Source organism: Neolamprologus multifasciatus, chromosome 4 (assembly GCF_963576455.1).
Source record: "Neolamprologus multifasciatus chromosome 4, fNeoMul1.2, whole genome shotgun sequence".
Lineage (NCBI taxonomy): Eukaryota > Metazoa > Chordata > Actinopteri > Cichliformes > Cichlidae > Neolamprologus > Neolamprologus multifasciatus.
The window spans coordinates 24,518,863-24,775,668 of NC_140442.1; the positions used below are offsets into that span (position 1 = coordinate 24,518,863).

Below are 256,806 nucleotides of genomic sequence, written 5' to 3' on the forward strand. Positions count from 1 at the left end.
TAGAGTATCCTACATCTCAAATTAACTCAAGTGCATAATGATCACCAGGCCCGTTTCTAGCTTTTTGGGGGGTGTGGGGGTGGGCTGTGCATGTTCCTGATTGGGGGCCTTTATTTTGTATTTAAAACTAAAATCGGGGAATAAAAACAGTAAACACTGAGACTTTATTCACTGTAGAAAAGCTAATCCCCAAAATGTTTATTTACAAATTTGCAAGCAATGTTCTGCAGCATCATCTGAATTCTCAAATGTATACACACTCTCACATGTTTACAGGAGCCACATGTAACTGTGATCATCTTTAAAATACTCAAAGCTTCTGCTTTTGGGCTTTTTTAACTAAAGTTTTAATCTCCTTCTTCATTGTGGCTTATGCTACAATTATTCACCTGACAAGACAGTCACCTCTGGGTAGAGGTCCCTCATTACACCACAGCCTAATGATGATCTTGAACTCATTACCCCCCACACACAAGGCAGGGCTCTCCTATTATTGCAGCTTGCTTTTCTTTATATCCTACATGTCATTTTAAACCATATAAGTGCCACACGTGACCAAGCTTAGCCAGTTACAAAGGTATTTTGTGCATTTGCATTGTTCAAAAATGGCAATAAGTAGCAATGATTATAACAGAAATTAGAGTTTAATACAACATGGACTTTGGTGTTTGTTTAGCTTATGCAAATTATTATTTGACATGTCATTTGGGGGTATGCAGCAGTGAAGCTCTAACACCACAAGCCCATAAGTTGACACGTCTTTTATTACACTGACCTTGATGCATTGTCCTGGTTTTAGTTCTCATGATTTTATGTGAACATGTTGGATATTTTTTGTCGTTACAATCACTGTGGACAAGTTATTCAACCATGCAAGTGGTTTAAGTAGTTTATGGACATATGAAAGGGTTTGTTATTTTTTAAATGTTTCATGAACTACTAACTGATGTCTGCATTACTGTCATTTTTGTGTATACCTGCAGCTTACTGTGCCCGATCACCTCAAAGACCATAATTCTTGTAAGAGAAACACTGCATGCCAGGCCCGTGATGCAAAGAAACCCAGAGCCTGCAGGAAACAACCGTGCTGCAGCAAGGACCAGGTTGGATGTGTAAAATTTCAGGAACAGAATCATTTGAGGGTTTTGGAGTTTGGACTTCATTGTGGTTCATCAAATTTAGATTTTTGTCTGGTTTGAAAAAATGAGATCGCTATTAACTACTGACATTCCCTTGTGTGCTTCTGACCTTTCCCCAGGTTATTAATTCAACCCAGAGACCCCGGCGCCGTGACAGAACAGTCAGTCAGCCCCGGAAAAGGAAGCGAAGCCCAGCATCCAGTTCTTCCCGACCTCCAAGGACCTCAGTGCCTCCCTCTGCAATCTCACATGATGACCTGCCAGTGGCAAAAAAATTCAACCATGCAAGTGGTTTAAGTCGTTTATGGACATATGAAAGGGTTTGTTATTTTTTAAATGTTTCATGAACTACTAACTGATGTCTGCATTACTGTCATTTTTGTGTATACCTGCAGCTTACTGTGCCCAATCACCTCAAAGACCATAATTATTGTAAGAGAAACACTGCATGCCAGGCCCGTGATGCGAAGAAACCCAGAGCCTGCAGGAAACAACCGTGCTGCAGCAAGGACCAGGTTGGATGTGTAAAATTTCAGAAACAGAATCATTTGAGGGTTTTGGAGTTTGGACTTCATTGTGGTTCATCAAATTTAGATTTTTGTCTTGTTTGAAAAAAATGAGATCGCTATTAACTACTGACATTCCCTTGTGTGCTTCTGACCTTTCCCCAGGTTATTAATTCAACCCAGAGACCCCGGCGCCGTGACAGAACAGTCAGTCAGCCCCGGAAAAGGAAGCGAAGCCCAGCATCCAGTTCTTCCCGACCTCCAAGGACCTCAGTGCCTCCCTCTGCAATCTCACATGAGGACCTGCCAGTGGCAAAAAAATTGACCCCCAGACCCGAGCCATGCAGTACCGACCACCAGCCAACCACCTCCGCTGACAGCCCTTTAAAAATCCACAACCTCTCAGTGGAAGATTATCAGCGAGTCTACCATGAGGTGGTAGATAGCATGCTGATGTACGTTTGTCTCCAAATGTCCTGTCACTTTTTAAAATCGCCAGCTCTAAAATGGTTACAGTATGGTTTTTGACCACATGCATCATTTTGATTAAATTTCTTCTTGCAGGTCCAAGAATGGCCGCAAACGTCCCTACAGTCTAGAGCTGGGGAGAAGCATTAAGAAAAAGCTGTGGGAGAGACTGAATCGTCCTATGGTGGAGACATCAACTAACGAGGACGGACTTGAAGAAATTGACATGGTGTATGGGCAAAAAGTCAAAATCCCACAATATGATTTTGACATTTCGAGTTAGCCAAATCCTCAACATCCACCGAGCAAAAGAGCAAAGGAGAAGTGAATGTAGAGCAGCAGGACTGCTACAAAACTGTGAAACACACAAATCAACTGTAGATAAAAGCACTGTAAATATATGACAAATGTTTCTGTAAATAGTTCACATGTGACTTTGATGATTAAAATGTAATTTCTGCACAAGTTTGTGTTTCTGTGTATTATAGATATATTCCACTGTGTGTTTGGACAACTGTTTAAGGTCACTGCTGAGAAAATGCACTGCACAGTACTACAAAAATATGATGCAGGATGACATCTGCATTTCCATTCATGAATTGTCTCTTCAAACTATTTTATGACTGCCTGACTGATTTTAAAAATGCATCAACCATAATCAGAACACAAATTTTTGGATCACATGATGAAAACTGTAAACCTTCATAGGACTTTTATTTTGAAAAATCACTACTTATATTATTATTTATCTGACTCAAAGTGGCTTATTTGAAGTCCTTCTTGACCATGATATATATTCAGGCACTGTGAACAAAACATAACATCCAACTTTAATTCACTCACACCTTTGTCTTTTAAAGACAACACATTACTTAACTTCGTTGAATAAAATGCAGAATGCTAGAGATTTATGTCATTCTGTTTGCATACTAAATATTCAATAATCATTCATGTTCTCTAATGACCGGTGCCCAGTGTTGTGCCAAAAAGTGATCGTTTGCCAAAGTGATTTCTGGTATTTGCCAAAAAATAATTGATGGTAACAGATGTAAATGACTTGCTGTCATATAATCTGTCAAACGTTTCTCTCATGAATGAGATCAATTCATTTTGATCCAAAAAGAAACTTCCTTTCATCAGATGTGACTTTTATTCAGCTTTCATTTATTCAGGTAAAAAGTATCACTGACATTAAAAATGTCGTTTTCAAACGAGGTCTGGCCTGGAGGACTGCAGAAGTTACAAAAAAATCACAGTCCTTTAAAAAACTGTGATGTTTTTCAAGTGGCCGAAAAGGACTGGATGGATCTATATAATGTAGGTACAATAAAGTAGATTCATAGAGCTGCTTTAAAATTTGATATAACATATAACCCATTTTTAAACTCTGTTTACTGCAACCTATTTAACAATATAAGCAACTATATAAAAACATAAAAAGAGATCTAGACATAAAAAACACGCAAACAGTGATTGGCATACGATCACTTTTTGGCACATCAGTGCAGTGAGGTTGTAATTGCTGCTTGTAACCATCAGGGGGCAGTATCGCTAGAGTGCAGTCTTGGAACCTGTAACGAGAATCACCCTTCATTATCATTAGAGTTACATTGCGCCACACAATATGAATATAATAAAGTCCTAGTATATGTGCAAATGCTATGAAGTGTTTTAAATAATACGTTTTAAATAATACCGTTCGTCCAGTTAGTTTTATTTTTCTTTAACTGCTCGCTTGTTTTGATGACGTCAAAATCGCCTTTCCGCTTTCATTCGCGGCAGTAAACATGGCGGACAGTTAGCGAAGCCACGGTGTGATATTCAATCCTGGGGGGTTTGGATTTCTCTTTCAGGACGTACGCAAAACGTGTTGCATTGCTTTTTGCACACGGAGGTGTGCGTGTGTGTAGGGCGTTGTGCCCTGTGAGTTTTTACTGAACAAAAGGTACAGTGAATTTTTCCCTCCTGTGTCGCTTTCGTTGCTAACGCGGGCCTAGCTATAAGTGCAAGCTAACGTTAGCCGCTAACCTGCCAGGCAAATGCTTTTGACCGGCATGATTTAACATATATGTATGTATGTGTTACAAAAGTTTGATTGGCTCTGTGGTGTTTATCAGCTCATTCAATAGTTTAATTGTGCAAAAGCGTAACACATAGATGTTGGGGGAGCTTAGATAGTTTGACTCGTGCGTTGATTGTCAACTTTCTTATCTTCTTTGCTAATAATAGCTAACAGTAAAATTCTTTAAGGCGTGTTTTGCAGATAGTTTGGTTAAATTGCCTTGATATCGAAATTAGAATTAACAAAAAGGAGGCTGCAATTTGTCAAAAATGAATTCAAACATTGTTTAAAGTCTCAGTGATTCATAAATATGAGCTAAAAGTGTTGTTTTAGGTTGTGACAAAATCCGACTTATTCTTGAACGTACCACAAAATAACAACGTAAGATTTGCTTTACAATTTACTTCTCTTCTGTTTTGCTGTATTACATGGCAGCGTGAAGGAGACCCACCGTCACAATGGGGCGACGTTCAACCTCCTCCACCAAGAGTGGGAAGTTTATGAATCCCACCGACCAGGCCAGTAAGTGCTGATAACAAACTGGCGCTAATTCAATCATGAATTGATCTGCTGGATATTGCTCAGTTGCTGATTAGATATAAAAATGATCATTTCTTTCTCTCTCTCTCTCTCTCCCCCCCCCCCCCCCCCCCCCCCCCTTCTACAGGAAAGGAGGCCAGAAAAAGGGAGTTAAAAAAGGTTAGAACCATTCACTTCAAAAAAAGATAATTCTAAATATGCAATACAGGATAATAATACTGTGATAATATGTCGGTAACATCGTTTTCATTTGGAAATATTAGAACAAGAAGCAGAGGATGATGGTGAGAGCAGCAGTCCTGAAGATGAAGGATCCCAGACAGATCATCAGAGACATGGAGAAGCTGGATGAGATGGGTGAGATGACAGGGCAGAGTTTATGCAATTTAGATGTTAGAGATATATTTAGTTGTAACTATTTAGTTGTATGTTTGCCACATGTAGAGGACCTGAGCTTGTGGAACACATGTATCAGTAGATTTGTGCTATATATAATTAGTGTGTCTATTTAAGTATTTCAGGCCTTTAGGTAACAGCAGAAAATCACAGTCAAAATCTGAATTCTACAATTAATTTGCTGCTTTTCTAATGAAAATAATTACTTTGTTTCTGAATAGAGTTCAACCCAGTTCAGCAGCCATTGCTGAATGAGAAGGTGTTGCGGGACAAGAGGAAGAAGTTGCGTGAGACATTTGAGCGCATTGTTCGTCTGTACGAAAGAGAGAATCCTGAAACCTACAAAGAGCTACGCAAACTTGAACTGGACTATGAGACTAAAAGAGGGCAGCTGTCTCTTTATTTTGACTCAGTCAAGGTGTGTTGGAAACTACATGACAGTTTTGGGGGGCGGGGTTCCTCAGTTTATAATAATTCTTGCATGAATTGATGCAGGAATGAGAGGTATATTGTATGCACATTTTCCTACAGGCTTGTGTGCGCCTTGTTGGGCTGCAAAAAAATCTTAAAAGTCAGGATTATGAATATTTTGGGGGAGACACCAAAACCCATTACTAGTCTTTTATTTGTCTTGAGCTTGATTGATTCAGATGTGTGCTCCATTACCTTATTTATCCTTTGTTGTGTGACGTTTCCTCTTTTTCAGAATGCAGAGTTGGTGGAGGTTGACAGTATCCCTCTACCAGACATGCCTCATGCCCCATCCAGTATCCACATCCAGGACATCCCACTACCAGGGGCTCAGCCTCCCTCCATATTGAAGAAGAGCTCCACTTTTGGGTAAGACTCATTCTATGAGTAGTAAAAGTTTCAGCAGTTAAACTCCGTATGGGACATTTTAGAATTTTAATGGGCAGTTGAGTTAATTCTGTTTTTATGCATGTCTTAGTAAAGGACCATTGTCCTCCGGACCAGCATTGGCAACAGTGCCAGGTGTCCCACGCTTACCTCCAGGGAAGAAGCCCCCTGGGCCTCCACCTGGCCCCCCACCTCCTCAGGTCCTGGCACTGTATGGACCTGCTCGACGCGGTTACGGCACAGATGCAGGGTGAGATACAGCCAGTTTCCCTCTGATAATCAAATGATTTTTTTCCACCTATAATTTAACATTTCTTCTTGTTACACTATTTCTGCTTTGAACAGAGCCTTCCATTCCTGGATTTGAAAAGGACTCTGCAATGGATTTGGGGAGAGATCGGGACAGCGGGAGTGAGAGCGACAGAGATCAGGACGATATTGATGATGACAGCGACTCTGAAGACATCAGTGAAGAAGAGAGAGATGAAGGGGGAGATGGCGAACAGAGAATGCGCTTGGACAGGCAGGACGATGAGAGAGAACGAGAAGAAGATAGAGACAGAAGTGAAAGACATGGTGGTGAGTGTTTCTGACTAGGGGTGGGTTTTTATAATCGATTTATCGATTAAAATCGATTCTGGCTTGGATAATGTAAAATCGATTCATTAAAATCCTGAATCGATTTTTTAATATAAATTTATTTTGCCCGAAATGCCAGAATCTCTGGTGAAATCTCACAAAATTTCAACAATCACTAAACAGCTAAAACAGTAAATGAGAGCAGGTACACGGATTCTGCACAAAGACTTAAACACACAGCGCGACCCGCGGATCAGAATCAGTTAGATGTCGCCTTTCTCACAGTCGGGGCTGAAAGCCGACAGCTCGCTGATTCTGATCTATCGGCGGGTCCACGCTTTGTGTTCACGCCCTTTATGCGCTGATTCTAAAGCTGTTAGTTTGATGTCTCTCCAAACAATATTGACCGAACCAGCAGCAAAAGAAGATCCAAACTACACTTCACATAAACATTGTCATGTATTCACTCTTACTTTTACTGTTTTGCTTTGACCACGATGCACAGCTCTCTCTCTCTGCCTCTCTCTCTCTGTACTTCAACAACAGTTTCCCGTCTAAAAATCTGTTTTCTTCATTATTCGCTTGCTTGTTACGCACAAGTTTACCGTTGTTTACAGCGCTGTCGCCGACGTTTTTTTCTCTTCTTCGTTTTATATACTTCCGAAAAGAAAACCTAATTTCTGCCGTTCAATACTGAACAAATGTAAACTTTTTAAAATTATGCAAAATGCAAAACGCTTAGCCGTGTCTCTAATAAAACCGCTGTAACTTCAGAGGTAATGTTCATGTGTTGATTAATGGTTTTCTTTCGTTTTTGATGTACTGCAGAATATTTTTATAAAATCCCAGGCCAGGAAAATCACCTTCATGTTTTTCTGTGTTTTATCTTCAGCTACTTTGACACAAAGGCATCTGCTGTGACGCTCACACCTTTGATAAAGTCTTGCGTGTGTCAGCTTCCTTTTTATAGATACAAAAATATGTAAATGCACTGATCTGAATTATAATATTTCTGACTGTCAAAATTTCCCAGATTCAAATCGAATTGAATCAAATTAAATCGAATCGTGGATCGAATCGATTCGGGACCTTGTGAATCGGAATTGAATCGATTCTAGAAATCAGTGACGATACCCAGCCCTATTTCTGACTGCTTCAACACATTTAAGCCTCAACTCACGTCTTTGTTGCCTTTATTTATCTCTTGATCTTATAACTGTTTGTATTCTGTTGTATTCCTGAATTTGTTATTATTTGACTACTGTAGGTCGTAGCGTACGTTTTGCAGATATGCCTGCAGAGGCACCCCGTGAAGGAAAAAGGAAGAAGAAGAGGGTTGTGAAGAAGACCAAGGCCATTACACCTCTGCAAGCCATGATGTTAAGGATGGCAGGTACTGTCAATGCTAAGCACTTACTAAGCTAGTGCTCCTCACAGTTTCTTTTCTTTGTATGATGATAGGCTATGCCATTTTTATTTGTTCATTTTTTGTCTTCAGGTCAGTCAGTTCCTGAAGAGGAGGAAGAAGAAGAGGTGGAGGAAGAATACACAGATGAATCAGACAGCTCTGACATCGAGGACAGAGGCCCTCCAGGGGACAACCAGTCTCATCTCATGGCCAATCAGCGACTGCCCCCTCCAGCTGGGACCACGGGACAGCAAGGGCCTCCACACATGCAAGGGCCACCGATGACAGGACCTCCACCACTTGGTCCACCTCCGGCACCACCAATGAGGCCTCCTGGTCCACCATCTGGCCCACCTCCTGGCCCCCCACCAGGTTCGCATTCTGATTAGCTAAGAGATTGATTGCTTCAATTCTGAAGTGATACTAGAATAATTTCCCGTGCCTGTTCTGTGGGGGTCTTCTACTTCTCTAAGTGTGAATGCTCTGCATCGTTTTTTCAAAGAGATCTTCTGTTATCTTCAGGTGCTCCTCCATTCTTGAGGCCTCCTGGCATGCCTGCAGGAATGAGGGCTCCAATGCCTCGGCTTCTGCCTCCTGGGCCTCCACCAGGTCGACCACCTGGTCCTCCACCAGGCCCCCCTCCTGGCCTTCCACCAGGCCCTCCACCACGTGGTCCACCTCCCAGATTACCACCCCCAGCACCACCAGGTAGGCACATGTGTGTGGAGGCAATCTAAAGATATAAAATAGTGAGAACTTCTGTTGAATGCATTTCTCATTTATGTTTTTTTCTCCTTGTAGGTATCCCCCCTCCTCCCCCAAGAGCTGGGGGGCCTCCGCGTCCTCTTGCACCACCTCTGTCTCTCTTCCCTCCACCTCTCAATTCCAATGTGCTGAGTGCTCCTCCAAACATTGTTCAGCGGCAAAAAGGCTCGGGATCCAGCCAGGACGGTTTACAGACCAACCTACAACCCCCTGCCATGCCCATGCGACCTGGTGTCATGCAGATGCCCCCTCCGCCTGGGACAGCTGCTGCCTCCACAGGCAGCAATCCGGGCAGCAATCCCCCCAGCCATCACCACCCTCCCACCATCGAAAAACGCGCAAACATCACCTCTGTTGCAGCTGCAGGAGGCAACCTGGCAGCAGGTGCCGGTGCAGGCGGGGCTACCATCTCTGCCAAACCTCAAATTATCAATCCCAAGGCAGAGGTGACCCGCTTTGTGCCCACAGCGCTGAGGGTGCGTAGGGACAAGGTTGGAACAATGCCAGGAGCAGCACCTGGGCCCATGGAGAAAGCAGGGGGTTCTGTTGGAGGAAGGAGGGGAGATGATGGTGTGGGAGGAGGCCAGTGGCAGAAACAGCACACCACAACAGCTCCTATGGCCAATCCATCACAGATGGGTGCTGTGTCTCAGCCCAACATGAAGACTAAAGACCAGGTGTATGAAGCCTTTATGAGGGAGATGGAGGGACTCCTCTAAGACTCAGGAGCGTACTGCCGATAATGATGATCAGTGTGGCAAGCTGAACAACAGCAGTGTGTTTGTTTTGTGTTTTCTGTGCAGAGTTATAGAGGTAGCCGTCTTCAAGCTTTCAGCTAGAATCAGTTTGTCTGTCACCTACCAGCGAAGGGCCACTACACCCTCAGCTTTGTTCTCTACAGGCTCATATTCATTTGATCTGGGTTAGATTTTTGTTGCATCAACAAGAATGTGCATTTCAAAAAGAATAAGAAATCTGTTTATTTTACTGGGTAACTTGCATAGTCAATTCAAGAGAAGAACACTATGCTCTGCACAGAAGTGCTTTTTCACATCCAGCATATTGTTTTGTTTTTTTGTTTTGTTTTTTTAACTCTGAAATTGTGTTTTTCCTCCAACCACCTGTTTGCAACTTGACCTTAGAAGCAATCTTGTGTTACTTTTTTCTGTTTTTTTTTTTATTGCAGATCTCCTAACATCAAAATAAAGTTATAGAATGTTTTCCAACCACTGACAACAGTAAAAGTGTAAAACTGTTTGATCTTCAGCCAAATAAAAACTCAAAAAACTGGTTTAATCTTGTTTCAGTGTGAATCAATCCGCGACAGAAATTCCCATGTCGTATTTTTAGCCAATCACTGGCGTTTTTGGTCGTAAACACAAACTTCCATCATCCACTGCGGCTTAAACTCGAACTCGTTTCCGCATCTGCGCAGTGCGGAACTGACGACACGTTGGGGCGAAAAGCATGGCGGACGAGGAGAGCGTGAAGCCAAACACAAACGAAACACTCGAAGGTTCGAGCAGCGATGAAGGAAGCGATCACGGTGATGGCGGAGAAAACGACGAGACGGTGAAGAGCTTCAAGGATCTGGTAGGTTTGCTTCAGCGAGCGAAGGAAAAGAAACATTTCAGGCACATTAACACGGAGAGACCACTGCTGTTCGAGTTAGCTACAACTCCGCTGTGTTACGTAAACCTCATTTTATCCTTTTAAATATGTATGGGTTATGTCTGTGAGACATATACGGCGCTAGTACACAATTACGATCGTATTACAAAGATTTCTACCTGTTGTCTGCTTCCGACAGGGTGTTACTGAGGTTCTCTGCGAGGCTTGTGATCAGCTGGGATGGAAGAGCCCCACGAAGATCCAGATAGAAGCTATACCGGTAGCTCTGCAAGGTGAGAAATCACGCTTACCTCTTTCTGTCAGTTTTACTCAAGTAACAGTACATGATCACACGGAACAGAACCATACGCACATTTTTGGACATCGGGAAAAATAAAACCCTTCTGGAATAAAATTATTTTTTAATGTAATTCCAACGATTGTTTCAGATCCTCTACTTGGATCATCTTAGAGGGCATTTGCGTCCATGCTGTTTAAGTCCCCTAAGGTTTTAAACAATGAGCTGTAGACAATGGGTGGTTGTTGTTGAGGAGATCCTTGTGATGGAAAAACTCACATACAGACAGAAAAAGAAAGAAGAAAACTTTCTACAAGACTGGGACCAATGTTTATTTTACAAAGTGAAGAAAGGACATGAGTAAATTGAATTATTAAAAGAGGCAGTTTTACTCCGACACTACCAGCTCGGGAATGTTCAAATATTCATGAACTTGTTTTTGTGTATGTTTGTGTGGTGGCTATGCCATTGTACTAGACCATCAAAAAAACAAGTTGAAGTAACAATGACACCTGTTAATCAGAGATGATGGGCTAAATGGATGGACCAGGGATTTGGAATCTGAAATCTCAGCGAAGGATTGGAAATCAGTTTGTGCTCAAATTCATATCGTGATTACACACCTCATACCTGTACGTGTAACATGTGAAACTTCTCCATATTTCTCTGTGAATCATTATGATTAAACATAGACTGAAGCTAAAGGAGCAGCGCTTCAGTCTGAATCTCAGGACTTGTTTAAATCTCTAAAGGTTAAAGTGCGTAACATTTCTTGTCTCCTCGTGACCTGCAGGGAAGGATGTTATTGGCCTGGCGGAGACTGGTTCAGGAAAGACCGGTGCCTTCGCTCTGCCTATCCTCCAGTCGCTGCTGGCCTCCCCCCAGAGGCTTCACACACTTGTTCTCACCCCCACCAGAGAGTTGGCATTTCAGATCTCTGAGCAGTTTGAGGCCCTGGGCTCCAGTATCGGCGTTAAGTGCGGTACGTGTCCTTGAAAGGTGAGGCAGCTTGCAGTGGTGCGAGAGGCTCTGTGCTCTAAATCCGTCTCTCTTCCGTTGCAGCCGTGATAGTCGGTGGAATCGACATGATGTCCCAGTCCCTGGTGTTAGCGAAAAAGCCACACATCGTTATTGGTAAGACTTTACCTTTAAGAACGTTGCATATTTTTCACACTTCACACGTCTGCTTATGTTCACCCACTGTTGTAATGTTTGTATCCTTTATAAACTGATTTTGATGATCCACTTTTAAGTAAAAAAATCGTTTTGTTTTTTTCCAGCCACGCCCGGTCGTTTGATCGATCACCTTGAGAACACAAAGGGCTTCTCTCTACGAGCGCTGAAGTTCCTGGTCATGGATGAAGCAGACAGAATCCTCAACATGGACTTCGAAACTGAGGTCAGTAGCTTCCTATTGCTAGACGACTCACTGTAGCACCTCAGCCACATCCTCCTCAGTATGCTGTTAAATGGCAGGCTCAAAGGTTATTGATGAAAGCATTTTAAAGTGAATGTGACAACCTTTGTGGCAGTTTAAATCCAAAAAGTGAAATTTACCTAAACTTCGCATTACTAGCTGTAAGCTGGTAAAATTACAAAAGATTACAAATAGCCGATAGGCTGAGCTTTATATTAAAAACCTGCTGGCTACGGGCTCCACACCTCCAACACGTCAGGCTAGATTTGCGCTTGTGACAAGAAGGTTTTCGAGAATTTAACTTGTACAAATTTCAAGAAGCATGTAGCCTATGTAGACTGTCACTTTTCTAACTATTATTATTTTTATTTTTTTTACCAGGTGGATAAAATCTTGAAGGTGATCCCAAGAGAAAGACGCACTTTCTTGTTCTCGGCTACCATGACCAAAAAGGTATCTTTGTGTTCTTCTCTCTTTGTCGACTCTAGATGACGGAGAATGTTAGTCGCGTTTCTTTTAGCCGTCCTTGTCCTGCACATTATGGGGGACAGTAATAAGCACCTGCCAGAGTAGCCTTTGCCTGACCTTCTGTCATATGTTTACAGGTCCAGAAACTAGAGAGAGCAGCTTTGAAAGATCCTGTGAAGTGCGCGGTGTCTACGAAATACTCCACAGTAGACAAACTGCAGCAGTACTACATCTTTATACCATCTAAGTACAAGGTAGGGTGCACACGTGTACATGTGTTGACCATGTGCTGACAGTTGTGTTTGTGACCTGCTGAAGCTGTTTTATATTCAGTAAGTGTAGCTCTTGGTTTTGCCAACAGGACTGCTACCTGGTTTCCATCCTGAACGAGCTGGCCGGGAACTCCTTTATTATTTTCTGCAGCACGTGTAACACAGCCCAGCGGGTGGCGCTGTTGTTAAGGAACCTCGGCATCACTGCTATCCCTCTACATGGGCAGATGAGTCAGGTAAAGCTTCAGAGACTCGGTTGAGTATAAGGATTTAACCTGAGATGTTAGCATTCATTGTAGTGTCTGCTGCTCTGTCCTATGCATGCTATAAAACCCTGTAAACAGTTTGGTTTATGATCACACTTTCAACGCATGCTAAGGTCATGCTTAATTAACTTTACGTGCAAGTTAGTGTACTTTTTGTACCATTTGGAAACATCTGGAAGTCATTGTCATGGTCTGCAGTTTACCATAAACAGTCTACAATCAAATCTACATTCAAATCAGGCTGCAGTTCACTTAAACGTTTGAGTAGAGCTCTTTGCACCATCTAAGATGCTGTTTTTGTAGACCAAGAAAACATTCTTTCACTCATGAATGAAAGTGAATGTTGACCAGCTTTGGTCCCGTTTGGCTGGATGTCAGCCCTCTTTTGGGTTTTGTGGCATTACAGCAAATGTGACCTAATGTATGATATGAGTTGTGTGTAAATATTCACACAGACCTTTATCAAATGGAGCTTTTAAGGAAGTGAAAGTTTTCCCTTTTTCTTTCTGGTGGATATTGTGACGTGATCTGGATCTTCCTTCCTTCGCCGTGCAGAATAAACGACTTGGAGCTCTGAACAAGTTCAAGTCCAAGTCTCGGTCGGTGCTGCTGGCGACTGACGTGGCATCCAGAGGACTGGATATTCCTCATGTCGACTGCGTCATCAACTATGACATTCCCACTCACTCTAAGGTACCGAGGCGCTGATAATCATGTTGCTGGTGCGTTTGATGATTTATTTCACTTCACCGATGAACTGATCTGTGGATGTGTTTGATCCCACAGGACTATATTCACAGGGTTGGCCGAACAGCCAGAGCAGGACGATCTGGAAAATCTATCACTTTCGTCACTCAGTAAGAAGGGCCTTTTTATTGTCACCAGTCATTCCATATAGAATAACATCTCTGCTTTGTTTCCACATATTGCCATTTTTATACCATTTTGACATCATTTTCTGAATGGTTGAGTAAGTTGTGCAATACTGTGGTTTGGAGAGGAAGGTCACTGCGGCAAGTAAATGTGTCTGGTGTCCATATAACCATAGGTATGATGTGGAGCTTTTCCAGCGAATTGAAAGCTTGATTGGGAAGAAACTTCCAGCCTTTCCAACCCAAGAGGAGGAAGTGATGATGCTGGTGGAGAGGGTGAGCGAGGCCCAGAGATTTGCCAAAATAGTAAGTCATCCTGTCTTTATTGTGTCTTTTCTCTGTATTTGCAAGATATAGCCTAAAATTTGAAGAAGAAAAAAACATGCTGTGTGCAGAAATGATTGGGGAAAACAATGGTGCATAAACCCGTCTGAGCCTGCCTGGCCAACGCATAAGTATTTAGTAGTATGTTTCTACATGAGGTGATTTGAGCTTTGTGACACAGTGTGTTATCCTCCTGAAATCAGCCATCAGAAGATGGATACAGCGTGGTCATAAACAGATGGACATGGTCAGACAGGCTGTGGTGTATGAACAGTAAACAGTTGGTGCTAAGGATCCCAAAGTGTGCTGGAAAAATATCCCCAAAACCATTACTGACTGGTACCAGGAAATTTTGCCATATTACTCATGTTCTAGCTAGCTTGCATTGGCTGCCCATAAAGTACCGTATTCAATTTAAAATATTACTCCTTACATTCAAAACTATAAATAAATTAGCGCCAAGTTATCTTAGTGAACTTCTCAAATCACATACTCCTGCTAGAACACTCAGATCTGCCACTCAACTACTTCTGACCCAACCCAGATCTCGGCTGAAGTCCCGGGGTGACCGTGTGTTTGCTCCGGCTGCCCCGGTACTGTGGAATACCCTTCCTCTCGACCTCCGCACATCTGATTCCATTGCACTGTTCAAATCACGACTAAAAACCCACTTATTCAATCTTGCCTTTCCCTCTAGTTAATATTTCTTTTATGATTTTATATCGTGCACTTTTATGCTCATTTAAATTCTTGTTTGCTCTGTACCTGTTGCTTTCCTATGTATCAGTGACAGCTACCTGCTTGCATACTTAGTACTTGCTTTGGTCCTATTTCTACTATCCTCCTCCTATTCTCTATCTTACTTGTTAAGCACCTTGGCATACCCTTGGTTTTTAAGTGTGCTTTATAAATAAAGTTTTTTATTATTATTATTATTATTATTACACCACCAGCAACCTGAGCTGTTGATAAAAGGCAGGATGGATCCATGCTTTGATGTCGTTTATGCCAACTGTTACCCTCCTATCCAATTGTGGCAGCAGAAATCAACACTCATCACACAAGGCAACATTTTTCCAATCTTCTGTTGTCCTTCTGTTTTCATCTGCTTTGAAATTTGAAGCAGATGACCAGAGAACTGACCTCACTGGATATTTGCATTAACGGGCAGGTGTAGGTGGTAAAGTTGTTGGGGAGTGTAATGATTTAAATGTAACCATATATTTAAAAGAGCAATGACTGCAAGCATAAACTAAAAGTTACAAACAAATGTTTGAAACTTTAAACCAACTCAGTCTCTCTCCAGCCAATGATTGATGGAACTCCTGAAATCATTTAATTTCTTCAAAAATACATATTTAGAAATGTTAGATTTTTTTTGGGGATTTTTTTTTAAAATTAAACTTCTTCTCTCTTGACCTAAAATGCCTGTATATAGAATATAGTCAGCTATTAGTGTACATGAACATTAAGAAAACGTTTGTGTTCCCCAGGAAATGAAGGAGCAAGGCGACAAAAGGAAAAGGCCAAAAAGAGGGGACGGAGACGATGATGACACGGAACAGGCGACCGGCGTGAGGAAGAAGGTTAAAGGAGGAGGAGGAGGAGGAGGAGGAGGAGGGAAGAAGCGTGGCGGAGGAGCCTGGAGGGGCGGACGCTGAAGAGCCCCAACATTAACAGACTGTACAGAACTATGACATACAACGCCTTTACCGTCTTTTGAAACCTCCATTGTTATGACACCATGTTTTCCACTGCTTCGTTAGTAAAGTGACTATTTAATTACAGAAAACACATGTTTTTCTCGCCCCTGGTGACATGTTTCCATTTGTAATAAAACTCATGAAGTCGCACGATTGTGTGAGCTGGTGTTGCTGCTGATGTTGCTTTCAGACACAAGAGGGAGCTGTTTCAGTCAAAAGCCACATTATGTTTTATTAAGAAGTACTTAACCCTTCTTGTTTTCTAGCTTTTTTTGTTTAGAAAACGTGAGGTATTGGACAACAATAACAATGCGTGGCAAATTGAGGAGTTTTTATAATGCATGCAAGCAGCAGTTGCAATAGTTATTATGTTTTGGTTTTTTTATGCTTGTCAGTGGTTTGCAGCAAATTGGGGGTTGGTTTGTTCCAGCCAATAGTGGAGAAGGGCAGAGAAAGACCGCAAAGTGAGAGCCCAATCGCTTCTAGGCTGCATGTAGTGGGTGTGCAGTGCCTAGATATTTGTGGGATAGAGCTTAAGAGGTATCCACCGCAGCATAATGCCCGACAGTGTATTCATTATTGCTGCCTTCATTAATGCCATTGAGGGGATTCTGACAGGCGTGAAGGCACGCACATAAAAATTTATTAGCGGCTGAATCCTGACCAGAGTGCGACAGTGTGGCGTATTGATCTGCTCGATCACTTTCTAGTGCGCACAGTCCACCGTAGGCGGGAGCAGCGGTGGTCAAGCCTGCTCTCTTTAGGAGGGGCCCCAGTGTGGAGGCAGCACTGTGCACTGTGGTGCATACCGAAGCCCAGATACATGCCTGCATTTCACTTGTGGCTTGCAGCTGTATAGTTGCGTTCAGGGTCGAATCAGGGGGAGCTTTGTGAACAGGTTCTGACTGCTGCAGGTAAGTTTGCTCGCGCCAGCCGCGAGGGCGAAGAACGATGGAGCGCGTGGTGATTATTACGGCGGCAGTGAGTGAGCAGCCTCCGGGATAGGGGATGGAGGTCGCTCTGGAAACTTACTTTGGCTGTAGTCTTTATTTGAGTAGCGGGGTTCAAAATCCACCGCTCGGCGTCATAAGCGCTCTGGTTGACCTCGAGGACTCTTTCTCTCTCTTTTTCTCTCACCATAGAAACGTGTTAATTGGTAACACCTAAACTCTTAATACGTAACAGAAAAAGTGCAGACTGACTGTGGTTAGCTAGCTTTATGACTCTACTTTCCTTTGGCTCATGACAATAATTTCCTCCGACAGTAACCTTATTTTTGTTTATCCTAATGGTTGTTCTCCAGACAATAACTTTTAGCTGCTGTTACTCGTTCTTTTAAATTAACCGTGTCGTGACTTATTCCCGTTACCCACTTATGTAGCTAGCTCCGTCAGTTGCGCAGGTTTATTACGCAGTTATTATCCTAATATTTGGAAGGGCGACTTCAGCTGCATGTTTCAGGCGTTTATAGTGTCCAGAGCTACTTGGATAGGTTTTAAAATTCGGGTTATTTTGTATACAGCGAGCTCCCTGGAGAACGAGAGCGACTTATTGTATGTGCCACTCACAGTACGTCGTCCATCTGTCCCGTTTGGTTTTCTGGCAGAGCGGTGTAGTCTGCGCAGTACGCGCATTATTGTTGTGCAGTGCCAGGCTGCCAAACCTACACTGAAGTGTGACTCGCAACTTTTATTTGATTGTCTGACATATGAGTTCCCTTCTTCACTGTATTACTTTGTTATACCAGCTATGAATCAAGAGACATACTTACATTCATGCATATCTATGTGATGTATAATGATCAGTGAATTATACTAAATTCATAAGTATTAGTGTCACTGGACGTTTCTGCCATTATTGGATCTATAGTGATGACTACAAGTGGGAATCACCAGACACTAAGTTCATAATGCGATGTTATTTCAACAGAACTAGTTTGCCATCTGCTGAGAATTGCAGTAGTATATATCACATTATTTCAACTGCAAATCATGCCCTCAAAGTTGAACTTGTTATCTCACTTCAGTTATTTATTTATTTATCCACTAAAACCTACCATATGACAGATTCAGTCTGCAATCAGTCTGCTATTGAATGGGGTGAAGTTGGCATCTACATGCAGTCCTTTTCTGATAATACACCAGTTAATTGTAATATATCTTCAAAAATCACTGTTGCTGTCTACATAGACAGAAATTCAAATTTAACAGAAATGTATATTTAACTGTTGCACTAAGCAGTGTTCCTGTTTTATAGGAATATAACTAGAATAGAACCAGCTGGCAGCCAGTTGTGTGGAGTACCTTTGAGTTGTGCTCGCTGACAATGACTCATTCAGACTGATGGCAGCATGTTGGCAGTCCGTCTGTATTTATAAATTAGCTAGTTATCTGCAAGCCTCCATCACTCACTCTGAGAGTGACTACAGTCAGTGCAGCTGTTTGCAGAAAGGTTACTTCCTATGAAGTGACCAGTGCAATCCCATTGTGATCAAAGTGGTGGTCAGCATGCAACTGTCTCAAGCTCTGGGTAACCATTTAGTCACCACAAGTTGCACAATGTGAAAAAAATCAATACAGTCACCAGGCAGCCACTACTGTAGATGTAAGGAGGTTGCTGTTCTACTTTTAATTGTGTGACTGAGCCATTAGCTTGCTCTGAATTAGGGTGTAGCTTTGTCAAGCTAAGTGTCGGATGTTTGTTTTGATTTGTTATGTTTTTTTTGGTAGAGTTGAGTATTTTAATGTATTTAATAAAATATATTTGGTGTCACTATATTGATATGATATTGCCACACAAAATATTGTGATAATTGTTATATCAGCCCGCCCCCACCCCCCCCCCCACCCCCCCACACACACACACTCATGTTGATCACATAGGGTGAGATGTAGAATTTGACTAAATTTCACGTTTTGCTACTTATCGCTGCACCCCCTTTTCTTCCAGGTGGCCATATTGTGGTGATCATTCCCAGTTAAAATGTCTCATCGGAGTGGGCAAGAGGACCCAGAGCGCTACCTGTTTGTGGACCGGGCTGTGGTTTACAACCCAGCCACACAGGCTGACTGGACGGCCAAGAAGCTAGTGTGGGTCCCCTCCGAGCGCCATGGCTTTGAGGCGGCGGGTATCCGAGAAGAGCGTGGCGAGGAAGTGCTAGTGGAGTTGGCAGAGAATGGTAAAAAGGTGGTGATCAACAAGGATGACATCCAGAAGATGAACCCACCCAAGTTTAGCAAGGTGGAAGACATGGCTGAACTCACCTGCCTGAATGAGGCGTCTGTGCTACACAACCTGAAGGACCGCTACTACTCTGGACTCATATATGTGAGTGACTTAGACCTGGAGCTTTCAAAAGGTTCTTGTTTTTTCTAACAGTTTACTGTAAACTCAACACACTGGTGGATGGTTGACCTCAAAATTATTTCTCTGGCTGTTCTGCTCGTTGCAGGCAGTTGTTTCGTTTTTAGTCACCTATCCTACAGTCTTGGTTAAAAGTGAGATCTGATATTTATCCATCTTTGTTTAGGGAAAAAAGCAGCTCATCTGAGTGACTCATGACCACACAAACACACTCACATATTTGCACACAGAATGACTGACAGAGCTCTGTGGTCTTAAATACCACAACTTCCCTCTCACCTTGGCTAAAGACAGACCTTTGCCATAAACCTTGCTGGTGTCACCCTAACCCCCACATTCCTTTATTTTAGCTGTTTCTCAGATCACAAAACAACCCTATCAGTTCAGTTTTTCTCATCCACATGGCCATTTTTTAAATATATTACACATATATTACACCAGTCAGGAAAATCTCTGGTGTCTGTATATCTAAATGTTTTGTAGTAGTGAATTTTTACACAGAGTCTGGAGTGGTCTCTATCACTGCATCGCTTCTGTCCCCATAATCCAGTTTCACCACAGATGAAGCAGCTCTGTGATGCGATCTTGACCCATTTAGTGACATGTTTGCCAGGAATAGAATGTGGGTTAGTTTTTACCTGAGAGACTGTGGTTCGGGCGCTGCTGGGTGACTCGTTGCACTTATAAATGAGCCTTTCATCCAACAAGACGTGATAAAGTGAATGCAGCAACGCATTGCAATCGTCAAATGCTTAAAAGTATTATTATAATTTGCCGCTACCAAAATGGAAGAAAGCATTTCAGCAATTTCCCATATGGCTTGAATTTCCATGTCATTCCACCAGCTCCCTCTTCAGTTTCTTCCTAATACCATGGTGTCATGGTTTCTGTTTTTTTCTGGGTTCAGAATTGGCTTTGGTGCTTGTTAATTGTCCCCTTGCCTAAGAGAAATTGAAAACATATGTCTGACTGTGTTGGTTTTCTAAAAGGAAGAGAATTTTCTCCTGTTTAGCTCACTGTTAGAAAAAGAAGCCCCCTGTGCTTGAAACTTCTTTCCAGTGTGTTTGACTTACCCCCCAGAGCTCTGATATATCTACTGCAGACATAATATAATGCCTACCCCAAGGCTGTGCTTTGAATTGAGATAATTGGAAAGACCTCTGTATCTGAGTCATAATATGATTCTGCAAGTCTTTTACAAGTTGAGGTCTGTACTAACTGTTTTTCTAAACCTGTGAAATATTTTCATAGGTTTGCCTTTAGGACACAATTACTGTTTTCAGTAACCTAATATTAAAGGGACTCTGTAGTTTGGTCTACCTGTACTTAGAAGACCTATGTTGATAATCCCCAATATCACAATCCACATTCTAGCAGACAATGCAGGTTGTTGTGTATGTTTATACAGTACATGACTTACTGTACCATGTCTTTATGTATCAGGTACTTAACTAGGGGTGCAACGATACACAAAATTCATGGTTCGGTTCGGTTCAATACTTTGGTGTCACGGTTCGATATTTTTTTCGATACAAAAAAAATGTTCATGCCTTTTTAATTTGTCATTTATTAAAATGATAAATATATATTTTAGCTCAAAAGTACAGTTTTGAAATCACTCATCTTTGGAAAAGAGAGTTCATACAGAGAAATGGCTCTTTCCAAAATAAAAGCTATACTATACGCTTCTTCTGGGCTATATTCTCAGCAGCATATTAAACATGTCAGGTCCCCATAAGGAGAATCATGTGCTGTCTAAATGACTTGGGTGAAGTTTGTAGCATGCGTGCTTGTTGTTTTTGTCTGCTTCCACTTGTCTTTGCACTAGGATGATGTCGGAGTAAATGTGCAGTCATATTCGTTGTGTTCCCACTAGTGCTGTCAGCGTTAATCCCGTTGAAATGACGTTAACGCCACAACACGGCAAATCTCCGTTAACGAGCTACCGCGGATTGCCCTGTGCTTGGGGCTGTACGGCCAACACGTTAACGAGCAAACTGCGCTAACACACTAGTTCCCACCAATGTAATTGAGCATTGCGTGGCACATCCAACATACTGTTTTACTTTTGTCCATGACGCGCTTACCTTCAGGGTCATACTTCACATGAAAACCAAAATAGTTCCAAACGCCAGATCTGAATGAGGGTGGGGGAGGTTCAATTTGCCATGTTGCAACGAGAGCTTAACTTCTGTCTTGCTAGCTTGCCCTGCGCTCAGTGAATCTGCGTTCGACTACTCCGCCTAGCCTGCACTGTCGAGCGCAGATCCACTGAGCGCTCAACACAGACAGCATCGTCCGAAGAAAAGTTGCTAAAATAAATTAAAAATTTTGTATTATTCGATACATATGCGTACCGAACCGAAAGCACTGTATCGAACAGTTCAATATCGATACGAGTATCGTTGCACCCCTATTAGAAACTGTATTGCTTTGAGAGAATGTCTCAAACTGGTGTCCCTTGTGATGTTATATTATTTCATTTTCCATTGTGTAAGCTTTGAAAATTCAAGTTAAGTGGAGTAGACTGAGCTCCTGCTGAGCTAGATGAGTCAGTAGGTCAGTAATGCACATTCTGTATGTTAAGGTTACTGTGAAGAAAACAAATCTTATATATTGTTGCCGAAACATGCAGAAAAGTCAACTGTGGGCGTCCAGTAATTTTCCAGTGTGTATCTTTACTGTTAATTACAATCACACATCTGTTACTGGTCAGTAAAACCCTGGTTTCTGTGTGATTTTTCTATCCTTTACAGCCTCTTTTGTATGGCCCTTTGTAGAGCTGACGGCTTGTTTCGTGTAAAGTCAGGCCGCCTGTCAAGCTGGCTCACTAAATTTGGCACCTTTCTATCTGTACGGTGGTGAGTCACAGGCTAGCCACCATGCTACTCACTAGCTGGGCTACAAGCAAGCCTTTGTGTTGTTAGATAAGCCTCAGCTGTCAGAAAGCCTCAGCATTCTTCCACGGCAAAAAGACCATCCGTCTGTCTGTCCCCTGCCGCCTACTTCAGCTCTTCTGCTGCTCACTGTCTGTCCTATCTTCATCAACTCAGTTCCTTTTCCCACACTCACTCTGCCTCTCCGCTCTGATGTACTTGTCCTGGAGAATAATGACATAGATTTTCTTTCTTTGTTTTATGGCATGCATTGGTTTTCTATAAGTATCAGCTGATATTCACTCTGTTGACCGATCTTGGGTTAAAAGGCTTATCTTCATGTATCGCAGTTTTGCACTAAAAATGTGTATGAAAACTCTTACTTTAAACATCAGTATTGGCCCACAATCCTTTTCTTTCTTATTGATTTCAAATATTTGCATAGTTCCTACACTATGGCCCTGCTCAGAATGATTGTAATGCTGGATCTGCCTGCAGGTCTAGAGCAGGCGCAACCTAGGAAAGAGAAGAAAACCTGCATGGCCAGGCTCATCATTATAACTTTGTAGAGAAAATGTTTTAATATGATTAGATTAAAGTCATCGGTTGACTTCTATTTCTGGAGGAACTTAGGTTGTTTATCATGTAACCTGTTGCTGTGCTATGATTGTTCTTTATTTTGCCTCTTAGATTTCTACAGAAATAAAATGTGTGGTGGATGTAATGCCATAGATTCAGCTTTTTTGATAGCATATAGTACGTTTTATATAATGGGCTCCACTGCCTTAAAGTTTATACATTTGATTGTTCAGGTGCTGCTGTTAAATTGATTGGATACCACACATACCAGTGTTTTACTTCAAAAGCCAAGTCTGAAGTATTTATTAGCTTTGTTATGAAATCAGTGAAGCAGAGCCCCCGTTGGGGAACTGGTCAAAGTCTACTGTAGTCAGATTCAGATTAGTGGCGCCGAGCAAGCCTCTGCACTCAGAGTTCCCTTAAAGGCTTTTGGAGTGGTGAAAGTCCCGTCAACGTAGGCCTGCTGTCTGACTGATCAGAGATGGCAGATGGGGTCGGCTGTTGTGTCTGCTGTTGGCTATGTGTTGCTCAGCTGTTACTAGGCCACGGCATCCCCTCCCCTGGATCTGATTTCACAGTGGAAATATCACCTTCTCTTTCCTGGACTGGGCCAGGCATGGCTTCTTGGCAGGCGGTGTTAAGTTAGCTGTGTCCTCTGCTAGTTGGCAATAGCAGTTGTTAATGGTCTTCGTATTGGATTTATCCTGCAGGATATTTCACAATAAGAATATCCTTATTTTATTTTTCTCATATTTGCATATGTTTGAGGAATTTTAACCACTTAATATTCTGCCATCATATTTTTTTTCACTGTGACAAACCATTATGAATAAGAGAGGAGCTGAAAATAGTGTTTTATGACAAAAGACATTTTACTTGACCCTCCAAATGGACAAGAAATCTATAGATAAGGGCGGGTCTCTAATGACCTTGTTGATGTTACCAGGTTAAAGAAGTTATATATATATATAGTGATACTTTTAGAGATACATGTTTTAAACCTTCTCAAGGGATTGCTGACTCAACATTGAGTGCCCTGTGCAGTTTTAACCAAATAAAACATGAACATAGAATGTGATACAGCAAACTTCAAGTCCAGGTATCTCTCTGCAGCCACACCAGCTGCTTTAGCACTAAATGCTGCAGAACTAAACCATGGAAACAGAACAGACTCTCCATTTATAGCGGCTCCAGTTTTCAGATACGGGGGAATTAAATTTTCATTAGTCCTCGAAAAGGAGAGTGGAGAGTTAGAGTTTCAGCAGCTCTCTCCCCCTCATGTAGGGAGCAATTTACAGAAAGGATGAGAGCATGGTTAGGTGCTTTTTTACGCCTCTGCTTCTCCATTGGATTGGACCACAGGGAGCTCTGTCAGCTGGATCATTGCTCTGCTCTTCATCCTCGTCTGCCTCTCTCTACTTCATCGCCTTCTTTCTTCTGTATCAGCAGCACAGCATCAGTTGCTCAGTGCTGACTTAGGCCCCTGACTGAGCTGTTACGTAACAGCTACAGTACGCTGTGTGCTCTCCGGGTCCTTTGTGATCGTCTGCTGAGTCACTCAGGTAGAAGTCCCAGTGCTGTACTCAGCCTTAGGTGCAGCGTTAATAATGAAGCAGGTGTCATGATGTGTGATGCTTTGATACAAAAAGATCCCAGAAGGAGATTGCTTTTCCAAATATTGTAGCTTTGTTTACTAGTTGTACTATATTAATGGCTGAGGAAGCGATAGAATAAATAGCTTTTTAAATATTTACGGCTCTTCAAAACAAAGGCTCTTATTATGGACAACAGTTCATGGAGCATTTGCCTTTTAAATTTATTTATTTCTGAACTGCATTTGTCATGTTGACAGTCAAAAGAGGAACCTGATCGTCAAAATTATTAAAGTTTCATAGATCAGATTTCTATTTCCGGGCTTTTGTTTTTCTCCTCTGCTCGAGAGGTTTTAGTGATTGGTTTGTTGCCTTTTTTTTTTTTTGCAGGATTACTCAAAAGGCAACTGCTTGAAAATTAACCAGAAGTGAAGTTGGGCCCAAAATAGAAGTTATTAACTTTTGGAATTGATCCAGATTGAATCTGGATCGTCAACACTTAAGAGAGGGCACAATTGGGCATTTTGTGTAATATGTTTCACAAAACCACATCAAGTTGAAATAAAAATAAAATGAGGATTGTTCTGATGTTCTCAAGAAAATAGAGCTGACTCATCCAGACCCTGATATCCTTCTGGAACCCATGAGCTTAGTTCAGGCATGGTCTCAAGTGAATTTTTATCATTGGTGGAGATATGCACCTCTGGAAATATGTTCATGTTTTTGTAAGTAGTGTTAAGTAACACTGCACAAACATATCTGTAACTCAAAGTAGCTAGCAGAGAGGTGCCTGACTCTGGTGCCCAGGGTGTTTAGCCATCTCGGCCTCACAGATTTATAATATCCATCTATCTTTTGTTCAACATCTGGCTCTAATTTTTTTAGTTATATATGAGGTATTAACTCACTGAAAGAGGCATAACTCAATGTATGCGTTATTATTACTTTCTTAAGGTTCAGTCACTATAGCTGTACTTTATATTCTGTAAATACAATGGAGATTTGTGTGGGCTCCTGGAATAAGCCTAGCATGTCATTGTGAAGGTCATACTACCGTGAAGCAGCCTTTTCTCTGTGTCATCCATAGGGGATATGTGAAGCCCCTATAGCATCTGCAGAATGAGTGAGAGCCACTGCCCCACCAGGGCCCTTCACGCCGTCTGCCTTGCTCTCTGGTTGAGTCAGATTCAGCCTACAGCATAGCTCAGAAGCCTTCATACCGCACACACTCTCTAGGGAGAGATTGTCAAGCTAATGGCATAGCCAAATGCAACACCGCAAGTCAGAAAGTAGGCTAAACATTTGCAGTGCACACTGTTTGCTCTAACACGAGTCTTTATAATATTCCATAAACTCATTATTCATATTAATGCGGTGCTGTTTTGGATCAAAAAGGCTCTCTGGGTATGGCACACAGACAAGTGTCTGCTCAGTGTTTCATTTATCAGCATTCCCTCAGATCTGCTCTGCTCTGCGTCTATCACTGTCTTGCATGCCAGCTATGATGATGTAAGCTACCAAAAAGTGGGTAATGACAAGTCTTCCTGCACTGATAAAATGCAGGCTAGATGATTTATAAAACCAGAAATGTACATGCTCCTTTCAATCTAAAAGACCTTAATGTTTTACACATCCTGTTTGTATCCACGTATGGTTCCATTGAGGCTTTATGTGATCATTGTGAGCAAACTTGAGAAACATTCACAACAGTCCTAATCATATGTTCTTTTAGTTCTTAGAGAACTCTTTGATATTAACCTCCATGTTTCATATCTTTAAATACAGACATACTCTGGGCTTTTCTGCGTGGTCATCAACCCCTACAAGAACCTGCCCATCTATTCAGAGAACATCATTGAGATGTACAGAGGGAAGAAGAGGCATGAGATGCCTCCGCACATTTATGCCATCTCTGAATCAGCATACCGCTGCATGCTTCAAGGTATGTTACACATCTGCTCTTTGGAAATGGACCTCTACCTCATATCTATAAAGTACTTTGCTATGATTACTTGACAACTACAGTATGTAAAATAAGTGATAAACACATTTAAAGGTAACTTAACTTATTAGCAAACAGGTATAATGGAAGCTGAAGAATTTTGGTGTTTATCTCACTTGCGGGCAGGATTGGGTTTGTCTGCATAGTGTTGGAGATTAGTGTGTGAATATAGTTGTGTAATGTATGTGGAAGGTCACAAGGTCAGAGAGGTGTCTGTTATCACTGAAGGGGTCAAGTAGCAGATTAACTATGTGGCAGGTTTTCCAGGTGTACGGCTGGGGTCACTCAGTTAATTGGTAATTGTAGGGTAATGCAAGGCTGTTCAACACCATCTTTATCCTTTAAACACCAGGCAAAGAGTTTTACATCAAAGCTTTAAGTTGCATCGTTTATTCTTAGCTTGTTCTCACAAATACTGGCCTGAGGTCTGCTAATGTAATGTTTTTGGATCTCTACATAATTATTTCTCCAAACCATGAACTGATTTGCCTTTTAAATCACTGCAGTATTTTTTCCAAGCTGAAATGAAGACAGTTTACAGAAGTTTACTTTATAATGGTGGCATTTTTAGGAGAGCCTTAGACTGGATGTCTCAGATTAGGAGGGGGACATAAAATGGCATTTTCAGCCCCATGGTAACTGAGAGCCATAGCATTTCAACTTTCTAACTCAAGGCTTGGTAGTGCCAAAAGCCAAGGCTTGTTCCTCTGTCTCACTCTTATGGTGAACCATCGTACCATCTGCAATACCGCAGAACCACATGCAGGTTTGAAAGGAAACAATGTGGTGCTTCAGCTTCCTCTGAAATCACAGAACCACTGAGCCATAATCAAACACAGGGCACCAAGCAAAAATAGCACAAGCTCCTGTATATGTTTGATATATGATGTAATGTAGTCCCAAAGAGTTGAGCTAAAAATCTCATCACTGGGGATGTTTTATAATTTAGGTAGAAATTTCAGTATTGACATCATAGTACAGTGGTATCTTTTAGTATACAGCCCATAAGCACATTCAAGTCTGCACTATGTCTTTAAAAGTTAGATTTGTGCAGCCAAAATGTCTTACTTTGGATTTTCAGATACTACTGATTTAGTTTTTTATAGAGATCTGAGATCCTTTCCTTTTTGTTCAGTTTGAAAAACACGATTGTTTTGGAAATTTAAGCCAGGTCAGCTAAAAGGTTTAGTATATCATTGCTTTGTTTCAACAGAAAGAGACAGTAGTCTCTTTCTGTAGTCAGTAGTCTCTTTCTGTGTTTCAGATGAGCGTAATGTGCTGTGAGTTGCGAGAGTGAAGCCTCTAAGCTCCTAATAATGTGTGTGGCGAGAGGCTCGCCTAGTAGACCTGATGCCCTGTAACAAAGGAATTTATAGCAAAAGTAAAGGAGATACAGAAAGGCAGGGCAGACACCGAAGGAGGCAAAGTGAGAAAGCAGGTTTTAAAAACATCAGTCTTCAGGTTGTCATTAACTTGACCTGCAGCACAGATTGGTTTTCATCTTGCAAATACACTGCATAGTTGGTTCATGTCTTGAGCTACAGCTGTTGCATACTTGAACTTACGGTGTAGCTGGAGCTCATCAAAATCCACCCGGCCTGCTAAAGGATAGACAGCAGGAAAAGGTTAATAGAGCATGCATTATTGGAAAAGAGTTGCACAACTTGTTTTGATGGTCTTTTATTGAAGCCCACACTAGTCTCCTTTTTGTAATTCTAAAAATGTCATCATGTGAGCATGATTACAATATAAAGACCCACAAGACACAAGGCCATGACCCAGTTTGAATACCAACTAATTGTTTTTGAATTTCTGATGTAGAAGGACTGTTGTGATAAGCAGAACCTTTATTAGAGTTTATCAGTGTTTAGACAGCTTTAGCCTGTCTGCTCTGAGCCATCGCGGTCACTGGAACAACAGTGTTCATGTCTCCCTGTTGTTTCTCTTGAGTCTTCTTTCACATCTGAGGGTTTTGATTCTTTAAATAGCGTGTTTATTTGTACCTGTTTCATCTTTATGCGACAGTAAGAGGCCTTTCCCACTAGTACCTGCTCATGTTAACTTGGCAAGGCTCGACTCAGTTTTTAGGGTTTTTCATTAGGTGGTAATACCTAGTAGCTGGTACTTTTTTGGAGTACCTATTCGGCCAGGGCTCCAAGTGATCTGAGCTGATGTGGCTTCACTCAATGAGTCATGAGAGCGTCACCTCCACAAAATCAAATTAAAATTCAAAACCTGGCAACGAGGGAAATGGCTACACAAAAAACAACGCTGTGGTCCCTGAGTTTGACCTATATCCATAGACAAAGCAGAAGGCATACCATCACCATACTATGGCATTCGTGTCACATGCAAATGACATCACGGGACTTTCGGCAGCATTGCTATAAAAACACCACACGTGTTAGGTGGTGCTGGATTGTAATGGAAAACGTCCGAAGTCAAGTAGGTATGAGTGAAAAAGGGCTATAACTGTCTGGTGGACCTGCTGCAGCTGTAAAGCTTCAGGGTTTGTCTGTCTGACTGATGTGCTGAAGGCTTCCTGTCATGACCTTAGGCTGTTCTCTGGTCTCTGGTCTCTGCTTTCAGCGACTCTCGCCACTCCAGGGAAGTCATAACTGGCCAAAAGTCACATTCAGGTATTTAAAAAATAAGAAAATCACCCAAGTTTAGACCATGTGAAGAGGCCCAGCCAGTATATTGAGATATATATCTGCTTGTAGAGGTACATTTGTTTCAACAGAAACAGTACTAACACATACTAAATAAATCAAATCAAATCAGAAGTACTTCCAAATGGGACTTTAACTAACTTCCTCTGAATCAAGTTGTGAACTCTCTGCCAGCTTTACCACATGGTTGTTGCTGAAACATTTCAGGCCTAAATTGACCTTGGATCTGATTTTTAAAGTTTGGTTTTGGAACTTTTAAGGTGGCTCGTGTAGAGTTAGATTGCAAAGTTCTGGGAAAACAAATTTATACATGAGGTTAATGTTGCACCTTAATTATATAGCTCCTGTCTTTGTATATTTTCTTCAATGTGGTTTTCAAAACTTTAAATACACACACACACACACACACACACACACTCTTACCGGCCTATTGTGCCTTCAGAATGTGTTTGTCTCGATATAGGACACCTCTCTGGTGCCATCATTCTTCTCTCTAACCCCCTTTCTCTCTGTTCATTCTTTCGGACCCCTCACAACAGGCAGGGCAAACCAGGCAGTGGAATGAGGTCATCGCTGCTCCAGCTCTCCATACTTCACTGTGTTAAATTATACGAGCTGAGTCATTATCAAGTTCTCATAGTTGTCCAAGCAGCCTGTTGCCCACTGCTGGGCTGCTGTGAGCAGAGGTGGATCACCGTGGATACCGATGTGTGTATCTGTATATGCAACTAAAATAACCTACCCCTGGGATCTTGAATAGAGGTGTCACTCTGAGTGGCACTATTTAGCTGGCTGCTCCTGTATGAATCTACTTCAGCCTTTTTAATATTTCTGCAGTCTTGTTCAGGATGTCTTTTGTAGCTCCATCTCAAACTATTTGGGATCTCCTACTGATTTCTTTCTCCTCTCAGCAAGTAGAGCAGCTGGCCTCTCTTATTTCTACCCCTTTACTGTTTCACTTACTAGTTTGTTCAGTCCCTTTCTTCCTTTCAACCAGAATGTTTTGGCTCTGAAGACACTGAAGAGGAAAAATTCCCCAAGTCCTTGAAAGCATTTTGGTCGCCTTTCACTTAACATGAAAAATACAAACCGCAGCTCTGCTGGAAACTCTGTGGCAGCGCAGTTTTCTTTGTTCCTTCTGTCTCAGGCTTTGATTAGGAAACACAGGAGAACAAGTGTGGGGAATGTCCACATTCTCATCCCTTCTCCGTGTCAGGATGAAGCCAGGGTTACCATGGTTAGACCTCTGTTTAATTGACAACACCGTGTCTCAGTTTTCTCTTATTTCACCTCTCAACTGCTCAGGCCACAAGGCTCAGTTCATGACAGATTTGTCCATAAGTATTGTAAGTATGTATTTTTGTTTTGTGTTCAGCAGTTTTCATCCATATTTTTTATCCTTTTATGAGTTAGTTGTCTGTTTCTTACTGCTGCTTGACTCTATGAGAAGAGTGCGCCTCACACTCAGGTTGGAACTGTATAATACAGTCATGTTACTGCCACTCGACTCACTTACAGGAGTGGTAAGTGAATGCCACAGATAGAGTCACATATACTGACTGCACTCCATAGGAGTAGTTTGCTTGTCAAAAAAATTTCTGTATGCAACACAGCCTGGTTTGCAGCCTCACATCAACAAATTTGAAAAGCAGATTTTACAGTGAGATTTCTTTTACAGTGCGATTATTTTTATGCTGATCTCCATCACATGGTAGAGATCCAGCACATCTGAGAACACAGATGGTACTGTAGACACAACCTGTTTAGAAATAACTTAAAAAAAAGAAAAGCAAACCTACTGCCTCCTTCTACTGTAAAGAAATTTTCTTTGCTTAGGTATTGTAGAGCTCATTCCATATTTATTCTGTATACTCATCCTGACGCCAGTGTGATGAGCATCTGTCAGTATAAGGAAAATCTACTGTTAATGTCAGGTGTAAATTCACGCACAACCCATTGTGATTTGAATGGGAGGTGAGCCTTTATAGAGTGAATGCAACTTCAGAAATTAAAGTAATGCAATCACAAAACCTTTTCTTAAACATGAGAACTACAAGTCCCTCGCTAAAGAATGCAGTGCATTTCCCTTAGTATAGGTCAGGGGTCGGCAACCCTGGGCACACGTGCCAGGGTTAACTGATGGCACGACCATAGCTGGACTGGCCATCAGGTATACCGGGCATTTGCCCGGTGGGTCGATGGTGATTTTTAGTTTTTATGGGCCGATGATTTTTTTTTTCTTGTAACATGAACAATGAAAGGTGGTGGATTGGCCAGATGCTGGCAGATGTGTAAAAATAACTCAGTTGTTTGCTGGTGGCTATGGCGGGAAGGGCAGGGAGGAGGAGAGACGCTTAAACAGCAGCATGTTTAAGCTTGATCAGCTGTTGTTAGTTAATTAATTTCTAGTATCAGCTGATGTTTGCTGGAGCCACAGCTGTAAAAGCTGCTGGTCCTGATATCGGTTTGGATATCTGGTGAGAGGGAAACATGAAACCAGGAGATGTCCTTACTGAATCATCAGAGCTGAACAGGTGATGGAGAAACAGGTTTACCTTTTTGGTCACATGAATGAGTTGAAGGGAAGTTATGAACTGTTTCTGAGAGACAAATAACACCAGGATCTTTTTCTATGTAGCTGACAGCTGGTAACTGTGCAGGGGCGGGTCTAGGAAAGTTTTGCCAGGGGGCCAGGTAGGGCATCAACAGGGAGGGGGAGGGGGGGCACAAAGAAATACTTTTCTTTCTTATTCTCATTTAAAATGTCTAGCTTTTAATAAATAATTATCTGAATCTTACAACCAAAGTTTTTATCTGATGTAAAATGTATAGAAATCATATATATACCAACAAGTGTACATCACTGTCACAACGACGTTTGTTTTCATTCAAAAGCTTTATGGTTTTTCCTATAATACCTGGTGGGCCGGTCTCTAGTCAAAATGCCCGGGCAGATTTTTTTTGTCCCAGTCCAGCCGTTGGCATGACACGCAGTGAGTTAATCTGAAAATGTGGATTAAAAAATAAATGGCCGGGCCAGCGATGCACATCACAAATTAGCTCGCATAGACAGACTAGTTCTGCCACTTCTTAATGATGGTATCTTAGCTAACAACCCCAACTACCAGATTCAACTTGTAATTGGCTAAAAATAACTTAGCCTACCAGTGAGAGGGACGTTGCTAGCTGGCAGTTTTTTCAAGCGATGTTGAAATTTCCACATTCCGACACTTCAAATGCTTCAGGAGCACCGCGGAAATACACGTATACATCCGTAGACTCGAGACAGAATTCACAATGAGTTTTCGGGACTTTCAGGCGTATGGACCAGTTTTTTCTTTTCTGACCAAACCAGAAAGCTTTAATGAGCAGCTGGATTTGTTTCGCATTAATTGGCATTAACTGGCTAAGTTAATGCCAATTAATGTGACATCGAAATGCAGCTGATTAAAATGAAAAGCTCGACTCTGTGGGGGTCAAAGTTTGCAGAACTACGAACGCAGCTGGGATCCATAGCTGTGTGTGTTCATGGAGTTTGCATTTTCACCTGCTGGACATCACTACCTGACTAGTTTAACTGTCTTCAAAACATTGCAGTGGCCTTATTGACAGTATTTGGCTCTACATATCTGTGTGAGCAGATTTTCTCTCACATGAGTGTCCTCAGGTAGCCGTCTGAATGCTGGACACTCAGAGACCTGTGTCTCTGAGTGGGAGACCAGAGATCACATTAACATGTGTATCTCTGTATTAACAAACATGTCATATTGGCCCAGTTCATTTTTCTTATCATTGTTGTGAGATCTCTTGTATAGTTCATTTGCTGTTACGGAGTTCTTGTTATGGATAAAAAGTGTCTTTTTTTCTTTCAAAATAGCTGATAACTATTCGCTGATAGCTGAAAACATCTGCAAACATCTGCAAACAAATGTAATTCTATAAAGTTGTTCTATATAGTGTGTAACTGTTAATATAGAGCATTATTAAATTTATTGCTAATGCAGTTTTATGGCACATTGACTTCTGAGGACATTTTAGATGGCACTTATCATCAGAAAGGTTGCCACCCCTGGTGTAGGTTATTTTTATCCAAATACAAATCACATATTAAAACCAGGCGACACTGAGTCAGATAGACTGGAATGTCTCCATCACAATGTCATGTAGATAACTGAGGGAGGAAGAGGAGACATATTTAGCTTTTTTCACTATTGGTTGGTGACGTCCTCCTATTTTTAGTTCATAGCTATTATACTTATACTTTACGTATATCAAATCTGTCAATTAAAACTGCACATAAATTTAGGTGCATTACCCTTTATTAAACCTTTTTAGGAGGAATTTTCCCTTTACTTGATGAGGCACAGCTGCAGCTGTATTGGTTTTAAGCTCTGTAAGACAAACTGTGGGACATCTAAATATAGCTGCACTGCGATGTATACACATGCACTGCAGCCCTGAACTTGCCTAGTCATTTCCCAGCAGAGGTGCAAGTGAGAACACAAATGTCTGAAGTCATAGTAGACATTAATTAGGTTTTTAATCTGCCATCTTCCCAGTACAATACATCTGTGTGATGCTATATTGCACTTTTCCAGCAACGCTGGAAAAAGTCTAATCAGTTTGTCCAATTAATGAGAACACAGAGGATGAGAACCATCTCCTGCTGTGTGAGGAGATTTGATAATGTCTTAACCTTATCGCCCCAGTGTGTTTTACTTTTTGTTTTGAAATGTGTATCCAAAGCACATGTAGTGTTGTTAAAAACAGGTCTGCAGATACTGGAAAAAGTGCTGTCGTGGTATATGTTTAGTTTCTCTTCCTCCCCAGAGTTGCAGATACACCTATATATGAAATATCTCCCTAGCAAAGCAGAGAAGGAAGATTCAGAGGTAACAAAACAGTCACAGAAGTGGAAAAGGTCTTGGAACACAGAGATGTGAAGGAGGTGGGCTGTGCTGAAAGAGTTTGGGGGGGGGGGGGGGGGGGGGGGGAATAGAGGCTTTAATTTTGAAGGGGATCCTTGGAAAGGGTTGCACAAGAATAAAAGATGGCAGAGCCCAACAGACAGGATCAAAGTTTAAGGAGGAATAACTACCAGGGAAGAGGAAAGACGGCAAAGACTGAAAAGGAGTCAGTGATGGAGATGGGTAAAAAGGAAGAAGGGGCAGAAGCGACACAGATTATGGGGGAAAACGGAGTAGAGGGTACAGGGGAAAGGCAGAGGGGGTGGTTAGCATTGTGCCTCACAATGGGGGCTTTGTGCAGTCTGGAGGGGGCTGGGACCAAGGCCCTGTGAGTGTGGGTGCAGGCAGGGAAGCCTGGAGTACAGAGTTCTTCCCTGGGAAATGGGGCCACTTGTTGGGGCAGTGAGGGTTTGAGTGGCAGGCTGGTGAGGGGCACACCCAAGATCTGACTGAGAAGACAGGTGTGTGTGTGTGTGTGTGCGTGTGTGCGTGTGTGTGTGTGTGTGTGTGTGTGTGTGTGTGTGTGTGTGTGTGTGTGTGTGTGTGTGTGTGTGTGTGTGTGTGCGTGTGTGTGTATTGAGGAGGGGGGGCAGTCAAAATGACTGTCTATACTCCGAACATACTGAAGCTATAACTTCCAGGGAAAGGGTGAAGCTTGTTCAAACAGCATACTTGGATGAGTGTACTGCAAATATACTCCGACTCATACATGCACACACACAAATATATGTGAGGGGATGAGTCTTTAATGACAGGCAGCTGCGGAGTTCGTGGATGATAAAATCATTTTTCTGTTTGGGGGTCATACATCATATCTGATTTATGGTTGCAGTCCTCTCCATGTGTAAACACTTAGAGTTTTCTCCTACCTAACCTGGACAGGGACAAGGTCCGGAGAGCTGTTCTCTGTCAGTCATCTTGGTATCCTTGGTGTCTGACACAGCTTCTTTTTTATAACTACAAGTTGATGGACTTCAGAGTCTTGGTAGAAATGTAAAAATTCCTTAACTGTGTATGTTAAGAAGAATAAATGTATTATTTCTGCTTAGTTCACTGATTTGACTTTATCGCACTGATTTAGAATAGATTAGCCCTTTATTGTCATTGTACATGTACAACGAAATTGTGGATTGTGTTTTATTGCCCAGTGCCATAGTGTCACTTTTCTAAAAGGATATTTTTTGAGCTTTTTAGCCTTTATTTGGCAGGAATGTAGATGCATCATATGCCTGAGTAAATGGATCCCTACTTAAAATTGTTCAAATATTTTTTATTACAGTTTTGTGGATTTCCTTTTAGGGATACCAAAACCTCTTGGGTTTGATAATCTTTTCCTAAACCTAACCAAATAGATTTGCTGACTAAACATAACCAAAGAGCATCTGGAAAACATTGACACAATTACTACCTCGGTCTGGGTGAAAGTCCTGTTTTTGGCCTACCTATGCATCTCTAGTTTTTATAGCTCTGTATTTATTTCCCCAAATGTATTTGGGGAATACATTTTTATTTATTATTTTAAGCCCCAAATGTATAACTATCTATGTGAGATAGGCATTAGTCTACTATGTGTAGCTGACACTCTCAGCCCGAACACGGTGCCAATGTTTGAAAAGAGTGGTGAGGAGATGATTTAAGGTGGAGTCACTGTCATATATTCCCCTCGTTCTTCGATAGTGTTGTCATCAGAGAAGCATAGCACTGATGCCAGAAGCCTCAGCAGTACAGATACGATTACCTGCCGTCACTGCTCTCTCTCTCTGACAAACTCATAACCCTCTGAAGGCAAGAGAGAAAAGCAGCTGACTGCTCCATCCGCTCCATCACTGGGTTTAATGAGCAACTGATTACATGTGCATATTGACTGATCTGTAAGATAAATATATGCACAGCAGTGTAGCTACAGTACAAGGCTGCAAATCACTTTTTCCATTTTTGAGTTAACATTTACTCTCATAATTTCTCTTTTGAGAATTTACTCCACTTCTACTTGTTGCTGTTGCACAACATTAAGTTTGACTTATATTAGTTACACCCACTAGATTTTTGCTTAACCTTGTTACATTTTCAGATTTATTGTATTTTTTTAAACATGTTCTTTCACTCGTTTTATCAGAGTCAGTCATCATCACACTGATACATTTTCCTCCCTATGATTGAATCCCTGCTCCCCTCTGTGTGTCTGGAATTCCTGTGGGGCTGCAGAGCTTAGCGCTATGATATCAGAGGTACCAGCATAAACACACACACAAACACGTGAAAACCGCCTTGTCCTGTTGGATTATGGCAGGCCTAGCCATCACAAAGAACCACTGTGGACCACACAAGCCCCCCCGACGGCTGCCATCTGCAATCGATTACATTGCCAAATACTTGCTGCCATATCTTCCGCAACTGCATTCTCTCCCCTTTCATTTGGTGTAAAGGCAACACCCAACAGGACAAGGCTAATTTTATGCTCACTGTAGGCAAACTGTTATGCAGCACTTAAGCTCTGTTGGGAAAAACTAACCTGTTCGTATGTCACATCTATAGTTATGCAGCTCAGTGCGTCCACTGTCTTGCAAATTTGTCTTAGGGATAATGTGGATAGTATTTTGAGGGATTTTTGACAGTGGGTAGCCATGATGATCATGAGGGAGTTGTCCCTGATGTTCCACAGAAGAAGAAGTAGAAAGGTTTAAAACGTCTTAGTTATTTTATATTATGTTCCCTACTATGCAATAGAGGTTTTAATAGTAAACAGGCAAGTTGGTCCACTAAAAACATTACCTTTGGACTTCAGAGAAATCGCAGGTTTCTCATTTGTACTCTGCACTAGAACAGCGATAATCTTGTTTCAGTCAATGTATGATGATCTAAATAGTGACTGAGCATATCGGAAGAGGAGACTGAACCCCACCCTCATTTGCTATTGTTGGAAATGGGAACATGACTGTGTGTTTCTGCTATTTGACAGCGCTAGTACTTTGTCTAGTATGGCCACTGTGTTCACTGAACCAAAAAAGTAGATTAAGTCTCAGCGTTGCTATGTCTCTCTACTCCATGTAGTATCCCATGTGTATGGATGTAGTGTTAATGTGTTGTGTTTCTTTTGTCAACCCGCTTGTACCATTTTTGTCCAAAATGGAATTTTCAGGCAGTGTTTGAATATGAATATCTCCAAAAGCATGAAATTTTCACTGGCCTTTCTTACCATCAAAATGAGTCAGGATATATATCTCAAGTACTGGCTACTTAAAATATGAAATACAAATTTAAGCAGTTCTACAAAGTATCATATTTGCCCCCACTTTCATTAAAAATGTATTTAAGTATAAATAAATTTAAAATATAAATAAAATAAAAATGATATGAATGACAAAACAAACTGATTTTCTCAGTTATAGTTAAAGATCTTTTAAACTTTTATGCCAATTAAGCTATTTACTGTTGTTTTAGCTTTTAGTTTAGCCAGTACTGAAACATTTTTTGATGTATTTGTACTAAATTACAGATTCTGATTCATTTTGATAGCAATAAAGGCCAATGAAAATTTCAGGCTTTTATCTTTAATAGTTTTCAAGATATTCATGCCTCAGATTTCAGTGTACAAAAAAGGCCTGAAAGTGGGTCAACAGACCATTTTTCAAAAAATATCTTTTTAATAGTAGTGATCTAAATTTATACCAATAATTGTAAATGTTCAAACTTTGTAACCAAAAATTTTTTATGCAAATTGGAGATGGTCGAGCAGAAGGCCCGTGGAACGGCTCATATGTTAAACTGACCAGACTCGTGAAAATAGCATGTTTACTCATTTCTCTTGTCATAGTAACTGAACAAGGGATCATTTTTAAAATAATTTACCCTTTTCAAATATGTTAAAGCCTAATGTTTGACATATTATTATGGGCCTACAACTTTAAGCCTGGTTGACAGGTGACTAGTTTTGGTTAAGTGAAACTTTACTATCCTAACAGGTTGTTACTTAGCACTCCACCCACTAAACTTAACATGGCCACTCCTGTTTCCAAAACCAACATGGCAGCAGCCAAAATACCAAAGCAGAGGCTTCAGGATGCAGACTCCATTCACCAATAGGCAGGTAGTTCATGTTTCATAGACATACTGTGCCCCACAAAGTTGATTCTGTTCATGTGGACGTAACGTTTTCAGTCTAAGACTGAGGAAGAAACTTGGATGAGTTTCCCCCACTGAAAAGTCTACATCCAGATGAACAGGATCAACTTTTTGAGATTTACCCACCTGAATGATTGAGCATGCATCAACACATACTATGGTTGCAATCATTCTTCAAAACATATTTAGGTGAATTCATGTAAGCACAGGATTAGCTGTGTCCATGGATGCTGAGATGCAGTGCTTCTCATTTCAACTCAATTTGGTTAAAGGTTCAATTTACAGATGCCTTCATCCTGTTTATGTTCTGATACCATTACAAAAGGATGTTGATCTGTAAACTGCTGTTTCTCGTTCGTCATGGTCTGTTTGGACAGCGCTGTTCTTTATTTAATAATCTGAATGGTTACTCTTCAAAGCTGATGCCAAATTTAGATCATACACAATAGAAGATCATCAGATCGCCCACAGATGTGCTCCACACCACTCCAGCACCTCTTCATGAGAAACATGTGGGAACTGGGTGTAAACTCCTTTCTCTCTCACATTGCCTCTATCTCTCTGTCTATCTCGATACCCCTCATTTTCTCTTCTTTGAAAAATGTGCTTTGTGGGACTCAACATAGGAAAGACTCCAGAAGCCTACTCCCTGTGGAGTCCAGCTCAGACAGAATAACACAGGCTCTACATGTCGAACCCAAGCCGACAGGACGTGGGGCCGTGAATATTAATTTGACATGCAGAAGTCTCTACATTCCAATCATATGCAACACTTTCTCAGACTTCCTCTGACCATTTTTTCACAGACAGCCATGCAGTGTTACAAATGTTTTTGGGGTTAAGGTTTTCTTGGCTCTTAGTATGAGCGCGCACTGATACTGCCTGTCGATACAGTCTAAAATGCTTTAGATATATCAGTCTTAATATGCCTGCTAGGTAATCTAATAAATAATAATAGTGTATATTTTATAGGTTGATATATTGGTGCAGTGGTTAGCCTTACAGCAAGAAGATCCTCGGTTTGAATCTGCTGGCTGGAACCTTTCGTTGCGGAGTTCTCCGACTTCCTCCCACAGTCAAAAGGCATGGATGTTAGGTGAACTGGCAGTTCTAAATTGGCAGCACGTGCGAATGTGAGTGTGTCTCTGTTAGATAGACTGGTGAATAATACAAGGTGTACCCTGCCTCCTGCCACATGACAGCTGGGATAGGCTCCAGTAACCTGGAACTGGATAAACTGAGGTGGATGGATAGATTTTATATTGCCATGAAAAAGGCTTTCTATGAGATTAGCTTAAGTGGGTATTATTCCCAAGAATCTTGTTTACAAATGGTTGTAGATTTTCTGTCCTTCCGTTTCCAGTAGTGGGTTTGAAAAACGGTATAAATGTTAGTTGCAGCTCTGTCTCATCTTAAACCTGTGGCTGTTGTGAAAATCCAAATTCCTCCTTTCATGCCAAAGACAGTTGAACACACTTCTTATCAGCCGGTATCCCAAATGTAGTTACATACTCCACTCTTTCCCATTGTGTCCTCACACTCCTAACTATATGTATGTCTAACATGCCTAACATGCTCCAGAAAGGGAAGCTGAAGGTGTAAATGATGATAAAACCACCTCCTCTGCTACTCCCAGGTGGTCCCTCACACACTAGTGTTATTTCCAAGAGGGTGGAGACAATCTATTTCTGTCTGTGATCTCAGCTGCCAACTGTCATCACCATCCCACGAGTGACACAGAAACATCCTTAGGATTTCGTTTGCAAGCGAGTCAGTATTTAAAGCTGGAAAGCTCCCGTTTCAGTACTGTTTTCTTTCTGTCTGCCTCCTATCTCAGTTTCCTCCTCTTCATTCTGCTATCTGGTCGCGTCGCACCACACCCTCCTCTTTCCCTCTCATGGGAAGTATTCGCCTATGCCAGATGCACAGGGGAATGTCCTGTGACTGTCAATGGGATCTAGTATAGTCTCCACCCTTTTGTTCATTTGTTGATGGTGTGAAAATGATGCGTCTCACTGGCACATTTTAAATAGTTTTTTCCTGGCATGGAGAAGGGTTTGATTATCGTGTTTAGTTGATGATGGAGCACATCAGTTTCTGAGTAGGAAAGCAGGCCTCATTTCCCTTTAATGCCACCTCTTTTGCACCACCAGCCTGCTAAAAACAACGCCTGTTCCACACCCAAGAGGCCCCAGTGCTGGAATCAAGGGAAACCAGGAGCAATCAAATTCCAGGACACACACACACACACACACACTCACACTGACGGGTACTTGCAAAGGGCCTGGCATCTCGATGGGGCTTTCTGCCCTTCTGTTCTTGTGAATGCCTAACTGGCAGCTGGTTCAACAGCATTACATTGAGAAATGCACTTGAGCTGTTTAGTCACTCAGCAGTTACAAATGGCCATATGTAAACGAATGAACGTCCTACGAACGTCAGTAGCTCAAATATAAGCTGGAATGTCTTTAAATGTTGCATTTTTTGTCCTTAGCTGAGAGTCATAAAGCTTTTCATGCCTGTTAACAATTTGGTTTTATGCCAAATAGTAGCAGAGCTCACAATTTTACTACATCAATGTCTTAACAACGTTAGTGGGATGTTGTTAAACCATCATCCATTAACTGCAGCTTATTCTGCTCTATACCCATCCAGGGAAACAATACTGTCAATAAACACTCAACGGACACTTTGTTAGTTATGTCTTGATTGTACTGTGTACTAGTACTACTTATTGCACTTATTGTACTGGGTACTAGTACTGCCTTATTTGCTTGTGAAATAGGAATATGCCAGAATTCAGAGGAATCATTCCTCTGAAATTTTGGTCCATGACATGGTAGCATCACAGTTGCTGCAGTTTTGTCAGCCATTTGTGTGCAGTGAACTCAGTCTCGTGTTTAACAAACCAGTTTGTTGTGCTTTGAGCTTGGTGACATGATGTGTTGTGTTTGAAGCAGCTGTCAGACGGATACACTGCATCAATCATCCCTTTATGACAATGTAGTCATAAAGGGAGGAACACAGTAAGCAGCAATACTCGGATAGATTTGTGAGTCTAAACAATGCTCAGTTGATACTAAGGGGTTGAAAGTGTACCAGGAAAATATCCCCAACACCATTATAGCTACCACCAGCCTAAACAGTTGATACCGCATTTGGCAACAACATGCTTTTCATTTACCATCTGAATGTTGCATCATACCAGGGAATGTTTTTCCAACCTTCTGTTGTCCACTTTTGGTGAGCCTCTTGAATTATAGCCTCAGTTTCTTGTTATTAGCTGACAGGAGCAGCACCTAGTGTGTTCTTCTGCTGCTGTGGTCCATCTGCTCCAAAGCTCAAGGTGTATTCAGAGATGCTCTTCTGTTACCTTGGTTGTAACCAGTAAATGTTTGAGTTACTGTTGCCTTCTTATCAATTCAAAGCGGTCTGTACATTCTCTTTTGACTTCTGGCAAAAACAAGGTGTTTTCTCTAGAAACCCTAGAAATGGTTAAGAGGAAAAATCTCAGTAGGTCAGCAGTTTCTCGAGTACTCAGGCCAGGCCATCCAGATCCAACAACCACGCCACATTCAAAGTCCCTTCACCATGCTGGATTTGAACTTTAACTAGATATGTTGACCATTTCTTCATGCCTAAATACATTGAGTTGTTTGGTTGATTACATATTTATATTAACGAGCAGTTGAACAGTTGTAACAGTAAAGTGAGCATTTGGTGAAGAAATTCTTATAATTCCTTTAAATCTTGAGAAAGTCGGGATTAAATCTTCTGTTTATTTCCTCACTTATTGTTCTGTACTCTTAAGTTTTGTCATTATGTTAAAAAAGAGTAGGTGGACATTTGCACAAAGTTGAGGTGAAAACTGCTACGCTAAACATTCAAATTAAACCATTAAACATAAAAATATAACATTAAATGCCTGACATGTATACAGAAATAAAAGGAATTAAGATGGAAATAACCTTATAATTTGATATAAGCCAGAGTCTAAAGTGCCCTGAAAACAGTCCAGTTCTCCCTCACACACAAACACACACTGTTGGTGCGTCTGTCTCTAGCTACTTTACAGCTAACATTTGTACATTTGGTTTATTGGTTGTCTTGGATCAATCCACACAGACTTCAAAAAGGTTCAGTGCTCTTTTTGGCTCAAAACGAACATTCACTTTGCTTTCTGTCCGAACACACGTTTAGGAATGGAATTGGGAATATGTGATAACGTAACCCTGATGATTTCATGTATTATCTTGGCTTGACTTTGTGGCCTAGTGTGTTTTTCTTTCTTTCTTTTTTCTTCTTTACTCCATTCCACACCAGAGATTGTGTTAAGTGAGTGTTTTTACTACCTTAACTGCCTTTTAGATAATATATAATGTCTAAATGTGTCTGTTTTATCGAAGTTGCTGTTTGAGGATGTGGCACATTACATATTACTCTTCCTTAATCATCTACTTAACTGTGTTAAGTGTGCTTCTCATAATCGTTAGGAAGCTTCCAAGTGACAGTTACACACTGCAGGTACCCACAGACACTCCCCAGATCACACTGACTGTTTGCTACTTCCACTGTCTGGGAATGTGAATGAGCGCTCACTCTCTCTCTCACACTCACACACACAGCCAGAGCCTTTCTTTTGTTTCAAGTAGCTCTGGATTCTCTCTCTGCTCCTTTATGAGTAATCAGAGCTCCATTTTTATATTACCTTCATATCTGTTGTGAGCAGGGAGTTGAGTGTGCATGAGCATGTGCAAGTGTGCATAAGTAATCCCCACAACATATAACAGTTTATGAGAGAGCAGCTCACTGGCCGTCACTCAGGATTTCTAATGTGTGTGAAGTGGTTGCCATGGTGCTATGATTTTCACTGTGTGCAGTTGCGTTTTACGACTTCTTTTATGAAGCAAATTGTGGGAGCTTGTGCTTCAGGGTGGAAAAAATGTGTTACATCCAGTTGCAAAGACCCCCTGTTTTAATACTCTTTTCGTTGCTTTTTATTCATAATCAGAAAGTTGTGATTTGTGTCAAAATGCGTGTGAAAGCATTGAGTGCAAAGAGGTGTCAACTTTTCCTGTTTTGTCAACGTGATGACCGCAAGTATTGGATTATTGAAAATGAACACAAGTGTGCAGTGTTTGATAGCTGTCTGATTCATGTGCATAAACTTAAAACATCAGCTTGCAGCAGTTGTAAGCACATTATGTTGATTTAGACTTGAGTTGCATTGGACTGAAGCCACAATGCTGAGGACCATTGACAATAAATGGGCACAATTATGATTCTTGCACTAAGAATGTTTTTGTACACTAAGGTCTGGTTTCAGCTTGGGATGTGGAGTGTTTTTGGTGGCTGTGGTGAAAAGATTGGAGTTTAAATGAGAAATTTTCTTCTGCCCTCGGAGTAATGCTCGTGGCTGCCCAGTATTTTAAGAAAACCCATTTCACTCACAGCTTTAAACGAAAGTCTCAGTGTTTATCTTTTCACTCGAACTACAAGTCATCATTTTAGGTGATGACTGCAAGGGTTTTTTTTAAGGTTATATAATGTTTTATGTGTTCCAAGCAGTGCTGTTATGAAGCTTTGAGAACAAAAGATGGACCATATTTGACTCTTTTAATATTTGGGTCTCCTTTTAACTAAAGTAACGTGGGGTCAAAAAAAATATTTCACAGTTTGAAAACTGAACTGAAAACTTGACCCAGTAGAGGAGCGCTAAGGCTGCATAAGGTTAAATAAGGTTGATAATAGGGGGGTTATGATAATGACTGAGGCTTTTGTGGAGACGGGGGGAAAGGGGGGCTATGCTCTGGAATGTGTGGAATGAGGGTTTGTTTAATCCTCATGGGGGATAAATTATTAGCAGCAAAGGGAAACCCTGCTGTGCAAGACAGGAACGTTAAGCGACATTCATGCATACAAGTGCCAGCATTATATGTCCTCAGTTTGCACTGTGGACATATTTAAATTAACTGGAGTGCAAAATAGTCTTAAGAAATGTTTCATTGTGTGCGTGAAAACAACAATAAATTTTTTATAGTGCGGTCAAGCATTTGTTTTTCTAGCTTTCTTCTTTCTACTTTGGTATTGAAGCATTCCACCTCTCAGTAAACTACCATATGTCATTGTAGTAATACTGATAAAAATCTGCTTTTTTTGACTCGTTATTCACCTTAGCTGAGCTGAATGAACAGCCTATTTTATTTCCGACTCACATTAACATCAACTAATGACCTTTGAGTTGTGGTGGAGGAAATAACTAAAGCAACTAAAAGCTAAGTTGATGAGGTGTTTAAATGAAAAACATCTGTTACTGTGAAAAAGTGATTTTTTTCTCCAGCAAGTTCCCCCCTCTTTTGTGGTGTGAGTGATCTGGCTTTGCCGCATTCGTGGGGGGTAAAAGGGGAAATGAGAGCAACTGAGAGAAAATGAAGCACAAAGGGGGTGAAGATTTAGTGAGACAGTAATGAGCTACTGGAAAGGAAGCGCATGTTCAGTTTGACTGGTCCACCTACGCCTAGCCAGCATGGCATCCTGGGTAAATATGACCCTGCCGTTGGTTGCTGTGGTGATTTAGGAAACAGGAGCTGCCAAGAAGGCCAAGGTGGCAGCAGAGGCAGGGTGAATGCACCCACTAATTCATTCAGATAGTACAGGTCACAGTAAACTGTTTCAGGTGATTTTTATAGAAGACCACAACTAAAATGTAACAAAAGCGCAAACATTTCATTTACAGTGAAACAATGAACATACGTTATAACAAATAGACTACTAAATAGTATGCACATAATGTCAGGGCTCTGTGTGCGGGCAGACAGAGATGAGGATCCAAATGCAGGACTCGAAGACAAAATGCAATTCAAAACCACAGCTTTATTGCTGGCATGAAAACAAAACATGAAGAAACACACAGGCATAATCTGATGGTACGACACGACACCGAGCACGGGAAAACACAGGGCTTATATACACAGGTTGGTAATCAGGGAATGGGCAACAGGAGGGAGACACAGCTGGGAGGGATTGGACTAACGAGACAGGGGGAGCAAAGCTGCACACACTGACATAAGACATAGACTTTCACAATAAAACAGGAAACAAGAAACCACTAAACAAAGACGCAGACACGACACTGAGAGACAGACTAGACACTGAACTAAACCTGCAATAAACATGGGAACACAAAACCTAAGAACTAATCCCGAAACAAGAATAACTGAAACATAGATTCATAATAATAATCATCATCATCACCAACAAGAGCACCACAAGAGAATAAGAAAACAATCCATAATGCAAAAAACACACCAAAACATAACTCAAAATACTGGGTCAAACTGACCCAGAACTGTGACACATAATCTTTCTAACAGTTTATTACGTGCAGTCTTAACACTCAGTGCAGCCCAAACTCACACAGGCCTAGAGAGCAGTCAGCGAATATCTGGCAACTACCAGTTGCTAGGTTACAAGGCATACTTTCTCACCTGGTTGGAGAATGGTTGCTGGCAGTCAGAAGGTGAAAATTGGTTGCAAAGAGGTATACAGTGGTTCAGTGGAAACCTCCTTGTGATTGCTTTGGTCGTTGACACATTGTATCCTGTAGTTTGCATGGAAAACACCAACTTGACTGCAGACTACATTATGAGCAGTAGTGAAACTGTGAAAACAGAATGTTCAACTTCAAAGTAAAAGTTTCACCTTTTGAAATGTGCTGGTTACAGCATTGAGGCACACGTTTTAGAGGGACATTCTCCATTTGTAGTTTGATTCTGTACTAGAGGTGGATACACAATGGAAATATAGATAAAATTATCAACACACCAGCGCTACATGCATAGCTTTATCACTCATTAGACTTCCAGGAGTCTAGGCATAATAATGGTGATACACACAAAATGTATCTAGTGTCACTGAGTAGCCGTATTGTTATACCATCATTAATGCAGCAGATATATTGTTGCATACTCTCTACTTGATGGATCACTGTATGCTTGAACATGAGGCTTTGTGCAAAGCTCCCCTCTGGCAGGTGAAGTCAGTGTTACCTTTATTTTGTGTGGCCTCACAGAGAAAAGAAATCAGAAAGAGGACACTGGATTAAAGGAATGATTGTCAATCAGTGGAAAAGCTGAAAGGTGTAGGATGTCGACTGAAAAATACATGGCTGGATAAAAATCACAGGAGAGCATCAAAGGTGTGATGGGTAAATAGATGTCTGATAAGCAGAGAATGAAGTGACTGCGACTCTAGTGGAAGTCCAAGGTTGTGTGTGTTTGTGTGTCTGCCAATCCCTTTTTTTTCCTGTACAAACAAGATTCGTTATTTTTATCCCCTTTCCATCTGACAGAACTGATAGCTTGTGTATATGTTGCTTGTCCACAAACACACTCACACATCTAAACACCACTTCCATCAGTCCCATCTGTTACCTTATAAAGACACAGTGCAGAAAAAAAGCCTGTCTGCCTTTTTGTGTTGGATCACATCAGTTGACAGGTGCAGAGTTTGCTTTATTCGTTTTCTTTTTTTAACATTAGCAGACACATACAGCAATATCTTAAAATATCTGGGTCTGATTGTATTACTACTGACTACTGACAAGCTGCTGCCAGAAGAACAAAACTTAATTTCTGTGTATCAGAACTTATATTTCTGGGAACTAACCCAGCACATGGTGTTTAGGTCATAAACTGCCATTTGGTCTTGTCACAGTTGTACTGTATGCATCATTTAAACACAAAAATCCAACCTCATGCTGAATTTTTTGGCATTGTTCTGTTCAAATTGCCATCAGGTGTTAATTTCAGAAACATGAGGTCATGTGCCTCCCCTGTTTAAACCTGTAAACACCTGATGTTGCTCAGAAGCTGTGTAGTTAGTATGTGTTTGGTTTTAATTTTCATGAGGGGTTATGTGCTGTTGCGTGAGTGTCCGATGGGACTTTTGGGCTTGTTTAAACCAATATTGGGTAAATCTGATGAGCATCAGGTCTCAGACTATAAAACACAGGCAGGATGAGTTATCAAACTTTGACCCGAGTTTAAAGGCAGCCTGACTGTCAGGGGAGATGATGCCAGTTATATCTGCATACATTAGGCTTGAATGTTTGTGTTGCATCTTATCTGCCCTACATTTACATCCGTAATTCTTTTTTATAATCAAACAAAGCTGATTTTCCGTGGAGAGAAAAGAGAATCCCCTTTTAATGTTTTCACATGAACACATAAACTCATTTGCCACCTGCTTTTTGTCACTTAAAGGAAGTTTCCGCTTTAGTACACAACAAAAGGACATTTCTCTAGGGAAATATAACACCTTAAAGACTGTTTGAGCCACCTGTGAAAACTGAGTCATGTCAACAAGGTGTGAGTAAATTTCTGTGCCAAGTCCTTTAAGCTGAACTATCATCTCTGCGGAGCGAATGGCTTTTAGAGAGACCACTGTAATTATCCATTAGAGCTTTTAGTTAATCGCCATGTTTTTGTGAACCAGCTTTATTCACACATAAAAAAGAACCACTCAACAAGAGTACTTTAAACATGTGAGAAAAACAGGACTTTACCTGCAAGCATCTAATGTAGCCACAGCAAAACAGACCCTCTGTGATGTCTAACAGTAAACCTGCTGCTGTTTCCCCAGCACAACTACACAGCATTTGTAGTTGTGATACGTTCCTTTCAGTTTCACTTTTAAAAACATAATTTATTCAGATGCTTCCTTGATCAAGTCATATGTCAAAAGAATAAATAAGAATAAAATAACATGTTTTGTCCCCGTGTCATCATTAAATGTGTGTTATAGATATTTTGTTAGCAGTAAGGCATCCACCCTTATGCTGCAGCTGCTCCTCGGCTCAGTGCACGTTTTTACCCCCTGGCCTTTGTCATAGGCACAGGTGATGAGGTAATTTCTTCTGTGTTTTCTGTCTCCTAAAGGGCAAAGCGATGATGTCAGGCTTCATTCTTCACATGGTGCACAAGCAGATGGTTTTAGGTTTAGTTTTAGGTTACTGCAGGTATTAGTCACAGTAAACAGCTACTCAGAGAGCATGGTTTTTATTAAGTGGCTGCTCTCGTATGAACTAGTAAATGGAATGGTTGAGTGATCTTTGTATATTTGAAGTTGTACTTGAGGCTCTAAATAGGTGTCAGGAAAAATTATGGTTTGCTATCATTTTAAAACAACAAGAAAAATATTTTTTAACTGCAAATCGTTTGTTTCTTCAGAGATGACTGCAGTTTTTTTCTCATCATTTCTTGTTCTCAGTCTCTTGAGATGAAGTATGCTTCTTGGCCTGTAGTCACGAAGGCCTCAGTTTCACCAAACCAGGTGTCTGTAGCTTAGAAAACCTCAGGGAAGATTCCTAGAAAGTGTAGTATGCTATGAAACTGATAAATGTTTGAAGTAGATACATTACATACATTAGATACCTAAAGTAATTATTTAAACTAGGTGAAATGGCTAAAAATAATACACCGTACATCAGTTTTGACTTTAAATAGATTCAGCTTCTGTACTTCATTTTAGTTTTTGACACTATGAAAGGTTCACAATAAATTCTTCTTTTTTTTTTATTGTATTTTGGAAAAAGGCAAAAAGTCATTCTTTTTCTTCTAAATTTGTCAAGACTTGGGAGAACAATTTAATGAATATAAAAATAACATATACTCATTGCTTAGGTTTAGGGTTAGATTATGACTTAAATGTCAGAAAATTGAAAAAATATCTGAAAAAACATGAGTAACCCTGTAAGACCCAACCCATCAAATGAGATTTTTATTAACCCTTATAACAAAATCCGCTTTTTTTTTTTTTTTTTGCTGTATCATGTTGTATATGATATATTTTAATTATATATTTATTATATATTTTTTCTATCACATTTGATACATTGGGCATTTTTGGCAACTTTCTTTTAACAACAATGTTAATTTTAGGCAGAGTTTTGTCCATAACATTTTGAAATTATGGCAAATATTGATCATGTTGATGAGATAGAGGTCTCAAAAACTCATGTATCATATATGATACAAACGGTATTGTAGAGTTAATTGTTAGTGTTAGTTAACATCTCTTAAAAATTTTAAATCTCTTCACAAGATCATATTAAAAAAGTCTGGATTTGCTGCCTGGTCATCTGGAAGATTAAACCTGCCATATTACCAAACATGTCGTGTCTTCAAGTCTTTAAATTAGCCCAGAGTTTCTGTTTGATGATAAGCATGTCAGTTCCCTGCTGGCTGTGGTGAAAAATGCATTCCTAACACACCTCCTTTATAAACCTCAGTGTTCACGGAGCAGTATGTTTGTCCTGTTATTCTCAGGAAATTCTCAGGAAAATGCAAGCTGTGTTTATGTACGTGTATGTACTCGCAGTCAGGATAGCTCCAGTATTAGCCTGGTGAAAACTATTAAACTGTTATGTTCCATTGTATGTGACAGCTTAGCCATTGAATGCTATCTCTGTAAGTCAAAATGAATGACTAAACAAGAGATGCTTTCTTTCTTTTTCTGTTTTCTCTGAACAGACCGTGAGGACCAATCAATTCTTTGCACGTGAGTACTGCAACTCTTAACTTCTCTTTTCTACTTTTGTCTTAATTTCTTTCTTAGGGCAGATGGTTGAACTGGTCTTTAAGGTGGTTCTAGAGATCAACCAGCTTGATGGACTGGAAAATGAAACTGTCTCAAGACAAGGATTATATCGCTTCACCTTAATAGAGTTACATTATATAAAGACCGCTTGTCCTTGAAATGCCTTTAAATATAAGTATCTTTTACAGCTATGAGTACTTTACGAGGATTATTTATAGTATTTTTTTCCTGTGTCTTTTTATCTTCCTCTCGTCCTGAGTCATTTGGCCAGCTCCCTTTATTCTGCCATGTTCTATTTAAAAGTTGGTTTCAAATAGCTTTTTGCGGATGCTGGGCTTTTACAGCGGCTCTACCCAATACCGAGGGAGTTATGAGTGTGGTTTGGTGGCCGGCCTTCATCTTCTTTGGCAGAGGGTAATTAAGTGCCACTGTCTTTCTTGGGGTTTGATGCTGCCAATGAACAAATGAGAAGCAGTTGCAAAGTATGCCCTAAATTCAGAAAACTGCACCCCCTGTTGGTGAAAAGGCGCCCTTTTAAGAGTTTAGCCCCACAGTTTAGATCAGGTGTCGAACTCCAGGCCTCGAGGGCCGGTGTCCTGGAGGTTTTAGATCTCACCCTGGGTCAACACACCTGAATCAAATGATTAGTTCATTACCAGGCTTCTGGAGAACTTCAAAACATGTTGAGGAGGTATTTTAGCCATTTAAATCAGCTGTGTTGGATCAAGGACACATCCAAAACCTGCAGGACACTCAAGGCCTGGAGTTCAACACCTGCGGTTTAGATTGTCAGCCAGTTTAGAGAAACATCTCCTCCCCATCCTGCTCTAAGGAAAATTACTCCTGAAGAAACACAGATGAAAAAGGTTGCTTATGACCTACATTTATGCAGCTCTGTTGTAATATAGATCACTTTGATCCAGTTGAAAGGCCACCATGCCATTAAGCATAACAGTGCACAGCACAGAATTATATAGTGCATAGTTTAGAATAACATTTGGAGATCCAGGCCTTGTGTGAGCAGTCAGCGTCTGGTATGTAATGATGCATAGTGTTGTATAAATGGTCAAATGTGGCAAGAAACCATGCATTAACTACGTATGATGTTTTCCAGTCACTGGAGTTGACTGTAAAAGTAGGGTCTAACTGCATGAAAACAAGCCACAGAAATGTTCTTTTAATTGGATTCATCTTTAGGTAGCGCCAATTCAAAAGCCACTGTGTTACAAAATGTCCATATGGTACATATCATAGGACAGGAGAGGGAATATCCAGGAAGACTGAGACCTTGAAGAATCTCTCATTTAAGTTTTCAGAATCTAGTTCGACTCTCTAGCACTGAGATCTGTGAGAAAATGAGAGGCTAGACATAAAAATAGTTTCCAAAGTCAAAGGTCTTTTAAACCACATGCTTGGCGAAAGAGAGAATATACGAGAATACCAATGAATGATTTCTGGGAGACTTATTCAAAGAGGATTCATGTCTTCATAGTAAAACAATGAAGACATCAAACCACACTTGGATGAGTACCTGTTTGACCTATATTCCTATGTTCGTACACTGCACTCGAGGACTCGCCCGTGCAGTTCTAGTGTTGCAGCTAAAACTGCAGTGCGCAGCTAATAGTGAGTTAGACTAAAGCCACTGGTATGTAGATGGATGTAGTGTCACTGGCTTCTTTTCACTGCTGGCCCTGGTTTTCTGAGCTCCAGGACCCGACTGTGGGAGTTGCGGATGGCCGTGCCTGAACACAGCTATCATTAAGGACAGCCCAAAAGTGGGGTCTGGAAACTTTGGAGCCTGGCTCTCCAAACCACAGGGTTCTCTAGCAAAACAGACTGACAAACAAATGGATTGATTTTTACAAAAACAACAAGATAGCCTGATGTTTAGTCACTCTCTCTGTTTTCTTTTTTGTTTCTATTAATTGTGTCCTTGGAGTTCATCAAATCACTCTTAACCACAATAACAATGAGTGAAAGTTATCTTGGTTAAGGTTTTAGGGTTGTTTTTTCTGTACCTTGGTAAACTGTGGACAACTCATACATAATATTTCCTGTTATGTGGCTGTGCTTCACAAGGGAAACCTTGTAATTCAGGTCAGAAACAAAACCTGTTTGTTTCTCCCTTGTCATGTATTGGCTCATATTTTCTCACTCTATTCATGTGTATTTGTCTTTACTCTTTCATTTCAGAGGTGAATCAGGCGCTGGCAAGACAGAGAACACGAAGAAGGTCATCCAGTACCTGGCCCACGTTGCCTCCTCACACAAAGGACGCAAAGATCACAACATTCCTGTGAGAGCCGTACTGCCTACGTTTCTCCTACACTAAACATGGCCCCCTCTCCTCTAAAATTCAAATTTCATTGAAAAACTGGCTGGCTTTATCACTGTGTGAATTATCTCTCAAATTATTGCTGTGTTTTAAAAAATGTCAGAAAGCTTGAGAAGGTTGATTTCTGTCATACAGTGATTTTATCTTACAACCCATTAGTTTAGCTTGGCACAAATCAGGAAACAGCAACAGCCCGACTCTCATTTATTTAATCCATGCAAAAACTAAAGTGTAATTGAGTTATTTATGTGTAACACTTTTCTTGGCTGTTACCACCAACCTGCATGAACCTCTGCTGGTTTCTACTCAGAGGCAAATGGTAGTCTAGCATGTAATGCTCCATTAAAAGGTGAAAAGTCATTATATTGTGGTTTCTGCGTGGATTAACACACAGAGTAGTTCATTTGTGAGGTACAGTCACACTAGAGAAAACAGTGGAGACCGCGGCACCAAAGTAATTGTGTCTGGGTGCAATGAAATTTGTGATCTCACTGCCTTTGAAATGGTTGCTTCAATGTAGGGCACTGGGGGGTGAACATATACAGTCAGTTGCTGTAGAAAAAGTTACTTTGGTGGATCAAGACAGCAATAAAGCAGCAATAAGATGGCAATAAAGCACCCTGCCATCAATTTATGTTAACTGGGTATATTTAGCAATTACAGGAAATCTGTTTGTGATAATACACAGTAATTAATAGTCAGTGGTAAATTGGCAAAAAATTAAGCGGTAGTGTACATACACAGAAATTCATGCTATTTGCATTCAGAATCTGGGCACAACGTCATAGATGTGAATCTCAGAAATTCCTCCACAAAATAGTGACATGGTTGCTGCAGGATGGTGCTTGAATTGCAAAATGACAAACATACTCAACAACCTTTCTTTTCTGTTGGAGTACAACCAGTTAGCAACCAGCTGAGTCTAGGCCTCTAAAGCAAAGAAGCAAGTTGCAGTTTCTGCAACCGACTGACTCAGATTGATTGTAATGTCCCACTAGACGACAAATGCAGTCACCTAGCAGTCAACTTTGGTTGCCATATCTTCTTGCATTTAGTTATCGAACTTGAAAAAAATTTAATGCAGTTGTCAACACAGATTGCTATCCTGTTTTTACTCTAGTGTGACTAGCCATTTATTTTAGCTTTAGCCAATGCTAAGCTAACTGTTTTCTTGTTCAAGAAGCTAAGCTAGCTTCAGGAGACATGAAACTAGCTTAGCGCTCAGCTGTAAAGTAAACTTTTTTAATGCTGTTGTGTTCTACTTAATCCTAAAGTGCCTACCTCAGTAAAAGTTAAGCTAAAATGTTGGCTCTTGCTCGAGCGTTGGGCTAAGTTTGCACTGGTGTTCTCTTTCTCATGGCTTTTGTCTGACATAAGAGCTTCAGGTTTTAACACTTGTATTTGTTTATCCATAACAAACAGCCCGATTCTCCCAAAGCATTCAAACTACAGGCAAGTGTATCTCCAGCTTTTTCCAAAAACAGTGTGCCGTCCGTTTTGTCTATGTTTGTGTGTATTTGCATGCCCTTCTCTCTAAATCTCTGCTACTTCTGTAATGATGATGACGGACTAATCTAAGCTTCTTTCTTTATGAGGTATTTGTTTGTCTGGCTCGTGTTTTCACATGATTATTTGAAACCAAGTGAATCTGTCCGTCAGCGTGCAGGCTCACGATATTAAACACTTTGTTTTATCAGTTGGTTTGGGTTTATTAGAACTGAGGAAAACTGAGAGGTCTTATTAGAAACATCTGTCAGTCAAATACCTGTTGTTAAAGCTGTTCATTGAGCGCTACGGGAGCTTAAATGAACCCTTTCTGGCACAGTTTTGTGTTCTTATTCACAAAGAGCGTTGTGAAAATCAGATGACGGCCACACTAAACATCTCTCCTCAAACTTCGTGTTTCATATTTTGTCAGAGCAAATGTTTTTATTTCAAATATCAATGTGTAAATGTTGCATATATATTTCTGCATGTTTTCCTTTCGTTCGTTCCTTGATGCATGTTTGTAGTTTAAAGAGCATGATCACTGTTGTGATTGAATGTTACAGCCTCACATGGATTTTCAAATATTAAGCCACAGATACTTAGTACAAAAAAAACTCCCAAATTCCATCTTCTGTTTGTTGTGGTTTCTCCAAAACTATTTTCTGGCTCTCCTTGGCTCTGCTTGATTTATTTGGTAGCTATTTATCTTTCCCCCTAAACCAATATCTGATGTTTCTTTGTCTTCAGAAAATCTAATAACTGTAGAAAAAGAGGCCCTCGTAGAAGTCCAATAACCCGCTTGTGCAAACGCAATCTGAGTAAATGCCTGTTTAATATACTTTCAGTCGCTGAGAGTGAGTAGCTGTAACTAAGTGCCTCAGCGCTCCCTTGCCAGTGTACACCATCCACGCTTACATCCTTAATGCCGCTTTACCGCTGCGTTGCATTAGACTGGCCTCTGAGCGCAGGAATGTAGAGCCAGGGATTGAGGGGGAGCAAAGATATGAAGCAGGAGAGGAGACTGTAAGAGGAGTGAAGATGGAGGTGGTGAAGAGGTAAAGCAGACCTGAAGGGAGGAGACTATATGAATTCTCTCTGTAAGAAATATGAATGGAAATGCCATTTGTAAACGGATGTATGTACTGGTTGGAATCAGTTACTCACACTTTTTCTCAGTGAACCTCATGCCTGTCAGGATACGTGAATGGAGAACAGTTCCAGACAGCTCATTAGGCAGACATATGTAGCAGACTGCACACGCATACTGAAGCGACATATGAAGAGTCAAGCAGTTCATGATATTTGTATATTTTTGCACATATTATATTTCCATGTGTCGCCCATATGTCTGCTCAGATTGTTTAAACTTTAGTATTAACTCTACTCGAGCTCAGTATTTTTGTTCAGAAACCCTTTTTCTCCCTTTTGGTATCATATGGAGCGACAAGCTTAAAAGATGGTCTGCTAGAAATGCTTTTTTTTTCCACATTTTGACTTATTTGTCTCATTCTGCTCATAATTTTTGCAACACTGAGACTGCTTTTTGTGGAATATAGGATAGAGGATCAGGTTGCTCTTGTTCAGTCACCCAGCTCAGATCTTTTTTGATTTACCTTATTTGTTCTGTTTTACTCTTTCCTTCCTCCATCCGTGCTATAAGATAAAGTACTATTACCTCTTTGTCTTTGAAATATATTTGTGGGGCATTTTGTTTTGTTGCGGCAAGTGGACATGGGTCATGAGTCAAGCCGTGCCTGTTAAAGTTATGTGGTATCCGCCTTTAAACAGTAAGCTGCTGGCTCCCTGTTGTCTCTCTTTGCGTCGGTTTCATTTTTCTATTTAAAGTAGACCTATTGTGCTTGTCCTTGTTTTCAGTAGATTGCTCGAGTGGTGAATGGTCATAGTTTCTAATGAGGTCAGCAATTTCATAAGTAATGGCTTTGAGCCAAAGGCTCAGGCGTCTGACTGCTCTTGGTTTTATTCACTTTTTTCAAACACCGGGCTCTGTATGATGTCACGGAGCTGGGATGTCCCTAATTTGGTCATCTCAGACACGGCTCTAGCTGTGAGCGCAGAAGCCCCACCCAGTTGGCTTCATTAAAAATTCAATTGAATTATTTGAAATAATTGGTCAAAAATTAATTTAATTATAAATTCATTCATTCATTCAATTTGTTGAAAATTCAAAATATAATTAATTAATTGTAAGATGAGTTTGAGGTTCTTTTTTCCTTCTTTTTTGTGATTTTTTTTTTTCAAAACCTTTCATTTTTATGTCAAAAATCAACTTCAGTGCACTTACCATGAGGTTATGGTTTAGGCTGGGCTCTTAGATGCCTTAAAGTCAAGATCTGTAACATAGCCTGATTGCTGATTGGCTGGGAAAAATCCATGTCGTTCCAAGACCTCATGGAAAGGGGAGGGAGGCCAGGTTGGATGTCTGCTGAATTTAGCGAATGTGGTTTGCTAGAAATCATGTTTGGTAGACAAAGTAAAACAGAAAAGCTACTCTAGTAGAGTCCAAGAATGAAATTATGGCTCTTGAAATAAGCATAATAACTTCAGTTTAAGAACAAAGATGGCTACAGGTGGACCCATATTTTCTTTAATGGCCATTACTGACCAGCTTACAACAAGAGCCAGCTTGGCAGCAAGTTAGAGTTAAGGAATAACTTAATCTGTTCCCCATGAGTTATCAAAGTCCAGAGGAATATCGTCAGTAGATTTTAACCACTCTCTGATTTGCAGTAGAGGCTATTTTTGGGCTGTCATGCCCTGGATATAGGAGGTTATCTCATTTCTCCGGGAGTAAAAGGTTTCATAGGAATGTCTTTTTCCAAAACTGAGAGGAAGCCATCATTATCACAGTGTTGGCAGACTTTTCAGACATACGTTACAGGGTATATTATAACAACGAGAGGAATGCGAAGGCCGGAGGAAGCATCTCATTCATCAACCCAAGCTAATCACTCACTTTGGGATATGTGGCGAAACACCGTCTCTGTAGTGCCTTTGTGGTTTCACAAGTTCTCTAAAACCATTTGGTTGTCTTGGCCCCCTAAAATCCTTTCGAGTTCCCCAGAGAAAATTCACATTGTACTGCAATTGACTAAAGTAAAGCCAGCAGGGTCATGGTAAAGAGCTGGTTGTCTAAAGACTGGTTTAGCATATTGACTTTGCTACATTTCCTCTCTCTGCTTTTCGAGAAGATTTGATTTTGCCTTGCCAATTTGTGGATATTTTGGAAGACACAAAAAATAGCGATAACAAGAAAATATTCAGTTGCATAATGCACACGTTTGACAGCTAGTTGGCTTACCTCCCTTTCTTTCTCCACAGGGTGAGTTGGAACGCCAGCTCCTGCAAGCCAACCCCATCCTTGAATCTTTTGGCAATGCCAAGACAGTGAAAAATGACAACTCATCTCGCTTTGTGAGTTCACATTTCTTGTTTAAATGATCATTTTCCAGATTTAAACACATGTGCATGAACAGATATCCAGAAGGGAAAAACATCGAGTCTGTTATGAGGTTATAAAAACATTGTGTCTTCGTGTTAAACAGCTTTAGCATGCAATGTTAGATCCCACTCTAGGTTTGACATATGTTTAGTTACAGAATGTATTCAAAATGTTTCATGCAAAAACATCAAACATTTGAATCTTTATTTATTATTTTTATTTTGCTTCAACTAAGCATTTTTAAAGTGGTCTCAAGCAATAGTTCTCCAGGCTTTCTAACTCTTTTAGAGTTTTTCTTTTGACATTGGCTTCAGTCCAGTCCTTGTACCTGACCATTTCAGAAGAATGTTTTTGTTTGCTGAGCTACTTAACACTCACCTGTAAATCATTCAAGCATAAAAGAGTCACCTAACTCCACATGGGATGAGCCAATGTTGAGTCTGCACAATTTCAAATTATATCTTTAGGCACTTTGATACTAACAGCAGCTTTTGGTTAAAAATGCCATCAGCATGTACAGAGGAGGTGAAGGGAGAAGTACATCAGTGAGTGTGTGTAGCCATCTGTAAAGCACAGTGGAGGCTCTGTTGTGGTTTGGGGATTTTGTTTCACCATGCAGTACCGTCTGGAAGGTGGCACTGGCTTTATTTTTCAGCATGACAATAATCCCAAACACAGTGCCAATGCAGTAAAAGCATACTTGGATAGAAAAAGACAAAATGTAACTGTATTAGTCAACAAGAGCTTTAAATGTCAGTCAAGAAGCCTGCAGAACTGTTCCAGAAACTTCAGGAGTAAATTACGGCAATAGAAATTACAAAGAAGCTGCCTAAGAGAGTTGAGGTTGTGTTGAAGAATAAATGTAGTCATGCCAAAACTGACTCTCCATATTGCTAGAATTTTACACATTCTGGCTTAAGACTTTTGCACAATACTGTACTGCTTATACAGTATATAAAGGTCCAGTGACTTTACAGACTTGTACTGTGTTGAAAGCAATATGTAAACATTACTAGATCCAGATTGTTCAGAAAAATTACTAAAGAGCACATTCACACATGTTCAGGCTCTGTCAGGTTAAATGGGAGGGGTGCATTTCTGAATGAGGTTTTTGTGAGATTTTGATGGGCATGGTGGGTGGAATATTGTTACCTTTGCAGAGTACTGCAAAGTTTTCTTCATATTCCTCCATCTAGATGAGAGCAGTCTCGGTCTTCTAATCCAACTCACAAAGCTGTTTAATACATTTTTGGGGCTTTTCAGTTTGACTAATGCAACTTTGGAAGATTTTATAAAAATAAAAATGTTGTTTCGTAAGTGGACTGATGTCATGCTTCTAATATTCGCTTATTTCAGATCATGTTGAGATGAGTTACAGTGATCGCAACAATTTTCACTCTAAACATTTAACATTTTTTTGTGACTAAGTAAACAATGTGGTCAAGATTAACCACTATGGAGCCTGGGTCCTTGTGAATCACCCTCTGTCTGGGATGCAGAGCAGTGAATACCAGGAGACAGATGGGCACAAATATTCATGCACGCTTGCTCACAATCACTGTCAGGAAACCGCACACATGCCTGAGATTCTTTCTGACCTGTCAACCTGGTATTTCCTAATATAGACATTTTGTTCTTCACCACATTTCTGTCATCTGCAAGGACCTACAAGGTGGTACTTAAAACGCAGCTGTGCCCAGAGAGAGAAAAAATAAAGAGAGGACAGCTGCAAATACACATATACATAATAACGTATAAACACTCATGCATCACAGGCTTCGTGATTATCTGCGAAGTTCAACAAATGTCTTAATTTCTCTTAACAGTGTTTTGTTTCTTGCAGGGAAAGTTCATCAGAATCAACTTTGACGTCACAGGCTACATTGTTGGGGCCAATATTGAAACCTGTATCCTTATTATTTGCAAGGACTAAAGAAGCAAAGGCATAAATCAATGTTTAAAAATAAAACAACGCAGAGCAGGCCTAAAACAGAGGATGCTCACTGAGATAAGAGAGCAGTGAAGGTTGTATGTATCACCAGAGCTTGGGCTTAGCCACAAGAATGTAATTTCCCAGAATAAACACGATGACACTGAGCTATAGAGAAGCAACACTGTTATTGTTACTCCTCATTTTTATGTGTTGTTATTCATGGGGAGAAATCAAATACACAAGTCTAATTTTTTAGGTGAAATTTCTGTGTTCTAACACAAAAAAAAGTTAAAGATAGTTTCCCAACTTATTCATAGGCCTCCGCTGGAAACAGAGGATTACCAAAAATTGCAAGAGGTAAACCTTTCGGGTCAAACTGCATGTGGCAAAACAGGAGCTTCCTCATTAGTAGGACCACAGAGTCATGTTTTAGTTTTGTGATTTCCTTGTCAGGACTTAACTTTTGTTCTCAGATCTTCTGGAGAAGTCAAGAGCCATTAGACAGGCCAAAGATGAGAGGACCTTTCACATTTTCTATCGCCTGCTGGCAGGGGCTGGAGAGCATCTTCGAAGTGAGTGTCTGTGCACTGCTTTCAAAGCACGGGCAGTGAGAGTGAACTGATTTAATTGGCGTGCTGTTAAAATTGTAGACAAACAAGGAGTTGGTCAGAGTTTCATTCTAAGTCTGACTTCATTTAATATATGTATACAAATGAACTTGCTATTCAGCTGGATCATTGTGCTGTTCCTGGCTTTTCCCCCTTAGATTAAGAGATGAAATCTTTGTTTTATTCTGATCGCCTTGTTCTTCTGTCTCCTACTGAACAAAGATTACAGCCACAGTCGGACACATAAATTGTGTCAGAACTGGGACCTCGCAGTAAATATTTTAAAAAACTAATATAAACAGATTCACCATAAATAATCAAATCACTTAACACAGGATTAGCTGTACTTGCCTTGATACTGCAATAAGAGCATTAGGAAGCTCAAGATATTAGTGAATGTCATAAAACTAAAACATCTGAGACAAATGTTAGAACTTTCAAATTCCAAGTAAAATCTTGTTTACCGCTTTTTTCCCCTTGAAAGCCAACTATGAGTAACCCTTGAAGCTCTTTCCTGAACTGAGAGCTTCTGTCATATTTTACGCCTGCTTATATAACAGAATGACTGGCAATCAGAAGTTAACAAAGATGCCCATGCAGCTACTCTTGGAAAAACACGGAAACTATTCTAATACCAAAGCTTCAAAACTTGCCATTAAATGTAGAGTGGAGGTCATCAAATGTTGTGTTTATGGGGGAAAGAGATGAAATGTATATATAGTATCATCCTGCCCTGGATCACCATCCAATAGAATTTCCATGCAGAGTTCTGCAGATGCATTTTAGATGTACACAGTAAAACACCAACAAATGCCTATTGTGCAAAATTAAGCAGATACCCACTGATCATTAATATTCAGAAAGGAGCACTTAGATGTTTTTAATCACCTTAAGTCCAGCCCCAACACGCTCACTGCTCCAGAGCCCTCCAAACTCCAGAAAAAACAATTAAAGTTGCTTTTACCATCATCCTTAATTTAACCTCCTAAGACCCGAACTATTCCAGAGCATGCATTTTTGATTTCTCTTTGATATTTGGGCATATTGGGGCCCAATTATTGTAAAAACAAAGAATTACCAGATTTTGTTTTTACCTTCTTTTTGTTTTTAAGAAAAATGAGAGCCACGTATGAGGATATTCGTTTAAATGTTTGATAGAACAGTGGCAGTATAATGAAAATATGTTCTACGGTATAAAGAACATCTCTTTTTTCCTTTCCTTCTTTAGCGGATCTGCTCCTCGAAGGCTTTAACAACTACCGTTTCCTGTCAAATGGTAACATTCCCATTCCGGGCCAGCAGGACAAGGAGAATTTCCAGGAAACGATGGAGGCCATGCACATCATGAGTTTCTCCCATGACGAGATTGTCTGTGAGTGATAGTTCCATCTGTGCTCCATTCCTTTGGAAATTCAGGTTCCTCAGACACTGCTTTTCCTCAGGCGTTGTCTGGCACTCAGTAAGGTTTTTATCTCCTCCTGTTTTTGTCAGGCATGTTGAAGGTGGTCTCTGCAGTGCTGCAGTTTGGAAACATTGTTTTTAAAAAGGAGAGAAACACAGATCAAGCTTCAATGCCTGAGAATACAGGTAAACGACATCCAGTCGAAATAAACAAACATAACTCTTCTCACAGTTTCTGATTTTAAAAAGCTGTTAAATACAGCAGGTTTATGTAAAAAAAAACTTTCACTGTATTCTTTATGATTTGATTTCTGTTGTATATAAATTAGTGGCATGGTTTGTTTTCCCTACTTCTCCCAGCGGCACAGAAGCTCTGCCACCTGCTTGGAATGAATGTTATGGAGTTTACCAGAGCTATCCTCACCCCGAGGATCAAAGTGGGGCGAGACTATGTGCAGAAGGCACAGACCAAAGAACAGGTAAGGTGCCATCTATGGCCAGGTTGTACTAGCTTACCAGGAAGTCCACCTGGAGGATATATTTGTAGTTCTAGCCTTGTAGTGTATGGGCCAGATCACCAGACCAAAGCAAAATGGAGAAGATGCAGACATCCACACAGAGCGTCACGTTTAACCTCTGATGACGTTTTTGTCACTTTGTCCCAAGCGGACCGTTGCACCTTCCCAGAAGATTAGTGTAAAACTGTGAGAATAATTAAGCAAATCTTCTCATTATTTAATTGAATGTCAGGAAATCATGACAGATTTTCTTAAAAATGTTTTAAATCTCAAACTTTTCAAGTAGTTTTTATTGCATGAGCAGCATTAAAATCCTCAGAGCTGGAAACCAAAGTCTGGAAACGTTTTAGATTCCCGATTATAAAACATCCAAATCAGTAATCAGTTTAGTTGAATTTTAAGTTGTTTTTATAAGAACTTAATAAACTAAATGTTTTATAATAGCTATGTTTGTATTCCGTTTTTGTCTTTTTGTTTGCAGCTGAAAAGGTTAATTTCCAGAGTGCTTAAGGGTACACTTCGTTTTTGCGAACTCAAACCATATGTTTGAACTGGTCCACCAGCTGGCTAATGGATTGTCCTAATTGTGGCCCACTGTTTGACGTCATGCTCCAACACTCCAGACTAAAACAACAACACGAGTCTGTGTGTGTCTCGTGTATAATTCATGTTGCTCTCCGCACTTTTCTGCTCTCTTTGTTTTACCTCAGGCTGACTTTGCTGTTGAAGCCTTGGCTAAGGCGACGTATGAGCGGCTGTTCCGCTGGCTGGTCCATCGCATCAACAAGGCGCTGGATAGGACCAAACGGCAGGGGGCGTCCTTCATTGGCATCCTGGACATTGCTGGCTTTGAGATCTTTGAGGTGCTCGTGGTGCTTTTAATAGTGACAGATGCTTTTCTACAACATACAAAGTGACGTCTGGCAGATGTAGTTTTGTTCCCTCGTAAGAGTATAAAAACAGACAGGACAGATGATCCAGCGAAAGGATAAATCACATGTAAAAAGATTTCCTTCTGCTATTCACTTTCCTACCAGCTGAACTCATTTGAGCAGCTGTGCATCAACTACACCAACGAGAAGCTGCAGCAGCTCTTCAACCACACCATGTTCATCCTGGAGCAAGAGGAGTACCAGAGGGAGGGCATTGAGTGGAGCTTCATCGACTTCGGCCTCGACCTGCAACCCTGCATCGACCTCATCGAGAGACCGGTCAGTGTGCTTGTGTGCATGTACGACAGTGTGTATACGTGTCTGCTTTTAAATACACGGTTATTCCCTAAATATATCTCCTCAGAATAACCCCCCTGGCATTCTCGCCCTGCTGGATGAGGAGTGCTGGTTTCCCAAGGCCACTGACAAGACGTTTGTAGACAAAGTGCTGCAGGAGCTGGGCACACATAGCAAGTTTCAGAAGCCACGTCAACTCAAAGACAAAGCTGACTTCTGCATCATCCACTATGCAGGAAGGGTACGTATATCAGGCTTGGAAGACAAAAACCAAAACGAAAGCAATTATCTTTGTTTCCTTTATAGCTTTAAATCCTTCTGGGAGCTCTGTGCATTCCTCGTTCAACGACTTTGCTGCTCTTCTCTGTGGCACAGACTTGTGGTTGCGTAGTTTAACCAGGTCACTGCGTTAAAACAATAGCGCTGTTGTTGTGCTGCTGCCGCTGCTGTTGGAACCCCACATCTGGTTCACATTGGTGTGAGATTGAGTGCCTGATGCCTTGCGGTTGCATAACTGAGATGTGAACTTTCACCTTTGTGTGGTATTCTGCCATCTGTACGGAAAAAATGATCCTCCGCGGCATTCCAAAGGGGGCGCTTGACATCTGATATCACAGCTACCCTGATTTGTTGAATACTATTTACCTGCTTCTTTTCTGGATTGCACATATTTTTACAAGCTCATCGAAGACCACCAGTCAGTTTAACATTAGTCCTTATGAGAAACGGGTGATTCAGATAAATATTTCACATCCAGCTCACAAAACTGGATCCAACATTAAATCTGAACTTAGGCAAACAAATCCTCTGTGACAGAGTGATACCGAAGAGGAAAATAAGTACAAACATAGCAAGTTTGCTTTTCCTGGACTTTGATTAAACCCATATGCGGCTCTTACATTCTTCATGTTAGGTTGCCGGGCGTGTAATTTGCTTGTTATGTTCCACTCTCGTCCAGCACTGTTCGTAGTATGTCACATTTCTGAAAAACACATACAGGTCATTATCCTGTTTCAGACACTTAATCCAACCCAACTGTGCCGCCGCAATTCTTCACTGTGCTGCCAGTCAAATATAATATCCAACTGTGAATCTCATCATATACAGTATTATATCAGTTTGTGGTTTGAAATAGACTCACGCAGCACATCTGGTGCTGCCTGTAAGTTAAAACAACTGCTGCGTGGTATCTGGAAACAGCGCCAGACCTAGCTGTCACTTAAGACAGGTGAAGCAACAGAGCAGAGGCAGTTAATCAGAGCCTGAAAACCATTCCTCTGAGAGTGGATTTTGAAAGCCTTTTTATTATTTATACAGTTACACTGGGATATAAGATAAAAGACAGGAAAGAGAATGAATGGCCTAGAGCCAAATTTGCAAAAATAAAGCTTGATTTGATGCTGTTTTTCCTGTGTGGGTTTTAGGTGGAGGTCACAGCCCTCATAGTGTTCTCATCTTTGATTTTTGTTTTTTGCACATATAAAAACACATGATAGCATTTTTTGTGCTCAAACAATGCCTATCACTGTTTTTGCTTAGGTGGACTATAAAGCTGATGAATGGCTTATGAAGAACATGGATCCTCTGAATGACAATGTAGCCACGCTGTTGCACCAGTCAACTGACAAGTTTGTGGCCGAGCTCTGGAAAGATGGTAAGTCATTTAGAAGTTTGTAGTGGCCTGAAAAAGCCCATTGGGTTTTCACCTGTGTGTATTTATATGTATTTTCCAGCTCTCGGCACCATTTCAGACTGACATTACACACCACAAGTTCCAATGTGACATGCTATAACTGAGTAAATGTCATATTTCATGGAGGGAAGTATACTTCCTCTCTTCTCACACTTTCTCTCAGAGCTAGAGGTGTGTTTTATGGTTTTACTAATGAGGGGAAAGACTTTGCCAGCAGAAACATTAAGGGTAAGTGAGTTAAACCACAGCCCACTCCACTCAGTCGAATGAGCTGAATGACATTTGGTGCTAAAACTGCCAATTATACCAGTAAATACCTTATTAGTTTTTCAGGTGCTAACTGTGGCCCTTAACATTGTTGTTCTGATTTTGTGGAATTAACAATCTGATTAATGAGAAGCTTAATAACATGGTAATAACACTGATATTTACTCTTCTGTCTTCTTTAATAACAGCTAATCAGTGCTGTGAAAATGTGTGTGTGTGTGCGTGCGTGCGTGCGTGCGTGCGTGCGTGCGTGCGTGTGTGTGTTGCATCCTTGCTGTCTTTCTTTTTCTCTCTCACTGTCCTGTCTTCTGTCTTTGTCTCTGTTGCTGTAGACATTCAGACGTTTCAGAGAGCCTCTTTCTATGACAATGTGTCTGGGCTCCATGAAGCTCCAGGTGAATGATAGTAACACTTAACCTTTGTAAACCACTGGCTGCTTCTCCTGCTCTGCACTGGCGGTCTCATTGGTTTCCTGTCCTGTCATGACTGCACCGTGCATCTGTCCAAAAAGTTCTCCTCCAGCTTTGCATGGCTTTAAAACCTCTCATACGTATTTCTATTGGTGCTGGTGGTTTACTGCCACTCTTAATACTCTGACATCTATTGTTTGTGAAGTCTTATTTTACAAATTGTGAAAATCTTAGACACTAAATCGGAGTGTGCCTGATCAGGGGGATGCATTTTAAAGTTGATTCAGGCTCTAATGTACAAATGAAGGATTTAAAAAAATGCTCACTGAATTAATGGGCTGCATATTCAGAATTAGGGTCAACACTTCAAACGGAAAAATAACTACATCCCGTCAATCCTTATTACTCATAGGAGGCTGTGATTAACAATCTACTGTTTAACAAAAAGTGTTTAGTTTACTTAGACATTAAGCAGATATGATGAAAAACTAACAAGAAATAGCTCTTCAACATGAGGGTTTTATTTTTTTTCTTGTGATGACGTGTGTGAATCTGACTGAAGCTTTTGTAAAATGACAAGTTTCAGTTCAGTTCATTTTATTCTTATAAAGCCAGATCACACTCACCTCAAGGTGCTTTATATTGTAAGGTGAAGACCCTAAAATAGCACAGAAAGAGAAAACGCCAAACCCAACAACCCCCTTTGAGTAAGCACTCGGCGACAGTGGGAGGGGTAAACTGACTTTTAACAGGAAGAAACTTCCAGCAGAACCAGGCTCAGGGAGGGGCAGCGATTTGATGTGACCACTTGGGGGTGACGAAGAAAGTGAGAAAAGGATTAATAATAACTAATGATTAAATGCAGAGAGAGGTAAAAAAAAAAAAAAGAAACAGCAAAAAAAGCCAGCATCCTGAGAACAAAGTGATGTTTTCGTGAAAATTCATGAATTTTTTTTTGTTTCATTTTGTTTGTTTACATTTTGAATATGATTTCTAGCACTGATAATTCCTCTGGTGATGTTTATACCACATTTTGTAAACATGTGAATAAAGATGTTTAAATGGGGTCTGTTTCTGAAGTTTTATGCAACCTTTGGTGATCATGTGCACATAGTGCCTCTAAGCTATGCTTTAATCTAAAAGCAGAGTGAAGAACAGAAACTGATAGTAAGTAACTACAGATGTAAGAAAATGTTTCTTAAAAATCTGCTTTGCAAATGTCTTATGCAGAAGGAAGTGTGTGTGGGATTCATCCAGAAGAAATATTGTGTAGCATTTATGAGCACCTTGATCTTTTTGTTTATTATATGGAATTTCTCTTTATTAGATGACATCAGCGTGCCACCTCATATTTAAATTTTGGTTTGCTAAACCACCGAGCTACACCCAGAGCAAGAAATGTGATTGCATATTGATTCATTTTGGCCAAATTTACAGAAAAAATTTGCAGAAAATTATAAAAGACATTCATATCCAGATCTTACCCGACAGAAAAAAAGGAATAGCAATCCTAGTTTTTCTTATTCTCTACCACACCCCCATTTTTAGCTATATTTTCATGTGTGTACGGCATTTAGAAGATCATCTGAAATACATTACTCCTGCTTTGTGGACTCAAATCCATTAGATCGTGCTTTAAAAGCATTTAAGAGTAAAAGACAATTAAGTAGTGTGCTAACTGAGATGGTCATCGCTCACAGCTGGTCTGGTAACAGTGTTGTCTGTCTTCATGCTGTATTATAAAAATAGAAAAGAGCAAACCCAGCTGAGTTTAACACGTCAGCCATTATTGGCAGCGTCTCATGATAAACATTCACATTAGATTTAAAATACACATCAAAGAAAGATTGCCGGCTTTTCTCTTTTCTTTTCATGTAAATATCAGATCATATCAATCATATCTGCATCTGTGGATTCCTCCTTTAATCTAGTTATCCGTAATCCTCTTTAACTAATTTTTCTTTACCAGTTGACCGGATAGTGGGACTGGACCAGGTTGCGGGCATGAATGAGACAGCGTTTGGTGCTGCCTACAAGACCAAGAAGGGCATGTTTCGCACAGTGGGGCAGCTGTACAAGGAGCAACTGTCTAAGCTCATGGCCACACTGAGGAACACCAACCCCAACTTTGTCCGCTGCATCATCCCCAACCATGAAAAAAGGGTGAGTCTTAAAATCTAAAATCTAACCATCAGCAAAATGTCCTGCTTCAGCGTCACTACAAACAAATGTGCAAATTCTGTGGGAATTTTAAATGCCTTCACTTATTTATGCTTGCACTGAGATGGGAAACATTTGCACTGATCGTCGTGAGTACAGGCAAGAAGCACTGATGCTTTTGGCTGAGAGGATGACACGTGCACTGACTGCAGTGTCATGGAAACAGATCTCATTAAACCCTTTTTTTTAAAGGGCTATTTATACAGAAGCTTTACATAATGTTTTTCATGGTCTCATGTTTTTTTGTTGATCTCATTATTTTTCCTCTTCCTGCTTTGCCAGGCTGGTAAACTGGACCCCCACCTGGTTCTGGACCAGCTGAGGTGTAATGGTGTGCTTGAGGGGATCCGTATCTGCAGACAGGGCTTCCCCAACCGCATCGTCTTCCAGGAGTTTAGACAAAGGTCATTTTTAATCTATGTCTCAGTTTGTCACCTTAATGTTTTCCTACTAAGGTTTGGAATAAGCTAAATGTATTTATAACTTTGTAGAAAAAAAATGTGTAAGGCTCTTTTAGGAATTAAACTTGTCATATATGAATCCATCCATCCATGCATTTTCTTAAACACTAATCCAGTTCAAGGTTTTGGGGTGCTGGAGTCTATCCCAGCTGTCACTGGGTCAGAGGTGGGGTACAGGCTGAACTGGTTGCCATTCTGTCACAGGGCTAATACACAGAGACAGACAGCTATAAAAAGTATGATTTACATGTTAAAATACACACTCACTGGACATTTTATTAAGTACAGCTTGTTAGTAATGAGCGGGAGCACCTTTTGTCTTCAGAACAGCCTTAATTCTTCATCAAGGTGCTGGAAACATCTGTATTCACGTGATAGTATCGCACAGCTGCAGATTTGTCGGCTGCACATCCATGACATGCATCTTCAGTTCCACCACATCCAAAAGATGCTCTACTGGACTGAGATCTGGTGACTGTGGAGGCCTCTGCTCAAATAAGTCACGTTATTCTTGGGCTGATTAAATATTTGTATTAACGAGAAGTTGAACAGATGTAACTAAAAAAAGGGATTCATGTGTGCAGCTTCTACCTGACGGGAAACAAAGGACTCGGTCCTGTCTTTCATTCTGTTTTGTATAATATTAGCAGGACATTTTGTCACTCAGTGATGGTGCTTGTTTCTTTCTGCTTTTTAACAAGGTATGAGATCCTCACTCCTAACGCCATTCCCAAGGGCTTCATGGATGGCAAGCAGGCCTGTGAGAGAATGGTAAGGACCCGTCCAAACTCCGATGATTTATCTTTACATGGAGGGGTCTAAGAAGTAAAGGTCACCTTGTTATTAAAATGATTATAAATAAATTATGAATAGACAACACACATCTTCACCTCATCTCCCTCTAAATGATAGATTCAAGCCCTAGAGCTGGATGGCAACCTTTTCCGAATTGGCCAGAGTAAGATCTTCTTCAGGGCCGGAGTCCTCGCCCACTTAGAGGAAGAGAGGGACCTGAAAATCACGGACATCATCATTTACTTCCAGGCTGTTTGTCGAGGATATCTGGCACGCAAGTAAGTAGAAACAGAGTTGTTTCTATATATTTGATCACACAAATCTCACTGTTGTCTCTCTTTTCTTCTTCTCTGTTTGCTTCAGGGCCTTCGCTAAGAAACAACAGCAGCTCAGTGCGCTAAAGGTTCTCCAGAGAAACTGTGCTGCTTACTTAAAGCTGCGTCACTGGCAGTGGTGGAGACTCTTCACTAAGGTGTGTAACTGTCATTTCTCAGTGCTGATAATTATTAAGAGTTTGTAGTAGTCAGTGTTGTGCAAAAGCAGAGTCCCTCTGGTTTTGCTGCTACTGTTCATTTGTACCCACAGGTGAAGCCCCTGCTGCAGGTGACCAGGCAGGAAGAAGAGTTGCAGGCTAAGGATGAAGAGCTGGTCAAAGTGAAGGAGAAGCAGATGAAGGTGGAGGGAGAGCTGGTGGAGATGGAGAGAAAACATCAGCAGGTTGGTTACAACTACAGCAGTATCATCAAATGTTCACTTTAATGTTGAACTCTCTGAGGTGCACAATCGACACAGTAACATTATCGATGTGTAGCTAATGGAAGAGAAGAACATCTTAGCCGAGCAGCTGCAAGCGGAGACAGAGCTGTTCGCAGAGGCCGAGGAGATGAGAGCTCGTCTTGCTTCCAAAAAACAAGAGCTGGAGGAGATCCTCCACGACCTGGAGTCCAGGCTGGAGGAAGAAGAAGAGCGGAGCCAAGAGCTGCAGAACGAAAAGAAAAAGATGCAGTCCCATATCCAGGTATCAGGGCATTAATGCTAGGAGAAATAGATTATTTGTCTCTCAATTACTTATGTAACAGCAGGGAATGTTAAAAAAAACAAGTATATTTTAAAATATAACTGGCTTACTCAGTGTAAAATATGTTTGCTCATTATGTTTGTTGCTGTGCGTAGGACCTGGAAGAACAGTTGGATGAGGAGGAGGCTGCCAGGCAGAAGCTGCAGCTGGAGAAAGTGACAGCTGAAGCTAAAATGAAGAAATACGAAGAGGACATTTTGCTGCTGGAGGACCAGAACTCCAAGTTCCTCAAGGTGAGAGGAAAATGCCTCTAAAAGGGTGGACGCATTCATGTTTGAGTTGGGAAGTTAGCTGTGCATTAAGGGGTCTGTCTCTTTTCATGTTTAGGAAAAGAAACTGCTTGAGGACAGAATCAATGAGGTGACCTCGATGCTAGCTGAAGAGGAAGAGAAGGCCAAGAACCTGGGCAAGGTCAAAAACAAGCAAGAGATGATGATGGTCGACCTGGAGGGTAAACAAGTGAACCATAGTATCCGTAGAATAGCAAATTATCGCTTCTACAGCACGGTTGTTAAAAGAATTGTCTTATATTAAACCAATGTTTTATTATGTTTTATAATCAGAGAGGCTGAAAAAAGAGGAGAAGACCCGACAGGAGCTAGAGAAGGCTAAGAGGAAGCTGGATGGGGAGACGTCCGACTTCCAGGACCAGATATCAGAGCTTCAGTCCCAAATAGAAGAATTTAAAATGCAGATGAGCAAGAAAGACGACGAGCAGCAGATGATGCAGGCGAGGTAGGAGATGGTAGCCCGACGACGGAGGAGAATGAGTCCTGATCAGTTCAACAGACTGAGCTAAATATGGGCTTCAGAGTCATAGAAATTCTAAAGTGATTAGAGCAGGAGTGAGATAAGTGATAAGTGTTGCATAGCATTACAAAGCAGTCAGCGCACTGGAAACATTCACACTAGCCATTTTATATGGAGCGTTTCATTAGACTCCCAACACTGCAGACCGGTGTACAACAGTGGTCGTATTGTTAAAGTTCACTTTTTGTTGTTCTGCTTGGTGACCCGGTGCCGGCTGATATTTACTACGTGACTCTCACAGCACTGGAATGTGTTTGGAGTGTGCGATTGTTATTTGTGAGGTATTATTGGTCATTTATAAGTGTGAGATCATACTACATTCATACATTTCTTTTAATTAGAATCAACAGTGATCCTGCCTCTGCTGCCACCCACTGGACCAATGGTTTCATTACATGCACGGCATTTTTGGAGAAGCAAATCTGAATAAGCACTGGAACTTTTATTCAAGTCTAAACCTTCTTACATTCAACCAATGGTTTTTCTGTTTTATAATTAGACGGGCTGAAGGAAGAAGAGAGGAAATGACTGAAAAAGTTTATAGTGCTTATTTTTAGTGGAACATTGAGGTTGTCCTATATCTCCAGAGGCATTGTGGTTTTTTTTTTATTATAGCCACTTTTATACTTTGATTTCAGGAGCGAGGAAGAAGTCAGCCATAAGAACAATGCTCTGAAGCAGATTCGGGAGCTGCAGGCGCAGCTGTCTGAGCTGCAGGAGGACCTCGAGTCCGAAAAACAGGCCAGGAACAAGGCTGAGAAACTCAAGAGGGACTTGAGTGAAGAGCTTGAGGCCCTGAAGACTGAACTGGAGGACACCCTCGACACAACTGCAGCCCAGCAAGAGCTTAGGTACTGTATGCTACATTTCTCATCCATATTTTAAAGAGTGGTGCATTTAGGGGAGCTTGTTATGTTCTTTGTAGGACCAAGCGTGAACAGGAGGTTGCAGAGCTGAAGAAAGCCATCGAGGAGGAGACTAAAAACCACGAGGCTCAGATCCAGGAGATGCGACAGAGGCATGGCACAGCCCTAGAAGAGCTGTCCGAACAGCTCGAACAGGCAAAGAGGGTAACTGACCTTTTTCTAATCAGCAGATTCACAAATTACTATAGGTGCTACTCTGTCATTTATACTACTAATGTTTATTATGGATTATACGTAGTTCAAGGCTAACCTGGAAAAGACCAAACAGAGCCAAGAGACTGCCAACAAGGAGTTGACCAGCGAGGTCAAGAGCCTGCAGCAGGCAAAGCAAGAGTCCGAACACAAGAGGAAGAAGCTGGAGGCTCAGCTGCAAGAATTCATGGCCAGGGTCACTGAAGGAGAGAGGGCTAAGGGAGAACTGGCTGAGCGCTCACACAAACTGCAGGTGAGGTGGTGTTGGTGGGGGTGAAACTGGTTTAAGGTATCAGAGCAGAGGAAAAATAATTTTTTATTAAATGTGCTAGCTTATCAAAAATATCTGGATTCTTCTAGAAGCAAAATCCTCTTGTTCGTGTACACAAGCTTAAAGTAAATGAACTGGTTCTTCGATAGTGCTTTCTATCTATCGTTCACACTCCAAAGGATACTTTGGCAAATAGACTCAACTAGCCAGGGATCGAACCACCAACCTTTTTTAACCTTTTTCATTGTAGTGTAACTTCATTTTTTCACTGTTCAGTTGTATTTCTTTGTGTGACTCTTTATCTTTTCTCTTGACAATAAGTCGACGTTGTAAGAATTCTTTTGTAGCTGTTTAGTCTTTACTTTGGACAACAGCTGCTTCATTTAATGAGTTTATAGTACATACTGACTGCTAAAGGACAGATTCTTGAAAAACTGTAAATATAAGCTCGCAGAGATTTTGTTTCACCACTTGTCATTTCTGTATTCAAGTCTGTTGGACCAAAGCAGATAATCTGGTTTAAAATCTTCACACAGACTGAGCTGGACAATGTGTCTACCATGCTGGAAGATGCAGAGAGGAAGGGGATCAAGTTGGCCAAAGATGTCGCTGGGCTAGAGAGTCAACTGCAAGACACGCAGGTAGCGTAAAGTTAACTGTGATATTAAAGGGAACCTCCTATGCTCATTTCCAGCTCAGTATTTCTATTCTTATTCTATTCTATTTCTATTCTTATTCAAGTACAGAATGTTTCTTTGTCTTATACTGGGCCTTGGTGCGCCCCCTTATAACTTTTCCAGTGCCCATTTCCAGTCTCTATTACTGGAGAGTGATGGGCGCTGTAATGGATCCTCTTTTAGCCTCAAAATCATTTAAGTGAAACTGTTCTTTTAAAATAACTGTATCCATATTCATTGTTATTAGGAACTACTCCAGGAGGAGACCCGCCAGAAACTAAACCTCAGCAGTCGAATCCGTCAGCTGGAAGAGGAGAAAAACACTCTGCAGGAGCAGCAGGAGGAGGATGAGGAGGCACGCAAGAATCTGGAGAAACAGATGTTTACCTTACAGGCTCAGGTAGGACATGATTTCTGCTGTAGGAAACAAAGTTTAAGTAATGTGACTTTCCTTTAAATAAGTTTATTTTCTGTGGTGCAGCTGTCAGAGAGCAAGAAGAAGCTTGAAGACGATGTTGGAACAATTGAAGGTCTGGAGGAGACGAAGAAGAAGCTGCAGAAGGACCTGGAACTGGCCAACCAGCGTCTGGAGGAGAAGACGATCGCTTTTGAAAAAATGGAGAAGACCAAGACTCGTCTGCAGCAGGAGCTAGATGATCTAACTGTGGACTTGGACCACCAGAGACAGATCGTCTCCAACCTGGAGAAGAAACAGAAGAAGTTTGACCAGGTGAGAACATGTCAGTGGATGCATTTCAAGTCAAGTTTGTTGTACATACAATTTTTTGTTTTGAAGCTAAGAGTATAGATGTTATCACTAATTAATTTTCTATTTCTTGAAATAACAACTCTGTTCTCTTGGTAGATGCTGGCTGAGGAGAAGAGCATCTCGGCTCGTTATGCTGAGGAGCGTGACCGTGCTGAAGCTGAGGCCAGAGAGAAGGAGACCAAAGCTTTGTCCATGGCCAGAGCCTTGGACGAGGCACTGGAAGCCAAAGAGGAGCTAGAGAGGATTAACAAGCAGCTCCGCGCTGAAATGGAGGATCTAATGAGCTCAAAGGACGATGTGGGCAAGAATGTGAGTGGCACAGTGTTTTAGAAGGGGACCTTTTTAAGTTTAAATCCAAGTGTTTCGTCTTTTTTTTTCATTCACTCCTCTTTTTCATATCTCACACACACATATCAGGTCCATGAGCTGGAGAAGTCGAAGCGCACGCTGGAGCAGCAGCTGGAGGAGATGAAGACTCAGCTGGAGGAGCTGGAGGACGAGCTGCAGGCCACAGAGGACGCCAAGCTGCGCCTGGAGGTCAACATGCAGGCCATGAAGGCCCAGTATGAGAGAGACCTGCAGGGCCGGGACGACCAGAACGATGAGAAGAAGAGAGCACTGGTCAAGCAGGTGCAAATTAAATCTAACTATGTTGCATTGGTTCGTTCCCCATAATTTCCACACTGATGACTTGTGATGTCTCCTTCCAGGTGCGAGAGATGGAGGCGGAGTTGGAGGATGAGAGGAAGCAGAAAGCTTTGGCTGTGGCTGCTAGAAAGAAGCTGGAGATGGACCTGAAGGATATAGAGGGTCACATAGAAGGAGCCAACAAGGCTCGAGACGAAGCCATCAAACAGCTGCGCAAGTTACAGGTGCAGATTTTATTCACGTGTTTGCATCAGCCGAATTTTTATACTTTATTCTCCAGTCATGCCTTGGTTTTGTTTCCTTCAGGCCCAAATGAAAGACTACCAGAGGGAGCTGGAAGACACTCGAGCTTCCAGAGACGATATTTTTGCCCTATCCAAGGAAAACGAGAAGAAGCTCAAGAGCCTGGAGGCAGAGATTGTACAGCTACACGAGGTCAGATGTTTGTTGCTATGCAGGGTGTTGGTAATTCACAGTTAGCAGCAGTTTATACATTCAAGAGTCCCTCTTAATGTTCGATGAAGTGCTGATAGATTTTTTTTTTCTGCCCTGCAGGACTTAGCAGCGTCTGAGAGGGGACGACGCCACGCGGAGCAGGAGCGCGATGAGCTGCAAGATGAAATCTCAAACAGCACCTCTGGGAAGTAAGTTCACCTGCTCTAGGAAATGACCTTACGAGAAAAGTGCAAAAGTCAAAACAAATGATTCTCAAAAACCAAACCAGTAATTTACAGAAAAACTAAAATGACCCTGACAGTCGTATTTCGGCTGCTCTGTTCACCGAGGACATGTTATTTTTCTCGTTGTGTCAGGACTGCTCTGATGGATGAGAAGAGAAGGCTGGAGGCTCGCATCGCCCAGCTGGAGGAGGAGCTGGAAGAGGAGCAGGGCAACATGGAGCTACTCAATGACCGCTTCAGAAAGACAACCATGCAGGTTTGATTTCATACCGCTATGTCAGTATGAGCGTATTCAGTGTCTTTAATCATCCGAGTCTTCATTGGACTAAAACATTTACTGAGCTCCAGGAAGCTGTAAGAATGTAAGAAAGATGGATGGGCCCTTGTTTCATTTCAGAGGTGTATCAGTTTGCCTTGAGTTGACTGCAGCTTTTTAAGTAAACGTAAAAAGCCAACAAATCGATGTGAAACCAAAGATCGACAGATGTCATCTCCAAATGAAAATATCTGGGGGGGTTTTGTCAACCTCAGTCTGGCAGCACTGATGAGGAGGGCAGGTTTTTACCCATCTCGGCTATCAGAGAGGAACCATAAACTGTGCACCATCCCTGTCCACTTGGATTCTCTCTGTTTCTCCATGACGATTTTTTTTTACTCCACCTTTCTCGCCCTCCATCAGGTGGACACTCTTACTACAGAGCTGAGCGCAGAGCGCAGCACAGCCCAGAAAAGCGAAAATGCTCGCCAGCAACTGGAGCGTCAAAACAAGGAGCTGCGGGCCAAGCTGGGCGAGCTGGAGGGTTCAGTGAAGAACAGGTTCAAGGCCTCCATCACTGCCCTGGAGGCCAAAATAGCACAGCTGGAGGAACAGCTGGAGCAGGAGGCAAGGTAGGAATTTACTACACCGCTCTTCTTGCTCTAGCTAATGAACAAAACCAGTCAGAAAGCTTTACGCGTGAAACGTCTTCTCCACTCAAGGGAGCGAGCGGCAGCCAACAAGATCGTCAGAAGGACCGAGAAGAAGCTAAAAGAAGTCTGCATGCAAGTGGAGGATGAGCGTCGCCATGCCGACCAGTTTAAAGAGCAAGTATGTCTACTGCTGCTGTAAATAAGCTGCATTTATCACTCACTGCGCGTGTTCTCAGCTTCAGCTTAACAACAGCTCTATGTCTCGCGTCTCCGTGTGTGTGAAGGTGGAGAAGGCCAACTCCCGTATGAAGCAGCTGAAGCGGCAGCTGGAGGAGGCTGAAGAGGAGGCCACGAGGGCTAACGCTTCACGTAGGAAGCTGCAGAGAGAACTGGATGACGCCACCGAGGCCAGCGAGGGCCTGAGCCGTGAGGTCCACACTCTCAAGAACCGCCTCAGGTGAGGAGGAAGAAAGTGGCTGCAGTCACAGGATCCTCATTTGCTTGATCTTTTTTTTTTTAAAACGACATTGCTACTTTAACCATTTGTCGCTAACAGCAGCAGACATTTTCCATTTTAATTTGTGTCTTCCTGTTTTTTACCTGCTCTCTGCTTCTCTCCCTCTTACAGGCGTGGTGGCCCCATCACCTTCTCCTCCAGTCGCTCAGGCAGACGTCCGCTGCAGGTCGAGGGAACTTCTTCTTTGGACCTCCTGTCCGACGATGAGCTGGAAAACAAGATCACTGACAACAATGCCAATGAGACCCCAGCGCCACAAACAGAGTAGAAGAAAAGCCTTTGCCTTCCCTCAGTCAGCCCTAACAGACACAGCGGGACTCTCACAGCTTAAACAGGGACACTCTTCTCATCCCTCTGGCCACTTTAGCACATAAAGTCCAAGACATCCCCAGTTTGACTAGATTTCCCTCTTCAAACTACAGGCAGCATGACCTAAGCCATCCTGACTTTCCTGTTCAACCTTAGCAGACACCAGCAGTTGGACCCCCAATGCTCTCACCACCGCCCCACTAAAGACTGTAAGAAACGCCTTACTACTCCAGCTCTGTGCTCAGCTCCTCTAGTTGATTTTCTTCTGCTGGACCACCGTTTAGCTCACAGGTGTCGAACTCCAGGCCTCGAGGGCCGGTGTCCTGCAGGTTTTAGATGTTTCCTTGATCCAACACAGCTGATTTAAAGGCTAAATTACCTCCTCAACATGTCCTGAAGTTCTCCAGAGGCCTGGTAATGAACTGATCACTTGATTCAGGTGTGTTGACCCAGGGTGAGATCTAACACCTGCAGGACACCGGCCCTCGAGGCCTGGAGTTTGACACCCCTGCTGTTCAGAATGCTTCCAAATGCTAAAACGATAGCACTGCAATATTTGAAAGGAGCGCATCATAATGAAAACAGATGCTATTTTTTTCACCGATCTACAATACATGCACCATGTGACTCAGTTTAGTTATATTAGTTATGAACTGGAACTGATATTGTTTGCTTTTCCAGTCCTATGCTAGGATTGCTTGCTTGCGTATGAGTATAAAATGTGAGTGTAAGCTGCTTCTTGCATTGGTTTCTCTTACGTTCGACAGTAGGTCAGTGTTGACTTGTAATTATTTGGCGTGAGCGCTAAATCACACTCATGTCCTCTCGCTTCATTCTTCTTCTTCTGTGCCTTTTTTCGCTCTCTTTAAACTCTAAACCCATTTATGCCACATATACTGTTCATATATTGAAACATGCTTAATTTCATGAAGGTATTTTCATAAAGCAAAAATCATAAATTAAATTTGTAACGGATTATATTAGTGGAAACCTGATTTTCTTTGGCGTGTATGTACTCCTGCAGCGTGTATGTTGCCACGATGATTGATATGTCAGCCGTGTGGGGTTCTTTGTAGATGGGTGCTATGACTTTTCTTATCAGTAACTTTTATACTTTTTGAGTTATTAAGAGTTAAAAACAATCCAATAGACATCAACTGTATTTATATCTCTGCTATTGTATACGAGACAAACTCCATTCATATTTCAAAATGCTCAGTATTGCACATTGCTCAACTGTACCTTTGCTCATGACACGTACAGTTTATGAGTCTTTAGAAGTTCTATAATGCATTAAAGTCTATGGAGCCCAATACGTTCCTGGTTTCCTCAGCAGTCACTGATGTTTTTGTCTATTTTTTGTCTTTTGACTAAAGAGCATTTAGATGAACTCAAAGATGAGATGCTACAGATGTCTTCTTCCCTGCCAGAGGCATCAAACTTCTATTAGTTTGGGAGTCACATATAGCCCAGGAAAATAACTGCATAATAACTAATAACACATCCGTGTTTTTATCTTACAGCTAATATAAAAACGAGAAGATTTACTTTCATGAATGATCTGTTTAAAGAACAGATGATAAACAGCTTTAGATGTCTCAAGAAAAGAAAAAGGATGTGTCCGTTTTCCACTCACTCGTTTTAAGAACCTTGCCAGTGTTTCCTCAGTTTAACCAATTTACTTGTGTTTGGGATGAGAACCTGTGAGGGTTGAGTGTTACAAAATACAGTCATGAACCGGTTCAAAGGTCAGATAAAAAGGGTGAATGCCAACAGAGATAACAGAGTTTAACAGAACCAAAATGTATCTACGCTTTTAAGAAAAAGAAAGAAAGAAGAACATCGTGTGGTGAGTTTCTGAATGCTAGTTTGTAGTGACAGATCCTTAAAAAAAAGAAAATCTAAACCAGAACAAATCCATACACACCTGCCTGCTGGGATCTTTTAACAAAACCAGAAAGACAAGGTAAAGTATGATGAATGTCCTCAGAAAGCCAAAATGGGGGAGCACTTCTAACACTTCGGCAGTCCAGCAGAAGGTTTTTATAAATTTGTCTTGCTGATCTTACACCTTTTTTGTAAGCCCTCCAGTCCTAGAAGGTAATTTAACCTCTGTCCGTCTTTTTGAGCACAAGAACCTTTTTTAAAGTCACAGAAACCAAACTGCGAACACCAACAGTGTCCAGTAAGTTTACTCCAGTGCTGTACCTTAACAGTGTTTAAAGGGGATCCATTATGTTCTCAGTTATTTGGTTTTGGGGCTCTAATAAAGTATCTTAGTAGTTCAACATAATCTTTATTTATCCCACACTGGGTCTTAAGTTGCTTCCTCTCAGATCATCCTCTGTGTGAAACAAGTTCCCCCCGCTTTCATGCCAACTTTGTTCTGATTGGCTGCCCCTTGACAATGAACATTTGAACTAACATATGTGGACCATCCAATGCCAGGCATTGGATGCCATCCTCAGAGCAGCCTTCTCCCTCAGACGAGCTGAGACATTTCACCCCTAAACATTTTTAGGTGATTCAATCAAAAGCCCAAACATAAAATTATGGAGCGTTGGGAACCACTTACATACAGTGTTTCCCTTTTTATCCAAAACACACAGTGGAGTCTCTGTGTGTGTGTTCAGTGAGAGAGGAGATAAAGTGCCTGTAATGCGCCGAGTTGTGGAAACAACTTCTGTAATCCTTCATCATGTGACTCATAGTAATAATCACTCCATAATGAAGAGAGCTGTCCGCCGTGCAGCAGGTGAGAGACGCAAAGCTGCTTCAGCAGTCACTCCGCAAACTTAACGGACTTACACGTCAACACCTTCCGGTAAGTATCGCTCACAGCCTGGTTGTTGCTTTGGAAAGTGTACAAGTGATGGATGACAGAGGTTTGTTTCGTTATAATCTGCTTCTTATCAGACTTGACCGCACTGGATAGTTTGATCAAATGCAATAAAAGCACTTAAGCAAACTTTTACCACCTGCAGCTGCTCCAGGGGCATCATGGCTCCCTGTACACAAGCCAAAAAAAAAAAAAAAGCCAGCAGTGGTGACTCAGTGAGTCATCAACCATTGTCTGTCGGTTTTAATTGTAAATACCGACAATGGCTTCTGTTGATTACAGGGTTCAGAAATTGGCCCTACACTGTTGTGACCGTTTTTTTTTTTATTCATTCATTGACAGCCAAAATATTCAAATGCAAATCAGCCTGTGAATCACAGCCGGGAGATCTGTTCTATAAATACGGATCCAAACCCCCCTGTTGTCCTCGCAGGGCCCGACAGAGGTGATCCTGCGAAGCAGGAAGGAGAGCAGGAGAGCGCAGAAACACTTTTTTTCCGGGAGGAAAGCGCAGTGTCGTATAATGTCAGTTGTGGGCGCGCAGCCTTTCATCAAGCCAATGCAGTCCCCACCTTCAGTTTCGCCCGGTATCCAAAGGAGACACACGCTTCCCGCGAGTGAAGTCCGACCGCTCAACACGCAGGATGCCATAAGCGTCTTTGAAATCGAGCGAGAGGGTAAGTGATCCTTGCTGTGGGTCTTATGCTGACGCAGAAATCCGCTCTGGACTTTTTGCTGAGTGGAAATAATGATTTTGTTACTATAATTACATTAAAGTGCGGTTTCATGTGGGGATTTGAATTATTTAACGAAGTCACGTGATGCATTGTCCTTTGGTGTATGAACTAAAGATGTTGTGATTGCGCCACAGTCGATTAATTGATCGATTTGGTCCGTCTAAATGTGTGCGTAAAAGTTGTGCCAAACCGCTATTGCGCACGGACCACCAATCTCTCTCTCTCTCTCTCTCTCTCTCTCGCTCTCTCTCTCTCAGCATTTATCTCAGTGTCGGGTGAGTGCCCCCTCCACCTGGATGAAGTACGTCACTTTCTCACACTGTGCCCAGAGCTATCCATGGGCTGGTTTGAGGAGGGTCGGTTGGTGGCTTTTATCATCGGCTCTCTGTGGGACCAGGACAGGCTCACCACAGTAAGACATCCTGCATTTTTTCTCTCTCTCTCTCTGTCCTTTCACAGTTAAAAATCATCACTAATTATTAAACCTCCCATTTCCGCTCCCCTCCAGGAAGCGCTGACGCTCCACAAGCCCTGCGGCTCCACCGTGCACATCCACATCTTGGCTGTCCATCGCACTTTCAGGCAGCAGGGCAAAGGTCCCATCCTCTTGTGGCGCTACCTGCAGTATCTCCGCTGCCTGCCCAACGTGCGCCGAGCGGTGCTGATGTGCGAAGACTTCCTCATCCCCTTCTACCGCAAGTCGGGCTTTAAGGTGCTGGGGCGATGCGCCATCACCGTGGCCAACCTGACCTTCACCGAGATGTGGTACCCAATCAGCGGTCACGCGTACATGCGCCGCAACAGCGAAGCTATCCGCTTCCCTCAGCACCCCCTGACAGTGCCCCTGACAAAGACTGACGAACGTGTTGATGTATGAAGTGCTTACTGAGGGCCGAGCAGGCTGTCTTTAATCTAAGAGGAAGGAATTCAGTGTTGTTCTCTGTAGCATCTTTCAGGGTTTGTCTCAAGTTTCCAGCTGTTTCTCTGATTTGTTGGACTTTTGATCCCATGTGAAATGATTTTAATATGTATAACAAAACAAAGGATGTACTATATACTGTACTGTGACGTGTTATAAATATGCGAGAAGAGTCAAGTAGTGAGTAACTGGAGTTAAATGTCGCGTTTGTGGTAGACTTTGCGCTTGGGTCTAAAGCTGTCTTCTGCTAAGCACCTTCCTGGGCTTCCTACAACTGTGGTCTGACGTCAGTAAACCGGGCTTTAGCAGCTCAGTCGCAGCTCCACCATCCTCCAGCTCCTCCTCAGCTCCATTAGGGGGCTTTAGCTATTGTAAACACCGAGTGGGGATTAGTTAACCTGTAGGACCAATGACCTTTACTTAGAGAAGCACAAACAGAGCAGGTTGGCGTTAGTTGTGACGACAGTTTGACAAACCATGTAATTTTTTTTAAAGTTATTTTCTGTTACAGTGTTTCAATAAAATGTTTTATACTGTTTTTTAAGATGAAAAAGTTTCGTTTTTAATGTAATTTGTTCTCTCAGACATTTGATATTCTCTTTGCTGTAAGATTGCACTAACCATAGCCTACACAAGCACCCACTGTCTTTAGCTGTCCCTGCACTCCATGCTGTAGACAGTGTGCTGTGCAGGTGAAGCTGTAATCCATGACACAGTCACCGACTCAGGTGTAATCCCCTAACGTACCAGGACGAGCTGCTCCCACCCCTCTGAAGGACAAACCTGGTAGTGGTCACCTCATAAATGACCCAGAACTGTCACATCAACACTACCGCAGAGTGAAAGTCAGAATGTAAGCGCATTTATGGATATTTATTAAAAAGCTATAGGGAGAAAAATCATCACAGGATTAAAATTGCTCTCTCTTGGATGTGAGAGACAAGCTGGATTCTATCTTTACACTTTGTACCTTAAAAATCAGGTACTTATTTAGACCCCCGTATTTCGTACGTCATGAAGGTCAAACCTTAACCTCTGGTGATTTGGTACTTCCCTGTAATGGTCCAAAAATGATGATTATGGTCCAAAAGTAAGGAATTTGAATCTGCACCTGTAGCCACTAAACACAGAGAGATTTAAACTCATCAGAAATGGAAATAGAGCTTTAAAACCATTAAAATATAATCCAACCATTTTCTTCCACTTACCCAGCTGCAGTCTGTCCGAGTTATTAGTGACCGAACACGGTTCAGTGGTATGTAAGTATGTGCATACAGTAGTTTTGTGAAGTATGAAGACATAATGACGCAAGACTCAGACTGTGAAAAATCCGTCAGTGCCTCTCATCTGATCACCTTAGGATCAGCTGTTTGTTTGTTAATTAGAAGAAGAAAAATTGCAAATAAATGTAAAACTGATTGGGGTGCAGTTATACACCCAATAGTCTCTCCATTAGGTACACCTGATCAGCTGTGCGCTAATGCAAATATCTGATCAGCCAATCACATTGCAGCATTTCAGTGCATTTAGACGTGTAGACATGGACGAGTTGACCTGCTGAAGTTCAAACTGAGCATCTGAGTGAGAATGAACTGGGATTTAAGTAACTTTGAAGGTGGCATGGTTGTTGGTGCTGGGATTTTCCCACACAGCCATCTGTAGGCTTTACAGAAAATGATCTGAAGAAAAGAAAACATCCAGTGAGCAGTAGTGTTCTGGCTGAAAGGCGAAGTCTCCTGATTTATTACAACCACAGAAGAGCATCTCTCAGTGCACATTGAACATGGAGCTGCAGAAGAGCACACTGGGTGGTGCTTGTGCCAGATAAAGAGGAAACTAAGGCTACAATTAGTACAAGCTCACCAAATTGGACAATAGAAGAAGTTTTATTAGCTAGAGTCGGTTAAACATTGCCTGATCTGATGAGTCTCGATTTCTTCTGTGACATTCAGATAGTGGGTGTCAGAATTTGGCATAAACATGGATCCATCCTACCTGGTATCAGGCTGATGCTGCTGGTGTAAAGGTGTGGGGATATATTTTCTTGGGTAACCATGGGTCTCGTAGCACCAAATGAGCATCATTTAAACACCACACCTACTAGAGTATTGTTGCTGACCATGTTCATTCCTGTATGACCGTGGTGTACCTATCCTCTGATGCCCCCCTCAGATTCAACCCATCTACCTTGTTGTCTGTGCCGCAAAGAATTAAAGCAGTTCTGAAGGTAAAAGGCTGTCCGAGCAAAAGCCACCTACCTAATAAAGCAGCTGGTAAATGAAAGTTTTGTCTCTCTCTTTTACACTATAAAAATGCTCTCTTCAAATATGATTTTTTTTTCCAGGAAACTGAACTATTTCAATTTGTGACTCCTTTTAAAAATCTCGTTGTAGACTTTAGGAAGGATGATTGCATTAAAGATTTTTTCACATTCTTTCAGTTACATTTTTCTCTTCCAGCAGAAATCTGCAGAGTGAAGTTGGCTCGCAGCGATATTGTCTTATGGCTGATTCCAGCCAGCTGGCACCTTTGCACATTTTGCTCGATGGGAGTTTCTTCCTCCTGGCAGAAAGTTTTATTTTAGTCTTGTGATTCTGAGGTCTTCATAAGGACATGCATGCTGTTTATTTAAGGATTTGTCAGTGTGTGGATGACTGTGATGAGAACTCATATAGTTTGCAGCTTTATATTTAAATGCTTTCAGTAATGATCAATTTCAAGTAGCAACAATAGACTGAAAATTTGCTGCCTATATTTATTTAAAGAGTGCAAATACTGGACGGGCTGCCTGAATGAGAGTGCTTCAAATGGTAGCTGATATGTTGATGATTGTAGGGCAGGCATATGTGAGGCTTTGCCATCTTCATTCACAGAGTCCAAATCAATTCAGAGACCCATTGTCAATGTTTAACCGATAGCACCGTAGTCTAGAATTATAACTGCAATAATCAGACAAAACATAGAGGAGCTTTACGTCACTCAGGCAATAATCGGTGAGTCCAAAGGGACCACTTTTGCTGCTACGCACAAGTGATGCTGCCATATTCTGCATCATTCAGCAGGCTTTTTAATAGGCAGGTGGTTATTAGACACACATTATGGGGTTAGACACAAAAACATCTGAAATCCACAATTTAACTCCAATTTTCACTTTGAAAAAAGGAGAAATTACATCATCACGTGAGCCAACTACATTAAGTGAGATGACCCAATCAAATCAGGGGACATCCTTCATCCCCCCGGCTTTGGACACAGAGTGGGGCTACTGCAGTCTCCAGACAGGCTCACGTGCAATAATCCCACAAAGTCCTTACAGTCACCGGGTAATCTGGCAGGCAGACATCCCAGCATGGAGGCCACACATTCCCAACACCGTTTTCTATCACCACCGCAGTGTTAGACCATAACCAATATCACAATTTAGGCCCATGTAGACAAATCAGCTTCTGCATGCTCCTTTGCTCATCGGCCTGCAGACAAGAAGGCGTGCACGTCGCTGGGGCAGTCTGTTATTAGACGCACGCCTCAATGAGTTCGACCTTGTTAACCCTCTGGTCTCTAACCTGGCCAACGGTGGCCACTTCACTTTTCGGTTTTCAACCATTTTTGTTCTGTTAATGCAAATGGAATGAAACTTTCCAAAGGTGTGCATTTTATTAAAATTTTTTATTTTTCAACATCAGCTCCTTAATAATGTCAATAATATTCACTATACACCACATTGTTCCCGTTTTACTGATCGTGGCCATTTTTGGCCAATTGAAACCCATTATAACCACCTTTTTTGATTCCTTGTTACTGGCAGTACTATAGCATGCAATTTAGGTAAAATTGCTTTCATTCTAAACTCAACACATGAAAATTGTAGTTTTTCATTTTTTCTACCACATGAGATCCTTGGCCCATTTTCTGCCAAGCAAGCAATTTCATGTAATATTCTTGGTTTCCACTAGGTGGGGTTGATGGGTTACCACACTCCAATGGACCAATATAATGAAACAATTTTGACATAGGTTTGGTCTTAAGGATCTGATAGTTTGTGTTTGTGCATGACATTGCAGCACAAACATGTATTTGCAAGATAGACTGGAATAAATAATGACGCATCAAACATTACATAGGCTGCAGTGAATTCCTGTGGATGCAGGATATTGAGCTTTGAGGTTCCCAGTCAAACTTAGCTTTGAAGCACATGTGAAAAGCACTTTTACTCTTGTATTTTTCATAAAAAGAGACCATACCCAAAATATTAACTCTAGAAACAAAAACAAAAACAAAAAAACCCCAATCACAGGACATTTTGCACAGTTCAAACCTGCAGCTGCAGCGCAAACAACAACAAACACTGTTTGTAAACGTGTCCTGGAGTTTATGCAGGTGCAGACGTTGCTACTGCTGTAAGTCAACCTAACAGCTTCCAGACCATTTATTCTGGCAATATGGCAAGAAGGTGGGAGTGTCCCCCCCCCCCCCCCCCCCCCCCCAGAGGGGACAAAGGGACCCCCTGATGATCCTCTAATCGCCTGAGCCAAGGTGTGAAACTGGGTGTGAACTCTGGCTGATTGGGAATCACACCCAGTTCAAAGCGTATAATATCTAAATTTGAATTATATTTTGGTTTTCATGACTAGGACTGGTGCTAATTTAAAAAATCAAGTCAATGAAAGTAGAAAAATGTTTTAATATATATGAATTTTATAGTATTTTGAAAACGTAAACATGGGTGGCCATTTTTGGCCACGAACAAAATGAGAGGGTTTTTTTGTTTTTCTGTCACAGCACAAAAAACCAAAGATACATAAAACTCATTGATACTTTTAATTATTGCTATGCATCTAACCTCCATCATGGTTAGAAAATAAATCAGTTTGCATGTATTATTTAGAAAAAAAATGGGGATTTTATGCTTTTATCCCTTTATCTCTTTATCCCTTTGTAAATCATTAAAATTATGTAATTTAACTGGTATTTAAAGGGTTAAAAGTCTGGATTTGAATTAAATTTTGGTCTTGATGAACAGCGCTGATACTAATCTAAAACATCAAGTCAATGAAAGTAGAAAAATGTTTTAATATATATGAATTTTATAGTATTTTGAAAACGTAAACATGGGTGGCCATTTTTGGCCACGAACAAAATGAGAGGGTTTTTTTGTTTTTCTGTCACAGCACAAAAAACCAAAGATACATAAAACTCATTGATACTTTTAATTATTGCTATGCATCTAACCTCCATCATGGTTAGAAAATAAATCAGTTTGCATGTATTATTTAGAAAAAAAATGGGGATTTTATGCTTTTATCCCTTTATCCCTTTATCCCTTTGTAAATCATTAAAATTATGTAATTTAACTGGTATTTAAAGGGTTAAAAGTCTGGATTTGAATTAAATTTTGGTCTTGATGAACAGCGCTGATACTAATCTAAAACATCAAGTCAATGAAAGTAGAAAAATGTTTTAATATATATGAATTTTATAGTATTTTGAAAACGTAAACATGGGTGGCCATTTTTGGCCACGAACAAAATGAGAGGGTTTTTTTGTTTTTCTGTCACAGCACAAAAAACCAAAGATACATAAAACTCATTGATACTTTTAATTATTGCTATGCATCTAACCTCCATCATGGTTAGAAAATAAATCAGTTTGCATGTATTATTTAGAAAAAAAATGGGGATTTTATGCTTTTATCCCTTTGTAAATCATTTAAATTATGTAATTTAACTGTGATTTAAAGGGTTAAAAGTCTGGATTTGAATTAAATTTTGGTCTTGATGAACAGCGCTGATACTAATCTAAAAAAATCATGTCAAAAAAAGTGGAAATTTTTCTTAATATATATGAATTTTATAGCATTTTGTAAATGTAAACAGGGGGTGGCCATTTTTGGAAGTTTTTATGTTTTTCTGTCACTGCACAAAAAAACAAAGATGCATAAAACTCATTGATACTTTTAATTATTGTTATACATCTAACCTCCACCATGGTTAGAAAGTAAATCAGATGGCATGTTTTATTTGGAAAAAAATTGGGGTTTTGTGATTTTTTTCCATTTATGAGTTCCTAGGATTATTTGATTTAACTGGTATTTAAAGGGTTAAAATTATGAATTTGAATGAAATTTTGGTCTTGATGAACAGCACTGGTACTAATCTAAAGAATCATGTCAAAAAAAGTGGAAATTTTTCTTAATATATATGAATTTTATAGCATTTTGTAAATGTAAACAGGGGGTGGCCATTTTTGGCCACGAACAAGCTGAGAGGAAGTTTTTATGTTTTTCTGTCACTGCACAAAAAAACAAAGATGTATAAAAGTCATTGATACTGTTAATTATTGCTATGCATCTAACCTCCATCATGGTTAGAAAGTAAATCAGATGGCATGTTTTATTTGGAAAAAAATTGGGGTTTTGTGATTTTTTTCCATTTATGAGTTCCTAGGATTATGTGATCTAACTGGTATTTAAAGGGTTAAAATTATGAATTTGAATGAAATTTTGATTTTCATGAACAGCACTGGTGCTAATCTAAAAAATCATGTCAAAAAAAGTGGGAATTTTTCTTAATATATATGAATTTTATAGCATTTTGTAAACGTAAACAAGGGGTGGCCATTTTTGGCCACGAACAAGCTGAGAGGAAGTTTTTATGTTTTTGCTCTCCCTGCACAAAAATAACAATGCATTATAATCAATGTTGATGTGGATCAATTACATGCCCCAGACTCTACTATTAATAATACAAGAAATTTCAGTAGCAATGCAATTATATAAAATTGCGAGATTTGAGGTTGTCTTCCAGCTAGTGCAGTGGACAAACAAACTGGTGTTTAAAGGGTTAAAAATGTAAAAAGTAATAATAATTTTATATTTATGAAAAGAACTGAAGTTACTTAAAAGCTTTATGCAAAAAAAATGGCAAAAAAACATAAAAATAATAAAAATTACAGACCTAATCTGTAGGTGGCCACTTTTGGCCACGAACAAGCTGAAAGGGTAGTGATTTTGAACAGGGTCAGAGGGTTAACCTTAACGCACTACAGTGCTCTTATGTGACTCATGTTTAATCTGTATCCTTATACCACCATTTCCAAACATATGACTCGCTGGGGTTGGCAGCTTTGTACAACTATTTTCATGAGAGGGGTATTTGTAGTTGCAACACAAGCGTCACTTATGAAGAACACTGTTTCTGGAAATGCCAGATCCCTCATATTAATGTTGAAAACTAGGAGTCCGCGGTCATCATGGACTGAATATAAAACATGGACAAAGCTGCGCAAACTAAAAAGTGAAGGCAGGAGAACTGGAAAAGTGTCTTGAACCTGCAATGTCCAGCAGGGGGCAGCAAATGCAGCTGCACAAAGTTGTACAGAAGTCTGCTTTATGACCTGAGTAAACGCTTTCCAGATGAGTTTATAGGTTCTATTGCTACTTTCAGATCATACAGACTCAGTTCTGCAGCACTTTGATGTTCAGGTTACACCCGGGACTGGTCAAAAGCCTATCACAGGCTGCAGCTGGTTGTATTTTAAATAACAAGGCAGAAAAAAATCAAAGTGAAGCATTTTAATAAGCCCCTATGCAGCACATGCATAACAAAAAATAACTGTTTTCACAGCAGACCAACAGTAGAACTGGAAAAAAAGAAACAGATAAAAGTGTGCAGCTCTACCAGACAGACTTTTTTCCAGTGTTTTCAAAACATATGAACACCTGTCTTTCTCTTTTTCTTTCCCCCCTAAATATGTTAAATAGACTTTTCATGCACCCTCTAGCACCACAGTCTGTAGAAAATTAAATCTTTAGCTAAATCTAGACTTTAAAACTTCCTAGAAATGGAAGTTTGAGTATGATGGAGCATTGGCGACGTCAGTGGAGGTTGCAGAAAGGAGCAAGAGGCCTGTGCTGAAATCTTTTCTACACAGATCCATCGCCTGTTTGTATGATATCTTCCCTTTACTGATGGGGTCCACCAGCTCCTTTGTGTGGGAAGCCTCATCTTGCAGATCTTTTGCCGTTGTGCTGTCAATCAGCCCGGTGGCGAGAGCTTCCTTGATAGTGAGACGGCCTGCTTTGGTGGGATCCACCAACCCGCCGGTCAAATACTGCGCCTCTAAGTACCTCCTGGCATTTTCTTGGGGAATGAACCCTTTCTGTGCTGCCTGTCCTACAGCGAGACGCTGTTTGGTCACAGGATCCTCGACTCCGGTGAAGGCCTTCTGGGCATTCAGAAGCTTATACTTTTGGTTTGTGTCAATGAGGCCCTTTTCAGCTGCTTTGTGGACAGACAGCTTGTCCTTTTTGCCCAGATCAACTATTCCACCGGTGGCTGCTTGTGCCTCCAGCAGCTTTAGAGCAGTGTCGGCATCAATGAGACCGCGGGTGAGGGCACTTCTCACAGACATGCGGCTTTCGGTGGTGGTGTCAAAAATGCCAGAGATTGGGAAAAACTCATCACCTGGTAAAGCACTGAGGTTGGTCAGACTGCCGAGACTGCCGCTGTATTGAGTGTTCAGGTTAGTGTAGGAGGACCTCAGAGATGAAGACATGGAGCTCAAGGGAGAGGCTGAGATGGGTTTGGTAGGAGTGGTTGGGATTGTTTTGGTGGGAGATTTTGGCATTAATGGAGGAACGTAGGGCTTGCTTCTTTCGCCTGCAACAAGGAGAGCAAACTCAGAAATGGGCATTTTCCCTTCCTTGTAGCGGCTCACGTCACGTTGAGTCAAACGGCCCTCCCTCAGAGCATCCCTCACAGAGTACTGATTCCCACTTTTTCGATCGTGCAAAATGATTGTATCTCCACCTGGACCAGTTGAAGTGATTTCCTCCCAGTCACACTCCAGCTCTGACAGTTTGATGTACTGGTTTCGATCGATTAGTCCCTGTAAGTAGGCATCGTAGGGTGACAGATTTTTACCAGTTTCTGGATCCAAGATGGTGACCTTGGTGGAAAGATTTGCCTCTCTGGTTTTAGTCTCAGAATGGTCCTCATGCTTTATTTTGTCCAGTATCTCGATGATGAGTTTGTCTTTCTCGTGTATTTTGTCCTTCTCTTTTAAGATCTCTGTTTCAAGCCGCTGTATTTCAGAGGACGTCTTAAGACTTCTCTGCCGCACCGTCAGGTTCCTCTCACTCATCAACTTGGACTGTTGCTGGAAGGTGATGCTGATGCTCTGTCTTTGGGACTCTAAGGCTTTGAACTGCTTTAGGAGATCTTCTTTATCTCTCCGCAGAGCATCTCTGATGGAAATGAGAGTGGTCTCCTCCTGAGAAGTCACAGACTTTGACGTCTGCAGATGGGTCATTTTGAGGTGCATGCTTTGAATGTTATCTTCTTGGTTCCGCCTGAGATTTCTCTCCTTTGTTACTAGCTCTCTGAGTTGTTCCCTTTCAGCTTCAACTGCTGGGTCTTTCTCCACACGGACAACTTCTCGGTAAACAACCTTCTCAATCGATTTTTCCTTTTGCAGAGTTTCAAGCTTGAGCTTTATGTTGCGGATTTCTCTCTCTAAACGATTGATTTCATTGCCCTCTGTCTCCAAGTTGTCATGTATACTACCAATGAGTTTGTCCAGCTGAGGATCCTTCTCCACTTTCAAGACCTCCTCGACAATTATTCTTTCCTCAATGGGTGGTGGGGTATTCTCCAGTTCAAGAATACGAGCTTTGATCTGTCTCAGCTCTGACTCTACTTGGATCTTCTTCTGACGATCATCCAGCTGAGCCAGCATAATCTCTTTATCTTGAATCAGAGCTCTGAGTTGTCGGACTTCCAGTTCAAGTTTTCTGCGGGTTTTCGTTTCATCATCCAGTTTCTTGTTTAATTTCTCATGCTCCAGGATCTGCTTAGGGTCCTTCTGAAGGCGAACCACTTCTTGTATTATAATTTTCTCCTCTGGCTTCTGCCTTTCGAGGGTGATGTGTTGGTTCTGCAGGTCAAAGACACATTCCTCTAAAGATCGGCGCTGCTGAATCTCTTCTCTGAAGTTCCGTCCAAGCCTGTCAACTTCTTTCTCCAGAAGAGGATCATTCTCATATTTAATGACTTCTTTCTTCACTAGCTGTGTCTCCACTTTAGTTTTTTCAGCTTTCAGCTCATCCCTTTCTTTGCGCAGGTGGGTCAGAAGCTCTATGGTGGTGTCATAGTTGACTTGCAGACGGCTCATTTGGTTGTTTAGTCTTTGTAATTCCCTGATGACTTCTGGACTCTTTTCCTCTTTGATCACCTCTTGGGTCACCTCCTTGTACTCCACCTTGGGCTTCTGAGCTCGCAGTGTAACCAGAGTTTTCGTCACTGTGTCAATTTCTTTCTCCGTGTCCGTGCGGTTTTGGCTTGAATCCTGCAGCTCTTTTCTCAGACGTATCATCTCGACCTCTGTCTCGGGGTCGACTCTGTAAATCTCGTTGATTATTTCCTTCACCTCCACTTTTGGCCTGAGATTCTCCAGTTCACTGTAACGTAACTGAAGGGTGGTCAGGTCTTTCATCAAGATGACGTTTTCATCCTTCTCTTCTTCCAAAGCCATCCGCAGCTTGTTTGACTCTTCAACCGTTTCCGGATCTTGTCGTACCTGGCTCACAACCTTGGTAATAACCTTGGGCTGGATGGTGGGGATGACCCTCTCCAGTGTGTTTATTTGGCTCCTTGTGCTAAAAATGTGATCATTGAGGGCCTTGCATCGGTACTCCTCCTCTGCAATATCACTCTGGAACAGAAGAACAGCTTTCAGCATCTCTGGATCTTTCTCAAGTCTCACCACTTCCTTTTTAACAACTTTCTCTATGATTTTTTGTTTCTGCTGAGCCAAAACAGTTATCTCTTTTTTCACTTGAACTGTTTCTGTGTTCCTCGTTTGGAGTTCCAGGCGCAACCTCTGTATCTCGTCTCGAAGCTTAGCTGCTTCTTTATCAAGCTGGGGGTCCTTCTCGTATTCAGTGAGGATCTTAGTCACTAGTTTAGGCTCGACTTTGGTCAGCTGCAGCTCCAGTTTGATAATCTTCTCATTGTTGATTTCAATCTCTGTTTTGGTCCCTGACCTTTTCAGTGCTTCATCCTCGATCCGACTTTTCAGCGACTTCAGTTCCATCTCCAGTTTTGGATCGCGGTAATATTGCACGACCTCCTTCTCCTCCAACCTCTCCACTCCTCTCCTGTTCTTCAGAGACATAAACCTCTTGCGGTATGTATCCAGGTTGTTTTCAGCATGAAGACGCCTGTTGACCTCCTCACTTAATTCCTTTTTCAGACTATCGCTTTGCTCCTGGTCTTTCATTTGGCTCTGGAGCTGCAGCTGCTGAGTGACAGCCACCTGACTGATTTTCTCTTCATTCTGCGCATAAATAAAAAGACACAAAGGAGGTCAGAGAAGGCGGGTGAGGAGAGGTGGTGAGTATTATTTAATGTAAAAAAAAACAGAAAACAAAAACACAGACACGCAGTGAAATAACAACAACAATGCTGCTGGGTTTATTTTATTATTCCTACCATAGCCATGATGTTTTTTGCTGTACCCAACTGATTTAGTAGCTGGTTGTTCTCTGCAGACACCTCAGCGAAGTGGTTCAATAGATCTTTCTCCTGTAGTAAAAGAAGAAGACTCTTATTTCCATCTACCATAATTAAAATTTGGTTATACAGAAACGGCAAGACCGCAACAGAGAAAAAAGCAGGGAACTGTGAATTATGACAGTAAATAAGTCAAATACAGCATGACAAAAAGGTGGGTGGCAAAGCTGCTTGCAGAGTCATTTATTGACTCTGTTGAGCCAGTGGTGTGCTCGAACTAATGATTGACAAAAATATATATATTTTTGCAGCTCCTTTATTGTCTTTGTGTAGCTGTGTGAAACCATACCGTTCTCTGTATCGCCTGAGCCAGAGTTGAAGTTTGACGTTTCAGTGAAACTGGTCCCTCGTCAACGTTTTCTTCACTCTCGTCAGCACCATCATCATCCGTCAGAATGGCACTGTAAGTGTTTGACTTGATCTCATAGTCCTGAAAAGAAATAGAAATACATTTAAACATTTAAGAATGGCATGCCTAATATACAGTAAATATTTCGCTAGGTTTAGGTCTTATTCTCAGAACTCACATTTAAGACATTTTGCAGATTGCGGGAAAGGTCCTTGACGCGGTTTAGATCACCTGACTTCTTCTTTATGTCCTCTACCACTCTCTAAAAAATAACCAAAAGCAGACTTGAGCTATTTTATTTATAGACATCAGAGTCTTGTTAATGCTCTGTTAATTAAATGAAAATTACAAAACAAAATACTTCCACTCACCTTCTGAGAATTCTCCTTGCTTGTAATTTGTGCCACTCCGTCCGTAGGTTTGATCTTATTATCTGGCAAATTGACCAAGAAGAAGTCCAGCGACTGAACGGCACTCTGGAAATCCTGGTTTTTATTGACTGCTTGCTGCACAAGAGCAGACCTAAATCAAAAACATACACGCGAGTTACAACAACACCCATGTGCAATGGTTACCACAATGCCTGATTTTGTCTTTACTTTTCTCTCACCTCTCCTGAAGCTGGCTATTGACGCTTGTGTAACGGTTTTTCAGGTTCTTCACCTGGTCCTTCTGGCGGCGGATGTCGGGACAATACTCATTGAGATTCTGTTGCAGAGAGTTGCACGCCTGCTCTGTCAGGTCCAATTCTTTGCCTAATTTCTTCAGCTCATCTTTCTTTGAGGCCACATCTTTACTCATTGCCTGTTTGACAACATAACGACAAAGAAAAGGCATGAGAAAAGACACATTTGCACGATTCCAGTTATCTATATTGTTGTATAAGTTTAAGATTTATTTACAACACCTGAAGCTTCTGGTTGCGACTCTGAAGAGAGTTTGGTTGGTCAAGAATGGTGCCGTCTTCAGCCAGTTCTTTCTCAAACCCAGAGACAATGCCCTCTACGTTCTTTATCTCTTTCTCTAAGTACATGGAAGCTGTTGCTCTGATGAAAGCAGAGAAGTAGCAAAGTTAGATAAAATAAAGAAAATGCCACTAGATATGCTACTCTACTATATCTGAACTGACACGTTGCTAAATGCTCAATTTAATGGTAAAATCCATTGAAACAAATGGCTATTTCTGTCCACTGTTTACCACAGCTGTCAATGTTGGGTGTCCATCTTTATTTACTACAGAGGCTCTAAAACCTTTTGAAATAAGTCCAATACAGGTCATTCAGTCAGAGAAGTTCACTTCTGACTGTTGTCTCTTTCTTTATGTTTCTTTGGTGAAGGGGACCCCTCCTCTGTCACTAAAACATGTGCATGATGCCTTTTATCTTGAGTCTAAAGGTCCAAGAACGGACTGAAATGTCCATCCACAGCACGCGAACGCCTACAAATTCTCTTCTCCTCCACCTTTGGTGTAATCCATATGTAGCCGGTCTCTAGCCACATATATAAAACACGATCAGGTGGAAGGGAGATAATTGTATTCAATTATGGTGGGGGAACATGACGGTTTCCACAAACCTGCTTATTTTTAATGGCTTAATTATAAGTTTATGATATGATAAGATAGATTTGAGATTTTATTTAGAATTTCATTCTAATGTTCGTACTTTTTATTATAAAGGTCGATGAGAGCATTGATGTCATCAAACTTTTTGTTGGTGGCGCTGAGTTTAGGTGGCAGGGCAGAGGCAGTGGGACCCAGAGGTTTCTTAGCCAGAATAGGATCCACCTCTCTCTGGATGGCAGATTTCTCTGACTCTAGCTTCTTCACAGCGAGAGCAGATTTCTGGAGGGCAAAGGAACACGTTTAGATAGGACATAATTCAATTGCGTTGTGACCTGCGTGGTGCCATTGAAGTATAATGCTCGTCATGTTTACCTCATGCTCTTGCAATCTGTTTGCCAGGTCCTGAGTTGGGTTACGGTTGTCTAGCGGGGTCCTCGCTCGCCTCAGGATCTCCTTTTCCAGAGCCTCCAGGTCTTTATTGATTTTGCCTAATTCACTGAGGAGCTCTGCAACTCTGGGATTCTCTGGACTTTTAACAGCAACTGAGGAGAAAGGAAAACGGCTCTACAATGAAAAGATAGACTAGCCCAATCGTTTCAGAAAAGACTTCTGTCCTGGTCTGAAAGTCCGAGGAGATGAGAAGAAGTGAAGTGACTGCTTTTGTTCTCACCTCTTTTCTGAGTCTGAATCACTTCTACAGCGGGGCTCTTTAAGGAGGCTATGAGAGCAGATCTACGCCGCTTTAGATCAGCCAGCTGTCTGTCCAGACTGAACACACACACAGTGCTGGTTTAAAATCAGCTTTAGGTTGAATTATAATCACCAATAAAGTATGCTGAAGGAGTCGTGATTATACCTATTCACTATCTCCAAGGCCTCAGGATCGGGTGGTGGGATCATAAAACATGCTGCAGAGAGGGTTTTGGTTTTCCCACTGCTGTCCTGAAGCTTCCAGTTGTTATTATCAGAGATGGACTTCAGGGTTAACTTCTCACCACGTCGTACAGCACCCTAAAACAGATAGTAAATTTAGGGATTGCTCTTTCCTTCTCTATCTCCAACATAAGGTGGCTGCCTGTAAAAGACACCTGTTGACATCGTACCTCTTCATCGATCCAGTCACACAGGGATATTACAGTGGTCGGTTTGCTGAGCTGCATTCTGCGCAACTTCAGAGGCACGACGCTATCGCTAAGTTCCTTGAGAGCAGCCAGGCGCTGCTCATTCCTCTTCACTGCTGGTTCATCTCCCTGAAGGTGAATTTCAAAACAGTTTCAAAGTAGTTTCCATGTTTTCCCACTGTTCAAGTAGTTAGAGGTACAACTATAGTTCAGTGTGCAAACTGATTCCTTGAGTATATCCTTAAATGGGGACAATGGGTTTATTTTGCACCATAACACAACAAAGTCACCATTGTTTAGCAAGGAAATGAACACTTTAATGAGCAGAATTAAGTATAAGGTCAATAAAGGCCGAAGTATAATGCCCTCACATGAGAATGCAGATTTTCAGGAGGTGAAATTTTGAACATGGGCTTAAACATAGTGTGTCTTTTCCTCCTCCCTGAACCTGGTTCTGCCTGAGGCTTCTTCCTCTTAAAAGTTCTTCCTCCCCACTGTCACCGAGTGCTTGCTCAAAGGGGCGCCAGTGTGATTGTTTGGGTTTCCTTCCAATATTGTAGGGTCTCTACATTACAGTATAAAGTGCCTTGAAGTGGCTGTCGTTGTTATTTGTCGCTATATAAATAAAACTGAGAAGTTGAAAAAGCTTTTCTGAAATGAACTTGGCAAAGTTTTTCAGATAAATTGCAGCGAACCTGCTTTCTGAAACAGAAGATGCAAATGATCAGCAAATACTGCAAGTCAACACACGAGCTGCAGTATGAAGCCAAACCAGAAGCAAACAAGTTACTTCTTACAGACTGATTCACTTGTTGTTAAAGACAAAACTGCTTTTGCTATTAATATGTGAGCCTCCAGCAGTGTAGTTTGCTCTATTGCAGGGGTGGGCAACTCCAGGCCTCAAGGGTCCTGCTGGTTTTTAGATGTGTCCTTGATCCAACACAGCTGATTCAAATGCTAAATGACCTCCTCAACATGTCTTGAAGTTCTCCAGAGGCCTGGTAATGAACTAATCATTTGATTCAGGTGTGTTGACCCAGGATGTTATCTAGATAAAATTTTGGATTAAATCCAGCCTGTGGAGGTTACATGTTCACTCTGAGTACTCTGACTTCTTCTCACAGTAAAAAAAAAACATGCATGGGGTTAGGCTAACTGGTGGTTCTAAATGGACCAAAGGTGCGAATGGTTATCTGTACACAGTATTATTAGGCAGGAGACAGACATTTGAACTTTGTCATAAATCCCACACACTTAACAACTATAGTAGCACTGCTGTAATAACCATTTTAACATCCCTGAACTTGAACATTGGCCTAAAATCATTCCTCTCTACAGCAGTGTCAATTATCACAGCAGTTTGTTGTTGTTACAGTCCAGCTGAGTCTCCTAATTTCATGGGTATGGAAGTCTGTGCATTTAAAATTGTAACAGACTGAATTCCCAAAGGGTTGTCTGGTTTGGTTTGGTGTTGATTTTTGGTAGAATTTTCCATGTACCACCTTTGACTAGTTGTCGGTCCCTCTTGTGTCAGCCATGAAAACATGGCTTTTCTATGCTTGTTAAGACTCCTAGAAGTTGCACAGAAATCACAACATATTTTTAAAAAACTGTGTCTTACCTCGAGTGCCAACAGGATCTCGGGGTTGGTCTTGTTCTCCATGGACTTTGAGTCCAGAGTCGAGCTGAGTCTCTCCAGAGATTCTGACAACCTTTCTGCATCCAATTGGAACTGCATTGAACAGTCAGCTGTTAGCAGCAGGCTCTTCGTCAACTGGAAACTTTTAATTTTCCTCACAACTCTTTACCTTTTTGTAGTTGTCAATATTGTCCAGGTGTACTTCCTGTGCCAGACACAGGTTGAGAAAGGCTTGCCATTCAGCTTGTACCGTATCTCTGTGTGCCTGACAAAAACATCAATGATCAAGTTTAATTAATGCTACAACCATACAGCCATATGGGACAGTAGGATGATTTATCACAGATGTAAAATGTACTTTTATGGTTGGGCTGCCGGGGTGTTTCATCTTAATGAGGTTATCTCCTTCATCCTGCAGCTGGTTGACTTCTTGCTCGTGTGCTAACAGTCCGTTAGCTTTGAATTTCTGTGCAAAAATGAAATGTGCAAGTGCTCAATTCAAAGTTCCCTTTGCACCGATAAAATCACAAACAGAGACTTTAACTAATAATAATCACTCAGCATGCGTGATGCTGGATTCTCACCTCATATTCCATGCGGACGCTTGGCGGGTCAACCATGTGATCACTCCAGTCTCTCTGGAGGATCCTATTCTGCTGGTTCGACAGGTAGATCAGCTCCTTGCTGCAGCTTTGCATGTACTCGTATAAAGAAGCCAGGTGGTTGCGCCGTCGCTCGGAGCTCTCCTGCAGAACACGCAAGGTGCAAACAACATATGAACACCACACACAACACTCCTCAAGTTTAACTCCAAGTGGCAAATTTACTAATTAAATCGACTTACAAAAAGTTCAGCATATTTCTCTTTGACGGCAGCGTACTGCTCCTGTGAACAAATAAGAAGCACGTTGATGATCCATCCTGCACGCAGGAACTGTACATACATGTGAAGCTTTGCTCTGCTACCTCTGAGAGGGTAGTGCTGGGCTTCAGCTGGTCTTGATAGGCCAAAATCTCCTGATGGCGAAGGTTATGAGCTGCTATCTGCCTCTCTACATCAGAAAGCTTAGGGCCGTATGCCTCCGCTCTCAGCTGTTTCTGTAAAACACAACAGAGAACCGTCCAAGATTCAAGCACCTACTAAAAACCTCTGAAGGACTTTAAGGTTGCAGAAATTTTGGTCGTTCAGCTGACCAGCTTCTCATCAAACAGAGGACCCCAGCCAATCTTTTGGGTCAGGTCCACGTCTTGTACCGATTCATACACTTCCCTGAAGGTAGCACAGTCCTTGGCCCAGCGATAGTGGAGATTTCCCACACTGAGAGACAAAATGTTTAAGTTAGTAGTGAGAAGATGGGTGGAGAGCAATGAAAGCGATTGTGGAAATGATTGTTTGTGGCGAGTGTGCCTCCGTGGCATGTAACAGATCAAATTCTGTCTGCTTGGCATGCACGCTAGCGTTTGTGCATGTTTGAATTTTGGCCATGACACCCCTAAACACACTCACTCTTTCTCAATCTCTTTAGCCTGAGGGTGTTGAAGCTTCTTGGCTCCGTCCACGTCCATGAAAAGATCCTTGAGCAGTTTCTCGGCCTGGGCCAGGTTGTCTGCATTCTCCTTCTTGTGGAGCAGTTGCTCGTTATTCCCCTTTCGCTCTTTGTCCTGCACAGGAGAACCGCAAATGCAACAAAGTAGCGTTTCAAACATTATTTTTAAAATCTCTAGATTTTTTGCTAAACTTCTTGTGGAAAGGAAGTGCCTCAGAGATTCATGTCATGTTTGCATTTTTAACACTTTAACACTTATGGCAGAATGATAAGTTAAGTAAAGGAAATGCTGGCATACAGTGCCTCCACCATCAGGACTTCATTCTTACCACAGCCAGCAGTTTCTCTGCTTGCAGGATATTCTTCTCCACTTGGTCTGCATTCTTTTGCATGCGAGTAATCAGCACAGCCAGTTCTTGGGCCTGAGTCCTTGGTAGGAACAGAGACAGAGGATGGTGAAAATGCTCCCAATTAATCACTATCCTTATCTCCTCTGATTGGGTGTTCCTCATAAATACAAGTGGGTGTGTCTGGAGACAAGTTCCTGCCCCAAGTGGAGGAGTTCAACTATCTCGGGGTCGTGTTCGCGAGTGATGGCAGAAGTGAGCCGGAGATCGACAGACGGATTGGTGCTGCAGCCGCAGTGATGCGGACGCTGCACCGGTCCATCGTGGTGAAGAGAGAGCTGAGCGTAAAAGCGAAGCTCTCAATTTACCGGTCGATCTACGTCCCTACCCTCACCTATGGCCACGAGCTGTGGGTAGTGACCAAAAAAACGAGATCGCGGATACAAGCAGCGGAAATGAGCTTCCTCCGAAGGGTGGCTGGCCTCTCCCTTAGAGATAGGGTGAGAAGTTCAGCCATCCGGGAGGGGCTCCGAGTAGAGCCGCTGCTGCTCCACATCGAAAGGAGCCAGCTGAGGTGGTTCGGGCATCTGACAAGGATGCCTCCTGGGCGCCTCCTGGGTGAGGTGTTCCGGGCATGTCCCCCGAGGATGAGGCCCCGGGGCAGACCCAGGACACGCTGGAGAGATTATATCTCTCGGTTGGCCTGGAAACGCCTTGGTGTTCCCCCAGACAAGCTAGAGGAGGTGGCTGGGGAGAGGGAGGTCTGGGCTTCTCTGCATAGGCCCCGGATAAAGTGGAAGAAGATGGATGGATGGATGTGTCTGGAGAGGATATCCCTTCTCTGGTGCATCATACAGAGCCAAGAGTTTGAAAAAAAAAAAACCCCTGCCACATATGCTGACTTTACTTTACTATTTTAACATGAGCATCCATTATTTTAAATCTGTGACAGAAAATAATGAAAAGCATAAAAGTCCAGTTTAAATATTTCCAGATGAACATGAAGAAAAAGAACATCCTAATTGTGAAAGTGGTTAAAGTTAAATGATGGTGTTATTTACCTTTCACTGCTACAAAAACATACTAAAGAAATCTGTTCAGCTGTGAACATAAAAACCAGCTCGGTGGCTCTTCGTGTTTCTTCACTTTAATGTCACTCATCAAACACTTTTCACGCAGCTCTTTGTTCTCATTAAATGTGTTTTTTCTGGCATTCCTTCTTGGCTGTAGTATGAAAGACAACTATGTATCCTGACACACCCCAGATGAGGGGACGCACATTGCAGGGTAGAGGGGAGTGTCCCCCTGTCGCCTCCCTTTAGCAGTCAGGAATGCTGTCTGTGACGAGCTCAGACATTCCCGCTGCACCTCTAATCATATGATTAACCATTGATTGACATTTGTAGTCAGACATGATGGCTTCCAAAGGAGCACTGATGCAGGAGGTTAAGATCTAGGAGGGCGTTGCTTTCATTTCTTGCAGGGTAAAAAGAGTTTGGATTAATTTACTCTGTCACATGTCTTTAATCTATATTTAATTCATGTAGTAAAAAGAAGAGCAATTTCAACAGTATGTCTCAATTTTTTTTTCTTTTTTTCTGGGGGGGGGGGGGGGGGGGGGGTGATTTTGCTTGGCCAGTACTTGACAGCCCTGCCATAGCTGCTCGCTTTATATTAAAATGCGCTTCATATTTCATGGTTCCTTTTGATTATTTTATTATATTTGAAATTGGTATCAGTAAGAATTTATCCCTTTTTGTTTTTACATTGCCAGCTCTTTATCAAATAGGGAATGTAGTTATGTTATTGGTCAATGATTAAAATAAATAAATAAACTGCAGTCCTGTTTAAAACAGCCACAGCTTAATTAACAATTGTCTTAACTAAAATTACATAAATATATACAACAACGATTTCATATAAAATAGTATTTTAAAATGTCAATTTTTTTGCACTATAAACTAAACTATAAATGTGTGTGTGTGTAATTAAATGACACACATATTTTCATTTCACAATTTGTAATTCTGATGTACTTTTAGGGAAAAACAGGATATAAATAGAATACTTCCTCGAGCACTGATTTCTCCTTTACTCAAATTGATTTTTACTACAAACATCTAAGATGCGGGTCACGTGCTTCATTTCTGAGAACCGCAGAAGAAATACGCAGCGCTGCTGCAGCTCGTGACCCTCATGAATCGCGAATGTTCAGCTCTGTGCATCAGAAATTATGTGAATGCCCACAACACAATTCAATTAAGTTTGATTTATATAGTGCCAAATCAAATCATCAGTCACCTCTACAAGGTAAAGACCCTAAAATAGCACAGACAAAACCCAGATAATCAGACGACCCCCTTGATGACCAGGAACTTGGAAAGGAAAGTGGGAAGGAAAAACTCCCTTTTAACAGGAAGAAACCTCCAGCACGACAATGGTTAGGGGAGGAAGACAAGGACAGAAGACGATGAAAATGCACAGTGGTGTATAAACACAGTGCATCATGGGAAGCTCCCACCACCCTGAGCCTGTCGCAGGCATGCAGGTGGAATAAACATTCACTTCCATTCAGGTACAAGTGTCACTGCGCTGATTAAGAAAGCAGCAGCAGCAGGAAAACCCTGCCCTGCCGCTCCTTCACGCCTTCTTTCCAGTCACACTTTCAGGTCTGGTTTCAGGTCACGCCCCACTGTAACAGTATGAGTGTGTTTGCCTGTGTCCCCTCACAACGCCTGCTTAATCGCTTCAATAGTCCACACATTTAACATCGTCAGGAGTCAACTCACTTTTCCCCCTCGAACAACTGCAAAGCAAGTAGCTGCACACTATACACGTTGTCAGATGAAACAACAGGGACGTTGTTGACATATCGGCTGAGTGAGTCAGAAATTCAGCCTATTGAGTGGCACCAGAAATGGATAAAGTGAGTCAGTGAACTCTGATGATACACCCCTTGGGCAAAGAAACAATTAAAAATGTGTGTGGTTAAGTGAAGGAGTTGGGCGAGGTGACTAACAAACTGACTTTAAAGTTAGTGACATGGAGACGAGAATGAATGAGACAGAAAGTCTGTTTGCACGTAAAAACACAGGCTGTACTTTAACACTCAGTGTGATTGTCGGGGGAAAGTGAAACAGCCTGTGCAAACATAAATGGGATCATGGCACAAAAAAAACACCGTCAGGCATTTAAATGAGAGAAACCAAGACAATACAGTAACACACACACACAGAGAGAGGGAGAGAGAGAGTAAATTCCAACTCACTTGTTTAACTTCACAGTGCTGGGATCCTGTTTCTTCGACATCTCGGGACGTCGCTTGTGTGTGTATAATCTGAGTCCAAGTCCTAACGCTCTCTTCTTCCTCTTGCTCCCTTCTTGCCTCCCGTGGCGTCTCCCTCTCAGTTAAGGGAGCGTTCACCTGTCTCAGCTCCTCCCCGGGCCAGCAGGTGTGTCACCAGGAAAAGCAGAGAGAGCGGCAGACCGGGCGGACCTGTTCCACTTTCCCGCAACCTCACATTCTAGGAGAATAATTGTGTTTACCCTTGTAATTTTGTGCGCTTGTGCTTTCTCAGAAGTGCGAGTGTGCTTTTTCTTTTTTCTCTCTTTTTTAATCCCTTTGCAGGAAACTCGAGAGGAAAGCTGACAGAACATCATTTTGCTCCTGAGGTTACACCAAAATCATTGATTAGCTCATATGTAACTTACAGTCAGCTCAGTGGGATTTGTTTTCCTTTTTTTGGGTCATTTTACAGAATTTCATCATAGTAACGGGCTCTAAAGTTGGTTCTCACACGGGATATTACAAAGCACTTGTGGTCCCCTCAGAGATGATCACAGAGGAATGTAGAAAAACTAGCCACTTGACTGGATATCAGGCTCATCTTTAGGACTTAGTCTCTTTGTTTAGATGTGACAATCAAAGGTCTAACCTAGATTTTCACTGTGCTACGTTTCAGTATTTGTTATCTGAGAAGTATGAATAAAAACAGAAAAGACAGAGTATGAAATCTAAATTGTATACACAGTTTCATTAAATGTTGGGTGGTACTCTAAATAGTTGACCTTTCACCTTTCAGCGTGGGTGAGCATATACATGTCTATATCGTCTGTGCTTACACACACACACACACACACACACACACACACACACACACACACACACACACACACACACACACACACACACACACCCTGTGAAATTACCAGACAGGAGTCAAGGTCTAATGTGAGGAATGCAAACTACACCTGCTGCCAAAAGAGGTAAATAAAGAAAAGAAAAGAGCTGATAACAAAGATAAACTGCAGGGCTGCAGAGCATGCATTGTGTCTTGAGTGTGTGTGTGTGTGTGTGTGTGCCTGTGTAAGTATGCAGCATGCTTAGTAATTAACGTGGGTGATTGGAGTTAGATGCACCTCTGCTCGTGGAGTCAAACAATATGAGTTTGTAAGAAATTAGTTCAGCACGCTGCTCCGTCTCATGCTTGCTGTAGGTGTGTCTGATGCACACCCAGAGCAGTTACTCAGGAAACCAACTCCTACATACCTGCGCAGGAGGACAGGGAGGGATTGAATAGAAGCCAGAAAAAGGTAAAAGGAAGTAAAATCAAACAGAGGTGGTCAGACATGAAAAGCAGCTAGGGTCCGGGGTCATGGACGTGACACTTTGACCCCTGCAGCACTTTGAATCTGCAAGATCAACAGTGACAGCATGAAATGTTTTTCCCACAGTAATGAACCGGCAGACGGTTACTGCCTGAGCCTGCAGCCATACCAAGTTTTAGTTTTGGTTGAGGTTTCGACCTAATAATAACCTTACAGCCTAACACCCTAAATCACCCTGTTCTGCAATCAAACATCTGACATGTACTAACTACCTGATGAAGTCACTGGAACATTAAAGAGCTTGAAGAGCCAGATTTACATCCTCGTACAGAACAAAAACAGAGTTATCACAGAGGGAATACTCAGCAGCTTCAATGCATTCTGAGGTTGCTCCAGATTTCACCACATAGTCTATGGGGCAAGGGCACAGCTAAAGAATTGGTCTCGGGTTCCCCCTTCCCCCAAGTGGGCTGCTTCCCCCTTTTTAGGCAAACTGGTGTTTTCATCCTCAGTGTACCAAAGCCCTGAGTGGTTAACACTAGGAGGCACATTTAGAAATGAACTAAAATTAGAAATACAGAAAAAAGCACACAAAATACAACAGAAATGTTTTTGGGTACACAATATCGTGACGGAACAGCTTCCCAAGAGACAGAAACCAAAACATGTGAAGGATCGCACTGAGACAGGAGTCATATGATGCAGGAAACTGAATGTTAGCTTGTCACAGCTGTTCTGTCACGTCCATCTCCATTGTGTTTTGTAATATTTTATATATATATATATATATATATATAAAATATATATTATATTTTATATATATATATATATTTATATATATATATATATATATATATATATATATATATATATATATATATATATATATATATATATATATATATATATATATATATATATATATATTTCTTTTTTTTTTTAAACTTTTGCTCCATATTCTTCCATATCAGTCGTGTTTCATGTGCATTTCTTTTTACTGGTCTTTGCTTAAGTTGCCTCACTGGGCCACCATATCAATGCATAATTGTAAATGTAACTATATGATTTAAAATAATATAATAAAATGAATTTGAATTTCATTATAGAAGCGTACACCTCACAGTGGTTTGCTCCACTTCCTGCCGTTCAGGGAAACACATTAGCACCATTAACTTGCCTTTTAAACCTTGTGCTTTAATGTTACAGGGCAGCTAAGTTTCATAATGGATATTTTTATTGTTATGTAACTTTTTTTTTTTTTTTAACTCTAATGGGCAATAAATAATTGTCATTTAACAAACTTTCAAATGACCTGATTTAAAATATGGCTGACTGCTTCCTACTCTTTGTTTATAATTAATTAGATGAAATTAATTTGAGAAATGCCTTTGTTACTACAGTTGAAGTATATATGAATGTGAATATATGTTGCTAGAAGACAGGCTCAGCCGAATCCTGGTCCCCTTGTGCCACCCAGCTTTAAGATGACAGTGTTAGGATGGGAATGTCAATGATTGTCTGACTCGTGGTGGACTGGCAGCCTGTCCAGGGTGTACCCCACCCACACTTAATTACAACTAGGATAGCCCTGACTTGGATAAGCATTAAGAAGATGTTTCAGAAGAGAGGATATTATAGTAAACTAAGAGGAAATAATAAAAAGCATCTAATTCATTTCAAATAAGATAAAAATTCATTCAAAACTATAACAGCTCTGCTTTGAAGCAGCAGGGTTAATGATGAACTTTTATCAGTGTAAGTGTTTTGCCATGAACTGTTTCTAGAAAAGAAAAGTTCAGAATGACACAAGCAATGAGTAAGACCAGGGCAGTGAGGTCATAGGCACATTTTAAGCTTCCTCAAAGGCAGCAATGGTGTGATCCACCTCTGTCCTTAAACCCAGCCCATCTGTTTAAATGACACATTATGCAATTCATGAAAGATAAGCTTGTTCTCCCAATCAAACGTACCTGCCATAAATTGATTTCACAATGTAAAAAAGGTTGTAGTCCTGAAAAGAAAAAAAACATACAAGACAAGCGTGTGTTCATTTCAGATAATGCTGTTGGCATTGAGGTGTGGCTGTCACAAAAAAAAAGAGCTCTTCTCTGGCTGTGTAGTATTTACACAGCGTGCGTTCCTCACATACTTCTACGTTATGGTTCTGTAAACATGTAGAAAGCAGTTTAATCAGCCGCACCCACAGCACCTGTGAGCAGCAGCGGGGACTGTTCATCCAGAGATCTTATCTGTAATCATTCGTCACTGACCTGTGACCAGATTTCAGTCTCTTTATCATGAATATATACATTCATTGGGTGGAGCACCAGCTGCGCTGTGATAACTGGGACCCGCATCCTCTTTTAACCTTAATGAGAAAGACTGCAATGTTAAATTAGCAAAATCAGTGATATCTCCATATCTTTATGTAGTGTACATGAAGCACACTTGATTCCTTTAGTTTGTTCCTAATATTTCTGCTGCACAAAATTTCTTTACCTGTGACTTATTTTAAATAGAAGCCTGTAGTTGTGAACCTAACATGTGCTTGCCTAAAGATAGATATTGGATAACACTTTGTTTTGTACATTTTATGGATAACTGGATGTTCTCAGGAAGTAGCCAAACATGTGCAAACTGCTAAGGTGTAAACGCAGAGTGGGATACACAGCTCAAGACTGCCTTTTTCCATCTTGACACTGCAGAGATTCCTAACATATGAAATAATAGATTTTGCTGCTGATAGTTAAGTGGAGCACTGCCTGGAAAAGCTTGCCCAGTAGTCAGTAGTAGTTACTCTGCTCATACTGTAGTAAAACTTAACTTTAACTAGACAAATCACTTTGCTATTCGATTCTCTACCAGCAGATGGAGACATTGCTTCATCTCAGCCTACTAGCAGCTCCACAGGTATTCAAAATTTAACATTAATGCATTTATGCAAACCAAAACTCATGTTTTAGGAACACTATCAGTAAGTTGTGGTAGGATGCAACCCTTTTAACCATTTCACCGTCACCTGGCACTACCATCCCTGCAAAACAAATACTATTTCAGCTACTAGATTAAGCAAGGTGATTTTGCCTCTGATCAATCTGACGCCTCTGATTGTCGTTAGGTCAAATGCTGGTTTAAGGGATTATTGTACCTGATTGCACACTTCGCTTGAATTCTTGCAGGACCCTGACACCTGCTGGACATTGAGAGTCATACTAATACCGCTAATGACTCAGCAACATTCATGTTGTAGAAAAGGAGACACAAAACTGTCTTTTTGGGAGTTTATTTGAAAGATCATGCAGTGCACTTTCAAGAAAGGAACTTAACATCACTTTCAATGATACACGTGAAAACTGATACATTTGTATTTACCTAGTACAAAAAAATTTAACTAAACAGGAATGTAACAAATTAAATAGCATTAGGAAAAATGTGTGCAACATCACTAGTGCTGCACTGCAGATCTTAAAAAGGTTTGACAGAGGTTGGAGTTGTTGTAACCCTGTTGTGTAAATACAAAAAAAAAAAAAAAAAAAATCTGGATCAAGTATACAACTCAGACAAAAAGCAATAAATTACTTCTTTCAAGTGTACGACAAGTTTACTGTGAGAACTGAGGAGGCATGGGGTACGGCACCAGTGACGGTGGAGGATGCTGCTGTTGCTGCGGCGGTGGCGGAGCCTGTCCCTGGGGGAAGGGGAATGGGGGATGACTCACACCATTCGGCGCAACAGCCTTACCAGCACCAAACTGCTGGCCCTGGAAGTTGTTCTGGCCTACGAATGACCCAGTCTGGTTACTACTAAAGTTTGACTGTCCGTTACCATTGTAGCTTCCTCCATTGAAGCCATTGCCGTTGTTGCCCCCATAGCCTCCATTCTGAGAACTCACGCCATAAGACTTAGCTGGTCCATTATCAAAGCCTCTGTTGTCCCTGTCCCTAAAATTGCCAAAATCGCGCCTTCCTGAGGAATACCTATCTCGATGATTATCTCGATAGTCACCACCTCTGCCTCCCCTTGAACGACCTAAAAAGAGATGCGGCAACATTAGAAAAGCGATACAGGAACACGTTTTAGTGAAAGCAATTTAAACTCCTAGTTGATGCAAAGATCAAGTCGTGATGAAGAAATTAATCTTAAAAAGAAAGGAGGAGCAGGTTAAAGAGACTCATCACCATTTTTGTATCTCACCAATTAGATTTACCTCCTCTGTCTTCTGCCATTTGGAGGAGCTTTGGGTTGATAGCCTGGTTGGCCTCTCGAAGCACAGAGACGAGGTCGCCGGCTTGCCTCATGTTGTTTGGTGTGAAGAAGGTATAGGCTGTGCCTGTCTTTTGGCTACGAGCCGTTCTGCCAATGCGGTGGATATAGTCCTCGGAGTTGTTGGGGTAGTCAAAGTTGATGACAAATTTGACGTCTTCAACATCTGTAATGTTGCAGTGTGGCATAAAAAGAGGACAGCACACAAAATGTGCACCGGCGCCACCACAACAACCGGATCAAAAACAAAAGAGGGCAAGTTAGTATGGTCATGACGGTGGGATTGCTGGTTAACCCACAAAGGCTGCAAATTGACTGGCATTAGACACTTAATCCTCGGGGAGACTACGGTGGGAAGAGAGAAACGATGCACACTCCGTTAGCTCCTAATCCAGTGAGAAAATAAAAACCTTCCCTGCTAAGCAACTGCCAAACCACACAAAAAAGAATGGATCAGCAGCCTTACCATTCTTGGAGTATGCATTCACTAGTCCATTCCCATTGCAGAACACGCCCCTCATATTGTCAAGTGACCTCATGTCGCTACACAGTAGGGCTGCTATGCACACTACTGCCTCCGAGTGTGCTTGAACTAGCTTTTACCGAGGTCCCTTTGTTACGCACACATGAGACCTTTGTTTTAAAGCTCACATGTGCGTCTCTTGGCAAGAAACTGTAGCTCTGAACCCATTTGCAGGATGTCTACAAGTGCACCCCTTCTCAGCTTTTCCAGACCCACTGTTCACTTGATCACAATGTCTCTCGTTGGCAGGTCTCGACATGACTTTGAAACGCAGGCGAGGGAGGAGTGTGAGCTTGGATTTTGTCCAAGTTTGTCCAACTAGCATGTCCCACTGTCACCAAAAGGGCCAGTAGCCATGTCTTTACAGAGGTGAAGGTATGACCGATCTGACAGACTGCTCTTCAGACAGAAGTTTAGGAAACTGCAACATTAAGCCACCCATGCTTTTAAAAGTCTAATAAGGAAGCACCTTCTAATATGACTAATGACTTGCCATGCCCAAACAAATGCAAGACAATCAGAGGCTGTGTTGGTGGGCTTCGAGCTGGGAGAGTTAGAGCCTGGGTGTGTGAAGCAGTCCAAACCATTGCCAGAGAACAGATGAGCATATGGGGAGTCCTTCAACTTCCCCCTCTTTTAGGCAGGCCAGAGCGTTATTCTGCACTTGGGCCTGGTCACCTCTGTACATCTGCACAACTGGGAGACCCGTGCCTCGCCAGTCGGGACACCTCCAAGAATCCTCCTTCCCCCTCTGGATACCTGGGCTTGTCATGCCAAGGCCCTGCCACATAGACTGCTCCTTAAGGCCAGGGGAGAAACTCAGAAAGAAGCAGAAAAGTTAAAGAAAGCAAATACACTCTCTTTTTAGAGGTACAATATAGGTAGTAAACACATCATGGAGGATACTGACCTAAACCCCTGGATGCAACATCTGTGGCAATGAGAATTGGCGCCTTCCCATATTTGAACTCTAGAAAAGAGAAACCAAACGCTGTAAGACTCAACCATGATGTGCACTTTTTATTCTGAATCTCAGTTTAACCAGTGGTTTAAATTTACCATTGAGCACCCAGTCTCTCTCCTGCTGGCTTTTATCTCCATGGATTCCCATAGCAGGCCATCTAAAAGTAAACAAGGGCTCAAATTTAGTGGTGTTACTACATCTCAGCAAAAGCAGTACTTTAAAGCAGAAGTTTAGTTTTAACACTTACCCGTCCCTTCTCATCCTCCTGGTAAGGTCATCACACCGCCTCTTAGTCTCTACAAAGATTATGGTCTTGTTCTCCTTTTCACTCATTATTTCCTCAAGCAGACGAATGAGCCTACAAGAAATCAGACACTCCGTAAGTAAAACTGAGGAACACATCCTGTCGCCTTACAGTTGGCACTTTACTACAGAACAGTTACTCACTTGTTCTCCTTCTCGCCATCATTGCACACATCCACTATCTGCAGGATGTTATGGTTTGCACTGAGCTGCAGTGCCCCAATATTGATCTGAACATATTCCTTCAAGAAATCTTCAGCCAGCTGGCGAACTTCTTTGGGCCAAGTGGCACTCCACATCAGAGTCTGCCGGTCAGGCTGCAAATATATAAATAAAAATTGCAACACATTACATGTCTAGCAGGGAATCACTTTATTCCAACAAGCCTACTTGGAAAGCAAAAAATATATATATGCAGAAACGTACTCTGATTTGGTCAACGATTTTCCGAATCTGTGGCTCAAAGCCCATGTCCAGCATTCTGTCAGCCTCATCAAGCACAAGGTACGTGCATCTACGGAGGTTGGTCTTTCCTGCCTCCAGGAAGTCAATGAGTCTGCCTGGAGTGGCAATGCAGATCTCCACACCTTTAAAGGTAATAATGAGAAGTTAACATCTTAACTATACAGGGCAAGCACTTGACCCCCCCCCCCAAAAAAAACCCCACTAAAAATAAGCAAGAGTACCTCTTTCCAGGTCACGAATCTGGGGTCCTTTAGGCGCACCACCATAGATGCAGGTGGACTTTAGACGAGATGCTCTGCCATATTCAGCGGCCACCTGTTGCACCTGTTGTGCCAGCTCTCTGGTCGGGGCAAGCACTAAACACTGTTAGAGGAAGATAATAGCTTTTTACAAACAGCTCAGGGAGGCTACACAACTTCAACACTGAGAAAGAAAACATGAAAACCCCTACTCAAGCCAGTACTGAAGCTAATACACACATAAGTAAAAGCATTTCGTTACTTACAATTGGACCATCTCCACGTTCCAAGAAAGGCTGGTGGTTGATGTGAACGATTGCAGGCAGCAGATACTGCAAGTCCAAACAGTTTCATAGGTAAGGAAAGTATTAAGGAAATATTAAATCATCTGGTCAGCTCAGATGATTAAAGCTGCAATTTGTTTAAAGACAAAAAAAAATACTGAACTTACAGCAAGAGTTTTGCCAGAACCAGTCTGAGCAATGCCAACCATATCCATGCCACTAAGAGCCAGAGGCCAGCCCTGAGCCTGGATGGGTGTAGGTTCAGTCCAGTTCTGTTTGTTGATGACATCCATCACATATGCTAAGAAGAAAGAAATCAAATGTTAATTGAAATAATTTAACCTGTTTGCAATACCATTTCACTGAGTTGTTTTCAAACTTACAGGGAAAGCTTGCTTCATGAAACTTCATGATAGGATTTGGGCAATCCCTCCCCTTCACTGTAATTGTTTTGGATCTCCTGTACTGTTCAACCTCTGGCTGCAAAGAGTGAGGGAAAATAAGATCAGTGGTCACAACCAATTGCATAACTTCTAACACGTGCAAGGCAGAGCACATGTCGGGAGGCGTTACAAAACCTGTCATACGTACATGAGACCTCCGGGCAACGTCTGGATGCTGCTGATAGAAGTTTTTCTCAAACTTGGGGAGCTCGTCCAGGTTCCAGTGTTTCTTCCGCAGCCGGTCACCGGGATTGCCAAACTTTCCTCCACCACCACCACCGCCACGGCTTCCACCGAAACGAGGGGGCCCACCGCCATAACTGAAATTAATAAAGTAGTTTTTGTGTAAGTTTTTTTTTTTTTTTACCGAGTCTCCCTACAGTTATTATTAAAAATACGACTTGCGCTGTCACTTTAGACACACTATTATAATATAGAAAACTTCTTATTAACTGCGTCATTCTCTGAAATTACATAGCTGCTATATACTTTCCAGCCAGCAGAGGAACAAAGAGGGGGCGAAAAAGCCGGCATTTTGTATCCGCATTCACGCTACCACATGGCGAAAAGCCGACTAGCCAGCTGTGTTAGCATTACTAACACCACTCGCGCTGACCACAAACATTTCTCAGAAAAGGCTAGATTTAATCACAAAGGTGGGAAAAGCGAGGAAGCGTGGCCAAGCGATTCCGATCACCAACATTTTGAATTAGCTCCCTGCTTCCTTCCGAATTTGCTAACGTATCCTGAAGCTAACGAAAACCCGGTGTGCCAGGGCACGAGGCCAAACTAGGCCTTGAGCCAAAGACAACGACAGCGGGCTTCGCTCACCGGCCTAGGCCTTGGGTTTGAAATATACCGGTCAAAAGCCAGTTTTTCCAAGGCGAGACACTTTCTGTTAATTCAGATAAATTCTGCCTGTTTTTTCATCGCCAAAAACTACAATATTGAGCTGAGTGGTTCTTTTTTTCGACTATGAAAGCCTTTGGACATTTTTTACTAGACGGTGATTAAAAAAAACAAAGTCTAAATATATCAAATAATGTACTTACCCTCTATCTCTATCCCTATCTCTGCCACGATCTCTGTCGGAATATCCAGGCATTTTGTATACAAACCGTATAAATTAAAAGGAAAAAGATAAATACAATGGACTTGGCCTGCCGACTGAAAAATTCCGACCGGCACTGACGCTGAAATACCGGTATCGCAAAAACGGGGTCCGGTTTTTATAACAAGAGGAAGTTCCACCCACCCGGGATGTATTCATCCGCCATACGGGGTTTGACTTTTAATGCTCAAAATGTGAATAAAACACACAATAACACACAACAAAGAAGTAAACTCACCATAACTTTTAAGCTATAAGCTGTCTTTGCATTCCGAGAGTTTTACTAAATCTATTTTAGAAGCTAAGCTTGGCAAAATAGAAGAAACGTCAGCAAGGCTTCAGAAATAATAACTCAAAGAAATGTTTTTCGTGTTTTATTCCTGAATAACATGCTTATAAAAATCTCTCTTAAATCTGAAAGCACAAGTCAGAAAAGGAAAAAACTCAGGATCGCTTTGACCTCGGTTACTGAAGCATATACTGGCGGAAGAATATGTACGAGACAGAAAAGCGGTCACGCGGCTTGCTTGAACTTCCGACTTATTACTGTAAGTGACGTCATTAGAGGTTTCACCACATAAACTTTTTTTGTTTGTTTGATCGTATGTTGTATACAGTCAGCCAGACCCCGCGCAGCACGTGTAAACTTGTGTTTTACATATACTCGAACGAATAACTAGAAAATATTGTGATATAATAATAATAGTATTGTAATAATCAGAGAAAATATTTAAAGAGTAGGGAAAAGCGTTTTTTCCCGACAAGAAAGTATCCCATAGCAACAAAAGAATACAGAGCATTATCCGGATAACCGTTAACAAAGAGAGACTAAACAAATCTGTGTCTCTGATTAGGGAGCTGTAACTTTGTAGGACCCAAACTCTTCCACGACATGCATTTTTAATTTCTCTTTGATATTTGGTCACATTGGGGCGCAATGAATGTAAAAACAAAGAATTACCTGATTTTTTTTTTTACCTTATTTTTGTTTTTAAGAAAAATAAGAGCCACATATGAGGATATTTGTTTAAAATTTTGATAGAACAGTAGCAGTATAATGTCCTCGTAAGTGGATATCGGGCCCATGTAGAGCGAAATTGAGTATTTTAGTCTACATAACCCAAAATGTGATGTCCAGGTCCTAAGAGGTTAAAGAAAATTTGTATTAACTGTCAGTGAACGTATCAAAAACACGCATGACTGAAGCCCAAACATTGTTTGTTTACATTTGTCAGCTTTGACATATTATTGACTGTTTATGTCAATAAATTGTTTGGGGCAATATTCGACTTAACCGGCTAGTTAAGATAAGTGAGCCATAATCCAGTTCTCCATTACCAGTGTTGTCAACATTTTGAACCCAAACCCACATAGACACGAAAAGTCTAATGTTCTTTTTCCTTCTTTACATTTATTTGCAATTCCCAAGATCAAAACCATTCAATGGGCCGAAATTGATAAGGCCACATCTTGTTAGTGTCTAGGGTGCCATTATAAATCAGCACTTAGGTCTGGGCTTTGACACAGGCCATTTTTCAGGAATAAATCTTATTTCTCTCCCCAAGCCAGGAAACACTTGATCTCTGCGACTTTCCCTCCACAAACCTTTATTTGGATTACAGTGATCTGCTCTTTATGAATTCACCAGGCCAGTAACTAAAGAAGCTGGATACTGTCTGACAGGGTTTTATTTTTAATTACTGGTTGTGGAAATCATGTACATCACTGTCCTCTACATGCTGCTGCTAAAAGGCCATCTCTGCATACCCGCTGACTTTCCCATTGGTTGTTTTTTACATCTACAAATCTTTGTTTAGACTGGTTCCTTCCTATCTGTATGTCTAAATGTGTAAAAGCCACAACCAGTGTGAACTACATTCTCCCTTTATTACACAAGTATTTTTTCCCAGAGTGAGAACAGCTCAGCTCAGTTTCCTGTACTAATCTACAGGAGGAGTTGAAACCCCCCCTCCCCAGCCAAGTACCAGCCATTTAATCTGGAGTGGTCTCAGTGGGTGGTCACAGCCTTATCCCATTCACACGTAAAGACTTTGCACACCCACATGAGCCATTCTTATATTAGATGGTGCTAATGATGCAGTCAAACTGAAATAAAGAGACCCTTTAGGATCAATACTACCTGAAGTACCCTCCACCCCACCCCAATACTAATCATAATCAAAACACTCTTCTTGAAGAAACCACAGGACATCTGTTTGTACAAGGCCTTACATTGTTAGACAAAGGCAAGTTTAATTAGAACTAATTACACACAAAAATAAAATACTCTTACAAAATGATAGTGTTAACATACATCAAATTGCATCAGTCAGCTATGAGAGATATAGTCCTGCTAGTGGATCATGCTATAAAAAAAAAGAAGAAAAAAAAAAAGCGGCATCTCTCAACTTATTGAATAAAAACTGTAGTTCAATGGAGAGGCAGCTGTGGGGCGTTGCCGAGCGACGTAGTGTAGAGAGACAATTGGGCAAATCAGCCTGTGCACTGGACTTAAAGGTGAATGAGTATCTGGCACGGAGATCACCGAAGAAGAGGCAACCTCCATCTGTTCGTGTGCAATTCCTCTACTCGGTTCAAGAAAAAGAAAAAAAAAAGTCTTCCTCTGCTTAAGTTAAAAGATAAATTACAGTTGGTTTGATCCACATATATACGAATGATATTTTTTAATTACTGTACAAAAAGCACCATCTGAGGACACTTTTCACTTTGCGAGCGCTCGGTCTAAATGTATTTCTTTTCAAGCGTATGCAAACGTTAAGAACAGTCCACGGTCGTAGAGATTGCTAGACAGGCAGCATCTTTTAAAAACATTCAAGAGTTTCATTTTCAAAAATTGTAGAAAACACCCCCCCCCCCCCCCCCCCCCCCCCGTCTGGATTAAAACGTAGCGAAAGCAGGCTAAAAAACAAAAACACAGGACTCGTCTCATTTTAGTTCACGTTCAAACAAACGATGGAGACATGCAACAGTGAGTGTGCGTTTATGCTTTTCTGTGGGCACACTGAAAATATGACTTTTTAAACACCTTAAAGAGGACCTATCATGGGATTCTACTAGAGTAGTTTTGCATGATTTCACAGCTCAGAATGATCCTGGGCCCAGTGCACCCGCCTCAGTCCAATCCACCATCTGAAACAAGCCAGCTTTACTTTAATAGGTGGGCGGGGCTGTGTGTCTCAACATCCTCTCCTTAGTGACTCACACAGAGGCAGGAGTGTTAAAAAAAGAAGCATAAAACATAACAGCATTTAGAGCAGTGAGACGTCTGAGGTTTGGGCTTACAAGGATTACTCTGTGACCTCTACATTTGAAACTTTACCCACTGTAACAGCAGATATATGACACAAAAGAAGGAAAAACACAATAGGTCCCCTTTAACATTCAGGAAATCGAGAGAAATAGAATTAATTTCAAATCAAACCAACATCCCAAACTACTTTTGACATATCCTGAGAACGTGGCTAAGTAGAGCTCTTGGTGTCCACAAACAGGTAATGAGTGAGAGTAGTGTATTGTGCACTTTAAGCAGTAGTATGTCAGTGAGCGAGGATGCCGATACAAGACAAGTGTTAATGCTATTTAGCACCACGTGGCTACAAGGTAGTAGAGGTTTTTCTTTTTTCTTCTTCTTTTTAAAAAACAAAAAAACAATAGCAATATGGAGCCAGCGCAAAGAAGACACCAACAGAGTTTGGACAGCTTTAGAAATGAATGGCAGGCATTGTGACATTAATATAGCCCAGCTACAAATGACTGTTTAAATAAAAATTCAAAAAAGGGGGTGGGGGCTCACATCACCACGTCTGTCGCTCCAGGATGAAAATCAGTAGAATTTAAAGGGTCAGCTCAATATTTGCAAAGATCCATTCATTCAGAACAGGTATGGCACTGAGAAGACATCGCGTGTGTGTCAAAGACCTTGTTTGTTTTGCCCTTTCTGACAAACGTCTCCTCGTACAGTGCGAGGGGTCACGGCGAGAGATAAACCACAGCATTCTTTAGTGAGATTGAGTCAAGCTTAATTTTTGTTTTTCACAATTTGTCTTCTATAATTTAAACAGCAACACTTAACAAAGATTTTATTTTTCTGAAACAATGGAAAGGGGTTTCTGAAATATAACAGCAATAAATTATATATATTATATAGATTTTTTTTTTTTTAGTGTTTCTTTCTCAATTTTCCCTGTTATATAAAAATAACACATTTCAAGCCATTCATCCATTTACTCTTTTTTTCTGAACACGGACAGTTGTCAAAACTGGTGAAAACAGGCTTTCTGGGTTAGCAGACACAGGAGCGCTGGTCCCCCGCTGCTGTCTTTGGAGAAGGTTGTAAACCGTCGATTGTAATTCAGTCTCGAGTCCTGCCCTTCTCATCCACGCACATCCCCAGTTTTCCCATCCTTGGCGTTAGAGATAACCCCAGCGTGATCGCCGCGAGGCACCACACAGCCCGAGTCACGCACTCTCGGCGTCCAAATTTAGTGTTTCCAAGTAGTTGTGCTGTAACCACTTGTGACCTTGTGCTCTAGCAAACAACAGTCTGGTTTAAAGTGGCCATTGTTTCAGAGCGGACTGACCTTGTTTTCTGCTTGGCAAGATCGACAATTGCTACATGGAATATGTTTGTTTTTTTTAAATGCTAAAATGAACTTAGAAAAAGGGAAGAGCCAGCAAATTTTGCCAGTTCAACAAGTTAGTAAATAGTTTGAGTTATTAGCAGCTGAAGAGATCCTTTTCAAAGATAAAAATAAGATATTAAGGAGGGCTAGGGGGGGGGGGGGGGTGTCTTTAAAAAAATACCCAGAGTCAGGTGACATTTTGAGGTCTTCTTTGCCCACCCTCCCCCTTAGCTTGTCCTCTGGGAAGTTCGAGCACCCCTTTGTGAAGCATCCATCAATGAACCCCAGTTGGAATGGACGGGTGCTCATCGTGGCCGAACCACATTGCTTCTGGTCGTCGGTGAGCTCCGCCAGCGTCGGAGACTCACTCTACAGCGAAGCCGCACGTCTCCTCGATGGCAGTGAGCAACTTGTCGTACAGCTTGTCGTAGCTCTCATAGGGAGGAATGTCAATCCGGTTGAAGCTGGAAGACAGAGGGTGAGACGGAGTTTAGGATCGTGGGTCAACGCTGGAGCAACGAGTCTTAAAGCGAGAGGACTAAAACTATTATAATGTCAACAGTTTGCTCACCAGGTGTGGGCTTTGGGCAGGTTGTTTGTGCTGGCATCAATCTGGTGAATGGTGAAGAGTCGCGGGCCAGCAGCACCTGTATACAACAGCAATAAAAAGGATATTTACATACCTGCATTGTACTGTGTAGAACTGAGGACCACATAAACAGAACAAACATGGAAATGTAGTCTATAATTTAAAAAAACCCCAAAAAAAACCAACAGTTTTTACAATTTGTAACCAGCTTGAATTCAATATTTGGTACGACCTCATTTATTCTTCAACATAGTCTAAACTCTCTTAGGCAGCTTTCTTGTCATTTCTTTAAGTAGACTTCAGGAATCGTTCTCCAGGCTTCCTAAAGGACATTCAAAGCTCTTCTTTGGATGTTTCCTTTGTTCTGTTCTCTGCTTCAGTAACATTGAGGCCAATGCATGACTAATTGTGCTCCATTGTGTGATTGTGTATCCAGGTTTGCTTTTACTGCACTGGCTGTGTGTTTGGGATCATTGTTGTGCTGAAAAATTAAGCTGTGGCCAATCAGATGTTTTCTAGATAAGTTTGTATTTTGGATCAAAATCTGAGGGTGCTCTTCTGTGTTCATAATTAGTTTTAATAAGATCTCCAACACTATTAGCTGAAATACAGCCTCAAACGATGACAGAGCCTCCATAATGGTTTACAGATGGGTGTAGAGACTCACTGCTGTACCTCTCTCCTGATCTCCTCCATATATACTGACAATGATTTGAACCAAATGTGGATTCATCACTCCATCAGACCTGTTTACTCTCATTTAGTTCTTGTGTAATTCAGCATATCTCAGCCTTTTCTCCTTCTTTTCCTTCCTTAAGAATGTAAGAATGAGAGTTGTCTTTTGGCGTCTGCAGATATTTTACTCAAGACAGGACGATCACGTTATGTAAGGCAGCGGTCCCCAACCTTTTTTGCGCCACGGTTTATACTCGACAATATTTTCATGGACCGGCCTTTAAGGTGTCGCGGATAAATACAACAAAATAAAACTAGTACCGGTACCGAAAAAAAGAAAATGTATTCGTAACACACGTGAAAAGACCAAGGAAAATCGAGTAAACGACAAAAACGATAATAAAATAACGCTGAAAACCGATAAAAACCCTGAAAACTATACATTTCACACCTGAGCCTACCGGTACCGGTCCGAGGCCCGGGGGTTGGGGCCGCTGATGTAAGGTGTTGTCTGCATGTGGATCGCTGTGTACTGCTCATGCCAGGGTGATGTGTCTGTGCACAGATCTGTCTGCTAGGACGGACTAACTGAATCACCGCACAGGCTCAGGGTGCATATCAAGTCGCAGAAATCCAGACAAAGACAGGCAAACACTCCAACGCGCACCTGTGTTTCATGTTTTCATCCTGAATGGGATTACCTTGGAGAGCCTTAAAACCTTGGAGGGGGACCCTGGAGGAACCGGTGACAAACTGCAGCAGCCGGGCTCGGCGTTCCTCATCGAAAGACTCCACAGCTTTCCAGAACCATTTAACGATGTTGCTGTCTGGAGTGCAGTGCTTGAGTCGTGTGTTGGACTTCCAGTCGTTGATGTCGATTTTACCCAAGCCGCACACAATCAACTACAGAGAGAGAGAGAGAGAGAGAGAGTCCTCAATTAGAGTGAACAGACTCACAAGCTAAGCTGAGCAACATAACATCCTCACACAAATAAGGAGATGTTAAGCTACCTCTAGCTCCTTCTCATCAAAAGCCTTGAGAAGGTGTTGGGGGATGACCTCGTTGAAGCCCTTCTGCAGGGCCAAAAACTGGGCTTCTATGCCTCGCAGGAAACGCCAGTTTACATAAAGCCGCACGTACTCCTTCTTTGTGTCCTGGGTGACGGAGATGCTTTTCCCATTGGGCTTGAGCTCATGCTGGATGATCTCTCCATAAGCATTATGCTCTACACAGAAGGTGTGGTCCAGCACACCTGTGATGTCATTATCCCTGGAGGAAGATAAACCTTTAAATTACTTTTGAAGAGTCAAAACAGGCTTAAAAAAAGGCATCATTAGTAATGTAATATTTTAAATAAGTGGTAATCAGCAGGTAGACTGCTAAGCCAGAGTAATGACCTGACATCATGTCACATTACATAATTTCTTTAGAGATTATTAAAGTATTCTGACTCTGATGAGTCTGAAAATATGTGATTAACAGACCACTGATGTAAAAACTGGTTTTAAACCATAGGGGGCGCTGTCATCAAAGTTAGAAGAAGTAAACACAGTTATACCCCCCCACCCCACCCCTTTGCATAACACGTATTGACATAATGGGAATAAAATTGTGAGTGATGTGTTGTAATGATCCAGATATCACAACAAAAAATGAAAAGAAAAGGAACGCTGCTCTGACTTGTACGTACAGGATCCAGACAAGACTGTTGTGCAGGTCAGGATCAACAGACTCCATGTCATCCAGGGTGATGGGTTTACCCAGCAGCTGTTTGTAGAAGGGTAAAGTAAAGCCCCCATCGATGTAGTGGCCGTGGAACACTGCCATTCCCATGATACGGCCCACGAAGTGAAAGTATGACAAGTGCTCCTGAAGGCAGACAAAACAAACTTCAGTTTCCAAATGAATAGATGGCGGCGAGTTATCTGCAGACGTGAATGTTCACAGTGTATTTTGGACTCTTCCCCCAGACTGTGCTCAACATAAACACACACCTCTCTGACAGGAGGAATGTACAGTAATATGAAGCTGCTTCTACATGGCAGAAGCAGTAAATAACGAAGGTGAACCTACATCTCAACCACACTACGCAGAGGCTGCTTCTCCACTCACGCAAACATGAAAGTGCTAATTAATGTTAAATGACACCAGCTTAAACATAGCGCAATGACGCCGTGTAAGGTAAGACAAAACGGCAAGAAGTCGCTGATGGCAGCTGCACAGCAAACTGTTATGAAGGAGGAGGGCCTTGGTGTGACAGTGGCGACATCTAAAGGAACCAAGCAAGAGAAAAAAATATTAGGAGACGAAAAGAAAGAAGGAGAGGAAAGAAGGAAGAAGAAAGGAAAGAATGAAAAAGACTAAAAAGAAAGGAGGAAGAAGAAGAAAGAAGAAGAAGGCAGAAGGGGAAGGAAGGAAGAAGAAATAAGAAGAAAATAGAGGAAATAAGAAAGATGTTTATGTGTGTTTATTTACTTATTTATTTAAGAAAAAGAAAATCCCATCTTTTTCGTGGACACTTGGTTCTAAAAGCACATTTCCAACATGGCTGCAGGTTATATGTGCAACTCACAGGATTGACCGCAGAGTCGGGGTTAATCTGCAGAGTGTAGATGTCATCACGGGAGTACTGGAACAGGCCGTAGTACGGGTTCAGCATCTCATGTGACAGCAGATAGAGCCACTCCCTGCACGAGGGTACAACAAGGATGGAAGAACAGAATAGAAACCAGTTACACTCTCTGCACTGTAATCCCAGACCTACACAGGAAAAGCACCTAACAACAAAACAGACGGGTAACAGGAGGCAGATGCCGTATTCACAGTTGGTCAAACTCTGTCAGTTTCAGGTACGCTGCTCATCTTTACCTCGCCACTCCTCCATAGTCGAGCCCTTCTTCACCTCTAAACTTCACCATCAGCCTTTTCCACAAATCCTTTGGCCTCATCTTCATCACCTGCCGATAGGATTCCTGCAACGCAGACACAAACATGTCAGGAACAGTGTCGACTTAGCTAGATGCTGATGTTAGAGTCACTGAGAAGACTCGCGTAATGCTGCTCCTGGCCGCTGTCAAAAATCGCGCGTGGCCAGTTCCCCCGTTACCTTCTGGTCATGAAACACACATACAAGAACACAGCCCTGACCGCTGATCCTACACCTGCAGCTTTTGTGGCCCTTGAAATGAAAGGCAATGCCTCAGAAGCCATGTTGAGGTCTTTTACGCTAATATGGCAGTGCATTTTTTTGGTTTTTTAGCAGTTGCTTCCAAGGATTTAGGACGACCTAAATCAGCGTTCCTCCCACGTGCGACCGGCTCACAGTGTCGTGTGTGTGCGGGGGTTCATTTAAAGTGGATTAGGGGCAGTTATAATAAACACAGCCGTAAGACTATAATAACACCGCCTCTTCCAGAGCCAGGTTCCGCCGTGCCCTCCAGACGGAGCAGACAGCTGAAGGGTGCTGGGGAAGAAATGGGAATGTCTTATCTGCGCCGAAAAAGCACACACGGAGACAGCTCTGACAGTCCACCGCCTAACACTCGCCTGTTCACTCATAATTTAATGCTTCAGCTGGTCTGGAGAAACTATGCAGTTATGTCTCGCTCAACCTCAAGATGTCCTCTGCCCCGCCCCCCCCCCCTCCACCCTCTCTCTCGCTCACATTGAGATCAGCCAACAAAAATGTCTTCGTTCAGATTAACAGACGTGGCTGTTCCAGCACATTCCAGTGCATATTTTATGAGGGTCATGCAGTCTGTTGCAGGTGTTGTTGTTCTGGTGAAGGCCCTGCACGTCATAAGACACGGGAGGAAAAAAGCAAAGAAGGAGAAAAAACCCCAAAAAAACCCTCCCCCGCTGAGAAAATGTACTTCATCTCGAACAAGAGGGTCTGCTTTAGATTTTGAACAGACTGCCTTCACACATCATAGATAACTGTGTGCGTGCGTGCAGGTGTGTGTGTGAGAGAGAAATCGCTCTTACAGCCAAACTGCTATGGGCAACGACCTTTATGGGAGTACACACGGAGAACAGGGGAGAAAAATACCTATAAATAACGTGTGCAATTACAAGCTGCTCAGCGGGTACAAAAGTAATTGTGGTAGTTGCTCAACTTACAAGGCATGTAATTTTGTAGCATTATGGAGAAATTGAGGGCATTGATTGTTTTGTGTTTTTGGGGAGGTTTTTTTTTTGCCAAATGTCAATATGTTGGCTGGAGTTTTAGGTTAAAGGATCAGGTGGTTGTGCAACGGAGCGCATTTATTATTTCCACAATCTCATTTCAAATGTTTCGCACATGCTCTGGCTCTCAAGTGAATACTCTCCTGGTTTAAATCACGTACCAGTTTCTGAACATGCGAGCTTTAGTTGTAACGAGGACTTTTCCTTTCCCTACTCACCTCAAAGATCTCCTCGCGGGACACCTCAATGCGACAGTGGCCGGCCTGAGGCTGCTGCTGAGACAGTTCCTGGCGAAGGATCTTGAGCTTCTGAACAAGATCTCGCTTGTACTTGGGCACCGTGAGGCACTCGGCCTCCTCGGGGAGCTGACCGGGGGACACCAGAGCCTGCTGGGCCTGATCCTTCAACTGGTTCTGACGACTGCGGGGGAAAGATCACACGGAAAGGCAGAGGAAAATGAGAACGGGCCAAAAGAAGGAGACAGAAAGACACACATCGCTTGTGAGAAAAATAAGCAAGCACTAGTGCAAGAATAACAAGAGAAAAGCCAAAAGGCTCAAAAACGCGTACTTTCTTAGTCCTTTGCTGAGTGCAGGGAATGAGGAGTAAACACACTGAGGTCATCTGGGAAGAACATCAAGTCAAACAGCTCCTCACATACACACAGACATACAGTAGGTGGAGGTGGGATTACTGGAGGTAAGACATCACAACGTGCGCACGCATACATTCCCCCACACCTGGCAGAAACCTGATAGTCTCGCACACAGGGATGACTGAATTGAAAACTGTCTTTTTTTTTTCATTTTTTTAAATAAAATACATACTCTGTTGTTTTTGACTCATCACATAAACGTGAGCTAATGTAAGGTCCTCAAGGCCATCCCTCAGAGATGTGCAGGCACATTCTGACAAGTCCAAAAGTTTGTCCCCAACAGTCGGCGAGAGAAAAGCCTACACACGCTGTCATACTGCATACTAGCCTACAAAGTAGAAAAGCAGCAACTACATATTTGGTCAAAAGTAAGTCAAGGCAGGATTTACCGTCTGTTTTGGCATATGGAAAATGTTGTGTGGAAGGGGGAAAAAAAGCATGGATCTATACAGCTAAACACTATACACTGAAGCTACTCCTCAGTCAGGTCTAAAGTCTTACATATCACAACACGAAGATGGTCTTAAAATTAGGCTATGTCCACACTAATACGTTTCTCTCCGTTTTGGCCTCCCATCCACACTGAGACACCGTTTTCGTTCAAGGAAAACGCAGCGTTTTGAAAACGCTCTCGAAAACGCATACATTTAATGCAGTTTTTGCTTCACAGTGCGGACAGCGAACCCGGAGCCTTTTCAAAAAGGATGACACGTTTTAGTCGTGTGACCAATTGAACTAAGATAGCGGAGGGCATTATACAGCAGTTGTTTTGTTTGCTCTCAATTTTGACACTCCTATCAAAGATTAATATCAGTTTGTACATGCTCCAGATAGCTTTTCATCAAATTCTTTAATTCTCACTCGTTTTTGCAACTTTGTACTTTTGTGTTACTTGCATCAACAACTTCACCTCATTGTTAGCCCATTTAAAAAACTCGGTGCTTTTCCTCGACATTTTGCAGCGACGTTTCAAAGAGTCGGAAAGTAAAAAACAGCAGACAGTAATGAGTAATTTCACACATGCACAGTACTGGAACGTAAGCGTTTTCAGCCGTTTCAATGTAGATGCACAACACTGTGAAAACGATAGTTATCCGAGCTAGTGTGGACATGGAGCGTTCTGAGGCTAGTGTGGACGTAGCCTCAGCCAAATACAACCTGGGATGAATAATAAAAGGTCACATATTGTTACGCTGTGTCGTTATTAATACACAAACATTCAGCCGAAATGCAGAAGGAATGTGTAAAAAATTAAGTGCACCCTAATAACAGCACAATGCTGCTGTGCTTGGGATCAGAGTCCTTTTGCACGACCCAATTTCAGCCAAACTTTAGCTGTCAGACGGCCTCATATTTGATTCTAGAATACTTTGATATACAGAGGAGTTCATGGTCGACTCAGTTACATCATCACACCTCCACACCACTGCGTTTGATTTTCACCAAATATTACATATTTGTAATATTACATCCATCCATCTGTCGAATGTAGAATGATGGGTTTTAAAACCAATCTTTCCCAGATTGATGGGCAGCAACATTTGCTTAATTACGATGAGTGCTGGTCTCTTTCCTCCATGGCATTGTGTTAACACACACCTGAAAGCCCCGAACTGACAAAACCTCAGTTTATATGAAGACCCTCACACTTGCTAATCATCAGTTAATCAACTACACTTGATTAGCAGCACCTGGCTGCCATTACTCTCTTAATTCCTATGAAACCAGTGGAAAGGTTGGATTTTGACACACTGCATCTGCATTGGGCGTTGTACATCTGAAGCCGTATTTACCTCATTTTAAGACCAAAGTATTTGAAAATGTTCAAAATTAAAGAGTTCAGGGGAATTTTCTTTATAACTCGCTCTTTAAACTATAAAAGCTTCAAGTTGTGCATTATTAGGAACACGGCCACTTTGATTGACAGGTTGGAGGTGAGTAGGCTGTTCGTTTTCAGTTAAGGCACTGAACTGAATCGTGCGGTTGATGTTTTTTTGAAGCATTTGTAAAGCACTTGTCTGTCAAGAATGATGGCTTGTGGTTAACTGTACCTACAACCTACCTGTGAGTCTGTGTGACAGTTTGGGTATTTTATTTGATGTTACTTAGTATTATGTCTATATGTTTCAGCTCACTAGGTAATAGCTTCACCATCTCATCCAACAGAGGTTGTTCACAAACCACTGGGTGGTCATGTTAATCTTCTTTAGATCTAAATGCCTGCATCAGACTGCTCTACATCAGTATAAAGTAAGCAGAGAATAAAACACTAATGTTTTAATTTAAACACTGCTGCCTTTAAAGTTCTTACTGCCCGATCAATAGCGAGACTGTGATCTTTGTCTGAGGCTAATGATGAACAAGCTCCCGACTCCAGTGTAGAATACAACTTTTGAGTTTGGTTTGGGAAGAACGCCTCAGAGGGGGGTACACAGCACACACACAGTCAAAAGAGCCTCTATGAGGCCTTCACTAAAGGATTATTTACACAGTGGCCTTTTGCACTTCAGTGGCCCGGGGGGGCAGGCATGAGCAGGGTCGTAAACACCAGACTGTGGAGCTGAGCACAGAGGGTGGCTGACACACACACGCACACACACCACAGTCTGCGGGCACAGTATGGCTATGTAGGAAGTAACACTCAAAAGGGATGCCAAGGTTAAAACAATCATGTCCACGCCAACTTTTATCAGGTTTTCAGTGAGGCAAAGAAACACAGGGAGGAGACCTAAAAACGTGTCCAGAGTTCGTTTAGCTCAGCACTACTACCTTAAACTATCCACCCAACAGCTTGCATTCCCCTGCACCACAATGACAACTTCTTGAAAAGGGGACTGAGTTTGGTTTTGGTGACTGCCAGACAGAATCCAGTTAGGCTTTTCAATCACTTCCTGCTATCCCAGAAAGCCACAGGGCCCCGTAGGACACTGAAGACCTCCTTGTGAAGCCCTTTATTTCCTGCAGACTAGACTTAGAGGGAGGGAAGGCAGGAAGGGCCATCTCCTGACAGCCCAAAATACTGTAGACACTCAGATGTTGGGAGGGAAGGAGCGGGAGAGGAGGCACAAGCATCTCTCGCTGCACTTTCACCCATAAATCAAAACGTCCCTGCTCCGTCTCTCTGTCTCTTTCGCTCACAGTCATCGGCCCTACGGCTCTGTTCTCCTTCCAAAAGCTCACCGAGGAGCACGACTCTGGTGCATGTTACCTGAAGACGCTCACTGCAAAGACAAGTTGTTGCAATAAAAGCAATGTTTTCGCTGTGCAACAAATCACAAACGTCTGAGAGGCTAATATCATTTCTCATGCAACTGTACAGACGGGCAATTCTGCAGCCAGGTCTTAAAACCAGACAAGGATTCGGTTACCTATTGGACAGTGACCTTGACCATTCAAGCGGCTGGATTCTGCAGAGGATTGCAACATCACAGAGGAAGTTTAACCAAAACCACACTCTGGATGCTCAGGCAGTGTCTTTAGCAAATAAAAAGAGGGCAATAAACTATAACACTGACAGATGTGTGTGTGTATATATATATATATATATATATATATATATATATATATCTCAAACATTTTTCTGGGGTGACGGGACATTTTTTAAAAATCTGATAGAAGGCAGATGTCTTGAAGGAAATGCATGAAGAATGATGTGTTTTCCAGACTTTTGTCACAAGTTAGAAAGTCATTCCAAAGCTGTGACAGAACGTAAAAAAGCCTATAGATGATCTATTATATAGTAGTTGTAAAGAGAAAGGATTAACATAGATTTATGGAGGTTTTGCATATCTCAGACCAAGGTCCAAGTGTTCTTGAGTAACCAAGACTTAACACACGCACACAAAAAGAGGAACCACACAGCACAAGAACTCCAATAACTGCAGACATTCTTCTATCTTACTTTAAAAACACACACCCACTTATTAACTAATCTTCATATCATAATTTATACACAATCAAAATTCAGTTTTTTCTCCTTTATACATCTGGTCATAATTATGCTTATGACAAATTATTATAAACAAATGTGGCATGCAAAGCAACCAATTTTATTTTTTTTACTTTGTTAGGAGGGCCACAGGGCCCAGCTAATCCAAAAGCCCAAACACGTCCTTTGATCCATCAGAAAAGAGAAGGAGGAGGAAAAAAAAGAAGAAAGAAACCTGATCTCCGTGTCGATGCATTCCATCTCTGCACGGAGCAGGAATGAGGTCAGGCGGAGAAAGCCCACCAAAGCGCCCGTACACTTCTGCAGCTTTTGCAGAGCAAAGGCCTCTGGGTAATTCTATGGCGGCTGCTGATGCTTCTACGCAGTGTGTGTTTGAACAGCTGCGCAGGGGAAGAAATTCTGAGCATATGCATCTCCGCACGCCGACATGCACCGAGCGCGGGCCATTATGGTTCCTTCATTTACTTTGGGCATAGAATTTATGCTTCGCCTGCTGGACGTTGAGACGCTGCTCGGCCGCAGACACGCCAGCCTCGGTTTCCACTTTGCTATTTGATGTCTGGCCAAAGACAGCTTTGTGACGGATAGTGTGCTAAAACGCCTTTACGATCAAAACCCTCTGCATGGACTGAGGAATTTGGAAATTTGAAAAGAAAGAGCGTGCGGGGGAAGTGCCCTGTGTATGTATTTCTGTGGGTGAGTGCTCACAGACGTCTGCTCAGCAGAAGCAGTGCGCTGGGTGTTGAACGTCTGCAGGTGGTGAACACGCAGGATCCCGGGGCAAAAACATTGGCTCAGAGGGAGGCAAACTATACGAATGAAGCCTGGCAACGTCTGCTTGTGTGTGTGTGTGTGTGTGTGTGTGTGTGTGTGTGTGTGTGTGTGTGTGTGTGTGTGTGTGTGTGTGTGTGTGTGTGTGTGTGTGTGTGTGTTCCTGGCACAAAGCCCGACCCTTACCTGACATTCTGACTCTCGATGCCTCCTCGAGAACCATTTGGACTTGGACTGCAGAGACGAAATGGAAAGAAAAATAAATCTTTGCTTTTGCATCGGTCTATTTCACATTTTTCCCTGATTGAAGCGTGCCATGCTTACTTTAGGACTAGATGCAGGTTAGCGGAGAGGCGCGGGTCTGTGAACTGTGTGGTTCGGTTGTTATGATCGACGAAGTACACTCTCCCGGTTGCCGTGTTCCGTATTTCCCATCCCGGAGGTAGAGGACCCAGTTCCTCACAGTTTACATTACTCAGATCTCTGAGATGTACGAAAACAGCAACAAAGAGTTAGAAAGCGCAAATTTAATGTAGGGTAGATATGAAACACGTGAAAGCACTAAGCACTGAAAAGAATTAAAGCAGACAGTGGGATTCTGAATGTCTGAGAAATCACTTTTATTCTGTTTTTCTTCTTCCTCCCATCTAAAACTATTTACAGCTGCCCTTCAGCCTTTCAGCTGGACTCCAGGGAGACCAAGACGTTCAGAAATTGCAGCTACACTGGCGCTAACCTTTCAGTTTTTAAGATTTGAAGCCAAAGTGACCAGAGCCTCACAAGCTGTGGCTCCTGACAGGCTCCTATCTAGACCAATAAAAACATCCTCTATCACTCATAATCTCATTGGATGCAAGACAGAGGAGATCAGTCGTGATTTATTGAGCGAGCGCACTGAAGTCTGTTTCTACACATTTTAGAGATTGTGCATTCTTTCAGAATACGGTAATCAATAAGATGCACATGCCTCAGCGGGTGTTACTCAACAGCCTCTGGTATGACTGAGTGAGACCTGTGTGCTGTTGGCCATGTGGTTCGGGCCTTTCGGTACTCATGCCAGAGGACCGAATTGCTCTCAGAGCACCGTGACATGGGTCTTCTCACAGCATGTTGGGCTCATAATCAGCTCCAGGTTTACGGCTCACTACAAGGCGACCGGGAATAACACGAGCTATGGATTCTGTCAGGGGGACCGTGAAGTATAAGAAAGAAGGATAAGTGATTTTGGTGTCTTCCCCATTCCCCCCAATTAAAATAGCCAATTGTCTACCACAGACAATCTGTGTACAGTGACCTGAAACTTTTGATCCTAGCAGCATATCATGAAAACTGGAGCCAAGCAACAGGTTTGACTACATTTATTCTAGAAGCATTTTTAGCTTTAAACTAGTGTTATGTGTATGAATGTGGACATCCTGTGAAGAATATACCTGGGTACCCTGGGATCGTGCCATGTGCTGACACCTGTCTGAGTGTGGAGGAAGTAAACTTGTCCTTGCTGTGTTGTCCTTTGCTCTGTAGTAAGACAAAAACATACAATTAATCGTTCATTATATGTTAGCTTGAACACTTAGATTAGGCAATTAAACGTGCATCAAATCATCCAGACGAATTTGAAAAAACAGAGTTGAGTTTGTATGCCACTGGGCGACCCCCGTCTGCATTCGAGCGTGATAGACAGATGGAGTTTAAAAAACTGCTCGAGTCAGTGGAGATCCCAAAAGGCAGCCTGAAAGTGGTGGCAGGGAGGGGGTGAGGTGAGAGACAGGGAGATGAACACTGGAGAGACTGGAGGGGGGGGATGTCTGACTCTTTAGTTGGTGAGCTCATTCATCATGGCATGACATATATTTCCATGGAGCTGCTTGCCAAGAGAGAGCTCTTCGCTGGCATCCCTTTGGCTGTGCTAGCCTACTTTAACACGCACGTACACACGACCTTACAAACCCACCACTTAGCCGATGAGCGCGCTGCACGCTCGAGGCGCGGGCAGACATCTCTTGGCTCATGCGGGAAGCAAAAAGCTGCTGACAGGTTTTACGTGAAACCCCGAAGAATTAACAAAGTAAGGGCAGAGTGAGGACGTACTTATATTGCTGGATCTGTCTAGCTCCAAGTGCGGTTTCAGTTTATGGGCCGGTTCAAGCCTAATCTCAAAGAAACAACATTGTAAAGTCAATTCATAGATCCAATTTAAAAATCAATCAATAAATAAATACACCCTCCCCCTGGAAAGTCATCTAAATAGGCCAGATTGGATCTTTTTGGCAGGTCTGTTCTGTCCTGCAGGCTGTACAATGAACCCCCCTCGCTCTAGCGGCTGCTTTAATTAAGCCACAGGATCCTTAGAGCTTTATTCAGACATGCTAAGCAAGTACAGGAGGCTTTCTCACGGTCTTGTTACACTGGCTACATGTGCAAATGAAAGGTCACTCTCTGAATCAGCAGCTTTTGGTGCTATCAGAAAAAAATTGAATGAATTGATGCCTAAACATCATAATCTTTACTTGTTTTCGGTCCAGCCGAGGTTGCTTCTTCTGGCACTCATGTTAACTCGATTAAGAGAAAGAGGTACAGAGATGGGGAGCAAAGGAGGTAGAGGACCAAGCATAGCAATGCTTGGAGCCTCCTAATCTGAGGGGCTGAGGGCAAAGCTGTGATACGCTTCTATGGCTCTGGCTCCCAAATCCTGCAGATGATGTTACTGTGAGGATAAACAAAATTCCCTTGAGCTGTGCAGGGAAACGCAGCCTGTGTGTGTTTGCTTTTATATGAATGCGTTTGATTGTCTGCTTCCAAAAAAACAAAAAATCAGGGGAACAGAGGGGGGAAGACTGTGTCTGCAGCCAGCTTTTAACAGTTAGATCAATTCAATTAGATGGTCTAAAACGGAGCCAGTATTACAGGCTCCTTGTGTCAAACTGCAGAGTCATGTGAGCAGCGGCCGACTGAATGAGGACGCAGATTAGCTGGGCTCAGCGTTGAGCAGGGAGGAGGGCCAAGCAATTAACACAACAGCAGTAGAATGATGGCACTATTCGTTGTGGAGGCGGCTTTCGCTGGAGATTTATCTGCATTAAGATTAGAAAATCTGGGTCAAGTGCAGAACTATTAGCACAGTGCACTGAATTATATCACTTTTTTTTTTTTTTTAAAAGATAGTCTTCCAATCTTTTCAGAGAACTCAAGTTCGACTTCACCATTTCAAAAGAACTGAACTGATTAGTGTGATTAGTTAATAGCCTGTCTGTCTGTCAGGAGGAGTAGGAGTTTATCACTCTTGCCACCAGTAAGAATGATTTTATTATAAGTGATAAAAGGTATAAAAAAATTCAGAAAAGAAAACAGAGAAACAACAATCAGAAGATGCCCTATGAGCAATGGCTTGGCGACAGTGGGAAGGAAACACTCCCTCTTTAGAGAAAGAAACCTCCAGAAGGACCAGGCTTAGGGAGGGGCAGCTATCTGCTTAGACCGGTTGGGGGTGAGGGGAAGAAGAAAGGACTAGAGACAAACTGTGGAAGAGAGGCAGAGATGAATCACAACTAATGATTACATTCAGTGGCGAATAAGCAGTGAAGAAGAAATGCCCCGTGCATTATGGGAAGCCATGACTCGTATAGGAATTCTTTCAGTGCATTTGCAGCAAATGAGGACAGTTTGTCAATCTTCTGCAATCACTTACTCGGAACGGTGCACAACCTGCAAAAAGCATGTAAATGTGACATTTTTAGTCTTTTCACCAGGCTGTGCGCGTGTTCACAAATACTAACCGTATCCCTCGGGAAGGTCAGGGTGCGTGTGCAGATGGGTTCTGCTCATGTAGTTGCGGTGCCTCTGCGAACGGACCCGTCTCTCCTGCGCCCGCTGGTCGCCGTCGCTCGGCGGCAACGCTGTGGTGGGCGTGGCGCCGTTCGTGCTAATAGGCGTGTTCTCGTCCACAATACAGCTTAGAGGACGGCCGGGGCTGGAGTACTCCGATGCCGGCCTGAGAGGGCAAAAAGGCAGGTAGGAGGAGTTCAATAATTAACAGAAGTGTGTGGCTGACGTCAGAAAAGAAGTTGCTTGAGACATTAAAAAAAAAGAACCTAAGAAGAAAAGGCAGAGGAAAAAAAGAGATGCCTTCATTTCTCAGCTCCTCCATATCATTTAACGCCACTGTCTGAAGCAATTTGTCTGACACCTTTTTTTGTTTTTTTTCCCCCCTTCAAGGAGCCCACTCAATTTTTCTCCAGAGCTCCCCAGTTTGGGAGCACTGAGGTCAGTGATGTGGATTTCCATCAGCCTGCTGCTGTTTGATTTAAGAGGTCTGGCTTTGAGATTCTGCAGAGGCTGCAGAGTGTACTCACCTGGTAGGCCTCTCCCACTGTGTGGTGCGTGTGATGTGGTTCAAGTACTGGATGCGCCCAGACGCGGTCCTTCTCTCCTCCCAGCTGGCAGCAGAAACGTACACAGACACAGCACACGGTTAAGCAGACACAGAAGCATCTAGTAGACGCGCTGCCCCCTTTCACTACATGCAGATATCGTATTCTTATATGAATTTCAAAAATAATATCTCTTCTGAGAAGACAAGAGAGGTCCTCGACTCACTCACCCATCTGGAAGATCATTGTCAAACAGCCGACTGCAGTCCACCACAGGACCTCCTGTGCCTATCCGGTCCCTCGACTGCAGGCTCACTGCAGCAACACATGGCAGACAGATGCACACACACACACACACACACGTGTTACTAGACTGCAGCTCACAGCGTAGGCACAGATATTTTATCCATGCACAAAATTGAACTTTGTGTCTTTATTAGAAGCAGGGAAAGGGTTTTTTTTTTTTAAAAAAAATCAGAGGTATGCTGAAGGGTCTGGTTAAACAAAAATGCATTTCCTTCCAGATCTTTTTTTTGTTTTTAAACTTCTGCAGGGAGCACGTGGTAAATCTGAGCTTCAGTGATGTATTTTGTGTGTGACAAATGAAGCAGATTTTCAAGCAACATTTGGCAGGTCGCATTCATTTTGAGCTGTTTATACACGCGAGAAGCAAAACAGAACACTGCGATTCACTGCAAGCTCTGTCAAAGGAAGTTATAAAGTATCACCGGATAGTTTTACAGCGGGCACACAAAACCGTACTCACCCACTATCTGGCCCCTGACTGTGTCGCTGTCGTTGGGACTCAGTTTGTTCAAGTCTAGTCTCTGATCTGTTCAGGAGAGAGTGAGAGAGGCAAAGAGGAGAGCCAATCAGACAGACAGGAAATGAGAATAGAGATGAAAGGAGGAGTAAAAAGAACAAAAGAAAAAAAGGATTCATCAACTTCAGAAAGACATGTAAACTAGCGTGTGTTGGGATGTATTCGTCTCCCCGCACACTTTGGATAATTCCCACTGCTCTGTATCATTTACATCACTCAGAGTCTCCGTCATTATCTGTCTCTCATTCTTCTGTCTGCAGACCACAGCTTGGCTGTGCCCTGGAACAGATGGTCTGCTCCGTGGAACAGCCACTGGCAGTAAAAAACAAAAACTCACTGAGCATCGGTACAGAGCGGGCTTCAGTTCAAATGTTGGGGTCAAACATTTGACAAATTTCAGTACAAAGCCTGCACTATTCCGCTCAGCCTTAGCGTGGACATGAACTTCTGCCAAAGTCTGGAAACTCTTTGTCTGAACTTCTTAAAGTCTGCGGAATTTGAGAGTGAGTGAGAAACGGAGAGAGATCAGGCGGAAAAGAGAGAAAGGAAAAAAGAAGTTGCCTGCAGACATGAGAAATGCCACTATCTGCTCTCTGTTGTCTGGGTGTCATGCAGATCAGCTCAGGATGTGTGTCTAGACTAAACAGGGACCAAAACTGGCAACGGTCGAAGTGTTACGAGGCTGGCCGGAGGTCAGCAGCCACTGACAAAACAGAAAATGTACTCGTGCTGAGGTTGGATGAAAGTGTATACATGTAAATACTTGCACAGTCATATACAAGAGGACATGAAACATAAACGCTGCAATTATATATAAATGTTACAGTCAACCCGAGACGCTCTACAATTATACACAAAAGTTGTACTCTGTGTCCTCGGTAAGGCTTGTGGAGGGGACCGAATGGCAAGTGCTGGTAAAAGCACACACACAGACAAAAGAATGACAAACGCACACAAGGGGAGAGACCACAACACTACATATCTATGCTTACACTTAAATAGCTGCACAATTATGCATGTCTGCGTGAAATGACCGGTTGTCTAGATCGGCAGACGGAGATAGAGTGAGGTTAGTCACAATGGCATTTGTGTGTTTGTGTGTGCGCGCACATGTTGCCAGTCTACAGAGGAGACTCGAGGAGAAACCCGAGGGGTGAGGAGAAGGCCAGGAGAGAGAGAAAGAGGGAGAGAGGCAGCGAGGGGAAAAGCGGCGGCAAACCACTCACAGCTGTGGCACAAGGTTCAGGTTTCCTGTGTCCCTCCAGGAAAACAACAATGTCAGGAGCTTCTAGGAAAACTGGTGGGATTCTTTCACGGTTCTGCCTACAAGACCGCAGGCCCATGGAGCAGGTAGTGGCTCAGACTCACTCCAGACCGCTTTTGCTGAAGCTACAACAATCTGGCAGGGCTTTTATATAGGGAGCCATTAACTAAGACCTTCGTCTCATTTATCCAGTTAGCTTCTGACATGAGACATTTTTACCGTAATTGCTGGGTGATGTTAAATGGCTCTTCCTGTTCTGGCAGGGGCAGAGTGCTGACCCCTCTCACACCCCGGTCTGGCCTCTGTCAGGCTTAGCGAGTGAGACAGGGCACTAAATGGAGCCACTCTAAGTTGCAGTCGCGTAGCTCTGGCAGCAGCGGTGTGGACAGATAGTCCAGCTTCAGCGAGCTGTGGAGGTCTGATGGCCGTAAATGACAATTTAACTGCTGTCATCTTCTCCAGCAGATTGTAATAAACCGAGTAAATCAAATAACACATAAAGACTTAATAGAAAAAAACCTGAGGTGATCCAGGCATATTTTAAAGTACAAGATCCAGATAAAATAAACCTCACATCAGCCTGCTGTTGAGGTTGGCCTCCTCTGCCAGCTTTCTTCCGATTGGCTACCCCTCGCAAACAAAAACTTTGAACAGCATGTGGGTGGAGCCCTGTGACTGAGATGACCATATTAGGAATATCTGCTCTTAACTACATCATACAGAGCCAATTATTTTAATATGTCAAATATATATTTTGTAATAATCAACCGACAACTATTAGGAAGCATCCTTCTATTAACTATGCTCCAAAATATTTTACATTCATTTAATTCCTGGGAATTTAGTGCTCCTTTAATCAAAGTCTCAGCAGAGCTACACTGACCACCCTCTCCCCCGAGGCGGCCTTAAGCCAAGCTGGAGACAGATTTTCTTCAGCCTGTTCTAGACTGCCCTCAGGTCCCCCCCACCAATTGGACATGCACACTTCACCTGACCCAGGAAGAATCTGTGAGGCATTCTACCCACATCATCTGGCTCATTGCAGAAGAGATGTACTTTAAGTCTCTTCTGAAGGACTGAGCTCCACGCCTCATCCCTCACCAACTCTTTGGAGGAAACTCATTTTCACCGCTTGTATCTGTGATCTTATTTTTTAGGTCACCACCCGCAGCTTGAGGCTCCCATCTCTCCACATCGCTGAAGACACTCCATGATCTGCCTGTCAATTTCTCAATCCATTCTCCGACTACTGACGTACGAGATCCCGACGCATATTAGACAAGAAACAGTGCAGTCCATCCTTTTCCCACCGAGATCCATGAACGCAGACTTAGAGCTGCTAATTTCAACAATTAATATAATTAGTTGCTTTTTTGGGGCCAAAAGTACGAGGCCAGTTGGCAAAATTTTAAAAAGATCCATCTGGTCATAATGTTCATATTGATAATGAAGTATAACCTATAACCAGCAGCTGTCATTTGTCATGTTTGTACAAGCTTTTCAGAGGTATAAGGTTGGGCTGGAGATTTGAATATTACAAGACAATCTTAACCTGGATGCAGAAATCTATACGCATTAAAGTATATCACTTTGCTACTTGTGCTGACACAAAATGCCAAATATATTGTTAATCCACAGAGAGCTACACTGTTAAAGAGCGTTAAGGGAAAATTAAACATCAAAATGTGTGGCAGATACATTAAAGCATCACTGGCACTTACAGCCTGTGTCTTTAAGGCGGTTGATAGCATTGGACAGAAGGCGGACACAGCCCAGGAAGCCAGCTCCTTGCTTCTTATGGATCTTCTTGTGATTCCACACGCTGATGGTGATGGAGTCTGATTTTCCAATGTATCTGTTGGGAACGAGAAAAGGAGACATAATAAGTACACGTATTTAATGAGATGTGCCATAGAAACTCTCTTTTACTGCTCAACAAACAGACATCTGGTGAAAGGTAATAGAAACTTCCCTGAGGATTTCCCCGGCACTACAGCAAAGACACACCCACGTCACACAGGTTACTACTAAAACTCCTTGTCAAGGACTACAAAGCGAGGCGGAGTCGGCACACATGGATGTGGAAGAGGTAGGTGAGCGAGCTCAGAGGGATTTTCTGATCCTTTGTGCCTGAGAAGAAGAAGCACCACAAGTGGAGTGGGATTCTCTGAATCATTTATCACAGTCACACCAGCCATCCTCAATAAAAGTGGGACAGAAGGCCACGGTACTCCTGCGATGACACCACAGCAACAAAACCACTTTAACTGTAAAATGCCCCCTGATCTGTCGTCATTTTAAATACTCTCCCAGCGTGCAGGGGAAATGAAAAAAGCCCTACGTTTTGCTACAAAATGGATTTTTAAACTTGGGCTGACATCGAGTTTTCTTTTGGCTTATACAATTTACACACAAGACATTTTAAGAAAACCATTTTCCTCAATATATGAAAAGTACAAATGACCTTTGATCAAACCAGCAGCACTGAAATTATGATTGGGTATAAACAGTCATTAACTGCTCTGCCAAACATGGAAGGCCGTAACATTAGTTATATAATTTGAAGGCTGTTTGCCTCAAAGTAAACTATTTTGACTTTATGAGTTTATGATGAGGTAAGAAGTGCAGTAACTGTACAGTAAGCCCTCGACATAATGTTAAAACCCACTGTAATCTCGGTTGAAGCTGGTTAATGATTGCACTTAAAGAGGACGAAAAAAAATGAAAATGACAAGTCAATAATTATAGGATGAAATATCACACAGCAAGACCGACTCTGCAGCAGCGCTAGCAGCTCTGAGGGGATATCACCCTATTAAACATCATAGAAGCTCCTGTTTTTCAGAGGTTGATGGTCTACGGTTGTTTTAGACATGAGCTTTTCTAGACAGCAGTGGAAGGAGTTGCAAGTGGAAATGCAGCTCCCTAGTACAAAGGCTTTGTGATGCCCGACTGCGCCGATCTGTGGCGATGTGAAAAAAGCTGCAGGTGAATTTGCGGTTGTCGATTGGCTGTCCTGTGTTCTGCCTCGTTCAGGCGGCTCATGGCTGATGTAAATGATCTCCAGCTGTGGGCTACATCTACAAAAGAAAACTTCAGACAATGTCCTGACCCAATTCTTCTGACATCTTTTGTAGTTCCTGTGTAAAAAAACAGCTTTAGTCTCACTGTGATACTATTTGTTATTTCAAGCTAACTGAATGGGAATGGTGTCATGAGACAGAGTAAAGAGGGAAATAATAACAGGTATCGGTATACAAGTTTTTGTAGGTAAACACTACACAAACTTAGCGTAAAAACTAGCCCGTGTTATGACTGACAGCGATTGCTACGGCTGTACTGCAAGTACTGAGAACATTACAAGGTCCTATTATAGTTTTCCTTACAATGTTATGCCTGATTGTTGTTTGTAAGACAGAACATGAGCACTGACAGGTGAAGTGAGTAACAATGATTATCTCTCTTTATCTCCATCTAACGCTGGTTCTGATAGAAAGGTGTCAGAACACACAGAGCATCACAGTTTGTTGTGTATGGTTCTGCATAGCTGCAGACCAGTCAGGGTGTCCATGCTGACCCCTTCCCACGACCATAAGCACCAACAATGGGTATGTGAGCATCAGAACTGGAGCGATGAGAGAAGGCGGCCTGGATGGCTGGGTATTTGTGGGCATTGGTTACCTGGGGAACACCTGAGACCAGGATGACCTATGGAAAGCGATGATCTGCTGGGAAACCTCGAGTCCTCCAGGTGGCTGTTAGTTTGACACGTACCATCTACCCAAATTGTTTCATGAACATGAACACCCTTTCATGGAAACCGTATTTCCTCATGTCTGTGGCCTCTTTCAACAGGATAATGGACCAGGCCAAAAAGCACGAATGGTTGAGGATTGGTTTGAGGAAAGCAATTACAATTTTAAGGGTTGACTCGGCCTCCAAATTCTCCAGATCTCGTTCCAATTGAGCATCTCTAGGATGTTCTGAACAAACAAGTCCAATCCATGGAGCACCTCAAAATTTGCAGGACTTAAAGGATCTGTTGCTAACATCTTGGTGCCAGATACCACAGCACACCTTCAGGGGTCGAGTTGAGTCCACCCCTCGATGGGTAGGTCTGTTTTTTTGGCAACTAAAGGAGGACCAACACAATCTTATTCAATGATCATAACATTGTACCTGACTGGTGTACATTGTTACACCAGTATTATTGTTGGTCAAGCTTTCAAATAATGAGGTCAGCTTGAGTACAAACTCCTGAGAGGCAGAAAGCTCAGGCTTCAAACTACTTTAAATGCTCCATTTCAACACTCTTTTTACATCCTGGCTCTGTTGTCTGATTTCAAAGAGAGATCATCATCATCATCATCACCACCACCACAGGCACCGAGCTCAGGTTATAGGTACAAAAGCCCCTCCCACTTGGTGGGTCAAATCTTATGTCAGCAAGGGGTACCCAATCAGAAATAACATGCATTTGAGGGAGTGGGAATGGGGGAACTGAGAAAAATAATTGGGATAGGCCAGCAGACTCCATGAATTTATTTATTTTTTTAAAGGGAGCTGGAAATGGGCATAATTTTCTCTTTAAAAGATTGACTGGTTTGACCACTATGCAAGTAAAGGACATGATCAGGCACACACAGAGTTACAGATGTGCTGGCAATGAGAGACGCGTCTAAATAAGTGGAATTATTTCCTTATCGTGTCTGCCTCCTCGTGTGTCAGGCCTCAGTGTGATAAAATCTCAGCATGTGAACCTGTTGCGGCACATCTGCTCGGGTGGGCTCCCTCCTTCGGTCTAAAACTAATCGTCTGTACGATTCGGAGAACTGCATCCCACTGTAATTATCATGCTGCTTACCAAAAGGGATATGAAACAATGAGGCTGTGAGTAAGACGTCTGGACATTTTGAGTCAGTGCCAAATGCCTGTCTGGGGTGCGATGTGAGAGAGAGCGCTACTATGTCAGACAGACATGACGGGAGGGAAGTATTATAAGCAAACCAAAGTCATCTGGATCCTTGTAATAAAATTCATTAGTCTGGCTAAGATTTTTCATACAGTCATAGGCAATCTCACACACACACACACACACACACACACACACACACACACACACACACAGTCAATGGGAAAACTGGCATTAAAGGAAAAGGAGCAGATTTAAAGAGCCAGATGTGCTTTTTTAATACACCTTTCATTAAGTAGAGGAATCTTTGGTTTTATTTTAGGTTTAAGAAAAAATGCACACCAAAATGAAAAATTCATAATCAGAGATACAAATGCAACAAATCCCAGACCTGCGAATCAGTGTCAAATATTTGTGTTGTGGACGAACACCAACAAAAATAAATCTGTTTCCTAAAGACTCTTAAAAAAAGGGCAGTAATAAAATACCTCTTTGATTTAACAAATATAAAAAGTTTAAATTGAAGTATTCTAAGGCAGCGGTCCCCAACCCCCGGGCCTCGGACCAGTACCAGTCCGTGAGTCATTTGGTACTGGGCCGCGAGAGTTGAGGCTCAGGTGTGAAATGTGTGGTTTTCAGGGTTTTTAATCGGTTTTCAGCGTTATTTTGTTATCGTTTTTATCATTAACTCGGTTTTCCTGGGTCTTTTCACGTGTGTTATGAATAAATCTTCTTTTTTTTGGTACCGCTACTAGTTTAATTTTGTTGTATTTATCCACGACACCTTAAAGGCCGGTCCGTGAAAATATTGTCGGGCATAAACCGGTCTGTGGCGCAAAAAAGGTTGGGGACCGCTGTTCTAAGGAACCCAAACCATTTCATCATACACAACAGCTTGCTTGTTACAAATACAACAGTTACAGCATTAACCACCGAGTGCAATCATCGCTCTCAAGTCATTTCTTGTCAGACTTTACTGGACCTAAACAAGCAGGCTTCCCAGCAAGGCTGCTTTCAGCATTATCCTCAGGGTTTCTTTCAATGTATTACATGTACTAAGCCAAATCCCAGCCAAAACAAAGCAACAAACAACAGTCAGGAGTTGGACTCGAAAACAAAACCACTTAACCCAGTGATTTAACGGGGAAAAAACCTTCGCAAAACAGAAAACTGATTTTAAGATGATATCTTTTAAGGTCCTTTGTTAGCAAATGTGTGTTTAAGATATTTTAAGACCAAAAGGACACAAGCAATTATGACAGATTTGCAACTGAAATAGCTCAAAGTAATAGAATACACCATTTTTATTATAGAGTTAATAATGTATTATATTGCAAGGTCAGTCATTTGTCAGTCAAGTAGTACCTAACATCAGTGGATAGAGCTAAATAGGACAAGCAACATCTGACACACACAAAAAGTTGCAGTAAAAAAACTCAATGGCTGACAAGAAGCTATTCTTAAAGCAGCAGGAGAAAAGGCTGAGGTATGTCAAATTACAGAAAAACTGGACTGAAAATCAGTGGCAACAGGTCTGATGAAGTGATGAATCCAAATTTGACATTTTTGATTCAAAGTCTAGTCAATATATACACAAGTGGTCAGGAGAACAGTACGTGTGTACATCTGTAAAGCATGGTGGAGGCTCTGTCATGGTTTGGGCTGCATGTGAGCCAGTGATGTTGGGGTCTTGTAAAAATTGATGTAATTATGAATGTAGAAATGTATGCAATCAGGAAAGTGTCTGACTGGCAAAGGCTTTAAACACACTGCCAATGTAGTAAAAGCATAGCTGGAGAATTATATATGGTGTTTTCTATCAGTCATGGACTGGCCTCCCCAGAGCCGAGACCTCAACATTACTGAAGCAGTACGGGGTCATTTAAACAGAAAGGAAGAAAAGGCAGACGACTATTCCTGAAGACTATTAAAGAAATGACAAGATGGAAGAGTTCAGAATAAAAGTGATCATACCAAATATTGACACTCAAAATTGTACAAATTCTGTTTATGCCTTTATATTACTATGTATGTTTGCACATGTCTCAATAAATTACCGTAGCTAAAGAAATGAGTGGTGGCAGAAGACTTTTGCACAGTACGGGTAATACCTTGGAAAGCTGAGAAATTGGAATAGCCAGCTATTAGTTCTTTTGAACTTGTCGCTTCTACAGAATTACAGCTCAGACGGTGGGAGGGGAATGGATAAGTGGGTGGGTGTAAAGAAATTTGAGTCTAGACAGGGCACTTAACATTGCAGATGTATTATTTAATAACACTGTATCTGATGGATTCCTAATTGAATAAATGTGACAGCATGACAAAAGAGTGCAAAAATGCAGGAAGGCACTTCCCGTCACTTACTACAACGATGAAGGTCCTCCAGACGAACCGTTTTATTACTCATAATTACAGTATCCTTGCCTCTACTAATCCCCAACAGGAGTTATTCAGCTTAGACTTCCTTTATTTCAGTCATATCCTATGAGTGTTACGGATCTGTTTTAGAAACCGAGAGCAAGCAGAAGGATTGTGCGACCCAGGCAGCTAGCTAGACTGCGTCTACTATTCTTGGCATGCTGGCAACATCCTGCAACAATGCTGAAGGGTCACAGATCATGGGCCAGTTTGCTCTCTGCAGCATACCCAAGAAATGAAGACCCAGCACACACACACATCATTTCTACACCCTCACATACAACAAATGGAAAAAAAGAGTCACTGCCAACAGCTTTAATGCACTAAGCTCTTTTGGGAACACCAGGTGTTGCAGGCCCTATTTTAATAAGTGTGAGCCAGCCAGACAGCCAGAGAAGCTGCTCTCAGTCAATTAAAACCGCTCTCCTCCAACACACCACCTGAGGGTCCTTCTGCTGTTCACCACGAGAATAAACACAGACAGTAAAACGGGATACAGTCATGGTAAACGTATCACCGGTGCAGAAAAACCCAAGTCGTTTTCACATAAATTCCAGTCTACGATATCTGCAGGCTCTCGGGACAAATTAGAGCAGAGACGTTTCCACTGAGCCACGAGTCTGTGTTCTCCGCTCCAACAATTCATCCCCGAGGTGTGCGTACGTGCGCGTGACTTTTTCCCTCTTGTCAAATGCGACAGGCGTGGGGCCTTGTAGAGAGAGGGTCCTGTATCCCCAGCAACCAAACAAACGGAGACACGTGCTTCCTCTCGCTGTTGGCTACGCATGACGGCTTGGATAAACACTGGGCCAATACTGGAAACTTTCACTCTCACATTTTCACTCACGCTCTGTCTCTGTTTTTTCCAGGTTACTTTCGCAAGACACACCATCTTTGGGAAAAAGGCAATCGGGGTACAACAAGACATGCACGTGTTTCAGTCAATGGAAGAAAATACTATTGGAGACGGCCCTCCTTTTCTGATTCCTTAAATACTGTTCCAAGGGACATTTTTAGACCGAAGGGTTATGTCATTACACAGTATTTAAATAAGTGAGAGGCCAGATGCAAGAGCTGTTTTCATCGGTTTAGATCCTGTTAATGGCAAAGTCTCACACTTCAAGGTTATAAAAAGAAAGACATGCTAATTGAGAGGCACTGCAATAAGCCAAGCATGGCCTCAAACTGCTGTTTGTAATCAGATTTAGTCTGTGGGGCAGTGGGAGGTATTCAAATAAACCAAAGAAGACTTTTTAAATCCTTACAAACAGATGTCAGAAATGATTCAGTGTTTTAAATAAAGAAAGAATGAAGAAGAAGAAAAATGACTCTGAGACTCACAGATCATAGTGTTGGTTCCACTTTGGGTCAAGCGTGTTCCTCACAGTGTCTGTAGAGTGGCATTGTCCTGAACCATCCACGACCACCTTGGCAAAGGGATCAGGCAGGCCTGCGAGGAGAAAAGAGCACGCCGCAGCACAAGAATAAACAGTTTAACAAGACACAAAGACAATGCACATGCAGTGATCTACACAACACTGATTTCTGTTGCAGGATGAGTCCAGGCAGGCTAAAGATTACCATTTTATTACTTCCACAAACTTTTTCTATTCTTATGACAACTGACATCCTCTGGTGTTAACGCATTGCAGTGCAAGGATGCACGGGACACCTTACATAACAAATGATTAATTCACAGTACAAATGGTGCAAATGATAATTACAGTTCTTGTGCTCCAGGACAGTTTGAGAATATGGGACCAGCTACTAGCCTGTAGCAGCCTATCACTGATAGGTGTATATCAGGGGTGTCAAACTTATTCTTTGTCAGGGGCCACATGATCTAAAGTGGGCCAGACAAGTAAAAATCCACTTTCTGTCTGCGTAAGTTTAGCTGCACATTTAATCCCTACGATATCTCAATAAAAGAGAAAGAAGCGCAGCTAAATATATTCTGCTCTATTTAATTAAATAAATCTATCAACACAACTCGTTGGACTTAAATTGTAAAAACACTGGAGAACCCAAAAGCTGTTATTTTAATTGATTATTACTTTGGTGTAGTATGAAAGACCGTGGAGGTGTTCTTTATTAGTAGCACAAGCTGTAAAATTTATTAACATTTTACAAACACGGCCAGCGGGCCAGGTCAGAGTCTTTGCCGGGGCAATTCTGGCCCGCGGGCCTTATGTTTGGCATCCCTGCTGTATATGTTCTCCAAAATACTCTGATAGGGAGAAAACAAAGATCAGGGTAATTTGTAAATAGTGTCATAACACCGTTTACTTAGCTTACCGGCTCCAGCTGCACTCTACATCAGTCTAGTACTGTCTGCAGCACATGTAGCAGAATAGAATGATAGCAGCGCAGATGGTGAGCAGCTTTCCCACAATGACTAGATTTGAGACTTGTATTTTGTGTCCGTCTTAGAGAACTGTGATGTACTTAGTAACAGAAAATCTTCCGTCCTCTTATTTTGAAAGTTCAGTTTGCTGCTAACCAGCTACGGTTACTGGCTGGCTCACTGGCCAGGTTGCTATTGTGGCACTCCCTGTCTTTTAGCTGCTCTCCAGAGAGCCTCTCCCATCCTGCAATCGGATTGACTCCTCACTTGTGAGCATGAGACACATCCCTGCTTTGTCTGGGCAAAATACAAGCTGCAGACAATACAATACATGTTAAAGCCATGCTGTCATGAAAAATTGTGCCTGAGCACAAAACAGACTTTTTTGTGACTATTTCACAAAAAGCGCCTGGCCTCTATGATTGATGTTTTCCTATCTACAAATAAAGTAGTTGTGGCTTGGATCAGTATGTTCACATAAGTACACTGTAATACACCACAAGAGCCAAGTCTGTATATGTATCCATGTTCGCAGCACTACTCTCCACGTAACTGAATGTTTGCTCAGCTCCTGAGCGAGCAGAGGGTCTTAAATGCTCATTCACCATGACAGCCTGACCCAAACACACCAAAACGTGACATTTGCTGACACCTATTCTGAAGAACCTAGTAAGCAACAGTTGCACAAAACTTACACTTATAGGGTTTTAAAGGCATTTTACGATACGAGACAAATTTACCAAACACACTGCATATTAGGAACATTTGGAGAAAATCTGTTGAAATTAAACTGTTTAAATACTAGCATAGCTGCAAACAGTGGCCTCTTTATCAGCCCAAAGTGTCCTCATACCACTTTCAGGTTTATGATGAAAAGATAAATAAAAGGCAATAGATACTTACGGAAGAAGTCCTTCTTCACCAGGTTTTTTGCGCAGAGGACTGAAAAACAAAAGCAAAAAGTCAAGCATTAGATATATGTTTAATATTCATCCCATCAAGATCAGGTTTCAGGGGCATCACCAAGGGGGACACTGGCCACCCCCCAAAATTTGCTGGCCCCTGATCCCTGGCAAGACTGTCCTATGTTGGTAATAATTTTAATAAACCTGAGTACGAGAGAGGAAGACACCCTCCCCTCTGCTGTGCCCCTGCACTGTTCTGTTTTTAGTGTGCTGCCCCAAGACTTTTAGTGGCCCCCATACACGGCCACCCCTAAAAAAATTCTGGAGGTGTTCCTGTCTGGTTTGCAATATACAACTTTGCAACTTAAGGGTAAAAATCTGCAGCATGTTTTTTTCTTCCATCTGAAACTGTGGATATCTTTTTTTTTTATTTTTATGCATTTTCTTTTAATTCCCTGATTAGAAAAGTGGCAGGAATGTGCATGGGTAGGCCGCAGGGAACGATTCGTCTAGTTTAGGATTCGAGTCGGAAAACAGTGTGCTGAGAACGACTACATTACAGCTGTGAGCCAAACACAAGCCAAGGCTGGTACAGATTACACAAACAATCTTTCCTTTGATTAGACTGCGTATTTATAGCACATGTCGACAGCAGCAGAGAGACCAACTCCCTTGCTGGAGGTTTAAAGTTGAAACTTCAGCACAATTAAGATTTGGTGTCATTAAAATAAACAGGAATAATAAAAAACACCACATTGCGCTCTTCATTATAACATGATGTTGAGCTGCAGGAGTGAGTGTTTGTTTAGTCTTTCCTTCTCCCTTCCAAAATTTGTGCAGACTCGATAGTACTGCTATACTCTGAGAGCCTTGGTGGCAGTTGCTGAGGTGATGAGGCAGAGCCACTTACTCCCTCTTGTGCAAGTGTGGATGGATTAGGAAGCTCAGTAACCACCTGGGTGTCTGGAGCTCACGGTTGCAGCCGGTGAGTCAGGCACATGGAAATAGTTTTGCTTTTCTCAGGAATAAAGCCCTTCTGAGAAACAGCCCCTAATTGGTCTGGACACTGATGTCGCTGAGTCATGGGTTCAAAGAGGGATGATACATTACACCAAAGTAATACAAACATAAAACAGTGAAAGTCTGGTTTATGATTCAGTCACTATTAGTACAGAGGGAAGTGCACCAAGTTAGTTTTATTTTGAAGAAATTGTGCCAAAAAAGAAATGGTTAGCTGATGCAAAGTATGACACAAAGTAACTAATCTCACTTCTGCCTCTTTTTGTTAATTAAACACTACACAGGGTAAATGTTGTCATTTAAAGTTCAGTCTACTCCAGAATCTGTTTTGCTGCTTGTAACTTTATTTGGATGCTCGGCTCTTACTGCGTAAAATGGTGTACAGAGTGCAGAGCTCGAAACTTGAAACTCAAGTCCTCAAAAGCACCTGAGGAGATACTAAGTATGGCTCCTGAGAAGCCATTAAGTTCCTTTAATTCAATTCTATTCAGTTCACAACACTATTAACCTCAAGGTGCTTTATACTGTAAGGTAAAGACCCAACAATAATACAGAGGCAACCCAATGCAACCTCCTATGGGCAAGCACGTGGTGACAGTGGGAAGGAAAAACTCCCTTTTAACAGGAAGAAGCAGAAGCAGATTTGGAGAGGGACAGCCATCTGCCGCAACCAGTAGGGTGATGAGGGAAGGACAAATAATATAACAAATATAATGTTGTAAATTGTTTTCTCAAATCCTAGTATTATGTAAACCTACTTAAAACTAATGCATTCCAGTGCAATTTAAAATAAATACTACTTCTATGAATGTCATCAAATTCAGTATTGTTTAAAAACGTAAAGCCCGACCAATATTTCAGCCCCAACATCAAGGTTGGGCTTCAGTTAACTAATAGCCAGTATATTAGTGTTGGCATTCATAACAGCTAACAAATGCAAATTTTAAAAGTACAGAAAAATAAGGAAAAAAGAAAAGCAAATTTTAGAGGACAGTTGGGGTGGTGCTGAACTGTCATGCTAGGACACAGTGTAAATGTCGGCATGTTTTCTCTTATGTAGTCAACTCTTTTTAAAATCTTTATTATATATATATATATATATATATATATATATATATATATATATATATATATATATATATATATATATATATATATATATATATATATATATATATATATATATAAAAAACACTCATCATTGCTGTTGTAACTGCATTTTTTCCCACCAGGATGTATATAAAAAACTGTGATAGTAGCAACAGACTGGTCTAAGCAATGCTTCACATGTATTTGATTCAGGCTTCTGTGCTCCTGCCCCTCATTCACTTTGAAGAAGTTGGCTTGGTTAGTTCTTAAGGTGAGAGGGCTGCAGGTTGTGCCATTCAAGCCTGCAGCAGAACTGCCTGTTCCTCTCCCCCATGCCGCACATACTCAAACGTGCACCATGTCAAGCATCAGTCTGAATCTGAGTCTGGTTTGAGCTCAAATAATTTTACCACAAGAAATCAGAAGGAGAAAGCCATATTATTGACATGCTGCATGGACAAAATGAAAGGAACCGACAATCAGCTTTATGGTGTTGAAAGACACACAAGTGACACAAGTGAGCATGCACGTGATACTAAAAACAGCCATCGTGTGTGTGTGTGTGTGTGTGTGTGTGTGTTGGGGGGAGGGGGGGTTAAAGAACATGCTCGACAGATGAGGAAGAATTTCTTTCCGCAAACATCCCTGGGAATGCATTACGTTCCAGCGAAACCCACCTCATTTCTAAAACATCTGGTACACATCACATTCGGTCACATTCTTCCTGAACACAGAGGAAAGCATGTGAGCACACGCATGCTCCCCGAGACACATCACTCTCCTCTCCAACTCCAGTGATCTAATTAATTATTAACAAGTACTGGGGAGTGAATGCATGGGTTTGTGTGTGTGCATGGTGCACTAAAGGGCTGACTGAGGTAACAGGTGATGGTGTCTCCAAAAACATCCAGTATAGTGAAATGAATTCAGACAGTTGATTAGACTGTAACATGACTGAGGAAATGAATAGCAAAAGACTGAGAAATATGACTCTTCAGCAAGGAAATGTATAGACAACAAAACATTTAATTATAGTCCAGGCCCAAAGGAGCAAGAGTTAGGACCCTATGAGATCCATTCCAGGGAAAGGCAAGACAACCACAGCCTGCAAAAGCTGCAGACCCTTGTGTAAGTGCCATAAGCAGCACTCAACTAGCCACTGAACAGGAAGGCAACGCTACAATTATACCTATATAGGCTTCTTATGGAAAAATAAAAGGGGCCGAACGACAGCTGAAAACAGAAAACGGAGGGAAAAACCGCTGGAATGGTTGATGCACAGAGACAATAGCAGCGAGAGAGCCAGTTAGGTCTGATGCTGCTGTGCAGCGAGAAGGAGAGAGAAAGGACATCAATCAGGATGGAGTGACATCCAGCCATCCATCCAAACACAGTCATTAGAAAAAGCAAAAATGTACATAAACCTAAGTGGAGCATTATTTTACAGATTTTGCAACACTAGAAGGATTATAATGTGTGTGATCAGACAGCCACAAGACACAACGGAATGAAAGGATTGCCAGTTCTGATATGCCCTGATTCCAGGAAACAGCCACTCTAAAGTTCAACGTGACAGCAGCTTTGACCTTCTCAACGTCTACATGCAAACAAATGAACTGCCAGCCACTGAGCGCACTATTTCCTTTAGTTAACCCAAAGGCTTCAAATGAGGGTATCAGCAAAGTCTTTCTGTCTTTGTGAAGCGAAGTGATTGATGTTGCGAGTGCTGAGAAATCAAAGGATTCCCAGAGGGGTAACATAAAGGGCAGGCTGGGTTTTTGGGACCCTTGGTTTGAAACGACTGTCACACTTTGCAAAAGCACTGGCTTCATTTAGTTTCATGAAACTTCTCTAAGGGTGGCTGCCGCCTTCGCTCTGACAATCACCGTCACTCTTCACAAACTCTGAATTTCACACACCTCCAGCTTGTAAAGTTTCTCTAATGAGATTGTTGTAAGTGCTGTGATCCTCCGATTCTAGCCTGAAAAAACATCAAATAAATAAACACGGGGGGAGGAGCTGAGCGTGGGTTCTGTCAGGCAGGAGAGTGCAAAGTGTAGAAAGGAACTCAACAAAGCTCAATGTTGATGAGAAAATGAAATTTGTCCTCCTACATATTCATCCACACATCCATCCTCCAACTCCGTCATCCAATTGAAAGTTGCCATAACTACATGGGAAGCAGCACTACCCTGAGCAAACTATTTCCAGATAGCTCCTCCTGAGGAATCGCTTGTTACTCCTAAGCTAGCTAAATGATACAGAGAGTTGTTTGGCACTCTCCCCCCCACCACCACCACCAGCAGCAGCAGTCTTTACATGAACAGCTTATGTGAGAAGTTATCCCACCGAAGTCCCATTCTAGGAAGGAAAAACAATTATGTAACACCTAGACTGAGCCCCAGGGAACCCTACTGACCATGCCTGGTAGAGCATCAAACAAGGATGAACCAACTTAACCAGCTCCTCTTAATTTGGGGTGCGTCATGAGCCCCTGCTGAATTTTTGAAGTTCTCATCTAGTTTTGGATTTTTTCCAACCGCCCGGTAAAGAAAATTGAGCCACCTGTAGTCTCAGTCTTGTTCTTTCAGCCCTTTGGGTAAGCAAAAAGCAGAGGTGTGACCTACTGATCCTTATGTCAGATGCTTTCCTCACTATAGCTTTGCCTGGAAGCCTACACTCTAAAGACCACAAGCAGGAGTGGCAAGCAGGAGTGGAGACAAAGTACAGCCTTGGCAAAGTCCAACAACCACAATTAACAGGTCTCGTTTAACGCTGCAGACGGGATGTGAAAGGGCACTCCCAAAGCACCTTCCCATAGAATCCCTCGAGAAACCACGTCATAAGCCTTCTCCAAGTCTATAAAGCATGTAGACTGGATTGGCAACCTGCCAGACACACCTCCATCACTAGTGAGAGGGTGTGTTACTACCTTGATTCAATCACACCTATTGGTCACCCTTCCAGTATCCTGCCATGGTGTCTACCAGAGAAGGTGGAGAGAGGGATAACCTGGTAACAGGCACACACCCTTCTTTAACAGACCGCAATACGCCAGTCTGCCAATCCAGAGGCACCGTCTGCGAGGTTTATGCAAGACTACACAGTGGTTTCAATCAAAACAGCCTGATAAACATCAAGTACGTTCTAGGCAAATTTCATCCACCCCCAGAGCCCAACCCCTGCGGCTTTACACACAGTTATTTTATTGCCGTTATTGTGAGTTCATGACTGGGCATTCCCCTCAATGCTTTTGGCATGGCCTACAGATTTAACTGGGGAGCCTCTGCAATGCTCAACCCCCTGTAGAGACACCATACATCATCAGTAGCTAAATGACCCAACATACAGAGAAACAGGTTCTTTTCCTCTTATGCAAAAGGTTTATGTAATGGCTTTAAGTGAAATGGCTTTTCATCCAAATTTATGTCATTACAGGATGGGGTGATGATGACCGACACCTTTTCTAAGTAAAGTAAGTGGGCGAGCTCTCACCTACAGGGTAACATCGTAAATCTGCTATTTTTCTGGGTCACCGCTGACGGGCTTTCTTGAGCTCACACACAGATAAATGTAATCATGTGTTCTTTCTCCATGTACATAAAGCTGGAAGAAAGGCCTGATGCAAAGATCCAACCCCACAAAAAAAAAGAAGAAAAGAACAGACTTCACTTTCTTACATTTCAGAGGCCAGCCAGACTATTCCATGGCTATAATGCACTTTCTTTTTTTTAAAAGATTTTAGACAGACACAGTGTTAACTCCATAATCTTTTGAAGGTAATATTAATCCTAAAATATATAGAGCAGGTCATCTACTGATCGGAAGGTTAGTGGTTCGATTCCTGGCTCCTCCAGTCTGCATCTAAGTATCCTTGGGCAAGATACTAACCCTGATGCATCCATTGGAGTATGAATGAGTGTGAATGTTTGTTAGTAAGCAATTAAAAGCATAGAAGAAGTGCTTGTGTGATTGGGTGAATGTGGCATGTTGTCTAAAGCGCTCCGAGTAGAAAAGCGCTATATAAGAATCAGTCTATATAGTGAATAAGAATGGAATGGCTTAGTGACTTGTGCCAGACTATTTCTTAGGTTTTGGAAGGAGTGCTTCCAAATTTTGTGGGAACATCTTGGGGATGGACCCTTTCTGTTCTAGCATGACTGTGCACCAGTGCAGAAAGTAAGGTTCATAAAGACACGGATGAGCGAGTTTGGTGTTGAAGAACTTGACAGGCCTGCACAGAGTCCTGACCTCAACCCAACAGAACACCTTTGGGATGAATTAGACTGTGAGCCAGGCCATCTTGTCCAACATCAGTGTCTGACCTCACAAATGTGCTTCTGGAAGAATGGTCAAAAATTCCCATAAACGTTCCTAAACCTCATGGAAAGCCTTCCCAAAAGACATGAATCTGTTATAGTTGCAAAGGGTGGGACGACATCACATTAATCCATTCTATGGATTGAGAGGGGATGTCACTCAAGTTCATGTGTGTGAAGGCAGACGAGATGCCAAATATCTTTGGCAATATAGTGCTAGTCAGTGTCTTTGAACATCCTTGTTCTGTGTTGATTTTGTATTCAATTTAATAAAATGTATGATTAGATTAAAAAACCCCAGTATGAATAAAGAATGAAAAGTCACTACATGTGAAAAGCTCTAACTAGAGATATTTGTGACACTTTTTTAACTCACTGAAGTGATTGTTTAAATAAGATGATCAATTTGATTAAGGACTTACTGATGAGCTATCAGAGTAAATGTTGTAGCTCTGGTACGTAGAACACTTTTTTTGATTTAAATATTAATCTTTTTTTATTTGAGCGAACCATTATCTGCATTTTACATTTTACACACACACACACGCAATCTATGGGACGACTGTATCGTCACGCGACTGTTCCTGACTTGCTCTTCTATCACATAGGCACACAGTCGCTCACTCCGGAAAAGCATCAAATAACCCCTCGCATCTCGGGCCCATCTAAAATCCTCTGTCGTCATAGCGACGGCAAGTATCGAGGCAAAGCTGAGAGAAGGGTTTCTCTGTGCTGCCTGTGTTTCTCATTCCGGTCGCAGCGGCTCACACAGCCAGTAACTGCGGCGCTGACTGATAGGACTGATGGGGGGGGACACCACTGCGGAGACTACAGACAGGATGAATGCCACTGAGACACTCGCAGCACGATATGGGTACAGACATTACAACATTACAATCACGAGGCTGTGAGCCTTTCACACCACGACGAACGACTGGATAGGAACGACAAGTGGGCATGTGCGCTTTTTCCACAGTAGTCGGAAATCTGTCATTCGAATTTCTCCCTTTGAGTGGGATTTTTTTTTTTTTTGGGTAAAGTCGTGATGTGTCACTTCAGACTGTTTGGCCGTCCCCATCTTCCTGTCCTGAAAGTGGATCATAAGTTTCACTTCCTTGCATCTGATAAAAAAGCTACAACCTCTTAGCCTGAGAGCCCATTTTACTTTCTTATTTTAATAAACCACAAAGAACTGGGTAAAAAAATTATTTGAGGATTGCAGGCAGAGGGAAAAAAAACATCTTAAACAATCAAAATCAAGATGCTATGTCACCCAACACTCACCTGTAGATTTACAGAGTACCTCCAAAAAAAACCAAAACCTAATTTCTCAGTGAGCGAGTGGAAACGCCTCGGCTGACTGCAACTTATTAGTCACATAATGGCTTTTCACATTACAGCCCAAACAGAGCTGTTCCCTCCCTCCCCCCACCCATCCCCAACCCCCCCAAGGACAGCTGGGAAAGCTAAACAAACACAGCATACAACTGATTATCGGCTTGCATTGACTTAGCTCCTTCCTTTGCCGGCCTGTCTCTTAATAAAAATCAAATACGCAGAGTGGCGACAGCCGCTCCATGCGGGCAAAGATGGAGGCCTTGGGGGTGACGTTTAAAAAGTCCCACCTGTGGGGAGAGGATGGGCACAGTTTCTCACAGGCTGGTACACAAAGAGCCCTACTGTGCAGACGAATCAATGAAGTCCACCAGACGCAAGCCAAACACCTGGGAAGGGAGTGGTCACGTGATGTCTAGGGGAGGTGGGGAGGGTGGAGGTCGTGGTAGTGAATGCTGGTCAGGACTAGGAATTGACTTTGGTCTGTTGTGAGCTAAACATATGTAGGAACTATAATGGTTACATTCACTCAAAGCAACACAACAAAGCATGGGAAAGGAACACAATGCCGTAGAGGGAAGAAAAAAAAGAAAAAGAGGACTCGCACTGCCTCTAGTCTGTTGCTCTGCGGTTAACCATTACACTAGAGCCCATGAGGTGGAGGAAATGGGGGTGTGGGAACAGAGACAACCGCCTGGTAATATTCCACCATTCCCATCCCTATCCATGAGTTAAAAAAAAAAAAGTCTGGAAAAGTAGGCTGCTAAAAGGAAGATGGAGAGCATGAGCAGATCGTCTGGTTGCGTGAAATCCCCGTAGGTCTGCCAACTCAGGTTGACCACATTCTGATCATCGCTTCCTGTCCACCTGGTCCCTCCAGTTCAGTGCACTGACCCAGCATCGCCAGACAGTCTGTCACATCTTCAGGGAGTAGCATTACCCCCCCATCTCCTCCTCCCCTCTCGTCCAGACCCAGACCTTTCCTCTGCCTGTCTGCCCTGTTTTGACTGCAGGCCCAGCGCCATGCACTCTCATGCGCCGCATTGTTCTTCTATAAACAAAGGGCTTCCTTTTCCCTTTTCCACTCCTCCCTAACCTTTGTGGGATTTTAAACCTAAACGGAGGGAGAAAGCCAAGATGAAGAATTCTGACGGCTCATTGCTAATCTTCCTTATACGTCTCCAATGACAGCATGCTGGGTAATGTTTAGTCTTGAACACCATGTCTTCAGACCACTATCACTGTAACTGCAGCAAAGGGAAGCTGATATTAGCTGGGTACCGGAGCTTCCATGCGAGACAGGCTCGCTGGCATGCAGCTATCGAGCCTGATACAAAGAGGAAATAACGCACAGTCCAGCAGGAACAAGTCCAAGTTCATTTTGAAGAGAAATGACTCTGTGATGTATCCAATTGCTCTTTTGACAACACAGTTCGAGGAACTAGAGAGCTAGAGAAACTAATCCAAGACTGTGTTTCTAATGTTCCACAAAGATTAAACCCATAATGGGCACGCATAAGGAAGTCCTCGAGTTCTTGTTTAGACTTCAAGCAACTACAGGGGAAATGACCGCAAACAAGGCAAAGTGGGCGGGACCTGAGATCATCTTCTCTCAACTTCCCAGCAAGCGATTGAAGCGACTACCAAGGAGGGCACAGGACTCTGCTAATCGACATGTAACCTGGTAGTAAATATATCAGGGAAAGTAATCACTAAAGCCCCACCCATACAGGCCTACAGACTATTCAGTGACCTTTTTTCCCCTCGGGGACCCGCCTGTCGCTTAGGAAAAATGTACATTCCCCAACACGCTGCAAAAACCGTGCACATGTTAGCTGCAGCTCTGAGGAACATCTTTTACTTTGAAGGCAAACCGTTTCCAATTCAAGTTTGTCCCATTTCTCAAGATTCCGTACCGCTCAGCTAGTAATTGGCGGGTGTTTGCAAACCAGCATGAGGAGAAAAAACAAGAACAAAACACTGCAGGCGACCTGCTAACAACTAACTAATCACCAGGAGGTTTGTGGTTCAGTTTCTTTGCAACCAATTTCACCTGGTGAGAGCCAGAAACCCGTGTTTGCATCACGTCCAACATGGCAGATGTCTCAAGGAACAGCATTATAGGATTTAACCGGCACTAGATTCCTTGACGGGGGCATAGTCGCCTGGGAAACTGAGAATTCCAGTCAATATGCTAAAAATGTACAAAATTCCATTTCATTTCTCATCTTTTCCATAGTATAAATATGATGGATGAAACATTGAAGAGTCTAATTATCTCTCAGGCTGATGCAAAATTTTAAAAAAGAGAAAAGAAGGCCTGCTTTAAGACCCTGCTTTAAAGGGCAGTATGTTTGCCACAGAGGCAACCGCACCACCTATTTACCGAGCTCATTCACTGCTTCCCTGTTTATAACAAAGTGGGTTACTTTTTAAAGACCTGGCTCCACCACTTAAACGTTAGCCCTTAAACTGCAGTCAGGCAGAGTAGAGTGAGGAAGCTGGGTAGAATTTCAGGAGCTCCGTCCAACTCTACATGGGGTACAGACTAACTATGGAAATGTGGTTGAGACAAACTGACTTGTAGGTACTGGGAAATAACTTTGCTTTGGCAGGTTTTTACATCTTAGTAAATCCACTTATGTAATATGCAAATCTGATAAGACCTCTGGTCACATTATACAGATATTAAAGTCACTGGTAGCAGAGGGATCATGGAACAGCTAGCTGCCAGGAAAATCTCTTTAAAAACCTCCAAACAGACCTGCAATTTCAAGGGTTTTGAAAATTAGAAAGGAAAAAGAACAACATAATATCCCCATGAATCATTTTAAACGGAGAGAAAAACAGAAAAGGTAAACTTTCAAGTTGCACGTGTCTTGAGCATGGTGGGGAAAGACCGATGTCAACAAATGAGCAACAGTGAGACGCACTAAAGAAACTCCCTGTGACATCCATTGTATATGGCACAAACAAAGATGGAAAACTCAAGATTCCCTGGACTCCTGTTGCAGGAGGAAAGGATGACTGGGGACATCTGCTGCACCCAAATCAGTGTAACCAGAAGCATAAAAAAGTGATGGAATTAGAGGGAAGAAAAACCACAGAAGACATAAAATCCCCCCAGAGCTTCTTTTCATAAAAAGGATAAAAGGCCGTGACTATGAGAAGCCATATATCATCATACATCACACTCAGCACCTGCTGGAAAAGTAATGAGAGCACTCGTGAAATGTTTTGAGACGCTCAGAGGAAGCGAAGACCTGTTCTTCCAGGTGGCATTAAAACACAAATGATGTGACGTAGTTAGAAAAGGATGTATTAAATTCCAGTGATTATATGATATTGTTAATGTTTGGGCAACCAGTCGAGGTGAGTCATTAGGTGGGAAGATAAGCTCTGGTTTTATTTTAAGCGCTGGCTGCTCTCACCAATATTTCTTTGGTGACATTTGAGATTTAATGAGCAAAGGAAGTGACTGTATTAATGTTTATGTCTCACAGCAACAATCACAGTGACTGGAATAACAGACTACTCCTGTTTAAAAGCAGGCGCCAATTTGTGGAAGTCAACATCTTGCACCGCCATTTTGAATTCGACATCACTGTTCCATCTAACCACACTTTAGGAATACAAAACTAGTATATTAATTAATATTAATTTGTGTCTACACTTTTAGATTCAAGACATGAAGGATCATGCCTGTGATTAATGATATGAAAAGTCCCCTTTACCAAAGAAGTGAAAACATGAAGGACAGGAGACAAAGAGACATCTAGATAAAACCTCACCTCAAGCCTCATCTCCTGAATTAAAGTCAAGGCTTTAAAAACACGAAAACATGCATCTATTGTCACAGTTACTTATTGTCAGCAGGTTAGACATGATACCGTACCGTCTCCGAGCAGCTGATAACAACAGGGGTGCTTGTGGGACATGATGGTATATTTTTTTCATTGTAGGTATAGAGGATTACAGAGCTAAGTTTAAACTTAGAGGATTTTATTTATAGTGCTGAGGTGGGGTAGACCGGAGGCAGGACAGTTGAAGGGGGTGGTACAATGGGTGGGACACCGAACCCATAAGATTGTGTTGACTTCCGGTTGTGATCCAGACCTCGCTAAACGTAGCAGAAGCAGGCTAGTTAGCTAGGTCTCCGGATGCATCCGTATTTTATTGTGAAGCGCAAATAAATACATCTGGTTTTGGAAGTAAGAGTCTCGACCTGATCGCTACCATCAAAAAGAATCCGTGAAGTCGGCGTACTTCAACACTAGCTAATGTTAGGCTGAATGAGCTAAGGAGGAAAGTTTATTCGCCAAGTGTCTGACAATTAGATGCGCTTAGTTTCACTAACAGCAGCCAACAACAGCAAAATCAGCAGCACTTACTGAGACAAAAGTTATCCTCAACAACTCACCTCAGTATCTCCGATACAAATCGATGACTCAGTGAAGCTCACTACTATATGATGACAGACTCCTTTCACAGTTTTACACCCTCCTCCAGAGCAAATAACCTCCAGCTAAGGTAAACAGCGGACTGACTGCCTAAACGCACTACAGATGAACGGTAGCCAGAACTGTTTGTCCTACAGCCGCCACTGTAGCAAGGAATATGCACTTGCATTGGGAGGTACAAGAAAACTAAATTCAGTTGACTGCAATCTGCAATCTACTGACATCTAGTGGGGAGATTTTACACACGGGAGCTTTAAAAGAAGACAATGCCACAGAATCCAGTTCAGGTTTTTGTTTTTTGTCCATTATTGTAGTAAACTAATTTTTGGGGGCTTGGATTGTTTAACAGAAGACATTTGGGGAAATTCTCCTTGGGAAACACGCCATGCATTACGAAAGAAAATAAAAGTTAGAACAGCAGTCATAAGTTGCCATAAATCATGAAATTGCAGAGGACCATTAAAAAGTGCACACAAGCAGGGACTATTTACACCAATAAAGCCAGTATATTGTGCCCATGCCTCCCTCCCATGTTATCTTAGGGCCAGCAGCAACTGATATGATTGTGATGCCTCACACTCCTCAGATGGGGATTAAACTTTGTAGTGGACATGGACAGCTGCAGACACCATGGAGAAAGAGTAGTCGCTCCTGTTATAGCTCTTTGAAGCCTGCTTGGATCTGGGCTGATGGGAGCATGTGTAGTTGTTGCTTGTAGTACGGTAGCAAAACATTGGCAGGGGTGCAGACATCCACAAGGAGCCTTGAGCTCACCATCTGATAACAAAATTTGTATCACTTGGACACAAGTGGACTCTAGCAAACTCGCAGCCGCGAAAACTATCACATGGCTTTTAGGGTGTAACAAATGATTATTGCAGCTATATAGCGTAAGAAAGTGTGTCCACATTGTGAAGTGACGTTAAGCCCATTTTCCTCTTACATAAGGTCTCCCAGTCAAAACACACAAGAGGACCTCGTGACGTTGAACTAAGATTACCTTTTGACCAAACTAGTCTTTAAACAAAGAGAAGATGCCGATACAAAGATGCGCACAAAGGGAGATTATCAAACAGGTCATCTGCCTTTGCAAAAAAACCTGTTTTATGACATGGAGAAAACTTGCCACACACATCCACACGTGAGAGGAAAGAGGCTGGCAGCATTCTTAATGTGAGAGCATTTCATCCGCCTCACGTCACCTTTTCCCTCCATGATACAGTCCGCTGCAATTGCATAACAGAGGAGTCCAGCCCTCCTATTTTCAGCTCCCAAATAGTGGGAAACCATGCCACAATGGCACTGTGGCATTCCTGCTTCCCCTGCGCAGTACATCACTCTTTCTTTCCACTCTGTGTGCTACAATGTGCTTGACAGAGAGCCATCCAGATGAGTAAAGTCTTCCACAGTACCATCACTACTAAGTGAGAAGTCAAAACAGTGAGCGGAGCAGAGCAGAGGCACCGCTCGGGCTTCTGCAAGCTTGCACCACTGTTGGCTTGGACCTGAGCTGTTTTGAGTGGCTGCGTGGCTCTTCTAGCTTCTTGGCTCCTTTGCCCGCTCTGATGTAATGGAGGAGAGTAGAGTAGAGGCTTGGATCAAGCTGCAGTGGAGGGGTGCTTAGTACCAACTTGTTTAACAGAAGTTGAGGACCACCGCGTGCTCCCTCCAAAATTTCCCGGGGACTTTTAGTTTCTAAGAATGATTTCACAGCTTCATCTAGGAGCTCCGTTACATCATTACCACCATGCCATATTTTCCCTTCTGCACTTCGCCAATGGATGCGTAGCACTGGGTGGATCTCGGGACAATAACAGCACGGTCATCGTAGATGAAAGCGCTCCGCTGCACGCCAGCAATGTCCGACTAACGCTGTGACATCACATGTTCATTAATAGTAATTGTCAGCATTGACTAGAGCCGAATGCCGCTGTGTGCAGGTGCATAAACGGCTTTTACAATGCGCTGCGAGTCGCGTTTAAAGTGCCTGACATGTGTCAACAGGACATGCGTCATCATGTCTGACCCAAATTTAGCCATGCTGAAACCATTTGTGAGGGCATCCATGTGTGCAAGAAACGAGGCACACCCGTGCTTTTCTAAATTATAAAGTAATACTTGTTTAAGATGCTCCTGTTTTTTGTTAAATATGAGACGATATGCTTTAGCTCAAAAGTTGAGAAATCCCTGTATTACAGCAGCCAAAATAAAATATCTTAATAAAGTAGAATTTGACAGCTTGTAAATGAATAATGAAACAGCATAAGGCACAGTCTGTCTCATCCTGCAGAGAGACGCCATCACCTTAGACTGGAGCTGGCCAAGGAAGCCCCTGCTCTGCTCTGCAACCTCGGTGAGCTTCGTGCATACAGCTCTCCACTGGCTGCAGGTTCAGGATTTTAAGAGCCAAAGTACAATCACCAGCTGCAGTGCAAGATGGTGGAGTTGAACCGTGTCTGACCGTGGGATGAGAAGCTCTCTGGAGAGACAGCAGAAATACGAGATGGAGAGGCCAGGGCTAGCTGAACTTTTAAAATAAGACTGGGGGGAAGGGGGGGGGGAATCATCCACCGGTAAACCGAGTGCAGATAGAATTGCTCTCTCAGACAGTTGGAAAAATTGCTAAGATGAGTCACCAAATATACTTTGCTGCCTACAATAAAATAAAGTCTGTGTGCAGGAAACTCTGCAAGCCTGTTGCTGATAATCGTTTTTCTGCATTGGACTGCTCTGCAAAAAGAAATATTTTGGTTGAGAGGGAAAAAGCAGCACCGTTGGTGGCTGGTTGCATCACTAGAATCCGAAGTTGGTATCAACCAGAAAAAAATATTAGACCCAGCGCAGATGAGGGGGTTAACAGCACTATATACCAGCAATACCAGTGGCGGTCAATACAGGCCTGGAATAATTCAAAAACAACAACCGTGTGGCAACAGTGGCAGAGATTTTACAACCCAATGTGGCTACAGAGAGAACAATTTAAACGGAGTCCTGTTTGGTCAGTAGATGAAAGAAACTGTGCTGACTAAATAATGAGTAGGCACGCACTGCAGGGCCCTGATTACTTGATGATTTCCTGTTTCATGTTTAGAAAAGCGCCTAGCTCAAGGCATCAAATGCACATTCCATATAGTTTAACCCATTTTTCCAATACTTACTAAAGTGCATAGGTATGCAGACACTTCAAAGACATGCTTAGACGTGTTTATCTATAATTAAGTATGCCTACACAATTAGTGCACAAGTCTCCTGCTGTATTGGTTTGTATTGGTCTTTTTAAAAAAGTGCTTTTAGTCTTAAGCCATTTGTACATCAAACACTTTGCCTGTAATAATATGGGTTAAAAGCAGATATCAGACTACATCTGTAAACATGAGTGAGTTCAGTGTCTGTAGCATCTGCCCGAGCGCTGACTCATCAGGCACTCCCAGTTTTGGCTGGATCTCGAGTTTGATTTCTTAAGTGACTTCCTGCGAAGGAAACCGCAACGCTTATCAACCAGACAGTCATTCGAGAGTAGACGGGGCATAGTGAGTAACTACGAGCCTCTGCACATATTTAGGATTTTTCTAACTCTGAGGCAAGCGCCGCTGCTAAAATATCATAGTTACTTGTCTGTGCGTATGCAGTCAGATTTTTTTACTGCACAGGAATCCAGTGGTGTATTTTCTCAGCTTCAGAGGAGATGCCATTGGAAATGCGATCTGGTGTGAATATAAACATCTCTCTTCTGATCATGTCTCCTAAGAGCACTCAAGGGGGCTCAAACGTCAGGCTAAGGCATGAACAGACATTTCCAGTCAGCTGTTGGCGTCTTGTGGCTTTAGCACCAACACCACCACCACCAACAGCTGGTAACACTGGGAGACTAAAGAGCACCCCATCTGCTTAAAGTTAGTCAGAGTTACACAGATAATCTTGTCAACCCCCGTCCATCAGAGTTTAAAGTCAACCTAGCACGTTGAAGAATTAATCTCAGGTTACTCACCCCACCCACCAACCACCTCCGTCAGATAGCAGGGCATGAACTCACCTCCGCCTCTGTTTCTAAGGAAAGCGAAATGACCCCTGCATGCGTCGATGTTTATCAGTGCTAATGAGACTTTGTGCAAACGTGCTGAGTGATCTCACCTGGGCAAGCTGCTGAGTGATAAAAATAAATAAATAATCGCAGACACCCTGACCATCAGGTGAAAGACAACTCGAGCTTCATACACACATGGGTGATTCTGACCCAAGTTACCCTCAAATTGTCAGTAAAATAAGATATAATCACAATATCTGATGGATACTGTTCTTCAGTATACACTTCTTTTAGACATGCAAGGGCATCTAAAGTCAAACAGGGTTCTGGACTGATATTGGTTATGCATGCAACTCTCTAATGGAAAAAATACCCTCAAGTGGAGTTTCTAACTTCAAAGGGAGGACCAGTTTGGGAAGTAGGCAAGAAATGGAGCTGGGGTTGGGAGGGTTGGGCTTTTGGGATTGACAGCATGTATAACAGCTATGCAGGGGATGATAGGAGAAGTGCCTGCGGGCGAGAATCTGTTTAGTTTTCACTGGAACGTCCCTCCCTCACACTCACCACTAATCCAATTCAAGCCCATTAACCACCACAGGCAGGTTAAGAGAGCAGGCCTTTGAAGGTCTTCCCCAAACCACCCTGAAGGATTAGCATTTTTCCAAAGGCCAAAGAGATGGTCTCACTCTGTGCACTCTTTTTTTTTTTTTTTTTGCCCTGTCAGGCCCACAGAAGCCACACTACTAGTGCGATCCCGGAGTGTAGCGATCCTGATCTGACTCATCCCGGACCCTGAATATACCCTGCTAATCTAAATTCTTTAAAAACTGTAATTAACCGTGGCTTCCAGCACATACACTGCATAAAACATAGGTATGGAGGTAGTCCCTGTCTCAAGATAACAGCAGACATGATCATCCTTCTCTACCTGGAGGGCCAATTGACACACAGTGCAAAAGATGTACATCTGTGTGTGTGTTTAGTGTTTAAATGGGTCAGAAGATGAGGCGGCACAACCTACATGTGAGGCAACCACACAAGCTTGAGAAAAGCAGTGCATTTTTCCCCCTCCGATTTGGCCTTTAGTCCCATTTATTCATCTAGATTGTTGTCTGGGTCAACACTGGTTTGATTCTGCCTTCGATAACTCCACTGTCGTGGCCACTAGTGGTGCTGTCAAATAAAAGGTATAAAGGCCTGCAACCTCCAATACAGGAAGTCTGAGGCACATAGAGGGCCTGCGTGTCAGACTTGAGCATCTCGGGGACCTGAATTGTCTCAGTTGTGGTCCCAACTCTGCCAACAAGAGCTCAAACGGCCGCACTGACATTCCCAAATATCTGTCACACAGCTTCAACATCTGGATCGAAATGTAAAAAAAAAAATTACTCCCCAAATAACAGCTATAGATAAGCTACCAGGATGGATCATGAGTGGTCTGCTTTGCTTCTCAAAGGACTATGAGCTCTGTACCCTACTGGTATCTCTAGAACGAATCCCCTTCGGATACAGGCCACCCCGGCTGAGGATCTCTGCTGTCGAAAACTTGAGTACAAACAGGGAACACCGCGGCTGATTTTCCCTATTCTCTCAGACACCAAATAAAACAGAGTGGATAATATATAATGTGGATAATGTGGATACAGGAAAATACTGTTTGTTCGAATATTAATGTCACAAAGCAACCAATATGAGGTGTTGAAGCTGTGCTCAGCAGGAAGAGTTAATCTCCCCAAACCACACACGCTGCCCACTAATCAAACCCATACACACTGTTATAATTCAGCGAGCACATACAGCTGGGAGCCACACAGTGACACAAGCAACACACGAGACGCCTGAAGTCCCGCTGAGTAATACGACTGCGGTTCTTCACTTTACTTATTATCATAAGGGGATCTAGACTGCTCTGCTCCCCACCTGTCGGGGGTGACGTTTGGACAAGTGTTCGAGTCTGGTGAGCACTTCCTCTCTACAAAGCTGCCCACTCTTCTCTCCCGCCTGCTACATCTGGTCTCCTCTGGGCCGTTGCTGGCGGCAGTTGAGGGCTAAAGCAACCGCAAGAAGGCTTTGTCCTCATCGAGGAGCAGCTGAACCAACAGGAAAGCCAACTTCAGCCAGTCAATTAATTGATGGGACAATTTAAAAATTATGGGAGGCTCACAGCGGAGGGGGGGGGAGGTGTTTACAAATGATGTGCCATAATTGCTCGTTACATTCCTCCACCCTTATTGTTTTATTTTCTCCACCTCTCCCACTCCTCCCCAGTCTTTTTCATCTATTCTTTTGTTTTCTTTTACAACCTGTCAAAAGCTTAGAAAAAAACAAATCAAAAAGTAAAAATGTGGAAATGTTTGCTCAAGATGCGTGACCGCGATGGGCCGAGCAGAGTCGACATTTCACCACATGCAGCTAATCACTGTGTATTTACAGTGTATCCTGTCTGAACACCCAGATGCACCCAAATCACTTCCATACAGCCACTCTGTAAAAATGGCTCTGACTGAGGCCACATGAATGCACCGAGCAGCCAGCTCAGACCACATTAAAACATTCTTGATGATCAGGTCCTGTGTGCCTCCACAGCCTCATCGGTGCCCAGCTGTGTGTGTGTGTGTGTGGGGGGGGGGGGGGTCTTCTGCAGTTAAGCAGCATCCAAAAGACCCTCATCTGGAGGCGATGAGCTGCACTGAAAAGCAAGGACTTGCAATTTAAAAAAGGCCCAAGTCTTTCACTCCAACCCACACTGGTCCTTTGTTGCAGCTTTCAAATAAGTGTTTTTTTTTCTGCGTGTTCATTCATTGGTATATTGTAAACCACTTCATGAAAAATAACAGCACTGTCAAACTCTCATGTGTGGTTATTTAAAACAGAAAAGAAAGAAAGAAACTAAACACAAAGTGCATCAGACAGAAGGACGATCGGAGAGTGATGAGGAAGCTCGGTTAGAGAGGGTGGGAGTGAAATATGCTTTGGACCCTGGTCTGAGAGGGAAGAGGCTTACAGTCGGAAAGAACAGGAGTGACTCAGAGAGGAAGAGGTGGGAACGCGAATGGAGAATTGCAGGGAATCCCACTGAGATAGCTCTCTTCGGCGGTTCACGCCGCGCCAAAGAATTCAGATGAGCAAACCATATGCTTAACAAGTCACATGTAAACTCAGAGCTGAGACACAACAGCAATAACCCGTAAAGGACCTAACCAGAAGAGACAAAAAAAAAAAAAATTAAATTAAACATCGGTCAGTTTTATTATTCTGGTGCAGATCTTTCCAGATAGAAGCATTTTTCATGAGGACATCGCTCCGACTGTGCCTGATTATTAACCATCTCTGGTTTTATGGGTCTGATTTTACTTCTATGACCGGCGAGCTTGTGGTTCTATATTTGCTGAGGGTACAAATGACGTGCTCTCTTTTCTGCAAAGTTTAAAAAATTCAGGCACAGATGATGGAAAGCATCCCGAGTTATGCCAGAAGCCAGGCGTGCATGACAGAGCTTAAGATGCATCGGACGAAAAGACGAGTCGTTCCTCAGCAATTTCACTTAGGTGCGTGTGATGTAATGTTACGCCATTAGTCGTGTTTGTTTCATGACATAACTTAGCAGACATCAGCTGCAGGTTATAATGGAGTCAAAGTGTGGGCTTTAGCAGCTTGCTTGTGATATTTTTTTCCCCCTGCTTTAATAGCCGGCAAACATCTGCAACATCTGCTTTAAATGGACAGGAGGCTCGTCAGCGAGGAGAGAAGCCTACGACGCAAACAGTTCTGGGCCTGTTTAAATGCAGCAACTCATCACTCACAACCTGTCAGGGGAAGAAATTAATCAGAGAGCTATGTGTCAAAAAAAAAAAAACTCCACTGGAGATGACAACACGCAGCTACGACGTAGCAACACTCTGAACTCATTCTGTGGCAACCTAGTACACAGAGCTGTGCAGGGCTAAACAAAGAAACATATAATGACAACGTGGAGTGAAGCTTCAAATATGAAAGTGAGGACTCTGTCTGCCTTCCTACAGAGCTTCCTCTGAGCTCCGCTTTGCACGAGCTGGAGAACAAGGGAACGCGATGGCCTGAGCGAAGGAACAGAGCGGACCATATGGATGAGATAGCACCAGATTACATAAGTCTGGGGGGGAAAAAAAAAAACTTTCCATGAGCAGGGATAGCTGGTGTTACTGAAAAAACAAAACATGCAAGGATCCTGAAAGCCAAACACATACATGTGTGCAAGTAGTAGCTTCTATTTCTCTTGCTGATTGATAAGTAGGGAGCTTAATATTGACTCTTGATGAGTGTTTCACAAGTTTAACTGAGCTTAAACAGGAGAGGTGCGCTGCAACGTCCTGCTCTCACCATTTTTTCCCCACAGTGGACTCACATTCTTCAAATTCCACCAGGATACGACTGCAGTGACAAACGAATTCACAACCGAGACTTTTATTATGCTCATCTCCAAAGTCGCATTTTTCCTCAACCCTGCAAGTCTACTAGAGTAGTTTTGCGTGACACAGGGTTCAAAATAATCCTTGTTTAACTTGTATAGCTTCTCAGTTAATATACTGTCTGCAACAAGCCCTTTTAGCTTTAAAAGTCCACTTTAATTTGAAGTTGTGTACCAAAAAAAAATGACATAACTTCATTTTATCACACTTTGCAAAGTAGAGTTACAAAGTGCTTCACAGTTTAAGTAAAATCCACACATCAAAGTATAATGATCCAAAATATGGACACATAGACAGCCATATAATCAACTATTCACACTTCAATACATGCAAATAGTTGTAAACAATGGTCAAAAATAAAGGGGACAAGACTAAGGGAAAGCTAATGTGTTTTCAGCTTTAAAACCAATAACACAAGGCTGTTCCACAGCTTGGATGCCAAAACCTAAAAAGCAAGATCACCTCTGGTTTTAAAATCAGAGCGAGGGACAGTTAGGAGACCCTGGGTAGAGAATGGAAGAGGCCAGCTGTAGTCATTGGGTCTCAGATGCTCTGCTATATAAGCAGGGCTCTGTCCATGTCGAGCTTATATGTTAATAACAGTGTCTAGTTTCTGTTAGCAGCCTTACTTCAGAGGAACATCACTGAAGAGAAAGTAAGGACTGGGATCCTAACAGTTTTGAAGGCAACGCATTCTCAAATACACACTCATATACAACTGTATGAATGATCAGTATCTAATTTTTGCGTCATTGTGAAACTGTTGCTGAAAGCTTTCCTGCCTTCTGCCACTCTGCATGTATCCCACTCACCTCACTGAGATCCCCTGCTTATCTCCACTTGTTCCTATCAGAAACATCACCAACTTAAATATTTCCCTCGGCAGTTCCTGGTGGAGCAAACAGCCCTTTAATTGGATTCAGGTCGGACCTTGGACGCACATCAAAACAAAACAAAAAAGACCCAGGAGGCAGCCGTCTGACCCCCTATTCCAGTCAAAACATTGAGCTGCTCTCGTGTAAACCTTTGTGTTTCCCCCCCTCCTGACTGTGCTGATGCCGAGGAGAGCGACAGGTCCGAGCTACATGCTACTTCCAAACAAAGTGACATTCAAGTGTTTCCCAGTGAATCATAACGTAGCGGTACAAAGGGGGCCACGGGTTCACGGATACAACTTTAACCTGCTTTAACGACGACAACAAAACAAAGGGGGGCAGCCGTTTGTCGGTTCTGGCGCACTGCTCGCTCACTGCTCAGACTCCAGTGACCTGAGCTGCTTATCATCTCAGCCGAAGCTTGTCCTGCCATAAAGACTTGATTACAGCTAACCGGGAATGCTACGTTCAGCTAGCCAACTTTTGTGTGAGCCCGTCTGTCAGCGGAACAGCCCAACACTTGTAAAGCTCCCCTTTGTTTAAAAATAATGGAATTTTACGAGCTGGAATATAAATGTGAGACACTAATACACACTAAGGTTTGATAAGCGACAACCAGCTCCAACTGGAAGGCGGCTCATTACTGGAGCTGAGCGACCCGGGTACCAGTGTTATGGCTGGTGGTGCTTTACTGGCGACAATCACGAGGCTGAGACTATTTCCAAGAGCAACAATATCCTCATTAAGCTTTTCCCCGAATTTCCTGCTTGCCTTAGCCCTGTAAAGTCAGCTAGTAATTTAAATACACTGTTGCTGCTAACAAATCTGTGGAAATGAGAGCAGAAAGCACCGGCGGCGAGCCAACTCCGTAGCCCATGTGTACTGTTCCCAGCCAGCAAATACACGGAGCCTTCCTAGCTGGTGTGTGTGTGGGAATATGTGGGGATTTAAAAGCGTTGCAGGCTACCTGTTAATCGCAGCTTCACGGGGCCATTCCGCCGAACTCCTTGGTTAGACATCTCCTCTCGACCCCAGCCGTCACTGCGCGTCCCAAAAAAATGTCTATTTAAATGTAAAAAATGACAAGGTTTATCAACCTCTCCGCCAGTTTTAGACAATAATGGAGTCAAAGCATTGTGGCCCGGATGTGGACTGAACTGCCATAGCGATCGCTCACAAATGAGAAAAATTAAGGAAAAGGAAAAAGAAAAGCGCGAGTGGAGGGCTGCTGCAAATTGCATTTACTGGAAATGAGGCCGCCGTTACTGGAGCGTGTGAACGACCTGGTGGTGGAGCCGAGGCGCTGCTTATCTTCACATCTTCATTGAGAACCTCTGCCTCGGACTGTGAGAGTCCTCCTCTGCTCGTCGAGAGTTGAACTGCGGAGCCCTCCGGGGTAGATCCCCCTTCAGGAGGCTGCTGCTGGGAGCTGACCAGTGACGACAACACGCTTTGTGGGAGTGAAGCATTTCTCCAACATGTGGCATATAACTATGAATCATATACACAGCCCCCCCCCCCCCCCCTTTCAACAGCGTGTGTAAGGGTTGGTGATGAGTAGGACCGCCTTTGATGGCACAGGCAAGCCCAGCTCCCTGTGTTTATATCCCTTTATTAATTTAACATGGGCGTAGCTACAGTCTGTAGGGCCATAGGCACCCATATACCACCCTGCCCTGATCTTATGTTTATTACTTAATTCCCTTTTCTCTATTTAATTGAGCTCTTGCCTTTTTTGTAATTTTTCTACTTCCCACTTGATACAGATTAGAGGTGAGCTGAACAATCCAAACATCGATATATTAGTTACGAAAGCTGGTATGAGGTTGATCCTACTTTATTTTATTTACTTTATTTATTTAATTTATTTAAAAATATATCTAAAACATGCACTATGAAAAATGTCTTTTTGTGTTGACTGTCATGTCTGTTTTATTTATAGCCTATAAACAACAGAAGTTGCCCAAATTGCACATTTACATTCCAGGTGTCAAAATATATGAAAAGCTGACAGTTTTTTTTTGTTTTGTTTTTTTGCTGTCAACTAATCATAGTGGAAAGTAAAACATCACAGTGATTTTGCGGTCATTAAAGTGTGTTCAGCATTTGCAAATTGATGATTCATTTCATAAATTATGAGGCACTATTTATCCCTACATAAGCTGCCTTTATAGGTTAAAAGTATCAGTATCAGTTTTGGTATCGGTAATACTGGCTCTGTGTTTACTTGGTATTGAATCAATACCAAAATTTGCAATATCACACAGCACTAACACAGATACCTTGGCTCTTTTTCTATTTATTAGTGTTTTCTTAAGTTGCACTGCATTTGACCTCTCGGGGCCACCGTATATGGGTATCTAATTAATGATCTGTATTAATAAGCAGTAATAGCAGAAATTAAACAACAATCCTAAATAAGTAACAAAAACATCATTAAAAAAATTAAAGGAAATATGTCACTCTGTCTTTTTTGATTAAAGTGAAAATTTCAAGATTGTGTGGGCCCCCTGGGGTTTGCTGGTTTTTCAGTTGGAAGCCATACGCGTGAATTTGGGAATGGCTGTGATAAATAATAAGTTGTATTCTTCACTGCAAGTAAGAAACTGAGAATTAATCCCCAGTAAATATTTCTACAGTGAATAACCATCATTTGAAAAGTTGTTCGCCGTTTGTGTTCAACAATAATAATAATAATCATCATCATCATCATCATAACAACAACAATAATAATAATGTTTTAAGTAGATCAGAATCCCTCAATCAAACAAACATCAATACATATTTATAACATTTTTTTTTTTACATGAAATAAACTTAAAAACAACCATATGACTGCACCTTGAACTCATTATTCTGGATAGAGGAAAAAGTTTTTAAATGAGTCTCACCAAACATCCTGACAGTAAAAAGAAGTGCGTGACAGAGGGACCACAGTTATACTACTGCAAACACACAAATAAAAGCCGTAGTTAAAGCTTCTCCAAGCTGCTGACCCTTTGCTGTTAGCTTGCTCCATGCTACTTTCGCTCTCCAGCTAGCAACCAATGTGCTGCTGCTGATATTTGGGGCAGTAAACGCAACGAATGAACTCGACTGAATAGATCAGCTGTACATGGATCTCCTGCGGAACTCTTGTGGATTGCTATGCCAATAAACTAGACTCAGTTTTGCCTGATCCTTATTTTATCTCTTTATAAGCTAATGTGGCCCCCTGGGAAAATTAATAGCCAAGCCATGCTTTAGACCAACAAATAATGTATTTTCTGGTTTCCTATCCTTCTGCAATCATCGTGATCTCATCTTTGGATATTTGATTTTCTTTTTTGAGCCAAAGCCGTTCCTTATTAAACCCTCCCTGTACATTACATAGAGTGAAATCCCCAGGCAGGTGCTGTGAATTTTATTTAAAATGTACAATTCTACTATGTTAATGTAAACAATATAATTACACCAGGAGCCATGGAACATAATCACATCAAATGATTCTAGACAATTTTGGGCTACACTTGATTAGGAGTCAATCCAGTTAGATTTAGGATTGAATTAACACGCCAAATTAAGTTTGGGTATCAATCCAAGCCTATAGGAACCACAAGTAAGTCTGCAGGCTTATTTGTGGTTAATAGGGTATTTAAAAGCAGAATGGAAGCAGAGCCTACAGCTTTCAGGCCTGTTTTCTGTGGAACTAGCTCCTAATCTGGAGTTGGGAAAAAGACATTCTCTTTACTTTTAAGATTAGACTTAAAACTTTCCAGCATATAATTAGGTCTAGATCAGGTGACCCCGAATTCTCCCTTAGTCAGCCTGCAATTGGGCCTAGGCTTTTTGTGGGTTCCCATGATGCACTGAGTTTTTTCTTCAATCATGTCTTTATGTTTATACTAGTTATTATGAAACTCTGGCTCCACAGTGTGGCTTTTGTCCTGTCTCCTTCCCCTCACTCCCAACAGGTCACAGCAGATTGCTGCCCGTCCTTGAGCCTGGTTCTGCCGGCGGTTTCTTCCTGTTAAAAGGGAATTTTTCCTTATCAATGTTGCCAAGTGTTTGCCCATTTGATTTTTGGGATTTTAATATTAAGTCCCTTTATATTAACTAGTAACTACAATTGGAGCTTTTAAATCAAATGCTATATGTAACTGGGGACAGTTGTGATCACTCATCTTATGGCCAGCAAACTCTTACATAAGCTGCCAGAAATGAACAATGAGGCAGAAACAAACTCGCTGTATACAAGTCAGAGTATTTTGTCTCTAACTAGCAGCCTGAGTGATGTGGCTGAAACTGACAGTATTGAAGATCATTTAAATGAGCTTTGAGCCTGAACACCTCTGGGTCATCATATAGCTGCAATAGCACGAAAGGCAATCATAATAAAATATAAATGTGCAGTCTGCCTGGTACTACAGTAAGAAATTAGCTCCTAGCATCCATCTAACTACATGGTAACCAGACTTTAATACATATTAGGAGTGTAGAAACAGGCTAGAAAAAATATGGTTGGCATAAGCAATGGTCAAGGTACTCTTTGTTTTATCACACTAACAGATTTAAGAAATGTGAATAAGCAGAGTAACTGCGTACTAATGCCTCTGTCACCGTAAACAAGGAGGGATGCCTCTTTACTACAGTGTCTCACCTCTGTCAGTAGTGACAAAAGGTTTTATCTACTCATGTTAAATTATTTATTAACTATTTTATTTGTTTAAATTCTATGAAAATGAACACACAAAATGTAGAGTTGGATTGGAGCAGTCGTTTATATGAGGTACAAGTGTGTGTGTGTTATTATAAATGATGGCTTGATCTTTAATTATCTGCTCCAAATCTCTTGCAGGTCTTTCTTAGGGAAAAAGGAGTTTTGCAAAGCCGGCACATCTTTCATGCTGGAGTTTGATTTCCTCCCTGCGACTGTGACTCTAAAAGGAAGTGAAGAGCTCAGCAGGGGTTTTGTTGGACAGATTACACATAGTGTCGTGTCCAAGCGTAATGCACACAAACACACTGATCACCTCTTTAGTGCAAATGCTTGAGCACAACATGTGGGCCACTAAAGCTCCTAACCTATGAACTCTCATCCTGTAAGCTGTGAGATAAATACATTACTTTCTAACAGATCAGCCATTATATGGAAACCTTTTTGCAATTTTCCAGTTTTTATTAGCATTTATTCTGAATTTATAATGACTTGGATACTTCCAGTGCTTACCTTGGTATAAATGAGGCCTAATTGTAGTCCAATAAACACACTAATCAACTAATGATGAAAATATACAGTAGTTATACTCTTCAGAGTATATAGAGTAAATAAACAGCATTAACACTTTTCACAGTATGCAGTGTGCCATAGGTCAGAGTGGTTTTACACTGTGAAATGTCTTATAACACCCCACACAAATGTTGGCTCTACTATTCAGTCATATACATCACATACCACATGCCCATCAGTGTCCACTAGGTGTCAGGGAAAAGCAAGATAAAAAAACACTGTGGGGTCTGTGGGGACACATGCTCATTGGGTTTACTCATAGAGAGTTTCAGGCAGTTGAATTGCAGCACCTAAAGGTTACCAAAAAAAACCCCAAACATTTTAGTTGAGTAAACTGTGTCGGCCAATCAGAGAACTGTTAGGCATAGCTAAGCCCCGCATAAATCCTTTGCAGCGATTTTAACTAAAAGCTATTTTTCATATATTTGTAAAAACTGAATGTAATGCAAACAAAGTTTTTTTTTTCCATGTCAGCACTGTTGGAGACTGCTAACAAAAACATTAGCCAGGTACTTTGCAAGATTCAAATATCACATATGTCCTTAGAAAGTCTGGACTTGTAACATTCATCAAGCTGAGAGATGTAAGACATGTAAGAAAAGAGGTGTAATCACTGCTGTGCAGTCCAAGCATCAACCTGCAGAATGCCTGACTTACTTCCTCCCAGGTGGCCCTTTATACTTACTTATTTAGGATTTAACGGGTCCTGACGTGGACCACCTGCCCAAACACAGTGACACCCCCCGACTACATGAGCAGCCAGAGAAACATGACAAATAAGCCAAGGTGTTGCCAGACTTCCAAGATCAAAATACAATTAAGAATCCAAGGAACACATTGGAGCCAGATCCACTCCATCAGCTCCCAAAGGATCCACTGCCAACATCCTAGTGCTAGACTTCACAGCCCAAGGTGTTGTGTCCACACCCCAGTGGGGCTTGTACACAGCATTATGCAGGCAGTTTTAATGTTGTGGCTAATGTGAGCATCTCTGGCTGTTGTTGTCTCATTGTGCCTCCGTACTCTCACATAACTTGTTAAATCTTACTTCCCTAATGAGGTTTGTATAGCTGGATGCTGTGGAAATGCGGTGTGTACAGAATGGTAACTGTAGTTCAGATGCATGTTTAGATATCCTGCTACTGAGCTCCAGGAGACGTTTGAAGTGCTTTGCTTTGAAAAAAAAACAAACAGTTTTTTACCTGTCACGTTAATGAGCTGGTCAATAGCACAGTTACTGACCGCTGAAGGTTTGCAGTGATATCTGTGGTTGTGTAGTTTTGCACTGAAAGAATGCTGTTATTTATTGTACTACATGGATTGGTGCTTGTCTTGGTACTTATCCTGTTATCAGTATTTGTAAATAAAGTGCACATTGAAGATGCAGATAACCAACTCACCTGTTGGTAATCATCTCAGCTGCCTGCTGTTTAAGCTGGTTGTTGAACTGGAACTAGTTAGTGTTACCGGCTCATAATCTGAGGTATTGTATGCATTGGCTTGTGTCATCTCCTCACCTCTTCTGTTTCTCTGAGCGGGAATCCTGAGTGGGTCTCTGAGAGTGGGTTTCTCCTTGTGTGGAGATGATTCTGTGGACTTGTAAATACTGGGGCCCTGGACACGCTAACTAACATTTCTTCTGCTGTCCCTACTGCACCGTAAATAAACACACCGTCACTGAATCTTTCTGGGTTCTGCATCTTGAGTCCAGTCTGTACTGTAGACTATGACAGAATGATCAGGCTCACATGGACTCAGATGCTGAGTCGCTCTCTGGATCTACAGGGAGAGAAGCTGAGCACACATCCAAACATGCTCTGTCAAATGCCATCGTGCAAAAGATTGCTGAACTCTAGGATATGTTTGTTTCTTCTGCGTCTCACCCATCTCACACTATTAATCCTCCACTTGTCATTACCCAGGCACAGCCTTTGCCACTGTCACCTCCCAAACCTCTGGAGAGACCTGTTCCAACCCCTGAAGTATTTTTTCAGATTTCTTAAGGCAATTTTTCTTGGTTTTTAGACAACAGAGCTGAACCTATTCGTCAGACGGCACAAAAATAGCCTTACTGGTTGAGTTACTGCGGGGATGCGCATTGAGGTGGGCGCAGGCAGTTTTAAAAATTAACGCTAATCTGTTTTAAAAACAATAATATCCACCACCCTGTTACATCTGCTTCAGTAGAGGTTTAGGTTAGGCAGAAAAAAAAATTGGCGACTACAGACGGCCTTGCTAGGGATGAAATATCACATAGAAGTCAGTAGTCCTTCTCCAGTTTCACCAACCAGCCACCATTGCCTGGTCTACCAGTCCCAGATAATATGTCTGACATATTTCAACTATGGACTGGAAACCAGTCTAAAAGAGAAGCTATGTTTCAGATGGATGGGGAAGACTGGTGACCACCTGCACCACTGACTGTTGATGACATTTTCCCATCAATCCAACCTCCGAGGTGGACCCAGAAAATCAACTAACCATCAAAATTCGCAGACTAGGTGAGATGCAACCAATCATCTTTAAACTCTGACTGTGGAGAACCAAAATGTGGCCTAAATGAATCTGTTGATTAATAGACCACCTCCCACTATGGACACACATCAGCTGGCCTTGCAGAGCATAGCAGATTTAATAGATGGGCCCTTTACCCTGAGTGGTTACACCACAAGTTTGCCTTGCACATCAGAGCTTTGGTAGGAAAGTTAGACCAACTGGGTGTTCATGCATCACACAGTGTGGCTCATTTGGATAGCTTTTTCTCCAAAGACCAGAAAAGTCATGGAAATGCTAAATGGGATACCTAGGCACTAATCTGCTAGCTACTTCTATAGCTAATACGCTAATACATGTTCTAATATGATCCATGAGCTAACAGGAAAAGGAAACTGATTTGAAAATGAGGTCTGCATTCACCATTTTAAAGGTCAGAAATAAATCTTTGATTTTTGAACACATTTCTTTTTATTAAATTGAATTTAAAAAAAGATTTAGAAAGTCTGTTTAATTTAGAAGTCAGAAGCAGAAGAGAATGGATGAGTTTTTAAAATGTTTTCAATGTTTGAGTTAGTTCTTTGCATCATCATTTAAAGAATTATTGGATTAATTATGAAATATTTAGTGTTACTTTACTTAAATGATACATTTAGTAATGTTTTACTAAATAAAATTAAATGAATTTTAATTTTAGGTGTTTTACTGCATATTGTGTTGCACAATTGGAGCACCAAATTCTTTATTCTAATGTGTGTCCCACTTCTGGTGCTCCATACAAAGCCAATTCAAATAACCACCAGTTAAGTTATACTGTAAGCACATCATGCTTCTACTTAAAGATCAAATCCACTGAGTTTGTTCTTTGTGTGAAAACTATGACCTGCAGGGGTCCAGAAATTTGGAATGAACTTTAAAAATCTGTTTTAGGAAATTATACTTTATGTATTATGTAAGCTCTACATAGTTTTTCCAGGGCTCCTGTTTATAACTAATGCATTGTGACTTTAGAAGTTTATTAACACAAACTCTTAAAAAGCATTTAAACTCACTAACAGCCGTTACTATGAATACACTATATACATTCAGACTACAGCACTCCGTTTAGATACAATTAACTAAAACCACACACACACAATTTGACAACTTTATTTACAGACTTGTTTCATCAGCCATGTTAAAAAAGTATGTACAACGCATACAAGCAAAATAGTAAAACGTCACACAGACATGAACAAAGGACGCACAATAGAAATGGTACAGTAGGGAGAGGAGAGATATTAGAAGTCCATCTAGAAATTGAAAGTGCTCTGGCTTTCGCTGATCTGGAACGCATAGCCGTCATTGGTTGCTTCTGGGATGACACTCTGCACAACTTCCTCCTTTAAAAAAATAAATAAATATAAAATAATTATTCTTATTAAAGTTAAAGGCACAGAAATGCTCATTTTGTAAACCACTCTCCAGGACTATAACCCACCTCATCAGAGAAGTATTTCTCAATCAAGTTCAGGGAGGCTTTGTAGACCATCTCATTCTCATGTGACTGCAGTGCCTCAATCTTGTCCAGTCCACCGCATTCCTCGATCATTAGACTCAGCTTGTCGGACTCACCGATTTTATCCCCAGCCTAAGATCAAAACACACCAGTGTTGTCATTTATCATCAGAACAAAAAACCTGATCATCGAATCTTGCAAAAATATAAATATCAACTCACCATGAAAATGTTGGTAATGGCATCCAAGATGACAAGAATCGTTTTGCTGTCCTTGGAGGAGAGGAGATTCAGAAGTGGCTCAATCACATTGGCTTGAACCAGGTAGACCACCTGCTGAACAGTGCCCCCACTGGTGAAGTTTGTAACTGCCCATACAGCCTCTTTCTGAGTCTTGTAGTCTCCCTGCAGACATAAAATTTAAGGCACATAGATCATTTAATTAAAAAAATTAAAGGTGTAAAATATGTAATTTTACATATACACACACAAAAACATACCCGTGCGAGCAGCTCAACCATGTATGGAACGAGGCCTGCGTTGATGACCTCTTGGATTTGAGAGTCCTTTCCTGCTGTGATGTTAGACAGAGTCCAGGCAGCTTCCTTCTGAACGTTGGCCTTTTTGTGGCGAAGCAGTGGGGGGAACATAGCCAGGGCTCCAGCATCCAGCACCGCCTGTGTCTGCTCATCTGTCCCAGTCACAATGTTGCCAATGGTGCGGAGTGCAGGAGTCTGAGGAAAGGCGAGAGGAAATGCAGTGAGAACAAGTCGCTGCACATCAGGGGGACTGGGTGAGAAGTTACGACATAAAAGAAACTCAAGCAAGACTTTATACGTACAACCACAGGCAAGACTTCAAAGCCAAGCAGCTTCACCAGGCGAGGGATCAAACCGGTTTGGATCACCACCTCAATGCGGTCGTTGGGGCCATCTGTCAGATAGGAAACAGCCCAACACGCGTCAGCCAGCACCTCCGGGTCATCGTGGTGTAGCAGACGGACAAGAGCGGGTAAAATCTGCTGGATGGCTGTCATAGGAGGGGAGGGGTTCTTATTGCGGCACAGGTTCGACAGTGTCCACGTCACATTTCTCAGGTAGCCAGCCTGCAAACATTTCAAATATGAGAGAGAGGAGCACAAGGTCAGTTATATTTCAGTTGGGAAACCACCTATTGGCCAAGGAGGAGAATAAACGATTGAGTCAGATCATGTCAAACTTTTGAAACTTTTTCCAGATATAAACATGAAGATAAACAGAATCCACACTCACACTAAATGCACTGAGGTCAGGGACAGCCAGCAGACTGAGCAGAGGGGCCACAGCTCCATGCTTGATGACCTTGTCTCTAAGAGCTGATCCATCACCTAAAGAGGAGGGAAAGATATATTTATAAAAAAAAAAAAAAAAAAAAAATATGAACAAACCTGACTTTATCACCACTAAAATTGAAAAAACAAATATGAATATTTTCATATTAATTACCTGCAATATTTCCAAGGGCCCAGATCGCCTGCTCGCTGATGTGCTGGTGGGGGGATGTGACCAGGCTAATAAAGGCAGGAATGGCCCCGCCTGATACGACAGCGGCCGTCTGCTCGGACGTCCCGGAGGCAATGTTAGTCAGAGCCCAGGATGCTTCGAACTGGATTGGAGGACAGTCCACATATCCCAGGAAGGAGACAAACTTGGGGATGAGACCAGCGCTGATCAGCTGGTCAATGGGAGGATGTTTGTCACGAGACAGCAACTTCCTGTATTCAAAACGGTACATAAGAGTTACTGTGCCAGTAGTTATGTAGCCTTTATTTATGGGAAAAAAAAAAGGATAATTTCTTTAATGCACAGTCATTACCGTGCAGCCTGTGTAGCCTGGAGCTGGGACTCAGAATTCCCACTGTTCACTCCTGCGACAATCTCCTCGACCGTCCACTGCCTGAGCCCCTGCACAGGACAAAAGAAAGCAGTTTATTGGACATGCAAATTTAAAACTTGATTTTGTGTTGCTATATTTTGACAGGTCAGTGGGTTAACAATGAATATCACACCGAACGAACTCCAACCCATACAAAAACCTAACAGAGATGGGCAGATCAATCCCAATGGTATTGATACCAACAGCAGTATTGGTATTGACTGATTGACTAGCACGATAAGATTGATACTGAGTTTAAAGGATAGTATGTAACCCACTCAATTTCTAGTTTTTTGTGGACATTGAAACAAACTGATTAGTATTGATATTGGCAATAGAGGCTCCTAGTATCAGATCAAAATTGGCAGTACTGCACAGCACTAGCACCAAGCTGTTGGGACTAGATCCGTTTTTTTCTGTTTACTCAATGCCAGATTGAAGCAAAACAGCAAATGATGCTTTCAAGTGCTCACCTGACAGTTCTGGCTTCTTTCTTGTAAAGGAGAAGTTGCCTCCTCAGGCATCGCAGATACATTCCTCCTCTTGAATATCTGGTCATCTTTCTTGGCCTTGCGCAGCTCTACGTTCACCTCCACCCTCCTGCGTCGAAGCTCCTGCATTTATGTCACATACAAATAAATAAAATAATCAAGTTTCACAAGCTTGCCGTTCAGCGGGCAGTTGTGAATAGTGCAGATGAAACTCACATTGACATCTTTGCCTTTGTTCTTGAACTGGTTCAGACGGGGTGAGTTCTCAGCCATTTTTAAGTAACAGGAAATGTCAACAGCGAAAAATAAAAATAGTGTCTAGTCGTGTTTATTCCTGAAAGACATTTAAAAGAAGTCCTTAAGCACACGGAAGCGCCTCGTGATCGCGCATTAAGACATATGGCGGTACTGCTTGTTTGACTTAAGCTATCGGGCAAGCGTTTTACGTAGAAAATACAGTTGATGCAATAACCGCACGCAGAAAGACAACTTCTTTTTCAAAACTTAATCGTAAAAAACTTTTAAAAGTCTCAGTAAGGAGTTAACACATGCTTACCTGTTGCTCGAACAGAAGTTATGGCATACCGAAAACGCCGCACAGACCTTTAAATTCCTGCTTTAAAGCCTTCTGATTGGGCTGTTCAAGCTGAAGCATTCTGCCGCCTCTGCTTATTGGGCCGTTTAAAAAAATCACGGTGAACACAGGAAATGTCGTCACTTAAATATCGCGAGAGCTCGGTAGTGGGTGCTACTACGTCAGATCTGACTGCGGGTCGGTTCTGTGCCAACTTTGTACATTTCGAGTTGAATATTGGAACGGTAGCACTGCTCCCAGATCTGTGCATATTTGTTCAAGTATCACGCTGCTCTTGCAGGGAAACAACCCCCACAAAATAACTACCTTCCCATGTCTTAACTAACCTTTAATAGAATACATTTAAAAAGTACGTGTAATAAAATACATTAACAATAAATCTGGAAGTTACATTATGAACCATTGTTTAGCAATACAGGTGTGGTCTTAAGGTGTACACATCATGGCCGTGAATGTCATGGTAAATTTGGGATTTTAATAGTTTCTTTGAACTGTTCTTTTTCCAGGATGCATCTTTAATGACTATAAAAAAGAACTGGGTGAACAAGTTTGGATTTATGTTGGATATGTAATCAATACAGGCTCAAAAGTATACATGCACTCTCTTAAATCTTTTAAAAAGTATCGCTGAATGTTCGACAGCGTCCTTTAACTTGGCCTGCTTCATTAGTGATCACGATCGACTATAACCGGTAGTTTCTCTTTGCGAGCATGAAAAAGAATAATTTGACAAGATATATACACTGGATTCATCAAAGTCAGAAGAACTCTGAAGAATTTTACATTTAAACACAATTTGTGGCATTCTTTAACAACTGCAGGATCCATGATCATGGGTTTAAACAGTTGCACATAAGTACAGGTTTTATATCGCCGTGGACTGAGAGGCTGCTGACCAAGAGAGAAGCCTCTGCTAAGAAACGGAAACATTCAAACGCAGCTAAAAATTGCTTGTTTGCGATTAAGCTTTTTGACCACAGTGACAAGAGATATGTTTGGAGGGGTAAAGGTGAGGCTTTCAAACCCAAGAACACTGTACCAGCTGCCAGGCATGGTGGTGGTAGCATCGTGCTCTGGGGGACGACCTTTCAGATTCTTCAATTTGCTCAAATAAATAACCGCCTTAAATTCAAACACACCTGGGTGTTCCAACAGGACAATGATCCCAGACACAGTTGGTTTTGTAATAGATAGAACAGGCCAATGTTAAGCTTATGGAACGGCCTCCTCAAAACCCCGACCTCAACTCTACTGAAAATTTGTGGAATACACTTTAATGCTGGAGTCGTCTCAGGAAATCAGCCAATTTAAATAAAGATCTGCCAAGAAGAGTGGTCAAATATCCAAAACTATGCCAAGGACTTCTTTATGGATAACAAAAGGGTCAGGCTGAAGTGGAACTTGCTAACCAAATAATAGTGGGAATGTGTGTTTACTTTTGATCTTGTGTGGATTAGTAAAATCCAAAATCAATTTTTAAAGTCATTAAAGAGACGCTGTACAATCACTCCACCCTTGATAAAGAAAAGTTCGAGGACATCATTACAAGCCCATGAGATCCGTGCCAATAAGTGAATATATATTCCTGACCACAACTGCATATTGTTTTGAACTGTAACGGTTACTTTTCTGTACAGGATCAGCTAGCATGAGGTTATATTTATTGGGATTTTCATACAAAATAAAAATGAAACAATTATAAAAAATATTAACCAATTTTCTGTCAGCTGATCACTCAGTTGATATAGAAACTCAGGTTATGTACAGCATAACCTGAGTTTGTCCGTTTTTACATTATGATTTATGTCTGCAAGTTAAGAGACACTAACAAAATCTCTTTTGTGCCAAAATCAGAGGAAAGAAATCTGTGTTTTCCATTTTATTAAGTTCCATATACATCAATATTTCTTCAGTTGTAATACAAAAAAAAAGGAAAAGAAAATCAAGTCAAAATCTGATGATTTTTTTTGTGTTTTTTTGTTTTGTTAAACAAACAGGGCAGGAACCTTCAAATACATCATCCTTCTCAGTCACTACTGCAAAGCAACTCATTTACAATAGCTTATTACTTTCAGTAGGTTATAGAAGTTTAACCAAGCAGACTATCGATGTCCAGATAATTAGTACTTAAACGATCTTTCATGCCACATCAGACTAAACAATGAGTGGAAATGGGAGAAAAAACATTGCTCCACTGTGATATATGAATTTAGACACAAAACTCTACTCATTATGCTGAGTAGAACCTAGCCATTGTTTGACAGTATTCAGTTTCTATTACATTGGACATGATGACCACAGGAATGGTCTGAGGGATTTTTTCCTTCTTCTGTTTAAACCAAGTAAGAAAAAAAAGATAAAAAGACTCAGATCAAAAAAAAAAAAAAAAAAGTACATGGAAATATGAGAGCTCGTAAGAGTCTTTTCTCCGAGGTAAACTTTCTTCTGAAATGCCTCAGTTGTTCTCGCTCCTCTGATGAAAGCAGGTCCATAAAAACAGGTCCCTTACAGCTGAAATGAGCAGAGGGCGGCTCTGCCTGGAAAAGAGATCACGTGAAAGCAGCAAGCTGGTTGTCCAGCTTCCCCCCACCACCACTACCACCACCTCCCGCTGCAGCGGCGAAGAGGAGCAAACCCCAAACACAGGGTGAGGCAGAGTCCATCACAGAGTTACAGTTCAGGAAAGCCATATTCTTGGCAAGTGCATTTTTGTTTCGCGCAATGTGCGATGTATCCTAAGAGGCTGCAGAAGACTGAAGCTTGTTGTTATGAGACCTACAGAACGTGAAGAGAGGGGAAAGTTGAGAGCCCTTCGCAAGGTTGTTTATTGCTATAACAGTGATCAGACAAGAGACAAGAGGATGCAAAGGGGTCTGAATGGGATCCTACAGCCATGTTGGTGTAATTAACTGGGAATGCTTTTTATTAGTGAAGAAATCTTCCACAACTACAAACTGAGGTTACTTTGCTCTAACTCCTTACTCCGTCTAGTACATTTTAGTCTCATAATATAATACTATCTAAAAATTATTTCATTATTATTTAAAACAGTCAAATACAGGCATATCTTACAAACGCTGTACATGATTTAGAGAAAAAAAATAAAAGAAGAAGAAGAAGAAGGGTATATACATTCAAGACAACCACCTTAACAGCCAGGACAACAACAACAACAAAAATCAAACTCAAGGAGGGAGGCAGTATACAAAACGTCTCATAAATATCTCTCTATATTAAAATATGCAGCTTTATATCGTTGAGTCAAAATTCCCAAATTAACTCGGGTGTAGAACTGAAATAAATACAAGAATGAGAAACTAAAATGCATTTTCTACTGAACACAACCCTCGTTAGTGTGACTGATTGTTCATAAAGGCCACGACTCCTGATTTGGGATCACAGACTGTATATAAAAGATGGAAGTAGCCACCGTGGCTCACCATTATCAGTTTTGACAGCAACAATGTTGCATTCAATAAAACCTGAGACTGTTGACTGAGAGTGAAAGTCAGCGGCTTGTTTTCTGTAGCTATAAGAAAGAAAGCAGATAAAAAGTAGAAGTTGGGGGCTACTTTCTTTTTTTATATACAGTCTATGTTTACGATGTGAAGACAGCATGCCCCTCAATTACATCACTGACACCTGTCAACATGGCTGCCATTGTGTTGTCACTGAAAACCGTGATCACAACGGGTTCCTGAAAACTTCTGGTGTTTTGTTTGTGTTCTTGTGCCTTTTTATTCTTTTTGTTTTGCTTTCATATCAATATTACTAGAGACCCCAGCATCCAGTCCAGACTCCAGCTAGACTGGCCCACTTAAGAATCTGACAATCTGTAAGAAAGAAGAAAATGGGATGGCATAAATCAAAAAGGCATGCAGCAAAAGTGAACAGACACAAATGCAAGATGATACACAATACAAGATGTAAACATGGCACTCAGGTTTGCCAAGACACTGGATGTAATGGCCTGAAGTCTGTCAGCTCTCTTGGGTTTTTAGTACTGCCAAGCGACTACAACATACAAGTAAAGCACAAGTAAAACATCATCACTACACACATGCTAGTGCTATAAAACAAAAGAAGAAGAAAAGAAACCGTGAATGGAAAGCCATAAATGCACACATGAAAGGGGACCTATTAAAAGTCCACTATAGTAGCTTTGAAACTTCAAAGTATTCCTTAATTCTCTTTTCAGCCCTGCTCTGTCCCTTTAAGCCAAAACTCTGCTGATTGGCTGCCCCTTGTAACAGCAGTGGGTGGGACTTATATGGCTGTAAAGAGGACTCTCACTGACATCAGGCAGAGCCAAGACTGCGGCAACAGAATACCTGCTCATTATTTGAAACCTTACCCGTGTTTAATATGAGCATAAATACACCACAGCTGATATACTGGTATTGGCATTTATAACAGCTGAGAAATGGCAAAAAAAAAAATAAAATAAAAAAGTTGAGGGAGAAAAAACCCCTAAAAACCTGGCAACCATGTTATGAGTGTTAATGTTGCGTGGTTTGTCCACCAGAGGGCACTGCCCTGTTGGCAATACAGATTAGAAACATGACAAACAACCAGCTGATCCAACCTTAGCAAGAACGAATGTCAGAAAATCTGTTTGTTTCATGCTAAATATTGGCCAGAATATCAGATTTCTTTAAAATCACTAAATATCGGTACCAGTCTTAACAATCCTATATAGGCTCTAAGCATAAGCCATTACATGACAGTATCGAAAATATGGAAAACCATCATAGGTCCCCTTTAAGGAAGAAACAAATGAAATGGCAGAATTACTGAAAAAGCCGGTCAGGCCAGTCGAGTGTTTACAGCAAACAGACGAGCATGGAGGAGAGAAACTTGTAGGCTGAGTCTGCGGCACCAGCAGCGCTTAAACTCACCTGCTCGCTTTGAAACCTTTTAGCTTCTGTACAAAGAAGGCTTCGAGCGTCTCGGCGCACTGATAGAAGGGCGTGTCATTGGGGTTGTAGTAGCGGCAGTTGTCGAAGATTTTGGTCACGTCTGCCACAAACTCCGTGAGCTTGTGATAATGTCGCTTTTGCAAACGGGTTTCCATTGTGGAAAAGTCTGCGAGGAAGGAAAAGCACGGCACATTGCTTACATCACAAAAAATACATACATTTGCACAATTTTTATCACATAATTAGTCTATGCAAACTTGACAAAGAGAGGCAAAAACAGCAAATAAATTCTGTAACTGGGGGAGAAACTAAATAATTATAATAAGTTAAAACAAAATTCTCCCGTACGTGGTGAATTCACACGTGAGTAAATACTTTAAAAAGCATTGTCTTTTTTTTTTAAATGACCTTTTGTGACACAGTCTTACCCATTGGCTCCTTGATCACACGATAATAATCAGGCGCGTCATGTGGATCCACCGGCTCCAGGAAAGGCCATGCCATTTTATGAGACTGGGCAAGGGAAAAAAAAATAATTCAGGGAATGATGCCGGTTTTGTTACTGCAACTACTTTAGGCATAAAATAAAATTTCACTTTCAACATCCCTTGACTACACAAACAAACACACACATAAATAGCATCAAGGCACTTAAATGTAAAGATAAAGCAAGTCTTTTATTGTGTCTTGTTGCCATGTTTTAATCTCAAAATCCATAGTTTTCACTCACTTTTTCTACAGTTTATAGATTTTACAGTTAGAGATAGATAGAGATTGACTCAAAACATCCCCATCCCCCATTTCCCTTTTTCTTTTCAAGCCAAGACAAAGGAACAAATAGGTTTTGATTTTAGAGTTTACAGGATCTTTAACATTATTACTGTCTTTTTTAGATTACTAATTACGTCAGACTTCTACTTGACAACTATAATGGTTAAAAATGATGATGCATAATTATGAATTATGCAATATTATTGTAATACCATGCAAATACTTCATAGGAATTTAAAATAAAATGAACAAACTCCAGTAAAGTTTATCCTCTAGGATTCATTTCTATAAAGGTCACACCTATGCTTCCCAGAGGAAAGACACAAACTCAGACTGAGGGCAGGACAAGCTCATGTATTCCTAGTGATGGGAATAACGGAGTGACAAGTAACAGCATTACTTTTTTCAGTAACGAGTAATCTAACTAATTACTATTCCTATCGTTACAACAACGTTACAGTTACTAACAAGAAAATGCGGTCCGTTACTATTTTTCAACAAACAGACGGTTGAAGCTGTGTTCATCTTACCGCATCTTATATCAGTTGCACGGAAGTAGCTGTAAGTAATCTGGACGCTACAGCTTTAAGCAGCTGCGCGCGCTCCCGCGGACGGTAATCATTATCACTGTGTAGCACAACACCTGGAGCTAAGGGGGCAAAACAATCGCATGAGTGCTGCTGTTTGACTGAGGAAGAATAAAGTAGTCGTGGTAAGCCAATCACACGACCACTTAAAGACAAAGCAACAAGGTGATTTATACCAGTTTATAAATTGTGTTGATAGGCCACGTAAAACCAGAGTCATGATAAACAATATATACACAGCGTTTATTCCTCAATCATTTCGTCACGTTTACTGTCTAAGGACAGCGCAGCGAGCACTCTCTGCTTATGAGCAAAAAAAACAGGAAGTTTTAGGAGTGACGGCGAGAGAGAGAGAGAGCAGAAAAAGAGAGAGAGCAAGTTTTGAGATGTGAGAGATTTGTGACGTTTAGTGTGTTTGGAGTGTGTAGTTAATGTGTTGTCTTGTGTAGTTAGTGTGTAGTGTTGTGGATAGTTTTGTGTTGTGTGTCAGAACAATGAGGCGACTGATGTCTCCAGGTAGAAACTGGAGTGATACACCTGCTGCTGTCAGACCTGCAGGTAATCAGGCTGTGATTTTCTCCTTTATAGTGGACAGAAATTATTGTTTTGGGGTGGCACAAATAATTTGTTTGGCATCTTACTGAATGCAGAACAGCTGATTGTTCTGTTAATAGTTTGAAATGGTTATTTAAAAAATCAAGGTAAAACGTAAATGGATGCAAATAACTTTGTTGTTTGCAAAACTTGTGCAGAGGATTTTAAAATTGACAATTTATATTTGCATTTAAAGTTATGAAATATGATCATTAAACATGTTTGTGGTTGTTACAGTAAAAAAATACTTTTTCTACTCTGATTTTATGTTTTTTGTCTGATTTTAGATCAATTGTGTTAATACAGTATGTCAAAATGAAAAATTAACTGTAAATTCAGACACGCGAGGTTGTGCTGAAAAGGATGATACCAAACAAAGCAAAGTAAATCGTTTTTAAAGGTAAAATGTGGAGGGAAACTCAAAAGTAGTTAAAATGGCCAATTATACCCTGAACCCCAGAGGGTTAAACATTTTTTTTTTAAAGTAACGCAATAGTTACTTTTCAAGTAATTAATCACTTTTAGAATATTGTAACTCAGTTACTAACTCAGTTACTTTTTTGAAGAATTAACTAGTAGCTATAATTAATTACTTTTTCAAAGTAACTTGCCCAACACTGTGTATTCCTAGTGCTGACCCCAACCCACCGGTAAATAAAAACCTTGTGTGGGAAATAAGGAAACAGCTGAAAGTACCTCTCACTGACCTCAGCCCACACATTGGAAGCCACCTTGTTACTGTTAATATAAAAAAATGACACAGTCTTGAATTCCAAAACTTTCATACCTGTAACGAGCGTAATATTCTTTTCAACCCCTCGTAGTCTTTGTCAGTGAGCGGCGTGAGGACCGTCATGGCGTCTTCTGTCGACTGGCACTGCGGGCACACGTACACGTCGATGTGATTGGCTTCGCTCTGCAGGATCCCCACACAGCGGCCATGGTACCAGTTCTGGCAGCGATCACAGCCTATGTAAAACCTGTGGGTGAGCGACACACACATCCTGGTTAGCACACTGAAGGAAGACTCCACACAAATATGCAAACAAAGGAAACGTCTGACACAGACTGAAAAACAAAAGCAGTGCTATAATTAGAGCAGACAATGCTAACGTAAAGCCATCCATATGGTGACTTACTGCGATTCATCGTATGGTGTCCGGCAAATGCAATACAGCTCCTCATTACTTCCTCCCTCCTGCCCGCGTTTACAGTCGTTGCACACAAAGTCCTCTAACTTCTTAGCTTCCTTCTCCGTGATGCCAACACAGGCGCCGTGAAACCAGTTGGAGCACAGGTCACACCCGATATAAAACCTAAGAGAAATCAGGTGATTTAATGACAGCAGAGTGCCTCACAGTCAAATTACAATGACTTATTACAAGTCCCCCCCCCTCAAGACAGCTTACTTTGACTCGTCATAGGGCGTTTTACAGATACAGTACAATTTGGTGTCCTTCTTGTGATCCTTTGAGGTAGAAGACAGCTTCTTCTTCTTCTTGTGTTTTGAAGAGTTGGAATCTCTGTCCTTGTCTTTGTCCCTATCTCTGTCCTTGTCCCGGTCCCTATCCCGATGTCTGTCCCGTTCGCGGTCTCTCTCCCTCTCCCGATCTCTGTCTTTATCTCTGTCTTTGTGTCGCTCTCTCTCCTTGTCTTTGTCCTTGTCCCTGTCCCGTTTCTTACTCTTGTCGTGATGCCTCTCCCTCTCCCTGTTTCTGTCTTTGTCTCTCTCATCTTCTCTCTTCCGCTTGTGGGACGATGAAGGTGAGGTCACTGTGCGCGTGCTGTGAGAGGAATGTGTGGAGTGAGAGAGTTGGGAGGAGTGGGAAGACTGGGAAGAGGCAGCCTTGACTGTTGCTGCAGCAGCCTGGGCAATAGCAGCTCGAGCTTTCTCTTTCTCTCTCTGCAGCCTGGCTATGTCCCGTCTCAGCTCCTCCTGAGAGGGAGACAGCACATGTAAGGAATAAAAGTAAACAAGAATATTCCCACTCTCTCTGTCTATAGACAAAAAAAATACGTTTGAGAAGGCTGGAGATGTGCTCACCTGTACTTGCAGCTGCAGCTCTTTGTCCAACAGGGCCCTCTTTTTGAGGATTTCAGCCTTGAGATGTTCTTTGTGCTTGTACAGGAGCGCGGTGAGCTTGGTGGCATTCTGCTTGGAGCGTTTCTGCTCCACCACCTCTTCCTTCTTTCTTTTCTTAGCTGCCTGCTTCTCGTCCTTCTCAATCTTGTCGAGGATGAATTTCATCACCTGGTTGCAGACGATCATCCTGAAGAGAGAAAAGAGTGCGTTAGTCGCTGGTTCATCCACGTCATCGGATTTAAATAGTTTTAACCGACTTGAGCTCCTGAACCTTTGGTTCTCCTCTCGCTCAGCTGCAGCCAGGGTCTTCCTCTGTTTCAGCTGTTCTGCTGTAGCATTCTGCTTCACTACCGCCTGACATTAAAAAAACAAAGAAGTTATTTTAATATATGTTCAATTGTAATACAGTGTCAGGTCTAAAACAAACTAACGTTTACACAGATATAAATTTTGTGAGAAATCCCTAATTTTTGTTCTTCTTTTGACTCATACCTGCTTCTGGATGCCGTCTCCAGGGCTGATCGCCTGTGCGTTCTGCTCCTTCTGTTCCCTTTTAGCCTCCTGGTGTTTCTTCTTCTTTGGTGTTTGCTGTAGCTGCTGTTGTTGAACTTGCTGCTGCTGTTGTTGTTGCATCCTTTGAAGCTGCTCCTGGACGCTTGCCGGTGCCTGTATGGTTACCATATTCTGGATCTGGTGGGCTTGAATCTGTCCCCCGGTTTGCTGGATCTGGATCGGAAGCTGCAGTTTGATCTGCTGAGGAACCGTGCCACCCTGCTGCTGCGCCTGCGCCTGGATCTGGGCTTGGATCTGGGCTGCAACGTGGGGCGGCAGAGCTGACAGCAGCTGCACGGGCTGCTGGAGACCTGGAACTGTGATGAGCTGATGCCTGATTGGAGACTGGACCTGAATCTGAGGCTGTGTTTGAACTTGAGTTTGGTTCTGAGGTTGGAACTGGACTTGGAGCTTTGCTTGGACTTGAGGTTGGGCTTGGACCTGAAGCTGTTGTGGGACTTGAGTTGGTTGCGATGACTGGACTTGAAACTGGGGTTGGGTTTGGACTTGAGTTTGAACTTGTGACTGAATATGGACTTGGGGCTGCTGAGAGGCCTGAGTTTGAATCTGGCTTTGTTGCTGGAACTGAACCTGAACCTGCGGGTGGAGTTGGGTTTGGATCTGAGGCTGCTGTTGAAGCTGACTTTGGGCCTGAGACTGAACCTGAGGCTGGGGCTGAACCTGGGGTTGCGGTTGGACCTGAGGCTGTTGCTGAGCCTGAGGTTGGGTTTGCGGCTGCGTTTGGAATGAAGCTTGTACCTGGTGGTGGTACTGAGGTTGGACCCTCGGTTGGATCTGGGCCTGGGTTGAAGCCTGAACATGAGGAAAGGTTTTTGTTTGGGATTGAAACTGCACCTGAGGTTGAATCTGAGCATGAGGGGATACTTGCCCTTGGGGTGGCTGCTGAGTTTGTGGTTGGATCTGTGCTCGTGGCTGAAACTGAACTCTGACCTGGGGGTGACTTTGAGGTTGTGCTTGCAGATGCGCTTGAGCCTGAATGTGTGGCAACTGTTGGACTTGGCCGCGAGGCTGAACCTGAACCTGTGCACGGATTTGGGCTTGAAACTGGGGTTGAAGCTGAGTGTGGGTGTGGGTTTGGGGCTGAAGCTGAGGCTGAGCGGGTCTCATGGTGGTCACGACAGAGGAAACCGGCAATCCCGTCATATGAACCTGCACTGCTGAGACCGGCATTTGTGCCACCTGCTGCACGGACACGACGACTGGGTGCTGGACTTGTGCTTGAGACTGAGGAGTCAGGGATGCCTGAGGCAGCGGAGTAACGGGGGAGTGAGTGGCGATTGGAGCAGGGCTGGAGGCGGGTACAGCAGCCAGAGCGGGTGGCTGAACAGCATCTGCTGCCTGTAGAGCTGGCTGAACTGGAGTCTGCGCTTGAGGCGAGGTGGGAGTCCATCCTGAAGGCTGAGCTGCCCTCTGCTCTGTCAAAGCTACAACGAGACAGAGAAGAAAAGAGAAAAATTTAAAGTCAACTAAAGCAAAACCATTCTAAGGTCCACTACAACAGGACAGTGCTGATGATGGTGGGCACTTTACCTGGCACTGAAGGTGTTGTTGAGGTGGCAGTAACTGGTGTGACAACAGCGTTTGCCACAGCAGCATGGAGGGGGATAGGACCTGTGGCTTGGATTTGAGTAAGAGCTTTGGCTGGGGACGGGACAGCGATCTGCGTGGACATGACGGCTATGACGGGAGCAGAGACGGGTGCAAGGGCCGGGGTGGGAGCTTGGACAGGTGAAGGAAGAGAGGCAGAAATGGGCACTGGAACAGAGTTAGGACCAGCTGCTGCTACACCAGCAACCTGGGGGAGCAGGGGATCAGCAGCATGCACCTGAACTGGGGTGGAGGATAACCCTGGGGCAGAACTGAAGGCGTGTGCCTGGACTTGGGATCTGGGGGCAGCTTGTCCTGGTGGTGAGCCTGCAGTTTGGGTTTGTGTAGGTAGAGAACTGGGTGCGAGGCTGGAGACGAGGGATTGGACCACAGGTTGGAGGTCAGCTTGTGATGATGCTGAGGTCAAAACCTGTTTCTGAGTCATAGGCGGGCCTGCATTTGGTGCTGGGAGGGCTGGAACCGATGATGCCAGCTGGGGCTGTGCAACAGCTGAGGCTGGTGTGGAGGGCAACATCTGTGTGGAGGAGTGGGTTGCAACTTGAGGCAAAGCAGTCATGGGAGTGGATATTTGCGAGAGTGCAGGGATGGGTGACGGGGTTGCGGCTGAAAGGTGCATTTGAGATGCAGCCTGGACGACAGCTTGTGGGGAAGCGGGCACGGGGGCTGCGACTTGGGTTTGCACGGGGACTGGAGCTGGAGCTAAACTTGGCATCTGTGTCGGGCCTGCGACATGCGTTGGGGCAGGCAAAGGGGCCGTCATTTGGGTTTGGGCTACAGATGAGGGAGTCGTCTGGACTTGTGCAGAAGCTCTGGGTTGAAGAGGAGTTGACATTTGGGTTTGGGGGGACTGGACTGCAGTGGGTTTGGCAGGAGTAGCAGGAGCAGGTGCTGAAGTTGGAGCTGAAGATGATGGTGGAATCGGAGTGAAGAGGAAGCGCTGGACCTGGCCATTGGGCATAGCTGCCTGCATTAGTTGTTGACCGGGGCCGGGGATGACTGTTACACCCTGCGGGATGATCTGCAGCTGTCCCTGGGTCTGGCCTTGACCCTGGATCACCACTGTCAGACCTGGGTTTCCTCCCTGTGGAGTTGCACACAAAAGGATTTTCATTTTTTTTTTAAAGTAATATAAGATTAAGATATTATAAACTACTTTTAGAGAGAAAGAGTAAGGGAAACCTGTGCACTCTGTGTAAGCTGCATGAGCTGTGCCATAGTGAGTTTAACTTGACCCTGCTGCGGTCTTTGTGTCTGGGGAGGAGCTCCGGGAGACTGTCCAGGAGCTGTGGAGGCAGCACACGGTGATGGTGCAGGACCTGCAGCCCTCTGACCCAAAGCTGCCTGCACAGGTGTAGAACCAGGCACAGCTGCAGGCTGGCCACGGCCCATCGGAGCCACAGCCTGATGAACCTGACCTGGAAGGGATCAAGATTTATTATTTGTATTGAAATGTTGGGGATGTTAACCTGAGAATAAAAAGTAGCATTCACACACAAACCTGGCTGAGCGGCTGAACTTCTGACCCCTGCTGTGCCTACAGAGGTAGACTGAGTGAGTGGCTGATTCACTGCGGTACTGGGCTGTGTTTGGCCTCCTGCTGTGGTGACCTAGAAAAACAAACCCAAGGGTGAAAACATCAGTAATCATGCTTAGTGTCTTTAGTTAATAAGTGAAAAATGCAGGGTGAAGGACAAAAGACCTGTTGCTGGGTGGTTGAGGTGGAGGTTGTGGCTCTGAGGTTGATGTTGCCAGTTGTAGGATGTAGTGTGCTGTATGTCCTAAGGTTCGCAGGAGGCCCAGAGGGGAATATACCCAGGACTTTTTGCTGCACTACACCTGCTGACAGGAACATTTATGTTAAAAGGAGAAAAAGCAGAGATGTGCTAGGAACATAGATACAGGTAAACAAGAACAGAAGGGAAAAGCATGCACCAAGTATGCGTGTCTGAAAGTCTTCCACATGTACCCGGGTATTTTTGAAAACGCAGATTTTTCTATGCGTTTGCACCTTTCGTCCACACGTAAACTGCGTTTTTGGTCACTGAAAACTGAGATTTTTAAAAACTCCGGCCAGGGTGGATATTTTTGAAAAATTTACGTGTGGACGAGAAAAATGCAGAAAACGCAGCGTCAAAGGTGTGCGCCTTTTTTGACGTCACACTGTGCGCCACGTTATTGTTTCGGTAAAATGAATTTCTACAATACTGTTACTGTTAATTGTACTCTCTGCAGTGTTTAAATGCTTACATATACACACACAGTTACTGTCCCTCCAAATATACGACTTGGTTCTGCTTCTATGCCCCAGCTTTGTTTACTTTTTCCCACCGAGGCTTCTAGACTTCTGATTGGCCAACATTTCTACACTGTTAGGAATATATCGCCACCTGTTGCTTTGGCATGTTCCTAGCAGCGTTTTCCTTCATTTCTGCCTTTACGTGTGGACGGGATTATTTTTTAAAACGAAAACGGAAAATCTCCGTTTTCAAAAATACCCGTGTACGTGTGGACGTAGCCTCAGTTAACTAGATTAAAGTAGTTTATACACACAAGCCAAAGACCAGAAATGGTTTATAAACAGTTTTACAAAACAGTGATCAGCTTTTAGCCAGAGAACCTTTTCAGAATACAAAGAAAACACACACACACACACAAAGAAAATGTGGCATTATCTAAGCTCAGCATCAATACTTCAACGCAAGTCTGACATTTTCACATAATACTTCACCATCCATTTTTTGGGCACACATACGCCAAAAACCGACAGGAATGGATGTCATTCTCGTGCTCCCTACCTCCTTGAGTAGTGGGCATGTTCAAGGTGACAATCTTGCTGTTAGCGGGCAGTGGCAGTTTGGCGGCGAGGACCTGGCCAGCCACAGTCACTGGGCTACCAGCGATCTGGAAGGCTTGCTCTGAGGTGGTGATGCTACCAGCCACAGTGGAGGCTGCAAGACACACCACGCCACCTGTGGTCATGGGTAACCCAAGAAGGACCACCACAACAGCCAGTCTACGGCTGTGGTGTCCACTGTTGGGAGTCAATATAAGGAGGCTGATGTTTTGAATATTTTGGTATCGGGTATCTTGATTTAGAGTCTAATGACACACGGTATTGCATGAATGCCTCAAAGGATATACAGAATTGAGAATTTTTGCAGGATTCAAAGTGGACACCACGAACCACAAAATTCTTTTGGCATGCGAATCGTACTCATAATGAAAACGCTGAAGTCGTGCAGATGATGTATTTTTTATGGATGCCAATATTACTTAAATAGAAAAAACATAAAAGGGTAAAAACTGAAGAAATCTTATGACACCCTCCTTGGTTCCCTCCATCTTACAGATGATGAGGATGATGATGAGTAAAAAGGAAGATGACTAAACCTCTCCTCATCTTCCAGCTGCTCACCTGAGCCGTTGTTAGCCTGACCCTGCTTGACCCAGGAAGCAAAGGACTGATGGAAGTTCTTGTCTTGCTGGAACGGGACTGGAGAGCTCAGTTTGGAGGCCAACACCATCTTGGTTCCTGAAGTTATTTGACTTGTCTTCTGGCCCACCGATACTGGGGTGCCGGGAGTGCCGGCTGAGGTGGTGGTGCACGTTGTCGTGGTTGTTGTGGCAGTTGTGGTCGGTCTCTGCTGCTCGAGACGTTTCTGAAAGAAAAGTGTCCAACCATTTAAATGTTCTGCTGGTGCGCCGCTTTACCCAGAGCCAGAATCTCTGATTACATCCGTGTAACTGCAGTGCGCAGAGTTTCTACCTGCTGGGCTGCCAGTCTGGCCTGCTTCAGCTGGTTCTCTAAATGGGCCTTGACCTCCTCCGCTGTCTTCAGACTACTGCTGGTCTTGGAAGGATCTCCGCCCTGTGACTTCTCCCTCTCCAACCTGTGGCACCAAAAAGAAGGTAAAGTGTTCACTAACACAGTGACGCTATGAAGAAACATACAGAGGCAACGCTGAGGGAGTTCCTCACCTCTCTGCAAAGGCTCTGATCTCCCACAGCTCCAGCTCCTCCTCAGGCACCCACGTTTCCACAGCAACAGGACCAGTCGGTTTAGTGGGCTCCTGCTTCTTAGGCCTCAGAGCACTTGAGCGCAGGCCTTTCCTCTGTGGAGTGGGGGTTTCTGCTCACAAAAAGTCAGAAAGCAACAATTAATTATGTTTAGAAATCTTCTTCAAATGGACCATTAACAGCTTGTCAAAGATCCTACATCATGCCCAAACAGACTTTCGTTTTCTACCTTTGGGAGTGTCTCTGTTTCCGAGGGGGCAGATGATCTTCCTGATGCAGTATTCAGAGCGGATGCCATAGGGTCCCACGTCTCTTCGTTTTATAATCTCAGTTGTGGTGATGTCTGTCTCCGTTGTTTCTTTGGTGAAAGATAAAACACATTGCCACATTTTTATATTTTAAATAAAAAACACACAACAGAAAACTGTACATAACATGTGCTCAGAATTTTCTAACCTTTTCGTGTTGTCCCTACAGCAGCAGAGGGCTTCACAGCCATGTCGTCCCACCTCAGGCAGGCCCACAGCAGCCTCAGCATTAGACTGACCCCTGCCAGCGACCTCACAGTCTGAAGACGGTACCTGAACAGTCACCAAAGCTGTTAGTTACTAAATCTTCCAACAGTAGTTCAGTTTATATTAAACTTTTTTCAGCTGCTCTCTTATTCCCTGGGGTTCATCACAGTGGCTGAGAGGCCACTACTACTACAGCCAACTGTGAGACGAGAGCCTTTCATTAACCCTTTAAGACCTACCATAGAACCAAGTCCGCCAGAGCTTATATTATATTTTTACATGATGTAGTGCCATTTTTGGGAGCATTTCAAGTTGATATACATCAATACAACCATTATAGCTCAAATTTTAATAATATGTTTGCATTAAGTGCATAGTAATTACATAAATTGCAAAAAAGTGCAATAAACTACAAAATAATTTAAAATCGTTTTTGTTTTTTTTAACATATATTTCTAGTTAGAGAAATTTAAGAGGCTTATCCCTCAAAACTGTAAATACAAAAAAGTTGCACAAAATAGTTTCCCACCACAGGAAATTTATTTTAAGTGTCTTCATAGTTTTATTTTTGAAATACACCAATTTTTATATACTGCAAGAAAAACAAAAACAATCCTATGATGCAAATTTGCAAAAAAACAGCATGTTCATCAAAATAAACTATTTCCAGCAGTGCAATATGAGTCCTAAGCATCCCAGAAAGGACACAGAAAGTCATAAAGTCAAACATAACTTTTAAAAACACCAGTATAGGCTCATAAGGCCCTGATGATAAAAAACTACATTTCCGCAAAATGACGTCACTTCCGGTTTCGGGCAGGACACGGCGGACATCTTTTTGCAAAGCTATATGTGGAAGGAAACCGTGACCTAGGACAAGCTGATGGCATAAGATGTAAGTACAACTCCTCCGGTTTCATATGCAAAAAAATTTATTGGGCTAGCATACGTGGTTGCAGTGCTACCGGGATTTAAAAATAGTTGCGCAAAACGGAGCATGCCCGCTCCGACCAGCTTTAAAGGGTTAAAGAAGCAGCTAAATTATTTGAGGGATTGAGTCTATGGCAACTTGGCTATTGCAATGACATCATACTGTAGCAGTAGATCTAAAGGCAATTTCAAGAAAAGGTTAAATGTGTTACGGACCTCCACGTGATTCCAAAGGTGGGCCGAGGTGAAGGGTACGGCCATATATCTGGAGCAGGCTTGGCATTGTAGTTGAAGATGGGAACTTCTCTGAAGCCTGCCTTCCTCGCCAGTCTCTTAAGGTCATCGTTTGGGAGGACAAAGATGCTCTTCTTGCTGCTCTTGGTGACAAATTTGCGGTAAGACGGCAGGGCTGTGCCCGAGCGGGCCTTCTTAGTTTTGGAGAACCTTAGAAGGCTGACTCGATTTTTGGTGGAGTACTCTTTACTTATTGTCATGGAGCTGGCTGAACCAGAGGCGCCCGTTTTGGTGTCAGCAGCTGGAAGTTTAGTCTTCTGGGAAACGGGCGTTCTGGAGCTGGGCTGGGTGGTGGAGCTGGAAACAGCGCTACTTCCTGCGGGCACATCGAGCTTGCTGGTGCTGCTGGGCGTGTCTGGTGTCAGGGAGTTCTGAGATGCTTTCGTGGCAACGTCATTGGTGGCAGAGGACTTCAAACCTTCACCACTAGAGCAATTATCAGTAGTTTTATTATTCTGGCAAGAAGGGCTTGAAGGCTGAAGCGTAGCAGGCACTGCCTCCTTGGTATCCATGGCCACATCCTCACTCTTACTAACAGAGTCTCCTTTCTCTCCAACATGGTTCTCTAATTTTGGGACTTTCATAGGAGGGGGGTGACATATATCGGATACATCGTTTTGCGAGAGGTTTCCATTCATCAGGGACTTGACGGGCTCTTTGACGTCACCTTGATCTCGGGTTTCTGGGTTTGAGTGCACGGGTTCTGTGACCATGGTTTTCCCATTCACCTGTACTGGACTGGTCTTGCTTTGGGTTACCTCCATGCTCTCTGTGTCACTCTGTTCAGAGTCTTTCTCAACTTCCTCATAGGCACGTTTCTTTGAATTCTCAGACTTCTGTGATTTTTCACTGTTTTCTAATGTCTCTGTTATACAGTTGTTTTTATTGTTAAGGCCAGGGTTAGTTAAGGGTCCTCCATTCACCTCTTTATGGGCACAAACCTCCCCACTGTTTCCGTGCACAGAATTTAATTCCCCCTGTTGACCTCTGTCAGGTCCTAACTCCTCTGATTTGACCTCCAGGCTGTCCGTCTTTGCGTTTATGTGCTCTTGATCGAAGTCAAGCTTTTTAACCACGCCATCTTTCACTTGTAGGCTTTCGTCCTTCTCTTCTACTTTAACGCACGGAGTCGTAGCTGTCTGCTGTCTGGTTGATCCTTCAGTCTTAATAACAGGAGCAGGTTTTGCGGCTGCCTGTCTTAACTTCTCAAGTCTCTGCTTCTCCTCCAAGGTGAACTGCTTCACCCGGCGCTCCAGGAGCCCGTCCAGCTTGGAAGGCTTTACTTTCTTCTTATAAACTGTGCGCAGCTGGAAGCCCTCACTGACGTTCACGACGTCAGCGAAGAGTTTCGATGTTGTAGGCTCCTCCTTGGGTTGCTCAAGTTTCTGGGTTGGTTCATCCCTCTCAGGATGTGCAGCAGGTGAGGAAGGGCCTTTGCCATCAGGATTATCTATGACAAAGAAGAGCAGGGGTTAGTGGATGATGGAGATCCACATTCATGGACAGCATAGAGGCAAAAAAAAAAATCTTAATTTAAACTTACCCTGCTTGTTATTTGAAGAAACCTCTGTTTTCTCATCTTCTCTTTTTGCTTCAGAATTTTTTCCCTGCGCCTCTTCTGCAGGCTTCTCCTCCTCTGTGGAGTTCTCAGATTTACGGTCCTCCTCGGACGAGGCCCTCTGAGTTGACTCTGTGACGGATGCTTGTTCTTTGGCCTTGTCGGCTGTCTTTTGAATTGCCAGAGTCTCCATTTCTGTTGGCATTTTCTGCTTATTTGTACAGTCTGCTGCATTTTCCTTCCTCATTTTAGCCGCTAATGAAGACAGCAAAAATAGTTTATGCACCCAAAGCGTCAGCCGCAGGAGAACATATCAAGTACCATTAAGAAATTAAGCTACTTCATCTCTTACCTTCCAGTTCTTTGCGGTAGTTTACGTTTGTGTTTCCCGGGAGCCTCGGAACAAAACGGGACACGTGGGTCCTACTGACCCAGCACCACCCGCCATACCCTGTCACTCTGTACTCCTCCCCCTTCTGCTTCCACACCTTGTTTGGAAAAAATTACGAGGAGGTTAAAAAGTAGTTTTCAGACGAGGTAGTTTACACATTAACACAGAGAAGAGTTAAGATGCTGCTGTTTGTACCTGGTGTTTGATGGGGATGGTGTATTTCACCCATGTGGCCTGCTGCAGTGTTTCCTCATCCTCCAGTTTTTTCTCTCGTTTTTTCACCTTCTCCTTCTCTTCCCGCTCCATGGAGGTCATACGATGTAGCCTGTATTAAAAAAACATGAGCAAAGACAAAGCACAAGGACTGTATTGGAAACAGGAAAGTCATTACAGAGTTTGTCAGCGTGCACTCCAAAAAGGAAAAAGTGAAGAAATCCCAGGTGCAGTGACTCACAAATAACCCTTTAGTTGTGTTTTACTGTTTGTACAGACATTTTCACAGCGCCACGTTAGTTTTGTTTACCTTGTGTGTCCAAGGGATTCCTTCCATACAGGCAGCGTGACCACTGGTTTGATGGCACACTCCAGTATAGCCAAGGCCAAAGCAAATTCTCTGGCCTTGCTGCACATTTGCACTGCTTTGTTCCAGTTGGTCCTAGAAACACCAAACACAAGCAGCATAAAACTACTGATAGTGATGTTCATATCTGAAATGCGACTCGGTTCCACTGGTCCCAGGTGTACCTGTGTGATGCCCAGTTGGGATGCATAAACGGTCCAGGGATGTTAGTCTCCAGCTGGATGATGGTAAGACGCAGGGTGGAGATCGTCAGGCTTCTCGAACCGTAGATGGAGCCGTTCCATTTGAACTCCGACGCGGTGGTCAAGCTAAACTTGTGGGAGAGGTGACGCTTCTTGTCGTGGTCCTCCCGGTGCTGATGTTTGTTGAGGGCCAGGACGTTGGTGCTGTACTGGTTTTGGTAGACCCTGTATTTACCCTCTTGGCCAAGTTTGAACAAGTTGTTCAAATTCACCGTCAGGTCCCTTTTCAAATAGGTGAGACGTAAGGACTCGACGTCTGAGCGAACAGGCGATGACTGAAACACGAGCAGAGGACAAAGGCACATAAAAACCCGTTTTTATATTTAAAAAACAAAACAGGATGACAGTTGCAACAGACTAAAGTGGCACATTTCACTTTTCAGCAGTGAAGCTGGACCAAACCTCTTCCTCACCTCCTTGCTCCCTCTGGGCGTATGGTTATTAGATTCCTGCGCCGCTCCTCGCTCATTCTTGACCCTTTCATTATACTCCTCTGTTATTCAGAACACACACTCACTATCAGTATCACCAAGGCAAAGGCAATTCACCACAAATGAAAAAGCCCATTTAATTATCACCTGTCCCATCCTGGCTGGTAAAAGAGGACTGAGAGGACCTATCGGCCAGGTCAGGTGGCTCGGGTTTCTTGGAACTCGCCGATCCAGGAACCTGGCTGCTGCCACCATTTGCCTCCACTTGAGACGACTGCGGCTGTTGTGGTTGATTTTGAGTTGGTGCCTGCAGATCACCGGCTCGCCCGACTTCGCTGCTAGACTCTTTCGGGTCCTCGTCTACAGAAAAACGGCAAAAAAGACTGAGTGCAGTTAACAATAACAATAACAGTATCAGCAGTGCGAGGTGTTAGGAAGTAAAAGTTCCTCTATGCATGTGGGAAAAGGTGCCTGCTCCCATCACTACTAAAGTATTAAAATAGTGTGCATGCATGTGGAAAATTATGAAATGTGCTTATTATATTCACATCGCCATCAGAAATGTAAGCCACATATTTATGTTTGTTTCTACAAAGACGTCTTTTTCATCTTAGCATCTGCCTAAAGCTTTTATTGTGAAGGGTAGCCTCGGAAAGAGCCCATGGTGAAGATCAGGTAGTGACAGTGAGCTTTAAGTGGTAACTGTGTGTAAATAATTGATCAAAAAAAGAAAAATGTACACAACATTGGTGAACAAAAAGAACAAACCAAAACTAACAATTATTAAATCCTCAAAAAAGGTGAAAAAAAGAAGTGTATATGTGAATTAGCATATGCCCAACAAACTGTTATAAAAGAATAATGCTTAGTCGACAATTCAAAGCTTCCTCAGACCTAAAATAACTGAAATCTATGACACTTCCAAAATGAGGCGAACACCTGCGGCAACCTAAAACGTCGGCTCTGCCTCAGAGTCGTGACGGGAGAGCGTTGCACACACATGGAGCTCTTTGTTGACGAGGTAGCAGGTGGGGAAACGGCGGAAAGAGCCTTTTGTCTTGAGCGACAAGAACCCGACCAAATGGCCATAAATTGGAAAGAGAATAAGGAGCTGCTTGTGACAGACATGGCGTGGTAGCTGCTGCCAGGGACGCCGTTTATCACAGTGCCAAAAACAAAAAAAGAGAGAGAGAGAGGAAAAAAACGACATGCTTTTCAAGACCAAGCGTGCAGCAGACAACACAAAGCACGGGATAAGTAATTAAATGCACCAGGAATAACTGGGAGAGCTTGCTAGCAGTGCTTGATGCACCTGCCTTCTTTTAAAGCTAAGCGTAGGAGCAAAACACACGGAAGGGTTTCTGTGCAGTGATGTGAAAGGAGAAATCATTTTCTCACAGTTATGGCCACTCCAGTATCGTCAGGTCTTGAATTTTCAGAGACAGATGGATGTTTAAAAACTGCCACTGAGGCTTTTTTTTTTTGTTTGAAATGTTTCCCTGTGTCCAGATCTTCAGCATTTTCTTTCACGCCCACCGAGACGCATGGAATGCACCCGAGCGGCCTCTGCTAGGAAATATGCATCACAGCGTTTCACACTAGCCCGTTAAAGTCAGGGCAAACCGTAACAGAGCGGACAGCCAACACTACAAATAAGCTAAGTGGAAAAAAAATAAATGAAGACCAAAAAAAGTGTTGCAGCTGAGCAGCATGGTTAAAAAACTTAAGGAAGGAATGGAATTGGTTTTTATATCATAGTATAACAAAACCACAGTTCTATTCCTACATTTGCAAGTGTTTGATAAACGTAACATATAATGATACTGAAACTCTTTCTCTGGTTTAAATGCCTGCTCAGACGAAATCAGACCAGTTCTGCTCCTTAAAAAAATGTTCTTAGGCGTGATCGACTTTTCTGTCTTTAAAAACAAGGTTTGAGACGAACACTTAAATCCAACAAAACAGATGAGTGGGGTAAATGAAGGCAGGGGTGAGCAAGAAACAGCGGAAACAAAGCGACAGATGATAATGGATGCACAGCCCAGCAGCAAGGCGTGAAGTGCAGGACGACAGCTGGACTGCAGACCAAACATGAGTCTGAGTACCTGTCCTTTCCCGCTTCGCATCTGGAGCTGACTCGCTGCTCTCCTGGCTCCCAGAATGGGGAAACTTGCGCTTCCTTGTTTGATTCAATGGATTCTGTTTTAGGCAGGGCTGTGTCCAGCGCGGCAGAGCCCGGATCAGGATCTGACGCGCGGCTCTCTTCTGCAGCAGGCGGAGCGCTAGCCGCTGTGGTGCGACAAGACGAACAGCACCGGAAGAGTCAAAATGGGTCAAGTAGAGGCAAAAATGAATTTGCTTTGATAATGCTGCAGACAGAATTTCAGCTTCTGCGTGTAGGAGGCTAGCTCTTTACTTTGAGGAATTGGAGAAAGTTCCAGTGGGCAGGTGAACAAAAAAATAAATAAATAAAAATACATCGGAGAAACTTTTTACCTTGTGAACCAGCTTCTCCCATCGGTTTAACCGCTTTGCTCTCTCCGTTGTCGGGCTGCGATGTGGACTCAGCAGTAGCGTCAGCTGCATTTACAGAGCCTTTATCTGAATCCTGCTTCGGCTCCTCTGCTCGAGTCTTTGCTTCCCGTGCCTCCCGCCTGACCTTCAAACGCTCCACGACAACTTCTACAAACAAACGGAAACATTCATTCATTCGACATAGAAGGCAACAATTACACATATGTGCAAATGATGTAGAAAAGTAATACTTTAAAACTGTTAAGTCTTAAATCTAAAGCATTAAAAGTAAAATAAGAGGTCTTTCACAGCTGCTGTGCTGGGGCACGAGGGATAAATAAACAAACGTACTACGGCCAGCCTGTCACAGTCTGACAACATGTTGTTAGACGTACTAAATAGCAGTGAGGAGCAGACCAGCATCTAACCAAACCCCACCAATGTTTGTGAGATGTTTACATGCAGACAGTCATTGTTTACAAGAGGCTTACATTCCAGCATCACTGAAATAATGAATAATTAAAAACTGCTGTAAAGAAATTATGCACAGAGGCTCTAGCATTTCCTTGATCGTTTCTTAAAAGACAGAAGATGTAACGAGCCGACAAATATAGTGCAGCAGACCAAAACAAAAGAAAAAAAAGGATAATGAATGAATGGCATAGAAATAAAAATTCTACAAGTATAAATGGCATTAAAATAGCTTCTCTTTTTGCCTACTGTGCTCCACCACATTTGTGGTGTACTTACAGTAAAACAAAAATGAAAAAGGTTAACCACGAAGTTTCGGAACAACAGAGCTAATCAGACACGTAAACCACCTTCATCCAGCTGAACATGAATATTTCAAAGAAGCTAACAAAGGCAAAAGTGGTTAAAACCAGCCAAAGGTCAAGGCCCGCCACAAGCCAGCAGCCTCGGTATGAGCAAAGGATCAGAGAAAATTATGGCGCAGAGTGGAAAAAGAGAAAAAGCTGGGTGTCCTTTTATTTAGTGAAGTTATAAACACAATGGAAAATTATGCAAGCACTGACATTTGTTTTGCTCTTCTTTTGCTTTTGTGTGGTAGGTGAAATATATCAGGTAAAGGTGAGCGTACAGCAACTCATTTTCAGGTCTTTGTACCACTTTCTAGGAGGTGAGCGCTTAATTTTCAGGGTTGTTTAAGTAAACGAAGATCCTGTAACTTTTACTGCAGTTTGAGAAAAATGGTAAAGTTTAACAAATGGTTTTATTATGAACATAATAAGGTTAATTAAAGAAAAGTTGATGTTGTCAGTTGTAGTTCTTACAAAAAAAAATCTGTATCAAGAGATCACAATCAATGCATGCCTGTCTGACATTTCCCTTATTGAGTTATCTCATGATCACTTGACTAATTATTTCATATATGAGTTATTAGACAGACATCTTCTCATTTCTCCATTTATCTGCAAATCCATCTAAAAGAAAGATGACTATTTTGCTGTCACTGCTCTTATACAGCTCAGATTTAAGGGCAATGTTGTAAAATAACTAAAATGGACTATATCTTAGTCATTAAGGTAAAAATTCCAGCTCCAATTTGAGTATAGTATCCTCCAGAGTCCACTACAGAATAAGGCATCCATATCATACTTTTCAGTTCCAGTATAACCCGCATTATGTTTCTATAACTTCACTAATCCAACAAAAATTAAGTTATTCCCATAAATAAAGATTTAAGATGTGGTGGATTTTCCTTTATCAAATGTTCAACATCTCAAAGACATCATGTGTCATAAACCTAGTTTTCACTGGGACAGAGACAACTGCGTCCCCACTGACACGAACCAGGTGCAGGCCTCACCGTGCAGCTGCAGAAAGCTTTTAACTGATGAAAAACACCAGCTTTACTCATAACTCTCTTTTGTCTGCAGTGGCTTTAAAAAAAACAAAACATTTTCTTCCTCTTCAGGCTTCAGAGTACCTACTCAAACCTCTATCTTTTGGCAGATCCTTAATAAAACACAGCATCTAGCAGTTTGTGACATACACAGGAAAACTGTTAGAAAACACAGGACAGATATGGCAGCCTGTCAAACTCAAACGGAAACTGCTGGCTAAGTAATCAAAATCTTCTAACCACTGCCTCCCTGGAGGAAAACAGGGGGGGAAAACAGTTGCTTGCTGTCTGAGAGAACACGACGCAGGAAGAAAAGGCAGCACCTAACATTTCTGCGCCAACTGTCAGAGATGCAAAGTGCTGCTGCCTGCAGAGCATCGTCTGAAGCATCGACGTGTTTCAGAGTGCAACCCTGGCGTCGCTACATTCTACATCTCTATAGTATGAAAATCCACTACTACGAGCCTGAGCTCCCTCTATTTGCAGCTATCGCACAAAAGTAAAAAATCCATGATGTGTACCGTTGGCTGCAGTGAGGTAGGCTTTATTGTTTCCACGGGCTTTGTTGGTAAGGTCCTCTGTGATGTCCATGTGAGCCTGGACTTCCTCCTTCATCTCCTGGAGGGTTGCATGCAGGTCCATCTCCCAGTACTCCTTATCCAGGAACTCCATGAGCTCCTCCAGCTGAGCCTTGGTGCTGTAGTACCAGATCTTTTTCTTCTCATGCTCCCCATCCTCCTCACTAGGAAGAGAGAAAAGGCTAGACCATTAACCATTGGATTTAAAAAAAAACAAAAACCATTATTTCCTTGGCTATGACAGTGCAACGTTTAAATGGAATATAATTTAAAGGGGCTGAACTCCAACTGCACATTTTTCTTTTGGGCTCCAATAGAGCAGCTTTGCATGAGTCAAAGTTCACAGTAATCCTTATGTGTCTTACACAGAGTCTGAAACAAGCTGTTTTAACTCCTTCCCCTTCAAGGAAGCTTTGTGCTGATTGGCTGCCCCTTGTAAACAGAAGCTTTGAACAGCAGGTGGGTGGGCATTCTGGACTGCCAGAATAAAGATAAAGAATAACTGAAACATCATCACTGCATCTTCTTCAGGTGTAGCAGCTGCCATAGGGTGAAAGGCAGGTTACACACAAGACAGGTCACACCATGGTAACACAGAGAGTACTAGCACTCACATTCACACCTACAGCCAATTTACATTAACCTCTGGACTGTTGGAGGAAGCCGGAGCACCTGGAGAGAACCCACGCAGACATTAGGCAGAACATGCGATCTCCACACAGAAAGGCCCCGACCAGATGGTGGATTCGAACCCAGGACTTTCTTGCTGTGAGGCAACAGGGCTAACCACCAGACCACACACCAGAAATGATGACTACCAGGTATTAAATGGGTTTCGATTCTTTGCTTTTATCATGCGTTCAGCTCAAGTATCAAGTTTCTTTTCCCTGAATCAATGAGATTAAAAAGATTATGGCAAATACTGCCTGGCACTGAGATTGATTTCACCTGTTGTTTGTAAAGGCTATGCTCAAACACAACATCATTTCCGGGCATGAGATGCAATCAGGAAAAGCATGACTGGCACTAAAAGATAAAGGGCTTGGATTGCAGGGCTCTTCTATAATTTCTTGACAAACAAATGACTGAATTTATGAAAGCTTATATTGTTTCCCAACAACTTTCACTTTCTCTCTGCAGCTGTTCACTCTAAAGGTTAGAACACAAAAGGGCGATTAATGAGGGATCATCTTTTAGAAAATGGTATGCAACTTTATGCATTTATGTCTGCATGGTCTTTTTTTGTTGTATGCTCAAAGCTGGGGCCTGTCTGCTTATGGTATCATTCATTAATAGCTTGTAATATACCATTTATACTTAGACCATGTAGATGTAAGTACATTTGTTTAACTAAAAATTAGCTAGAAAACCAAGGATGACTGAACTTATTAGGACATTTAAAACTCTAAAATAACTAGATGTTGCAAATCGGGCAAATCTAATCTACAGTGCAACTGAGATAACCGAACAGACACTCATTTCATCGAACTGTGCTTCAGTCTTTTCTCTGAATAAGTTGCAAAGTGGTTGGTTTGATAATATCTCTTGGTGTTACATCATTCAAGTTACAATTGGGCCAAGTCACATTTGAGAATAACAATCTGAATAGATTTTGACCAACTTAAATAACAATGATCAAATGCTTGCTGCTTGGAAATAAGCTGCCGGAGCCAAAGAGACCAGCACAGAATAATACTGAGGGAAACGAGGGCTCCGACTTACACAATAATCCGTCTGTTGAGGAACCAGTATTTCCTTTGGTGGCGGTCATATCCAATGGGCTCCTGGCGGACGTAGGGCCTACATTTCTGTGCCTCAGGCACACAGTCTGTGACACCGGGCACCTTGTGCGCCACACAAATCTCACACTGCCACTCGTCCTCTGGAACTGCTTCCAGTGGCGGTTTCACGCACTCCAGGTGGTAGACTGCAGAGCAGGTCTCACAGCACAGCAGGTCACCCAGGCGGTGACACACGCGGCAGTGGTCGTCGTACTGCATGCTGCCGTCAGACATGAGCTCCTCGCGAGCGATGTTGGTGGTTAGGAACTGGTCCACCAAAAACTGCAGCACCTTAATCTTACTTCCAAGAGGACTGTAAGGGTAATCATCCACCTCCTGGTATTTCAGAACATGATGGTACTCCACATCGCTCTCACAGTATGCCCGCAACACCTCGGGCCACGTCATGCCGTCAATAAAGTACAGAGTAGAGTTGACACTGTCCTTGAGGTCAGCAGGGCCAAAGGTAGTGTTGGAGGAGTCCTCCTCATGCAGGATGGCCTTCAACAGGGAAATATGGGTCTCTGCAATTAAAGTGCATTGCTCCTGGCCTACCAGTGCTGCACAGAAGTCCTCAAAGCGGAAGGGGGAGAGACGCAGCACCGTGCTGAAGTTCCGTAGCACCTCGTAGATGGAGATGGCATTGAGCAGCTCCTCATTAAGCAACAGGAGGTCCTCAGAGGTGTCGGGAAGCTCAAGAGGAGGGATCTCCTTCTCTTCAAGAATGGGAGTTCGAGGTCGGGGAGTTCGGCCTTTTTTCCTCCCTGTGGGAAACACGATGAGATTTGTGAACGAGAAATACGGCACCTCAAAGCACCAAGTACAACGTAAGAAAAGAAAAAAGTAATACAATTACTTTTAAAGCTGTCATGGCAATAACTATGTTAAGGATATCACCAGCTTTTGAATTGTTGCATTGTGAATAAAATCACAATGCAACAACTTCCAAATAGAGTGACATTAAAAACAAACGATAGATGCCATTGCTTTCTCAAAAATGTGAGCTCATTTTAGTCGATACTAGCAACAAAAAGTCACGAGAACCCCTAAGCAATACACCTGCTGTAACGTGTTAATTAGACTCTCACCGTTTAGGCCATTCCTCAGCCTTTGGCTTATGATGGGAAGGGGTTCTCTGCTTTTCTATGGAGAATTTAGTGAACCTGCGCATTTTTAAAGGCTACATTGAGTATGAATGATACATACATATGCAGATTATGGAACAACATATGGTGCATGTACACGGTGCTTTGAGTGCTCAATGAGAATAGAAAGGAAAGAAATCACTGTCTATCTTTCTAAGGGAAGGGATATATTTTTAGTAAGACAATGTAAAACCAAGAAGTAGCCTTATTATAGCAGCATGGCTCTATAATAAAGCTCCCCACTGGAAACCCCATGGTCCATTGTGAAACATAAAGCACGGGCAGCTGTGCAGGGCTACCCCTGAAACCCCGTGCCAAGCAGGGATGGGGAATGGTTTTACTTTCAAAACTACAGCATTTGCTGTCCTCAGGTTTAGCTACTATTAAAAAGAAGCTGCGATTCAACACAACACTAACTGAGAACCCAGATTCAAACTCAAAACGAGCAACTGCTTTTTTAAAATGTCCTTTTTTTTTGTTAAAAATCAAATTTAGATAGTTGATTTTTTATTTTCACTACTTTTTATTTTAATATAGAGTTTAACTTGAAAAAACAAGTATCTACATTATACACAGCGCCACAGCTTTTTGAGAATCGGGCAGTGGTGGGAAACTTTTTAGAGCGATACTTTGGCATAGCCGGGTCGACACATGGCCAGTGTCATTATTAGCTAAATGAGGGAACCTCCACCTCCCTGCACTGAGGAAAACAGTGACTGTCAGCTGGCTACTATTGTTACATCTACTTAGGAATCCCAATACAATGTTTCCTGGCTCGGTTGCACCACGAGAACAGTTGCCGTCGGTGTTTTCATGAGTTTGAACTTGATTGATTTACTTACAGTTAGCCAAGCTGTCAAAAAATGACAAGCATGCTAGCTTAGTGGGCTAGGTTAGTTAGCCGGCTCTTTTGTGTACTCCTAATAAAACACTCAAAGTAGAAAGTAGAACACACTGCTCTCATAAAAAGCACTGGATGTTGCGAACACTGATTAAAAAGCATACAGGTGTCGTTCTTTAACTAACACAGACTTATTAAGACATTAGCTAGATGCTAATATTTCCTGCTAAAGTTAGCACGTTAGCAGCTAAGATGAATGCATTTGCAGATTTGATACTTGGAGCCAGGGGCCGGTGGTGTTACAGGTGAAATATGTGTGAGCTATTTGGTGTCAGACGTTTGTGACAACCAGGTAAGCTGGTGATCCCGCTGCCACCTCAGTCTACCTGCAGTAGCCTTAATGAGGGGACTGCGGCCTGTGTGCATTCTCCATTTTGAACAATAACCTAACTGCTTCCTGCACTCATCAGCAACATTTCGGGATGCATTTTCAAACCCCTGCAGAGTGTGTGCAGACACCGTGCCAGTGGCTATATTTAAGTGCTTATTTACCCGGAGTGCTGGCGTGTGTGCTCTGACTCCGAAAACTACTCTCTGTGCAGTAGCTGGCATTATCCTCCTCCTCCTCAAGCATATCATCTTCCAGGCAGTCAGAGTCCTGCTTGAGGGCCTCTTCCTCCTCGGACTGAGGTTCCTCCTCAATAAACTCATCTTCCTCCGACCTCAGGCTGACAGCATCGTCGTCCTCCTCGCTCTCGTGGTCATCGTACACAACCGCTTTGGATGCAGGCGTCCGCCTTCCTCCACGACCACCCCTGCCTCCTCTGCCACCAGCACCAGCACCTCTCCCTCGTCCCCTGCCCCGTGTCGACGGTCCCCCTCTTCTCTTTTTCGGCGTCTTTACGGTCTCCCTTGTGGGGCTCTCAGCGTCCTCGTCCCCGCTATCCCTTAGCCTGGGCTTCAAATTCCTCCTAGGTCGCAAGCCCCGGGCCGCAGCTGGAGATGGCTCCTCGGTTTGTAGCGGTTTGGGCGGCCTGCCCCTTTTCCCTCTCATGATAGGCGAAATCTATTATTTTACGCTCCCAATGTTTGCGTCTCTTTAGCCTGCACGAACGCGAGCGAAAGCGGTACCGCCACAAAGCTGAACCGGCGAGGATTCAGACGGTGCAATAGGCCCCGTGAAGTCCCCGTGTCTTTTTCGGGTGTGAAAGCTCAAAACGTTGGCCCGGCGTCCCGTTCTGGTGCGCCGAGAGCCGCCATTTTTTCTTCTCCTCTGCCTCTCTGGCTGAACAAACAGCAGGCCCTCGCTACAGGAGTCACGTGGTGTCACTGCTTCCAGCTCAGTGGCAACAATGACCGAAATGACAATTACTCCAAATTAGTCTCATGTTAAAAGTCACACTTCTGTTTTTGTTTAGTTTATAGAAATAAGCGCACATTTTAATTTTATCCGAACATAACTGAGGCCGTCTGTTTTTCTGCATCTCCATGGCTCAGTGCCGCCCTTTAGGTTTTGTTAAGATGGGAGATAAACGGCAACAAAATAATCGAAAGTAATGCACCTAATGTAGAACTACACGTTACGACGACCTGTAAACTGGCCAATTAGCTCATATGCATGTGTGGAGGATTTCAGCTGATGCATACTTTCAGAGATTGCAATAGTTTATATACGTGCAGTGCTAATATATTAAGTCGTAAGAACTGAACAAATACAAATACTTGGTATTAATAAAAGGGTAGAGGATACTCTAATAACTACATAGAGAAAATATTCAGCAAATCTATTTATTTGGCACGATTAAATAGATTAAAAAAGTCGATGAGGTTATATTAAGGCGAGTATAAAGCGGTAAACTGAGTTAAGATTGGCTCTCGTTTCCCTGCTTGGTCCAGCGTCTAGTGCCTTATAGATACTCTTCAAAACATGCTTTATTTGTGTAACTAGTAGGATGACTGAAATTTTGCTATGAGTTGACGTCTGTGCAATTGGGGACGTATGAGTTGTCGTGGCCGAGTGGTTAAGGCGATGGACTAGAAATCCATTGGGGTCTCCCCGCGCAGGTTCGAATCCTGCCGACAACGTCTTTTTTTTTCATTTCAACAAAGATATCTTCGACGTGTATTACCTCATGCCGTGTCACAAAAGCGGAGAATTTTCACGAAATTAAGCCATTTGAATACGACGTGTCGCGTTCAGAAAACGCGCTTAATGAAATGCATTAAAACGATAGAACAGCGCCCTGCCACACAGTGATTCTCATAACCACCGCAGTTTAAAAAATCGCACATCACATATAAAACTCGGAACTTTGAATCGTTTGCACATGCGGACTCACAGATGGATGCTGTAGTCTAAAATTTTGAGGGATTTTCTGTCCTTTTTATCTGATGAGACAACAATAATAGTGGTGCACGAGAATGTAAATGTTATCCAAATGTAATTTCTAATTTTAATGAATGTACTCATCTTAACAGAATATATATTCTGTTGCCTACAATGCAGAATGAGAACAGTCACAGTGAGATTTGAACATTTCGTGGGAACACAAAGATCTGTTGCAGTGGCTCTGTGTGGGGAAAATACAAACAACTCATACTGTGATCAGCTAACCTGCTGCTCTTTGTGGATTTATACAACTGAATTCAACAAGATGTAAGTAGATGATTCAGAGCTTTCTCGACTGAGTTCCATTTCCTTCACCAACATTATACTGTACAGTGTCTTTATACTAGACAGTATACATTTGGTATAATGATTCAATTCAGTAAATGAATCTAAGCATCATCAGCCTAAATGTAGATCATTATCTGCTTCATGATGTAACCAAAGATTGACCACCACAGCCACTGTCTATCAGTCCATCGCAGTGCTTTACTGTGAATTCACCACACTACTGCAAACTAACCTGTTATCTTGCACAAACCTACACAGCATTTTAATGCAGCTTTTGAATAACACAAAGTTAGTATTGCACATACAAATCAAATATGTGATAAAAAATAGTTTTAGCAGTTTATCAGGTATCACTGAGCAGTCATTACCTTTAAATCTAACCTCTCTTCTTCCCCCCAGGTTCTGTCTTTCTTATCTATCTCTGAGTGAAACAGATGATACGTTATGTCGTAGAGCATCACTCCCTTTGTGCTCCTCCTCTTCTGGAGCAGATACTGACTACAACATAGGACACCTGCACTCACTCGCCCACTTTAACCCCTGACCATAAATACTACAAATGATACTGTTTAACCTAAAGTAACATTTTCTCAAAATGTTAGCAGTTGAGGCAAAGATATTTTGCTATCCCCTACTGACTGCCTGTGCCTCAATTTTATTCCACAACCTAGACATCCACATTACTCACACTCTCATAACACATACATATAGGGCCTTGGTGGGCATGTTATATGGCATCCAGGGAATGCTCTGTGTATCCAACCTCACCTCTGGTGCCGGTGCCCACTTCTCAATTTTAAATGCATGTAGACATTGAAGGTCTTCAGGAGGGGCCGTGCTGACACCTGCTGCTCTCTGGCAGGAAGCACATTGCCCTCGAGTGTTTTAAATGCACTTTAGAACAGCACGCAGCAACACTACATATGAGGGGGAATATCTGTTAGCCATTGGGGTGGAGGGACTTGGAGGAGGAGTTGGCTGTCTGATTGGGGTCTGGGATGCGGGGTCTCTTTGCTACTATGGAGCCAGCAGCGTCTGCTTGTCTCAACCCCAGGGAAAAGGGTAACATCTCCTGGGTCTATAGGTGCGGTTTCCCCCTGCACCTGGGGCATAGAGTATGTTTGGGGAATGTGATTGTGTGTACAGTGTCCATTTGTGTCTGTCTCCACATTGGGCGAGTGCTGAGTATTTGTATATGTGTGCATGAGGGTGGGAATGCACGTTTGTGTCTGTGTGTGCCTGTACGTCTGTGTCTATATGTCAGGTCGGGCTTCTGGCCTCTTGGCCTGGGATTCCCTTTGGCTGCCAGCAGGGCCCGCGGGCACGTCACTGCAGCCCCCTCTGGCTTCTGCACCGTGGCTGCTAGGTGACCCCTCGTCTGGGGCTCTCCTCAGCTCTTCCGAGGAGGGTGGCATGGTTGCCCTTCTGATGGTCCTCCTTGGGCTCTCGCACTCTGGGGGCCTCTGGATGTCTGGGGCCTGGATCTCCTCTATGCCTGCTTCATTCGCTGGGGGACTGGGCTATGGTTCCTCATACGCTCGAGCAGATCGTTACATGGAGAAACCTTTTGAATACAAGCGCGCTCATCCACACAGGTGTGCACACAGGTGTATGCACGGGTGTTCACAGACACAAACTACACCTTTCTTGGCTGCTACCTCAAAGCACATTGTGCACTGTCAGTCTTGCATGCTGCACAATAACATTCAATATTTAGTATTTACTGTAATTTACACTTAGCTAGATTATTGTGATGGTGTTGCGTTTATTATATTGCTCTCTTTTTTGATTGTTTTCTCTTTTTCTCTTCTCTCAACATGTGATCCAGGTGATTTTTTTTAAATGCCCTTTCTCACTGTCCCTCTTCCCTCTCTTTCTTTCTTTCTTTCTTTCTTTCTTTCTTTCTTTCTTTCTTTCTTTCTTTCTTTCCTAGTCATGTCTGTCCGTCTGTAACAACTGAAAATAAAGAAATAAAATAATAATAACAAAGGTACATTTGTTTTAAAATGTATGGAGTATCAGTGAATAAATACTCAAATAAAGTACAGTACCTGAAAATTCTACTTCATTACAGTAACGAAGTATTTGTACTTTGTTAATTCCCACCTCTGGTTGCTGGTACTACTGCTGGTCCAGCTAACATGTCGGTTAATTCGACACATTTTGCTACATCAATTATTAGTTTCTTCTTATTGTTTTCTCTCAGTTTTTCAACTCCATCTTTTCGCCAATTCTTTCTCACTAAATTGTTTCGACAAGGTGCGTCAGAGCAAAGCGAAGGTAGGGGAGGGGCCAGTCGCGTGAAGAGATTTGATTGGGTAATCCAGTGTCAGTAATGAAAATGTACGAATGGGCTGCTATCGGTGCTTGTACTGCCGGTGCGCAGCGCCCATCGGTCCAAAAGTGAGTCGGTGGCTGTATCCCAATTCAGGGTCTGCAGCCTTAACGGTCCACAAGGGCCACGTACTCAAAGACTGCTAAGGCCGGAAGTGCGAGGCTTCTGAAATGGGACGGTCTAGCCTCCGTCGCGCTGCCCAGGTTGCCTAGCAACCATGATACTAACAGCTGGAAACGTTTCATACAGCTTTGTTTGACAGAAATGAAGGAGAAAATCTTTTGTTCATTTGTTTGTTTGTTTCTACATGAGCTTTGACCATTGTCTGTAAGATTAAGGTCAGCTATTGAACTGCGTATATTTTAAAGTAAAGGCTGTAAAACCAAGTTAGTACAAACGTCACTAATGTCACATAACTTTGCCGACATGTGGCCAACAGTAATGTTTTAATGTTCTTCGTTATTAAACATTTGCACATAAATAAGTGACATAATATTCAGTACCACTTACTTAAAGTTTACTCTTCAGGCGCCCCTCATCCGCTGTTTTTTTCAGGCAAAATTATCCACACCCACCGCCGCGCTATGCATTCTGGGATATGTTGGGCCACGAAGTCTACACCGCCACATCCTTAAAATTCAGGGAAATGAAGGACGCATTTGAGGGCCGCATTTCGAGCAGCCTTCGAATTGGGACAGCCTTCATAGCGTCCCTGTGACGTAAAAAGCCTCAAAATGCGGCCTTTAAGGCTACAGACCCTGAATTGGGATACGGCCGGTATGTGTGATTACCAGTGAATCCCTGCCTTCAGGACAATGATCTTTCTTTAAGACACCACAGTTGAAATGTTGCAGTTTAACATTGTTTGCTGACTTACAGTATAGGGACCGAGCAACTTGTTGTCACCGAATCAAACCTCACGTGGAGCTTTGAAGGAGATAAGTATTTATAAGCACACCAGCAAAATGCACCAAGGAGCGGCTCAATAAGCCATTGAGTGACAATCCCTAAAAATGGGAACTGCTTGGTGTAGAAAAATTAATATTTTGCATTTTATAGATGTAATAATATATATTTCAGACCGTATAAAATAAATAATATATAAGAATTATGAATTAGAATGGTTATTAATAGGATGTAAATTAGAAGGTCTACATAGGAGGTGAGCATTAGAGTTGAAATTGATAAAATAATGTTTTTTCTCATGTAGAATAAATAGCAGCTTTTAACCAGTAGGTGGTAGTCACACACTAAAAAATGGTCTCAGCATACATTGTGGATGGAGGAGCTCCAATAATTTAAAATCCTTCGATTTAAAAAGTATGGATAATTATCCGGAGCTGTGTTACAATGATATAAAGTAAAACCATATCTTATACTTATCTAAAGTTGAAGTGTGAGATAGTTGGCGGCAGCATTAACAAGCTGGCATGGGCACAAAGAAACCAATGTTTGCAATACACAGGCGATATTTGCATGAAGAGTGTTTAAACAAAATGCCACATTACGTTACAGCAGAATATGACTAATTGTTCTGGAGGTGCTGGGAAGTGCAGGCTTTCAATGCAACTTTTGTATTGCCGTTTTCCACTTAGCGCAGCCATAAAAGTCCCCACGGGGCAGGAACATGTGGGAGCTTATGTCATTTACCTGTGATGCCAGCAGGGAGTGGAGTGGAAAGTGTCAGCCTTTGCATGCCAGATAAATACATACACTAATGAAACATGGGATCTGATAACTTCATCTCGTGTCAGACGCCTACACAGAGATCAACCTCTCACTGGATCAGGCAGCCATCCCATCCTGTCTAAAATCAGCCACAATCATCCCAGTGCCGAAGAAGTCTCCCATCTCCGGCCTGAATGATTACTGCCCTCATGAAATGCTTTGAGAGACTAGTCCTTCAGCACATCAAGGATTACCTCCCCCCAGAATTCGACCCCCACCAGTTTGCATACCGTGCAAACAGATCCACAGAAGACGCCATCGCCACAGCCCTCCACGCTGTTCTGAGTCACCTAGAGCAGCGGCAGAGCTACGTCCGAATGCTCTTTGCGGACTACAGCTCAGCCTTTAACACAATCATCCCGGACATCCCCATCACCAAACTGGTCACTCTTGGCCTCCCTCCTCTCACATGTGCCTGGATAAAGGACTTTCTCACAAACCGGCCCCAGACTGTAAGACTCGGCCCTCATCTCTCCTCCACTCGCACACTGAGCACCAGCTCCCCACAGGGCTGTGTGCTGAGCCCCCTCCTGTATTCTCTCTACACCCACGACTGCAGTTCGACCCACAACAACACTCTCATCATCAAGTTTGCTGATGACACCACGGTAGTCGGACTCATCTCAAAGGGAGATGAGGCAGACTACAGAGAGGAAGTCCTGAAGCTGGCAGCATGGTGTTCAGAAAACAACCTGGCACTGAACACTAAGAAAACCAAAGAGCTCATTGTTGACTTCAGGAGACACAGCACTGACTTGGCCCCTCTTTACATCAACGGGGAGTGTGTGGAGAGGGTCCACACCTTCCGGTTCCTTGGTGTCCTCATCTCTGCTGACATCTCCTGGACAGACAACATCTCAGCGGTCGTCAAGAAGGCCCAACAGCGGCTGCACTTCCTGAGAGTCCTCAGGAAGTACAAGCTGAACTCCAACCTGCTGCTGACCTTCTACTGCTCGTCCATTGAGAGCAAGCTAACCTACTGCATCACGGTATGGTACGGCAGCTGCACCAAGGCGGATAGAGTGAGGCTTCAGAGTGTGGTCAAGACAGCACAAAAGATCATCGGCTGCCCTCTCCCCTCCCCGATGGACATTTATTCCTCCCGCTGCCTCAGCAGAGCAGCAAACATTATCAAGGACAGTTCCCACCCTGGTTTCAACATGTTCAGCCTGCCTCCCTCAGGGAAGCGCTACAGGTGCATCAGCTCAAAAACCCACAGACTCAAAAACTGTTTCTTCCCCAAAGCCATAACCACCCTGAACTCACACATGCACCGATAACACAGCCCCCCCCCCCCCCCCCCAATTTTTTTCTTCCCACTTCCTCTATGGACCACCACTGTGCAATACCAATTCTATGTGCAATAACTCAACTGTATATACACAACACTATTTATTACATATTACTTTTTTTAAAAAACCTTCTTGTATATTTGTACATTTTATATATATATCTTTTCCCCTATGTTAATACTGTCCATATGTATATAGCGTTGCAGAACTGTACCCCCCCCCCAGCATGTTTACACTGAGTAGGAGATGCTCTGTATAGTGGCAATAAAGGCATTCTATTCTATTCTATATTATTTCCATGGGATTTAACTTCATCTGTCTGGCTGACCGCTGCCCACTCAGGTGTTCTTAACAGCAGTAAACAGTAAGCACAGAGCAAACAAGGATCTGATGAGCTCAGCAGACTGGCGCTCAGTTTTACATTATTAATAGCTGCTCTTTAACTCAGTGTAACGAATTAATCTAAAACCCCATTTGGTTCATAGCCTTGGGCAGACCGTGTATCATACTTCCTCATTCCTCCTGCACTGTTGGGAAAAAAAACAAAACAAAACAAAAAGCACCTGTAAAAAGTTTATTTTTCCGCCAGCTGGGGAGCAAGAAAAGTACAGTAAAATAATGGAAATTTGCAGCAATAAAAATCTCTAAAATCTCTGTATTTTTATGGGACAGTTATTTAAAATACAGTTATTTTCTTTATTCTACTTTTACAGATTTTTTTTTATATGGAATAAAAGGTATTTATATGTGTAACAACATTGAAATTACCTAATAATATGGCCAAATATTATTCTAATACAATGAAGCAGGCTTAAAATGACAACTGAACAGTTTCATGTGAAAAATCTTGTACTTTTTTATTAATTATGGAAACAAAATGCATGTTTTCCACCAATGCTGCCAGGCATTTCCACCCCAAAATACCAGAAGTGGTGCCCAAAAGCTAACAACAGCACAGCACCACAAAACCACAGAGGAAAGGAAAACGACCGCTTCTGCTTGCAACATTGCGTAATAGCATGTCAGAATGTCAGCCAGTCATATCCATGTGTCATGCCAGTAACTCCGAGGTCTTCACTATGTGGTCTGGTTTTAGGATTTAGTTTGGCGACTGGAATTTTTTTTAAAAGTCTTTTAAAAGGTCACATTACATTATGTAAAGTTTCAGATTGTTTTCCCTTTCATTTTTATCTTAGAGACAGTTGCAATGAAAAAAACCCAAAAACGAATAATGCCAAAGGATTATTTTTATATCCACAAAAAGACAAATGAGGCCGAGCCAAGGTCATGCATTCTGTAGATCTTTCCAGCACACCATTTAGTACTGAAGCAGCACGCTACGTGGCCCTATGCAAATAACCTAAACAGGGGAAAAGCTATGAGATCGGATGATAAGCTTTGCGTATTTTACACATAAAAATTGCATATCTCTCTGTCATGCATTTCCTCAAACGGCCAAATCCAGTCACACACAAATATATAATCTATCTAAGAACAACTATGCCAATGCACACGGGTATTCAGACAGAGTTTAATAGTAATGCTCAGAATGGCACAAACAGGTCACATGCGCTCCTCACTTGTAAATCCTCAGATCGTGATAAAGCGTCCACAGAGCAGAGCAGAGAGCCTTTGAAGCTGACGCTGCTGTTGTCGCCTGCTATAGCAGCACCATATGGCAAATAGCCTTGTCAAGCATGAGAGGCCAAACCCCCTGGGGCAGAGTTTGTACTCAGGCCCAACACTTTTTGAAAGGCCTCCCAGAATTCTGAGTGGCCTATAACTGTATAAGGTTTAAACATACACATACCCAGCAGAAAAACCCTGACATTCACTTTATTTCAGTCACTATACTGGTCAACAGATTTGGCAGAGCGAGCGTCTCATCAGGTTTCATAACTGGTAAATGTCAGAAAGATGAATAGATGCACTGGAGCGGGACACTATCCTACAGACCTGGGATGCATTCCAGCTGAGCGGGCTAGAAAGAGGACAGCAGCGTTGATGTAACAGTGTCTGTTTAAGGCGGTCTGTGGCAACCCCCCCCCCCCCCCCCCCCCCAAAAAAAAAAAAAAAACAAAAACCTGAAGGCTGAGAGAGGAGCCACACTGAAGGGAAGAGCTTAAGTGGCACTCTTGAGTGCTACAAGTCGAAATGTGGAGCAGATAGAGCAGCAGACCGTGGCTAACGTGCTGTTAAAGATCTCGCCGGGCTGCAGCAGGGAGCTGCACGCAGAGCACCCCGGGGTTCTCTCTCTGAGGGAAATGAAATTGTGAGCTTCCTCCTCACTGCTTCTAAAGATCAACTGACACGGCCACGTCATCAGTGCCTTAGGAAACAGAAAGACATTTGGAAAGCTTTACAATGAAATGAGGCCTAATGTCTTGACTTACCCGTTCTTAGAAACTCACTGACTGGTTCACTGCCATGATTCTGGACTCTCGAAGGATTCCCAACAGTATTATCAACAGGTCTGATGGAGTGATGGAGAACAGGGGCGGCACCAAGGGGGGACCAGAGGGGGCACTGGCCACCCCCTAAAATTGGATGCCCCCCAGTGGCCCCTCCCTGGAAAAACTGTCATATAATAGTAATAATGTAATAAGCTGGCAGAGAAGCTGGTGCCAATCCCTAGACAGATCAATGGTGCATCTCAGGGCCAACATAGAGATAGGCAACAGTTCACACTCTTACATGCTCTAATACTTATTGGTCTTCCCTGTGTTTACATTCTGGTAGAGTGAATCTTAAGCTGCTTCCACTCCCCCCACCAAAACAGCAGCAGCAACAACAACAACAACAACACAAATTGCATCTGAATGAGTGAGATTACCCAATGCTAGTGTATAAAAGGATAAATCATTCACATGTTGTTTTGTATGCACGCTTCACACATACTGTCCTGTATATGAGTTGACATGAATCCTGCACCAAACTTGCAGTCTGTATTATCTGCAGTTCAAGCATGCACGGAAAGTCTAAAAATAACATCTGTTCATTAAGTATGACATCGGGTTTCTTTTCCACATCAGTACCGATGAATGCAACTCTCAAAAAGTCGTTTGCTTTGTCCTTCTGAGGTTCCAATAAATGCTTAACAACCATTCACAGATGATAAAACAATCTGTGCTTTCAGTGAGTCGTAACGAGTTACAGCACAATCTGCTGAAAATCAAAGTGGGCCAGCCACTGCGATCTGTTTCTCATAGCAAGTTTCAGGTCTGCAAGCTCATTATCATACTGCAGTGACATGCAGAGAAACCACTTGCCCTGAATGTAGTTGGGGAAAAAAACCCTTTTTAAAACATTAAGCAAGGTTAAAAGTTAAAAGTACAGCATGTCATATTGGTCAGCATAACACATTTCTCTCTTACAGATGAAAACTTGAATTTGTAAATGATAAAATTTGACCTTATGTTGCACATCTATTTAGTCATATATACAGTCCAAAGACTGTATATTAAAGATGGAATTCATCCAGTGGTTTTCCTTTTTTTTGTGGTGGTGGTGGGAAACAGCTGTGACAAGGGATTCTGCATGCTCATATTGTATACTGCTTTATTTTCTATTTTACTCTTTATGTAATCATAAAACATAAAATTATGCATTAAAATACACGTTTGTTAAGCCATTTAACACCAATCTGTGAATCATACAAGGTCAAGAAATTCAGGAGGCAAACCACTGTTGTGTCTAAGAATTGCAGACACCTTAGCACTTTTCCTACAGATGGTCAGGAGAAAGATTCAACAGCAAGCATCCACAGCTATCTGTAAAACACGTTGGAGGCTATATCATGGCTTGGGCTTCTTCTATATTTGTATTTCCATGTATGTTTGCATGTTTCCATGAATCGCTGCATGTATCTCCCATTTTCTTAGGAAAATATAAAACAATACGGGGTGGTTCTGGACTTTTGCGCAGTACTGTAGATCAAGGGAGCTGAGGGCCATTTTCACGACTTCTCCACAGTTTGACATGTTGCACCCGTCTGATTGAATGCAAGTTCAAGGCATTTCTGCAATAGTGTTATTTTTTTTACCTGTCGTTTATATACAGTCTTAGGTCTGAAATGTTTGCTTTTTTTAGCACAAAAATAACATTTTAAAGAAAAGTTAAAGAACATAAAACACCATCAATCCATCTTCTTCAGCTTATCCAGTTCAGCAGTGCAGCCTGTCCCAGCTGTCACAGGGCGAGAGGTGGGGTACAACCTGGACAGGTCACCAGCCTGTTGCGGGGCCACCTGAAACACCACAAACAAAGGAAAACGCCATGTGCCTTTGTCCTGTATTTGCTACTTCGTGCCAGAAAGATCGCCTTTTATGGTAAAAAAGTATAGACTGTATATAAAAGATGGGCGTAGCCACCGTTGCTTGTTTTGAAATCGAGCATGACGCATGAGGGTTTGCTCTGCTGACAGGTCAAGTCTAAAGAGTGTTTGCACAGTGTCAATCACAGAGAAGCCAATCCCTAAAACATATCCAGCTTTGTGGTGCATTTTAGAATTGTGTTTAAAGGTCGTACATGAAGTGACAAATAGGGTTGTCAACCCCTTGTTAGAAAAATGCATCTTTGAGTCACTTCTGCATCTTTTAAAGATAGAAGCCATGGCCATCTTTTATAGGCAGTCTTTAGTTTAAAAACAAAACAAGAACACAACAACAAAACAACAAAATGCTATTTTTGTCATTATGTGTCAGTCTGTGATGCGGGTTACTCAGCAGCAGGTTGAAAATACAGACACATACAGATATACACTTACTGCTGTTACCACCTACATTCTACTAAGTGCCTAACAACACGTAGGTGTTTCAACCTGCAACAATTTAGAAAATTAAAGTTCAGTTTTCTAATAAATTATTGAAATGAGCAGATCGATATCACCATCATGTGTTTTTTTTTTTAGACTGCTACTTCTCTATGTAACCAAAGCTGCTGCACCACACAAACTTCGCAAAACAAAGATGATTGTGGTTCTGATCAAACTCCTTGACAAACTTGTGGTGATCCAGTAGCAGCACATCCAACTATTTGTGTAGACGTGTTATGTCTTTAAATGAAGATAGAGCAGGGAAATGTGTATTAAAAAAATGTGGCTGTGTCACTCAATTCAGGAAATGCTCGCGTTCCTGCGGCACTGCTGCCATTTTCTATTTTTATTGTTGACGCAAGTTGACACGACTGCACATGGAGGAACTTTGCATGCAAGGCTTTTCTGCCGCAGAGGCGCTGCAAGACGTGAAGCAGCAGGATGACTGTAGGCTTTTGCTAGCACCGACAAGTTTTGGTGTCAACTCATTTTCATTCTTGGACTATTAGAGCAGCATTTCATTGTTTACTCTTCAAAATTGTCCTGTTTATTTATTTATTTATACTTTTTGCTGGGATTGGAGCGTCACGTTAATCCAATCTGCCAAAGCCATGTCTTATGATTTGCTGCCCCTCGTAATCAGGTGTGAACAGTTGTGTGGGGATTGTCTTTTGTTCTTTTGGCTCACAGGGGCTACTCACAAAGGGTAACCTCAGTTTCATAGGCCATATTTAATTTGAGTGCAGCCACTGTGTATGCCAGAAAAAAAAAGCAAACGCACATTAAGTCTGCCTTGTACCAGTGGTCATTGCTCTTGTCCAGACTTCTATACGTGAATTTCTGAAGCAACAACAACAACAACTTGTGTTCCTGTGGAATTTCAAATACAGAAGAACACACTACAAAAATTTTGCATTTTTTAATAATTGCATTTTATTAATTGAAAACAAAAACAAAAACAAAACAAAAAAAATGCAAATTGAAAAAGGAAAAAAAAAAAAAAAAAAAAAGGGCAAAAACCAAAACAACATGATTAGGTAAGACAAGCAGAGACACTTAAATAAGAAGAGTTCCATGTTTGTGAGGGGAAAGGTGAAGGTGGGTTGATGCGGGAGGAAGGTGGAGGAAGGGTGTTGCTGAATGGGACATCTTGGATTATGTACACTGTCTCGCTGCAGGACTGGCAGGCCCCAAAAAGAGAGGGTGGGGCAGGAGGGGGCTGGGGGCTCAAAATAGCAGGTCGGAGACACTGAAACACCAGAGAGAAAGGCACTATCCAGAGAACAAGAAAACAGAAACCAGTTATACAAACACGGTAAACATGCACGCACACACGCACACAGGACCAGACATGAAATTAAAATGACAACACCGTGCTCACTGCAGCACAACTTTGAACGAAAAAAACCCCCCCGACAAACAAAAAAACAAAACAAAATCTTTTACATCATTTACAGATGATCTCTCAAATTGAAGCATAAAAGACAATCTCAGGTTTCTGAACTGCTGATCTGTGCCAGCTGCAGATCTACACTGGTGATTATTACACAACGTGATTATCCGAACTCAGCCTCTACGCTACGTGCATGTATTACAAGGAGGAGAGTGTCTGCATATGCATGCATGAAATGAATGTGTTTGAATGTGTTAACTGCCTCTACATATCCTCATTCACCAGTCTCTTCACAAATAAACACTAATTTCTTTTTATTTTTGCTGTTTTTTTCTCTCTACAAGTCTTAAAATCCCTTGCGTGGTTGTGAAATTCAGTTCTCCGACCTAGCTTCCCTCATGTTTGTGTCTATAGACTCGGTCAGCTACATTCACTGCCCTGGTAAAAAAGAAAAATGGCTGCAATAAATATATTGGCTTTCGGAAAGGTTGCTGACCTTTATGTACAGGGCTCTGTGTGACAGCTCTTGCAGCATTCATGGCTCTGCTATGCTGGTCAACATTAGCTTCCTGACAGGACTTCTTCAGAGAATCGACTTTACTTTCTCTGCATTACAGACAAAAACATTTTTCAAATGGAACTTGTGACCCTTTAAATGTCATGTGGTTTTATCTGAGAGCCCTCAGATAATGTAAAGGTTAAAAAAAAGGAAACAAAATTGACAATTCATCACATTCTAGAGCTACTAGGTCTTATTCAGACTGACAGAAGATTGAACATAATTTACAAATGGAAAAAACCCCAAAACAATTTGTGATGAGAGGTAAAACAGACAAACACATACAAATATATAATATATATTCTTAAAAAAATGACTTCTCTCTATAATTGATTTATTTATGCAGCCTGAGGCTGATGTACAATTCTCTCGTGCCAATGATCTTAAACATGGAGACTTTATGTATTGTTGATGCAATCATCTTTTCCTCTCTTCTTTTTGTACATTTCTAAAACAGTTTCTTCTTTTTTTTTTTAAATTTTATATATTTTTATGTATTTTCTTTTCTTTAAAACAGAGTTAGGATTCATCAGTAGGCTCTTCATTCAGTTGATTAAAACAAAAAGTGGCAAAGAAAGCAGAACAAAAGAAAGGCAGACTGTTAGGAAGTTAAGGAGGAGACAGAAGCAGCTGTGGGAGCGGTTGAATCATTTGGTTATCTTCACGGTTGAAGCAGGACGCTAATGTATGCTGCATCTAGATTTCCCTCAAAGACAGTTCGGTCCTCGCTGAGGCGTTCACTGTGAACATTCTCAGCACATATAAAAGTTGAATTTTTTGCTCAGCTGTCACCCACACAGCGTCGCCCACGACAGCGTTGCTCCTGTCATTTTTATTCTCTGTCTTTCAGTTGTTTGCGTTCTCTTTGCTCCCATTATCGTGGGATGGCCGAGAGAGAGGTGGGAAGGGGGTTGGGTTTGGGAAGGGTGGGGTTCAGATGAGATCGAAAACGATGATGATGATGGTGGTGGTGGTGGTGATGGTTGCTGTTGTGGTGGTGGTTGTTGTTTACATGGTCTGACTGTTTACATGTTCTGACTGACAGGCGTGACGTAGTTGCGAGGGAACATGCCCGTTTGGCCGTGGCAGCCTCCTTTCCACCAGTTGGGGTCAGAGTTGTCCAGGACTTGAATGAAGTCGCCGCGTCGGAAACCCAACTCGCCTTCCTCCTGGGGGTCAAAGTCGAAGAGCGCCTGCACATATGTGGGATTCTGCGGGATCGAAAGATGATGGTTAGCAAAACTGCAGCAACGGGGATGCAATAAAACTAAAGAAAAACACTAGAATCCACACTGACTGTCAACTGTAAACGAGACAAAATTCATGTTCTGAGCACCCTACACCCTAACGCCACAATAACAGACAATATCCATGACTACAACGAATTAAATCAATTCTGTGAAGCTTCAAAAATCGACAGTTTCCTTCATTTCATGTTCTTACAGTCTGCTTTGTGATCTTTATGAAACCTCTGCAGTCTGCAGCTTTTGCTCACACACACTTGCTACCTCACTCTGTCCTCTCCCACTACCTGCCTCCGACACCCACAGATACACTTGACTCTGTCAGTCTCTCTCCCTCTGGTTTACCTGCACCTTCTTCTCATCTTTTTAAGTTTGACTCATGTTTCCTCTTCATCCTCTGTGCAACTAACCCTGCAACATGTCCCTCAGTCTGCAGCTTTACCGCATCTAACACCACTACAAAACCACTACTGCTAGTTCAATGTGACATCAAGATTCAATCCGAGCGTCCAAACACAGCTGCACGTTAACATGCAGGGTTGTCAGAGAAGAGATCACGTGTTACAGAAATAGTTGCTAGATTTTCATCTGACCAATGGCTGCCATCTATGTGGACATTTTTAATCAACCTTCTGACACAACACTGACAGCTGTGTGTACGTATTCTCCAGTGAAAGAACAACATAACACAGAGTGATCAGGCAAATCGTGCATCTGTATTACTCATCTCCAAAATATTAATGCAAATGATCTAAGCAAAAACATGTCCTCAGAATACACACATACAAATTTGAGGGACAGTTTTCCTTCCTGCTTCAACATAACATTTCAGTTTTACTCATATACCTTTAAACAGTCAGAAATCAAAACAACTACCTCCACTCACACATGTGCACTGCATGATGTGCAGGTGAAAATGAAAAGTGCACAACTACATATTGGTCTTAATGGTTCTGCCCTCATGTGCGGTCCTTTTAAATCCGAACACTAAGATGCTAAACGCATGTCTGTGTCTAGAAATATCTACGTACAGTAGTCTGTCAAAGACACTGCACCGTGGGTTTTTTTTAGCGTTTTCTGCACCTTGTGCTACTGTGGTTTCAGTCTTTTTTTTTTTTGGGGGGGGGGGGGGGGGGAGAGAGAGAGAGAGAGAGAGAGAGAGAGAGAGAGAGAGAGAGAGAGAGAGAGAGAGAGAGAGAGAGAGAGAGAGAGAGAGAGAGAGAGAGAGAGAGAGAAGAAAAAGACTTCCAACCCACAGCTCATTTCGCTATGTGCGTGTCACGTCTTACCTGGGGGACCTGCTCTATATCTCGAAGAAAGATCTGCTGATTGCGGGAGACTGAGTTCAAGCGGTGGTATTCCACCAAGTCATTGAGGGAGTTAAACTTCACCACCCATAGGAAATACTTTCCAGCTCCGTCACGAAGAACCTTGAAGTGCTGGACATCATTTCCAAACCTAGAGAAGGTCACAGAGGGGACAGTAAGCGACAACGTCTGACAGAAGTACCTAGCTGCCCTGAAGGCAGTGCAAATTACACATACAAACCACCACTTATCAAATAGGGTTGTCTGACAGCCTTGTAAGTATTAGTCAAATGAATCAACATGCTGGTAACAGATTGGCATTCGTTCCAAAGCAATTAACTGGAATCAGAACAGGTCAGACAGTAATTAAGATCCATATCTTGGCATCAACTTTACATGTCGCCTACTGTTCTTTCCAGAAGGACAGAATGAACAAAGACAGACAAGAGGAAATGTGTGTGTGTTGGCTGTAAAGTTAAGAACACTGAAGGCTCCGGTCCAACATGGCAAACACTGGCCACTGGAGGGCATCACTGAGACTTCACCAGAATAGGGAAGTGGCTTTGTTGATGACTCAAACATGCCAAATATGGAAACTTAGGAACCTGATCAAATGTCAGGAAACCATGTGCTGATATAATGATAATAGTAAACTGTATTTATAGATAACCAAGTGTGATACTAGTTGTTTCTATGTGATACTCACTTCACAGACAGAGAGAAATCCCCCGGTGCACTCTCGCTCTCTCTGATGAGGAAAGCGCCATCGTGCCTCTGTTTGTTTAGCATCTCCTCTGCTTTGGCACGGGGAATCTTCCCAAAGAACCACCTGGAGAGGCAAGCAGAGAGGACTCAGTGTCACATGACCGATGATACAAAACACCAAGCTCTCCCAAAGGTGGCAGGCTTCGAGCCCAGTTATACAGGGAACAAAATATGACTGAGACTACATCCATTGAAAACAAACAAATAACAAAAAAAGCAACTTTTACTTTTTACCATAAACAACATCCTACTGAGTCACTTTGAACCCAGTCTGTGGAATTCGGCTACACAAATCTTTCCTTTTAAGAAATGACTAAAAACATGTTTCTGCAAGCTTAGGTTTAACACACACCGTTATTTATAGAAAGTTATTTATAAATCTGTATTGTAGGTCCCTTTTAAAACCTTATCTGATAACCTTTTACAGTAATATTGCGCAACCTCACTTGACTTTTGCATCCACTAAGCCAAAAGCGGTGTTTTATGAATACACAACTGAAGTAAGGGGAACGTTACGAGCACTTGTCAGTCCCATCTTCAAGAAAGGAAAGTGATCTCCATATTAAAATTAAATATGGTACTGTTAATGATAAAAGGGACTTGTAGACTTTCGTAATCTTTCTAAAAACCACACATGAAGAGCAATGAAAACACAGCTTGACCTCAACTCTCACACTGGCTTAGAAATGAGTGATTCAATCTGAGGTTTTGAGATGTGTTTATTGGGTTTTAAAGTGCACTCTTTTTTTTCCTTTTTACACACTTGAACACAGGACAATGCTGGGATAATTATTCCAGTAGTCATTTCTAAAATATAGCAAATCTGTTTACCGTTTACCAATCGTTAAATCTGTTTACTAGTGAAAATAATGTTTGGTTAGAGAAGCTGGGTACAGCACTTGCTGTCCGCTACTGTGTTCTATGCAAATTTATTAGACTATTAGCTTATCTAGTCCTACACAGATTCTGTACAAACAAGCTTGCAGGGTTAAGTCTGTTTAGGGTCCAGGTTGACTGAGTGGGACAGGCTGAGAAAAGTTCAGGGCTGCAGTGCTTCTGTTGTGAGTGAAAGCAGCTTAATATATCACAGTGAGTGAGATTTATAAAGACTGGCAGAGAGAGGAAGAGAAAAATGGGAGACAAAGCAAGTGAAGGCTTTTTGCTTGTGTAAATAATTAAAAAGTATAGTCAGCCCAAAGACGAAATCTTGGCTCCTTTACACATCGGTGAAGATCAATAATGTAATGGCCAACTCTTAATCTGCTTTGTATCAGGCTTGGCAGGACAGTGAGCCCGTGCAGAGTCCCTTTCCCTATTTGATAAAAGTAATAGCAGAGCAATTACTGGAGCCAAGAAAACAGAAGCAGTGGCATCAGAAACACGTCCACCTCTGTGAGAGGGAATTATTGAAACCATTTGTGTTCTTCCATTATTACATAACCGCATGGATAACCCACAAAACACCATTACTACTGGTAAGAGAAACAGAAATGCTCTTCTGCGAACTGCTGTACAGCACAGCTGTGTGTGCATTTCTGTTGGGGAGAGCGAGTGCCTGGTGCTTTGGCTCTTTATTTTCAAAACAAAGAAAACTCGATATCACTGCTGTCACTACTATTTCTACTTCACTACTGTATTGAATAGTTTCCATCTGTAAACATTACAGTAAATATACAACCTGGCTGTCTTTCTCAGTGAACATCTGACTTGTGCTGAGTTGAAAGTGAGAAGTATGTACAACTTAGTAAGCTTGTCATGTTGACATTTACAGAAAGCAACTGGGGAACATATTCAGCAGTTTTTAGGTTCAGATGGCAGCAGATTAACTGTGTCTGAGAGGGTCTGCACAATATCTGCTCACAGCATGCTCGTTATGAAGCAGATAAGGAAACATGTTTTTAAAAAGGAAAAAAAAAAGGTTTTGGCCACACTGTTGAGAACCATCATACAATTATAATTATTATTGATGGACTGAAGTAGTACAGAAGCATAAAGCCCAGCTGAAAATCGATTCCCCATAACAATAATACAATTCTGCAAACACTTTAGTATTGTTGTTAAATCTGTACAAATGATAGGCAAACACACACTAAAGAAAAGGCTGATCAATAAGATCTCCTTTGAAAGGCACATCTGATAGCAATGCTGCAGTAGGTCAATATTCAATTAACTGTAAGAGGCCTTGAGCACATTAATAAAGAGAGAGCTAATTTGGCACTAAGCACAGGTCCAGAGGTAAATGTCCTCTTGAGGATCAAGCCAGGAGTGATCTCAAGGGCTCTCTCTCACCCTCACACTCGGTCAAGTCTGCTCAGGTTGCATATCACTGAACAAAAGCTCCCCTGTTCATGCTTCAAAAACCAGTTAATATGTCCAGTTTAATGATTTGCTATGAAAGAGTACAGATGCATAAGTGACAATACTTACGGATGGGGTTTCATCTGTATGTAATTCTTGGGGATGAAGCCTTCTCTTCCATCCTGCTCTGCCTTGTACCAGTTTTGATCACACTCTTCATTTAATACCTGGTGTTGGAAAATAAAAAATAAAACAAAACAGAGGTCATTCAAGTCTAAATGTCAACAAATGAAAAGCAAACTTATAAACTGAGCCTTACGGCAACTGGTTTAATTTCCTGTTATGTCAAGGTGGTGATTGTACTGCATACTAGAGAAGCTTTTGGTAAATATTAGCAAAGTACAAAAAACACTGAGGCAAAAGCAGCCTGCAGCTTAAAACAAATGTAGCTTCAACCATAGATTTAAGCTGGCAAAAGAACAATGAATGTGCCCTAAACTTTAAAGCTATAGAAACTAACAAGCCAGTAATATCAGAGAGACACAAGACAGCTGTGAGGCCATTCAAGTCTGACAAGACAGAACCACAGTGCAGGTGTGCTGGGCTTGTGGTTCAGCCATGTGTGTCACAATTTAATGTGCCTCTAAATGAATGCGTGTGAGGGAGGTCATGCAAGAGAAAAGGAGGGGAAAAAAAACCCAACAACCAAAAAATAGTATTTGGGCATTTCCCAATGTTAACCGCAAATCTTAATCTAAATAAATGTCACGTCACTTGATCAATTATTATTATTAGTCAATTACAGAGCCTACCAGAAGTTTCATACATTTGTCTCCAATTCAGTGCAATGGGAGTATAATGGTAGATAATGACAGCATCATGCTCGCCCTGACATGCTCTAAATGTGCTCAGATGAGACACCGTTTCCTGCCGAGTAGGAAGGGGGGGGTTGTAGGTGTTTCACAAATATTAGGAACATAACTGATGACAAATCTAACTGCAAAGACAGAACATCCTCATTTTCAGAAGCTACTTAAGAAAATATCTGTGACAGCATGTTGACAATTGTGCAACGATAGTGTGGCTTTTAACACAAGTTCTTTCGGTTTGTAACCCTGATTTCTGTGGGCAGAGTCTGTCTCCACAATGTGTGTGAGGAGCACGCTACAGAATGCTACTGAACAATCCCCTGTGTTACGTTTCCTAACTGTGTTTGTACTCCATTCTCAGCAGCACAACGTGTTACTCTGAGATCATCGCACTCACATCTGTGCCATTCTAAACAACAGCAGGGAGGAACAAAAATTACTCTCAGTGAAGGGAGATGTAAATAAGGAATGCTCACGAACGTTAAATCTCAGCCAAATTGTTGTAGCCAAATATTAGTACTGGCCAATACTGGCATGTTGACTGAGATCGGCATATCAGCAGATAAGATAGCATTCAGAGATATCAGTGGCAGATATTTATCTGGCATGTTGCATAATTCTGCCCTCGCTAAATGGTTAACTGTGGGATGAAAAGCTGAGAAATTTGAAAAGGGATTCTTTGTTTCCCTGACACAAAGGGGAAAACTTATTTTAAAACTCAGAATTTTGGTGCTCCCCTACCAAACCTTCTTTACCACTTCACCACTGACTGAAACCGACAATTATAGAGATCTGTAAATAGCATAAAATACTGAGCATCAGATGCCCTGTAAAATAGACCCCAATAGTTGGGTCTCCTTATCCTTGTGGAAAAGCCTTCGCTGATAATTTAGCTTCAAATATATAAGTTGAAGAATTACACTTCATCCCTCCTTAAAGTTAATTATGCATTACATAACATTGGTACCATGTTTATGCTTTCAAGCAGCATCTTGACATGTAGCTTTGAAGGAAACTAAGCTCTAGCTTAGAGTCACATAGCTTTTATGTGAATGACAACACAAAAAGGATTCAAATCCTATCCAAGAATGACTTGTGCCCAGCACCAGCAGTGCATAAAGCCTGAAATGAAATAAATATGTGACACACATGTTACACAACCAAGCTGTCATTTGTTTGATTCTTTAAGAAGCTTTTAAGTAAAGCAGTACTGGCATTAAGCTCCACTCTGTCATCCAGTCAGAAATCTCAGTTGAAGGATGGTTCAGTTCTGAGCGAGTAACGTCTGCTAAAATGCCCCCACTATCTTGGATCAGACTTTCTTTGCATAATTTGGAGAAAATATTTTTAGCTAGAGTATACACCCCATCCCTAATGCAGCATCACACATCAACGTGTCCCTCTTTTATAGTCACATTTTCCCACTTTGCTGGCCCCCTCCCCTCCACTTAAATTCACAATTTATCCTTTGCCCATCCCCAGACAGTTGTCTTGTTGGCCCGGTGAGTGATGTGGGTCTATTTGCCTGCAGAATGCCAGCTGTCCCTCAACTCCCCAGCTGCTAACCCTGCACAAGACCAGCATTACTCAATGAGGGAGTGGCTTTAGAGAGTGAGGAGAAAAAAAGAAAATGCAATGAAGTGTGGGAAGGTAGATGTGTCCATATTCGCATGTGCAACAGTGGATACAGGGAAAACTGTAGTACAATGAAGTACAAGAAAGAGTGACTGTTTTCCCTAGTGAATGTAGCACTGTCAGAGCTACAAGTCAAAGGGTCTTAGCCTCTGGGATGGATGCAAGCACACAAAACTGGCCTTTTAAGAACAAGCCTTTAGAAAGACAGACTACCCAGACTAATACTGTGTGGCATCATTCAGTTCTCTGCAAACACAAAGCTGAATAGTTACTGCAAGTGGAGCATAACAAGACAAGACAAAAAGGTGTTTAATCTGGTGGTAGGCTGTATGAGATTTTATAGCTTCTAATACAAGTTTTTCCAGGTCATCCTAGGTCTACAGAAAAATTCAGATCATAAATGTAAGACTAAATCCGAGAACAATATCCCAGTACATTTTATGGTAGGGAAAGTTTTACCTGAATCACAAAACTTTATGATAGCAATGCAAAGGAGTGAGGGTGGGGGTCAAATCAACAGAGCAGATCTGGGGAGCACACATTCATGCTTCCTAAATAATTGATCACAAATTACTGCATGGCCCAGACTATTGGATCAACTGACAGAAATTTGTAGAGCAACACTAGCAGACTAATATGCAGAAATCATACCATTAACTGTATCACTAACAGCCAGGCCATGCTCAACTGAAACACTGTCAGTAAGAGAAGACTTAATGAAAAAGTCAAAAGCAAAGACTGATTATTACCCACAATATCTTTGAGATATTGGGAACTCCAAGTCAGTTTTGTAATACACACACTCCATATACTGTACATGGTCGCATAAATTGTTGACTCACAGGGTGGATCATTTTGAGACAGAAACAGCGCCCAATCATGAGCAACATGTGATGGCGCGAGTGACTGATTTGCCTGATCTATGTATGATGAAGTAGAACTCATCCAAGAAATCAGCATACAGTGTGCACCCTGTGGTCTCAGCAGTGCTGCGTATGAGGTAGAGGTGCCAAGAAATCTTAGTTGTCTTCTTCCCATCTACTAAAAACAAACATTAAAGCAACAAATACTGTAGGAGTACAAAATGTGCTCTTGTACTCTAGTGTAGGATGAAGAGTTGCCAACAAATAAGAAAGGCAATGATTCATCTTCATGACCCAGGCTCAAGCCCACTTGTTGGCAAGCAGGCACTCTGCTGAAGCACCCTTCAAACCAAAGCAGCATCAGTCGTGCTGTTCAAGTCACCCTCCACTCTGACCCCCCTCAAGGAAAAAAAACTTTCTCAGCTCGATTAATTGTTGCATGTAGATTCATATGAGCAAAGGAGACTGAATGTGCAACTGAAAATGAAACTTGAAATGGCATTTTACATTTCATTTTCAGCTAGGTGACAAGATCACATTAGATTCAGACATTAGAAACAATGGAGCCCCTTCACAATCAAATACAGTAAAGTGTAGAGTAGGTTACAAATATATTTACTGGAATTAAAGTTTGTCACTTGTGAATCATGTCTCTTTTCTATCACTGTAGAGACTGACTGTCTGCTAGACACTGCAACATGCCATTAGGCCTCCTGAACTCAAAAGTCTAGTCTATGACTAAAGTTAATAACAGAGCACTGAGGTTGCTGCATTATACTGTATGCTTTAGTTTTTTCTTATACCTGTGAGAAAATAGTTAACAGTTAAAAAATGCATTCAAATCTTAAAAACAATTTAAATTATCTCCAAAGTTCAAGCAGCATGTCCCCGAGTCATAGAAAACAGTCTGAGAAGCTTTTAAACTTTTTAAGCAAGGAAGTAAAATCATCTCATGTAACCTGAAGATGTGCTCGACTTTGTTAAAATTATAGGACCTCCAGCCACAAAGTTACCATGGTGAATGTTTAAAGAGGGAACTAACATGGTCAAAAAACTATTTATTAGTGGTTTCCATTTGAATGCTTCTGAGTTGGCTTTCAAAACTGAAAGAATGGCAGTCCACGAGGAAAAGCAGAAATAAAATATTTGCAAGGTTGGCAGTTTTTTTGAAACCATAGAGGAGACAACCACAGCATTCTGTCTGACTGTGCTTTTTTTCCTGTCCAAGCTGAGCAAGTATTGTGCCATTGCATTTCTGTGGATGATACACATTCCCTCCCCTTCTCTGAAGATTTTTTTTCCTTTGTAATCCGATTGAACCACAATAGTTGTATGAGTTTCTATTTGAGACACAGGCAGGGGATTATCTCCTCCACAGCTGCCACTATAGACTCCCTCCTCCCCCAGCTCTTTCCATCACACACTCTAAAATAATATACAACTTCCACCCACAAATTTAGAGCACACTATAGATGAATAAATGTCATGGCAGTCCTCAACTATTAATTTAGCATGTGTGTATAAAATAAAATGTACAATACAGTGAATAAATCCATGTCATAATGAGGCTTGCTGTGTTTCAATGCCCTTTATCTTCAGAGCCCAGTCATCTTTACAGAGGACATATATTTAGACTAATGTACAGAAAATGATGCCACATAACAGGATCTCTTCACTTATGCATAACTAAAAAGGGCTGATGTTTTAAAAATAATTTGCCCTGCAGCTGCTAATGATTAAAAAACATAAAAATGTCAATGTACAAAAAGGGGAAATGACAGAAAACATAATAATGGAAAACAAAATATAACAAGCAAATTACACTTGAATGTTTAAAAGTCTTTCACCTCTTCGCCACACCATCTGGGCAAATTCAACACTACAAATGAAAAATATTAAATTCGAGCCACAACATAAGGACAGTGAAGTCGATGGGACACAAACCCATCAGGCATTGCCATCAGTGAATGTCATCTTATTTGCTGATAGGCCAACAGGCGCCTTATAGGCAAATTCTGTCTGATAAATCCAAGTATCCCTAATGAAAACTTCAGAAATTAGGTACCAAATTCTTCTGTTATGTGCATGACATTGGGAAAGAAAACTGTTAACCAAAAGCTGCTGTGACTGTCTATCAGAGGGCCTATACAACAATAGAGTCATCTGTTCATTATTGTGAGTATTTGATATGGAGTATATGTAACGATTGCATGGAGATTACCTTAAATCCCAAGCTTTAAGCTACAAAATGTACTTATGAAAGAAGAGAAGACACATCCACAATGACGATAGCATGAGTGGAAATGGTCATATAACCAAATACTGGTTAATACGAGAAAGTGAGGTACACTGGGATACACACAGCTGCTGCAGAAAAAAATACAAGTTGCTAAATAAAGCACATGTCTGCAAAGTCCACACAGGATTGCAATAAATCAGCAGCAGGGATTACCTTGGACTGTGGGTTAATCTCAATGTGCAGCAGGTCAGAGAGGGGCCCAGACAGAAACACAGACACGCTAAAGCTTCATCTGACCCTCACAGGCCAAAGACTAATGGATCTGCCATTGGTTCTAATGGACCTGATAGAGACTCATCTGTTTTCTGACTGCACGGCACAGGATAACCTTGGCATACTTCAAATATTGCTCGGTTATCTAATCAGACCACAGAAAATTAGCAGTTACAAGAATAGTATACAGTTTTAATAACCAAATTCACTGTAAGTCACGGGTAAGAAGACACTGAACCAAAGCTAAGAGCCTACATATATTTTTTATTATTATTATTATTACTTTTTTTTTTTTTAAAAAAGCAACCCATTTGAAGAAGAAGATCATTTCCTGAAGTTTAAGACAAAATATTATTATCATCATCATCATAATAATGGGTAATTTCATGAACAAACCAAGCTCATTTCAAATCAACATGGCAGACTCTATAGATATAATTGTGCAGACAAAACTGAAAAGGTCAGGAAAAGCAGAAGCCCGAGTGTATTATTAGGGTATGCATAATAGATTGATAGTGTGTGTGCCAAATTAAAGACTGTGCACAGGATCCTGAGATAGTCTTTAGAATCACCACACTAATGCATCACCGACCAGATACCCTACATCTGTTTTCAAAAGAGAGATAACAGTACTTTGAGACCGATGGAGCGACAGAATTAAAACTTCAGCAGATTTAGAGACGTTAAGGGGAGAGGGGGAAAAAAAGAAGCTCAGAATGAGTTTGACCTCTTTTGCTCCCAGCAGGGAGGTAGCAGACTTAGAGCAGGGCAGGCAAGAGCCAGGAAGGCAATGAGTGTGCCCTTGATGCAAAAAGACACAGATTACATTAGATTCTAATAAACAAGGCTTGAACCACTATTTTAATTAAAACAATGCTCTAGGTCACTACCAAATGTGGAGCAACGATTACAGGGCAGAAATTGTGCTTTCAAACACTCATTACACATCTAACCAGAAATAAACTGAACCCTGATATGTTCTCAAAGTGCTTTTACTGGCACATGGGGAATAACCAGTTTACATGGACTGAAAATCAGCAAATGAAAATAACATTGGTACAATGAAAACAATGTTGTTTTCATTGTACCAATCTAGTATTCCTTGGGAAAGAAACAGAAACAAAGTTAAAGATGGACGCATTGTGTAAAAGGTAATGAAGAAAAAGAAATCTTTATCATTTCTGGAATAATGCATCTAGGATATGACTGTCAATAATGGAGAAAACCCATACAGAATCCATACATCTTTTTAAAATCATTAGAAAGGACCCTGTCGTGATTAAACTGATTTTATTATACATACATATATAAAAGTAGAGAAGGAAAGCTCTTTCACACCAAGATGCTATTTATACCAGGTTTAATTCTCAGTGCACTCTTCCTTCTAATGGATGGAGCGTAAAAACCACAGATCTGTTGTGCAGTAAAGAGACGTGACAGTTTAGACAATTGTATCTATTAATAACAACTGTTGCACTTGAAGCAACAAGATTAGGCTAGTTGCAGTCCAAGTCCAAGGTGACTTTTTTGTTGTGCCAGTGAATACAGGTCACCATGGTCATATCAATTTTTGTGGGCCATCTCCTATGCTATGCACAGTGGGAACAAAAGCTGAGGACACCCAAAAGGGGTGGAGGACAGAAAGAGAATAAATTATAACTTTTGGTTTAAATACAGCTGTCAGTGTCTTTATGGTGCATCATCAGGGAGTGATGTGAAGATGAGAAATAGCGAGACCTAATTACAGCTCTAACTTAACACTCAGAGGGAATGACTAGTGAGAAAAAAAAAGGAAAGGCACAGGATCAGGCAGAGAGAGGAAAAACAAGAGAAAAAAAAAACAGTGTGACAAGAGAGACCAAGAGAGCAAAATAGCTAGCTTGCAAGAAAGAGACGGAGAGGGAGAGAGAGAGCACTTTGAAGATTCACACTCCTTGTGATCAGCTTAGGAAAAGTCCTCAAGGGCAAATCACATAAAATGAGGCCATTTCTTTTTCAGAGCAGAGAGGCTATGTTTTCTTCTGCAAAGTGCACACGTTCTTTTTTATGTGGTACCCTGTGAATTCACTGAAGGCTGCATCCAAGGGTTGTTCCGAAATATCTGCGACAACATCTAACCTGCACCTGCTGTGCCACTGAAATGGTTGGGGGCATACAGAGAGAAAAAAAGATCAATTATATTATGTATTGTTAGGATAGATTGATAAGGGTTTTGATGAAGGCTTTTCCGTTTGTGGAGAGGGTGACATCAGTAATCAGTCAAGAGATTTGAGCTGGCTTCATTACTACTTTGGAAGACTGATTTAATGAGCCACACAGATTGCCCTTGCCGATTACTGAGCTAATGTGAGTCTATGATGGCCACATCTTTAGGGTATACGCACATTTCTTTTAGCAAATACAGACGTGTAAGGAGGAAGTACCTATTTAAAGTAAGCATGGTCAACACTACTATCTCTTTATAAAGGGGACTCTTAGTTCACAGCTACAAACCGGAATGAGTGTCCATCACCTGCACTATCAACCATTTTTATTTCAGTGCAGTTTACTTTAAAGGTCTGCCCTTTAATAGTTTTATAACAACTTACTTTAATTAGCCACTTTTGACAGCTTACGATAAACCGTGTACTACTGTGCAATTAATTACATTTAATGATATAGTATTACATTTATGACCCCCCACCCAAAAAAAAAAAAAAAAAAGACGTTGCACTAACCTACTTTCTGCTGTCAATCACACAAAGCAAATGCCACGTGTCGCCACATTACATGTTGTCTACTCAGTCCCAAATACTTTGTCAAGTAGCTGAATATCAGTTGTGAAAGTGTGACTGCTGCGTATGGTCTACAGATGGCTCTTAGCACAGACAATTTATTGCACTAACAAGTTACTATCAAGCAAGGCCACAGAAAAGAGGGAAGGAGAGTGCCAATACAAGAGAGCAGATTTCAACTCAAGTGTTAGCTGCAGGCATAAGAGACTAAGTACACCATGGTCATTTGGGAAGCCATCAGCTCAAAGTGTGCACTCGCTGGGTCAACTGTATGTGAACTGTTCAGACCTGATGTTGTGTATTGACTCTGAACAATGACAAAGGAACAGGACAGGAAAAAGGCTAGTTCAAACACACTTTCCTCCATTACTAACCTTAGGCAATATTTGCTCATATAGTCCCCCCCCCCCCAGCCTTATCTCTATCCATTGGCACCAAACAAATGTGTGCTGTCACAAGAGGAAAGTGGTAACTAATGTTGACTCCCTCAAGCTGACCGCTGACCCTTTTTGACTGTTACATTATGTCATTCATGAATGCAGTAATGCGCCTAGCTCTTCCAATGACTTGTAGAATTTAATATTGGTTGAGCCTTAGCCTCTAGAATGCTTTGAATAAAATAACTTTACATCGCATAGATTATATTGTAATGTCACTAATGGGATTTTTTCTTTGCAGACACCAGTTACAAATTGTACTTTAAAGAAACATTAATGATAAATTGACTTAATCGACATAACATTATTGAGAACCATTTGAAATTGAACAAAGAACAGAAAGGCAGAGAACCAAATAAATATATTTATCCAATCATTCTCTACAGAAATTCAACACTTAATCAGAAAATAGCCTGCTCCTGCACAAATCGGATCTCAATACATGCAGTCTCCGAGACGACACAGAGATCCTACAAGTCTCTGGCAGTGTAAAAGTCGGATTTCTATTAAAACAGCATGAATTTATTGACCCTTAAGCTAGTCATAGTCAAATTCAGCACTGGTTTACAAAGATGGCCAAGAAATACACAGTAAAGCGCGGCCAACCTAAACCCAATGATGGAAAGGAAAATAAAAATAGTAGTATTTGGATCCTGAGAAATCTTACAACAGCTCATCAGTTTTTAAGTTAGACTTATGATTTCAAAATATTCAAGCATTAAAAGATAGCACTGATACATTTTTTTCTCCATTTAGTGGTCAAGAGGACAAAAGGAAATCAATTCCCTAACTTGCGACGAGGGTGTCATTAAGCAGCAGAGACTGTGAGAAAGCAGTCAAGTAACTGGCTAAACGCTCCATCTTCCTTTATTATGTAGCTCCTAAAAGAAGAACAGGTTGTTGCAGAGGGGTATTAATAGAGCAAATAATTTGACAACAATTCTACAGTAAGTATGGTGAGCACCTAGGTTTATCTATGTCAGAAAGGGCAACGCCTGTACTTTTCTTTGTAAACTCAGTGTTACAGTGTAATACATGCACACTGTGCTGCTGGAGTTTGCTGTGGAAACACAGGAAGTTGCTGGGGGTTGGAAGACATATCAAACAGGATGTGAAAACAGCTAAGCTTTAGTATTAACAAATCATATAGATGCATGGACATGCTAATAGGCCAGACTAGACAACTTTACCACAGACTAAGCCAAGTATGATTTAAAATAGGTTTGGGGCACCAGGACAAAGTGGGTGGGTGGTGATAATACAGTTCTTTGAATATAAAACCACCTTAATATTCAGATTACATCAAAACCAAATGTTGTGATCTAAATACACCCAAAATTTAGAACTTGTGAGTAAACAACAGCTTAAACATATTTAGAGAAGACCTTCATGTAGCTAGAGGAAACTGACCTGATAAGGGAAATATATGAAAATATGGTGAGGAGTGTTCACTGACAAATGCCAAAACTTAACTCATTCTATTCACAAAGTTTCTTTCTTTCAAAAGGAAGTTCAAACTGCAGCATATATCATCAACCCTATGTGTCAACAAGTCTTTGAATGCACACTCTGTATTTGATTTCTCAGCATAATAAAATATTAGTCCTCTCTTTTGTTGGCAGATACAAGACATACAATTTAATTAATGCCTGAAATGTGATACTGACAGAGTAGCATAACTTGAACTCTTGCCTACAAATTTAAAACTTATTTATTTAGTTATTTAAAGTGTTGTCAGAGCATATTTTACAGTTGCAGTTCAAGGATATTTTAATGGGAGACAATTCTGTAAACTAGGAGGACGGGCAAGCTTTATTTATTTATTTACAGAAGAAATGAGAACAAGTGCGCAGTGCTCAGGGCAATGACCAGATCTGACTGTAGCCTCCTCATGCATGCTGCTTTGCCTCTAGATGTAATTTCTGACACAGAAAACTGACTAAAAGACTCCTGTGTCTGCGTGTGTGTGTTGAAAAAGTAAAGAACACCAACATCTGTAACTGAGACAAGAACCACAGTTAAAAATGACACAAAAATGCTGAAAATACAGCAAGCTGTCAGATATGGTATCTTCCCCTTTTTTGTCTATGCATGATGGGAAATCACACTGTGAGACCAAGCTAGTCTGCACTATGCAAATTTGTCATGGGCCCACACACAGCACACTTGTACTGTGAGCCATTTTACACATAAAATCATGCCAGAGAATTATGAATATCTGAAAACACCTAAGGATGGGTTTAAGTCTAAACGACTAACCTGTCTATACGGTCAGATTAAGAGAAGTTGTAACGATGAATTGCAAGGCTAAAACAGGAAGGTTGTTGTCACAGCTTCGTCTGCCATTTGTTGATAAGGAGCAAATAAGAAGAACAAAGAGTCACAGCCTTCACTTTAACAGACAGTAGTTTATAAAATGCATTTAATTTTAGGTCGCTTCTTTAAAAGAAAACTGTTTATAACAAATACAACAACAAAAAAACAAACAAACTGCAAAACAAATGTTCTGTGAAGAAACACTGGAAGGGTAGACCATGTCTTATGTCACTCTATTTCCCAACTTACTTACCTAAAAAAATGAGACAACTCAATGTTGGTGTACGACTCCATGCTGCAAATTACTCAGAAGCCTAATAGGGAACCAGATGGGCTAAACACAGTGCTCACTAGTTGGCTGACAGTAATAGAATATGACTTCTAAATATCTTTGTGACAGTGGACAAGATAAGACTCCTTTTAATGTGATTAATATTCTTAAATGGGTTGCTGTAACAGTATCAAGAATGCAAACAGAAATAGCCTAACAAGGGGCCAGCCAGTTTATGCATTAAAAAACAAAGAAGTAGTATGACTGACCACAGTAAACCACACTAGTGAAAAATAATCATTCCTAAAAAATTTGCATCAACACACAAAACTGAATAAGCTTTTTTTTTTGCTGTAGTATGTCATCATTCACCACAACTTTCATCTAGTTAGAAAACTTTAATTTGACGTACTGATTTGAAAATGAGCCATTGTGCCAATTGAGTTAAAAAGTCAGCACATGTGGTGGGTGTTCAGGCCAAAGCATCTTATGATCCAAATGCAATTCTAATACTAATAGGATCCCCCCCCCCCCCCCCAAAAAAAAAAAACCCCACTGAAACACCTTTAGTACAGCTAGTACAGGAAAACCATCTCTGCAACACCATCATATTAGGTGTGTATTAATGTTATAGCAGCTAGTACTAGAATTTACCAGTAACATTAAGTCAAACAGGCAATTCAGTAAAAGACTACTGATTTTTATTCCAAGTATATCTGGTACTGCACCCAGAGCTCATACACCACTAGATGATTATTTTGACATTTGTGGTTAAGAATGTTTCCTTAGATGAGACGCTGTCTAAAAACGCCAACGTGAGGCCACCATCTCCGAGTGATACTGAAAATGGTGTAAAGTTAAGGATGCTACATACAAGCAAAGCCTTAACACAGGGCTGCTCTCTCATGAGTGGGACCCTTTGTCCTTAGAGCAAAGCTGTTTAGTATTAGTATCAGCAGCCAGATAGCACTGGTGATGGAAGCAATGGAGCCCCAACTAATATAGTCCACCTCAGAAAGGCTCTCTTTATATGTATGAAGTATGCTGTGTTGCATCAGGCAAATCAATGTGTTTAACAGTTTAGACCTTCTCTCTCTTTTTTTTTTACAGTAATGTTACCAATTAAGACGGGAATTTGGTATTAATGTTTAAATAACTTATGTAATCAAACTGTTTGGCTCAAGGCTGAGACCAAAGATCAGAGTCAGGTAGCCAGAAAGAGACAGACCAACTTGCGCATCTTCATTTACAGGTTTAACATTGTGCCACTTGCATAAAACAATTTTTTTTTTAAGACTGATTACTAGCTCAATCACAAGTACAGGCTTAACTGACAGTTATCAACGGCAGCCACATAGTTACATCATTAATATCCAGCAGGCTCTGGAGTGAAAAAATTAAATCTAATACTGGATTCTTGGACTAAAAGAGATTGTAGACAACTTAAAAGACAAAAAAGATTTGAGGACACAAGCTGAGACCACTACCATTAGACTTTTGTTAGACTGACCCGGAGCAAGGCTTTAAGGCTGGAGCTGATGAACCGGATTTGCACAGTCCAGTGTGACAGCTGCTCCACATCGAGCCTGTGAAAGCACAAAAATGTGTCCAGTGTGACCCTGCTGAGTGCTACACAAATATCCTGAATTGACACTAGGCCAAACGTGGACTGGGCTGTGGCCTCCACACCTAGAAGCCAAAGATGACGGCCTCTACAATTCAATGAGTTAACCAGTGGCAGGACAGGGCCTTTCCTTATCAGGAGAGGCCTTGGAAAACGTTCAGCTGACTATTGGAATTCTGTTGCCTAAAAACACCCACAGGGTACACACAGAAGAGGATGGGGTGAAAAGCCAAAAGTATTACAGCTAGAGACCAGTATGACGACCTAATCATCTTTTTGTGACAGAGGCTAGTTCAGGCTGCAGACACTCTCTAAATCCAAGGGACCAGCATAAAGATGGATGAGTAGACAAAGCCTTTAAAATGCTCAGTTGGTAACATCCTGCCACTGGATAACATCCAGGACTGCGGCATTCAAATTCCAACTTTCAAGGGCCAGGCCAAGGCAGCAACATGGACTGCGTGAAGGTGGTAAATCTCTCATCAGGTCCTGGACAATTGAGAGGCTCATCCATCACTCTATTTTAAATCTCAGTAAGCGGTACAGTGCACGATGAACTTATTTTCACACTACAGCAGAGATGGTGAGGACAAAAGCGATGAGACAACCCAACCCTGAAAAATCCCCCCATCATAAGAAGCCAGAACCCTGCTACAGAGATGACTGTGGTGAGGTCAAGTAAACAAGAAGGCAGCTCTCAGTTGAAAAAAAAAAAAAGTTCAAACACTACGTGAAGCACCGGATCACCCACCTCTCACACTGTGACACAGTAATAGAGGGAGGTCTTATTGAGCTCCAGCAGTGCAATCAGTGCAGATTCTCTGAGGCTCTTTTCTCAGTTCTGTTATGGCCCTCTGTCAAATTTCTGTAGTAAATTTCAGCTCACCATGACACTAAAGCTAAATTCTGCTAGTATATTTGGCTAAATTTGTTTGACAAAAGAGCTTGCAGCAACTGCAGCCCAAGTTACACAAGCATCAGATATTTTCCAAATGAAAACTAGGCAAATTAATGGGAACGATCTTGATGAGGACAGCATTCCAAAACAACCATGTAACATTTAAAAAGCGCTTTCAAAAGAGTTTACTCGGCACAGTCCACACTGAAATAAAGAAATGTGCTCAGTGACATGCTCCTCCACAGGTCACATAACTTAAGATTATATACAAACATTACTTAAATTCCCTGAGTTAATGCCAATTAATCTCATTTCAGTAGTCATATATGCATTTTGAGATTCTGGGCTCACTAAAGCTCAACAAAGCAAGTAAGACATCAAAGTGGAGCATGCCTCCGTGTGTGTGCGAGGGTAATTCAGTGAATGACAGGAGTATGTTCCCCTTTATCGCAAGTTTCCTGAGGGGGAAACATTTAAAGCTGAGACTAATGTACAACTACTGAGGTGAGTCACAAAAGAGGAAAAAAATGGGATAAAAGGGGATGAAAGAAACTGGGGGGGGAAATCTACCAAAAATCATACCAATTCTTTCATTCAATTCCACAAAAATGAACAATTGGTCCTATGGGCAAAGCAGCCAACAAATGATTCAGATGAAATATGGACACTGCTAGGGGCAAAAATTCATCCTGACTTTCTTTCCCCATTTTACAGTCCTTTTCTGTTGAGACAAACTGTATTACGTTTATTTCTGTAGCCTTTATAACTGTGCACTTACAGTATAGTACCCCATGGTCATCAACTAGTGTGGAACAATGAATGAGAACATGAATAGTTTTCTTCAAATTTCGAACCTGCATACCCGGTGGGCACGAAAGTCAGACATTTTATATTCTTCAAAGACATAAATAACATATTTTATGCATTATGGGGAATGGAAAAGTAAAATCTAAGGTTCGAAAATTACAACAGAAAAAGGAAGAAGAGAAAACAAAAACCCCTCAATAAAATGTTGCCATATGTGTTCGATTTTTCTAAGTGTCTTTTACAGAAGTACGTGACTTTCCCAGTCACTGATGCATGTATTTAATGTTTAATTATGTAAACTGAAAGAAAAAAAACATTTCCTATTAATTTCTTGGATGGAACTCATCCATCTGGTGAAAAGCTTGAGATTTCTTGACAAGACAGCTGGCAGTAGAAATTAGTGAAAAAGTTCAATAATTCCTCATCTCATATGCAAATTTAATAGAACTTATATTTAGCTCAGTGTTTCCTAATCCGACTTTCTCTCTCCCTCCAGGCCTCTCCCCCTCCTGCTGTGATAAGACGTCTTTTCAAGACTCTCTGCTCAAATCTCTTTTTCAGGGAAAACGGCACCCATTCCCCTGACAGAACCGTCAACTTGTCTGCCAAAGCTGACTGCAAAGTAAAACTAAATGATAAAACAACAAAATAAAAAAAACTCAAAAACAACCCCCCACTCCCAATAATAAACTCCAAAATTGGCATGCTGCATGTTATTGCCCCTAATTTCATTCCACCTATATCACAAAGCAAAGCAGACCTTGCCCACAAAAGCAATTTACTGTGATGAGGAAGACTATATTACTAGTCCATAAAAGAAACCTTTACAGCTTTTATCTCTTATTGTGACTTCTCAGAAGTCACATTTATTATGTCCATTTACAATAATTGTCTCTTTGTAGACGTTTTCTCTACCATTAGAGGGCTCTAACCTTACAATATAAAGTACCTTAAAGCAACTGTTGCTGTGATTTGGTGCTATAGAAATGCATTTAATTGAATAATTCATGATTTTAAAAATAGAAGAAACATTTAAGCATAAAGGTTATGCCATCAAATGTAATTACCAAGCATATAATCACATGATAGTGGTGAACTTTGGATATTGAGCTACATCCCAAACTACCTGATGTATTAGATTTTGTTTCCTTCTATAATAGCCCACTACTGCCGAGATTTCGCTTTATTGGCACTCAACAGTGCCAGTAATGGATAAAAACAAAACCTTAGGGCAAGAATACACCTTACAGAGTTTCATAATTATGAGTAAAACAGACAAATCTTAAACATTTAATGCTCAAATACTTGTCACTGACCTTGAGGACATCTCCACGTTTGAAACTAAGCTCATCATCAGCAGTAGCTTTGAAATCGTATTTGGCAATGGCCTCCATGGTCCTTATAGCGTGCTGTAAAACTGCTTATCTGCAGCCGTTTCAGTGACTGAAGAGAAAAAAAAAAACTAAAAAAATGTATCCAGGCTTCTGTGATCAAATACTTTCTCTGAGTCTCTCCTCCTGTCAATGACCCGTTCCTTTAGGTTTGAGACCTCACATAAAGGTGGCAGAAAGGTACCTGCAAAAAAACAAACAAACCAAAAAACCCCAATGTGAACAAATATAACTAAACAGGCAAATGTTAACCCACGAAGCAAAATTAAAATAGTCTATATTGCATTTTTAGTCTTTAAATTTTCACTAAAAATGCATACTGGACATACGATTCAACTTTATCCCCATTTGACTTCTGAACAACCTCCAAAACACAGCACAATTCCATGACCAGTGGCAGAGCTCTAACCAGAAATTATCAGAGGATAAGGGAACAAAGTTCACTCCATCGAGTGTCAATTTCAACAGACCTTCCAGACAGCCAACCACCTGGCCCGATCAAAGATAAGACGGTGGTTACTTAAGTAGAGATGACAGTGATACGCTGGCTAAACCTATGGCTATTTAGTTAAACAGATAAAGTTAAGCTATCTAATTAGTTTGCTGCTAATATGCTACCGTACAGCCCTGATGGGCTTTCGCTAATACAACCGTGCGTCTAATAAGGCCTTTAAACCTGACAGTCCACCAGATGACCACAGAGGAACAGTAAACGGATGAGAAATCATTTTTTCCTCTTTTGAAAATCTGCATTTCCTTTTTATTTTTGAGAACCTAACTGTTAGGCAATAACAAACGACACATGACATATTTTTCTAGAGAAAACGAGTTGCCGTCACCGGCTCATCAAGTCCAAAACGTTACTACATTCGCTTTCGTTTGTGTCTTTTGCAATAACAAAACGCCAAACAACTCATTGCTAGTCAGCGTTACCGAAAACAAAAGAACAAAAGGCATCGTCGCTGTCAGAGGTGGCATTAGGCTTAGTATTAAAAAGGGAAGCTTGAAGTCCAAAGGCAGACTGTAGCTAACCTTAAACATGACAACCTTCTCACATGCCCATATTATTGTGAAAATTAAGTGGAATTTTTTTCATTTCAAAAAGGGCATGAAGAGCAACAGAGTATGGTTTTATACAGCTTTTTTCTTTTTTTTTTAGTCGCGCTCGAGTGAATCGATTCCGTTCCAGCCAACAGACTGCGCCCACTGTTCTAGAACGCTACAGCTAGCATGCCGGCTAACGGTCGGACAACAATAACTGCGATGCAGTATGGTTATCAAACCCGAACCTCAATTCTTCCGCACCGGACTGTCTGACATCGACATCACTTAAAGCTCGTGGCTGGTCTGAAATAAGTGTGGGGTGTTTCTTAGCACCCGAGGCCTACTCGCTAGTTTAACGCTAGCAAATGTGGAAAGGAAGAAAACATCTTTTTTTTTTTTTTTAACATAGCGCAAGCTGTTATTGCTACTGCTAGCCCAGCTAACGTTACTGAACTTCACTAAAACAGCGTCATGAAATAAAACAGTACACAACTTTTGAGTTGACAAAACGCGTACTGAAAACTCACCACTTTAGATATTCCGTTTCGATAGTGTCACTGTATAAAAAAAAATCAGCAAAACTCTGTCGTGTAATTATCCACTCCCTGCTTCCTCTAGAGGCAACCAGCAAGGTACGTGTGGTGTCGCTTACACCCGTCCTAGAAGCCTAAAAAACTAGCCACTAGCATAAGGTTTATGACGCTCATTTCCGCTTCCTTCCAAAGAACTGGGAGGATCTGCCTCCGTGTACGTAAGCTCCTCCCTGCTAGTCTTTTTCAGTGTTAAGGAAAATACTTTTCGCAGAGACATACTAGTAGTTAAGATTCACTCACTCTAAATCGTTCAATTTCTTTTTTTTATCAACAGCTAAATATCACCTGTTTGTACCACGTGATTAAGGCACTCAGATCAGTTTAGCCAAGATAACTTTTAAATAATCTGGTTTAACTAAACCTAACGTCAGCAATTACACCAGCTAATCACGTGAAAATGGCACTCTGAAAGGTTATCCAAGAGGCAGTGACACTACAGCATGGGCAGAACCAAACTGTTTTCATAATCCTCAAAAGAAGAACAAACTATAACACGGAGAGAAAAAGAGGAAATAAAATATGTAATCCAAGATGAAAGAAACTCAGCTGCAATTAAAGAAAGGAAAGCTGGCAAAAGATGACAACTGTGCAAGCCAGTATTATCACTAACATCACTACCTGTGAACAGATCGGACTTAATGGATTCAGCCGCAAAGAAAAGCTATAGGAAATGTCAGTAAACTTGTCCACAAGGAATCCATGTGACTACCCGATAGCCAGGCTGCAGTTTGTGAGATTAGGCAGAGCTTTGTCTGATTTGGTGACGGTATAGTAGCTCTACAGGAGACTCTGCTGTCTCCATTTCCGTGTAGTTTGTACAGAGACGTTCAGTACAATTGCAGGTCATGGCACTTATAGAAATAATCTGATGACAATAATCTGATTCTGGTTGGGTGTATTAGTGATGAGCAGGAGAAAGAGGAGTATAGAGTACTATAGGATGATGTTGTGGAGTGGTAGCAAGTGGTAATAAGATCAGACAGGTGATCGACTTCAGAAAGAAGAGGATGGCTACATGAATGTTGATGTAGTGGAGGACTAAAAGTACCTGGGCATCCACACTGACAACAGGCTAAACAAAGAAGCCGTATAAAACAAGAGGATGAGATGGCTCTTTCCGTTGAAGCTGAGATCCTTCAATGTATGCAGCAAAAATGATGACCACCTTCTCTAACACTGATTCAGCTCCACTGCCACATGCTATCACAATATATCTGACAGAGAGGCACCTACCAGATAATATTATCATTATCATTAATATATTATTATTCATCATCTCAGTTGTGTAACAAACGAATACTCCCAAAACGGGATAAAGATTTATCATCATCATCATCATGTCTTGTGGACTATATGTTTATCCTTATTCTTTGAGCTAAAATCTTGTGGTGTCTAATGATTGTGAGATGCCAAAAAAATCATAATTGTGGTGAATAGAAGGCATTTAAGGTCAACAAGCCTGCAATACTTTAGGACTCTCATGTAGAATTGATTGGTTATAAAAAGCTTGCAGGCAGCAAAAAAATAAAACAAGCGATAAAGTCCCTTATTATTGATTCTAATGGAAAGCTAGAAATTTGAGACCATCTCACTGACAACTCATTGATCTGTGGGCTCTTCTGGGAATAACTACAGTGTCTTCAGAGAGACCCGGTCAGTAGGCGTTGGATTTGTAAGCGTTGATCTGTTATCTTGAACATAACCTGCTCCAATGAGTGAATGACCTTTATGGCCCTGAAAACTTGTGATGTTGTCTCATGTTGTCTCGAGTCTCTCTTTCAGTCACAGGCAAGCTGCAGGATGGCTATGCATTAACTCATTCACAGACTTTCATTGAGTTTTTCAGCTGTGTGTTCTGGCTTAACCTTATAGCATGGTCATCTTCTAGTTTACTTTAAACCGCCTACCTAATTGTCAACACCATATCTGACAAGACAAAAGGACTGCCAAATATGTAAAGGCAGAGAAGTGAACATGTTCACTGTAAACTAAAGATTTACCAATGCCACACCCTAGTTCGTTCCCCCTTGCCACAAAACTGTCACCCATATCTATCATTATCCAACAAACTACAATTAACTACTATCACTGTTAACTATAGTCACATACATAACACATTTCTCACTTAGATGCATTTATGTCCATCTGATTCAGTCTGAAATGGGAAATTAAGAACACAGATTCATGCATTTTAGCTGCAGTGTAATAAATTAGACTACTAGGTTAAAGTAGGACACATTAGAGAACGCAGGAATGCAAATTTCTCAATATTATGTTCAAGGATCCATATGGCTTCGGGCATAAAATACGATATGTATAAACGCCATCTCATAAAGCTCTACTTGGCTAATTGCTGGAATATTTGGTCTTCTGTTTTCCTGTTTTCATTTCTTGCACATCTGCTTTTAATCCTGGCCTTTGACAGCAGAGGTATTAAAACCTTGACAATGCTGCCACCTAGTGGGAATAAACAAAAATGGGTTCTTTCTGTGTTTAACCACGCAAGGGTTGCTACCAGAAGTACTTAGCCATATGTTAATACCGCACAGTTGAGATAAGAAATGTGCATATCTTTTCCAAATATTACACAGCAAACAATATGGAGAGTGACACTGTTCAGTTGGACAATTAATTAGACTGTTTATAACAGATAACCTATCGTGTGACCTCCATCATAACGGCATTGTGAATGATTAAGCTATTTGGTCGCTTTTTAAAAGAAAATAAGGTGGAACGAAGCGAGGAAATCGTCCATTAGGTATTCACTCAAAAATGACTTCCAGTATTACTCACACTGGCGGCGGAGAGTATAGCTCACAGCTGTTCAGTGGGTGACGACACAAACTTAGAAATAAGAATGATGATTTTTTTTTATGGGTCTCCGAGTTGCGGAGTACTTTATCTCGCTGTTGCCAAATACCAGACTCAGAGCAAACGCGAGCGCGCGCGTTTTATCTGTCGCGTGCCTGCTGAAGTGTCTTGGACGACCAAAACATGCGCGCGCGGCTGAACCACTGCTATTAAAGCCATAAAGCAACAGTTTAAGCTGGATTTTTGTATGTATATGTATATTTAAAATATGCGTATTTTCTCAAGCTCATCTATCTTCTTTGCCTTAAACTGATATATAAGTTATTTTAGAGTATATTCGTATTATTCTTCGAGGTTGGATGGAGGACTACATTATGAATTCATCTTCTTCGTACCTCAGCTCACCTGACAATCTGGAAAAAGGTAAGCTTTTCTTCTGTTGAATTGGGCACATGCATACAGATTTATCACCAGAGATGAAATATTATGTTGTTCATTTTCATGCAAAAAGTAGTTATTGGGACTTTGAAAACAAATGAATGAAAAAAAGTTATAAGGAAAGAAAGCTGACGGAGAACATTCTGTTTTTGTCTTTTCTACCAGATCATGAGCAGTACAACAATGTGCTCATGCCCAGCATCTTTGGTGTTATTTGTTTCTTTGGGATCACTGGGAACTGCATTCTCATTTACACCATTGTGAAGAAGACCAAGTTCTGCTCTCATCCATCAGTGCCAGACATATTTATCTTCAGCTTGTCCATCGCAGACCTCCTCTTTCTCCTTGGCATGCCTTTTCTCATTCACCAGCTCGTGGGCAATGGCTCCTGGTGCTTTGGTGGCACCATGTGCACTGTCATCACAGCGCTTGATTCCAACAGCCAGATCGTCAGCACGTACATTCTGACTGTCATGACTCTGGACCGCTACTTGGCAACAGTCCACCCCATCCGCTTCAAACACGTTCGAACCCCCTTTGTGGCAGGGGCGGCAGTGGCGCTGGTGTGGGTGTTTTCTCTGGTCTCCATTACTCCGGTCTGGATGTACACTGGACTCATGGGTCTCAAGGACGGCTCGGTCGGCTGCGCCCTCCTGCTCCCAAACCCGGCCACAGATACATACTGGTTCACCCTGTACCAGTTCTTCTTGGGCTTTGCTCTCCCTTTAGTGGTCATCTGCAGTGTCTTCTTCAAGATTCTTCAAAATATGTCAGCCACAGTTGCTCCACTACCCCAGCGCAGCCTCAGGGTGCGTACAAGAAAGGTGACCCGCATGGCAGTGGCCATTTGCCTGGCCTTCTTCTTATGCTGGGCCCCTTATTATATCCTCCAGCTGGCCCACCTCGGAGTACAGCGGCCCAGCTTTGCTTTCCTGTATGTCTACAACATCGCCATCAGCCTGGGCTATGCCAACAGCTGCATCAACCCTTTCATCTACATTGTGTTGAGCGAAACATTCAAGAGGCAGTTCATTGTAGCTATTCGGCCACCCCACAGAGGCTTCAGAGTCGCCCCTGCTCAGGCTGAAGGCTTGAGTTTGAGGGTTGCGCCAGAGAGCTCTCATCCATCCCGCTCGCAGTCGTCGCGGGAACTGCTCCAAAACATGCTGCCCGTCACCGTGGCTGTGCACTGAGATTGACAGCTATCTGGCCACCCCCGACCACTGCTAACTATCACCCCCAGCAACGAGCCATCTGCCAGTACAGACGTCTCTCATTTTTCCTTCCCTCCTCGGAAAGCACCCGCTGTTTACATCAACATGTGACAAGACGAGGAATTTGTATGCCACACACACTGCGTTAATGCGCCAATTGGTGATACTACCGGTGAAGTTTGGAGATGTGTTTATGTTTGTTGTGAGGAATTAATGTATCAACTGTAGTCGTCATATTTTTAAAGAATGAGAATGAAAAAAGGAACAATAGGCAACTTGCAGCTGACATGTGCGATTTAAAAAAAAAACTGACTTTGTGTAAACTATTCTTGATTTATCAGTATGGTATCTGTGTAAAGGTTTGATGTAAAGCCAACTTCATCACACAGCTGCGTTGTACTTAATATGTCTTAAATTACTACATCGTGGTAGCAGAAAAGTGCAGATTTGTCACTGTTTTGTGTTGTGCACTGTAAGTTTATCAATGTTGTGCTGGAGAAGAAAAAGCTTGTGAGCACATTTAACACATTTTAAGTTCAAGCCAGCTGCACCATTAAAGAATAGCACACACGGCTGAGGGCAGATTATGCACTAATGAGACAGTATGCAAAAAACCCCTCTAGTAACACTTGGAGGATGAGCTACTCCTCTCATGCAATCACCGAGGACAGACTGCACGCCTTCACTGGCAAAGACAAAGGATTTGCAGACTTAATACTGATCTTCTCTTTGTGTGTGCTTGAATGTCATTATTCATGCATCTCCAAATGTCATTCTGCTATACCTTGGTGACTGTGTGACTTTTATTTTGGAGGCATTTGTCTCCACGCTGGCTTTGGAGACTCTCACTGTGAATTGGCTGTTGCCGTGTGCAGCCTGTCTTACTGTAACTGCTAACTCTTACCTGCTACTGGACAACTGTGTTTACTGTGCTTACTGTGAAAGCTCTTGTCTCACCCAGTGGGTGGGTTCGTTTTACTCTAATCAATAATAAAATGTGTGTGTGAATTTGTCAGTGTGTGATGGATTTTTGTCTTCAAAGGCTCACATTTTGCACCATAAAATCAGACGGGACATCTTGATTGCAGCTTTTTTTTCTTTTAAACAGATCTTGCGATTCTCTAAATATAAGGGTGAGTGAAAAGTGGATTTCATTTTCAGTTTCTCACTTCAATGGTTTGAAACATCATCGAATTATCAGTAGTGAAACATCAGAAGAAAAATGTTAGTTTTGATGAGATTTATTCAGCCAAACTGCAGCTGAAATTAACAGAAACTGTAACAAAACATCTTTATTGTTTTGATCCTCGATGGCATAGGAAACAAAGTAATAAAGTAATAACAAAAAAGTAAAAGAGTAAATGATTATGATAATATATACTCGGTGGACTCTTTATTAGGTACAACCTCTCTTGTCTTCAGAGCTAAATTCACTCCTCAGAGGTTTTGGTCCATCTCGACATGATGTGAATACCCCATTCTAACACATAACAAAGGTGACTGCAGAGGCTATTTGAGTTCAGTACAAGTTCAAGAAACTGATTTATGATGAGCTTTTTTGACATTGTGTGTTATTTTCCTGGAAACAGCCATCATATGATCGTCACACCGTGGTTATAAAGGTATGGACATGATCAGCAACAATACTCAGGTGGGCTGTCGAGTTCTCTCCCAAACCACTAAAACTTTGATCCAGGCCAGGATGGATTCTTCCTTTCATACTGTTTAAATCAAATTGTGACCCAGCCATCTGAATGTCATAGCAGAAATGGAGACTCATCAGAACAGGAAACGTTTTTGGTGAGCATGCCTAAACTGTTGCCTCTGTTTCCTGTTTCCCCTGCAATCAGAGTTTGACCCATTGTGCGTTCACAAATGCCACACTCAAAGTCACTTGAACACCTTTCTTCCTCATTCTGATGCTCAGTTTGAGCTCCAGCAGACCATCCTTATATTCCTAACTTCAATGAGTTGCTGCAATGTGATTGGCTGATTAGGTATTTGTGTCAATGAACAGGTGTACCTAACAAACTGGTCATGACAGTGTTCCAGGTATTGGCAGCTGTATTCAGTATCAAAAAACAAACAAATAAAAAAAAACCCAGCTTTAACCCAGCAGAGTGGGATAAAGCTGTCATTACATCTCATTTAAATGGTAATTCCTTAATTATGAGACACACACACTTCATAATGAAATCTCAAGGCAGCCTATTTACTGTCAACACTACTGACAGATTACCTTTGACTGTGGTTATAGCCCTGAAGACAAAACTGCGTGGCACCGCTAATGAGTGTTTTTCTGCTCCTGCACGTCTCACCTCCTAAGAGCAGCTCTGCGTTTATCACGCCATGTTGCAAGCGAACACGGCGGGGGCATTTTGAATTTAAATTTCAGTTAAAGTCTCCGGAAGGACTTAATTACATAAACCGGCGTAATAACACTGGAGGGGCCCTAAATGAATTCACAGATTATCAAGCTTTAGAATGAACTTCAGATTTTAATTGCAAGACTTTTGTCACACAGATCCGGTGAACAGGAAAGCACACACAAATCAAAGTAGTGTTTTTACTGCATAAGGTAACATGAGGGTGAGTGAATCTCCAAGGCTAAGGAGCATCGGGTTACTGGGTTGAAGGAGGGGGTCATTTCAGGAAGGGACTTATCAGCAAACAAATTCTCAACAGCCAACTAGATGAAATGATGCTTGCACCTCAAGAATATTTCAAGGATAAAAGATCTGATGTCTCAACAGGACCTGGAAAAACTAGTCCATGCATTCATCTTTAGTAGGCTTGATTACTGTAACAGCATCTTTACAGGTCTACCTAAAAAAATCAGTCAGACAACTACAGTTCATTCAGAACTCTGCTGCTCGAGTGGACCACATCAGTCCAGCTCTGAGGTCTTTACACTGGCTGCCTGTCCGTCAGAGGATAGATTTTAATGTTCTGATGCTGGTCTATAAAGCTCTGAATGGTTTAGGACCAAAATACATCAGTGACCTCCTGACCCAGCATGGACCTTCCAGATCCCTCAGGTCATCTGGATCTGGTCTTTTATCAGTTCCCAGAGTCAGAACCAGACACGGAGAAGCTGCATTCAGCTTTTATGCTCCTTATATCTGGAACAAACTACCAGAAAGCTTCAGATCTGCTGAAACACTCAGTTTATTTAAATCCAGGTTGAAGACTCACTTATTCTCAGCTGCATTTGAATAAAGCACCAAATCCACACTTTTAAGCTTAAATTTCAAAACTTACATTTTAACTACTGATTTTATCTACTGTTCTGATTTTATCTGTTTTCATTTTATATACTGTTTTGTTTGTTTGTTTGTTAATTAGTTAGTTTGCTTGTTTGCTTGTTTGAATCAATTTTTTACACATACAAATCTTTTTTAAAAATGTGGTCATAAATATTTTGTACTTGTAAATCGGTTTTGTACTTGTAAATCAGGATTTGTATGTGTAAAAAAAATTTGTGTGTGCGTAAAAAAGATTTGTATGTGTAAAAAAAATTTGTGTGTGCGTAAAAAAGATTTGTATGTGTAAAAAAAAATTTGTGCGTGCGTAAAAAAGATTTGTATGTGTAAAAAAGATTTGTGCGTGTGTAAAAAAGATTTGTGTGTGGACTTAGCCAAAAAAACCCTGCAAGTTACAAGTACGAATTTTGACCCTATTTTTCTTCCTTTCATCTGATTGGTCAATGTCATGTCAATCACAAATTTAACAATCCAACCAGAGAACAGATGGGTTTGGCTGTCGGAGGGGTGCTTTTTTGAACTGCAGGTCCTTGAAGGGTAATACAGGTTGAAGCTGCAGGCAGTGTTGCCAACTTAGCGACTTTGTCGCTATATTTAGCGAGTTTTCAGACCCCCTTAGCGACTTTTTTTCTAAAAAGCGACTAGCGACAAATCTGGCGACTTTTTCTGGTATTATTGGAGACTTATTTATGACGACTTTTTGACGTGAACACGCATATCGCTCTTACTCTCAACAAGCAGCGGTGCTGCCGTGGGCGCCTCACCCGTGCCAAAGCGCTCACGGGCGGAGGATAGTCCTCCCCCAGCTGCTATCAGGGCAGGAGACGTTCACACCTGTGCGTCCAAACGGCAAATGAATCGCGCATGAGCGAAGCCTCTGCTCCCACATTGACTGTAATGCAGTCAGTTCTTCCTTTACTGTTATGCTGTTTTGTGGATCACAAGGTTTAAAACTACTTAAACACACACTCTCACACACAGATTAACTCCACTAGAGTGCCAATTTCGGGTCACTTTTGCCGGTCCACGCCTGGATAAAGGAGCAGGGTTGGAATTGTGACATTAAAAAAACAATAATTGCTAAAAGAAATTTAATTTGTTGTTCTAAATAAATTCTAAATGCATTTAGGACGTTTTTTACTCACTTTATGTCTCTTCCACGATGTTATTTCTCTCTCCAACAACATAGGTTACAATTACATTAGCATGACAAATTATGCAAATTAGGTGATGACGTCATCTGGCGACTTCTAGCGACTTTTAGGACAGCCAATAGCGATTTTCCTTACTAAGGAGTTGGCAACACTGGCTGCAGGATCTCTATATAAATATCTGATAGCAGCTAGGTCCCCTAACTTTCAGTTGCTGTTGAAAGGATAAAGTTGTGGTATATCAGTGGTTAGAAATACCATTATTACTTTAGGATTAGTTTAACACAAAGTCAGGGCTGACCCGGGACCATTGCTGTGAGTCACAGTGCGCAGCATAAAAGTCCTTTCACATCGGACACAGGATGTGCTGCTAATGCTAACTAAAAGCAAAGGATCCAGAATTTGTTGCTGGCTGCTGAGCTCTGTGGGTTTTTGCAGCAGCTCTACCTGTACTAGATGCACCTGCTCCTTGTCTTTTCTATCTCTGACTTTATGTCCTCTACAAGAGTTTCTGTTTTTTTTGCTAGTTCTTCAAATGTTCAATAAAAACATCTATGCTAATTCATAACGAAGAAAGCTTTGTAATGAAGTCTGTCATTTCCAAAACACTGCCCGCCCCCACCCCGCGGTCCGCAGCGCTGTTGAAAAGGCTGTGGAAGTCCCTATATTAAACACGTAGACCTGTGACACAAAAATCACCAAACTCGGACGACCACAGACTGTTTTCCTTCGTGGTGATGAAGGAAAACGCTGGGTTGGCATGTAAAAGGGCATTTATTCCCTTCAAAGACCTGCAGTTCAAAAAAAGCGCCCCTCCGACTGCCAAACCCATCTGTTCTCTGATTGGATTGTTACATTTATGATTGACATGACATTGACCAATCAGATGAAAGGAAGAAAAATAGGGTCAAAATTCGTACTTGTAACTTGCAGCGTTTTTTTTGGCTAAGTCCACACACAAATCTTTTTTACTCACGCACAAATCTTTTTTACACATACAAATCTTTTTTACGCACGCACAAATCTTTTTTACACATACAAATCTTTTTTACGCACGCACAAATTTTTTTTACACATACAAATCTTTTTTACACACACACAAATTTTTTTTACACATACAAATCCTGATTTACAGTACAAAACCGATTTACAAGTACAAAATATTTATGACCACATTTTGAGCCCATACAAACAGAGCCACTGCTATGCTGCGCAATGGATTGTTCATGAACACAATGTGGTATAGTTGTGCATGTATCCTCACACCCACTTTCACTGACTAGAAGTGCCTTCAGAAAAGAATTGCACGCTGTTGCTCATTTGCTATCTTGCCAGTGGCATTAGTGATCACCTTCAAGCCAAACAGATGGAGGAGAGTGGCTAAAATGCACTCAGCCCGCATAGATTTCTATAAATGTGTCAGTGCAAATGTGGCAGGGATGATTTCGATGCTGAGAGCACATGATCTTATGATGGAAGTTAGGGGCTCCTGCGTGTGGCCACCTCCCTTTTGATTTACACTGACACAATTTCATAAATTTCAAAAGCAGCTATAGCCACAGGAGAGTTAACCTCCCCCGAAATTTCTGCCTCAGCAACAGCAGCAATTACCCTTGTTATGATGAGTTTTGTCCACCTCCTGGCCTCAAACAGCCTTTTGATGCACCCTGTTTTATGCTCTGTATCAGAGCACAAGTGGGTCTTTGTAGCTATTAGGAAATTGATGTAATGCCATGCTATTTATTATAACAAATGACACGTGGATTGCAAAAAGAGGAATAAAAGACACGTGTTTTTTGCACCCTGATCGTCCCCCTGGCAGGTGAACTTTCAGAGCTGTATTATTCCACGTCTGTTTGATGTGACACCGACACGGGGCTGGATATCATCTGGTTTTAATGCAGCGTTATAATAACAAGTGTGCAGGATCTGGGTGTAAGTCTATATAGTAAACCTAGTCTTTTGAAATGAGCTTGTTTAATATTGTTCGCTCTAGGTGACATTTTGGGAAAAGCTTCTATTGGTATGTTTCATTTCAAGGGTTTAAAACCGGAAAAATGTCAAAAAATAAGATTCAATGAACAAACCCAACTATAAAGAAAGCAATGACTTGTGAAGGTGTGAAAATGTCAGAGTCATAAAAAGCCATCACTATATGACTCCTTCAGTATTA

The 256,806-nt window shown here is 42.0% G+C and overlaps 12 protein-coding genes, 2 long non-coding RNA genes and 1 other non-coding gene across 25 annotated transcripts in view; 8 read left to right on the plus strand and 7 right to left on the minus strand.

The window, feature by feature from the left end:
- LOC146520561 (uncharacterized) overlaps nt 1-2,574 on the plus strand; it is a 3,084-nt gene extending 510 nt beyond the window's left edge. The window contains exons 2-6 of the mRNA XM_085156367.1: nt 984-1,103; nt 1,259-1,423; nt 1,535-1,654; nt 1,811-2,100; nt 2,210-2,574. Of these exons, the coding sequence (XP_085012493.1) occupies nt 984-1,103; nt 1,259-1,423; nt 1,535-1,654; nt 1,811-2,100; nt 2,210-2,396 (882 nt within the window). The 3' untranslated portion in view covers nt 2,397-2,574. The remainder of the gene's footprint in view (nt 1-983; nt 1,104-1,258; nt 1,424-1,534; nt 1,655-1,810; nt 2,101-2,209) is intronic.
- Nucleotides 2,575-3,896: 1,322 nt separating this feature from the next.
- On the plus strand, nt 3,897-10,017 carry wbp11 (WW domain binding protein 11). Its single transcript, XM_085156364.1, has 12 exons — nt 3,897-4,058; nt 4,611-4,697; nt 4,843-4,874; nt 4,979-5,072; nt 5,333-5,529; nt 5,818-5,951; nt 6,061-6,215; nt 6,312-6,548; nt 7,816-7,941; nt 8,047-8,328; nt 8,479-8,664; nt 8,758-10,017. The coding sequence occupies exons 2-12, from the start codon at nt 4,634-4,636 to the stop codon at nt 9,438-9,440; spliced, it is 2,190 nt and encodes a 729-aa protein (XP_085012490.1). The 5' UTR covers nt 3,897-4,058; nt 4,611-4,633; the 3' UTR covers nt 9,441-10,017.
- Nucleotides 10,018-10,077: 60 nt separating this feature from the next.
- Nucleotides 10,078-16,102, plus strand: ddx47 (DEAD (Asp-Glu-Ala-Asp) box polypeptide 47). The gene is made up of 12 exons (XM_085156365.1): nt 10,078-10,314; nt 10,532-10,625; nt 11,424-11,612; nt 11,693-11,764; nt 11,911-12,029; nt 12,429-12,500; nt 12,653-12,769; nt 12,877-13,023; nt 13,609-13,746; nt 13,840-13,910; nt 14,102-14,231; nt 15,743-16,102. The coding sequence occupies exons 1-12, from the start codon at nt 10,189-10,191 to the stop codon at nt 15,908-15,910; spliced, it is 1,443 nt and encodes a 480-aa protein (XP_085012491.1). The 5' UTR covers nt 10,078-10,188; the 3' UTR covers nt 15,911-16,102.
- A 393-nt stretch (nt 16,103-16,495) lies between these two features.
- Nucleotides 16,496-77,645, plus strand: LOC146520564 (myosin-10). Of its 5 annotated transcripts, none has more exons than XM_085156359.1 (43): nt 16,496-16,866; nt 18,902-19,279; nt 26,148-26,304; nt 49,657-49,684; nt 51,920-52,022; nt 53,484-53,513; nt 56,889-56,981; nt 58,853-58,916; nt 59,416-59,514; nt 60,779-60,922; nt 61,042-61,137; nt 61,312-61,430; nt 62,180-62,332; nt 62,507-62,680; nt 62,766-62,939; nt 64,238-64,352; nt 64,991-65,053; nt 67,038-67,231; nt 67,571-67,692; nt 68,451-68,520; nt 68,662-68,822; nt 68,908-69,016; nt 69,130-69,261; nt 69,356-69,562; nt 69,718-69,855; nt 69,950-70,073; nt 70,186-70,357; nt 71,071-71,283; nt 71,358-71,502; nt 71,597-71,803; nt 72,358-72,462; nt 72,746-72,898; nt 72,980-73,228; nt 73,364-73,576; nt 73,685-73,897; nt 73,978-74,139; nt 74,222-74,350; nt 74,471-74,559; nt 74,728-74,851; nt 75,275-75,483; nt 75,574-75,682; nt 75,789-75,961; nt 76,133-77,645. In XM_085156359.1, exons 2-43 carry the CDS (start codon nt 18,935-18,937, stop codon nt 76,287-76,289), a joined length of 6,036 nt encoding a protein of 2,011 aa, XP_085012485.1. In that variant the 5' UTR covers nt 16,496-16,866; nt 18,902-18,934; the 3' UTR covers nt 76,290-77,645. The 5 variants fall into 5 exon arrangements, with proteins under 5 accessions (XP_085012485.1, XP_085012488.1, XP_085012487.1 ...); XM_085156360.1 differs by lacking the exon at nt 16,496-16,866 and adding an exon at nt 16,887-17,158; XM_085156362.1 differs by lacking the exon at nt 64,991-65,053.
- Nucleotides 34,013-49,127, plus strand: LOC146520565 (uncharacterized). Its single transcript, XR_014873634.1, has 2 exons — nt 34,013-34,488; nt 34,585-49,127. It is a non-coding gene; the product is annotated as an uncharacterized LOC146520565 (long non-coding RNA).
- Nucleotides 77,646-79,678: 2,033 nt separating the features above from the next.
- Nucleotides 79,679-103,064, minus strand: LOC146520566 (envoplakin-like). Its single transcript, XM_085156358.1, has 23 exons — nt 102,231-103,064; nt 98,945-99,044; nt 98,576-98,730; nt 98,263-98,386; nt 98,035-98,166; nt 97,913-97,954; nt 97,653-97,814; nt 97,427-97,534; nt 97,238-97,333; nt 97,051-97,161; nt 95,412-95,558; nt 95,165-95,319; nt 94,979-95,076; nt 94,681-94,850; nt 94,409-94,587; nt 93,652-93,790; nt 93,355-93,548; nt 93,116-93,266; nt 92,923-93,006; nt 92,685-92,825; nt 92,315-92,407; nt 87,865-92,159; nt 79,679-84,383 (listed from the first exon to the last, which is right to left on the minus strand). Exons 1-22 carry the CDS (start codon nt 102,269-102,271, stop codon nt 88,659-88,661), a joined length of 6,123 nt encoding a protein of 2,040 aa, XP_085012484.1. The 5' UTR covers nt 102,272-103,064; the 3' UTR covers nt 79,679-84,383; nt 87,865-88,658.
- LOC146520567 (serotonin N-acetyltransferase-like) lies at nt 79,693-81,378 on the plus strand. The gene is made up of 3 exons (XM_085156366.1): nt 79,693-79,846; nt 80,164-80,318; nt 80,415-81,378. The coding sequence occupies exons 1-3, from the start codon at nt 79,693-79,695 to the stop codon at nt 80,781-80,783; spliced, it is 678 nt and encodes a 225-aa protein (XP_085012492.1). The 3' UTR covers nt 80,784-81,378.
- Nucleotides 103,065-106,837: 3,773 nt separating the features above from the next.
- Nucleotides 106,838-112,261, minus strand: ddx5 (DEAD (Asp-Glu-Ala-Asp) box helicase 5). Of its 2 annotated transcripts, none has more exons than XM_085156377.1 (13): nt 112,107-112,261; nt 111,203-111,374; nt 110,995-111,091; nt 110,779-110,912; nt 110,594-110,659; nt 110,310-110,451; nt 110,050-110,210; nt 109,768-109,940; nt 109,568-109,678; nt 109,416-109,477; nt 109,267-109,326; nt 107,778-107,999; nt 106,838-107,599 (listed from the first exon to the last, which is right to left on the minus strand). In XM_085156377.1, exons 1-13 carry the CDS (start codon nt 112,157-112,159, stop codon nt 107,172-107,174), a joined length of 1,881 nt encoding a protein of 626 aa, XP_085012503.1. In that variant the 5' UTR covers nt 112,160-112,261; the 3' UTR covers nt 106,838-107,171. The 2 variants fall into 2 exon arrangements, with proteins under 2 accessions (XP_085012503.1, XP_085012504.1); XM_085156378.1 differs by having other exon boundaries at nt 107,385-107,599; nt 107,765-107,999.
- A 3,405-nt stretch (nt 112,262-115,666) lies between these two features.
- On the minus strand, nt 115,667-167,793 carry smurf2 (SMAD specific E3 ubiquitin protein ligase 2). Of its 2 annotated transcripts, XM_085156376.1 has the most exons (20): nt 167,482-167,793; nt 167,204-167,298; nt 144,665-144,703; nt 142,759-142,867; nt 135,809-135,942; nt 132,767-132,832; nt 132,231-132,315; nt 131,983-132,066; nt 131,407-131,621; nt 129,064-129,148; nt 127,958-128,116; nt 127,820-127,867; nt 122,477-122,678; nt 120,942-121,045; nt 120,646-120,760; nt 119,764-119,942; nt 119,084-119,342; nt 118,774-118,975; nt 117,380-117,455; nt 115,667-117,272 (listed from the first exon to the last, which is right to left on the minus strand). In XM_085156376.1, the coding sequence occupies exons 2-20, from the start codon at nt 167,253-167,255 to the stop codon at nt 117,173-117,175; spliced, it is 2,313 nt and encodes a 770-aa protein (XP_085012502.1). In that variant the 5' UTR covers nt 167,256-167,298; nt 167,482-167,793; the 3' UTR covers nt 115,667-117,172. The 2 variants fall into 2 exon arrangements, with proteins under 2 accessions (XP_085012502.1, XP_085012501.1); XM_085156375.1 differs by having other exon boundaries at nt 167,204-167,793.
- Nucleotides 167,794-175,131: 7,338 nt separating this feature from the next.
- kpna2 (karyopherin alpha 2 (RAG cohort 1, importin alpha 1)) lies at nt 175,132-178,586 on the minus strand. Its single transcript, XM_085156379.1, has 11 exons — nt 178,457-178,586; nt 178,117-178,234; nt 177,883-178,023; nt 177,350-177,438; nt 176,980-177,248; nt 176,767-176,861; nt 176,337-176,600; nt 175,996-176,229; nt 175,718-175,900; nt 175,479-175,628; nt 175,132-175,380 (listed from the first exon to the last, which is right to left on the minus strand). The coding sequence occupies exons 2-11, from the start codon at nt 178,171-178,173 to the stop codon at nt 175,291-175,293; spliced, it is 1,572 nt and encodes a 523-aa protein (XP_085012505.1). The 5' UTR covers nt 178,174-178,234; nt 178,457-178,586; the 3' UTR covers nt 175,132-175,290.
- A 1,759-nt stretch (nt 178,587-180,345) lies between these two features.
- On the minus strand, nt 180,346-208,664 carry bptf (bromodomain PHD finger transcription factor). 5 transcript variants are annotated; one of them, XM_085156371.1, is made up of 31 exons: nt 207,864-208,664; nt 205,267-206,089; nt 203,488-203,708; nt 201,085-201,270; nt 198,736-198,948; nt 198,571-198,650; nt 198,080-198,432; nt 197,859-197,990; nt 197,531-197,660; nt 197,297-197,432; nt 196,930-197,199; nt 195,309-196,836; nt 194,104-194,228; nt 193,877-194,005; nt 193,609-193,759; nt 193,397-193,520; nt 193,046-193,289; nt 192,426-192,578; nt 191,330-191,466; nt 191,129-191,237; nt 190,810-191,045; nt 189,553-190,711; nt 187,942-189,446; nt 187,721-187,803; nt 187,411-187,636; nt 186,776-187,302; nt 186,506-186,682; nt 186,154-186,346; nt 183,843-183,927; nt 183,394-183,580; nt 180,346-181,270 (listed from the first exon to the last, which is right to left on the minus strand). In XM_085156371.1, the coding sequence occupies exons 1-31, from the start codon at nt 208,363-208,365 to the stop codon at nt 181,231-181,233; spliced, it is 10,164 nt and encodes a 3,387-aa protein (XP_085012497.1). In that variant the 5' UTR covers nt 208,366-208,664; the 3' UTR covers nt 180,346-181,230. The 5 variants fall into 5 exon arrangements, with proteins under 5 accessions (XP_085012497.1, XP_085012496.1, XP_085012498.1 ...); XM_085156370.1 differs by having other exon boundaries at nt 191,330-191,469; XM_085156372.1 differs by having other exon boundaries at nt 180,346-182,328; nt 191,330-191,469.
- Nucleotides 208,665-209,314: 650 nt separating this feature from the next.
- On the plus strand, nt 209,315-209,396 carry trnas-aga (transfer RNA serine (anticodon AGA)). Its single transcript has one exon. It is a non-coding gene; the product is annotated as a tRNA-Ser (tRNA).
- Nucleotides 209,397-221,745: 12,349 nt separating this feature from the next.
- On the minus strand, nt 221,746-245,845 carry grb2b (growth factor receptor-bound protein 2b). The gene is made up of 6 exons (XM_085157292.1): nt 245,691-245,845; nt 244,045-244,303; nt 227,852-227,949; nt 225,366-225,488; nt 224,642-224,810; nt 221,746-223,319 (listed from the first exon to the last, which is right to left on the minus strand). Exons 2-6 carry the CDS (start codon nt 244,120-244,122, stop codon nt 223,134-223,136), a joined length of 654 nt encoding a protein of 217 aa, XP_085013418.1. The 5' UTR covers nt 244,123-244,303; nt 245,691-245,845; the 3' UTR covers nt 221,746-223,133.
- On the minus strand, nt 233,433-244,038 carry LOC146520574 (uncharacterized). Its single transcript, XR_014873754.1, has 2 exons — nt 239,951-244,038; nt 233,433-239,911 (listed from the first exon to the last, which is right to left on the minus strand). It is a non-coding gene; the product is annotated as an uncharacterized LOC146520574 (long non-coding RNA).
- A 93-nt stretch (nt 245,846-245,938) lies between the features above and the next one.
- mchr1b (melanin-concentrating hormone receptor 1b) lies at nt 245,939-250,318 on the plus strand. The gene is made up of 2 exons (XM_085157293.1): nt 245,939-248,990; nt 249,171-250,318. Exons 1-2 carry the CDS (start codon nt 248,927-248,929, stop codon nt 250,196-250,198), a joined length of 1,092 nt encoding a protein of 363 aa, XP_085013419.1. The 5' UTR covers nt 245,939-248,926; the 3' UTR covers nt 250,199-250,318.
- Nucleotides 250,319-256,806: the final 6,488 nt, after the last annotated feature.

Excerpts from the sequence above, each read along its gene's own strand:
- wbp11 (XM_085156364.1), top strand. The coding sequence starts at position 4,634 with ATGGGGCGACGTTCAACCTCCTCCACCAAGAGTGGGAAGTTTATGAAT. Across the intron at positions 4,698-4,842 it reads GAATCCCACCGACCAGGCCA|GAAAGGAGGCCAGAAAAAGG; the intron begins GTAAGTGCTGAT and ends CCCCTTCTACAG. Across the intron at positions 4,875-4,978 it reads GAAAAAGGGAGTTAAAAAAG|AACAAGAAGCAGAGGATGAT; the intron begins GTTAGAACCATT and ends TGGAAATATTAG.
- ddx47 (XM_085156365.1), top strand. The coding sequence starts at position 10,189 with ATGGCGGACGAGGAGAGCGTGAAGCCAAACACAAACGAAACACTCGAA. Across the intron at positions 11,765-11,910 it reads AAAGCCACACATCGTTATTG|CCACGCCCGGTCGTTTGATC; the intron begins GTAAGACTTTAC and ends GTTTTTTTCCAG. Across the intron at positions 13,024-13,608 it reads TACATGGGCAGATGAGTCAG|AATAAACGACTTGGAGCTCT; the intron begins GTAAAGCTTCAG and ends TTCGCCGTGCAG.
- LOC146520564 (XM_085156359.1), top strand. The coding sequence starts at position 18,935 with ATGTCTCATCGGAGTGGGCAAGAGGACCCAGAGCGCTACCTGTTTGTG. Across the intron at positions 60,923-61,041 it reads CTCCCATGACGAGATTGTCT|GCATGTTGAAGGTGGTCTCT; the intron begins GTGAGTGATAGT and ends TGTTTTTGTCAG. Across the intron at positions 75,484-75,573 it reads CAGCTGGAGCAGGAGGCAAG|GGAGCGAGCGGCAGCCAACA; the intron begins GTAGGAATTTAC and ends TCTCCACTCAAG.
- LOC146520567 (XM_085156366.1), top strand. The coding sequence starts at position 79,693 with ATGTCAGTTGTGGGCGCGCAGCCTTTCATCAAGCCAATGCAGTCCCCA. Across the intron at positions 79,847-80,163 it reads CTTTGAAATCGAGCGAGAGG|CATTTATCTCAGTGTCGGGT; the intron begins GTAAGTGATCCT and ends TCTCTCTCTCAG. Across the intron at positions 80,319-80,414 it reads ACCAGGACAGGCTCACCACA|GAAGCGCTGACGCTCCACAA; the intron begins GTAAGACATCCT and ends GCTCCCCTCCAG.
- LOC146520566 (XM_085156358.1), bottom strand. The coding sequence starts at position 102,271 with ATGTCGAAGAAACAGGATCCCAGCACTGTGAAGTTAAACAA. Across the intron at positions 97,955-98,034 it reads CCAGCACTACCCTCTCAGAG|GAGCAGTACGCTGCCGTCAA; the intron begins GTAGCAGAGCAA and ends ATTTGTTCACAG. Across the intron at positions 95,320-95,411 it reads GTGACTGGATCGATGAAGAG|GGTGCTGTACGACGTGGTGA; the intron begins GTACGATGTCAA and ends TATCTGTTTTAG.
- ddx5 (XM_085156377.1), bottom strand. The coding sequence starts at position 112,159 with ATGCCTGGATATTCCGACAGAGATCGTGGCAGAGATAGGGATAGAGAT. Across the intron at positions 110,913-110,994 it reads TCATGAAGCAAGCTTTCCCT|CATATGTGATGGATGTCATC; the intron begins GTAAGTTTGAAA and ends CTTTCTTCTTAG. Across the intron at positions 109,941-110,049 it reads AAATCGTTGACCAAATCAGA|CCTGACCGGCAGACTCTGAT; the intron begins GTACGTTTCTGC and ends ATATATTTGCAG.
- smurf2 (XM_085156375.1), bottom strand. The coding sequence starts at position 167,477 with ATGCAATTTGCAGCAGCCCTCCACTCGCGCTTTTCTTTTTCCTTTTCC. Across the intron at positions 135,943-142,758 it reads TGGAACCAACACTATGATCT|ATACATTGGAAAATCAGACT; the intron begins GTGAGTCTCAGA and ends CGTTCCCAACAG. Across the intron at positions 119,943-120,645 it reads CCGACTCTGCGGTCAATCCT|GAGCACTTGTCATACTTTCA; the intron begins GTGAGTTGCACA and ends GTCTGCCTTCAG.
- kpna2 (XM_085156379.1), bottom strand. The coding sequence starts at position 178,173 with ATGGCTGAGAACTCACCCCGTCTGAACCAGTTCAAGAACAAAGGCAAA. Across the intron at positions 177,439-177,882 it reads AAAGAAGCCAGAACTGTCAG|GGGCTCAGGCAGTGGACGGT; the intron begins GTGAGCACTTGA and ends TGTCCTGTGCAG. Across the intron at positions 177,249-177,349 it reads CAGGCTACACAGGCTGCACG|GAAGTTGCTGTCTCGTGACA; the intron begins GTAATGACTGTG and ends TTTTGAATACAG.
- bptf (XM_085156370.1), bottom strand. The coding sequence starts at position 208,365 with ATGAGAGGGAAAAGGGGCAGGCCGCCCAAACCGCTACAAACCGAGGAG. Across the intron at positions 197,661-197,858 it reads GAATCCCTTGGACACACAAG|GCTACATCGTATGACCTCCA; the intron begins GTAAACAAAACT and ends TTTTTAATACAG. Across the intron at positions 186,683-186,775 it reads ACGCCCTATGACGAGTCAAA|GTTTTATATCGGGTGTGACC; the intron begins GTAAGCTGTCTT and ends GATTTCTCTTAG.
- grb2b (XM_085157292.1), bottom strand. The coding sequence starts at position 244,122 with ATGGAGGCCATTGCCAAATACGATTTCAAAGCTACTGCTGATGATGAG. Across the intron at positions 227,950-244,044 it reads AACGTGGAGATGTCCTCAAG|GTATTAAATGAAGAGTGTGA; the intron begins GTCAGTGACAAG and ends TTCCAACACCAG. Across the intron at positions 225,489-227,851 it reads ATACAGATGAAACCCCATCC|GTGGTTCTTTGGGAAGATTC; the intron begins GTAAGTATTGTC and ends TTGCCTCTCCAG.
- mchr1b (XM_085157293.1), top strand. The coding sequence starts at position 248,927 with ATGGAGGACTACATTATGAATTCATCTTCTTCGTACCTCAGCTCACCT. Across the intron at positions 248,991-249,170 it reads ACCTGACAATCTGGAAAAAG|ATCATGAGCAGTACAACAAT; the intron begins GTAAGCTTTTCT and ends CTTTTCTACCAG.